At 44.6% G+C, this 262,763-nt stretch overlaps 2 protein-coding genes across 7 annotated transcripts; one reads left to right on the top strand and one right to left on the bottom strand.

Moving 5' to 3' along the window:
• Positions 1-40,317: 40,317 nt before the first annotated feature.
• Positions 40,318-247,985, bottom strand: LOC139275109 (LIM and senescent cell antigen-like-containing domain protein 1). Of its 6 annotated transcripts, none has more exons than XM_070892125.1 (11): positions 101,831-102,204; positions 99,579-99,738; positions 84,632-84,698; positions 79,215-79,335; positions 62,532-62,681; positions 59,148-59,298; positions 46,190-46,282; positions 45,295-45,343; positions 44,791-44,866; positions 44,425-44,568; positions 40,318-42,585 (listed from the first exon to the last, which is right to left on the bottom strand). In XM_070892125.1, exons 1-11 carry the CDS (start codon positions 102,013-102,015, stop codon positions 42,471-42,473), a joined length of 1,311 nt encoding a protein of 436 aa, XP_070748226.1. In that variant the 5' UTR covers positions 102,016-102,204; the 3' UTR covers positions 40,318-42,470. The 6 variants fall into 6 exon arrangements, with proteins under 6 accessions (XP_070748226.1, XP_070748224.1, XP_070748222.1 ...); XM_070892124.1 differs by lacking the exon at positions 101,831-102,204 and adding an exon at positions 247,694-247,985 and having other exon boundaries at positions 42,500-42,585; positions 44,391-44,568; XM_070892122.1 differs by lacking the exon at positions 101,831-102,204 and adding an exon at positions 130,409-130,823 and having other exon boundaries at positions 42,500-42,585; positions 44,391-44,568.
• Positions 63,263-65,882, top strand: LOC139275334 (uracil nucleotide/cysteinyl leukotriene receptor-like). The gene is made up of 3 exons (XM_070892645.1): positions 63,263-63,280; positions 64,053-64,129; positions 64,784-65,882. Exons 1-3 carry the CDS (start codon positions 63,263-63,265, stop codon positions 65,880-65,882), a joined length of 1,194 nt encoding a protein of 397 aa, XP_070748746.1.
• Positions 247,986-262,763: the final 14,778 nt, after the last annotated feature.

The raw sequence follows: 262,763 nt of genomic DNA, 5'->3' as shown, positions 1-262,763 counted from the left end.
AGACCCATTCTTGGGAAAAATGTTCTTAGTGGTTGTAGATGCGTACTCCAAATGGACTGAATGTGTGATAATATCGGCAAGCACGTTCGCTGCCACCATTGAAAACCTACGGGCCATGTTTGCCACGCACGGCCTGCCTGATATCCTTGTAAGTGACAATGGGCCGTGCTTTACCAGTGCCGAGTTCAAGGAGTTCATGACCGCAATGGGATCAAACATGTCACATCTGCTCCATTTAAACCAGCGTCCAATGGTCAGGCAGAACAAACAGTACAAACAATCAAGCAGAGTTTGAAAAGGGTAACTGAAGGCTCACTGCAGACTCGCTTATCCCGAGTCCTGCTCAGTTACCGCACAAGACCTTACTCGCTCACTGGGGTCCCTCCCGCTGAACTGCTCATGAAAAGGGCACTTAAGACAAGGCTCTCATTAGTCCACCCTGATCTACACGAACAGGTAAAGAGCAGGCAGCTTTAACAGAATGCATATCATGATCGTGCAAATGTGTCACGCGAAATTGAGATAAATGATCCTGTATTTGTGTTGAACTATGGACAAGGTCCCAAATGGCTTCCTGGCACTGTTTTGGCCAAAGAGGGGAGTAGGGTGTTTGTGGTCAAACTCTCAAATGGACTCACCTGCAGGAAACACTTGGACCAAACCAAACTCAGATTTACGGTCTATCCAAAACAACCCACAAAAGACTCCACTTTTTTTGAATCTCCAACACACACACACAAGCGGCAACCGACCCAGCGGTTGACCACGAAGCAGAACCCATCACCTGTAACAGCCCAGCAAGACTCACCAGCCCCAGCAGCCCAGCAAGGCCAGCTGTGTAGCAGCCCAGCAAGGGCCCAACAAACAACTCACCAAAACCAGCATTTTCACAGAGGCGATCAACCAAGGAAAGGAAGGCCCCAGATCGACTCACATTGTAAATAGTTACACTATTGACTTTGGGGGGGGGCGGGGAGTGTTGTTTTGCATGTAAATCTGTAAATACGATGTCTAACCACCAGAGGGCTTATCCCCTGGAGTCCCAATGAATCCCACAATCCCTTGGGAGCACCTGTATATAAGGAGGCCTCACAGGCTGGAGAGGCACGCTGAGATCTGTAATAAGGTCACATCTTACTTTGAGCTTGCAGTGTTTGGTCTGCCACGTGAGTAAAGTATACATCATTGTGTGATGTAAAGTCAATAAATGCCACACCCACTCATATCCGAACAATAATATATAATAGATGATTTCTAAAATTGTCCTATAAATAATGCTGGTCTCATGAGAATCATTGCAATGCAGAATGTGTTGATGGTCATAAAATGTGATGTCTGTAATGATTTTGATAGCGGTGGTGCTTTTGTTGTGCCAATGCTGTGTGTAGTGCTGGACTCACCTTGTGACCCTAGCACTCCCTTCTCCTCTAATAACCTCATTTGTATTTTGCAGCGCATCCCAAGGCAAGACCACAGAGGCCAGAAGGTGGGGGCGCAGGGCCGGACTCGCCAGACGATCCTACATCTGGTGCTGAGGAGGTTCAATTCTCGCCCATCAATCGGCTGGGTCTGTTCTTCACGGATGAGAGCGTGGACTTTGAGGAGTCTGCATCGTCCGGCTCCAGAAGGCATTCCACCCCAGGGTCATCTTATGCTCTTCCGGCCATTCCCACCTCCACTCTGGAGGTACCAGCCCAAGCACCTCGCCACAGGGCACCCCAGGTGTCCCCAGGATGGCGCCGACCCCGCGGAGGTTTTGTGGACGTGGCAGGTCTGGTCCACGAGCGCCAGATGAGAGCGGAAAGATGGTACAGTTGTCCAGGAGGATTCTGGACATAGGTGACCAGATCCTAAATGCATTGGGGGGCATATCCCGACAGCTGGCCAGCATCTCCGGCACCATGACGGAGTATGTTCCACGGATGGCGGTGGCCCTGGAGGCAATAGCCAGGAACACTCATGGCACAGGCCTCCCAGTGGTCCCGGAGCGCGGCACTCCACCCCTTGGTTCTGCACCCCCAGTGCCAACAACACATGAGAGGCAGGAGCAAGAGCCTACTTCTGGATCCGAGAATGTTCCCACCTCGGTACCCCCAGCTCCCGTATCTGTGTAAGCACCTTCATCCCCCCCAATGAGGCACCACCTGAGGAGTTCCTTGGCCAGGCATGGAGCGAGGAGGGAAAGGGGTAGAGGTGGGGAGAAGGGGAGGGGGGAAGGAAAGTGAGGTGCATGTCCGCAGGTGATGGCTTTGTTATATCTCCATCTCGGTGTATACAATTTGTTGTAATGTATGGTCGCAGGGGGCCATCCTGTTGGTTTGCATTTGTGTTCTGTGTTGCTGGACATGTTGACCATTTGATTGATGTCAATGTTTGAAAATGTGGGGTGGGGGTGGGGTGTTTTTGCCCGTGATACTTATGATTTCAGACCAATGGTCGTATTAAGTATTTTTTATTCAACATAACCTTGTTGCACATTGTCTCAGATAGCTGGACTGTTACACACTGGTGATTCCTTAACATGAAAGGATATCATTATACTTAACTTTGAATCAACTTAAACTTTAACTGGCACCAAGGTGATGCCCACCATTGATGTCTGAGCTGCACACAGCAGTGTGTCAGCTTTGTCAATAACAGCAACATTCTTTCGGCAAATCGCTCATTTATGAGCTCCTGACGTAAGAGTTTTGCAGCTATGTAGCCGCCACGGGCCCTTTCCTGCAGTCTGGAGGGGGGAGTGAGCATGGTTGCATAGTCAGCCCGAGATTAGCATCCAGCCCCTCGTCCTCCTCTTCCCCTCTCTTCTGAGGTGGACCATCAGTCCCTTCTGGCAATTCTTGTCCCCTCCTGATAGCCAGGTTATGCAGCATGGAGCACACGACCATGAATTGAGCTACCTGATCAGGGTTGTATTGTAGCTCCCTTCCTGAGTGCTCCACGCATCTAAAGCGCTGCTTAAGCACACTAATTGTTTTATGGACCACATTGCGTGTGTCTCTGTGGCTCTCGTGTATCGCTTCTTGGCCTCTGTGTGGGTGTCACGCAGGGGGGGTCATCAGCCAGGTGGCTCGACCATATCGTTTGTCACCAAGCATCCAGCATTGTCCTTGTGGCTGACTGGGTAAACATGTCAGAGACAGCGCTCTCACGCAGGCTGTGAGCCTCATCGAAGCTGCCTGGATATTTGGCATCCACTGCCATAATTATCTGGTTGTGGTCGACAACTAGTTGGACCTTCAGGGAGTGAAATCCTTTTCTGTTGTGAAAAACCTCTGGGTCCTGAGAAGGTGCCCACCTGGCGATGTGAGTACATTGTATTGCTCCCTGCACCTTGGGGAACTTAGGGCTGGAGCATTCTACCGCATTGCTGTCAGTCTGAGCCTCCGTGGTCATGGGGAAGCTGATAAAGTCCATCCTACGCGCATACAGGGCCCCCGTGACCTGTCTAATGCAGCAATGTGTGACATGCTGAGACAGAAGGGAAACGTCGACCGCAGAGGCCTGAAAGGAACCGGGCACATAGAACGACAGTGCCGCGTTGACCTTGACCTCGATGGACAGTGATGTCCTGAAGGTGCTGGCAGGCTGCAGATCTGCCCTGATGAGCTGGCATATTTCACTGGTAACCACTTTGTGGAAGCGCAGTCTCTGAAGGCATGTGTTCTCGGATAAGTCAAGGTAAGACCGCTTCTCCCTCTAAGTGCGGGGTGTGTCTGCTCCTCCTCAGTCTGGCATGTCTTAGATTGGGCACATAATGCTGTGGATTAGACGTTGTGCCATTTGTACTCCTGCAGCATCTGTGTAGTAATCGATGCAGGCTGAGAAATGGCTGGACCCATTCCAATAAAAGTATAATGCCGATTATTCACAAGCAATAAATTTCCGCACTAAAAGACACCTACAGTAAAACCCAATCGTCCACAGTATGAAAAAATGTCTGTTCAGATGGTCACTTCACCTGAGAAGAACTCCAGAGTCAATCCAAACTCCCCAGAAGTTGAAGCAGCCTTTTCAATGAAGTAACCTGCGATTTGAAAAATGGCGTCCACACCGCTGTGATTAGTTCAGAGCAATTCAACTTTTTCAGGGTGGTGTTTTCGGCGAGCGATATTGTGGGCGAGATGTGTGCGAGGTGCTGAAAGTGATGCTGGGTGATATACTGGGCGCTAGTTTTGGCAAATGTGATCTTTACGACAAAAAAAGTGGGCGGTCGGTATTATTGAATCTCGGCATTAATTTTGTGCCGAAAGTAACGCTGGGCAATATTATGTGCGATGGTTTCAACCATTCTGATGATTCTGCCCAAAAAAAGTGGCGGGCGGTATTATTTTTTCCCGGCGTTACGTACATGGTGAAAGTAACGCTTGCCGATAAATATCTGAAAAATGGGCGTCAGTTTCCATTTTGTGGCTAAATAGGCAATATCTGGGCGTTACACCTCATTTCAGCATTAAAATGGACGTTAAGTGGGTGTTATGCATGAAAAAATAATGGAAAATCTAGCCCCTAATGTTTTACTTGTTATTTTCCGCATTGGAGACACCTCTTACCCACTTCGAATGACTATCAATCACAATTAACAATTGCTGTCCTCCTAGCTCAGCAAAAACTATATGCAACCTTTGCCACACCCTGGGAGGCCCTTTCCATGTCTGTAATAGTACAGATGGTGATTTCTTGCTGACATGTTGTACACTGACTGACGATGTACTCTCTATCTTTATCTAGACCTGGCCACCATAAGTAATTGCATGCAAACCTTTGGTCAAGCACATTCCCAGGTGCTGATCATGAAGATCTCCTAACAATTTGGATCTGAATTTATTTGGTATAACCACTCTTGCACTCCACATGATACAATCTTTATCGACTGATAATTCATTCCTACAAATGAAGAATAGATGAATATCTATCTCTGATACCTGGTTTGGCCAGCCATTTGCAATGTAATCATACACCTTTGACATAACAGGGTCACGTTGGATTGCTCTACCAATCTCTTTGGTTGTTACTGGCAGTTCATCAATGAATGAAAAATAGAACACTTCTTCCCTATTGGGTATAACTTGGGGAAGGCAATCTAGACATAGCATCAGCATTGCTGTGTTCAATATCATATGTATATGCTGACAAAATCAAAGGCCATCTCTGCATTCGGGCTGCAGCTAATGTTGGAACTGGGTACTTTGAATGGAGGATTACTGTCAGGGGCTTATGGTCCATAACGATGGTAAACTTACGACCAAACAAGTATTTGTAGAACTTCTTGACCCCAAAAATTAATGCCAAAGCTTACCTTTCAATTTTTGCATAATTATGCTCACTGGCACTGAGTGCATGAAGCAAAAGCAATTGGTCTCTCCTCCCTACTATGTAGTACATGAAAGATCACTGCCCCAACTCCATAGAGAGGCGTCACATGCTGACTTGATCTCCTTAGACATGTCATAGTGAACTAACATGGTGCTCTCTACCAATTGGCTTTTACATTCCTTGAATGCTGCATCACATTCTTCTGACCACTTCCAATGGACCTGTTTTTTCAACAGTTCATTCAGTGGATGTAACACTGTAGCCAAATTTGGTAGGAACTTCCCATAATAGTTCAAAAGACCCAAAAATGATCGAAGTTCAGTGACATTATTGGGAGTGGGTGCATTTCTGATTGCATCCAGCTTTCCCTTGGTTGGATGTTATGTATGCAACACCTTGTAACCAGCATTCTACCACCACCAGAGGGCACAACTGTTGGCGTCCCAAGGGATCCCAGCATCCCTTGGGAACACTGCATGTAAGCAGGCCTCCCATGCTGTGCGAGCACTCTGGAGTCAGAATAAAGAGACTACGGTCACACTTACTCAAGTCTACAGTACTCAGTCACATTGCTTTATTTGAGACATAACAACTGGTGATAGGTAACGAACGATCACGCGAAAATGCAGAGAACTGTTGGTATCCTGGAGAAATTCTCAGAAGGTGACAATTGGGAAGCCTTCGTGGAGCGACTCGACCAATACTTCGTGGCCAACGAGCTGGAAGGGAATGAGAACGCTGCCAAACGAAGGCCGATCCTCCTCACTGTCTGCAGGACAACAATCTATGGCCTCATGAAGAATCTTCTTGCTCCGGTGAAACCAACAACCAAATCGTATGAAGAACTGTGTACGCTGGTCCGGAAGCACCTAAATCCGAAGGAGAGCGTTCCGATGGCAGGGTATCGATTTTATACATGTCAACAGTCTGAAGGCCAGGGAGTGGCGAGCTATGTCGCCGAACTAAGGCACCTTGCAGGACATTGCGAATTCCTGGAGCAAATGCTAAGAGACTTTTTTGTGCTTGGCATTGGCCATGAGGTTATCTTTTGCAAACCATTGACTGTTGAAACACCGAACCTGAGCAAAGCCATAACTATAACCCAGACATTTATGTCCACCATAACACCAAACAAATTTTGCAGCATAAAGATGCATCGGCAAGTACTGTACACAAAGTAATGTCGTTTTCAGGCAGGAATGCATATGGCAGAACGTACACGCCTGCCGCTGCATGACCTCAGATGACTCAGAGTCCGCCATCAAGTGTGAATGTGAGGCAATAACACCTTGTTGGCGCTGTGGAGGTGATCATCGAGCCCATCAATGCCGCTTCAAACACTATGCGTGCAAAGGCTGTGGAACAATGGGACACCTCCAGCGAATGTGCAGACGAGCTGCAAACCATCACGTTGCAGAGGAAGACCGATCCATGGCGGATCAAATCGAACTAGAGACTCGAACTGAGGAGGCAGAAGTGTATGGGGTACACATCTTCACCACGAAATGTTCACCGATCATGTTAAAAGTTGAACTGAACATAATTCCAGTATCCATGGAATTGGACACAGGTGCGAGTCAATCTATCATGAGCAAAAAGGCCTTCGAGATGCTGTGGTGCAACAAGGCACAAAGGCCCAAGCTGGGCTCTATTCATACCAAGCTGAGAACTTACACTAAAGAACTGATCCCTGTAATTGGCAGTGCAGCAGTAAAAGTCTCCTATGATGGAGCGGTGCATAAACTACCATTTTGGATTGTACCAGGAGATGGCCCCACACTGTTCAGCAGAAACTGGCTGGGCAAAATCCACTGGAACTGGGACGACATCCGAGTGCTTTCGTCCGTCGACGACGCCTCATGTGCCCAGGTTTTGAGCAATTTCCCGTCGTTGTTTGAGCCAGGCATCGGAAACTTCTCTGGGGCAAAGGTGCAGATCTACTTGGTTCATGGTACACGACCCATCCACCACAAGGCACGTGCGGTGCCATACATGATGTGAGAGAAAGTGGAGATCGAGCTGGACAGGCTGCAACGAGAGGGCATCATCGCACCGGTTGAGTTCAACGAGTGGGCCAATCCGATTGTTTCGGTTCTTAAGGGTGATGGCATGGTCAGAATTTGTGGGGACTATAAAGTAACGATTAACCATTTTTCGCTGCATGACCAGTACCCGCTACCCAAGGCAGACAACCTATTTGCGACGCTGGCAGGAGGGAAGATGCTCACCAAGTTGGACACGACCTCGGCCTACATGACGCAGGAGCTGGCGGAATCTTCGAAAGGCCTCACCTGAACCAACACGCACAAAGGTCTGTTCATCTACAACAGATGCCTGTTTAGGATTCGATCAGCCGTGGCTATTTTTCAAAGGAACATGGAGAATCTGCTAAAGACGGTTCCGCGCACTGTGGTTTTTCAGGACGACATATTGATCATAGGTCGGGACACCTTCGAACACTTGCAGAACCTGGAAGAGGTTCTAAGTCAGCTAGATCGTGTGGGACTCAGGTTGAAATGCTCAAAGTGTGTTTTCCTGGCTCAAGAGGTCGAGTTCTTAGGGAGAAGAATTGCGGAAAATGGCATCAGACCCACCGACGCCAAGACAGAGGCCATCAAGAACGTGCCGAGACCACAGAACATGACGGAGCTGCGGTCGTTCCTGGGACGACTATTATTTCGGTAATTTTCTACCCGGGTTAAGCACCTTGCGTGAACCTCTACATGTGTTCCTACACAAGGGAGATGACTGGGTATGGGGGAAATCACAAGAGACTGCTTTTGAGAAAGCCAGAAATCTGCTATGTTCCAACAAACTGCTTGTTATGTATGACCCATGTAAACATTTAGTGCTAGCTTGCGATGCGTCTTCGTACAGGGTCGGTGTGTGTTACAACAACCAAACAAATCGGGAACATTGCAACCGGTCGCTTATGCGTCCAGGAGTTTGTCCAAGGCCGAAAGGGCCTACGTCATGATTGACAAAGAAGCTCTGGTATGCGTTTACGGGGTGAAAAAATTGCACCAGTATCTGTGCTTAAGTTTGAGTTAGAAACTGACCATAAGCCGGTGTCGCTATTCTCAGAGAGCAAAGGTATTAATATCAATGCCTCTGCTCGCATCCAAAGATGGGCGCACATGCTGTCTGCATATAACTATGTAATTCGCCACAGGCCAGGCACAGAGAACTGCACTGATGCTCTCAGTCGGCTACCATTGCCCACCACCGGGGTAGAAATAGCGCAATCTGCAGACTTGCTCTTGGTGATGGATGCATTTGAAAAAGAAAAGTCACCTGTTACGGCCCGCTCGATCAGGACCTGGACAAGCCAGGATCCTTTACTGTCCCTTGTAAAAAAACTGTCCTCCATGGGAGTTGGTCCACGTTCATACGCGACCCACCCAGGCATAGTAATGATGAAAGCTATAGCCAGATCCCATGTGTGGTGGCCCGGCATCGACTCAGAGTTGGAGTCTTGCATGCGCCAATGCAACACTTTCTCTCAACTGAGCAATGCACCCAGGGAGGCACCGCTAGGTTTGTGGGCATGGCCCTCCAAACCGTGGTCTAGGATCCACGTTGACTTCGCTGGCCCGTTTCTAGGCAAAATGTTTTTGGTTGTTGTGGATGCTTATTCAAAATGGATTGAGTGTGTAATAATGTCTGTAAGCACATCCACTGCCACCATCGAAAGCCTACGAGCCATGTTTGCCACGCACGGCCTGCCTGATGTCCTTGTCAACGACAAGGGGCTGTGCTTCACCAGCGCTGAATTCAAGAAATTCATGACCCTCAATGGGATCAAGCACGTCACATCTGCCCCGTTCAAGCCTTCATCTAACGGCCAGGCAGAACTGGCAGTTGAAACCATCAAGCAAAGCTTGAAACGTGTGTTGGAAGGTTCCCTGCAGACCCGCCTATCCCGAGTCCTGCTCAGCTACCACACGAGACCCCATTCGCTCACCGGGGTTCCCCCTACCGAACTGCTCACTCAAAACAAGGCTCTCTCTAGTCCACCCTGATATCCATGATCATGTCGAGGGCAGGCAGCATCAACAAAGCATATACCATGATCGCGCAAATTTGTCCCGCGATATTGAAGTCAATGACCCTGTATTTGTACTCAACTATGGACATGGTCCCAAATGGCTTGCTGGCACTGTCATAGCCAAAGAAGGGAGTAGGGTGTTTGAGATCAAACTTGCAAATGGACTAACTTGCAGAAAGCATTTGGACCAAACCAAACTGCGATTCACAGACAGCCACAAGCAACCTGAAGAGGACACCACCAACTTCGACCCTCTGATACACACACAAGTGGCAACCGACATCACGGTTGACCACGAAGCTGAACTCATCATCCCCAGCAGCCCAGCAAGGCCAGCTGCGCAGCAGCCCAGCGAAGGTCCAAACAACTCACCTGCACCTGTGCTTGTACCGAGACAATCGATAAGGAGCGGAAAGCCCCAGACCGTCTCACCCTGTAAATAAGTGTACTATTGACTTTGGGGGGGGGAGTGATGTTATGTATGCAACACCTTGCAACCAGCATTCTACTGCCACCAGAGGGCGCATCTGTTGGAGTCCCAAGGGATCCCAGCGTCCCTTGGGAGCACTGCATATAATCAGGCCTCCCATGCAGTGCGAGCACTCTGGAGTCAGAATAAAGAGACTAAGGTCACACTCGAGTCTATAGTACTCAGCTCAGTCACATTGCTTTATTTGAGACATAACAGATGTAAACCATCTTTGTCTACTCTGTGCCCTAAGTACTCCACTAAGTTTTGAAATAACTCACACTTGTGAGCAGTCACGTACTCTGTGCTTCTCTAGCCAGTTGAGGACTTCATTCAATATGTTATTATGGATTTGCCTGAAATTAGTATGTCATCTAAAAAGCATACTACCCCTTCAATACCTTGCAAAATCTGGTTCATCACCCCTTGGAATATGGCAGGGGCGGAAGACACTCCAAATGGTAGCCTATTAAATTGATATTGACCTAGATGAGTATTTAGAGTCAAGCATGACTTGGACTCCTCATCTAGTTCAAGTTGTAAGTAGGCATTTGTGAGATCTAACTTTGAAAAGATCTGACCACCTGTCAGTTTTGTGAACAAATCTTCTACATTTGACAATGTATTGGGGAAATTACTCTCTCGAACCTGGTTTACGGTTATTTTATAATCACCACAGAACGTTGCCTTACCATCGGACTTGGGTACAACTGCCATTCACGGTTATCAATGGCCAATTTTAACTTTCATATTGATTGGACAAAGCAAATTGGCCAGGATAGCCTTGAGGAAGAGTTCATAGAGTGTAGCCAGTTTATAGATAGTTTCCTTGAACAGTATGTTGCAGAACCAACCAGGGAGCAGGCTATCTTAGATCTGGTACTGTGTAATGAGACAGAATTAATAAATGATCTCCTAGTAAAGGATCCTCTAGGAATGATGGACAGTAACATTGTTGAATTTCAAATTCAGTTGAAGGGTAAGAAAGTTGGATCTCAAACCAGTGTCCTAAGCTTAAATAAAGGAGACTACAAAGGTATGAGGGCAGAGTTGGCTAAAGTGAACTGGGAAAATAGATTAAAGCGCCGGACGGTTGATGAGCAGTGGTAGACATTTAACTCTCAACAAAAATATATCCCAATGCGAAGGAGAGAAGTGATAACCATCCATGGCTAACTAAGGAAATAATGGATGGTATCAAATTAAAAACAAGGACACACAATGTGGCCAAGACTAGTGGGAGGCCAGAGGATTGGGAAACTTTTAAAAGTTAGCAAAGAACGACGAAAAAAATAATAGAGGGAAGATAGATTATGAAAACAAACTAGCACAAAATATGAAAACATAGTAAGAGTTTCTACAAGTACATAAAAAGGAAAAGAGTGGCTAAAGTAAATGTTGGTCTCCTAGAGGATGAGACACAGGAATTAATAATGGAGAATAGCGAAATGGCAGAGGCATTGAACAAATATTTTGTATCGGTCTTCACAGTAGAAGACACTAAAAACATCCTAACAGTGGATAATCAAATGGCTATGGGGTGACAGCTGCGGAAAAAATGCAGGGAACAGTGCCAGCCCTTATATGTGGCCTTCTTCGACCTTACAAAGGCCTTTGACACTGTCAACCGCGAGGGTCTATGGAGCGTTCTCCATTTCGGATGCCCCCAAAAGTTCATCAACATCCTCTGCCTGCTCCACGATGACATGCAGGCTGCGATCCTTACCAACGGATCCATTACAGACCCAATCCCCGTCCGGACCGGAGTCAAACAGGGCTGCTTAATCGACCCAACCCAATTCTCAATCTTCTTCGCTGCAATGCTCCACCTCACAGTCAACAAGCTCCCCGCTGGAGTGGAACTAAACTACAGAACCAGTGGGAACCTGTTCAACCTTCGCCGTCTCCAGGCCAGGTCCAAGACAACCCAACCTCTGTCATCGAGCTTCAGTACGCGGACGACGCCTGCGTCTGCGCACATACAGAGGCTGAACTCCAGGACATAGTATTTACTGAGGCGTATGAAAGCATAGGCCTTACGCTAAACATCCGTAAGACAAAGGTCCTCCACCAGCCTGTGGTGGTTAGTGGTGTGCCACAGGGATCGGTGCTGGGACCACAACTGTTTATAATATACATAGATGACCTGGAAGAGGAGACAGAGTGTAGTGTAACAAAATTTGCAGATGACACAAAGATTAGTAGGAAAGCGGGTTGTGTAGAGGACACAGAGAGGCTGCAAAGAGATTTAGATAGGTTAAGCGAATGGGCTAAGGTTTGGCAGATGGAATACAATGTCGGAAAATGTGAGGTCATCCACCTTGGAAAAAAAAACAATAAAAGGGAATATTATTTGAATGGGGAGAAATTACAACATGCTGCGGTGCAGAGGGACCTGGGGGTCCTTGTGCTTGAATCCCAAAAAGTTAGTTTGCAGGTGCAGCAGGTAATCAGGAAGGCGAATGGAATGTTGACCTTCATTGCGAGAGGGATGGAGTACAAAAGCAGGGAGGTCCTGTTGCAACTGTACAGGGTATTGGTGAGGCCGCACCTGGAGTACTGCGTGTAGTTTTGGTCACCTTATTTAAGGAAGGATATACTAGCTTTGGAGGGGGTACAGAGACGATTCACTAGGCTGATTCCGGAGATGAGGGGGTTATCTTATGATGATAGATTGAGGAGACTGGGTCTTTACTCGTTGGAGTTCAGAAAGATGAGGGGTGATCTTATAGAAACATTTGAAATAATGAAAGGGGTAGACAAGATAGAGGCAGAGAGGTTGTTTCCACTGGTTGGGGAGACTAGAACTAGGGGGCACAGCCTCAAAATATGGGGGAGCCAATTTAAAACCGAGTTGAGAAGGAATTTCTTCTCCCAGAGGGTTGTGAATCTGTGGAATTCTCTGCCCAAGGAAGCAGTTGAGGCTAGCTCATTGAATATATTCAAATCACAGATAGATAGATTTTTAACCAATAAGGGAATTAAGGGTTATGGGGAGCGGGCGGGTAAGTGGAGCTGAGTCCACGGCCAGATCAGCCATGATCTTGTTGAATGGCGGAGCAGGCTCGAGGGGCTAGATGGCCTACTCCTGTTCCTAATTCTTATGTTCTTATGTTCTGACCTCGCCACACAGCACTGCCCCCAATCATCAAGATCCACGGCGCGGCCCTGGACAAAGTGAACCATTTTCCACACCTAGGGAACCTCTTATCAACAAGAGCAGACGAGATTCAACACCGCCTCCAGTGCGCCAGTGCAGCCTTCGGCCGCCTGAGGAAAAAAGTGTTCGAAGACCAGGCCCTCAAATCTACCACCAAGCTCATGGTCTACAGGGCTGTAGTAATACCCACCCTCCTGTATGGCTCAGAGACATGGACCATGCACAGTGGACACCTCAAGTCGCTGGAGAAATACCACCAACGATGTCTCCGCAAGATCCTACAAATCCCCGGGGACAACAGACGCATCAACATTAGCGTCCCTGACCAGGCCAACATCCCCAGCATTGAAGCACTGACCACGCTGGAACAGCTCCGCTGGGCAAGCCACATTGTCCACATGCCAGACATGAGACTCCCAAAGCAAGCGCTCTACTCGGAACTCCTTCACGGCAAACGAGCCAAAGGTGGGCAGAGGAAACATTACAAGGACACCCTGATAAAGTGCAACATCCTCATCAACACCTGGGAATCCCTGGCCAAAGATCGCCCTAAGTGGAGGAAGTGCACCTGGGAGGGCGTTGAGCACCTTGAGTCTCATCGCCGAGAGCATGCAGAATTCAAGCGCAGGCAGCGGAAAGAGTGTGCGGCATATCTGTCCAACCCTCCCTTACCCTCAATGACTATCTGTCCCACCTGTGACAGGGACTGTGGCTCTCGTAGTGGACTGTTCAGCCACCTAAGGACTCATTTTAAGAGTGGAAGCAAGTCTTCCTCGATTCCAAGGGACTGCCTATGATGATGATGATGATGGGGAGGGAGGAACTTAGTATAATCACAATCACTAATGAAGTAGTACTCGATAAAATAATGGGGCTAAAGGCGGACAAGTCCCCTGGACTTGATGGCTTACATCCTCGCGCCTTAAAGAAAGTGGCTGCAGAGATAGTGGATGCATTCGTTGTAATCTACCAACATTTCCTGGATTCTGGAGTAGTCGCAGCAGATTGGAAAACCGCAAATGTAAAGCCCCCATTTAAAAAAGGAAGCAGTCAAAAAGCAGGAAACTATAGACCAGTTAGCCTAACATCTGTCATTGGGAAAATACTGGTGTCCATTATCAAGGAATCAGTAGCGGGACATTTGGAAAAGCATAATTCAATCAAGCAGAGTCAGCGTGGTTTTATGAAAGGGAAATAATGTTTGACAAATTTATTGGAGTTCTTTGAGGATGTAACGAGCTGGGTGGATAAGGGGGAACCAGTGGATGTGGTGTATTTGGATTTTCAGAAAGCATTCGATAAGGTGCCACATAAAAGGTTACTGCACAAGATAAGAGCTCATAGAGTTAGAGGTAATATATTAGCATGGATAGAGGATTGGCTCACTAACAGAAAACAGAAAGTCGAGATAAATGGGTCATTTTCCAGTTGGCAAACGGTAACTAGTAGAGTGCCGCAGGGCTCGTGCTGGGTCCTTAACTATTTACAATCTATATTAATGACTTGGATGAAGGGACCAAGTTTGTTGACGATACAAAGATGGATGGGAAAGCAAATTGTGAGGAGGACACAAAAAATCAGCAAAGGGATATAAACAGGTTAAGTGAGTGGACAAAAATTTGGTGGATGGAGTATAATGTGGGAAAATGTGAGGTTATCCACATTGGCAGAAAAAAAAAGTAAATTATAATTTAAGTGGAGAAATATTGCAAAGTGCTGCAGTACAGAGGGACCTGGGCATCCCTGTGCATGAAACACAAAACGTTAGCAAGTAATCAGGAAGGCAAATGGAATGTTGGCTTTATTGCAAGGGGGATAGAGTATAAAAGCAGAGAAGTCCTGCTACAACAGTACAGGGTATTGGTGAGGCCACACCTAGAGCACTGCATTCAGTTTTGGTCTCCGTATTTAAGGAAGGATATACTTGCATTGGAGGCTGTTCAGAGAAGGTTCACTAGATTGATTCCGGAGATGAGGGGGTTGACAAATGAAGATAGGTTGAGCAGGTTGGGCCAATACTCATTGGAGTTCAGAAGAATGAGAGTTGATCTTATCAAAACATATAATATAATGAGGGGGCTCAACAAGGTGGATGCAAGGAGGATATTTCCACTCATTGAGGAAACTTGACGGTTGTAAATCTGTGGAATTCTCTGCCCGAGCTGTGGAGGCTGGGTCATTGAATATATTTAAGGCGGAGATAGACAGATTTTTTGAGCAATAAGGGAATAAAGGGTTATGGGGAGCAGGCAGGGAAGTGGAGCTGAGTCCATGATCAGATCAGCCATGTTCTTATTTAATTGGCGGAGCAGGCTCGAGGTGCCAGGTCGCCTATTCCTGCTCCTATTTCTTATGTTCTTATGAGCCAGCAGTACCAGCTGAGGAGGAGGACCAGGAGGAGAAGGCGCAGAACCACGATGCGCTGGAGGAGGAGGAGGCGGCACCGGAGGTGGACCAGGATGCGGGTCACTGACCAGGCAGGAGGCGGCGGCACCATCCAAACCCTGCCAGAGAAATGCAGAACCGTCTCATTGCTGCTCGTTTCTGATGAGCTCATGCCCACATCTTTGCATCTTCATGGCCAACCCAATGAGTTCATGCCCACTTTACCCTTCAGCTTTGCATCTCCATGGCCAACCCAATGAGGACTTTCACACACCATTGGCCACAGTGAAATGAGACACCTACACAGATATTGGAACACAAAATAAAGATTTATTACAGAAGAAAAAAAGATGCAAAAAACAGACAAATAATCATTTATCACCCTTGTGCATCTCCTTTTAATCCCTCTTATGCAAGCCTATTCTCGAACTACACTGCAGTGACTCCCCTGTGGCTGCATCATGGGTCTGGGAAGGCTGCTGTGTTTCAGATGTCAAAATAATAGATGTCTTTCTAGGACGCCCTCAACCAGCTCTGGCCCTGGAAGGGCCGGCTGCACACTGGCCTGCACACTCCTCGGTAAGTTCAGTTGACCTTGTCTGGGACGATTCCTTGCTTGTCGGCAATGGCGGACTGACAGGTCTGGGTTCAGGACTGCTGTGATCCTGAGAGAGCACTTCATCATCCTGGTCTGAGGAACCTGCGCCACTCACCAGGGGCAAGCACCTCACCATACCCATCAATCTGCTGGAGTGCAGGTCATTGGTGTGGCGCGACACCACAAGGTACCCCGTGGACCGTGGTGGACCCAGCCGGGATTGCAACAGTCAGATCTCACATGGCATCCGGCTGAGATTGCATGAGAGCAGACACCGTCTCAATGCCACCAGAGCCGACAGCAATAAGACGTTCTGTGGCCTGTTGCCCAGAGTGCATAAGAGCATTCTGAGCTTCCAGGGCAGCGGCCATCCTCTCCAAAGCAGCACTCATGCTCGTTCACTTGCGCCTGTGCTGTAATGGCAGCTGCCACATCACCAACGAGACATGGCATCACAGCTGGATCCGCACGGTCACTCTGGGAGTCCCCCATCATCTGCACACTGGCAATGATGGGCTCCATGCTGTGCGCAGAGCTGTCCACAATGCAGGAGGCAAACTCTTCCATGCTCCAGATCGCTTGTGACAGGCTCTTGGGCACCCTTACCATTGTCCCAATATCTGGGAACACATGGCCTTCACCCTTCATTCATAAGCCCCAACATCGATGGGCTCTTCAGCAGAACTCATGTGTGAACTCACTTCCTGGAGAGATGGCACCCGAGGTTGCCTTTTCCCTTCACCATGCTGCAGTCCGTTAGGTCCTGGTGCATCACCCAGTACAGACCCCTGTGCTAAATCTAATTTTCCCAATGGCATAGGTAACATATATAGCTCCACCCAGTGGTCTACTGTGGTAATGCAGCCATTGCTGTTTACGACAATAATGAGGGAACAGGTTACCTGACCGGTTCCAGAAGTTATTAGCCATCTTAGAGCCTGTGTGTTTGTGAGGTCGTACAGAAGATATCACATTGGCGATGAAGGATAGGATTTCTGGATAACCTAGCTGAAATTTTTGTTGGTGAATGATTCAGCCAACCGACAGAGAGACTTTGAGAGCTTCTTTGTTTTGATTAACAGCTAAAAATACAAGGTAAATTACAAGCACACTTGACTGAACTGCCAGAGTCCAGATAGCCGCGCTTATGAGAATAACAAGGCGCTTGGGTGAGTTTTAATGCGACCGTGAGACTTTCAGAGCGTATGTGGAGCGGCTAGAAATGTTTTTCACTGCGAATAGTATAATCAAAGTCCCTGATGCTGATAACCGTAACCGGGTGGTGTTGTAAAGAAAATGGGCTTTTTCTTAACTGAAGCAGGACCTGAGGTGTATGAAACCCTCAAAAATGTGCTTGTGCCTGTCAAGCCAAAGGACACATCACTTAAGCAGATTCTTACTAAGTTAGAACAGCACTACAGTCCTGAGCCCCTGGAAATTGCTTAAAGTTATCATTTCAGAATATAAGATTAATGTATTGACGAAAGTATCAGTGAGTACATTGTAGCATTAAAGAAGCTATCCAATGTCATTTCGTAAAATTTCAGGACCGAGCATTGTGTGACCACTTTTTTTGTGGAATGGAAAATGAAGCGATCAGAAGAAAGTTGTTGACAACTCCTAACTTGACTTTTGAGTTAGCTTGTCAGACAGCTATGTCAATGGATATCGCTGACCAATAAGCCCGAGGTTTCGTATAGACAACCGAGCTGAATTGCCTGCAGGTTAAAAGTAAAAGGCAATTGGGCCCCAAGGCCTCAGCAACCAGCCAAGATAACAATATATGAAGTCATGTTATCGGTGCCTGGGACAATACATTGATCAAAGTAGTCCATATATGAAGGCAGAGTGTTTATTCTGCATGAAAACTAGGCATCTTGTGAAGGCATGCCGACTTGAACAGAAACCAACTTTCAAGCCTATAAATAGAAATTCCCAGAGACTACATAGCGTGGAAGAAAAGCAACAAGATGAAGAGATACACATCATCAGGAGCACGAGGGTATCTAACAGCGATTCGAAAAGTATCATAATTCACGTAGATGTTGCAGGAGCCAAGATACCCATGGAAATCGACACTGGTGCATCCGTGATCAGTTATTGCCGTTCCTTTGTTACAAGCCTCCCTTATTTCTTGATTTATACTCCGTCCAACTGTGTAGCTACTGTTAGGGGGCCAATAGACTATGCCCACCAGTGACTTTTTCCCCTTATTATTCATTATCTCCATCCAAACTGATTCAACATCTTGATCTTCTGAGCCAATATCATTTCTCACTAACGCACTGATCTCATCCTTTATTAACAGTGCTACCCCACCTCCTTTTCCTTTCTATCTGTCATTCTGAATTATCAAATACCCCTGAATATTTACTTCCCAGTCCTGGTCACCTTGCAACCACATCTCTGTAATGCCTTTCAGATTATACCCATTTGTATCTATTTGTGCCATCAACTCATCTATTTTGTTATGAATACTACATGCATTCAGATAAAGAGCTTTTAAATTTGTTTCTTTACCATTTTTTTCCTGCTTTGACCCCACTTTCTGATTCACCTTTGTTTATAGATTCTGTCCCTTCCTGGCACGCTCTGGTTTTCATTTCCCTCAGTGCTACCCTGCTCTATTGTCTTCTCCTTATTTGACTTTTTGCACTTTTGCTCACCTGAATCCTCCCCCCCACTAATTCATTTAAAGCCCTCTCTACAGCCCTAGTTATTTGATTCGCCAGGACCCTAGTACCAGCACGGTCTAAATGGAGCCCGTCCCAACAGAACAGCTCCTTCTTACCCCAGTACCGGTGCCAGTGTCGCACAAACCAAGACCCATTTCTCACACACCAGTCTTTGAGCCACATGTTTACCCTATACAAATTTGCTCGTGGCTCAGGTAGTAATCCAGAGATTATTACCTTTGTGGTTTTGCTTTTTAATTTGACCCCTAGCTGCTTATACTCGCTCAGCAGAACCTCTTTCTTTGTCCTATCTTTGTCGTTGGTACCCATGTGGACCACGGCAACTGGATCTTTCCCCTCTCTCACTCCAAGTTCCACTTCAGCCCAGAGGAGGTATCCTTAACCCTGGCACCGGGCAGGAAATACAGCCTTCAGGACTTACTCTCTTGGCTGTAGAGAACGTTATCTATCCCCCTAATGATACTGTCCCCTACCACTACAACATTTCTTTTTACTCCCCCACTTGAATGGCCCCCTGTACCACAGTGCTGTTGTCAGTTTGCTCATCCTCCCTGCAGTCCCTACTCACGTCCATGGTACACTCATAATAAAGGATGAAACTGAGTACTGTGTATAATGAGCAAGTGTGACCTTAGCTCCTTTAATAAGACAAAAGAGTGCAGGTACCTCGTGGGTGGCCTGCTTGTATACCATGCTCCCAAGGAATGCTGGGATCCCATGGGACTCCAACAGGTAGGCCCTCTGGTGGTAGTATAATACAGGTTACAAGGGGTTAACTACATAACATCACTCCCCCATCAGTACACTTATTTACAAGGTGAGACGATCTGTGGCTTTTCGCTCCCTTGTCGATTGTCTCGGTACAAATGCGGGTGTGGGTGAGTTGGTTAGTTCTTCACTGGGCTGTTGGGCAGCCAGCCTTGCTAGGCTGCTGGGGATGGTGAGTTCGGTTTCGTGGTCAACCAGGATGTTAGTTGCCGCTTGTGTGTGTGTTGGAGGGTCAAAGTTGGTGATGTCTCCTTCAGGTTGTTCGTAGCTGTTGGTGAACCGCAATTTGATTTGGCCCAAATGTTTTCTGTATTGGCCATTTTGACCTGAAACACCTTACTCCCCTCTTTGGCTGTGACCGTGCCAGCGAGACATTTGGGACCAGGTCCATAATTGAGTACAAACACAGGATCATTGATCTCAATATTGCGTGACAAATTTGCGCGGTCATGGTACACACTTTGTTGATGGGGCTTGCCCTCCATGTGATCATAGAGATCAGAGTGGTCAAGAGAGAGCCTTGTTTTTAGTGCCCGTTTCATGAGCAGCTCGGCTGGGGGAACTCCGGTGAGTGAATGGGGTCTGGTGCGGTAGCTGAGCAGCACTTGGGACAGCCGGGTCTGCAGGGAGCCTTCCGACACACGTTTCAAGCTTTGCTTGATGGTCTGAACTGCCTGTTCTGCCTGGCCATTGGATGCGGGCTTGAACGGGGCAGATGTGACGTGTTTGATCCCATTGCGGGTCATGAATTCCTTGAATTCAGCACTGGTGAAGCACGGCCCATTGTCGCTGACTATCACATCAGGCAAGCCATGCGTGGCAAACATGGCTCGTAAGCTTTCAATAGTGACCGTGGACATGCTGAGAGACATTATCTCACATTCAATCCATTTTGAGTAAGCGTCCACGACAACCAAAAACATTTTGCCTAGAAATGGGCCCGCATCGTTCATGTGGATCCTCGACCACGGTTTGGAGGGCCATGACCACAAACTTAGCGGTGCCCCTCTGGGTGCATTGCTCAGTTGAGAACAAGTGTTGCACTGGCGCACACATGACTCTGAATCTGAGTTGATGGCCGGGCCACCACACATGGCATCTGGCTATGGCTTTCATCATTACAATGCCTGGATGGGTGCTGAGCAGTTCACATATGAATATATCTCCGCCTTTCTTGGGCAAGACCACACGATTGTCCCACAACAGACAGTCCACCTGCAGGGACATTTCGTCTTTGCGTCTGTGAAATGGTTTAATCGCCTCCTGCATCTCCGCTGGGACACTGGACCAGCTCCCATGGAGGACACAGTTTTTTACCAAGGACAGTAAAGGATCCTGGCTGGTCCAGGTCCTGATCTGGCGGGCCGTAACAGGGGACTTTTCGTTCTCGAATGCCTCCATGACCATGAGCAATTCCGCTGGCTGTGCTATTTCCACCCCAGTGATGGGCAATGGCAGCCGACTGAGAGCACCTGCGCAGTTCTCTGTGCCTCGTCTGTGGCGGATTACATAGTTGTATGCCGACAGCATGAGCGCCCATCTTTGGATGCAGGCAGAGGCATTGGTGTTAATCCCTTTGCTCTCAGAGAACAGCGATATGAGCAGCTTGTGGTCAGTTTCAAGCTCAAACTTGAGGCCAAATAAGTACTGGTGCATTATTTTTACCCCGTAAACGCACGCCAGAGCCTCTTTTTCCATCATGCTGTAGGCCCTTTCGGCCTTGGACAAACTCCTGGATGCATAAGCGATTGGTTGCAAGATCCTCGATTTGTTAGCCTGTTGTAACACACACCCGACCCCATATGACGACGCATCGCAAGCAAGCACTAATCTTTTACAAGATTATACAGGAAAAGCAGTTTGTTTGAACACAACAGATTTCTGGCTTTCTTAAAGGCAACCTCTTGTGAATTCCCCCATACCCAGTTGTCTCCCTTGCGCAGTAGCGTATGTAGGGGTTCTAACAGGGTGCTTAACCCAGGTAGGAAATTACCGAAACAGTTAAGGAGTCCCAGGAACAACTGCAGTTCCGTCACGTTCTGTGGTCTCGGCGCATTCTTGATGGCCTCCGTCTTGGCGTCGGTGAGTCTGATGCCATCTGCCGTGATTCTTCTTCCCAAGAACTCGACCTCCTGCGCCAGGAAAACACACTTTGAGCGTTTCAACCTGAGCCCCACGCAATCCAACCGACTAAGAACCTCTTCCAGATTCTTCAAGTGCTCAATGGTGTCCCGACCTGTAACCAGTATGTCGTCCTGGAAAACCACGGTGCGAGGAACCGACTTTAGCAGGCTCTCCATGTTCCATTGAAAGATTGCCGTGGCCGACCAAATCCTGAATGGGCACCGGTTATAGATGAACAGACCTTTGTGCGTGTTGATGCAGGTGAGACCTTTCGAAGACTCCTCCAGCTCCTGCGTCATATAGGCCGAGGTCAGGTCCAGCTTGGTGAACATCTTCCCTCCAGCCAGGGTCGCAAATAGGTCGCCTGCCTTGGGTAATTTACTGGTCCTGTAGCGAAAAGCAATTAATCGTTACTTTATAGTCCCCACAAATTCTAACTGTTCCGTCCTCTTTAAGTACCGGCTCAATCGGACTAGCCCACTCGTTGAATTCCACCGGTGCGATGATGCCTTCTCGCTGCAGCCTGTCCAGCTCGATTTCCACTTTCTCACGCATCATGTATGGTACTGCCCGTGCCTTGTGATGGATGGGTCGCGTACCGGGAACCAAATGAATCTGCACTTTCGCCCCCGAAAAGCTTCCAATGCCTGGCTCGAACAACGATGGGAACTTGTTCAGAACTTGGGCACATGAAGCGTCGTCGATGGATGAAAGTGCTCAGACGTCGTCCCAGTTCCAACGGATTTTTCCCAGCCAGCTTCTGCCAAACTATGTGGGGCCATCCCCTGGCACAATCCACAGCGGGAGTTCGTGTACTGCTCCGTCATAGGAGACTTTGACTTCTGCACTGCCAATTACAGGGATTAGTTCCTTGGTGCAAGTCCTTAGTTTGGTGTGAATGGGGCTGAGCTTGGGTCTGTGTGCCTTTTTGCCCCACAGCCTGTCGATGGCCTTTTTACTCATTATGGACTGACTTGCACCCGTGTCCAGTTCCATAGATACTGGAATTCCGTTCAATTCAACTTTCAACATTATTGGTGGACATTGCGTAGTGAATGTGTGTACCCCGTACACTTCTGCCTCCTCGGTACGAGTCTCCAATTCAGCCTGATCCACAGTGGATCGATATTCCTCTGCAACGTGGTGGTTTGCAGGGTTTGCAGCTCGCCTGCATATTCGCTGGAGGTGTCCCATTGCTCTGCAACTGTTTCATGCATAGTGCTTGAAGCGGCATTGATGGGGCCGATGATCACCTCCACAGCGCCAACAAGGTGTTAACTGCCTCGCATTAACGATTAATGGCAGACTCTGGGTCATCTGAGGTCAGGCAGCAGCAGCCGGCGTGTACGTTCTGCCATGTATATTTCTGCTCAAAACTGATGTTACTTTATGCACAGTGCTAGCCGAAACTTCTTTACTCTGCAAAATCTGTTTGGTGTTGTCGCTGGTGGACATAAATGTCTGGGCTTTCGTTATGGCTTTACTTAGATTCGGAGTTTCTACAGTCAACAGTTTGTGAAGGATTTTCTCACGGCCAATGCCCAGCACAAAAAAGTCTCTGAGCATTTGTTCTAGGAATCCCTCAAACTCACAATGTCCTGCAAGGTGCCTTAGTTCGGCGACATAGCTCGCCACTTCCTGGCCCTCCGATCGTTGACAAATGTAGAACCGATATCGTGCCATCAAAATGCTTTCCTTAGGATTTAGGTGCACCTGGACCAGCATACACAATTCTTCATAGGATTTCTCTGTTGGTTTTGCGGGAGCTAGGAGATTCTTCATGAGGCCATAGGTTGTTGTCCCACAGACAGTTAGGAGGATCTCCCTTCGTTTGGCAGCGTTCTTGTCCCCTTCTAACTCGTTGGCCATAAAGTATTGGTCGAGCCTCTCCACGAAGGCCTCCCAATCATCCCCTTCTGAGAACTTCTCCAGGATACCAACTGTTCTTTTCATTTTCGCGCGGTTGTTCGTTACCTCGTCGCTAATTGGTACACTCATAATACAGGATGAAACTGAGTACTGTGTACAATGAGCAAGTGTGACCTTAGCTCCTTTAATAAGACTCTAGAGTGCAGGTACCTCGTGGGTGGCCTGCTTATATACCGTGCTCCCAAGGGATGCTGGGATCCTTTGGGACTCTAACAGGTAGGCCCTCTGGTAATAGTGTAATACAGGCTACAAGGGGTTAAATACCTAACAGTCCACACAGGGAGTAAGAGCCTCGAACCTGTTGGACAAGAGCAAGGGCTGAGGCTCCTCCATCACTCTATCCTGAATCCCCATACCTTCCTCGCTTGTAGTCACACCCTCCTGTCCATGACCTCAGATTGAATTTGAATTAATTACTCTAATTGATGTGACTAGCTCCTGGATCGCGGCAACCAGGTAACCCTCCCCCTCCCTGGTGTGTCGTAGTGTCCACAGCTCGAATTCCAACTCATCAACACAGCGCCGAAGTTCCTCGAACTGCAGACACGCTGCAGATGTGGTCGCCGTGGACCTCAATGGTGTCCACCAGCTTCCACATGTTGCAGCAATGATACATCGTCTGCCCTGCTTTCTCTAATGTATTTAATTAATTAGATTTTGTTTTTAGTTATTAATCCCATCCCCTAATTTAAGGCCCTTAATTTAAAGCAAGAAAAGAGAAAGAAAAACTCACCAACCAATCACTTCCCTGCCTTCTTGTGACGACGAATGTAATTGCCCTGTTCTCCTTTGTCGCCCTCCCTTACCTGCTTACGCTGCTCCCTGTGGTGGCTGGCTGCTCACTGCTCCTTTTATCCCCGCTGCTGCCAGTGTGGTGTTCCCTGACAGGTTGGGTCGGCTTGTCCTTCAATGGTTGTGCACTCATGGTTGCCAGGTTGTGAAGCATGCAGCAGACGACTACGAATAGGGAGACCTGCTCAGATGAGTAGTGCAACATTCCACCAAAGCGATCCAGGCAACAGAACCTCTGCTTATGGATCCTGATGCATTGCTGAATTAAACACCTGACGGCTGAATGAGAGTCATTGTAGGCTTGCTGTGCAGCAGCCCTGGGGTTGTGAAGGGGAGTCAGCAGCCAAGTGCACAGTGGGTAGCCTTTGTCTCCAAGGAGCCAGCCACAATCTTGCTTTGGGTCAGCAAATACGCCGGGCACACCGGTCTGGTGCAGAATGAATGCATCGTGGCTGCTGCCATGAATTTGTGGTGGTAGTCACACACCAGCTGGACGTCGAGGGAGTTGAATCTCTTGCGGTTTCTGAACATCTCGGGATTGTTCTATGCGGCGTGGGTGCAGTCTATGGCACCCTAAACCCTGGGGAAGCCCGCAATTCACCCAAAACTGGTCTGCCGCTCCAACAGCTTCTCCCTATTCATCGGGAAGGATATGTAGTCCCTCCTTCTCTTATAGTGAGCATCTGTCACTTGATGGATGGAGCTATGTGCGGCGAACTGTGAAATGTTCAATATGTCTGCTTTGGCAGCTTGGAAAGATCCAGTGGCATAGAAATTGAGTGCTATGGTCACTTTGGTTGTGACGGTCAGAGCTGTCCTTGTTTGAAGCTGGAGGTCTGGCTGCAGGAGATTGCACAGCTCCCTCACGATGTCCTTCCAGAATCGAAGTCTATGGAGACACTGGTCATCCGTCAAGTCCATATACGAAAACTGCTTTCTGTAGACCCTTGCACGATAGAGCCTTCTCCCCTCACGTCTATGCTCGCGTCATCCTATTATGATATCTTCTTTACGACATCATAAGCACACAGATTACAAGATGGCGCTACAGAAAACTTGTCAGATGACCTGGTCACATGACCCCTTTATTATTATACATCAGCAGTTGCATTACCACAGTAGTACACTGGATGGAGTAGTAGTCCACTAGGGGAGCTCTATATTACACTTCCTCCTTAATGAAGAAGTAATCAAAATAAAATAATCATCATACATAACCTGCATGGTTATGCACAACAAAAGATATGGACTTATTTTGCCATATTTACAAATCAAAGTTAACTGCTGGTTTTCTGTTTTGAAGAGGATAGCTTTGCTCTCAAACAGAACTTTCCAAATGTGGTGTCGAAATTAGACTCATTCTAGGCTGAACCTGAGGGGAGTTTTCCTCCAAGGATAACCCTTGATCTACATTTGAACTCTCTAGAACTTCAGACTGTTTGTCTGCCTGACTCAGACTTAAATTCTGACATTCTCTTGGACTTGTTTCTAGTACATCTGATATAGGATTTGTTACTGGTACTCTACTTGTAACAAGATTATCTGACTTATCAGAAATAATCGAAACTTTAGAACTTCCATATCGGTCGGTAAACTATGATCAATATGAACAAACCTAACCTTTCCATGATCAAACATCTTGACCAAATAAGTGCACGGACCACATATCTTCACTATTCTTCCCGGTAACCACTTTAATCATTTATGGTGCTAATTCTTCACTCTCACCTTCTGATTTAATTTCACACTTTTCTTTCTTACTCTATCTCTATCATGATTCTCTTTCTGTCTTAATTGTTTCTCTTCTACTGACTGTGCCAAGTTTTGCTTTAACAACGAGAACCTAGTTCATGGCTGTCGTTTGAGAAACAACATTGCTGGTGTTCTACCAGTAGTTGAATGAGGAGTATTACGATATGTTATTAGAAAATTTGCTAGTTTCTGGTCCAACGACAACTGCCGTTTCTTTGGATTTGGATCCAACATTTGTTTGATGAGAGCATGTTTTACTAGTTGTATAGTGCGCTCTGCTGCACCATTTGAAGCAGGTTGGTACGGTGGAACTTTGGTATGGTGGAACTTTAGTATGTTTCACACCATTTCTGCTTATGAGCTATGCAAATTCTTCTGAACAAAATTGCGGCCCATTATCAGACACAATTTCTTCTGGGAGGCCACATGAAGAAAACAATCTTCTCAAAATGTCTAGTGTTTTACTTGTTGTTATTTTGCGCATCGGAAATACCTCTACCAACTTTGAATGGCGATCAATCACAATGAACAATTCTCCTTCTAGCTCAGCAAAATCTATATGCAACCTTTGCCATATCCTGGGAAGCCATTTCCATGTCTGTAATGGTACTGATGGTGATTTCTTGCTTACCAATTGACATGTTGTACACTGACTAACAATGTACTCTATATATTTATCTAAACCTGGCTACCATAAGTAACTGCATGCAAAATTCTTGGTCAAGCACAATCCCAGGTGCTGGTCATGAAGATCTCCTAACAATTTGGACCTGAACTTATTTGGAAAAACTACTCTTGCACATCACATGATACAATCTTTATCCACTGATAATTAATTCCTACAAACGAAGTATGGATGAATATCTTTCTTTGATACCTGGTTTTGCCAGCCATTTGCGATGTAATCATACACCTTTGACATAACTGGGTCACGTTTGGCTGCTCTACCAATCTCTTCAGCTGTGACTGGTAGTTCATCAATGTATGAAAAATAGAACACTTTTCCTTATTGGGTGTAACTTGGAATGGGGCTGGCAACCTGGACATAGCATCAGCATTACTGTGATCAGCTGATCATCTGTACTCAATGTTAAATGTATATGCTGACAAAATCAAAGCCCATCTCTGCATTCGGGCTGCAGCTAAGATTGGAACTGGGGACTTTGGATGGAGGATTGCTGTCAGGGGCTTATGGTCAGTAACAATGGTAAACTTATGACCATACAAGTATTTTTGAAACTTCTTGACCCCAAAAATGAATGCCAAAGCTTTCCTTTCGATTTGTGCATAATTACGTTCACTGGCACTGAAAGTGCATGAAGCAAAAGCAATTGTTCTCTCCTCCCCACTATGTCGTACATGAAAGATCACTGCCCCAACACCATTTGGGGAGGCGTCACATGCTAGCTTGATCTCCTTAGATACATCATTATGAACTAACATGTTACTCTCTACCAACTGGCTCTTACACTCCTTGAATGCTGTGTCGCATTCTTCTGACCACTTCCAATGGACCTGTTTTTTCAACAGCTCATTCAATGGATGTAACACTGTAGCCAAATTTGGTAGGAACTTCCCATAATAATTCAAAAGACCCAAAATGATCAAAGTTCAGTGACACTGTTGGGAATGGGTGCATTTCTGATTGCATCCAGCTTTCCCTTGGTTGGATATCATCCATCATCATAGGCAGTCCCTCGGGGTCGAGGATGACTTGCTTCCTCACTAAAAATGAGTACTCAGGTGACTGATGAACTCATTTTAAACAGTGGAAGATGCCTGAGCATGAATTCTTTTAACGTGGGGTGGCCGTTGCACACCAGCCACCACACGGGCTTGACGGAGCAAGGTCTTAGTCCAGTGGCAAGGGGATCCGAGACATCTTGAATCTAGGCTCCGTGGCATGTGCCAATACACACACACAAACTCAAACATACTCCTACTTTCCCCCTTCCTTCCTCCTTCCCACAAGACCTCGACATGGAATTCATAGTACAAGAATGTGAGCCTCACGATCTCACAGTCTTGCTATTAGCCCATTCTGCGCCTTCTCTTGGTCTTGTCCATGCTGCTCCATCTCTGGGATCCGACCTCTCTGCTCCTCTATGCCTCATCCATCCTCTCCTCTTCGCTTCTGATCTCTGGACCTTGTTCGTCCTGACCTCCAGACCTCACCGGTTCCAACCTCTGCTCCTCGTCGGTACCTCCCTCCACTCCTCCCCGATTCCGACCTCCGCTCCACGTTGCTTCCGAACTCCGCTCCTCGCCGCTTCCAACCTCCGCTCCTCCACCATTCCGACCTCCACTCCTCATCACTTCTAACCTTGCACTCCAAACTGCTCCTCTGACTGTCCCACGAAGTTGGGCTTTTTTTTTGATTTGCCCACAGTTTGAGCCTCACGCTCCAAACTGCTCCTCTTGGTTTAATGTAAACCATCTTTTTCTACTCTGTGCCCGAAGAACTCCACTGAGATTTGAAATAACTCGCACTTGCGAGCAGTCACTCATGCTCTGTGCTTCTCTAGCTGTTTGAGTACTTTATTCAATATGTTATTATGGATTTGCTGAAATGATTATGTCATCTAAATAACATACTATCCCTTCAATGCCTTGCAAAATCTGGTTCATCACCCCTTGGAATATGGCGGGGTCGGAAGACACTCCAATTGGTAACCTATTAAACTGATAGGCCAAGATGAGTATTTCTAGTCAAGCATGACTTGGACTCCTCAGCTAGCTCAAGTTACAGGTAGGCATTTGTTAGATCTAACTTTGAGAAGATCTGGCCACCTGTCTGTTGTGAACAAATCTTCTACATTTGGCAATGTATTGGGTAGATTACCCTCTAAAACTTGGTTTACGGTTAATTTATAATCACCACAGAACCTTACCTTACCATCTGACTTAGGTACAACAACAATGGGTGTAGTCCAATTACTTAGATCTACCTTAGAGATAATGTTCTCAGTTTCTAGTCTTTTAAGTTCTTGCTCAACTTTCTCCTTGAGTGCGTATGGTACGGGACGTGGTTTGCAGTAAACGGGTCTAGCGTCCTATACCATGACACTCGCCTTGAAAGCTTGGATCAGACTGCCTGTTTCACGGAACACCTTTGGATACTGCTTGATGACATAATCCTTCAATGCAAATCTTGTTTCAACACGAAAAATCTCATTCCAATCCAGCTTCAGTGATCCCAACCAATTTCTACCTATTAAGGCAGGCTTGTCTCCTGACACTACTAAGACAGGCAAGCTCTGAAACTGATCCTTGTACTTCACTGGTACGGTGATATGTCCTACAACAGGAATTTGCTCTTCGGAGTTACCTCGCAGCACTATCTTCGACTTCTCCAGTGGAAAATCACTCAACTTGTCAAGATATAGCAATTCTGGCACTACGCTAATGGATGCACCAGTGTCGATTTCCAAGTGTAATCTGCTTCCTGCAATGTCTACTTGGATGACGATACTTTGCGAATTGTTGTTAGATACTCCCATGCTCCTGATGACATGCATCTCCAAAACCTCTTTGTCCTGTTGCTTCTCTTCAATGCTATGAAGTGTCTAGCGATTGCTACTTCCAGAATTGAACATCGGTTTACTCTTCAGTCGGATTGCCTTTGCAAGATGCCCAGTTGTCTTACAGAAGAAACACACTGCCTTCATATATGGACAGCTTTGAGCAATGTGTTGTTCCAGGCACTGATAGCATGACTTCAATGTGCTGTTACCGTGGCCAGTTGCTGAGGCCTTGGGCCCAACTGCGTTTTACTTCTAATCTGCAGGCGATTCATGTCGATTGTCTGACGACTGGAAATGGCATGAAATTCTTGGGAGTATGGGTTGGCCATATCCATCGACATAGCAGTCTGACAAGCTAAATCAAAAGTCAAGTTAGGAGTTGTCAACAACTTCCTTCGGATTACTTCATTTTTCATCCCACAAACAAAGCGGTCACACAATGCTCGGTCCTGAAAGTTTCCGAAATGACAGTGAATGAATAGCTGTTTTAAAGCTGCAATGTACTCACTGATACTCTTGTCAGTTAATTGATTTTGTTTTCCAAAACAATAACTTGCAGCAATTTCCAGCGGCTCAGGACTGTAGTGCTGTTCTAACTTGGTTAGAATCTCCATCAGTCTTGTGTCCTTTGGCTTGCAGGAACAAGAACATTTGTCAGGGTTTCATACACTTCGAGGCCTGCTTCAGTTAAGAAAATAGCCCGTTTTCTTTCTAAAACCACCCAGTTACGGTTTTCCTCATCGAGGACTTTGACGATACTATTCACGGTGAAACACATTTCTAGCCGCTCCACATACGCTTGCAAAGTCTCGCGGTCATGATGGAACTTACCCAACTGCCCTATTCTTCCCATAAGCATGGCCATCTGGACTCTGACAATGTCAACATTTCAGCCAAGTGTGCTTGAAATTTAGCTTGGATTTTTAGCTGTTCTGCAAAACAAAGAAGCTCTCAAAGTCTCTCTGTCAGTTGGCTGGATGATACACCAACAAAAATTTCAGCTAGGGTATCTAGAAATCGTATCCTCATTACTAATGTGATATATTCTCACGATATCACTAACAAATACACTCTAAGATGGCTCCAAATACAAAAATTGTCATCATGTGTCCTTGTCACATGACCCTTTATTAGCAGTAGTTGCAGTACATCAGTAGTCCACTAGGTTGTGTTCTCTATTACTGGGCACAGTATAAATCAGGAAATTAGAGGTGCATGTAACAAAGGTAATACAATAATCATGGGGACCTTTCATCTCCATATAGACTGGGCAAACCAAATTTACAGTAATAGTGTGGAGGACGAATTCATGGAATGTATACAAGATGGTTTTCTAGGTCAGTATGTTGAGGAACCAACTAGAGAGCAGACTATTTTAGATCTATATCGTGCAATGAGAAAGGTTTAATTAATAACCTTGTCGTAAAGGGGCACTTAGGGAAGAGTGACCATAATATGATAAAACTTTACATTAAGTTTGAAAGTGATTTTGTTAAATCCAAAACTAGGGTCTTAAATCTAAACAAAGGAAACAACATAGGTATCAGAGGAGATTTGCCTAAGGTAGATTGGGAAACTACATTAAAAGGTATGACGGAGGACAAGCAATGGCTAGCATTTAAAGAATTAATACATAATTTACAACAAACATACATTCCTTTAAGGCATAAAAATCCCACAGGAAAAGTGGTCCAACTGTGACTAACAAGAGAAGTTAAAGATAGTATTAGATCAAAGGAAGAGGCTTATAATGTTGCCAAAAAAAGCAGTAAGCCTCAGGATTGGGAGCATTTTAGAATTCAGCAAAGAAGGACCAACAAATTGATGAAGAAAGGGGAAGTAGAATATGAGAGTAAACTAGCGAGAGACATAAAAACAGACTGTAAAAGCTTCTATAGATATGTAAAAAGGAAAAGATTAGCAAAAGTAAATGTGGGTCCCCTACAGGCTAAGACAGGATAAATTATAATGGGGAATAAGGAAATGGCAGAGAAATTAAACATAAAAACATAGAAACATAGAAAATAGGTGCAGGAGTAGGCCATTCGGCCCTTCGAGCCTGCACCACCATTCAATAAGATCATGGCTGATCATTCACCTCAGTACCCTTTTCCCGCTTTCTCTCCGTACCCCTTGATCCGTTTAGCCGTAAGGGCCATATCTAACTCCCTCTTGAATATATCCAATGAACTGGCATCAACAACTCTCTGCGGTAGGGAATTCTAGAGGTCAACAACTCTCTGAATGAAGAAGTTTCTCCTCATCTCAGTCCTAAATGGCTTACTCCTTATCCTTAGACTATGTCCCCTAGTTCTGGACTTCCCCAACATCGGGAACACTCTTCCTGCATCTAACCTGTCCAGTCCGGTCAGAATTTTATATGTTTCTATGAGATCCCCTCTCATCCTTCTAAACTCCAGTGAATACAGGCCCAGTCGATTCAGTCTCTCCTCATATGTCAGTCCTGCCATTCCGGAAATCAGTCTGGTGAACCTTCGCTGCACTCCCTTAATAGCAAGAACCTCCTTCCTCAGATTAGGAGACCAAAACTGAACACAATATTCCAGGTGAGGCCTCACTAAGGCCCTGTACAACTGCAGTAAGACCTCCCTGCTCCTATACTCAAATCCCCTAGCTATGAAGGCCAACATACCATTTGCCTTCTTCACCACCTGCTGTACCTGCATGCCAACTTTCAATGACTGATGTACCATGACACCCGGGTCTCGTTGCACCTCCCCTTTTCCTAATCTGCCACCATTCAGATAATATTCTGCCTTTATGTTTTTGCCACCAAAGTGGATAACCTCACATTTATCCACATTATACTGCATCTGCCATGTGTTTGCCCACTCACCTAACCTGTCCAAGTCACCCTGCAGCCTTTTAGCGCCCTCCTCACAGCTCACACAGCCTCCCAGCTTAGTGTCATCTACAAACTTGGAGATATTACACTCAATTCCCTCATCCAAATCATTAATGTATATTGTAAATAGCTGGGGTCCCAGCACTGAGCCCTGCGGCACCCCACTAGTCACTGCCTGCCATTCTGAAAAGGACCCATTTATCCCGACTCTCTGCCAACCAGTTCTCTATCCACGTCAGTACATTACTCCCAATACCACGTGCTTTAATTTTGCACACCAATGTCTTGTGTGGGACCTTGTCAAAAACCTTTTGAAAGTCCAAATACACCACATCCACTGGTTCTCCCTTGCCCACTCTACCAGTTACATTCTCAAAAAGTTCTAGAAGATTTGTCAAGCAGGATTTCCCTTTCATAAATCCATGCTGACTTGGACCGATCCCATCACTGCTTTCCAAATGCGCTGCTATTTCATCCTTAATAATTGATTGCAACATTTTCCCCACTACTGATGTCAGGCTAACCTGTCTATAATTACCCGCTTTCTCTCTCCCTCCTTTCTTAAAAAGTGGTGTTACATTAGCTACCCTCCAATTCATAGGAACCGATCCAGAGGCGATAGACTGTTGGTAAATGATCACCAATGCATTCACTATTTCTAGGGCTACTTCCTTAAGTACTCTGGGATGCAGACTATCAGGCCTTGGGGATTTATTGGCCTTCAATCCCATCAATGTCCCTAACATAATTTCCCGCCTAATAAGGATTTCCTTCAGTTCCTCCTTCTCACTAGACCCTCGGACCCCGAGTATTTCTGGAAGGTTATTCGGGTCTTCCTTCGTGAAGACAGAAGGAAGACAAATACTTTGTGTCTGTCTTTATGGAGGAAGACATGAAAAAGCTCCCGGAAATAGTGGAGTACCAAGGGTCTAGCGAGAATGAGGAACTGAAAGAAATTAGCATTAGTAAAAAAATAGTATTGGAAAAATGAATGGGATTGAAAGCCGATAAATTTCCTGGATGTCATGGTCTACATCCTCAGGTTTTGAAAGAGGTGGATATAGAGATAATAGATGCATTGGTTGTCATCTTCCAAAATTCCATAGATTCATGAATGGTTCCCACAGATTGGAAGATAGCTAATGTAACCCTGCTATTAAAGAAAGGAGCGAGAGAATAAACGGAACTACAGACCAGTTAGCCTGACATCAGTAGCAGGGAAAACACTAGAATGTATTATTAAGGACGTGGTAACAGGGCACTCAGAAAATAATAATAGGATTGGGCAGAGTCAACATGGATTTATGAAAGGGAAATCATGTTTGACAAATCTGTTCGAGTTTTTTGAGGTTGTAACTAGCAGAATAGATAAGGGGGAACCAGTAGATGTGGTGTATTTGGACTTTCAGAAAGCATTCAATAACACGAGGTTAATGAACAAAATTAGGGTTCATAGGATTGGGGGTAATATATTAGTATGGATTGAGGTTTGGTTAACGGTCAGAAAACAGAGAGTAGGAATAAACGGGTCATTTTTGGGTTGGCAGGCTATAATTAGTGCCGCAAGGATCGGTGCTTGGGTCCCGGCTATTCACAATCTATATCAATGATTTGAATGAGGCGATCAAATGTAATATATCCATGTATGCTGATGACGCAAAACTAAATAGGAATGTAAGTTGTGAGGAGGATGCAAAGAGAGTTCAAGGAGATACAGACAGGCTAAGTGAGTGGGCAAGAACATGGCAAATGGAATATAATGTGGAGAAATGTGAGGTTATCCACTTTGGTAGGAAAAATAGAAAAGCAGAATATTTTTTAAATGGTAAAAGATTGGGAAATGTTGGTGTTCAGAGGGACCTGGATGTCCTTGTACACGAATCACTGAAAGTTAACATGCAGGTACAGCAAGCAAATGGTATGTTGGTCTTCATTACAAGAGGAATTGAATATAAGAGTAAAGGCGTCTTACTGCAATTATTTAGGGCCCTGGTGAGACCGAACTGGAGTATTATCTACAGTTTTGGTCTCCTTACCTAAGGAAGGATATACTTGCTATGGCGGGAATGCAATGAAGGTTCACTAGACTTATTCCTGGGATTGGGGGTGGGAGGTGGGTGGGGGATTGTCCTGAGGAGAGATTAAGTAGACTAGGCCTATATTCTCTAGAGTTTAGAAGAATGAGAGATGATCTCATTGAAACATACAAAATTCTGACAGGGTAGATGCAGGGAGGATGTTTCCTCTGGCTGAGGAGTCCAGAACCAGGGGTCACAGTCTAAGAATAAGGGATCGGCCATTTAGGACTGAGATGAGGTGAAAGTTCTTCACTCAGATGGTGGTGAATCTTTGGAATTCTCTAACCCAGAGGGCTGTGGAGGCTGTCTTTGAGTATATTTAAGACAGAGATTAATAGATTTTTGGATAGTAAGGGAATCAAGAGATATGGGGATAGTGCAGTTGAGGTAGAAGATCGGCCATGATCTCATTGAATGGTGGAGCAGGCTCGAGGGGCCGAATGGCCGAATTCTGCTCCTAATTCTTATGTTCTTATGCTGCTTATGTTCTAAGTGCCTTCACGGCACCACTTGTGGGCCAAGAGAAGCAGAAGTGCTTCCTCCATATCCTCCAAGCTCCCCTCCATCAGATGCCCCCTACCCCCATACAAACCACACGCCCCAGGATCAGAATCTCCCCCAAGGTTGGCGATCAGACCCCTTCCCCACCCCTGGAGTTGGGATTCGGAACAATGCCAAATTACCTGATCTTCGTTGTATTGATGTTGGTGTAACACTGCAGAAATAGTTGCATAAGTATCTATGTCTAGTGACATGAATGTCAGTAACCAGAGGACACAGATTAAGGTGCAAAGCATGTTCTGTACACAGTGGATGATGGGGAATGATTCACTCTGGTCTAGTATCATACAGCCTGTTTGTGACAGGAGTGTTATAAGACAAAAAAAAAACATTGACACCGAGCCAGACAAGAAGAATTTCGGCATCAATGGGCCTAAAAGCTAGTGGTATACAATTCTGAACAGTCGGCAACATTTGCTGTATCAGTCTATTAGTATGGAGAATGAATTCCGTTTTGTGCATTTTGTGACCCAATTTGACAGTCAATCTATCGGTTCACCAGTAATATGCATTTTTTCCACAAAGTATTGGATGCTGTGTTGGGATTACAACAGTGACTACATTTGAAAAGAACTTAATTTGCTGTGAAGTACTTTGAATGTTGTTAGGATTTGAAAAGTGCTATAGAATAATTTTTTTATTTCTCAGTTATCTTTTTTGAATGATTATGCATTTTTAACCCATTATATCTTTGTATTTTTGTAATAATCCTGGTTGTTTTATGTTTTAATAGCCCAGTTCCATTATCTATTATTTTTAAATCGCTCCATGCTGCAGAGGGTTTTTTTCTCCTCACTTTTTCAATAGCCATATTATGCAGCTTTATGTTTTAAATAGCTTTGTTTATACTATTTTATTTTCATTTCCTGTGTTTTTTTTTTATAGATCACTTCACTTCACTTATACATTTCACTTTTTTTCCCTTCCTCAATAATGAGCACAATGGTGATTCCTGGCTCTGTTTGCACACACAAAAAAATGGTTCTAGTTGGACAAAACATGGTATGATTTGATTCTAACCAGTTTTCATCAGTTCCAGAAGGTACCTGATTTTCTGGCGTGTTGGTTGGGGGGGGGGGGGGGGGGCGGTGGCGGTGTGGGGGAAGAGGAGAGAGATTTCCTCAAGACCTGGGTTCCTATTTGAAACAGTTGGGAGTTTCTTTTGCATTTTGAAAGGGGATTGGGAAAGGGCACAACATTGTTTTTATGGTCATGGGGCATACTGAACACCAAGTCCGCAGCATGTCCAAGGTATGTTTTTAAGCCTTTTAAAGCCCCTTGTTTTTTTTTTGGTGCTGGCATTTCACCTTTCATGAGCCTTTGTATCCGTTATTCTTTTTGACCTAGCTTTCTTTATTGGCACCAGAGGATTAGCCAATAGGGCTTCGCTGATCTGAAGGAAGAGCAGGATATGCGAGATGCCTGGCAGGTCAGGCTGCCCAAGAGGAGTTCCATACCCACGTATCTGGAGGAAAGCAATAACATGTCTAATTTCAGAAAATGTTGTGCTGGTCGAGGCTGGTCCCAAAGGAGATTGCACCAGCAGATCCCTGGTGGGATCACAATAAAATGTGAATGCCTGACTAATTATTATACTGGAAGCTGCTTCAGAAGCACCCGATTACAGTATGTCATACAATTTTTGCATGGTGCTGCATGGAAGAAGGCACACCAAAGTAATCAGGAGCCAGTGTTATCTGTTTGCCACATCTGCCAAGATGCCACCAATTATAGGAACAGTAGGCCATTCAGCCCAATGAGCCTGTGCTGCCATTCAATTATATCATTTCTATGGGCCCTGGCAAACCTACCTGGGAATAACGATGCAAACTTCTCAGGGTCTGGGTCAGCAGAGGAGGGGCCTATGCCAAACTCTGCCATTTGCTCAAAGGACACCTGCAGCTGCTATGCAATATGGAGTGTCCCACATGCACAAGGACAGTAAATAAGCAGCTGAGGCCTGAAACATAGCTGCTCCTTATTCCAGGCAGACCACAGTACTGACCCAAGAGATAGTGCTGTGAAGTGACACCGAGGACAACCCCCTTCGCAAACATCTCATGTCACATCACTTTGACTTCAGCAGTCAAAGATGGTGGCTCTGCTATCTCTTGTTTGTGGACAAATGCCTGCATCTTCATTAAGGCCTGGTATTTATTAATCCCCGTCACCAGCTTTGGCAAAGGCTGCTAAAATACTTTTTAACTCTCTCCGGAAGCTTCCTGAATTTTACTTTTTCCTTGTGGCACTCGTCTTTAATTGTTCCAATCCCTTTAAATTTGACTTCCACACAATATTCTTCTTCTGCCAGTGGCACCATCCCTAGACACTTCTGAGTTTGCATCTGGAATTGTAAATTATTATGGAAATAAGCTTCAACTGGAAAATTAGAAGAGTTTTTACACCTACATTTTTTTTGTCTCCGATGCTTTAGGTTCTGAAATCTGTTCTGATTTGTTACAAACTGAAGTTGGTAATAAACCCTATCGGCTGAATTTTGCTGTAGAAATAACAGCAAGGCGAACAGCGCTTCCCATTATTAAAGTGTAAATCAGACAGCAACTTCCGGCAACCGCATATGCGCAGTTGAACACGGGAATCAGGAGGTGCTGTCCGAGTTGCCCTCCAGAAGCTGGGCTACACCGTTATCTTGCTGAGAGATTCGGCATTGAATTAGATGGAACAGCATGAAGTTACTTTACTCACTAAACTCGCCAGAAACATTTAGGGCTTGTGCATTCCATTTTAAGTACATTTTTAAATGGTGTGATATGTCTTAATTACTGCTAAACAACCTTTCTGGCACTGTAAATTTATTTTTACAAGTGTTAAATCTCATTCCTTCAGATTTTAATTATTGTTGGAGATTTAAAAAAAAATAAAGAATTTATTTCTACTTTTACTTTCGGTCTCTTATCTCTCTCTTTCTTTCCCTCTCTTTATTTTGTTTTCTTTACCTGATTTGACATTGAATTAAATATTCAAACTGACACTTCCTGGTTCAGTCTCTGCGTTGCTCATTAATTATTCTTCAATCTGATTGGTTAAGGGGATGCGCAGTTGCTTGCCCTGTTCACAGAGGTCCCAGAAATTCTGGAGAGGACACCACACCATTTTGGCTCTCTAAATCATAGTAAGTTCCAGTACAAAATTCCATAGAAAGTCTGTGGGCAAATGCAAGTGTAATGAACGGCTTGCACCGTTCGTTTGCCACTAAGAGAAAAATCTAGTCCATTAAGTCTAGGCTTTGGCTATTAAAAGGCCAATGTGTTACTGCTGCTGTTGTGCAAAGCAATATTGTCATACATAGATCAATGGCTGATTAATGTCGAGCAAGGGATTCCCTACCCATCTAGAATTTCTTAGTTAGCTCTATAGTAGAGTTTAATAATGAGTTTAATGATGAAAACTTGAAAATAAAGTCCCTATTACTCCATTAAGTTCTCAGATCACATGGTGAAGCAATTCTCTAATTTCTACCTCTTGTGCAATATTTGAATGATTATTCCTGGATGCAAGGACATATTTTTTTAGTTTTTTCCAGCCAGCTGCCTGTTTGAGTGTGGTGGGGGAGGTGGGGAGGAAGCTGGAGGCGGTTTGATGGAAGGTCACAATCTAATTTTCAATTAACTTTTATGAATAAAAAAGGAACACAAATCTGCAATTCCATGGACCTGCTCTTTCACTTACCAAACTCCTAGTGTATAAATGCATTACAAGTATTAATGCAAAATGTGCATGGGCAGAGGGCCGGGGTGGGGTGGGAGGAGGAAAGAGGGAACGAGGATGTGGATGCAAGGAACATAGACATTTTACCTGGTAATAAACATTACTACCAGGTAAGAATACCTCAATTACTTTAACATGATTTGTGAAAAATAAAAACTATTTGGTCCTTGACCCTTTGACTTTTGGAATATATTTTCACTCGAGTTTTGAATAACATAAAATGTTTGGTATAAATGCATTTCTCTATTCTCTTTATCTTGTTGGTAGGTTTGAGTTTGATCATTTCTTTCTGGAATGTATTTGAATTTCTATTAAATTTGTTCAAAACATATTTTACACCTCCAAATAGGAATCAAGGAAATCATTTTAAGACAATATATGACATTTGGTTTACTAAGAAAATGTCCTATTTCATGAATATTTTTGTTTCATTCTTCTAGTTTGATAAAACTCAATGAAATTACTTCACTGGTAAATAAAAGTTATTTGGAATCAATGATTCCTATGTCTAATTAGGTGGGGTGGAGAGCGAGAGGGGTGTGTAGAGAGAGATTGGAGGAATTCTAGATGTGGCCATACAGGTTAAGTATGACACTTTTAGTTTTGTATTTAACACTCTTAGTTATACATCCAATTTTATTTCTCCAACAGCCTCACAGCACTGTCCATGAATCAACAGTATTTTATGTCTTATGAGGTTAACTCTGCATGCTGTATATATGCCTGGAATTAGCATAACTAAACAGCACTACGCTATATTTATCAATATTGAAATACATGTACCACACCTGTGCTGTTCCCCCAATGTATCTTGGCTGAAAAAATGGGTTACAAGAAGGTTTTGGAGGAGAGAGATGAGAAGGGTTTAGACAGTGAGTTCCTGAGGATAGGGCCCTTTGTATGTCAGCTTGCAGTTTATTTTGTCCAAACTCCTAACTCTCACTCATCTTAATGTCATCAGCAAATCCAGATACTGCACCCCTGATACCTTCATCTAAATCACTGATAAATTAGTACAGAGCAACAGTGATCCCTACAAGACTCTACAGGACATTCAACATAGCTGCCGGCAAGGGAGCAACAACTCAAACACAAACGGTTTCATCCATTTATAACTTCTTGCAAAGCTGCTACCATTAATAGCTACCCTCTGCAACCCAGCTTAAATTTTGACCAAACAGCTAGGATGCAGCCTCACTCAACAGATTCACACACACAAGGGGGCAGCAGCAGCAAATAGAGGGCAGGATGGGGCAGTATAGAGATTCCTGAAATACATCCATTACAACCTGCCAGATTTATATTGGAAAGTTGAAGTGCACAATTCTTCCTGTGATAGAAACACACATTCAGTATGGCAAAGGATAGACATAACACACACATGTAAGAGAGTACATGAAGCAGGCATGATTACTATTACATAACCACTGAAAATTAAAGTATTGACTTCACTATGCTGATTTTGAAAAATCAGTTCCATAAGAAGAAAATACAAAGCAGTAAGTATGACCAAGTGAGATAATTCAGAATATGTATATTTTATTACATAATACTGGAGTACTGTATAGGTGTGGTATACAGGAAAAAAAAATACATTCTTTAATGATAAAGTAACACAAATTCAGTATGTGCTTCCCATTACACCGTGCTGGATAATCATTAGTTTTCAAGAAATTAATATATTGATGCAGCTATCACTTTACCATATAACTACTTCACGAGAATGCACCAGTGGGTAATTACAGAACTGACATTTGAGATGAACTTGTTTTCAAATTTTATTGCATCTCATTATGTAGCACCAGCAATTATTACAAGAATAATGAACAAATATGCTCAACTGCAACAAAACTGATAGAAAAGAAAGTTACTGGATATTATTTGCATCTATTAACATGTCCAGCAATTTTGGTACTTATATTAAATTAAAGTTTATAAAACACTACAAGATTTGGCATCTGTTATCATGGTTTGTAAAGTACCATTTATGCTGATCTGTAAGGTGCAAGAACACCATCATCTGGTCACGTTAATATTCTTCAGACATGTCAGTCCATGTTTCTTTAGAAATTAACAAGTTTCTCCAGTTTGTTATATTTTCCACAGAACATTAAAAATATAAATGTAGCAGTTGACCAATTTTGCTTTCAAGTACGTGTATGGAAACCATAGCATATATTCCTTAAGTGTTGTATTACAGTATCTACCATGCTAAATATATTAGGAAAAGAAATACATACTTAAATTGATGTACAAGATTTTTTTTTAAAAAAGAGGTCATGCAAACAAAGCTAATTCTGTCAAAATGGAGTACTGCAGCTGTTACAGCATCTTCCTTCTTGAAACATGAATAAAGGTGAGAATTCAATGAGAAATACATAAGTAAACCACTATATGGCAGTTGGTGTAACCTTCTCCTGTTTTTCTTCCGTTATTTTACTTTATCATAGTACTTTTCAAAATTAAATCCTCCACGTCTATAATCCACGCTTTTTTTAAATATTTGGAAGCTGATCATTTATCTTAACTATAAGCAATTTTCCTACATAAAGTATACCAATAATATACTTTATTTCTTAATTATGCAGCGTTTTACAATCAACTTATAGCGGTTACAAACTGTACAAAAATAGTAAAAGTTTATGCATATACATCATTAGAATATATATTGAAATATATTGATCAATAGAACTCCCACATGTTAGAGTACACTGTGAAGGAATGTGGAACTGTGACTTTTGGTTTAATTTGTACCTCTTGTGTCTAAAACTCCATACAATCATTTACAATGGAAAAAAGAAAGAAGCATTGATTTGAATATTTTATGTAGTGTAAGCTTGGAGTGAAGCACATTAAGTAAAAAGATTGCAACATAAAGCGTTCAGTGATGCTTCTAACCAGAGCATTTTTGATAGTATTAGGCTGCTATAGATTATGATTCAGCAAACTCTTAGTTATTACACGAGTGAGCAGATTCGATACTAATTCCCTCTGTTGTAATAGATTTGAACAAAATCAGCATCACTTCATATTTTCAATTGTTAGCTGTGCACATGGAGACCTACCAGCATGTACCAAAACGTTTCTGAAAATAAAGTACAGTAGTACCATTTTGGAGAAAAATAAATCCAATTCGTCATTTTTGATGGCACTGTGGTGCAGCTTCTTAACTTACTGATATGATGTCAGAGTAGTGTGATCTAGGTTCTTCCAGTGAATTCACAAACTCATTCAGGCCATTGATAAGGCACTTCCCCCATCGGAAGAGGAGGGTACAATGTACAAATGAATAGTTGGAGGCCGAATCATGTCAGCCCACAATATTGCTCTCGCGTTATTTCTAGGGAGCTGTTGAGAGCAGCAAAAAGGACAATAAGGGAATAGGTCATCTCTGCACTTAGCCAGCCAGGCTATATTTATGTGGCATCACAAGGTGGTGGGCGGGGAAACAACTTTCAAATAGGGGTTACTTTTTTTATATAAAGTTGAACAAGTGAAGGTTAACTTCAAATCTAAACTTTTAAAAACAGATCCATAGTGGTAACTTTTGGATTTAAATCACTTGCATTTAGAATATTGCTCCAAATGTACTCAGTAGACCTTTTGTTCTTAGAAAATATGTTTGAATTTAGAAGAGCTACTTTTCAAATTGATTGTAAAGCACAAGTAGTTTCCTTATTTCCGTCCAGCACTTTCAGCCAGTTTCTTCAGTCTCTTCTTCAGCTCCAGAGGGAATTTCTCATAACATTTCTTACAAACTGGCTTCATATCAAACTCCACAAACTTGTTTCTATGGAACAAAAAAAAACATTTCTTACTTTAGCTAAACAAAAAAAGGTCAGTGGACATGCTCTCCGTCATGTAGACCTTTCTATCCAGTCTTAGTTTTCAAATATAACCATAATAGATGGAATGGAACACCATGCAATTTTGGACAGTGTAGTCTTAAACATCATCTATAAAACCCATCAAAAAGGGTTTAAACTGCAGTAATAATAAAAAAATTCAAAAGGTCCCACTACAAAAATGTAATCATTAAATGTAGTTATATGAGATGTCAGTCAACATGCTAAAAGGAAACCCTTTTATACTACTGAGATGAGCATGGCAAGGAAAAATCTGGAGTATTTCAATGGATTAATTTTCATTATTTCGACACCTGATTTAGGTTTTACTAGGAGTACGTGAAATGTCTTGTAATTACTACTGTTTATTGCAATGAAGACAAATGATTATCTTAGATGCTGACATTTCTATTTGATGATAACTTACATTTATGTAGCACCTTTAAAGTAGTAAAAAATGTCCCAAGGTGCTTCGCAGGATCGTTATTAGACAGTATTTGACACTGACCTACATAAGAGACTTTAGGACAGGTGACCAAAAGCTTAGTCAAAGAGGTAGATTTTAAAGTACACCTTAAAGGAGGAAAGGTAGAGAGATTTAGGGAGGGAATTCCAGAGCTTAGGGCCTCGGCAGCTGAAGACACGGCCACCAAAGGTGGAATGATGAAAATCGGGGATGCGTGAGGCCAGAATTGGTGGAGCGAGAGATCTTGGTGAGTTGTAGGGCTGGGGGAGGGCTTTGAAAACAAGGATGAGCATTTTAAATTTTTGGCATTGGCAGAACAGTGCCAATGTAGGTCAGTGAGCACAGGGGTGATGGGTGAATGGGACCTTGTGCGAGTTAAGGTATGGGGCAGCAAAGTTTTGGATGATCTCAAGTTTATGGAGGGTGGAAGATGGATGGCCGGCCAGGAGAGTATTTACATAAGATTACACAGGATATACGGCACAGAAACAGGCCATTCGGCCCAACCAGTCCATGCCAGCGTTTATGCTCTACTTAAGCCTCCACCCATCTTTCCTCATCTAAATCTACCAGCGTAACCCTCTATTCCTTTCTGCCTCATATGCTTGTCCAGCCTCCCCTTAAATGCATCTTTACTATTCACTTCAACCACTCCCTGTGATAGCAAGTTCCACAATCTCATCACTCTTTGGGTAAAGAAGTTTCTTCTGAATTCCCTATTGGATTTCTTGGTGACTATCTTATATTGATGGCCTCTAGTTATGCTCTTCCCCATAAGTGGAAACATTCTCTCTGTATCCACTCTATCAAAATCTTTCACAATTTTAAAGACCTCTATTAGGTCACCTCTCAGCCGCCTTTTTTTCCCCCAAGAGAAAAGAGACCCTTTCCTGATATGTATACCCTCACATTTCTGCTATCATCCTTGGAACAGTCATGTCTGCAGGTTTCAAAAGCATTCAGTAGCATGTCAAAAACAATCCTTTTTACTTGACAGGCACCTTGATGTTGATGCTTTATCATGCGCAACTTAAAAAAGTCGCTCAGAAAGCAAAACATGATTAAAAAATAAATAAAGTGCAGGATTAAGATCATCAAATTTTAAGTTACAGCTCAAAACATACACGAGGAGAGAAGCAGGCAGATGGGTTGAGGCAAAGGTGGGGACGGGCGATGTTGCAGAGGTGGAAGTAGGCCATAGAATATAGAAAGAATGTCAAGAATGCATCAGTACAGAATGAGTTGATTAAAACATAAATACGCATGGAAATCAGAAATACTAACCAAGGACAGAAGAGGAGAGATAGACATTGATTACAGGCAGATATCCATCAATTTTTTCTTTTTCTGTTTTTCTTTTGCATCTCTTTCCCGTTTAGCAAGTCGCCGTTTTAACTCTTCAGGCAATCGCTCGTAACAGTGTTTACAGACTGGTTTCAGATCAATTTCAACAAATTTGTCTCTTCACAGAATGGATAGTGGATAGAAAGAATAGAACACAGACAGAGTAATGTATGAAACAAGGGAAGTATAGAACCACACAGAAAAAATGGGAGTTGCATTTCGGAAAGTTTTTTTTTGGAGATGAAGATAACCAGAGCTTGGCCACAGAAAGAGACCAAATACATTAAAAGTTAATGATTTAAAAAACACACTATAGAGTGACAGGACTTAAACTACTTACTTGAGTGTCAGCTTGGTGTTGCAAGTAGAACAGGCAAAGCAGTTAACACACCAAGCCTTGTTCAAAGCAGATACAACTGTACAGGAAAAGAAGTTGAAATATACAGTTAACCACAGCACTAATATCTTCCTTACTCGTATTTATCCACTTGGTTCATGACTTTATACTCAGGTTTAAAGTAAACATTTCAATATTTAACAGTGGACTGAGGAATTCAAAGGCATTGTACAAATTCTCATTCTTGGGATTGTCAAATTTTAAAGAAGGATAATTGGTTTGTGAGAAAAAGGAAGGAGTAGAAAGAATTAATACTATGCAGAAAATGTTTGAAGCTATTTTATTTGCTACATTTAAAATCAGAAAACGATTGTTTCTGGATGGTATGGTTTCACTGAAACTGCATCAGGATTGAAAATAGAAGAACAATTCCTGGAACTTCTTTAGATATAAATGTTACATACATTGTCACAAATACTTCAACCACACAAGTACTTTAAAACTTACCATCTCCTTCAATCACACGATTACAGTGGTAGCAAACATCACCAAACAGCTGAAAAAGTAGATAATTGCAAGATTATGGTCAAAGTATATAACCTATATCAAAAGATATAAAAAAATTTAAATCCTTCAGAAATATTTTCAACTGAGTTATTTCTTATTTACATCAGGGATCAAAACTATTCTCAATGAGTCAACTTGGCTCAACTGGGAACATTCTCGCCTCCAAGTCATTCACTGTCATTCAGGAATGTTATAAACTGAGGCCAGTTTTACTGGTTCAGATGGGCAAAAAAGATCCCATGGTATTATTTGAGGAGCTCTCCCAGTACCCTGGCCAATATTCATCCCCCAAGCAACACCACCAAAAACAGATCAACGAGCCAATCATCTCATTGCTGTTTGTGGGACCTTGCTATCTGCAAATTTCCTGCTAAGCTTACTTACAAAACACCAGTGACACCACTTCAAAAATAATCCTGATCCATGAAAGGCTTTATAAATGCAAGTTCTTTCTTTCTTACAAATCTATTCAAAATAAATGCTGGATGGTACAAAATATTCAAAACTAGCTGCTCCTGTATAATTATTTTAAAATATGTACTAGCATAAAACAAATTTTCTGACTCAAGACAAAAGACAAAAAACAAGGATGAACATCACACAAAAAGCTGGCCATTTCAAAGTTATTAGCCTACTTATTGTAGAAAGGTTGGACTCAACATTATGAACATATTCACAAAAAGCAGTCAGGTTGCAAAAATTAAGATATTCTCACCACTGGAATTAAAAATTCTAGCTTATTATTTACAGGTAAAATCATACTAAAGTTGCTACACTTGGGTAAAACCAAAAATAAATTGTTATTAAATTAAATGTCAGAGTATGGCAGCATTACCTGATTATAGTGAGTTTCACAGTAAGCCAATCCCTTCCTCTCGTAGTGACGATGACCCAGAAAAGGTTTCTCACACTTGGCGCACACAAAATGCTGCAAATGGAATTGTAACAGAGCTTCAGCTTGATAATTGATCCTTCCACAAATAAGTCACCAGAGGCAACTGCTGCGGCTGTCAAGTCAGAGCAAGTTCAAATGACCAAGAAAAGGAACTAAATTAATTTGTTCGGAGCAAAGCATAATCAAAGCTACAAGTTGTACTTTCTTTACCCTGTATCTAATAATTGTCATTTTTATAATGTAACAAATCATAAAACAGTTTTACCAGCCTACATAAAAACTGTTGGCCTGGGTCAAATAAACTTAAAAGAAAAACAAAGGGCAAAAAAATCTCTTCATTGATTTTTGAGTTGGGAGAACAGATTGAGAAGAGGATAGGATGCTCGAGTTGCAGTACCTTTTCAGATTCCAATCTTCAGTTCATTTCCTGAGTAACACAAACAAACACTAAAATACAAATCTTCTCTCAAAACTCTCACTACTATTTTTTCCATTTTATTTTGTTCCATAGGACAATATGCAGGCAAACTGCTCTCCAATCTCTGCAAACATCTGCTCGTGAAGAGTTTGCGGGGGTGGGGGGGGGAAGAAGAGAGAGTAAGACATCGGGGCAATTCTGCAATTTTTGGGGGGAGTGGGGAAGGAAGGGAAAAGATTCCCTCCCACCCCCTCACCCCATCACGCACCTAATTGCTGGTTTGTCCATTTTGAAATTTATGGGCCAGAGTGTTTAGATAAGGGTCTGTTTTTAGCAGTTGCCCAAGTTGTGGGTAAAACCTAAATCAGAACTAAGAGCTCAGTTTGTGTCAGCAACTTGATAAATGTGCAGCTATGTAAACAAAAGCTTGGGCACTACTGCTGGAGCATATTTCTTAAAAAGTCAATTTAATGTTTAGTCTGGTGACAGCCAACCTCACAATCTGAGTCACCTTTTTGAAGGCGAAGCCAAAGGATGCTCAAGGACACACAGTTTTGAAAGCCATTTTAATGCATCTGAAAATATATTTCATGCAGCTGTTAGACCTGTAATAAGATTCCTTCTATAACTCGCAATATTTGTAAAATTTACATACTCTATATTCTACCATTCAACAATGGAGTACAATAGGATTATCACAGTCTAGTAATGCAACAGGCTAGAACATCAACATGGGTGCTATGGAGATGTAAGGCACATCAATCCTCCACAGTCTAAGCCACATTATCATGAGAAAGTACATAATGGAAGCCAGGCATTTCTCACAGGAAGAGGAAAAAAAAGCTTTAGTAGGTCATCACCAAACTGCTTTTGCACTCCTCCTAATGGCTGGTTCAGAGATCAGGGTGGAGATATAACAGCAGATCATCTGCTCAGCCTGACATAGTCATACTCACAGAATCAGACCATTCAGCCAACATCCTAGAATTCTCCATCACCATCCCCGGGTGTGTCCTGTCCCACCGGCAGAATAGACCCATCAGACGTGGCGGCACAGTGGTATGCAGTCGGGAGGGAGTAGTCCTGGGAGTCCGCAACATTGACTCCGGACCCCGTAAAGTCTCATGGCATCAGGTTAAACATGGGCAAGGAAACCTCCTGCTGATTACCACCTACTGCCCTCCCTCCCTCAGCTGATGAATCAATACTCCTCCATGTTGAACACCACTTGGAAGAAGCACTGAGGGTTGCAAAGGAACAGAATGTTCTCTGGGTGGGGGACTTCAACGTCCATCACCAAGAGTGGCTCGGTAGCACCAAAACTGACCAAGGTGGCCGAGTCCTAAAGAACATAGCTGCCAGACTGGGCTTGCAGCAGATGGTGAGAGAACTAACACGAGGGGAAAAACCTACTTGACCTCATTCTCACCAAACTACCTGTTGCAGATGCATCTGTCCACAACAGTATTGGTAGGAGTAACCACCACAGTCCTTGTAGAGACGAAGTCCCATCTTCACACTGAGGACACTCTCCATCGTGTTGTGTGGCACTACCACCATGCTAAATAGGATAGATTCAGAACAGAGCTAGCAGCTCAAAACTGGTCATCCATGAGGTGCTGTGGGCCATCAGTAACATAGAAACATAGAAAATAGTTGCAGGAGTAGGCCATTTGGCCCTTCGTGCCTGCACCGCCATTCAGTAGCAGCAGATTTGTATTCCACCATAATCTATAACCTCATGCCCTGGTATATCCCTCATTCTACCATTCCATCAAGCAAGGAGGCCAACCCTGGTTCAATGAGGAGTGCAGAACGGCATGTCGGGAGCAGCACCAGGAATACCTAAAAATGAGGTGCCAACCTGGTAAAGCTACAACACAGGACTACATACATGCCAAATAGTGGAACAGCATGCTACAGACAGAGCTAAGCGATCCCATAACAAATGGATCAGATCAAAGCTCTGCAGTCCTGCCACATCCAGTCGTGAATGGAGTTGGACAATTAAAAGATTAATGATAGGAGGAGACTCCATGAACATCCCCATCTGCAATGATGTCGAAGCCCAGCACAGGTGCAAAAGACAAGATTGAAGCATTTGCAACCATATTCAGCCAGAAGTGCTAAATGGATGATCTATCTTGGCCTTCTCCTGAGGTCCCCACCATCACAGAAGCCAGTCTTCAGTAAATGTTTTTACTCCACATGATATCAAGAAATGGTTTAACGCAATGGATACTGCAAAGGCTATGGGCCCCAAAATCATCCTGGCTGTCGCCGCTGAAGACTTGTGCTCCAAAACTAGACATGCCTCTAGCCAAGCTGTTCCAATACAGCTACAACACTGGCATCTACGCAACAATGCAGAAAATTGCTGAGTTATGTCCTGTCCACAAAAAGCTGGACAAATCCAATCTGGCCAATTACCACACCATTAATCTACTTTAATTCATTCATTCATAGGCAGCCCCTCGGAGTCAGTACTCTATCATCAGTAAAGTACTGGAAGGTGTCGTTGACAGTTCTATCAAGTGGCACTTACTCGCCAATGCTCAGTTTGGGTTTCACCAGGACCACTCGGCTCACCTCACTACAGCCATGGTCCAAACATGGACTAAAGAACTGAATTCCAGAGGCGAGCGACTACCCTTGACATCAAGGCAGTATCTGATTGAGTGTGGCATCAAGGAACCCTCGTAAAACTGAAGTCAATGGGAATCAGGGGACAAACTCTCCACTGGCTGGAGTCATACCTAGCACAAAGGAAGATGATTGTGGTTATTGAAGACTAAAATTCTGGAAATCCCTCTCTAACAGCACTGTGGGAGTACCTTCACCACAAGGACTGCAGCGGTTCAAGAAGGCGGCTCACCACCTTCTTAAGGCCAATTAGGGATGGGCAATAAATGCCCGTCTTGCCAATGATGTCCACATCCCGTGATCGAATAAAACAAAGTCGTGCTTTGGCCCAACAGAGAAAAACAAGAACAAAAATACAAGCAGCACAAGAACATAAGAATAAGGAACCATTCGGCCCCTCGAGCCTGCTCCGCCATTCAATAAGATCATGGCTGATCTTCGACCCCATCGCCACTTTCCTGCACTAACCCCATATCCCTCGTTTCCCCAAATATGCAAAAATCTAGCGATCTCTTTCTTGAATATACTCAACGTGTCCACATCCCTCTGGGGTAGCGAATTGTGAAGATTCACCACCCTCTGAGTGAAGAAGTTTCTCCTCATCTCAGTCCGAAATGGCCCACCCCTTATTCTGAGATTGTGACCCTTGGTTCTAACCTCCCCAGCCAGAGGAAACAAGGGCATACAAAGTGGCCAAGACTGGTGGGAGGCCAGAGAATTGGGATACTTTTAAAAGCCAGCAAAAAACGACTAAAAAAATAATAATGAGGGAAGATAGATTAGGAAAACAAACTAGCACAAAATATAAAAACAGTAAGAGTTTCTACAGGTACATAAAAAGGAAAACATTGGCTAAAGTAAATGTTGGTCCCTTAGAGGATGAGACACGGGAATTAATAATGGGGAACAGGGAAATAGCAGAGACTTTTTGAACAAATATTTTGTATTGGTCTTCACAATAGAAGACACTAAAAACATCACAATGGTGGATAATCAAGGGGCTATAGGGAGGGAGGAACTTAATACAATCACTATCACTAATGAAGTAGTACTCGGTAAAATAACGGGACTAAAGGCGGACAAGTCCCCTGGACCTGATGGCCTGCAATCTAGGGTCTTAAAAGAAGTGGCTGCAAAGATAGTGGATTCATTGGTTGTAATCTACCAAAATTCCCTGGATTCAGGGGAGGTCCCAGCAGATCGGAAAACCACAAATGTAACACCTCTATTTAAAAAAGAAGGCAAAGAGAAAGCAGGAAACTATAGACCAGTTAGTCTAACATCTGTCGTTGGGAAAATGCTAGAGTCCATTATTAAGGAAACAGTAGCAGGACATTTGGAAAAGCATAATTCAATCAAGCAGAGTCAACATGGTTTTATGAAAAGGAAATCATATTTGACAAATTTGCTGGAGTTCTTTGAGGATGTAGCAAGCAGGGTGGTTATGGGGCGACCAGTTGATGTGGTGTATTTGGATTGCCAGAAGGCATTCGATAAGGTGCCACATAAAAGGTTACTGCACAAGATAAAAGCTCACGGGGTTGGTGGTAATATATTAGCATGGATAGAGGATTGGCTAACTAACAGAAAACAGAGAATCGGGATAAATGAGTAATTTTCCAGTTGGCAAACAGTAACTAGTGGGATGCCGCAGGGATTGGTGCTGGGGCCCCAACTATTTACAATCTATATTAAATGACTTGGATGAAGGGACCGAGTGTAATGTAGCCAAATTTGCTGACGATACAAAGATGGGTGGGAAAGCAAATCGTGAGGAGGACACAAGAAATCTGCAAAGGGATATAGACAGGCTAAATGAGTGTGCAAAAATTTGGCAGATGGAGTATAATGTGGGAAAATGTGAGATTATCCACTTTAGCAGAAAAAATAGAAAAGCAAATTATAATTTAAATGGAGAAAAATTGCAAAGTGTTGCAGTACAGAGGGACCTGGGTTCCTTGTGCATGAAACACAAAGTTAGTATGCAGATACAGCAAGTAATCAGGAAGGCAAATGGAATGTTGGCCTTTATTGCAAGGGGGATAGAGTATAAAAGCAGGAAAGTCCTGCTACAACTGTACAGGGTATTGGTGAGGCCACACCTAGAGTACTGCGTACAGTTTTGGTCTCCGTATTTAAGAAAGGATATACTTGCATTGGAAGCTGTTCAGAGAAGGTTCACTAGGTTGATTCCAGAGATGAGAGGGTTGACTTCTGAAGATAGATTGAGCCTATACTCATTGGAGTTCAGAAGAATGAGAGATGATCTTATCGAAGTACATAAGATAATGAGGGGGCTCGACAAGATGGATGCAGAGAGGATATTTCCACTCATAGGGGGAACTAAAACTAAGGGGCATAGTCTCAGAATAAGGGGCTGCCCATTTAAAACTGGGATGAGGAGGAATTTCTTCTCTCAGAGGGTTATAAATCTGTGGAATTCTCTGCCCCAGAGAGCTGTGGAGGCTGGGTCATTGAATATATTTAAGGCGGAGATAGACAGATTTTTGAGCGATAAGGGAATAAAGGGTTATTGCGAGGATGCAGGGAAGTGGAGCTGAGTCCATGATCAGATCAGCCATGATCTTATTAAATGGCGGAGCAGGCTCGAGGGGCCAAATGACCTACTTCTGCTCCTATTTCTTATGAGCCTGTTCTGCCATTCAATGAGATCATGGCTGATCAGTAACCCAACTCTGCCTTTGCCCCATATCCCTCAATACCTTTGGTTAACAAAAATACATCAATCTCAGATGTAAAATTAACAATTGATCTAACATAATTGTCGTTTGCGGAAGAGGGTTCCAAATTTCTACCACCCTTTGCGTGTAGACGTGTTTCCCAACTTCACTCCTCAAAGGCCTGGCTCTAATTTCTAGACTATGCCCCCGAGTCCTGAACTCCCCAACCAGCGGAAATAATTTCTCTCTATCTAGCCTAACAGTTCCCCTTAATATCTTGAAAATCACCCCTTAACCTTCTAAATTCCAGGGAATACAACCCTAGTTTGTGTAATCTCTCCTCATCATTTAACCCTTAGAGTCTAGGTATCAGTCTGGTAAATCTACACTGCACTGGCACTCCCTCCAAAGCCAATATATCCTTGCTAAGATGTGATGCCCAGACTGATCACAGTACATGGGTGTGGTCTAACCAGGGCTTTGGATAGCTGAAACATGACCTTGACCCACTTGTATTCTAGTCCTCTAGATATAAAGGCCAACATTCGATCATCTTTTTGATTATTTTCTGTACCTGTCTGAAATTTTAATGATCTATGTACATGGACCCCCCCCAAGTCCCTTTGGACCTCGACTGTTTCTAGCTTGCATCAACTACATTATCTCCATATGCCAAGTGTTTTAATTTAAAGCAGCATGAGAAGATTTAAACATATTTTGGGAGGAAAGGTATAATCAAATACATTCATTTCACAAGAATTAGCCCGTCAGGCACTGCATTTTTTTTGTTATAAATAAAGACTATATTAATCAACCAATCACTGGCAATAAAATATTGTGAAACAGAAAGAGATAATCAAAATTTTGTAAAAATTGAACTATCCCCAAAATAGCTTACTACCCAGGAATAAGAGCAGTGACTTAAAATAGATTTATAACCAGGCTACTCATTGACTTGCAATTATGACCACACTTCAAAGTACTTTTCAAATCAGGCTAATTGTTTGTTATGACTTCAGCTGCAGGGGTAAGGAAATCACTGGCCATGTCAACTCCTGTCTAAGCACTACTACCCTATTCATCATCATCATCATCATCATTAAGGCAACTGAAAAAGGAAGGAGAACTGTTCTGTGAAAACAAAGGGCCTGTAAAGAGGTATTTTAAGCCTTTTTGGAGCAATCAACAACCGCTGCAAAGCTAGATTATGATGCAGTACATTTTGAGGCCAGGAGGGCCACGAGAAATAAAATGGGAACAATGGATTGTGTTCAACCACAAGAGAGTGCAATTACAGAAAAATGATCTGAAATAGCTTTACTATTGGCTAAAGTGTGTCATCAATCATAGTTAAAAGGATTCCACTGGGGCAGTGCTAATGACGGACATGTCTTGTGCTACCACATAAACCTCAATGGTTTGAGAGAGCATTATACTGAACTGGTATCTGATAAAACAAGTATAATGTATTAAGGTCCATGTGCAAAATCCAGGACCAAGCTGTGAGGTAAATTTGTGACAAAAGGTGGTGGGAAAATGGTTGCAGCAAAGGGGTGGGGGACTCCTGGCCTACACTGACCTTTTACTGGTTACCTAGTCAGCATCACAGGGTGCACATCTTTTAACTAAAGCCCCCCATATGGCCTTGCTGCCCGCCCCCCCAACCATAACCATCACCAATAAGGCAATTTCCATCCATTTATTTTTATCACTTTCTGCCCATATTCCCCAACCCCTCCTAAACCCACTTCTTTTTGTATTCACCCCTGGAAAAAAACTCACTCTCAAATCCCTTACCACTCACTGCACTTTCTAATTCCTAACTCATCATCATCATAGGCAGTCCCTCGAAATCGAGCAAGACTTGCTTCCACTCTAAAAGTGAGTTCTTAGGTGACTGAATAGTCCAATACAGGAAATTACAGTCTCTGTCACAGGTGGGACAGACAGTCATTGAAAGAAAGGGTGGGTGGGACTGGTTTGCCACACGCTCATACCGCTGCCTGCGCTTGGTTTCTGCATGTTCTCGGCAACGAGACTCGAGGTGCTCAGCGCCCTCCTGGCTGCACTTCCTCCACTTAGGGCGGTCTTTGGCCAGGGACTCCCAGGTGTCGGTGGGGATGTTGCATTTTATCAAGGAGGCTTTGAGGGTGTCCTTGAAATGTTTCCTCTGCCCACCTTGGGCTCTCATGCCGTGCAGGAGTTCCGAGTAGAGCGCTTGCTTTAGGAGTCTTGTGTCAGGCATGCGAAAAATGTGGCCCACCCAATGGAGCTGGTCGAGTGTGGTCAGTGCTTCAAGGCTGGGGATGTTGGCCTGATCGAGGACACCAACGTTGGTGCATCTGTCCTCCTAGGGGATTTGCAGGATCTTGCGGGGACATTGTTGGTGGTATTTCTCCAGCAATTTGAGGTGTCTACTGTATATAGTCCACGTATCTGAGCCATACAGGAGCATGGGCAACTACCTAGCCTTTGGCCTGCAATTCATCATGACATTTCTGCAGCTAATGTCTTACTAAATCACACCCTTTCCACCACCTTTGATGCCTTCGTCTCCATTAAAATCATTACACTCTCTCAAACTAGTTGTTCTCCCTGGTAAGCCCCTTATTTCCGCTATCTTAAGTCCAAGGGACGCAGACTTGAACGTCTTTGGCTGACAATTGGTCGAATCATCCATCACCAGATTTGGTTAAATCCTATAAAGCACTACCGGAGTCCTGCTGTCCATCACTAAAACCGCACACTATTCTACTATCATCCAACATCAGGTTTCTGTTTTCTGCCACTAATTGTCTTTTCAAACCACCCTCCCCTGCTTCCTCCTCCCTCACCTCCAACAATAAATATGAGGAGCTCATGGACTTCTTGGTTAAAAAGATTAGTAGCCATTCAACTGCTTCTGCTTTCAATTTCCTCCCTTCTCCTAGCCCACCAGACCTTAGTTCCTGTCCCTTTTTCCCCAGCACTAATCCTAAATTTGCTTATTTCTCTCCTATCTCCCCTCTGGCCCTTTCAAAGCTCACCTTGTCAATGAGACCGACCTCCTGCTCTCTCGACCCTATTCTTGCAAACTATCGCACTATTTCCAACCTCCCTTTCTTCTCCAAAGCTCTTGAACATGTTGTCACCTCCCAAATCCATGCCTATCTTTCCCAGGACTCCTTGTTTGAATCCCTCCATCAGGCTTCTGCCCCTGCCACAGTACTGAAACTGCTCTTACCAAGGTCACAAATGACATCCTAATTGACTGCGACAAAGGCAATCTATCGCTTCTCGCTCTGTAGGCTTTGATACGGCTGACCACGAAATTCTGCTCCAACGCCTCTCCACCATTGTCCAGCTGGGTGGGACTGCACTCACCTGGTTTCTTTCCTATCTATCCAGAAGTAACCATGGAATCGTCTGCAATGGCTTCGCTTTCCAATCCCGCACTGACACCTCTGGTGTCCCCCAAGGATCTACCCTTGGTCCGCTTCTATTTCTCATCTATATGATGCTCCTTGGTGACATCATCCGGCAACAGGATGAGAGTTTTCACATATACGCTGATGATAGTCAGCTTTACCTCTCCTCCACCTCTCTCAAACCCGCCACCACCTCTATACCATCAGACTGCTTGTTCGACATCCAGCAGTGGCTGAGTAGAAATTTCTTGCAATTAAATATCGGGAAGACCAAAGCCATTGTCTTTGGTTCACACCACAAACTCCGTTCCCTTTCCAGTGCTTTGATCTCTCTCCCTGGCAACTCTCTAAGGATGACCAAGTCTATTTGCAATCTTGGTGTCGTACTTGATCACAAATTGAGTTTACTACCTCCTACTAAGACCGCTGATTTCCACCTTCATAATATCGCCCATCTCTGCTATAGCACCAGAAAAATGACCAGGAAAGTTGTCAGGTTGTAAAAGCCTAACTGGGAAGGGAACACACCATTGCTACCTGGTCTGGCTTACTTCAGACTCTGAATGCGCTCAGGGAAACTAGGGAGACAATTAATGCAGTCTTGCTCATATCGCCCACAACCCAAGAACAAATAAAACAATGTCTAGTACACCAAGGTGGCTGGCCACAAATGCAAGCTGCCCTATATAGGAGAGATGTCAAGTGTACAGTTGATGAGGAAAGTCAGACTTGGAATGAAAGCTCCTGGAAGGTCTCACCTAGAGGCCAGGTACGGGAACACAAGCCACACACTCATATATCCAGTGTTTGGCACCTACCATGACTGGACTGTAGAGAGACCAACCAGTGGATGGGTTATTTTCTGTCCATTCTGTTGTCAGGAAGATGGTGACAACAACACTTGCACATTTTATAATTCGTTGTGCTGCTAACCATGCTACTTGTGAGGAGGGTCTAGTACCCTGCTGTGCTCAAACCCATACGAACAATGACGGACAGGTAAAGACTAACTGGTCCATCGAGCCTGTTGCATACAATTACGATACCTTGTGTATCACAATATATACACTCCACCTGAAATCTTGTCATCTCCTGGGAGAGGCAAACAAAATATAAAAACCCAGGCTAATTTGGGGAAGAAAAATCTGGGAAATTCCTCTCCGACCCATCCAGGTGATTGAAACTAGTCCAGATCACCACTCTGGCCCTGAATTCCCTGCAGTACCTACCTTCTGTAAGAGGTGATCTCCGCCCCAGCCAGAAACAAATCTAGCTCTCGTTTGAAGGAATTCAGCAAGTCTGCGTCCACCACACGAGATCGCAGCTTGTTCCAGAGATCCACTATTCTCTGGGAAATGAACCACCTCCGAACATCTAACCTAGATCCAGCCTTATACAACTTAAATTTGTGATCCCTGGTCCTGCTTAACCTATTTAATTATTAATAAAAATAGTAAATATAGCAAGGGTCCGAACACTAATCCCTGCGGTACACCACTGCTGACTGGTCTGCCAAACAGATCCAAATCCATTTATAACTACTTTTTGCCTACGTCCTCTCAGCCAGTTTTGAATCCAGCTCAATATATTATCACTAATACCAGAACTTCGATCTTAACGAGAAGCCTATTGTGCGGTACTTTATCAAAAGCTTTTTGGAAATCTAAGTAGACAATGTCTACTGGACTTCTCTCATCCACCAACTTTGTAACTTTTTCATAAAATACAATTAGATTTGTAAAACATGACCTTTTTATGAAGCCATTTTGGGTGTCCCTAATATGTCCCTCTCTATCCAAGTATTCATATATTGCATTCCTAATGATTCCTTCAAGCACCTTCCCTATTACCGATGTTAAACTATCGTCCCGTAGTTACCCAGGTCTGTCTTGTTACCTTTTGTAAAGATTGGGACTCCATTAGCCTCCTTCCAGTCTATGGAGCCAGAGTGCAGTGAGCTATTACAAATACAGGCTGGGGACTAGAACAGCACATGACCCATCTCCCTGAGGACTCTCAGGTGGGTATCATCTGGCCTGGTTGCTCTATTTTCAAGTTGTTAATTATTTCTAAAACAATATGTTCATCTCTGCTAATATTACTAGTTGTGTTAGTAACATTATTAAATTCTAATAGTTGAGCATCATCTTCAAGGGCGAAGACTGATGCAAAATACTCATTTAATATTTCTGCCAATATTCCATCAGTTGTCAAACAGCCAATTAGTCACTTTCCTCCTCTGGTGGTGGGGTAGGAAAATACACAGCTAGGCAGAGTCTCTTTGGGCTTAAGAGGGCATGCCTGGGAGTAGAGTTTGGAACCAAATCCAGACTGTGTGGCAGACACCAGAACCAGGGCTAGCCAGCTTGCCTCATGACTGATTCCCGGGATGGCGGGACTGACCTATCAAGAAAGACTGGATCAACTGGGCTTGTATTCACTGGAGTTGAGAAGAATGAGAGGGGACCTCATAGAAACGTTTAAAATTCTGATGGGTTTAGACAGGTTAGATGCAGGAAGAATGTTCCCAATGTTGGGGAAGTCCAGAACCAGGGGTCACAGTCTGAGGATAAGGGGTAAGCCATTTAGGACCGAGATGAGGAGAAACTTCTTCACCCAGAGAGTGGTGAACCTGTGGAATTCTCTACCACAGAAAGTTGTTGAGGCCAATTCACTAAATATATTCAAAAGGGAGTTAGATGAAGTCCTTACTACTAGGGGGATCAAGGGGTATGGCGAGAAAGCAGGAAGGGGATACTGAAGTTTCATGTTCAGCCATGAACTCATTGAATGGCGGTGCAGGCTAGAAGGGCTGAATGGCCTGCTCCTGCACCTGTTTTCTATGTTTCTATGAATGGAACTTGGCATGGTATACTTGTTGCTGGAGTTAGATTCTTCCCACTTGACTTCAGATGACCCTTCCGGCAAAAACCCAATGGATGCAGTGGTCCGTAATGGACAGCACACTGGAAAGCTCAACAGTTTTCTGCTCTGGTAGGCTTTGATGATGTGACTGGTCAAATTCCATCACTATTCACACAAACACTTAGGGTCACAAAGCCTAGACTGGACTTATGTAAGCGGATGTGTCCCAACAATGAAATTATGTGCACATTGAGTGATCCAAAACCCTACTGATGATTGCACATTTTTCAGTAACTTGGGAGACAGGTTTCCACATTTGTTGGACACCCAGCAGTCGAACATAAAAATTTGGAAGTGTTGGTTAAGTAGTCACAGTTTGGGTTCTCCTTGTGCTCAAAGGGTATTTCCCACCACTTTGTATTTAGTTTCAGAATCAATCCAGGTGTGGCATTTATGTTGGAAAAATACTACTGAAATTGACTATTCAATTTCTCACATAATCATATTGTCTCTGCCCAACTATTGCTAAGGGCATGTTTGTGTTATGAATTCCGATTTATTGGTAATGGAGAGATGCAGGCCAAAGTCAGCTCATTCAACAGCTGCAGAGATTGACCTTAACCCCCTCCCCTCTGGGTTGGATTCAAATCCAGCTGTCAGCTGAAAATTATTTTTTTTGGTTTTCATACAATGCAGAAAATACAAAGGCTTTCTGCAATTTAACTACTCAGATAAAGTGACAAGCTAGAATACTGGGAAAGAAGTGCTACAAATGTTTAGTAGCAAATTTATTTTAAAAACACACATATAATCCTTACATTTACATTCACTATTGTACTTTGAGGAACAATAAAATATATAGTTAACAAAGTATATTAGTTTACCTCCACGTGCCACTGCTTGCCCATTGCATTAACTACACGTCCTTCGATTGGTCGTCGGCAAGCACCACAAATAGGAACACCCATTTTATCATGGCAAGGCAAGCAATATAATTCTCCTTTCAGCTCACGTGCTTCAGCAGTCAACTCTTTCCTGGTTAGAATTAAATATCAGAAAACATACAAAATGACTATCTGTGCGTATATCCTCCAACATAACTAATGAGAAGAAAATTTGTTTCACTTCTCCCCATATTTCAAGTTTCTACATTAAATTTCACAGCAAGAAAGTGCTCAATGTTTTTGCTCAGCATATCAGTGGGTGAAATGTAAAATACAAATAAAGATTTCAGGACTTTGAGATATAAGTCCATTTTTGTGCATTTTTAAAAAACACAATTGGTGATGTGGAGAAGGGGGTGAGGGTCTTTTTTTTAAGCCAGTGACATATAGCCACTATATCTGCAATTTAAAAGAAAACTGGAGCTGCTCTTTTGTTAGAAGATAATCTGCATTCATAATTATTACTTTAAAATGGACCATTAGTTATTTGTTGTCTGCATGCAGAAGCTTAAAACTATCAAGTGTTTTTTTTTACATTATATAATTTATTAACTTACAAGTATACAAAGTATTTTTTAGTAAGTGTGACAATTGTTAAACTTTTCCAGGTAACTTCTCAATTTTTTTCTGTATTGAACTTTGCTACAAATTGGACAATTGTGTTACTAACTAACCAGATAGAATTTGCTGCTTCTTCCCAACCACCTTCCTGACATTTGGAACATATCCAGAGTAGCCACTAAATCTCAGGATGTCCATGTACCACACAATGCACAGAATGAAAGAAAACAAGGAGAGAGCATGACAGAATCTTGGCGTGCTTGTAGAAATTAACCCTTCAGGAGCACACTAACATTTTGGAAAATGACGAGAGTACAATACGTGTAGAAAACATTCCTGGATCCCTATATTTAACGTACTATATAGCCTAATCTCTAAACTTTTGGAAAATTTAAAGAAACGACATTGGGCCTGAAATTCAAATATTTTGGGGTGCAAAAGCAATATAGTTATGGCACAGGGAACAGGGATTTGGGGCATAAACCCAATGCGCCAGGATTATAGCCATTCTAAAATACATGCTAAATTCCAGTGGAAGTGGGTGCTGGCAGAAGATTTGCACACTCTCTCCACACACCGCCCCCCCTCCCCCACCCCCACCCCATCCTCCACAAAGCCCTGCGTGAATGCAAACAAGATAATGAGGGCAAATGCTGCTGTCTCAGAAATGCTGCCATTTACATAGGAGTTGTGCTCAATTGAAGTTAAGTCTGTATGATGTAAGTTACATGTATGACTTGTCAAACCATCAAATGGCTGAGTTCACAGGCTTTGAATGTCTACAAACCTTATCTGAAACATCAAGTTTAACTGAAGCGATTATTAAAATCCTTTTCTTAGCTGTGCTCCTAAGAAAGTATTCTGCAAACTTGCCATTCAGCAGTTTCAGGCAGGGAAAATGTTTGCTTTCCACCCTTCTATCACGGATCCCTTAACCATGAGATTGGCTGTGGTCAGTCCCATAATTTTGCTTACGATGGAAGTAGTACAGGTTCAGGAGGAAGAGGAAATAACAGAGGTACACAGGATAAAGCTACGCCAAAGGAGATGACGACCAACTAGGAGGTAACCTTTCACCAGAGTATACAAACCATGCTGTTCCCTTGATGTTTCAGACGATGTCTGTTTGAGGACACAGCAGTTCACTAAGAAGGAATAGAATGAACTCTGTGTCCTGTTGCAAACTGACCTCCAAACATCCTCTCAAACACAAAGAACAGATTTCTATGTTTGAAAATGCACATTTTGAAACAAGACTGGGTCTTTCAGTATTCAGATTTGAGCTTTGCTCGATCTTGTTAGAACAACTGTATTTCAGCACTCATATTACACCATATTTAACTAGAAGCAGTTGTTGCTAGTCCAGTGGATTATAATGATGCTTCTGGTTTCCAAATACAAATTTTTCCTTTTAATTAAGTTATACAGTATTTTTAGGATAAGCTTTGTTTTTTGTTAAAAAATTACTTCTGGACAGAAAACAAATGCACATTGATTGCAGATCTTTCATTTGTTTTTTTTAAAAATGAAAGTTGTGTTGAAACGCAAGCAGTACCGAGATGTGTAAAATAGCAATTATTGTAATTTTAGTGCAAGTACACATCAGTAAATTTAGTTGTCAGTAAAGAAAGAGCAAGCAGGGAAATACTGGGTCAATTTTCCTTCTTTTGGCCTCCCCTAAACTATGTCAAAACATTTTGTAACCACAGATCTGGTAATTGGGTCCTGAAATTGAAAGCTATCTGATCACCGCACAAAAAATGTCATCTTTACAAGATAAAACATTGTGTAATATAGGTTTCGAATTTTGGATTAGAAGAAAAACATTATAATTGCATTGAAGAAATCATAGGGATTTTAAGTAATTCAGTCTTCACACATCCCTCTCTTCCTCTCTCCTCGCCCCATGCTAGTGTACAGTTCTGAGGGCACTAAATTCTCCTGGTATATCATACAAGTGCCATTATGTTTAAGTGAACATTGAATATTGGCAAGCAGATTTATGCTTCCGACAAGTACAAAATTGATTCTCATGTAGCTTTTAACGAAAATCATAAATAATGCAGTAATTCAGTAATCATGTTTTGTCTTCCCATCATTGACCCCTGCTGTACCAATACAGTATATGCAATGCATTCAGATAATGATATCAGCTAAATTTGATGAACTCACAGTTTTCAAAAGTTTCTGAGATATATGAATAACTACACAGAATCAGCTGGGTTAGCAGCAAGAGTGCCACAATTAGCCCCAGGACCTCAGGCAAGGTAGGAGTATATTAGTCTCAATTTCGTGATAGGGATACCTGTAGGCAACAAATGGGCAAAGATCACCAGCAGTGATGCTCACTCCATGGTCAAATAGCCTGGTTAGGCTAACACAAGAATGGCTATTTAGAGAAGATATCAGAACTGTTTTGCATTAATGGGGGGGGGGGGGGGGGAAAACAGAGAAAGGGGAAAAAGGAGTGAATCGGGAGAGAAAAAGGAGAGAAAAAAATTGAGGGAAAAAGAAAAGCAGTGAGAAAGGTGAAGAGGAAGAAAGAGAAAAATTGAGAGAGACATGGACCAAGATGGATGGAGAGGAAGACAAATATTTATTGCTGGATTAGTAAATATAAACATTATATTTAATTTTTTTAAATTCCAAATCCTACCGGTTAGCACTTACACTTAAGACAAGTACCTGTGATTTGGAACTCCTCTACTCATATTCAGCACATGTCCTAAATGAATGTAAATTAGTAACTAGAATATTCCTTACCCACAGTTTGCACAGTTGAAATGATCAGGATGGTAGGGGTCATTCTTGAATATAAGAGGTTGTTCATCAATGATGGCATGACATTTCTGACAGATATATTTTCCCAGACCCCTGGCCTTTTCACGGTTATGGCAAGGACGGCAGAGATGCCTTGAAGTAGAAAGTTAAAAGGAATTATTTATGCAACAAAACATTTTTTCTTCAATCTTGATGCACAACTTTTAAAATAGAATAAAATTGTGAGGCTGTCTTAAAAATGCGCATACTATGAACCCCTAAAGTCTCCATGATTTAATGAGGGGCAGAAGCATACAGATCACTAAGAACCCAATTCAATATCCAGCCTGTGCTGGGTTAGTTAATCACCACCAAGGCTGCAGTTAAAGCATTACACTTGGCCTGGATTATGGAGGGGAAAATTGGCCACTGTTCTTTCTCCTGACTGTTATCCAGTGTCCAAGAGACTTCCATCACAATTGAATAGCTTGTTTGATATTTACTGCAGCATGGAGTCCACAGGGAAGAGGAAATAATTTGTAAGCAAAAAATAACTTACGATTTGAATGCATTCATCATAAACATGAATCAAACTCAGTTAAATGAACAATACGAAATCAGAAAAATCAGAGGGTGGTTTCAACTGAACAGAGAAGAACGAGTAACTACTGGAATTTGAACTTGTACATTACACAATTTTTAAAGAGTGTGAGCAACTACCCTGTACACACAAGATGCAACAAGAAGCACAGGTAAGATCAAGTTCCATGTTTGTCCCAAGATCAAGTCAGATGATGATAACATGCAATGAACATCAGATATATGAAAAGTGATATCAAACATATAACTAGCTTTATAGAAACTGATCATTTTAATTAAAAATTCCAACAAAAAAAACCTCAAAACTTTGCTAGTTCATAGGAAAATTAAAAGATAAATTGTGTGAGGCTTTCCTGATGCAGAATCTTACTGATGGAAAACCATGCAAATAAAGCAGAGATCAGTGAGCCCAACTTGTGGTACTCAGATTTTATGGAGACATGAATCAGGTGTGCTGACTTCCATGTCCAATTCTCTGATCTATGCACCTGTTGAAAGAGGACCCAGGCCTGGAGCAGAGTCTCACAAAATTAACCCCGTACTTTAACACTTCAGTCATGCCTGATAGTCTAAGATACAGGTTAGGGCATAAATCTTAATGAACTCAGAATAGTTTACTCAAGTTACACCTACCACATACACGTGTTTATTCCAGGATTTTTTTTTCAAGAAAAACTTAGTTTTTAGTCTTTTTGCTCTCAAATTTTAGTTTTGGGAAACATTTTAGTTAATGTTTAGTTTTTGCTTTCTGTACTTCATTTTAATATTTTCAGGAATTTTTCCCTGTAATAACTGTTGTTTCACTTCTCACAATTCACAAAACCAGAAGAAATGTTGAGAAATAACAATCAGGATTTGATTTGTCAGGAATTTTAAATGTTAATCTTGATAAATGTATAGTATTTTTATTAATATCTATTTTAGTCTACAGAAATACTAGTTTATTCCAAAGTTTTGTTTGGTAGTGTGGAAAAAAGAAAAGAAAGGAAATATATTGTAAAGTATAGGCTCTCAAGTTGCTAAATGCTCTAAAGGATATAGTCTACAGTTAGGAAAAGGAAGTTTCTATTTGTGACTTGTGACGGAGATGCTATTTTCTAACGGGAAGACACTACATGGAATGGTGTTTCCAGAGGAAGTGCTTCCTGCATAATCAACTCTGTTGTTGTAAAGCAGCTTTTAAAAGGTTGTATTGGAGCTCCTTATTAATATAGACAGAATACATTGTTAGTACAACAACTCACAGCTGCTGCACAAAGGAACAGAGTTACTTTCACAAAAAAGGACAGGAATTGTGCACTACTGGAATGATCGCTTTTCATAAAGCTGCAGACTGCACCGCAGCACGCTATACCCCAGCACACTGTAAGTACTATATGCTGCGGACATCCTTTAGGTCTAAGTTTGCCTGTTGTCAATTATGTAAAAAGTAAACTTTGTTCTTCAGTGATCAATAATTATTTTATGTAATGTAATTACAGATTTTCAACAGCTCCTCATAAAAATGTGTGAATCTATAATTGTTTAATCTGTATTTGGTTCTTTTGATTTCTTCTCCCATGTCTTGCAGCATTTGATAATTAGGTGTAAAGAATTATAGGAAAAGTTATTTTTCAGTATTAAAAATGAAAATGCACAAGTTTTACAATTTGCAGGTGTAAGAATAACCTTGTTATTAATTGCAGTCTAAAACAATTAGAAAAAATCATGGCACACGATTCTCTGCACTGGAAGAACACAACTACAGCAACCACAAAGTTACAGCTGGTAATGGAACCCAATTTCAACCTGACTGCTGCATCAGTAGAACGACTGATTTATGTTGTTATCTACAGCACCGTGTTTACAGCTGGGCTAATTGAGAATAGTATCTCTGTGTGGGTCTTCTGCAGTCGCATGAAAACCAAGACTATAGCCAGCATCTATATGTTAAATCTTGCAGTTGCTGATCTCTGCCTCATTCTGACTTTGCCGTTACGTATTACCTACCATATACTTCAAAGCCACTGGCCATTTGGGGAGATAGCCTGCCGAATCACTGGCTTTCTCTTTCACCTCGACTTGTACAGCAGTGTCTACTTTCTTACCTGCATCAGTATTGATCGTTACCTGGCAATAGTGCATCCAGTTAGATCTCTCAACTTCCGAAAAGTTCGCTATGCTAAAATAATCAGTGCAACTGTGTGGGTAACTGCTATACTAGGAACCTTTCAGCTTGCTGTGACCACTCAGACTGTACAGGCACGAGAGAACACTACCGTGTGCCTGCAATTGTACAGGGAGAAGCCATCACTTTATGCTTCAGGTGCTCTGGTAGTTGGATTTCTTTTTCCATTTCTAGTCATTATCTGTTGTTACCTATGCATAATCAGACACCTTCAGTCATACAGGCGACTTGACCACAAGCACAAAGCTTCCAGGATGATTTTCACAGTATTAACTGTCTTTCTGATTTGCTTCTTACCATATCATGTTGCCCGTTTACTGTACATTATTATGGCGAATCAGCAATTGGAGTCTACACCCACAATTCAGAGCCTTGCCATCATCAACCGTGCATTCTTTTGTCTGGCTAGCATTAACTGCTGCTTAGATCCAGTGGTTTACTTCTTTGTAGGGGAGAATTTTAAGGAGTGTCTTTGCAGACAGAAAGTGTGGAAGACTACAACTGAACATAATGGCCAAAAAACTCACCCCAGTGTTATAACTACTAGAATAGATGGTGTAGAAGGTATGGTATTTGAGCAAGAATGAAGAAACCAAAGTTAGCTTTATAAATATGAAGGTGTTTTTAGGAATTGCTTCTCTTTTGTGGTCCCACCTAAAAACATATTGATCTGTATTAAAGCAGATTATTGTTTAAAAAAAACTACAAAAAAACAAAATTGCTTAACAGAGTATCTATGTGATCATTTAAAATTGCTGTAAGCCACTAGTAATCTTTCTTTAGACCCCTCCCTGTCCTATTTCCCAACCAAAAGGTCAGACAAATAAACTTGCTCCTCAACCTTGCTCACTGTGGAGACAATACTTAATATCTTTGTGGCTTTCAGTGATGTCGTGGTCAACATTCTGAACCTGCATCCTACATTTAGTACCTGTAGCACAGTAAATATGAGCCAACTCACAAAATGTCTTTTAAAAAGTGATTAGAAAATTTGGTTCCTAATGAATCTTAGGATAATACCAAGAGACAACTTTGGTCTCGTTTATATCCTTATTTATTTTCACTGAATTATGAAGAATGCTCTTGTACTGCTAAAATTAAAACAAAGTTTTCTGAAATTCACATTTTGTTCTCTTACATTTGGTGATCAACTTGGTGATAATTTGTTCGTACATTACATATTTTTTATGGAGTTTTGAGATTTTGAGTTGAATAATGGAATGAGCCGGAGTTAACAACAGAATAGAACCATAAATGGCTTGACAAAAAGAGCTAGACTACTGACAAAAAGCAAATGGAAAAAGAACTTTAGGTCATAGAAACCGAAATGTAAACTGAAGACATATGACATGGATAATCTGGTATTATACCAAGTCAATCTTGAACTCGCAAACAAATCTGAAAAATATAAAAAATTGTATTGCTCCAAATTTCTTGGTGCACTGCCTATTGTGATACTGAACAGACCGTCCCAGATTCATTTTGCATTCTGTAGCATTGGGTATATAAATTGGGGTGCTACAATTCGCCTCGGTGTAGAAGAATTGACATTCATTGTTCCTGCTCCTGATCACTATCCAGTAACTCCTTGTGGACATATAAATGTTGGACACCAAACAAGTACAGGACTGGGTTCAGCTACACTGTCAAACAGCCTGCCAACACTCATCAAATAGGCTCACTCACAAATATTGCCATCTGGGTGAGGAACTGGAGGGCTGCCAGCGCTAACCAGCAGAAGTGAATGTCTTCACGAAAATTGGGGAAGAGAAGAAAGCAAAATGCATTTGATTGTCCTTTAAAAAAATGTTACTGGTTACTTTGATGGAAGGTTTTGGGATACATTTAATATACTCTTATAATCAGACATATAATAATTAATATTTGAACAAAAAAATTAATTTATAAAGGAAATATTCTTGGTAAACAGAATGTGGATAATGCTCATTTCAGAGATAAGAATGAGAACACAGAATGTTGTGGCACAAATTAAAATGTGATGACTTAAAAAATCATGGACACAAAAATGAAATAATGTAGGTTCTACATAGAAAATGGTAACACTTTTAAACTACTAAACATCCCTCTCACCCCCTACCAATATTATTCTCCTCACTTCAACTGGATCAGTCATTCCTCTGTTGCTGATGACAAGGCAATGCAGGAGGTAGTGCAGGACTAAATCTGATAACCCTCATCCCCAGAGTGATCGATTAATCTGAACTAAAATTATTTTAGAACTCAAAATATCATTTAAAATCTGTGTTTTCTCAGTCACATGTACTAGTTCGTGCAGACAAACTCTTAGAATCCGAAAGCATTTAGAAATGCATGGGTTAAATCAAGCACAGATTTTTTTTTAAAGGCAAGTCATCTTTGACAAATGCAAGTCTTTCCTCTCACAAAAATATCAACTGGACATATAAAGGGAATGCAGTAGATATAGTGTATATGGATTTTTCAGAAGGCATTCAATATGGTGTCTCACAAAAAGGTGGTTAAAAAAAATTCATCCCTATGGTAGAAGAGGAAATATAGCAGCAGGGATAGAAAGATGATTGGCAAACAATAAACAAAAAATTAGGGTATATGGGTCTTGTTTGGACTGGAACTGGTGTACCCCAGGGTACAGGGCTGGGTCGACTTTTATTCTCAAAGATGAACAGGACTTTGGTATAGAAAACACCATTTAAAAAATATTTATTCCTGGGATGTGGGCACTGCATTTATTGCCTACGCCTAGTTGGTGGCGGGCCTCCTTGAACAGCTGCAGTACTTGCAATGATGATGCTACCACAGTATTAGGTAAGGGATTCCAGGATTTTGTCCCGACATAATGAATGAACAATAATATTTGTCCAAGTCATAGATGGTGTGTGACTTGAAGGGCAACTTGGGAGGTGCTGGTGTTCCCACAAAATTGCTGCTTTAGGCTTTCTTGCTGGTACAGGTCTCACATAGAAACATAGAACATAGAAAATAGGTGCAGGAGTAGGCCATTCGGCCCTTCTAGCCTGCACCGCCATTCAATGAGTTCATGGCTAAACATGCAACTTCAGTACCCCATTCCTGCTTTCTCACCATACCCCTTGATTCCCCTAGTAGTAAGGACTTCATCCAACTCCTTTTTGAATATATTTAGTGAATTGGCCTCAACAACTTTCTGTGGTAGAGAATTCCACAGGTTCACCACTCTCTGGGTGAAGAAATTCCTCCTCATCTCGGTCCTAAATGGCTTCCCCCTTATCCTTAGACTGTGTCCCCTGGTTCTGGACTTCCCCAACATTGGGAACATTCTTCCTGCATCTAACCTGTCTAACCCCGTCAGAATTTTAAACGTTTCTATGAGGTCCCATCTCATTCTTCTGAACTCCAGTGAATACAAGCCCAGTTGATCCAGTCTTTCTCGATAGGTCAGTCCCGCCATCCCGGGAATCAGTCTGGTGAACCTTCGCTCCACTCCCTCAATAGCAAGAATGTCCTTCCTCAGGTTAGGAGACCAAAACTGTACACAATACTCCAGGTGTGGCCTCACCAAGGCCCTGTACAATTGTAGCAACACCTCCCTGCCCCTGTACTCAAATCCCCTCGCTATGAAGGCCAACATGCCATTTGCTTTCCTAACCGCCTGCTGTACCTGCATGCCAACCTTCAATGACTGATGTACCATGACACTCAGGTCTCTTTGCACCTCCCCTTTTCCTAATCTGTCACCATTCAGATAATAGTCTGTCTCTCTGTTTTTACCACCAAAGTGGATAACCTCACATTTATCCACATTATACTTCATCTGCCATGCATTTGCCCACTCACCTAACCTATCCAAGTCGCTCTGCAGCCTCATAGCATCCTCCTCGCAGCTCACACTGCCACCCAACTTAGTGTCATCCGCAAATTTGGAGATACTACATTTAATCCCCTCGTCTAAATCATTAATGTACAGTGTAAACAGCTGGGGCCCCAGCACAGAACCTTGCGGTACCCCACTAGTCACTGCCTGCCATTCTGAAAAGTCCCCATTTACTCCTACTCTTTGCTTCCTGTCTGACAACCAGTTCTCAATCCATGTCAGCACACTACCCCCAATCCCATGTGCTTTAACTTTGCACATTAATCTCTTGTGTGGGACCTTGTCGAAAGCCTTCTGAAAGTCCAAATATACCACATCAACTGGTTCTCCCTTGTCCACTCTACTGGAAACATCCTCAAAAAATTCCAGAAGATTTGTCAAGCATGATTTCCCTTTCACAAATCCATGCTGACTTGGACCTATCATATTACCTCTTTCCAAATGCACTGCTATGACATCCTTAATAATTGATTCCATCATTTTACCCACTACCGATGTCAGGCTGACCGGTCTATAATTCCCTGTTTTCTCTCTCCCTCCTTTTTTAAAAAGTGGGGTTACATTGGCTACCCTCCACTCCATAGGAACTGATCCAGAGTCAATGGAATGTTGGAAAATGACTGTCAATGCATCCGCTATTTCCAAGGCCACCTCCTTAAGTACTCTGGGATGCAGTCCATCAGGCCCTGGGGATTTATCGGCCTTCAATCCCATCAATTTCCCCAACACAATTTCCCGACTAATAAGGATTTCCCTCAGTTCCTCCTCCTTACTAGACCCTCCGACCCCTTTTATATCCGGAAGGTTGTTTGTGTCCTCCTCAGTGAATACCGAACCAAAGTACTTGTTCAATTGATCCGCCATTTCTTTGTTCCCCGTTATGACTTCCCCTGATTCTGACTGCAGGGGACCTACGTTTGTCTTTACTAACCTTTTTCTCTTTACATATCTATAGAAATTTTTGCAATCCGTCTTAGTGTTCCCTGCAAGCTTCTTCTCGTACTCCATTTTCCCTGCCCTAATCAAACCCTTTGTTCTCCTCTGCTGAGTTCTAAATTTCTCCCAGTCCCCGGGTTCGCTGCTATTTCTGGCCAATTTGTATGCCACTTCCTTGGCTTTAATGCTATCCCTGATTTCCCTTGATAGCCACGGTTGAGCCACCTTCCCTTTTTTATTTTTACGCCAGACAGGAATGTACAATTGTTGTAGTTCATCCATGCGGTCTCTAAATGTCTGCCATTGCCCATCCACAGTCAACCCCTTAAGTATCATTCGCCAATCTATCCTAGCTAATTCACGCCTCATACCTTCAAAGTTACCCTTCTTTAAGTTCTGGACCATGGTCTCTGAATTAACTGTTTCATTCTCCATCCTAATGCAGAATTCCACCATATTATGGTCACTCTTCCCCAAGGGGCCTCGCACAACAAGATTGCTAATTAATCCTCTCTCATTACACAACACCCAGTCTAAGATGGCCTCCCCCCTAGTTGGTTCCTCGACATATTGGTCTAAAAAACCATCCCTTATGCACTCCAGGAAATCCTCCTCCACCGTATTGCTTCCAGTTTGGCTAGCCCAATCTATGTGCATATTAAAGTCACCCATTATAACTGCTGCACCTTTATTGCACGCACTCCTAATTTCATGTTTGATGCCCTCCCCAACATCACTACTACTGTTTGGAGGTCTGTACACAACTCCCACTAACGTTTTTTGCCCTTTGGTATTCTGCAGCTCTACCCATATAGATTCCACATCATCCAAGCTAATGTCCTTCTGAACTATTGCCTTAATTTGCTCCTTAACCAGCAATGCTACCCCACCTCCTTTTCCTTTTATTCTATCTTTCCTGAATGTTGAATACCCCTGGATGTTGAGTTCCCAGCCCTGATCATCCTGGAGCCACGTCTCCGTAATCCCAATCACATCATATTTGTTAACATCTATTTGCACAGTTAATTCATCCACCTTATTGCGGATACTCCTTGCATTAAGACACAAAGCCTTCAGGCTTGTTTTTTTAACACCCTTTGTCCTTTTAGAATTTTGCTGTAGTGGCCCTTTTTGTTCTTTGCCTTGGGTTTCTCTGCCCTCCACTTTTCCTCATCTCCTTTCTGTCTTTTGCTTTTGCCTCCTTTTTGTTTCCCTCTGTCTCCCTGCATTGGTTCCCATCCCCCTGCCATATTAGTTTAAATCCTCCCCAACAGCACTAGCAAACACTCCCTCACGGAGGGGGATGCAGTCAAAGTAACCTTGGTGAGTTGCTGCAGTCATCCAGCCACATTATGGATATGGAGTCCAGTGGCAGGGGCATGGATCAAACAAAATATCCTGTAGGCTGTCAAGCTTCTTGAGTTTTATTGTGGCTGCATCCATCCAGGGGAGTATTACATCACATTCCTGCCAACTGCCTAATAGACGGTGGAGTGGCTTTGAACGGTCAGGAGGAGAGCAACTCATTGCAGAGAAACAAGTAGCTGCCTGCTCTTGTAGCAAAGGAGTAGATATGGCTGATCCAGTTCAGTTTCTGGTCAAGTGATCCCCAAGATGTTGATGGTGGGAGCATCAGCAATAGAGGTACAGTTGAAGGTCAAGGGAAGATGGTGTGTTTTTTTTTCCAAGAATGCTTTATGATTCATGTATCAAACTATTGAAGCACCCTTTTGCTTAGGTTTGCATTACAACAACAACTTGCATTTATATAGTGCCTTTAACGTAGTAAAACATCCCAAGGTGCTTCACAGGACTGTTACAAGATTAAAAAATTGACACCAAGCCACATAAGAAATTAAGGCAGACGACCAAAAGCTTGGTCAAAGAGGAAGGTTTTAAGAAGCATCTTAAAAGAGGAAAGAGAGGTAGAGGCACGGAGAGGTTTAGAGAGGGAGTTCCAGAGCTTAGGGCCTAGGCAACAGAAGGCACAGTCACCAATGGTTGAGCGATTTAAACGAGGGCAGAATTTGAGAAGTGCGGATATCTTGGGGAGAGGGGGTTATGGGACTGAAGGAGATTACAGAGATTTTGGAGAGGCAAGGCCATGGAGGGATTTGAAAACAAGGATAAGAATTGTGAAATCGAGGCGTTGCTTAACCGGGTGCCAATGTCGGTCATCGAGTAAGGGGTGATGAGTGAACGGAACTTGGTGAGAGTTAGGACACGGGCTGCCATATTATATCAATATTGGAGAAAGAGCCTAAGAATCTTGTCTCTATTCTGAAATAGCACATGCCGCAGTAAGAGGCAAGTTACACAGTTACTGTACTATAAACAAAGCTTGTAGCACAGAACAAAAAGCTGAATAGATTATAAGTTGGGTAAACACCTAAAAATGCAAGATCTGCACTTTTCTATGTTATGGGCAGATGTAGCTCAAGGTAGCAGAATAGAAGAAGAATGGGACATATTTCTTCTATTGGTCAGATTAACATCTTATGGGCAGACGGATACCTACAGCCAAGCAGGCAGTCTAGGGAGGAAGAACTTCAGGTCTGGAAAACTAGGTTGTATTATACCAGGTTGTATTATTTGCATGTCATTTTGTGAGTTAATATAACACTGAAAAACAGTTATATAAAATCTAATACTATTATCGGTCAATGTAATAAAGCTTGTTATTAGAAAAAACACTCGTGCATAGAATCATAAGTGGAGTTATTGTCGTCGGACTAACAACCCTTTGTTGTGACGGTAACCATCAGATATCGGCTAACAGATTTCATTTGTTTGAGCACTCATACAAAAGCAAAATACTGCGGATGCTGGAAACTGAAATAAAAACAGAAAATGCTGGAAATCTCAGGCAGCATCTGTGGAGAGAAAACAAAGTTAGCGTTTCAGGTTGATGAGCCTTTGTCAGAACTGGTGAATGTTCAAAAAGAACAGATTCTTAAGGAGCACTGAAAGGGGGAGCGGAGGAAAGAACAAAAGGGAAGGTCTGTGATAGGGTGGAAGACAGGAGAGAGTAGAGACAAAGGGGATGATGGGTCGACTTGAGATGGCAATGATCGAGGTTAGAAAAAGGTTTGTCTCGATAGGGTGTGAATGGCGGTATAATTACCAGCTGCCATGGGAGACAGAGAGAAAAAAATTACATAAGATCGGGGGAGTGGGGGGAGGTTTTAAAAAAAAAAGAGGAAAGTGAGCCAAATATGGGCAGAGATTATGGTCTGAAATTTTTGAACTCGATGTCGAGTCCAGAAGGCTGTAAAGTGCCTAAACGAAAGATGAGGTGCTATTCCTCGAGCTTCATTGGAACAGTGTAGGAGGCCGAGGACGGAGATGTCGGAGTGGAGTGGGAAATTAAAGTGACAGGCACACTTGTCAGAACACCTTCGTTCAGTTCGTATGCGTGACCCCAAGCTTTCGGTCGCCTGTCACTTTAATTCCCCACTGAGGAACAGCACCTCATCTTTCATTTAGGCACTTTACAGCCTTCTGGATTCGACATCGATTTCAACAATTTCAGACCATAACCTCTGCCTTTGGCTCCCTTTCTTCCTTTTTTTTGAAACCCCCCCCCCCCACCCGATCTTATGTAATTTTTTTCTCTGTCTCCCATGGTAGCTGGTCATTATTCTGCCATTCACACCCTATCTCGACTAACCTTTTTCTAACTTCTATCATTACCATCTCAAGTCGGCCCATCATCCCTTTTGTCTCTCTACTCTCTCCTGTCTTCCATCCTATCACAGACCTTCCCTTTTTTTCTTTCCTCCCCTCCCCCTTTCAGTGCTCCTTAAGAATCTGCTCTTTTCAAATGTTCGCCAGTTCTGACGAAGGGTCATCGACCTGAAACGTCAACTCTTTTTCTCTCCACAGATGCTGTCTGACCCGCTGAGATTTCCAGCATTTTCTGATTTTATTTCATTTGTTTGAGGTAGTCATTGCCCAGAACTTATGTGGTGCAAATGTTACCTGTCACTTGACAGTCCATGCCTGGATTTGTACAGATCCTTGCTGGAGGCTGAGATGAAGGACTTGTTGCAGCTGCAGCCATCCAGGCGAGTTTTCGGAGGAATTAATGGAATCCATCATTGTGGAATCATCAGCGAACACCCCCACCCCCGACCTTACAAGGAAGGGAAGGTCATTTATGAAGCAGCAGAATATGTTTGGGTCGAGGATGCTTCCGAGGAACTCCTGTAGTAATGTCCTGGGGCTGTGATAATTGGTCTCTGACAACCACAACCATCTTCCTTTGTGTCATGTATGACTCCAGTGACTGGATGGTATTCCCATTTATCTCAGTTTTGCTAGGACTTCTTGGTGCCATACTCTGTTTCATTCATGCCATACAAGTGCCAGGCAATGACCATCTCCAACACGCAAGAGTCTAACTACCTCCCCACTCAACGGCATTACCATTGCCGAATCCCCCACCAACATCCTAGGGGTCACTATTGACCAGAAACTTAACTGGACCAGCCACAATAATATTGTGGCAACAAAAGCAGGTCAGAGGCTGGGTATTCTGCGGCAAGGGTCTCACCTCCCGACTCCCCAAAGCCTTTCCACCATCTACAAGGCACAAGTCGGGGGTGTGATGGAATATTCTCCACTTGCCTGGATGAGTGCAGCTGCAACAACAATCAAGAAGTTTGACACCATCCAGGACAAAGCAGCCCGCTTGATTTGCACCCCATCCACCACCTTCACTCCCTCCACCACCAGCATACCATGACTGCAGTGTGTACCATCTAGAAAATGCACTGCAGCAATTCGTAATGACTTCTTCGGCAGCACCTCCCAAACCCCACCCTCTACTGAGAAGGACAAGGGCAGCAGGCGCAAGGGAGCACCATCATCTGCAAGATCCCCTCCAAGTTACACATTATCCTGACTTGGAAGTATATTGCCATTCCTTCATCGTCGCAGGTCTGGAACTCCCTCCCGAACAGCACTGTGGGCATACTTTCACCACAAGGACTGCAGCGGTTCAAGAAGGCAGCTCATCGCCACCTTCTCAAGGGCAATCAAGGATGGGCAATAAATGCTGGCCTTGCCAGCAACGCCCATGTCCTGGAACGAATAAAATAAATTGCTGCCTTGCTGTGGGGGCAGCTTCCCTCACCATTCCTCTACCATTCAGCTCTTGCATCCAAGTCTGGATCAAGACTGTAACGGTGTCTAGATCAGAGTGGTTCTAGCAGAATCTGAACTGAGCGGGTTAAAGAAAGACTTGGATTTATATAGCACCTTTCACAACCTCAGGACGACACAAGGCGCTTTACAGCCAATGAAATATGTTTTGAAGTTTAGTCACTGTTATCATCATCATAGGCAGTCCCTCAGAATCAAGGAAGACTTGCTTCCACTCTTAACATGAGTTCTTAGGTGGCTGTAAGTCCAATACGAGAGCCACAGTCTCTGTCACAGGTGGGACAGATAGTCGTTGAGGGAAGGGGTGGGTGGGACTGGTTTGCCACATGCTCTTTCCGCTGCCTGCGCTTGATTTCTGCACGCTCTCGGCGACGAGACTCGAGGAGCTCAGCGCCCTCCCTGATGCACTTCCTCCACTTAGGGCGGTATTTGGCCAAGGACTCTCAGGTGTCAGTGGGGATGTTGCACTTTAACAGGGAGGCTTTGAGGGTGTCCTTGTAATGATTCCGCTGCCCACCTTTGCCTCGTTTGCCGTGAAGGCGTTCCGAATAGAGCGCTTGCTTTGGGAGTCACTGTTAGAAGGTGGGAAACACGGCAGCCACTATGTACACAGCATGGCTCCACAACCAGCAATACGATAATGACCAGATAATCTATTTTAATGATGTTGGTTGAGGGATAAATATTGGCAGGATACAAGGGAGAACACCCCTGCTTTTCTTTGCATAGTTTCATGGGATCTTTTGCATCCACCCGAGAAGGCAGATGGGCCCTCGATTTAAAATCTCATCCGAAGGATGGCACCTCCGACAGTGCAGCACTGGAGTGTCAGCCCAGATTTTGTGTTCAATTCTCTGGAGTGGGACTTGTAGATAAGGGAGTGACTACGGATGTTATTTATGTGTACCTCCAGAAGACATTTGACAAGATTCTACATAAGAGACTTAACAAAAATTAGAATGCATAGAATTTGAGGCAACCTGTTGGCTTGGATAGGGAATTGGTTAGAGATAAGAGACAGAGAGTAGGGACAATGGGTATGTACTCAAGTGTGACTAGTGGTGTCCCCCAAGGAATTGTACTGGGCCACAGCTTTTCACTATATTCATAAATGACTTGGATGAAGGAATAGAGAGCTGTATATCTAAGTTTGCTGACAACACTAAGTTAGGTGGCACAGTAAACAGCGTAGATGGGAGCAGAAAGTTGCAAAGGGACATTGATAGATTGTGTGAGTGGGCAAATATGTGGCAGATGGAGTTCAATGTGGGAAAGTGTGAGATCAATAACTTTGGACCCAAGAAAGATAGATCAGAGTGCTTTCTAAATGGCATGAATCTGGAAACTGTGGATGAGCAGAGAGATACAAGAACAGAAATGACAGAAAGCTAGTGTATAGGTACAAATAATAATTAAAAAGGCAAATACAATGTTGGCCTTTATCTCAGGAGGACTGAAATACAAAGGGGTAGAAGTTATGTTACAGCTGTATAAATACCACTTGACGGGCTAAATACTGCAGAATCTCTGGAGGAGTATAGAAAGTCCAAATTAAAAAGGATATTAGGACAGCAAACAGCATGAAAAACTCTTGGCAAGTAAAATCAAGGAAAACCTAAAGGTGTTTTATAAATATATTAAGAGCAAAAGGATAACTAAAGAAAGGGTAGGGCCTATTAGAGACCATGAGGGTAATCTGTGTGTGGAGGTGGAAGATGTGGGTATGGTTCTTAATGAATACTTTGCGTCCGTTTTTACAAAAGAAAGGGGCGATGCAGACACTACTATCGAGGAGGAGAAGTATGAAATATTAGATGAAATTAAACAGTGAGAGAGGTGGTATTAAGGGGTTTAGCAGCTTTGAAAATGGGTAAGTCCCCAGGCCCGGATGAAATGTATCCCAGGCTGTTAAGCAAAGCAAAAGAGGAAACAGCAGAGGCTTTGACCATCATTTTTTAATCCTCTCTGGCTTCAGGACTGGAGGACTGCTAATGTGGTACCTTTGTTTAAGAAGGGAGAAAGGGATAGACCGAGTAATTACAGGCCAGTCAGCTTAACCTCAGTGGTGGGAAAATTATTGGAAAAAATCCTGAAGGAAAGGATAAATCTTCACTTAGAAAGACACAGATTAATCAAGGACAGTCAGCACGGATTTGTTAAGGGAAGGGCGTGTCTGATTAACTTGATTGAATTTTTCAAGGAGGTAACCAGGAGGGTTGATGAAGGCAAAGCGTATGATGTAGTGTATATGGATTTTAGCAAAGCTTTTGATAAGGTCCCACATAAGAACATAAGAAATAGGAGCAGGAGCAGGCCATAAGGCCCCTCGAGCCTGCTCCGCCATTCAATAAGATCATGGCTGATCTGATCATGGCAGACCGGTCACAAAAGTAAAAGCCCATGGGATCCAGGGCAAAGTGGCAAGTTGAATCTAAAATTGGCTCAGAGGCAGAAAGCAAAGGGTAATGGTTGATGGGTGTTTTTGAGACTTGTCGAATGGTCTAGACTTGAATATAGGGGGGTATGATTAAGAAGTTTGCAGATGATACTAAAATCGGCTGTGTGGTTGATAATGAAGAAGAAAGCTACGGACTGCAGAAAGATATCAATGAACTGGTCAGATGGGCAGAACAGTGGCAAATGGAATTTAATCCAGAGAAGTGTGAGATAATGCATTTGGGGAGGGATAACAAGGAAAGGGAATACACATTTAAAGGTAGGATACTGGGAAGTGTAGAGGAACAAAGGGACCTTTGAATGCATGTCCACAGATCCCTGAAAGTAGCAGGCCAGGTAGATAAGATGGTTAAAAAGCCATACGGAATGCTTGCCTTTATTAGCCGAGGCATAGAATACAAGAGCAGGGGGGTTGTTTGAACTGTATAAAACACTGGTTAGGCCACAGCTGGAGTACTGCGTGCAGTTCTGGCCACCGCATTACAGGAAGGACGTGATTACACTGGAGAAGGTACAGAGGAGATTTACGAGGATGTTGCCAGGAGTGGAGAATCTAAGCTATGAGGACAGATTAGATAGGCTGGATTTATTTTCATTGGAACAAAGGAGGCTGAGAGGAGAACTCAATGAGGTGTATAAAATTATGAGGGGCCTAGATATAGTGGATAGAAAGGGCCTATTTCCCTTAGCAGCGAGGTCAACAACCAGGGGGCATAAATTTAAAGTAATTGGTAGAAGGTTTAGAGGGGATTTGAGGGGAAATTTCTTCACGCAGAGGATTGTGGGGGGTCTGGAACTCACTGCCTGAAAGGGTGGTAGAGGCAGAAACACTCACCACATTCAAAAAGTATTTGGATGTGCACCTGAAGTATTGTAACCTGCAGGGTTACAGACCTAGAGCTGGAAAGTGGGATTAGGCTGTAAACTTCTATGACACTATGAGCTGCACAGAGCTCTGGTTAGAATACTCTGACAATGAAGTACTCCCTCAGCACTATACTGAAGTGTCAGCCTAGATTATGTGTTCCAACTCTCTGGTGTGGGATATGAACCTATAACTCAGAGGTGAGTGTGCTACCACTGAGCTAAGGCAGATAACTTTAAACCAGGGAAAAATACAGATCAGGTGGTAAGCATGAAACAATAAGATTCATTTTAGATTGTTCCAGCGAAGGGCAGACACAGATGGGAGAAATGACCTTATTGTGTGTTGTAAAATTCTATAGTGCTATCACAACTGTCATATATGTGTACTCTGTGCTGGTACCACTAGAGGGTGCAACTGTGGGAGACCCAGGCAGGAGCTGTATAAAAGGTTGGTCACCACGCGGTGAAGTACTCTGCAGACAATAAAGAGACTAAGGTCACAGCAGTTCAAGCACAGCACTAGGCCTCGTGGAGTTATTCTACAGATAAGTAGAGAAAGATTAACAACCAGATGCAAGTCAAAGTTATACACAGCAGAGACTCTAAGTAAACATACATTTCTGTATTCATAAAAGGTACCAACCTGCCAGCATTCTTCACAAATCCAATATCTGCAAGAATCTGTTGGCAGAGGTCACAGCGGAAACATTCTGGGTGCCAGCTATTGTTCATAGCTTTAATCACTCGGCCAATGATGAACTCACCTGCAACGAAAGACAAAACTATTTTCTTAGAAATGTACTCTGACAACATGCTCCCTCCCTCTAACCTTAATTGTTGGTTGTAACTTCATAGACTATATTAAGGTGTTGGTGACTGAACTGGCTGAATCTTGAAGGACATAAAAATCAATCAGGTTCTGGAAATCTAGGACATTAGTACGATCCGATTTGCTGGATAGCCAATATTGTAAAAGGAGGGCTCGAAATTTCCCGTGGCAACCACTTTCTGTGGTACTGCAAACTTTATTACAGTTCTGATGAAAGATCATCAACCTGAAAGGCTAACGGTTTCTCTCCCCACAGGTGCTGCCTGATCTGAGTATTTCCAGCATTTTCTGTTTTTATTGCAGATTTCCGCAGCATTTTGCTTTTGTGTCAAACTTTATTACAATCATTGAATAGTTTCAAAGGGTTAGAAGATTCCAGGTGTAGTTGCCCATTTCCAACACAAGTGCTTCCTGCCCTTTGTAAATCACCACCTCGAGAAAGTAGAGCAATGAAGAAGAAAAATGCATCATAAAATTGACAGGACACAAAGCAATGGTGCCAGGAATTCCAATTATTCCACTTATGATTCTATGCACGAGTGGTTTTTCTAATAGCAAGCTGAACATGAGAAAGAACAGATTAAAATTGACTGTGTGCAATTTTTGAGAATGCACAAGAACAGCTGGTGTGGTAACTGGGCAAGTTAACATCAGCACATCAAGGTTATGGCTGAGACAAAATTCTAGGGCTCGGGAGGGCGTTGTAGAAGCAAATGGACGGCTGGGGGCCTGAATACGAGGCAGAACTAGGATCATTTTTGGCGATCAGAAATTCTCTTACTTTAGTGGTTCACAAATGGGTATATTATAATGTATTGTAAATTAAGCAAAAATCATATTGGGGGGGGGGGAAGAGGAGGGGGTTGGGGAGTTGGGAGGAGGAAGGATGAGGGGGGGGGTGCGGATAAGAGGGGAAAGAGGAGAATGAGGAAGGGTGAGGTGTCCAAGAGGGTCATTTTGATATTAATCATAGTTGAACAACCGTGGCGCTGCACATGGGGGAGTCCAGACCAAATGCAGTATTCATGTCAAACAAGGTTAGTGGGCAAGAGATAATTGGACTCAGATGGGGAAGGGAGAAAATTTAAAAAGGGGAAGATAAGAATAAGACAACGGCGGAGTGACAGAGAAAATGTGCGAGCGAAAGCCAAAGAGAGCGAGGGGGGGAGGGGGAGGGGGAGCAGGAGAGGAAGAGCGAGGAGCAGGGGGGGGACGCGAGGGGGGAGCGGGAGGGGCAGGGATGCGAGAAGGGGAGCGGGAAGGGACGCGAGAGGGGGAGCAGGAGGAGACGCAAGAGGGGGAGCGAGCGGGAGGGGGCGAGAGGGGGAGCGAGCGGGAGGGGGCGAGAGGGGGAGCGGGAGCAGGAGGGGGCGAGAGGGGGAGCGGGAGGGGGCAAGAGGGGGAGCGGGAGCGGGAGGGGGCGAGCGAGCGAGAGGGGGCGAGAGGGAGCAGGAGGGGGCGAGAGGGGGAGCGGGAGCAGGAGGGGGCGAGAGGGGGAGGGGGCGAGAGGGGGAGGGGGCGAGAGGGGGAGCGGGAGGGGGCGAGAGGGGGAGCGGGAGCGGGAGGGGGCGAGGGGGGAGCGGAAGGGGGCGAGGGGGGAGCGGGAGGGGGTGAGAGGGGGAGCGGGAGCGGAAGGGGGCGCGGGAGCGGGAGGGGGGCGAGAGGGGGAGCAGGAGGACGAGCGGGGGCGAGAGAGGGAAGAGAGGGAGCGGGGGCGAGAGAGGGAACGGGGGCGAGAGAGGGAGCCGGGACGAGAGAGGGAGCCGGTGGGAGAGAGGGAGCCGGTGGGAGAGAGGGAGCCGGGGCGAGGGGCGAGAGAGGGAGCCGGGACGAGAGAGGGAGGGACCAAAGAGTCAAAGAACAAACAAGAAATGGAGTGGCAAGAAAGAGGGAAGGAGGGAGGACAATGGCAGGGAGGGAGGACAATGGCAGGGCAGGAGGAATGGAGGATGTTTGGTTGATTAATATGGGTGGGGGGCTGGAGATTGGTTTTCCAGGGCCTATTATGATGCTTTGTGCTGGGTGGGTAAGGGATAATTTCGCTGCTCAGCTGTGGGAGTGGCAGAGAGGGAGGGGGACTAAGTTGGAGCAATGTTTATGAGCAGAGGTTGCAAAACTGCTAGTCAGACAGGGAAAGATGAAGACCAGAAGGCTACTCAGCAGTGGGAGTCCATCAGATGCTATGGACCAGGCGGTTGCGTTATCGGGCAGGTATGCAAACAAGCTCATCCTAGTGAGCAAGCAAACATGCAAACCAGCCAGCAGGCGGGGTAGATTAGGTTTTTTGTGGGTGTTTGCTGGAATGCAGAAATATCAGTCACAGGGATGGAGTGGTGGAAAGTATAGGACAGCTTTAAGGATGCAATATATTTCTTCTAAATAAAACATTTACTTTTAAAACTATAGCCTGACTTGTACCAAGTCCCGCTCAACCATCTCCCGTGCTTGTTGACCTACACTGGCTCCCAGTTAAGAAATGCCTCGATTTAAAAATTTTCACCCTTGTTTTCAAATCCCTCCATGACCATGCCCCACCCTATCTCTGTAACCTCCTCCAGCTCTATAATCTCATGGAATCTCTGTGCTCCACCAATTCTGGCCTCTTGAGGATCCCCAATTTTAAGTGCTCCACTATTGGTTGCCGTGCCTTCAGCTGTCTAGGCCCTAAATTTTGGAATTCCCTCTCTAAACCCCTCCGCCTCTCTATACTCCTTTAAGACTGCTTACAACCTACCTCTTTGACCAAGTTTGTGGTCATCTGCCTTAACATCTCCTTGTATGGCTCGGTGTCTTTTTATGTTTTGATAACGCTCCTGTGAAGCCCTTGGAATGTTTTATTATATTAAGGGCGCTATTATAAATGGAAGTTGCTGCTGTTTAATGACTTATACCAATGTGGCTGCTGGTTAACAGTGGTTTAGAAACATAGAAAATAGGTGCAGGAGTAGGCCCATTTGGCCCTTCGAGCCTGCACCGCCATTCAATGAGTTCATGGCTGAACATGCAACTTCAGTACCCCATTCCTGCTTTCTCGCCATACCCCTTGATTCCCCCTAGTAGTAAGGACTACATCTAACTCCTTTTTGAATATATTTAGTGAATTGGCCTCAACAACTTTCTGTGGGAGAGAATTCCACAGGTTCACCACTCTCTGGGTGAAGAAGTTTCTCCTCATCTCGGTCCTAAATGGCTTACCCCTTATCCTTAGACTGTGTCCCCTGGTTCTGGACGTCCCCAACATTGGGAACATTCTTCCTGCATCTAACCTGTCTAAACCCGTCAGAATTTTAAACGTTTCTATGAGGTCCCCTCTCATTCTTCTGAACTCCAGTGAATACAAGCCCAGTCGATCCAGTCTTTCTTGATATGTCAGTCCCGTCATCCCGGGAATCAGTCCGGTGAACCTTCGCTGCACTCGCTCAATAGCAAGAGTGTCCTTCCTCAAGTTAGGAGACCAAAACTGTACACAATACTCCAGGTGTGGCCTCACCAAGGCCCTGTACAACTGTAGTAACACCTCTCTGCCCCTGTACTCAAATCCCCTTGCTATGAAGGCCAACATGCCATTTGCTTTCTTAACATAGACTGCCCCACAGTGACACTTGGTGGCCAGAGCAGAATCCATTTACATTCGGGTGCATTTTATATTAAGCTCTATCATTAAAAACATAAAACTAAAAAGCTGCAAATATAGCCGACAGGCAATATCTGTAGAATATTAACAAATCTATAAGGCTATAACTGTTGTCATATAAAATAGTCTTGGATAGATCTAATCTTCTGATGGATACATTTATGTTTATTCTTCTCTGTAAAATTCTCATCCTCATTTTCAAATCCCTCACCCCTCCCTATTACTGTAACCTCCTCCAGCCCTCTAAGCTCCTCCAAGCTGGCTGCGAATATATATGTAACATTTAGCCCTTAATAAACTGCAAGTGTTTTGACTCCTGCATCTCAGACCCTTATCTCTGGTACACGGACTACAAGCTTCTGTCTATATTATTACAAAATTAAATTTTTAATACTATTGAAATATTACAGGCGTCACAGGCAAAAATGCGTACATAACTGGCAGGTGTACACATTTAAAGTGGGATATTCCATATGGAGTTGGTATTTACTTTTCAATGGAAGATGTGACAGAGGTACCATTTTTAATATATAGATGGCACAAGCACATGAACAGTATTCAGTACTGAATAGTAAGTATTCACAGAAATTAGAAACTTGACTATTCTCTTCAATATTCATCAAAACCAGATACGTCTTCCAGAACTCAAACAATGAAAATAGATGTACGCTTACGTGGTGGAACGCTGCCAAGAAGTTAATCCCGGTGCAAAATTTCTCGCCACAGTGCTATCAATCAAAAGGACTAGAGCCAAATTGCCTCTGCCCCTTCTCATAGATCTCAGGCACAACTGTCCAATTAAATCTGCCACTCCAGGATGTTTATTGAAATCGTTGGACACAGATCAAAGGAATGACATGTTTCAAGGTCCTATGAAGACATGTCAGAACAGAAGACACCAACAAACTAACTTATTGGATTGCTTAGCTTTTGGCTACCATTTCATTGTAAACAGACAATGTTTGAGGAACAAACATCAAATATCCTGCCGTTCCGAAGCTTTGAAATGAAAAACCTGGCTACTTGAACAATTAATATATTAAAATCCAGTATTCAGCAGTGACCACCTATAGATGTGCTAATTTACATCTATATCCACTTCCATACAGATAACTTATTAGCTGCTGTATGTCAAAAATAACTGGCTGTGTGAACCTACATGTTTAACCCCTCATGTACTGTGACTGGTAGTAAAAGGAATTCAAAATCAGTAAATCTAATATAAGCAAAATATTTTCATTTTTGTCATACCAGGTTTAAAAAAGTACTCAAGCAGTCAGTCAGATCTTTTGGGCATATTTAAATAGAGAAAATGGAAGCTCTTTCAAAATGTTAAAAATCTACAAGCCGATGTGGAGTTCCACATGCATGGGGGGAGGGTGCGATTCACAGCCCATAGCTTAGCTCAGTGTTGCTGATTGATAACTGAGACCATTATAACTGAAAGGGCCATAAATAATATAACAAGGATTAAAGCGAGAGAGAGAGTATGTGAGTGGCAACAGAGTTAGAACTACAGCAAAAGTGAATCAGAAAAAAGAGGGAGTTTATTCTTGCACAAAAATATAACATTTGCTAATTAATGTTGAACACTCACCGCACTGATGACAACAGGGGGCGAAAAGCATCTGAAAATCATGTTCACAGTATTTTCGCCCTTCAAACTGCAAGAAAGAAAATGTAATGACTATTCTGAAATACAGTGTTGTGTCCATTTACTAATTTTAAAAGCACATTTTATAATAAATTTAAAAAATGAAACCTCAGACCTACTGTTTTAGTGTAACAGCTGGCAAGTCTATACGAGAAAGCATTGGAAGTAATATGGATTCTAATCACCACAACCTTTTCAGTACTATTAGATACTCATGTACTTTGTATATACAGTTCATACTCCAGTCTGGTGGTGAAAAATATTCTGAAGGATTTTAGGCTGTGGATGTATAATGGTCGGTAAATACGATACTGCCTGTTTTACATATCAATCCATGTCCAATTTCATTCACCCCCTTCATTTTCACATTGGTAGAATCAAGCACATGTCAAGCTTTCAATCAGTGACCCTTTGCCAAAATCTGCATGTCTACAATACAACTCAAAATTAATCAATTATGGTACTATCATTCAATAAATATCCAGTTTTGGCTCACTATATTGGCAATGGTGGTACTGGAAGCAACAAAGCCATGGCTGAATCCAAGTTACATTTCAATAATGAAACAGATATTGCAAGTTAACATTTGACCCAAATATACTCCGTTAAAACACAGCACATAATTCTTTAAGTACCAATTCATCCAAATTACAAAGTGACATCAAAATAAAACAAAACCAGAAATGTTCTTTTACCATACATTTTCACTTAGATGTGCCAATTTGCTTTCAATTATGGCACACAAGATAAACCATTAACTATTCTTGAAGATACTGTTTTCATGAAAAATGTTTCTTTGCTTAGGAAAAAAATAAGAGCAGCTATGCACCACACTGACATCAGATGAGAATGGTGTGATGATTTAGCTCACTACTGAATTTATAAATTACATTTTTCATGAAGATTGAAGAAAAAAAATTCAAAATCACTTCTTTCTTACACAGAGTAGCCATGTTTGAAACCATTTAATACTACAGGCGTAGGCTCCAAAAGCATTTTTTGTTATGTTTAAATTGGCTGCCATCTCATTATTTGAAAGCCCAGCCCTGCATGACTCAGGATTCCTCACACACATGTTGGGCACAGTCACCTGAAGAAGCAGAGTTATTTCAACAGCTCTCCAAAATAAACATTTATAATCCAAAGAGACAGTTAATAGAAAAAAAAAGAGTAACCTTCTATTTGCAGAGATAATCATTTTGCATTCATAAAGTAAAGCTCTGCACTTGGATATGTTACTACCTCTTGTTACTTAAACTTTTCAATACCAATATTGAGAACTTGGGATGCGGTAAAACTTGAGAAGCATGTATTCGACGGTATGTGCCACAATCGCAGAATAAAGTGATTCAATTGAAAGTATGTTACGCTTTTTCCACTCAAGCCACAGACAGCTTGGAAGTGACCTGCTTTTGATCAGATAGCAGGAAATGTGCCATGGAGGGCTTATGATCTTCCCTCCCCTGTGAGGAAATGCTTGTTCTCTGCTCACTAACGTGGACTTGAGATTGGGAACTCAGAATGCATATTTGATTCAAGTGTTAAGTTCACACTTGAACTTTGCCTTTACGCAGTTCCATTTTGTCCGGCAGGACTCATAACAAAAGAAAGGCTATTTTATTTATCTATTTTAAATACTTTTCCACCACCTGATGGGTTATAGGTTGACTCCCCAAAGCCTTTCCCACCATCTACAAGGCACAAGTCAGGAGCGTGATGGAATACTCTCTACTTGTCTGGATGAGTGCCACTCCAACAGCACTGAAGAAGCTAGACACTTCCAGGACAAAGTAGCCTGCTTGATTGGCTCCCCATTCACCACCTTCAACACTCACTCCCTCCACCATCAGCGCTCCATATCTGCAGTGTGTACCATCTACAAGATTCATTGCAGCAACTCACGAAGGCTTCTTCGACAACACCTCCCAAACCCACGACCTCTACCACCTAGAAGGACAAGGGCAACAGACACATCACCTGCAAGTTCCCCTCCAAGTCACACATCAGCCTGACTTGGAAATAGATCGTTTTTCCTTCATCGTTGCTGGGTCAAAATCCTGGAACTCCCTCCCTAACAGCACTGTGAGAGTACCTTCACCACAAGGACTGCACCGGTTCAAGAAACCGGCTCACCACCACCTCCTCAAGGGCAATTAGAGATGGGCAATAAATGCTGGCCTCGCCAGCGACACCCACATCCCAGGAATGAATAAAAAATAGGTTCTCAGAATAGTAGTAGTGCCAACAACCCTATGAAAATTAATCAGATCTGCCTCTTACAACTGCATTTTCAGTACTCAATATGTAAAACTGTCAGTTTTTTTAATGCAGATGTATCATTTTGAAGTGCATGCACAGCGGGTCTCATTAACACCTTTTCCAATCTGACAACAAGAACATCAACTTGTAATTATGTAGCACCTTTAACATAGTAAAATGTTTCAAGGCATTTCAAAGGAGTGGTATCAAGCATAAGTAGAAATTAGAGCAGATGACCAAAAGCTTGGCTAAAGAGATAGGTTTTAAGGAGCATCTTAAAGAAGGAAGAAAAGGTAGAGAAGCAGAGGGGTTTAGGGAGAGAGTACCAGAGCATAGGGCCTAGGCATCAATGGTGGAGCAATTACAATCTAGGATGCTCAAAAGCCAGAACTAGAGGAGCACAGATATCTTAGGGGATTGTGGGACTGGAGGAGATTGCAGAATTAAGGAAGGGCGAAGCCATGGAGGGATTTGTAAACAAGGATAAGAATTTTAAAATCAAGGCATTGTTTAACCGGGAGCCAATCTAGGTCAGCAAGCACAGGGGTGATGCAAGCTGGTGCGGGTTAGGACACGAGCAGCAGAGTTTTGGATGAGCCCAAGTTTACGGAGGGTAGAACGTGGGAAACCAGCCAGGGGAGCGTTGGAATAGTCTAAAAGTAACAAAGGCAATGTTCCAGAGATGGAAATCGGCGAACTTAGTGATGGCACAGAAATGTGGTTGGAAGCTCATCTTGGGGTCAAATATGACACCAAGGTTGCAAATAGTCTGGTTCAGCTTCAGACAGTTGCCAGGAAGAAGGTTGGAGATGTCGGTGAGGGAACAGAGTTTGTGGTGGGGACTGAAGACAATGGCTTTGGTCTTCTCAATATTTAGTTGGAGAAAATTTCTGCTCATCCAGAACTGGATGATGGACAAGCAGTCTGACAATTTAGAGACAGTGGAGGGGTCAAGAGAGGTGGTAGTGAGGTAGAGCTGGGTGTCATCAGTGTATATGTGGAAACTGACGTTGTGTTTTTGGATGATGTCGCCAAGGGGCAGCATGTAGATGACAAATAGAAGGGGGCCAAGGGGGACACCAGAGGCAACGGTGCAGGAGCGGCAAGAGAAGCTATTGTAGGTGATTCTCTGGCCAAGATTAGATAGATAAGAATGGAATCAGGCGAGTCCAGTCCCACCCAGATGGATGATGGTGGAGAGGAGGATGGTGTGGTCAACTGTGTCAAAGACAGGTCAAAAAAGACGAGGAGAGATAGTTTACTTTTGTTACAGTCACATAGAATGTCATTTGTAACTTTGACAAGAGCCATTTCAGTACTGTGGCAGGGGCGGAAACCTGATTGAAGGGATTCAAACATGGAGTTCCAGGAAAGATGGGCATGGATTTGGGAGGCGACAACACATTCAAAGGACTATGGAGCAGAAAGGGAGGTTGGTGAAGGGGCAGTAGTTTGCAAGGACGGAGTGGCCAATGGTTGTTTTTTGTTGAGAGGGATAATGATGGCAGATTTGAAGGAGTGAGGGACTGTACCTGAATCTATTACCTAGTTCAGATCGTTCTTCCATGCCTTTTTACTTCATTTTTATTTAGTGAATGTCAATAGAAAATAAGTTGACAGTATTGGCCACATACAAATAGGAAGATGGCTTTCATTTCTAAATTTTATCCCAAAAGACTTCAAAATTTGTAAACTTAAATTATTGACACTTCTCTTTACCATACTTAGGTCTTCAGCAACTAGGTTTAATTTATTTAAATCTTCACTATGAACAGCTATCCACCGCTGGGCAGGCCACATTGTGCGCATGCCAGACACGAGACTCCCAAACCAAACGCTCTACTCGGAACTCCTTCACGGCAAACGAGCCAAAGGTGAGCAGCGGAAACGTTACAAGGACACCCTCAAAGCCTCCCTGATAAAGTGCAACATCCCCACTGACACCTAAGAGACCCTGGCCAAAGACCGCTCCATGAGGAGGAAGCGCATACTGGAGGGTGCTGAGTGCCTCGAGTCTCGTCGCCGAGAGCGTGCAGAAATCAAGCGCAGGCAGCGGAAAGAGCGTGCGGCAAACCAGTCCCACCCATCCCTTCCCTCAACGACCAACTGCCCCACATGTGACAGAGACTCTGGTTCTCATATTGGACTGTACAGCCACCTAAGGGCTCATGCTAAGAGTGGAAGCAAGTCTTCCTCGATTTCGAGGGACTGCCTATGATGATTACGACATATTAAATTCCATATGCAAGGCTCAGGTTTCATCAAAAACTGTGAACCTTGAACTTATGGAAGAATCCATTACAGATCTTGCAATATTTGATATGCACAGTAGGTGGTGATGTGGCAAGTTGTCAGTGTTGAGAGTGCCACACTTTGCCAGTTACAGATTCACCCACTGGTTGTGTCATACAAAGTCGGTGCTATTGTACAGGAGTACGACCTTTTTGTTCCTCTTATTATTTGTTTAAAATGTTTAATGACTTTTAATCTTCATTTTTTTGAAAATGTATATTTACTAAATTGAAATTTGTCCCGCTAATTCTTTTCCTCGTTATGGAATAGCTTTTTTGGCCTGTTGGACCCACTCTAACCCCTCGCTAAGTTGGATCAGCCCGATGCGCACACGCACTCGCTCTGCTGAGTCTTTGGCTCTACTGGTGTCTAGAGTGCTGTAGTTGGCTGCTGGATGGTTCTTTCCATCTTTTATTTTCAAACCCACATCCAATTTCTCAGCAGCAAAATTATTTTTTGTGGCTTTTCAGCCTGCTTTTCCACCGCTTTCTGTTTCTATTGAATCACTTCAACCGCCCTTGGTCCCAGTCTGACATTGTATATAAATATTTAAAAAGGGCCCTTCCGGACTCTGCCTCCTTCTGCTGCACACAACTGATTTCCCCCTAAAATTGGAGAGGGTTTTCTGTAACTTTAATCATAATTTATTCATTTAATAAATTCAAATATACAATTACATTTTCCATTCATATACATTGTAATTAATTTTTAGTTATTTTTACAGTCATTGAAAGTTGGCATGCAGGTACAGCAGGCGGTGATGAAGGCAAATGGCATGTTGGCCTTCATAGCTAAGGGATTTGGGTATACGAGCAGGGAGGTCTTAATGCAGTTGTACAGGGGCTTGGTGAGGCCTCACCTGGAATAGTGTGTTCAGTTTTGGTCTCCTAATCCGAGGAAGGACGTTCTTGCTATTGAGGGAGTGCAGCAAAGGTTCACCAGACTGATTCCTGGGATGGCGGGACTGACATATGGAGGAGAGACTGGATCGACTGGGCCTATATTCACTGGAGTTTAGAAGAATGAGGGGGGATCTCGTAGAAACATATAAAATTCTGACAGGACTGGACAGGTTAGATGCAGGAAGAATGTTCCCGATGTTGGGTAAGTCCAGAACCAGGGGTCACAGTCCAAGGATAAGGGGTAAGCCATTTAGGACCAAAATGAGGAGAAACTTCTTCACTCAGAATTTTTAACCTGTGGAACTCTCTACTGCAGAGTTGTTGATGCCAGTTCGTTAGATATATTCAAGAGGGAGTTAGATATGGCCCTTACGGCTAAAAGGATCAAGCAGTATGGAGAGAAAGCAGGAAAGGGGTACTGAGGTGAATGATCAGCCATGATCTTATTGAATGGTGGTGCAGGCTCGAAGGGCTGAATGGCCTACTCCTGCACCTATTTTCTGTTTCTATGCTTCTAATAGATAAGTTACATTAAATGAGCTCAATTTTATATTTTCTTCACATTTTGTAAATGATATCCATATTTTATTCAATACCAGTAATTTATTTTAATATTTTACTGAATCAGACATGGCAAATCATTTATTCTAGATCCAATCTTAATTAAATGTAGGTCAGCATTTATGATTGTGAGAAACATGGGAGTGTGGCAGGCGAATAGCCCCATGTTAGCTCAGATGGAACACAATGCGGTGGATGTCGACAGTGCAATAGGACATCAGCTACATCATAGAGGGTACAGAAAATTTTGAGGGGGAAGGGGAACAGCCAGAAGACATAATGCACATGGGAACCAATGACATAGAAAGGAAAAGGATCGAGTTCGACTTTTAGGAGCTAGGGAGGAAGTTAAAAAGCAGGACCTCAAAAGGTAGTAATCACCTGATTACTCCCAGTGCCATGTGCTAGTGAGTATAGGAATAGTAGGATAATAATAGTCGTGGCCCCACCCGACCTGCGAGAAAACAGCTCCGCACGTCAGCAAGTAAAAGAGCTGGAATGGCATACCACTTCAACCTCCAGCGCGAGCTGCTCCAAGGATTTTGAGATGGGCGACGTCATCAGAACCCTGGTCGTTGTTTTGGAGCATGGGCAGGAACATCGGCAGAGCCCAGATAGAGGAGTGGGAAGGTCAGGGCAGAGGAGCGGTGAGAGATCGTGGCGGAGGTGCGACAGATGAGGGTATGGGGCCCAGAAGAGCCAAGGGCCCACGGACAGCCCGGGTCAGTCCAAACTGTGATATGCGCGCACGCTAGGTCTGTGCAGCAGAGCAGGTCTCCAGTCGTCTTGCCACTGGACCAAGACCTAGCTCTGTCAAGCCCGTGTGGTGGCTGGTGTGCAACGGTCACCACACGTTAAAAAAATTCGCGCATCGGCATCTTCCACCCTTCAATTGGAGTTCAGGACTGGAACATCGGGTCCTTCATCGAAACACCTGTGAACTCGTGGAAGCCAGTCATCCTCATTCGAGGGGCGGCCTATGATGATGATGATGATGAGTAGGCTAAGACAGGTTAGCACGTGGCTGGGAGAAATGGTGCAGGAGGGAAGGCTTCATATTCCTGGGGCATTGGGGTCAGTGCTGGGCAGGAGGGATCTGTTGACAGTGGATGGTTTGCACCTCAACAGAGCTGGGACCAACAACCTCGTGGGCAGGTTAACTAGTACTGTGGGGGAGAGTTTAAACTAATTTGGCAGGGGGATGGGCACGAGGATGAAACATGAGAGAGGAGAAACAAGGTGCAGAGAGGACTAGAGTAAAGAATAGTTCAAAAATAGGAAAGAATCAGTCACGGGCTAAATGCAAGGCAGTCTCAGATAGAATAAATGCACGTAGCGTGGTAAATAACGCTGGTGAACTGCAGGCACAAGTTGCCAAATGGGACTATGATACAGTGGCAATAACATTAGTAGCAAAGAAGGGGAGGATTGGGAACTTATTAATATTTATGGTTACAAGGTATTCAGGAAAGAGGGATGGGAAAAAAGGGCGGGGGGTGGCAGTATTGATCAAATAACTTATCATGGCAGTGGAGAGGGTTGGTGGCTGATGTAGTTGAGGGGTCAAAAACAGAATCCGTTTGGTTAAAATTAATAGATAAGCTATTACTCAACTGGGTGTATACTATAGCCATCAAATAGTAGGAAGGAGATAGATGAGCAAATTTGCAAGCAAATTACAGAACGATGCGAGACCTATAGAGTCTTGAGGGACTTCAATTATCCTAATATCGACTGGGGTAGTAACAGTGCAAAGGGCAAAGAGGGGGAGGAATTCCTGAAATGTATACAGGAGAATCTTTTTGATCAGGTGTGTTGCCAGTCCAATGAGGAAGGAAGCAGTGCTGGATCTAGTTCGGTGTATGAATTGGGGAAAATGGAGCATGCATCAGTGGGGGAGCATTTGGGGAACAGTGATCATAATATCATCAGGTTTAGAATAGTTATGGAAAAGGACAAGAAACAATCTGGAGGAGGGCTAATTTCAGTGAGTTGAAAAAAAATATGGCCCAGGTGAAGCAAAACAGTAATTGAACAACAGTCTTTAAAGAGGAGACGGTTTGGGTACAGAGTAGACACATTCCCATGAAGGGGAAATGGAAGACATCCAAAGCTGGAGCTCTCTGGATGACTAAGGATATAGAGATTAAAATGAAACAGAAAAAGGAGACCTATGACAAAATGCAAGATTTATAATACGGTAGAGAAACATAGAAAGTACAGAGGAGATCTAAAAAATGGAATAAAGGGGACAAAGAGAATACAATAGATTAGCAGCTAAGATAAAAGGGAACCCATAAGTCTTTGCTAAACATATAAATCGTAAAAGGGTCATCAGAGGAAGGGTGGGGCCAATCAGGGGCTTAAAAAGGAGATCATCTTGTGAAGGCAGAAGTCATGGCTAAGGACTTCACTAAAGAAGATGCTGCCAATATTGCAGTAAAGGAGGAGGTAGTAACAATATTGGATAGGATAAAAATAGATAGAGGAGGTACTTAAAAGGTTGGCAGTCCTCAGTGTAGAAATGTCACCCGGTCCGATGGGATGCATCCTAGTTGGGTGGAAATTGCAAAGGCTCTGGCCACAATCTTCCAATCCTCCTTAGATATGGGAGAGGTGTGAGAGGACTGGAGGATTGAAAATGCTACACCCCAGTTAAAAAAACATTGGTGGTGGGAAACACATAGCAGATTAAATTTAATGCAGTGAAGTGTGAAGTGATACATTTTGGTAGGAAGAATGAGGGGCAATATAAAATAAATGGTACAATTTTAAAGAGAGTGCAGGAACAGAGGTGTACGGACACAAATCTTTGAAAGTGGCAGGACAAGTTGAGAAATCTGTTGCAAAAGCATTGGGATCCTTAGCTTTATTAGGAGAACAGCAAGGAAGTTATAGTAAACCTTTATAAAACACTGGTTAGGCTTCAGCTGGAGAAGTGTGTCCAATTCCAGGCACCACAATTTAGGAAGGGTGTCAAGGCCTTAGGTGAGGGTACAGAAGAGATTTACTAGACGGATACCAGGGATGAGGGACTTCACAATTATGTGGAGAGATTGGAGAAGCTCGGGTTGTTCTCCTTAGAGCAGAGAAGGTCAAGAGGAGATTTAATAAGAGGTGTTCAAAATCATGAAGGGTTTTGATAGAGTAAATGAATAGTAGAGTGGCAGAAGGGTCAGTAAGCAGAGGACACAGATTTAAGGTAATTGGTAAAAGAACCAGACGCGACTTGAGGAAAAAGGATTTACGTAGCGAGTTGTGATTTGGAATACACTGCTTACAAAGGTGGTGGAAGCAGATTCCGTAACAACTTTCGAAAGGGAATTGGATAAATATTTGAAGGGAAAAAATTACAAGGCTATGGGGAAAGAGTAGGGGAGTGGAACTAATTGGATAGTTCTACCAAAAAGCTGGCACAGGCATGATAAGCTAAATGACCGCCTTCTGTGTTGTATCGTTCTATGATTTGGGAGCGAAAGATTGCAGCTAGAGACACATGTGGGAAACACCACAGCAGAAGCACGAGTAAATAAAATCAAATGTACCGTTGTCATGGATCATGTGATTTTAACATAGAAGTCACGGAAGTTGGTAGTGCTGCTGCAGCTCGTCCTGATGGTTAACAAGCTCCTCCCCTCAGTGGAACCATGCATGTGAGTTTTGTCCCCCCCCCCCTTAAGATGCACATGTGACACAGTTAGAGGCTACGGCAGACAGGAGTACTTATATAATTTTCACTGTGTTCATTCACTGCCAGATCTGGCTTGACCACATAAAACTCGCGTCTGCCAAAACTGCCCACTATTCCAAGTTCACAAAAAATACAAAGATAAACCCCAGCCTCTTTTCTCTACTGCAAACCATCTTCTTAAACCCATCTCCGCTGTCTCCTCCACCTTCACTTCCAACAAGTGTGAGGAGCACATGGACTTCTTGGTCACGAAGACTGAAATCATCCGTTCAGCTGCTTCAGCCGCTTCCCTCCCTTCCTCTAGCCCACTGGGCCAAAATTCCTCTATGGTTCCCCCCTGCCCTAACCCTGAACTCGCATCTTTCTCTAGTTTGTCTCCTCTCCCTTCATGCCCTCTCTGAGCTCATCTCCTCCACGAGACCACCTCCTGCTCCCTCAGCCTCATTCCCACTGAACTGCTGACCACCCAAATTCCCTTCCTGGCTCCCACATTAGCGGATATTGTTCATTATTCTCTCTCCTCAGGTAATGTCTTCTTTCCTTCAAATCTGCTGTCATCACACCTCTCCTAAAGAAAAACAACCCTTGACCCTTGTAAACTATCGCCCCATCTGCAAACTCAGTTTCCTCTCCAAAGTCCTTGAACATGCCATCACCTCCAAAATCCATGCCCATCCTTCCCGGAAGACCCAGGTTTGAATCTCTTCAATCAGGATCCGTCACTGCCACAGCACCGAAACGGTTCTAGTCAAAGTCACAAATTACATTCTATGTGACTGTGACAATAGTGAACCGTACAGACCACCAAACAGTAGTAGTGAGGTTGGGGATGGCATCAAACAAGAAATTAGGGATGCGTGCAATAAAGGTATAGCAGTTATCATGGGTGACTTTAATCTATATATAGATTCGGTTAACCAAGTTGGTAGCAATGCGGTGGAGGAGGATTTCCTGGAGTGTATTAGGGATGGCTTTCTGGACCAATATTTCGAGGAACCAACTAGAGAGCTGGCCATCCTAGACTGGGTGTTGTATAATGAGAGAGGACTAATTAGCAATTTTGTTGTGCAAGGCCCCCTGGGGAAGAGTGACCATAATATGGTAGAATTCTTTATTAAGATGGAGAATGACAGTGCTAATTCAGAGACTCGGGTCCTGAACTTAAGGAAAGGTAACTTCGATGGTATGAGATGTGAATTGGCTAGGATAGACTGGCAAATTATATTTAAAGGGTTGACAGTGGATAGGCAATGGCAGACAGTTAAAGATCACATGGATGAACTTCAACAATTGTACATCCCTGTCTGGAGTAAAAATAAAATGGGGAAGGTGGCTCAACCGTGTCTAACAAGGGAAATTAGGGATAGTGTTAAATCCAAGGAAGAGGCATATGAATTGGCGAGAAAAAGCAACAAACCTGAGGACAGGGAGAAATTTAGAATTCAGCAGAGGACAAAGGGTCTAATTAGGAGGGGGAAAATAAAGTATGAGAGGAAGCTTGCAGGGAACATAAAAACTGACTGCAAAAGCTTCTATAGATATGTGAAGAGAAAAAGATTAGTGAAGACAAACGTAGGTCCTTTGCAGACAGAATCAGGTGAATTTATAATGGGAACAAAGAAATGGCAGACCAATTGAACAAATACTTTGGATCTGTCTTCACTAAGACACAAATAACCTTCCGGAAATACTAAGGGTTCGAGGGTCTAGTGAAAAGAAGGAACTGAAGGAAATCCTTATTAGTCAGAGAATTGTATTAGGGAAATTGATGGGATTGAAGGCCAATAAATCCTCAGGGCCTGATAGGCTGCATCCCAGAGTACTTAAGGAAGTGGCCCTAGAAATAGTGGATGAATTGGTGATCATTTTCCAACATTCTATTGACTCTGGATCAGTTCCTATGGACTAGCGGGTAGCTAACGTAACACCACTTTTTTTAAAAAGGAGGGAGAGAGAAAATGGGGAATTATAGACCGGTTAGCCTGACATCGGTGGTGGGGAAAATGTTGGAATCAATTATTAAAGATGAAATAGCAGCGCATTTGGAAAGCAGTGACAGGATTGGTCCGAGTCAGCATGGATTTATGAAAGGGAAATCATGCTTAACAAATCTTCCAGAATTTTTTGAGGATGTAACTAGTAGAGTGGACAAGGAAGAACCAGTGGATGTGGTGTATTTGGACTTTCAAAAGGCTTTTGACGAGGTCCCACACAAGAGATTGGTGTGCAAAATTAAAGCACATGCTATTGGGGGTATTGCATTGACGTGGATAGAGAACTGGTTGGCAGACAGGAAGCAAAGAGTGGGAATAAACGGGTCCTTTTCAGAATGGCAGGCAGTGACTAGTGGGGTGCCGCAGGGTTCAGTGCTGGGACCCCAGCTATTTACAATATACATCAATGATTTAGATGAAGGAATTGAATGTAATATCTCCAAGTTTGCAGATGACACTGGGTGGCGGTGTGAGCTGTGAGGGGGATGCTAAGAGACTGCATGGTGACTTGGACAGGTTAGGTAAGTGGACAAATGCATGGCAGATGCAGTATAATGTGGATAAATGTGAGGTTATCCACTTTGGTGGCAAAAACTGGAAGACAGAATATTATCTGTATGGTGGCAGATGAGGAAAAGGGGAGGTGTAACGAGACCTGGGTGTCATGGTACATCAGTCATTGAAGTTTGGCATGCAGGTACAGCAGACGGTGAAGAAGGCAAATGGCATATTGGCCTTCATAACTAGAGAATTTGAGTATAGGAGCAGGGAGGTCTTACTGCAGTTGTACAGAGCATTGGTGAGGCCACACCTGGAATATTGTGTTCAGTTTTGGTCTCCTAATCTGAAGAAGGACGTTCTTGCTATTGAGGGAGTACAGTGAAGGTTCACCAGATTGATTCCTGGGATGGCAGGACTGACATATGAGGAGAGACTGGATCGACTGGGCTTGTATCCACTGGAGTTTAGAAGAATGAGAGGGGATCTCATAGAAACATATAAAATTCTGACAGGATTGGACAGGTTAGATGCAGGAAGAATGTTCCCAATGCTGGGGAGTTCCAGAACCAGGGCTCACAGTCTAAGAATAAGGTGTAAGCCATTTAGGACCGAGATGAGGAGAAACTTCTTCACTCAGAGTTGTTAACCTGTGGAATTCTCTACCGCAGAAAGTTCGTTAGATATATTCAAAAGGGAGTTAGATATGGACCTTATGGCCAAAGGGATCAAGGGGTATGGAGAAAAAGCAGGAAAGGGGTACTGAGGTTGAATAAGATCATGGCTGATCATTGAATGGCGGTGCAGGCTCGAACGGCCTGCTCCTGCACCTAATTTGTATGTCTCTATGTTTCGCCTCATCCTTTTCGACCAGTCTGCAGCCTTTGACAAGGTTAACCACACCATCTTCCTCCAATGCCTCTCCACTGTCGTCCAGTTGAGTGGGACTGCACTCGCATGGTTCCATTCTTATCTATCCAGTCATAGCCAGAGAATCACCTGCAATGGCTTCTCTTCCCCATTACCTGCACCATTACCTCTGGTGTCCTCCAAGGACCTATCCTTGGCCCCCTCCTATTTCTCATCTGCATGCTGCCCCTCAGCGACATCATCCAAAAACATAGTGCCAGTTTCCACATGTATGCTAACGACATCCAGCTCATCCTCCCCATCATCTCTCTCGACCTCTTCACTGTTTCTAAATTGTCAGACTACTTGTCAGACATCCAGTACCGGATGAGACGAAATTTCTTCCAACTTAATATTGGGAAGACCGAAGCCATTGTCCTCGGTCTCCACCACAAATTCCATTGCCTAGCCTCCTACTCCAACCCTCTCCCTTGCAAATCTCAGGCCGAATCAGACTGTTCACAACCTTGGTGTCATATTTGATCCAGATATGAACTTCCGACCACAAATCTGCACATTGACCAAGACCACCTACTTCTAACTACCTGACTCTGTCCCTGCTGCGGCTCATCTGCTGCTGAAACCTTCAAGCATGCCTTGGTTACCTCTAGACTTGACTATTCCACTTCTGGCTGGCCTCCCATTTTCTACCCTCCATAAACATGGTCATCCAAAACTCTGCTACTCATGTCCTATCTTGCATCAAGTCCCATTCACCCATCACTCCGGTGCTTGCTGACTACACTGGCTCCTTGTTAAGCAACACCTCGAATTTAAATGTTCTTCCTCGTTTTCAAATCCCTCTATGGCTCCGCCCCTCCCAATATCTGTAATCCCCTCCAGCCGTACAACCTTCCGAGATATGTGCACTCCTCCAATTCTGGCCTCTTGAGCATCTCCGATTTTAACCGCTCCGCCTTCAGCTCAAGAATTCCCTCCCTACATCTCTCTTTTCTCCATTAAGCTGCTAGTTAAAACCTACCTCTTTGACAAAGATTTTGGTCACCTGCCCTAATGTCTCCTTATGTGGCTTGGTGTCAAATTGTGTTTGTTAATGCTCCTGTAAAGTGCCTTAGGATGTTTTACTATGTTAAAGGCGCTATATAAATACAATTTGTTCTTGTGTTTGAAGAAATAATAAGGTGTCTTTCTTCCCCTGCCTCCTGCACCAATTTCCACTTCTTCTGACCGCTGACTCTGGATAGCTTCAGCAGCAGCCTGTACCCTCCCCACCTAGTGAGAATGGTGGTAATAGGGGTGGGCCGCAGGAGAGACAAAAGAAAGAGAAAGAAGGAAAGACAGAGAAAGAGAGGCGAGGGAGAGAAGAAAAATATAGCAAATATAAGGTAGCATGGATACCATAACGCATTCCCTTTATGAGGATGCTTTTACCATTATTAATCCAGGATTTTCCCCAAATATTTACTGTGAAAAAAAATCAGAGCACTTGCCATATCCATATACTTGGTCTGATATCAACCATACAATTTATTTCCTCCTAATAGTTTTGTCCCACCTGCTTAGGCTTTACCCCTCCACAACTACTGGAACAGTGCCAGCTTTGAAAGGATGCAAACAGATGCAGGTTTTCTGAGCTTCTTTCCCCCTCAAGCTGCCCAGATAGCTTGGCAAAGGTTAGGGCTCACCAACTGGAGAAATCACGAGAGACAAGTCGTCATCTGCTAAGATAGTTACGAAACAGGAAATAACCTACGGGCATTCTGAGAAATTCATTCATCAAAGATTTAATGGACTATGCAGCTGTCCCACAAGTGTCTACTCACCTCATAGAAGAGCCCTTCTGGGAATTGCTGGAAGCACTGAGCGCATACAAAACACTGCTCATGATACAGCTCTCCGTTACTGTTCACAATTCTCTCAGCAGGTGCAAAGCCACTTTTGCATCGCTCGCACATGGCATTAGCCAGAGCATTTGCCATGTTGCTGCAATAAAAGAAAAACATAATACGCAAGAGTCAGACTGGCATAGTACACCACTACACAGACATGAATTAACTTGTCAACCATGTGACTTTAAATGGAACCTGAATGACCTATATTCTTATCTATATTGTTCCGGTCATTCTTTTTTTCTCCCCCAAGAAAAATGTAACAAGAGTCCAGGAATCTGTACATTTTTAAAGGAATTACCATTAATGTTATAGTATCATAGTGCATTGGTAGTTTAACGCAACTGTGTCCGGAATTGGTAAGCAGGCACCAATTCCGGACACAGCCCTGCATCCAAAGAATATAATTCAATTTCTAATCAAAATCTAATATACACAATGCACAAAACAAATAAAAACAAAATAGAACAGTTGATCTCCTGTAGCATCGCTTAATGTGGTTGGGGTCTTGAGTATAGTTCTAATATTTAGCTACTAACATGGCTTATGCCACCACCCAGACACTCCCTATGGGGAACAAGTCTAAATATGTCCTGAGGTTAATTAGAAGCTAATTATTGTCGCTGGAGATTTCTCTAAATTAGAAGCTGCTTGGCTTCTCTCTTTTGAGAGAGGACATCCTATACATCACTTAAAGGTTAGAAAAAAACAAAATAACTAGGATTATTTCTCTTTTTGTACATTTTGGTTTAAGATAATATAAAGCAACCAACAAATCACAACTGAATTAAGTGTGATGTCTGGAGTGTGATGGATATTCTCTTTTTTAATACAGCAATAGAAGATATAAATGACAGTAGTAGTAACAATATGAAGGAAGAAGTTAAGACATCGTACAGATTCTGCCATAGAAGCACAGGCAGATTACTTTGTCCAAAAGACACTGAGGTAGATTTTGGTCTTCACCATTTGGGCATTAAGCAATACTTGAGCCGAGCACAGGAAGGAAAATCCAGCAGGGACGATTGCAAAGCCCTTATAGAACCCATCCGATTTTCTTTCCATTTATTTCAATGCGAAGGAAAGCAGATGGGTTCTGTTTCCCATGTGCGATCCTCCCTGCCAAAATTTCCTTTCTGCAGTCTGCCCAGGCAATGCTCAACACCCAGGCAATAAAAATAAAATTCTGCCCAGTGGCTAGTTTAAGGGGGAAAACACCCATCAAAGTTGGTGAAAATCTGATTGAGCTGACAAGGTAAAGGGATGAAGTGAAAAGGTATGTCAACTTTTATTGTTTAGGATGAAGGAAATCTGTTAAAGCTGTGCATGAATTTCATCATTTGTGCTATGAAGATTCCAAGCTTAAAACTATTCCTTATTTGTTCAAAATTGTGGGCTTCCAACATCAGATTACTAATGTAATTGCTAACCTAAGCAAAATATCTAAAAAAATCTCATTGTTGCTCTTTGTGCCACTACTGGCAACAAAGCCTCCAGCTGCCCGAGTCCTACTCGCAGGAATTCCCGCCCCCCCCACCCGACCTCTCCCATCCTCCTTCAAAAATGTTCTCAAAACACATCTCTTCGACCAAACCTTCAGACACCTTTTCCTTACTTCTCCCTTTCTGATCGGTAGCCATTTTCACCTTTATGGCTATCTGTGAAGCGGAGTTGTTCTTTTTACATTGAAGGTGCCATATAAATAAGTTGCTGTTGCTCTCAACACAACAAAGACAAAATCCCATATCTATTTAAGAGAAGTACTGAAAATACTTAGAAACTCAAGAATCACACTGACAGTGAACTTTGGTTTTGCATTAATCAGATATCAGCATAACAACTATATTAGAGTGTTTTCAGATGTTTCTAGTCACTTGGCAACCGATGGTAGTATTCATTTCAAGACAATTTGAACAGCCATGTAATGTTTATAGCAAATACAACATGTTTATACAGAACAATTGATAGCATGCTCCAGTACAGGATCTTATGTTACACTGCTAAAGTATCAAGTTTGTTGTAGAAGTGTTACATGAATTTGCAGGGTGTATAAAAATCACAACACAATGCCGCATGAATTAGTAATTTCTAGTGTCATAAGCCAGTAAAAACATTTTTTAGTACAGCAAAAACACAGCACAAGACATCGGGACACCAGAAACCACAACATGAGGAAAACAACTTACAATCTAGCGTAGAAATCACAGAACTCCTTATATATTTTTATATCACTACGTCTTCTCTGTGACTTGGACACAGCTTTCTGGCCTTCATTGCTTTCAACAGTTTCTGGGCCACCATTGATCGTGGTGTGGAGGACTTCGTCTGTCTCTGGAATTATGTAGGCCATTGCTTTTTCTCGGGGATCCATAGTTTATTGTTAAAATGGTCCAAAAGACTGATGCTCGCTGATGTTGAAGACAATCTGAGCAGGCACAATGTACTGCGTGATTTACAAAAGGCTGTCTGATGATTACTGTAACACGTTCTTTCAAAGCTGTGTAACTTTTCCAGCCCTCAGAGAGAGGAGTCAGCATAACCTTCTGGGGATATGTTACAGCTTCAAATTAAGAGTTCAGCCAAGAGAAAGGTCAGAATGCCATTGATGTGATGGTGGGATCTCATTGCAAAGACGTGAAGTAGCACTGCTAGGTTTGGTACAGCTGTTTTAACACCTTTATGAGAAAATATCTGTTACATCCATTCACTATTCATTCAGAAGACATTACGGATGATTTATCAATCAATAAAAAAGTAGAAAAGTTATGGTTTCTGTCACAATACTCATCATTCCTTTGAGGACTATGGTAACGTTTCTGTACAAATTCTAATTTTAATTTACCTTAAAAGTACAAGTGAATTTAAGAAATGGCCTATGACTGCATTTATTTCTTTAATTGTACACAACATACAGGAAATATTTTCTGAAGACATTTTCTGTACACAAAGAAATAATGCATCTTTAAAGTCGCAGTGTATTTATTCAGTTATCTAAAGCTTAGAAATTTTGCTTCATCTTCTTTGAAACGTTCAACAAGGTTGAAATATTAATTTGGGATTGAGACAAAATAATTCAGAAATCTGTACAAAATTAAGGGTCCAAATAAAATTGATTATGGGCATAATATTTGCACAGGAAACTTAGTGATTTAACAGATACTGTATACCACTTTATGAATGTTATCAAATAATAAAAAGTGTAACTGAAATTATAAAAAAAGCCATATTTGCAATACAGATCAGATGTAATCTCTCTTCAGTGATGTGTATTTTGATTCAAAGAAATGTTTCACACATAATTAAAAGGAGCAGTGTTTACGAGTTAAAAAGGCATTGCATTTACACAGAGGAGGACTTTTACACAGTAAACTACATTAGCAGTGGTGTCTTCTGAATTATTTTCTCTAATTCCACAAATAGGCACACATCGTAGTCACATTTCCAAACTAGGTGCTGATGGCAACAGCTGCTCGAAACAGTTTAATTTGGAATTACTCTGCCGACTGGTCTGATTTAAAGAGGATATTTTCAGATATGGTGTCATTATTGCCGTAACCAGAATAGAATTACCGTACAATACTAATTCAAAGATTGGTTACTGTGAAGTTGTCTTTATCAATGCTTACTCTTTGCAATAGCTATGGGCATACAATAGACAACATAGTCACCTTTCTGCAATGAAGCAATTATAGTTAAATATATATCAAGAACTAGTAGCTTCTCTCCTCCCTAATATTATTAGATTCATTGCACAACAGACCATCAAGTAACACTTTTCAGTGCAGTACGGAGGCAGTGCTGTAATGTCTTTCGAATGAGACTTTATACTGAAGCCCCATCTGCCCTCTAAGGTGTAAGTAAAAGATCCATGGCACTATTCAAAGAAGAGCAGGGAAATTATCCTGGCGTCTTGATTGATAATTATCCCTCAACGAACATCACTAAAACAGATTATTTGGTCATTTGTTTCATTGCTATTTGTAGGACCTTGCTGTGTGCAAATGGGCTGCTGTGTATCCCTATCCCTATATTACAACAGTGACTACACTTGAAGTACTTCATTGGCTTTAAAGAGCTTTGGGATATCCCGTGGTTGTGAAAGACACTATATAAATGCAAGTTCTTTCATTCTTGAGGGCTGTAAATGGTATTGTAACATTTTCTATAAAGGTATTAATTTTTCAACTAATTCAATGGTGTGCCATAAATGTTATAGCTAATTATGTCTTGCAAAGATATTATGCACATACATATGCAGAGATGGAGAACACAGATCCACACACACACACACACAAACATAGGCACCTTTATGCAATAAATAAATATATAAATTAGTAACACTTGATTCAGCCAGCTTAGGACATGGGTAGTGACTTGACGGCACATGCTAATCACAGCAGGACATTTATCACCTTTCAGTCTGAACTGCTGACTTCATTAGCAGAGGGAGTGTCGTGTGGAGGTCAACTATTTATTTATGTTCTCTACTTACATAATGCCAATCCCACATTCAGCCGTACTGTACTGAGGGATTTCAGTTTGTTTCTTATCGTTTGAGAATCGCAAATTAAGAAACTCTGATCAATGTAATATATAGCGTAGCAGCAAATCGGATTATTTTGCACTGATGTGCTGTCATTATCACTGCCTGGCTGGTTGACAGAATACAGCGGTATGCAAATTGAAGTTTGAGGATCAAGTCACTGTTTCTCGATCAAAAACAGGCAGCAGGTTATGACTTTCTGCTTGTGGTGGAAAGCTTTCCATAAGTAAGCACTCAACCAGTCCTCTATTGATTTAAATCACTTAATCCCATTGTCAAAGTAACATGCTAGGACCAACCATTTTATTTTTGTCCTGATCATAGGGTTGCCAACCCCTCCTGCTTTGCTCGGGAGTCTCTCGGAATCAACTCGTTTCCTGGGAACTGCTGGTGGCAACCCGGGAGAAGGTTTGTCGTGTGGGCAGCTCGCGCACGTGCGCAATCCAGCGTGCTGCCGCTTACAGCCAATCAGCTGCTCGCCCTCCCGCTACTTGCCGCACTTTGGTATTGGAGGGAGCTGCTGGGTGTGCGCCTGGAGAAGTTATGGCATGTGGACAGGTGGGGAGAGCTGCTGTGGGACGAAGAATAGGAGGACGGACTGGAGTGGTGGCAGAAGGATTGCAAGCACCTGCGCTGGGGTGTCTGCAACTTCTAGAAAGCAGAGAAAAACATCTCAGGCAGTGCCTGTATGATAGAGCCAGTCCAGAGATGACCTGTCCCCCTCTGCCTTTTACAGTCTCACTCGGATTATCTGTAACTTGTGGAGGAATACAATGTTTTTTTAAAAAACGTGTTAAAGAATTTATGGTGACCCAGAAGAAAGTTGCTTTTTGTATGCACGCTTCGCGTTTTCGTGGCCCAGGCTTTTCTTCCCACCCCACACGATCCTAGGGTCCCCCAGGCGCTCGAGGCGAAGTTACAGTGACAGGGAGCACCTGCAGAATGCTGGTGTGGAAGGAAAGACTGGTTAAAGAGACATTGCAGATAGAATCGGAATTTTAAAGAAACCAAGCCAGAGAAATAATTACAAATCCAGGCCCATCTACAAATATACAAGACCGACTGCAGAAAATGCTAAAAATGCTCAGCAAGCCAGGTAAGAAGAAACTGCAGCAGCAACAATATGTATATAGCACCTTTAACGTAGTAAAACATCCCAAGGTGCTTCACAGGAGTATTATAAAACAAATAATTTGATACCAAGCCACACAAGAAGAAATCAGGGCGGATGGCCAAAAGCTTGGTCAAAGAGGTAGGTTTTAAGGAGCGTCTTAAAGGAGGAAAGAGAGGTAGAATGTCGAAGAGGTTTAGGAATGGAATTCCAGAGCTTAGGGCCTAGGCAACAGGAGGCATGGCTACCAATGGTTCAAGGATTATAATCAGGGATGCTCAAGAGCGCAGAATTAGAGGGGTGCAAATATCTCTGGATGGTTGTGGGGCTGGAGGAGATTATAGAGATAAGAAGGGGCGAGGCCGTGGAGGGATTTGAAAACACGGATGAAAATTTTGAAAGTGAGGTGTTGCTTAACCAGAAGCCAATGTAGGTCAGTGAGCACAGGGGTGATGGGTGAATGGGACTCGGTGCAAGTTAGAACACGGGCAGCCTCATTTTGGATGACCAAGTTTACGTAGGGTAGAATATGTGAGGCCAGCCAGGAGTGCGTTGGAATAGTCAAGTCTAGAGGTAACAAAGGCACGGATGAGGGTTTCAGCAGCGGATGAGCTGAGGCAAGCGATGTTATAGACATGGAAATAGGCAGTCTTAGTTATGCCACGGATCTGTGGTCAAAAGTTCATTTCAGGGTCAAATATGACACCAAGCTTGCGAACAGTCTGGTTGAGCCTCAGACAGATGTTAGGGAGGGAGAGGGATGGAGTCAGTGGCGAGGGAACGGAGTTTGTGGCAGGAGCCGAAAACAATGTCTCTGGTCTTCCCAATATTTAATTGGAGAACATTTCTGCTCATCTGGAACTGGATGTCGGATAAGCAGTCTGACAATCTAGAGACCGTGGCGGGCTGGAGAGAAGTGGTGGTGAGCTACAGTTGTACAGCATCTGTAAAGAATGGAAAATATCAATGTTTCAGGCTTAGCCCTTCATGCAGGTACTGTATTACAGATAAACAGCTTATAAGGAACATAGCAAGGGCCAAGGGATAGGCAATGGGGAAAAGGGGATCAAACACACAAGAAAACAAATTAAATTGGGTGGCGAAGTGGTTGTCTGTCAGAACTGATAATGGCGTAAGAGAGATTAGGGAGATAAAAGGCATATACGAGATGCAGAGAATGCATCAATTGTTAAAGCATGTTAGCTAAACTAGAAGGGGGAAGCATGGAAACCTGGCAATCATCTCCTGTTATGTGCCCAATCAATTTAACAGCACATTCTTTGTCCTTTTCGTGTGCATCTGCAGCAATTGGGTGTCACGTGATCAACCCAACAGGAATACCTTCAACCAGAGTTGGCAAACCTACCTTATCAAGCACTGGTTTGATTTCCAATGATAGAAATTCTAAGGGGTCAGTTTGGGAAAGCTTCTCAGTTTAGGGGTTTGCTGTGACCTCAGATTGTTTAAAATACCTATCTTGTAGCATGTTTACATGAATTCTCCAAGGGGGTGGGGGAGCAGTGGCCTTTTGACTTGCTTCTGAAATGCACACAATTCAAGGGAGGTGGTCCCATTATGTTAGTCCAAGCAATTCTGAGGTTTCCTTATAAATTCCCTTTTTATAAATTAGTGGATCGCTGTAGGTTAACAACAATAGATTTACGTTAGCAGTGTAAATTGAGTGCAAAATGTAGTATGTTTTCTACAGTATAGTAAATTTGAATAACCAATGTAACCATCATCATAGGCAGTCCCTCGAAGCGAGGATGACTTGCTTCCACGCCAAAAATGGATGAGTTCACAGTGTTTCAATGAAGGACCTAATATTCTAGGTTCTGAACTACATCTTGAAGGGTGGAAGATGCTTGTGTGTGGATTTTTTTAACGCGGGGTGGCCGTTGCACACCAGCCACCACACGGACTTGACAGAACTAGGTCTTGGTCCAGTGGCAAAGGTTATCCAAGACGACTGGAGACCTGCTCTGCTGCACGGACCCAGAGCGCACACATATCGCAGTGTGGGCTGGCCCGTGCTGCCCCTGGCCCCGAACCCACGCCTCTCCTGGGCCCCGATCACGTCCCTCTACAGTGTCTCGCCGCTTCTTCGCCCCGATCTTGCCGCTCCTGCTTATCTGCCCACGCTCCAATCACCGACCTGGACCTTGATGATGTCAGTCTTGGCTGCCGTTGCCCTCCTCCACCAGCTCGCGCTGCTCCCCGAAGTAGTATGCCTCCACACTGCTCCCAAGGCTGCTCACGCTCCTTTTATGGCCCCGACCTGCCGCTGGTGTTCTCACTTTTTGACATGAATGAGTAAGCAAGATTTTGCCCACAGGCATAGTTAACATTGGAAATAGCAACCTGGCAAACGTAGTACCCTGTACTATAAACAGAATAGTTGATGTTTCCGATATTCTGCCAACTGCGTATAAAGCTTAAACTAAACTGTAATTGGGTTGACTTAGTTATCAGTGAAACATAATGACACGCAAGAACGGAGATAATATAGGCTCCACAGTCTTTACTGGACTATGATGTTTCAGTACTGCAGCCAAAACATTTTTACAATGTCCCACTTTTAGTCAAATCTTGATCATAACTAGAGAAGCTCAAACCTCAATGAATACAATATGGTCTCTGCAAGTCTGGAATTACAAAACCGGACTTGGTAGAACTTCATAGGAGTGCCTGACTAATACAATGAGCAGCCTTTATTGCCTTTTGGAATTACACAACACAAATCATAAACTGGCTGAATGATACTGGGTCATAAAAAGGGAGTGCAGCCAAAGGCGCGATTAAATTGGAATTTTTTTTTCCAAAGCATATATATGATAAACTGGATAAAAACAATTATAGTGGTGTTCAAAATATTTCTTATAATTCAAGGTTTAGTACAATATTTGTGCAAATGCAAAATCAAAACACTTTTACATTCCTGAAGTACAATACGGTTTATTTGAACTTCCAGCTAGTCTTTAATAATTTCTACATGAAAGATTACCATTAAAACAAAAATATCTGGGATATAATGTGAGACTGGTTAAGAAATTTGATAAAAAGTATTAAATCAAGAATACTCGCAAGAGATGCAGAGTCAAATTGGAGAAGAGTATCTCAACAATCAGTGCTTGAAATTCAAACAAATGGGGTACACAAAGATCGCTAATTTTACAGACAATGCTAAAAGAGGGGTTTGAGGATGCAGTTAGAAAATTGCAGAAGGATTTGGATTTGTTGTGCAACTGGGTAGAAAATGGCAAGTTAATTTAATACTGACAAATGCAAAGTATTGCACATTGAAAGAAAGAATAGCAAGTATACAATGAAGGGAGCAGAATTAACAGAGGGAGACTTTAAAAGGAGCCCTAGAGTGACATTAGTTTAATTACTTTCATGGTTAACACAATATGGAGAATTAAAGAAGCAAATAGAATGCTATGATACATGTTATGTATGTAATAACTCGATAGACTGAATACTGTAAACGAACACAGGTACAAACCTGGCTCTGCTTTATTAGGGCCCAAAGTGGTTACATTACATGAAGGCTTGCCTTTTATACCTGGGCCGCACATGTGTGTATAGCCCAATGATTTCTGACAGTGGCGCCACCTGGTGGCTAGTAACCCCAAGCATACATACATGACAATATCCCCCTTTAAGATATTAATAAGTCTTTTTACAAATTGAGATGGTCCGGGGCTTTCCGCTCCAGAGTTGATCGTCTCAGTTCAACTCCAGATTCATCGATGACAGCGGAGTCCTCTGATGGCTGAGGGTAGGTTGGTTGGTCACTGATTGTGTCTTCCTCAGACTGTTCCGGTTCATCCGTGTGCCGCAGTTTATCTGATCGACATGTTTCCTGCATGTTTGCCCATTCTTGAGCTTGACGATAAACATTCTGATATCCTACTGGCCGTAACAGTACCGGCGATCCACTTGGGACCTTGACCATAATTTAGTACATACACAGGATCGTTAACAGAAATGTCACGTGACACAGCAGCACGATCATGATACCACTGCTGCCTTTGGCGTCTGTATTCAACATGATCGTTTAAGACAGGGTGGACAAGAGAGAGCTTGGTCTGGAGACCTCTCTTCATCAATAGTTCAGCAGGGGGGACCCTGGTAAGCGTGTGGGGTCTTGTCCTGTAACTAAGCAATATGCATGACAAGCGATTCTGCAGTGAACCTTGAGTTACACGTTTCATACTCTACTTGATGGTTTGGACAGCACGCTCTGCTTGACCATTAGATGTGGGTTTGAATGGTGCTGACCTCATGTTTGATACCATTGAGTTTCATGAGCTCTTGAAACTCCAGACGAGTGAAGCAAGGTCCGTTGTCGCTTACAACGCTGTCAGACAGACCATGAGTGGCAAACATGACACAAAGGCTCTCAATGATAGGTGTGGATGTACTGGATGACATGATTATACACTCTATCCACTTGGAATATGCATCCACCACAACTAAAAACATCTTTCCCAGGAAGGGACCTGCAAAGATGATGTGGATCCTGGACCATGGTTTAGATGGCCACGACCACAGACTCAGCGGCGATTCCGCTGGTGCTTTACTTAGCTGCATGCAAGTGTTGCACTGATGCACACATGATTCCAAATCAGAGTCAATTCCAGGCCACCATACATGAGGCCTGGCAATGGCTTTCATACCGGGATGAGTGCTATGTAGATCATGTACAAATTTCTTTCTGCGTTTCTCAGGCATAACAACACGATTACCCCACAGTAAACAATCTGACTGAATAAATCATTTGTCTTTGCGACAGTTGTAAGGTTTGGTCTCATCACCCATTTGTTTGGGTATGGCAGACCAATCACCACGAAGGACACAACGTTTCACAACCGATAATATCGGGTCCTGGCTGGTCCAGGTCTTAACTTGTTGAGCCGTGACAGGGGTTCTTTCACTTTCAAAAACTTCTATAACTAACAGTAGGTCTGCAGGTTGTGGCGTCTCCACCTCCGGTGTGGGCAACGGCAGATGGCTCAATGCATCGGCACAATTTTCGGTGCCAGGTCTATGGCGAATGACAATCATAGGCAGTTAATGTCAGCGGCCACCTCTGGATGCGGGACGATGCATTGGTATTTATATCTTTGTTTTCCGAAAACAATGAAATGAGCGGCTTGTGATCCGTTTCCAGTTCAAACCAAAGACCAAACAGGTACTGATGCATCTTTTTAACCCATTACACACAGGCTAGTGCTTCTTTTTCTACCATGCTGTAGGATTTTTCTGCCTTTGACAAACTTTTAGAAGCATATGCAACAGGTTGTAGTTTACCCGACTCATTAGCTTGTTGGAGCACGCCACCAACTCCATATGACGAAGCATCACAGGCCAATACTAGATGCTTACATGGATCATAATATACCAGCAGCTTGTTAGAGCAAAGAAGATTAGTAGCTTTCTCAAAAGCTCTATCTTGAGACGCACCCCAAACCCAGTTGTCGCCTTTTCTTAGCAGCATGTGCAGTGGCTCTAACGAAGTCCTCAATCTAGGTTGGAAATTACCAAGATAGTTGAGCAGACCAAGGAACGAACGCAGCTCCATCACATTCTGAGGCTTGGGTGCATTTTTGATGGCCTTGGTTTTCGAATCCGTAGGCCTGATGCCGTCAGCAGCAATTTTCCTCCCCAGGAATTCGACTTCCGGTGCCATGAAGACGCACTTCGAACGTTTCAGTCTGAGTCCCACTTTGTCCAGACGATGCAGAATCTCTTCCAGGTTGTTCAGATGTTTGGCGGTGTTACGACCTGTGACCAGGATGTCATCTTGGAACACGACGTTCTGGGGACGGGCTTCAGTAGACTCTCCATGTTCCTCTAAAATATGGCTGCAGCCGAGCGAATTCCGAAAGGACACCTGTTGTAGATAAACAGTCCTTCATGAGTGTTGATGCATGTAATTTTCTTCGACATCTCGACCAGCTCGTGTGTCATGTTGACCGACGTCAGATCCAGTTCAGTGAACGACTTCCCCCCGGCTAGCATTGCAAACAGATCATCAGCCTTCAGCAATGTGTATTGATCCTGTTTCGAAACTCGGTTGATCGTAACCTTGTAGTCTCCACAAATCCTGACAGTGCCATCATTCTTCAACACAGGAACAATAGGGCTGGCCCTTTCATTAAATTCGACCGGAGATATGACCCTTTCACGCTGGAGTCTGTCTAGTTCGATTTCGACCTTCTCTCATCATGTATGGAACTGCCCGAGCTTTATGACGGACGGGTCTTGCATCCGAGTCCACGTGAATCTGCACCTTGGCTCCCGTGAAATAGCCGATGCCTGGTTCGAACAGCGAGGGGAACGTGCTCAGCACTTGAGCACATGGAGTATCGTCCTCTGACGACAACGCTTTGATATCGTTCCAATTCCATTTGATTTTTTCTAGCCAATTCCTGCCGAACAGCATTGGACCATTGCCTGGAACAATCCATAATGGTAAATCATTAACGGCACCATCATACGACACCTTGATTACTGCACTGCCAATCACCGTTGAGTTCTTTAGTGTACATACGCAACTTGACATTGACTGGACTCAGCTTAGGCCTCACAGCCTTAGTATCCCACAGCTTGTCGAACATCCTCTGACTCATTATTGATTAGAATTGGACACGGGTCCAATTCTATCTGTACTGGCACACCGTTAAGTTTCACATTAATCATTATCGGTTGCCACTTTGTTAGGAACAAATACAGTCCATACACTTCCTCCTCTCGTATCTTGGATTGCATATCCGGATCCGCGCTATACTGGTTTGAGATGGTCACGTACCAGAGCGCACAATTCCTCATAGTCCTTGTCCGTTGGACATGCAGGCGAGAGAAGATTCTTTGAGTCCATAGATTTTCAGACCGCAAACTGTGAGGAAGACTGCCCTGCTCCTAACTGTGTCAGTGGGTTCCTCCATTTTGTTGGCCACGAAGTACTGGTCCAGACGAACTACAAAATCTGCCCAGTCCGCTCCCTCCGTGAATCTCTCCAGAATTCCAATTGTGCTCATTTTTGCATGCGAAGGTTCTTGTTACCTTGTTACCAAATGTTATGTATGTAATAACTCGATAGACTGAATACTGTAAACTAACAGGTACAAACCTGGCTCTGCTTTATTAGGGCCCAAAGTGTTTACATTACATGATGGCTTGACTTTTATATGGGCCGCACACACATGCATACAGCCCAATGACCTCTGACAGTGGCGGCACCTGGTGGCTAATAACCCCAAGCATACATACATGACAATACATAACCAGAACAATGCAGTGTAAAGTCTTTACACTGGCCAGACCACATCTGGGAGCACGGGGTGCAATTCTGGTTGTCACACTTCAAAAAGAGACATACAAATATTGGACAAAGTGCATAGAAAAGTAATATGCATCCCATGTATAAAGGGAATAAGCTTTGAGGAAAGGGAAGCTTAAGTTCTATAGTCACAGATGAAGGACATTCAGCCCATCTTTGTTCATCTATCCAGAAAAACCTTACTTTCCCTCCCTTACAATATCCAACTGTTTCTCAAATGATTCCAGTGTTTTCAGCTCCACTGTTCTATCTGGAAGTCTATTCCATGTATCGATCACTCGGTGTGAAGAACTCTCTGATACTTGCTCAAAGCTTGCATTTTACTAGCTTCAACCTTATTCCTTGTTCTACTCTCGCCATTTAATTTAAAGTAGTTTTTCAGATTTACTTTTCCAAATAGTCTTACGATCACCACTCAGATGCGTCCTTTCAAACGGTGGACTCCAAGTCTTTCCTCACAGTTTTGACAGTAGAAGCCAGTCTCATGGTACTTCTGTGCACTGCCTCCAGTGCCTGAACATATTCCATTTGTCTCGGTGATCAAAACTGGGTACAGTATTCAAAGTGTGGCCTGGCTACAGTACTAATAAGTTTGGCAATGACATCAGCCCAGTAAGAAGATTAAGGATAAACCTCATTGAGGTATATGAAGTAATAAATGCCATGGATAAAGTGAACCCAGAATATTATTTTATCAGTGCGATAGAACAAGACGACATAAAATTATGGAAAAATAAATTTAAACTAGATATTAGAAAAAAAATTACTTGACATTTGAACTGGATATTGAGTGCTCAGACCTATGCTTTTTGAATCTTTTTGAAGCTGGAGAAAATGTGGCAGGGCTATGGGGAAAGAGCAGGAGAGTGGGACTAATTGGAAAACTCTTCAAAGAGTCGGCACAGGCCGGAGTCCAAATGGCCTCCTTCTGTGCTGTATCATTCTATGACTCTATGGAATCATAAAACATTTGGCAAGATCAGGCTAAATACAAATTGTTAACTGATTTGCATCACAGCAAGTGAAAATACTGAGCAACAGTTAAGATCAAACTCTGTTCAATCATTACAACTTGTCTTTGTAAAATAATGAACATGCTACCTTCCCCATATCAACCTTGCTTGACTTATGCATAATAACTTCTAACTACTCTCCTGCATTCTAATATTCTCACAGCCTTTGCTGATCCTGCTGCAATTACAGCTTTTTGTTTTTAAAAAAACCTGATCTGACTGTGTGGCTCTATTTTTTATCTCCATAGTCACTACCCAAGGGGAGGACCCATGCCAGACAACCCCTGCTGAGCGTCTGGGACAATGTTGGCTGAATTCAATAAATACCTGCAGACAGGTAACAGATTATAACCGCGCCCCTAAATAAAATTAAGTTGTCAGCAAAATTATAACCACAATTACTATCAATAGAAATACTATCTGTTGTGTCCTTAGATGCTCTAGTAATGACTCCAAGAGGCAATGTGTTGTACTTGAACTGTAGTGACCGTAGTCCTTTATTTGTTAACTCCAGAGTGAGGATCACACCTGGTGGCCTGCCTTTTATACTAGGCACACCTGTACAGGTAACCTACGAGTCTCCCACTGCTGTGCCCTCTGGTGGCACACCAACAGTAGCCATGTAGGATACACGACACTATCACTTCCCAAATCAGTGCACATCTTTCCTGGAACTCCATGTTTGAATCCCTCCAAACAAGTTTCCGCCCCTGCTATGGTACCGAAACAGCTCTCATCAAAGTCACAAATTACATCCTTTGTGATAGTGACAAAGGTAAAGTATCCCCCCTCGTCCTTCTCAACCTGCCTGCAGCCTTTGAGACGGATGACTACTCCATCCTTTTCCAACGCCTCTCCACAGTCATCCAGTAAGGTGGGACTGCATTCAGCTGGTTCTGTTCTTACCTATCTAATCGTAGCCAGAAAATCACTTGCAATGACTTCTTATCCCACTCCTGCATTTTTACCTCTGTGGTCTCCCAAGGATCCATCCTTAGCTCCCTTGTATTTCTCATCTATACGCGGCCAGCCTGTCCTCACTGCACAGCACTGCCCCCCAGTCATCAAGATCCATGACGCGGCCCTTGGATAACGTGGAGCACTTCCCTTATCTGCAGCCTCCTATCAACAAGAGCAGGCATTGACGACGAGATCCAACACTACCTCCAGTGCGCCAGTGCAGCCTTCGGCCACCTGAGGAAAAGAGTGTTAAGACCAGGCCCTCAAAACTGTCACCAAGCTCATGGTCTATAGGGCTGTAGTAATATCCGCCCTCCTGTATGGCTCAGAAACATGGACCATGTACAGTAGACACCTCAAGTCGCTGGAGAAATACCACCAACGATGTCTCCGCAAGATCCTACAAATCCCCTGGGAGGACAGACGCACCAACGTTAGCGTCCTCGACCAGGCCAACATCCCCAGCATTGAAGCACTGACCACACTTGATCATCTCCGCTGGGCAAGCCACATAATCCGCATGCCAGATATGAGACTCCCAAAGCAAGCGCTCTACTCGGAACTCCTTCACGGTAAACGAGCCAAAAGGTGGGCAGCGGAAACATTACAACACCCTCAAAGCCTCCCTGATAAAGTGCAACATCCCACTGACACCTGGGAGTCCTGCAGAAATCAAGCACAGGCAGCGGAAAGACCGTGCGGCAAACCAGTCCCACTCACCCCTTCCCTCAACGACTATTTGTCCCACCTGTGATAGAGACTGTGGTTCTCATATTGGATTGTTCAGCCACCTAAGAACTCATGTTAAAAGTGGAAGCAAGTCTTCCTCGATTCCGAGGGAGTGCCTATGATGATGATGATGATGCTGCCCTTTGGTGATATCATCCGAAACCATGGCGGCAGTTTCCACATGTACCCTGATGACACCCAGCTCCAACGCACTACCACTTTTCTCGGCCTCTCCACGGTCTCTAAATTGACACACTGCTTGTCTGACATCCAGTACTGGACGAGCAAAAATGTTATCCAATTAAATATTGGGAAGACCGAAGCCAGTCTTTGGTCCCTGCCACAAACTCCATTCCCTAGTCACCGACTCCATCCCTCTCGCTAGCATCTGTCTGAGGCTGAACGAGACTGTTCTCAACCTTGGCCCTGAAATGAGCTTCCGGCCACATATCGGTGGCATAACTAAGACTGCCTATTTCCACTTCCGTAATATTGCCTGTCTCTGCCCCTCACTCAGCTCATCTGCTGCTGAAACCCTCATCCATGCCTTTGTTACCTCTAGACTTGCCTATTCCAACTCACTCCTGGCTGGCCTCCCACATTCTACTCTACGTAAACTTGAGGTCATCCAAATCTCGGCTTACCGTGTCCTAACTTGCACCAAGTTCCATTCACCCATCAGCCCTGTGCTCGCTGACCTACATTGGCTCCCGGTTAAGCAACGCCTCGATTTCAAAATTCTCATCCTTGTTTTCAAATCCCTGCATGGCCTCGCCCCTCCCTATCTCTGTAATCTCCTTCAGCCCCACAACCCCAACCCCGAGATATCTGCGCTCCTCAAATTCTGCCCTCTTGAGCATCCCTGATTATAACCACTCAACCATCGGTGGCTGTGCCCTATGCTCTGGAGTTCCCTCCCTAAACCTCTGCACCTTTCTACCTCTCTTTCCTCCTTTAAGACGCTCCTTAAAACCTACCTCTCATTTGCTCTAATTTCTTATGTGGCTCGGTATCAATGTCTTGCTTTATAACAGTCCCGTGAAGCGCCTTGGGACGTTTTACTATGTTAAAGGCACTATATAAATACAAGTTGTTGCTGTTATTGTTGTAAATATGAAACGTCTCAAATTACAGAGTGATCCAATTAGAATATATTGCTGTCCATTTTATCAACTCCCATTTGCAGCTATGAGGGGCTGAACAGGTATTGTGCTTTACAGTCATCACCACCCTTCAGTGTGTTCACTCAACAAGTCAGCTCCTTTTCCTATATCATTCACTGAGTTTGTTTTGCTGGAGGCTTAGCACATTTCACATTCAGGTCCTCTGTGTCTTCAATTCCAAATTTAATGTAAATGGAAAATGTGAACATAAACAAGTTGTTTCAGGATTGCATCACAACCACTCAACCTTCATTTCAATGAGAATAAGTTCAATTTTAATCAGGCTATGCTCATAACTTCTTCCTCACTCTTATCCGAATCCTCCTCAATGTATTGATGTCCTTTCAAAGCTTATAGCATCTGAAATTGTACAATGTATTTCAAATGAGGTCTCAAATGAGTTACAAAAAGTTAAAATAGCCTCCAACTTGTAATTGAATACCAAGTATCTCAGTACTTGATTAGTCTTGCTCTTCACAGTTGAAAATTACACTCAAATCTTAGTTTTTCCACTTTTGTCACTGTAACATAGAAACAGAAATTTACATTGCAGAAGGAGGCCATTTCGGCCCATTTGGCACCGGCTAACAATGGCATTCGGTTTGAATACTGAAGATCTTAAAAGCAATTTTGCAAGATGGACTTGCATTGTGCCCCATTAAGTTCTATCTGCCTAATTTACCCAGTTCTCTTTCAATTTGCCTCTCTACAGTGGTCATGCGGCTTATTACTACATTTTTCAGTTGTAAACATGCACAAATGTAGATAGTGGCATGCCAAATATCAAACCTCGAGAGGTTAAGAATCATTGTCCAGTTTGTGATAAAGAACAAGAATTTATATCCGCGGTGGATATTGGTTTCTTTCTTGCTGATCACAGTACACACAAGGTTAAAATTTAAGGTTCACTGAAAACAAATAGCTTTTTCATATGCACCAGACTCAAAAGTTAAGCTACTGTCTGATATAGATATTAAGGACACATACATTTGTAAATTGGAGCTCTGTACCTGCATACCTGGTGTATTTTGTTCAAAATATGATCACTAGTAAGAGTCAATTACATTATTCCGGCAATGATCAGGTAGGATAGGATCATTTGTTTCTAGATAGGTAGTCAAGCCATTCAGTTCAAACACAACAGGAGATATTTATGAATCCTATATAGATGACAGTTGTATTTGTATGGGCAAACATTGTTTTGAATTCCTTAAGTTCCTGCAAATCAAGGGAAGACTTGAATCATATTAGGGAGGAGGTGTATGTATGTGTGTGTGTGTGTGTGTGTGTGTGTGTGTGTGTGTGTGTGTGTATGGGGGGGGCAGTGGTTAGAAAGAATGTGGGGTGATTCTTTGTAATCCATTTAACAGACAGTTCTGTAGCTAGATGTATATTTATATTTATAAAAAAATAGGCTGCTAATATTTATCTAGATTTTGGGCAGGTAGAGGTACACTCGAGATCATAGGGAGCAAGGTTTCAATGTGTATGGTCTATGATACTGAATCTGAGAAAAATATTCAGTGTAAAAAACATAACAGACTAGAGAGGTCAAGAGTCAGTGAGCATATAATTGTAAAATAATGGGGGGAAATAAGACTTGAAATACATAAAATTGTTGGCTAAACAGGCAACATAATTGGAGGTCCATGTAAAGCTTAGAGGTTAGAACTTATTTTTTTTATATTCATTCACAGGATGTGGGTGTCACCAGCATTTACTGCCCATTTCTAATTACCCTCGAGAAGGTGGTGGTGAGCTGCCTTCTTGAATACAACCGAGTGGCTTGCTAGGCCATTGCTGTGGGATTGGAGTCACATACAGGCCAGACCAACTAATGACGGCAGATTTCCTTCCCTAAAGAACATTAGTGAACCAGATGGGTTTTTAATGACAATCCGGTAGTTTCATGGTCACCATTATGGATACTATCTTTTTAAAATTCCAGATTTATTTAATTATTTTGAATTTAAATTCCCCAGCTGCCGAGGTGGGATTTGAACTCCCTGGATTAGGCCAGGCCTCTGCATTACTAGTCCAGTAACATAACCACTATGCTACCATACCCCCTACTGTTGCATTAAAAATGACTCAAAAAACATTCTAAAAGTAATAAACACCCTTGGTCTGTGGTAAATGCTTTGAGCAATTTAGATTTAACAGGGTGTTATAATCTACAGGTGTTATAGCATGTGCTATTCTAGCATCTATTCTGGCAAGCTTTCACTCCACGCCAGCATCATTAAATAAAGTGAAATTTATAGCCTGCAGCCGTCACAAACAGCAAATAATTATAACCTCAGATCCTCTCTCCTCAAAAAAGATGAGAGCCCCAAAAAAATTACTTCTCCCTGACCATTCATTCTTCCCAGCAGCACCCCAAGGCACTTTCCTGGTATGAAAGAGTCAGTTTAACATAAGCTGTGTGTGATCTGGTGGGGCAATTACCCAGCAAAACCCCCAACATGATTTTAGCCTCATCAAGAATGCTCTAGAAATCATCCAGAAGTATTTGCTTTCTGAACAGCAGTCTTTCCATCTCAGATTGATAAATTGGGAGTTCAGAAAAAAGAAATTGCCCCAGCATGCACAAGAGGATGGATAGCAGCTGAGATCTAAGAGTCAGACACAATCCAAAGAGATTCTTATAATAATTCCATCTCTTGCAGGTTTTAGTCATTGTTCTTGATTTAGATGAGGGGATTAAATGTAGTATCTCCAAATTTGCGGAGGACACTAAGTTGTATGGCAGTGTGAGCTGCGATAAGAATGCTATGAGGCTGCAGAGTGACTTGGATATGTTAGTGAGTGGGCAAATGCATGGCAGATGAAGTATAATGTGGATAAATGTGAGGTTATCCACTTTGGTGGTAAAAACAGAGAGACAGACTATTATCTGAATGGTGACAGATTAGGAAAAGGGGAGGTGCAACGAGACCTGGGTGTCATGGTACATCAGTCATTAAAGGTTGGCAGGCAGGTACAGCAGGCGGTTAAGAAAGCAAATGGCATGTTGGCCTTCATAGCGAGGGGATTTGAGTACAGGGGCAGGGAGGTGTTACTACAGTTGTACAGGGCCTTGGTGAGGCCACACCTGGAGTATTGTGTACAGTTTTGGTCTCCTAACTTGAGGAAGGACATTCTTGTTATTGAGGGAGTGCCGTGAAGTGGGATTGACATATCAAGAAAGACTGGATCGATTGGGCTTGTATTCACTGGAGTTCAGAAGAATGAAAGGGGACCTCATAGAAACGTTTAAAATTCTGATGGGTTTAGACAGGTTAGATGCAGGAAGAATTTTTTCCAATGTTGGGGAAGTCCAGAACCAGGGGTCACAGTCTAAGGAAAAGGGGTAAGCCATTTAGGACCGAGATGAGGAGAAACTTCTTCACCCAGAGAGTGGTGAACCTGTGGAATTCTCTCCCACAGAAAGTTGTTGAGGCCAATTCACTAAATATATTCAAAAAGGAGTTAGATGTAGTCTTTACTACAAGGAGGATCAAGGGGTATGGCGAGAAAGCAGGAATGGGGTACTGTAGTTGCATGTTCAGCCATGAACTCATTGAATGGCAGTGCAGGTTCGAAGGGCCAAATGGCCTACTCCTGCACCTATTTTCAATGTAAGTTACAGTTTTTATGCTAAAAGCCCAGTTCTAAAATGGGCAGGGCCTACTAGAAGCAATGACCTGGAAATCAGAACTGGGCCCCAAGTTTCCAACCTCCAGGCAAATGCTGATCGACCTTCAGTTGGGCCACCAAAACAAAGCTTTGGAAGTGTGCTGATATTCTCAATTTGACATCAATTGCAATACTAATTACTGGTTAATTCTTTGTCCATTTGTGTGCATATTGTCTGTTCCTCTGCTCTCCTGCTACATTTTGTTTCCCTATCACATCTCCTGCCTCCCCTTTGATCTCTGCCATTAATATTCTCGGTCCTCAATTCACTGCCCATGCCCTTATCTATCTCATATGCAAACCAGTATTTCTATCCTACTGAACTCTTGGGTCTGCCACCACCAGAGGCTCCTGTTTCTTAGGGACATGCTCACAGCCTTCATCTGTTCCAATGAGGGTGTTCTCATTCGCATCCATTGTGGGACATATTGCTGACTCTCTCCAATCAGCCATTATAGTTACTTCAAGCCCCTCTCCTGGCAATTAACCCGTCTGTTCAGGAATCAACTTCTCCAATCTCATCTTCATCTTTCTCTCCACCCTCACGTTCCCTCCAACCATTTTGTCCCAGCAAGTCTGGCTACCATCCTCTCCCTTATTACTCTGCAAAATGCTCTATTATTATGGATAACAGCACAAATGTTGAGTCTAACCAACATCTAGTTCTACACCAATTAATAGTCTAAAAGGATCTTAGGAAACTAAAACCATGTGTTACTAACAAATATGTAATCCAATTGCTGGCTTTAACACTTTATACAAAAACTCAACACAATTTTATTTTACAAATTATATTAGGAGTAATGTTGCCCCTTGAAACCTGATAATGGTGATATTGTAAATGAAAATAAGGAAATGGCAGATAATAATTACTTTGTCAGTATTTACAGTAGATGAGGATAGTATATAAGATATCCTAAGGAAACGAGTATTGAATCAAGAATGGGGACTCACCAGTTAACGTAGGCAAAATAACAGTAATGAAGAAAATAATGGCACGAAAGAGTGAAAAATCCCCAGGACCAGATGGTTTTCATCCCAGGGTTTTAAAGTAAGTAGGAGAGAACATTGTCGGTGTCCTAACTATAATCTGCCAAAGTTTTCACGAATCAGGAACTGTTCCTTGGATTGGAAAATTGTGCTCATCACTTCGCTATTTAAGAATGATGAGTGAGGGAAACCTGGGAATTAGACCAGTGAGCCCAACATCTGTGGTTGGGAAATTACTACAGCCTATAATTAATGACAGAGTGACTGAACACCGTGAAAATGTTCAACTGATCAGAGAGCCAGTAAGGATTTGCAAAGCATAGGTCATGCCTGACGAACCTGATTGAATTGACTAAAGTAGTGGACAGTGGAATATCTATGGATGTTATGTATATGGACTTCCAGAAGGCATTGTTATTTATATGGACTTCCAGAAGGCAATTGATAATGTCCCTCATAAAAGACTGTTATCTAAAGTTGAAGCTCATGGGTTGGACAGCAAATTATTGACCTGGTTAGAAAATTGGCTGAGCGGCAGGAGAGAGAGAGAGAGAGAGTAGAGATGATGCACAGGTACTCTACTTGGCAGGGTGTGACTAGTAGTGCCCCATCTTTTTTGGGGTCTCAACTATTCAATGCATTTATTAATGACTTCGATGATGGGATAGAAAACCACATATCTCAGTTTGTCGATGATACAAAGATAGGCAGTATTGTAAGCAGTGTAGATGGAAGCATAAAATTACAAAGCGAACTGATGGGGTAGAGAGAGAGAGAGAAACTATTTCTGCTGGTTGGGGAGTCTAGAACTTGTCTAAAATTACTAGATTAAGTAAATGGGCAAAACTGACAAATGGATTTCAATGTAAGTAAAATGTGAGGTCATCCACTTTGAACCTAAAAAGGATAGAACAGAATACTTTCTAAATAGTGAAAAGCTAGAAACAGTGGAGGTCCACAAGGACTTGGGAGAGTCCATGTACATAGATCATTAAAATGTCATGGACAGATACAGAAAATAATTTAAAAAGCTAATGGATGCTGACCCTTATATCTGGAGGGCTAGAATACAAGGGGGTAGAAGTTAAGTTACAGCTGTACAAATTCCTGATTAATGTGAGACACCTGGAGTTCTGTGAGCAGTTCTGTTCTACCACACAATGGGCCCAAGTTTCCACATGCACCTAGAACGGCGCAGTCCTGACCTGGACGCCTGTTTTTCGCGCCACAAAGTGCGCTTAAAAAAATCCTCGGTATTCTCCACCTACTTGCAGGTCCTCTGGCCTTCGGCGCAGCCAGCACGAGCTGTGGGGGGGCGGAGCCAGGTCCCTGCGCTGAAAACAGTGCCGGGACCTCTGCACATGCGCGCTACAGTGAGCACGCAAGTGCAGTAGCTCCAGGCGCCGAACTGTGTGGGAGGGGCCCGAAGCACGCAGCCCCTAGCCCTGGCTGAATGGCCTCACTGGGGCTGCGTGAATAAGGCTCCTCCCATGGCCAGTTCCTGCTCCCCCCCCCCCCGACCAGACCCGACACACGCTCCCCGCCCCTCCCCCCCCTGCCTCCGGACCAGACCCGACACCCGCTCCCTCCCCCTCCCTGCCTCCGGACCAGACCAGACCCGACACCCGCTCCGCTCCCCGCCTCCCCCCCGCCTCCGGACCAGACCCGACACACGCTCCCCGCCCCTCCCCCCCCCCCCGACCAGACCCGACACCCGCTCCCCCCCCCTCCCTGCCTCCGGACCAGACCAGACCCGACACCCGCTCCGCTCCCCGCCCCCCCCCCCCGCCTCCGGACCAGACCCGACACCCGCGCCCCCCCACCCCCGACCCGACCCGCGCTCCTGTTCCCGCTCGACTCGACCCGCGCTCCTGTTCCCGCTCCCCGCCCGGACCCAACCCGGCCTGCACTCCCGCCCCCCGACCCGACCCCCCCCCACTGGACCCGACCCGACTCCCGCTCCCGGACTGGATCCGACCTGACCTCTCCCCCCCTCTCTCTCTTACCCCCCCCGACCCGAACCGACCCGACCCGACCCAACGCCACCTACCTGTAAATCTGGTGCTGGGGACGGGCCGTTCAGCCTTCGGTCCCGAAAGGCCTGCCTGAAGCACTTTCACACAGGTAGGAAGATGGTTTATTTAATCTTTTCTTTGCTTATAAATGTTTATTCAGGTTGGATTTATTTGTATAATATTTGTAGAAGTATAAATAAGGATTTATTATAGAATTTAATGACTTCCCTCCCCCCCCACCTCGTTCTGGACGCCTAATTTGTAACCTGCGCCTGATTTTTTAATGTGTAGAACAGGTTTTTTCAGTTCTACAAAAATCTTCACTTGCTCCATTCTACTTTAGTTTGGAGTACGTTTTCACTGTGGAAACTTTCAAATCAGGCGTCAGTGGCAGGACACGCCCCCTTTTGAAGAAAAAATTCTGTTCCAAAGTAGAACTATTCTACCTGACTAGAACTACAGAAAAAAAAAAGTGAAGAATTGCAATTTCTAAGATAGTCCGTTCTCCACCAGTTGCTCCTAAAAATCAGGCGCAAATCATGTGGAAACTTGGGCCCTTTGAAGGGAGTGCAGCATAGATTTACCAGAATGATACCTGAACTCCAAGGGTTAAATTATGAGGAGAAATTACACAAGCTAGGGTTGTATTCCCTGGAATTTAAAAGATTATGTGTTGATATGATCGAAGTTTTCACGATATTAAGGGAATTGATGGGCTAGGTAGAGAGAAACTATTTCTGCTGGTTGGGGAGTCTAGGACTAGTTGGCACAGTCTAAATATTAGGAGCCAGACCTTTCAGGAGTGAAGTTTGGAAACGCTTCTACATGAAAAGGTAGAAGTTTGGAACTCTTTCGCAAACGGCAATTAATGCGAGGTCAATTGTTCATTTTAAATCTTAGATAGATACATTTTTGTTAATCAAACATATTAAGTGATATAGGGAAAAGGTGACTATATGGAGTTAGATCACAGATCAGCCACGATCTCATTGAATAGCGGAATAGGCTCAAGTGTTCCTATAATTATTTATCTTCAGGGAAAAACCTGTCACATTAGTGCTCAGTTAAAAAATGTTTTTGCTGTGAACTACAGGCAATATATCCAGTTATTTTGAAATCTCATTTCATTGTATAGAATCATAGAATAGTACAGCAAGGTGGCTAATCGGGTCAGCACTGGCTCTCTGAGAGTAAACTAGTTAGTCCCACTCCCCTGCTCTCTCCACATATCCCTGCAATTTTTTTCCTTCAAGTATTTATCCAAATCCCTTTTGAAGGCTACTGTTGAATCTGTATCCACCACCCTATCAGGCAGTGAATTCCAAATTCCAACCACTCATTACGTAAAAATGTTTTTCACATGTCCCCTCTGGTTCATTTGCCAATCACCTTAAATCTCTGCACTCTTGTTATCGAGCCTTCAGCTATTGGAAACAGTTTCTCTTTATTTACTCTATCTAAACCCTTCATGATTTTAAACACCTCTATCAAATCTCCTCTTCGCCTTCTCTGCTCCAAGGAGAACAACACCAGCTTCTCTGGTCTGTCCATTTGACTGTAATCCCTCACCCCTGGAACCATTCTAGTAAAGCTCTTCTGTACCCTCTCCAAAGCCTTCACATCCTTCCTAAAGTGTGCTGCCCAGAATTGGACACAGTAATCCAGCTGGGGCCAAACTAGTGTTTTATATAATGTATACTAATTGAATGATCAGTCACGTACACATTCAAGTCACTTTCAGCTTTATCTTGGGCCAAAATAGATTATAGTACACGATGACCTGTTGACTATCCCTTACACAATAAGAACATGGCTCTGTATTATAGTACATTCTGCAGCCACATAACTTTAGCAAAGTCATCAGCGAAAGTTTCAATCAATCCTGGTGGCATCACATGCAGCTTGGATATCTGCATAAACTGAACATCGTTAATCTTTCATTGCTGAAAATAGTTCCAGGCAAGGGCAGTAAAGTTCTGAAATGTACACCGATAAGAAATTGCATATTGAAGTGTGTAAATGTTTATTTTGAATATCTGTACCTGTCGTACATTTTCTATTCAAAGTCAATGCTATCTTGAAAAGATGACAGATTTTCCATATTCAGCAAGAATATGAAATATGATGATATTCTGTACCAATTCATTACAATCACATTTACTAATTTCAAAAGTATCACTTAGAGAATAGCCTCATGCTCGGTTAAAAACTAGCTGGATGCTTTAAGTAACTAGGTTAAGCACAGCACTGACATAGGTCTGAAAACATGCTGCCCACCCACCCAGTCTTTTTTGCATGTACCCGATGAAAACTATAAAAAGAAAATATTTGTACTCTGTAATGTATGTAATAACTCGATAGACTGAATACTGCAAACTAACACAGGTACAAACTTGGCTCTGCTTTATTAGGGCCCAAAGTGATTACATTACAAGATGGCTTGCCTTTTATACCTGGGCTGCACACATGTGCGTATAGCCCAATGATCGACAGTCACGCCACCTAGTGGCTAGTAACCCGAAGCATACATATATGACATACTCCAACTGGATTAGAAATTTATTGTAGATGAACATTAAACTCTAAGCAAGTTCTTGTCCTCTTCCCACAAGCCACTTGCCACCTTTTAAGGCGAGGGGATTGAATCATTGTCCCAATTCACAGCTGATAATACCAATCTGTGCTCAACCTACAAATTTAGGGTGCGACTGATGACGTCAGCTTCTTCCTCTATGTCACTGTAAAGACGTGCAATAACGTCACCAGGAACAGACAAAACTCTTACCTAACTAAAACAGCAATGAATGTCAAAGAATCTGGATTACAGTCAAATGCTAAAGTTGTTTGAGCTACCAGGTGAGAGAATGGTCTTTACAATGCTCATCTTTACAGTAATCAAAATCCAAACTAGGTAAAAAAAAATCAAGATACAAATAGATACCAGCAGCATTACTCAGAAAATAGAACAATTTTCCCTTCAGGGCACACCCAGTATACATTTCCTAATAACTCATTCCAAACCAGTCATTACAGTGAAAAGCTAACAAAACTTAGTGACGAGAACCGTTCAGTTCTTCTAGCCCTAACGATAACCATCAGACTCCTGCTAAAACAACAGCTACCTTTAAAAATGACAACAATTCATGTTGGAAAATTCCACAGATCGGTGCCCCATCCCAACTACATTCCTATGGCAGAATTTAAATCAGTAACCACAGCCTAAGGAGCTTGCTTGGTAAAGATGATATACAACTTATTCATACAATTGCAAAGGTACTCAAGGTACAAGACACTACATGTTTTAATTCAAAATTGCATTTTTTTTCAGTTAACGTCTTGAACTGTAAATTAGGTTTTCTAATAATCTAGGGGATCCTGCATGGTTATGCTCATCAGCATTTTCCAACCACTTGCACACGTGCAGTTAATATACAGTCCTTTCAAAGTGGTTGCATTACATTCCTCATTCTGCATTCAAAAATAATTGCAAAAACTGTTAAAGGGAACTATGAATAACATGAACTGACAAGCTCAATACTGAAAATATGGGCATGGGACACCAGCAGACAACAGAAAAAACACACCTTTAGTCATTAAAATTATAGATACCTGTTTTTAAGGGCTAGACTTGCTCTGGTGTGCACTAGAACTGCATTTCTAATACTTTAAAAGGTTCCGATAAGCTCTCAACATACGTCAAATCCTATTAAAGATATAGGTCCACAGAACAAAGTGGGTTCTGATTATTTTTATGTAATATTTTCAAAATGTTGCAACTGTTTGCATCCCTTGCTGGTGTGTAAACTCACCCTCACCCCAGGAGGATTGTGTACTCTTGCAGTGGCTCTAAATTCACCACAAACATTCCAATACAATGAACCAATTCCAAATGGTTCAACAGTTACATAACTATCGTGAATGGTAACCACATCATTCCAGAAAATCACATGTTGAAAGAGGAAGGGGAGGAGGAGAGGGTGGATACATTTTTTTTTACAAGATTCGACAAATTACAACATCTAAAATTTGCTAACAAGTAAAATGAAAATTCGAGGCAGACAGGAATTCCATTGTCTCCCTTGCAAGTAATCCTTACAAACCCGTAGCAAAATGTTGCCTGAAAAGAATCTTCTTACAAGTCGATTAAAAATTGAAGTTTTTCAACGTGTTGGACCGATTACTATATCTGAAAGATGCAAGGCACATGCCCTCAGATCTTTATTCACTATAAAACTTCTTCCTGATCTTAACCATACTATTTGAGGGAAGTCGTTGTTTGTTCTACGATATCGGAGAGCGCCCCAAGTTCCATGATGAATAATGAGGTCCGTTTTTGCTCGGAATGAGCATCTGCAGATTGCACAGTGGATCCCAGATACATCAGGTTGGGAATCTTGATTTTTCAAATGAAACTTACTCAGCTGGTGTTTGCATTCAGCATCAGCAATGTGACGGGCCTCATAGTCCGAGGTGTCTTCATGAATGGTTTTCCCCTTGCATGGCAAAAAACCAAAGCAGAAGTACGGAGTGAGAGGGGGAAAAAAGCATCTCTCACTCCACTTCAAAATATTATTTCATGTCCTTCCCCCTCAGATAAAAAAAATGTTGCAAGAATAAGTTCAGTACCTCCTATTCTCAATGAAAACTAACCATTTTAAGCTTTTTGCAGTAATTTTTGAGGCAATTAAAAGTGTAATTCTATTATGTGCAACCTTGTATGGACATCTTTTCCAAAGCAAAAGCACCAGAACAATCTATAGGAATCTACAAGGGGAATTAGTGAGTATGGGGGCACAGATTTTGCATTAAATTTATTTTTATACTGGCTAATGAAGGAACAAACATTCAAGTGGCTTCATATTTCTCATATTACTAACTCAAAGGACTGCGGGTCATGAAATATTCACCAGCATAACTCTTAGGGTACTGTATTCTGGCAGTTATAAATTTGTTTTAATTGAAACAGATTAAGTTGAATGTTCAGAACGACCACAGCATTACCCCTCCTAATAAAAAGGTACATATTTATAAAATCAAATCCAACTTTAAAATTAGAGAGGATTGTACTCTCAGGAACCTATTCATAAAATTGGGTGAGCATCTGTGAAAGCACTCTTGAATCATTTCACTTCAATAATGTTTTGGATGAAATTGAAGATCGATTTGACCATCCCCTTTATGAACCTACAAGTACAGGAACAGATCTTCCAAACTGCTTACCTGTAAAAATCCACTAAAGATTATTAAAATCATCTATGACCAACTTTTCTTCCATTATGTTGGCACACAAAAAAAGGACAACCACAATTATAAAATTCCTATTTGTATGGTTGAGGGTACAAAGGAATACAAATAAAACGAGGGATACATGAATGCTGGGTGTTGTGAACGCAGCATTCTAAGACACTCAAATAAATGTATCATATTCATACAGATAAAATAATTAAACTTAAACATGTGGAATGTGTTTTACAGTCTCAGCAATGTTTCATTTTTGTTTATTCATTCGCACAAGCATTAAGCAAATTCTTTATATTATAAATATCCCCATGTAACCTCCACTTCTTGGTCAGAAGAAATCTTCTAATTTATTTAAAATATAATACAATGATCAGCTAGTTACAATTGATTCCAAAAAACCTTCAGTTTGTAAGGGCAAATTATTCCAAGGGAGATACCTTAAAGCAGAATATTACCATCTTGAGGAAGGAAGGGGAAAAATAGCAATACTTTCAATACTAAGTACTCTTTGTTAGAATCCTATAACTTTTCATAAACTTACATCTGGTCATAAAAAAATAACCTTGCACTAATGGTCAGTTCTACTCTGATGTAATGAAAAACTCTGTACTTCCCTAATGGCCACTGAGTCTCACCAGGGAGAAGTCTATTCAGTGCTATTAGGTATTGTATTGGCTATGAAACAAATGGTGACCCCTAACCTATGTATAGAAATGAAAACTATACTCAACTCCACTGTCCCCTGCAGGCACATTCCACGCTAAGACTCAAATGGTGACATCTGCAGAATGCATCACTTTCAGTAAATGTCTACAGGTAGCCATGGAGTAGCCATTTATAAATAAGAACTAAATAACAAAGGCTAAGAAACTGAAAGAAGTTCTCGCATTACACTGAAAGCACCCCTGCCATCACATAGATATTTATCTCTCTCAATGCAGTGCACCTTTAAAAGTCATGAGGTCTTCATTCTGTGTGCGTGTTTAGGGGGTGCGCGCGTGTCGAGGGGTGCGGGTGTGTGCGTGTCGAGATATGCGTGCGTGTGTGGTGAGGTGTGGGTGTGTGTGTGTTTGTGTGTCAGCGAATGTTTGTGGTAGAGGAGTGGCGAGAGATGTGGCAGAGTTGCGGTAAATGGGGTTATGGGGCCCAAAAGAATCGAGGGCCCTGGGCAGCATGGGCCAGCCCACACTGCAATCTGTGTGCGCACTAGGTCCCCATGCAGCAGAGCAGGTCTCCACTCATCCTGGTTAACCCTTGCAACTGGATAAAGGCCTAGCTCCGTCAAGCCCATGTGGTGGCTGATGTGCATTGTTAAAAAAATCTTCCATCCCTGGAGTTCAGGAGTGAATATTAGGTCCTTCATTGAAACATCTGCGAACTCATCCCTTTTGGTGTGGAAGCAAATCATCCTTGTTCGAGGGACTGCCTATGATGATGATGATGATGATGATGATGATGATGATGAAGAATGTCCTCAAAATAATTTTCAGCTCAAGAAGCCCCATCACTCAATGACAAAATAAATGAAAACTAATGGAAAATCTAAATTCATACCATTCACTTTATATTTCATTTTATACAAGATTTTAAGAATTGAAGTTAATGTAAAAATGAAGTATTTTAACAACATCTACAAGAGACACCGCTGCTTGAAATACTCAACTCAGAATAATTTCTGTCAGTCTAATATCAAGCTTAATCAGATACCATTGTTAGTCCTTGGTGACTGACAGCATACCGATGAAAAGAATCAACTTGTATTTCAAAATCCAAAAGTTTTTCAAAACATACACAATATACATATGCTTTACAAGTTAAGTGCCTTTTATACATTTTATAATTCCACCCCTTCAAGGCAAGAATTTTACCAATTCCAGATTAGCTGCATTAATGCAAGTAGGAATAGTTTGAAGAATTCCTCCATGTAGTTTATACACGCCAGGTGCAGTTAATAATCAACACAATCTACATACCTTAACCTCTTCTTCTCTAAACCAGCAGTTCCAAAGCTGTCATGTCGTTCTTGGCGCCGTCGATATAGATCAGACTGAGAAAGTTCTTTCAACTGTAGCAAATTCATAGTCAGGTCTGCAGTTTGTGGGATGTAGGGGAGTTATGGCAGTTTTCAGGAAGTTTAAAAACACCTGATTTGGTAGCCCAGCCCAACAATTGAGGAGTTGTTAGTTATTACAAAAGCAACTCAGTCAATGTCTACACCTGCAGTACTGTTGGCAGACTTTACAACACAAACTGCTGCGTTGCTTCCTGATTTTCATATGAACACACCCTTCTAAAAGGCACAGCGAGATTTTTCTTCAAACTGCATGGTCTTAGTATCAATCTAACCAATTAATGCACGGGTGGGCAATCCGTCATCTGTGCACAGAATTGGTAACTCAACTGAATTACAAATTATGGTGTAATCCGAGGCAGTGACTTTTTTTTCTCTCCCTTTTTCTTTCCCCCCCCACCTCAACAGTTACAAAGAACATAAGTCTCCACCCTCACTACAAGGTACCAATCAGTACATGGTTCTCTTCCCCCTCCCCTCCTGAATGGAGTACAAGATTGAATGCGTCACAATTAGCAGGCATTTGATCTGTAAACAGCCTCAGAAGAAAGAATACCTTTGCACAGACTATTGCATAATTATAACTTCTTCCGAGTCCTGTTTACAGCTCTTACATCTGTGTCCTAGCAAGGCCAAATAAACCTATTGAATTAAGAGGAGCTTGACCACACAAGATTGAACAGGTTAATCCTCAGTCTTGCATAACAACACTTCTCCAAGGCATGCCGTACACGTTGTTTAACTATTTGCTCACCGAGAGGAATTTTCAGCATTTAGCAAAATTCACTTTGGTTCTGATATATTAAAATTTCCTATAAGATGCTTAAAGCCGAACCCAACGCTAGAAAATTTATAGAATTAACATGAATGTCATTAGAAAGAAGTTAAAACGCTAGTTTATATTAATTGTAGCACAGAAATGCTATTGAAGTACTCAGAAAAGAAACATCAGAACTGGCAGTCAAGTAAATTCAAGCAGTATATACTGCAATTGAGCATGTACATTTTTAAAAAAAATAAGGAATGATGAGTGCAAAAATTTCTTAGGTAGCTTCAAAGATAATGACCTAGAAATTGGACCACTTACTGCCATGATCCAGTTGAAAAATGGTAGCCACCACTCTAGCACACTTCTCTGGTGCGGGACTTGGCAGACACCATTTTGGTGAGGGCCTTAGTGCTGCCACTAGAATCATTGGCCCTGGAAATGTAAATGAAACATGGGTGACATAATTCGGTGTGCAAAGCTAACTTAATGTCACCTCAGCAAACTTCGACTGTAGCACTGAGTTCTGCCTGGTTCCTAAGCTCGCTATGAAAACCCAGTATTCAGCAGGACAGAGATGCTGTCAGCACCTCTTAAAGAGACACACACATCTTTCAGATAAGTTTGCATTTATGCTTTTGGACTAGATTTTTAAATTTTATTTAAGTAATCACTTGGTGCAATTCATGTTAAAAGTTTATTTTAAAGTGTACATGGAGTGCTACTGGACACTTGCAAGGCCTCAGATGGTAAAGGAAGGCCTCTGAGCAGACAGAAAATGCTGGAAATACTCAGATCAAGCAGCATCTGTGGAGGTACAGAGTTCACGTCTCAGGTCAAGATGCTACCTGACCTGCTGGGTGTTTCTAGCATTTTATGCTGTCATTTTAGATTTACAGCATCCACTCACAGAGGGAAGAGGAGGACAAGAGGAGAACCCACAAGAGAAGAGGAGGAAGCAGACAGAAGGATGCAACCCAGACAGCCGCCTTCTGGCCAAGATAGAATAAGGGGCCACCCATCTAAAACTGAGATGAGGAAAAATTTCTTCTCTCAGAGGGTTGTAAATCTATGGAATTCTCTGCCCCAGAGAGCTGTGGAGGCTGGGTCATTGAATACATTTAAGGCGGAGATGCACAGATTTTTGAGCGATAAGTGAGTTATGGTGAGCAGGCAGGCAAGTGGAGCTGAGTCCATGACCAGATCAGGCATGATCTTATTGAATGGCAGAGCAGGCTCGAGGAGCCAAATGGCCTACTGCTGCTCATTATTCTTATGTTTTATGTAAAATTTGTCCTACACCTTCCTTCCCCTCTGTTACTGACCATCAACAGAGTCTCTTGGCCACAGTGCTGAAATAAAAGCAACCACAAAGCAAACTTTCCAATCCACCTATATAAGTCTATCCATCCAATGTGACATCAAGAAATCAACTCATCATCTTTATGCATTCGCTTAGTGACTGTCTTGTGTGTACCTTTGCCTATCCAATTGATGTCAAGCGGTGCTATCCCAGTGGTTGCAGGAAGGCTGGTGGAAGGCTACTGACTTTCAGTGGGGGACACTGAAAATGGCCTTGCTTGTCGACCTTGAGGAGCTGGGAGTGTGAAATCAAGTGACTGTGTTTCTTCTTCTTCACTCTCCTCTCCCTCTTCCTGGTCAACCACTGGCTGGATAGACTGCATTTCTTGGGTGTATGAAATGAAGAAGGCACAACAACAACAACTTGTATTTATATAGTGCCTTTAATGTAGTGAAACGTCCCAAGGCGCTTCACAGTAATTAGATCAAATAACTTGACTCCGAGCTGCATAAGTAGAAATCAGGGCAGGTGACCAAAAACTTGGTCAAAGAGGTAGGTTTTAAGGAGTGTCTTGAAGGAGGAAACAGAGGTAGAGAGGCTGAGGGGTTTAGGCAGGGAGTTCCAGAGCTTGGGGCCGAGGCAACAGAAGACACGGCCACCAATGGTTGAGCAATTATAATCAGGGATGCTCAAGAAGGTAGAATTAGAGGAACGCAGACATCTCAGGGGGTTGTGGGACTGGAGGAGATTGGAGAGATAGGGAGGGGTGAGGCCATGGAGGGATTTAAAAATAAGGATGAGAATTTTGAAATCGAGGCGTTGTTTAACCAGAAACCACTGTAGGTCAGCAAGCACAGGAGTGATGGTGAGCAGGACTTGGTGCGAGTTAGGATATGGGCAGCCAAGTTTTGGATCACCTCTAATTTACGTAGGGTAGAATGTGGGAGGCCAGCCAGGAGTGGGTTGGAATAGGCAGGTCTAGAGGTAACAAATGCATGGATGAGGGCTTCAGCAGAGGATGAGCTGAGGCAAGAGCGGAGACAGGCGATGTTACGGAGGTGGAAATAGGCGGTCTTAGTTATGCTGCGGATATGTGGCCGAAAGCTCATTTTGGGATGAAATATGACACTAAGGTTGCAAACAGTCTAGTTCGGTCTCAGACAGAAGTTGGGGAGAGGGATGGAGTCAATGGCTAGGGAACAGAGTTTGTAGCGGGGACCAAAAACAATGGCTTCGGTCTTCCCAATATTCAATTGGAGAAAATTTCTGCTCATGTCGGACAAGCAGTCTGACAATTTAGAGACCGTGGAGAGTTCGAGAGAAGTGATAGTGAGGTAGAGCTGGGTGTCATCAGCGTGCACAAGGAAACTGATGTTATGTTTTCGGACGATGCAGTCAAGGGGCAACATATAGAGGAGAAATAGAAGGGGACCAAAAATAGATCCTTGGGGGACACCAGAGGAAACGATGCAGGGTGGAGTTGTGAGGGAAGATCTGGAAAGTAAAAGGTGCATGCCAGAAGGAGGATAATGTATGAGGATATCAGCATCTTGTATCCTTTCAGCCTGCCATTGGCCAAGGGCTCAGACATGCCCCTGCCAAGAATGGCCAGCACCGTCTCTTTCAAGGGGATGAGGTGAAGCTAGGAATGGGAGGTGTGCCTCGTGTTTGGTACAGATTGCTGGTAGGCGAGTGATTTGGCGGGGGGGGGGTTCGTGTATTCAGGAGTGTACGAGGCTAGTGGTGCAGTTGGTAGGAGACGGCTTTTGAAGATGCATTCACTGACCTTGACCACTGGTCTGAGGTCATGAAGCTTCTTTGGGCACTGAAGCTAGGTCGATGGTCCCACATCGTTCTTTCTGGAGGGCCTCCTGGCCCCAGTGGCGGGAGGACCTCTCTTGCAGTGTTGACCCCCTGCACAAGGCTGGAGTGCTGTGTGCGAGACTCTGAGTGCCCCTTTCCTGGCTTGCTGAGCAATTTGTGTTAGTGCTGAAGCACTTCCCCCCCCTTTTTTTTTTTAAGTGCGGAAGGGAATTCAGCTTTAAGAGCTGAAGACCCCTTCCTATATGAGAATTCTTTTTAATATAAATTTTTTTTTGTTGCAGAAGGTAGTTGAGCTGTAAGCACTAAAAACTTTTTTTTTTTACAAAATTTTTATTTTGGAAGGCATCGCCCCTTTTAAGAATCCACAATGCTTTCTGAAATCACAGCCTCGCTTTCAGTGCAGGCTGTTGCCACGCTACTTTGGAGCCTCCTGCCAGGACCAACACCACCAGGATGGCGTTGCATGGGTGAGTTAAGTGCTGGGCTAATGTTAATTAGTCCCCAGCGCCAATTTTTCAGTCCTGCCAGCGTCACCATTTTCAGCGGCCGTCAACACCCAGCCGCAGTGGCACCAGCAGCATTTATTGCGGTCACGAATTTCTAGGCCAATGCTTCCAACCATCAGAATATAATCCTTTTATACAAGTAGACTGGTGCTACAATTTGGAAAGCGGTCCCACAGTTCAGCAACAGTCCAACATAGTCATACTCCCGGAATCATACCAAACATCCAATGCCCTAGAATCCTCCATCACCATCCCTGGGTATGCTCTGTCCCAGAGATGAGGCATAGTGGTATACAGTTGGGTGGGAGTGACCCTGGGAGTCCTCAACATTGACACATAACATCAAACATGGGAATGTACCGATAATCACTCTCCCTCAACTGATGAATCAGTACTCCAGATTGAACACCACTTGACGGAAGCACTGAGGTTTGCAAGGGCACAGAACGTTCTCTGGATGAGGGACTATAATGCTCTTCATCAAGAGCGACTCAATAATACCACCACTGACTGCCCTGGCTGAGTCATGAAGGACATAGTTGCCAGATTAGGCTTGCAGCAGGTGAAAGAACCAACATGAGGAAACATGAGTTGCCTTTATCCTCACCAGGCTTCCAGTCACAAATGTGTATGTCCACGACGGTATTGGTAGGAGTGACCACCACATAGTCCTTGTGGAGACAAAATCCTATCCTCGCATTGAAGACACTCCATTGTGTCTTGTGGTACTACCACCGTACTAAGTGAGACAAATTAAGAGCAGATCTAGCAATTAAAAACTCGGCATTCATGAGGTGCTGTGGGCCATTAGCTACAGCAATAGAATTGTATTCCATCAAAATCTGTAACCGCATGGCCCGGCATATCCCTCACTGCTCCATCACCATCAAAACAGATGATCAACCTTGGTTCAATGAAGAGTGTAGAAGAGCATGCTGGGAGCAGCATCAGGCATACCTGAAAATGAGAGCTAACCTGATGAAGCTGCAACACGAGATTACATGCATGCTAAACAGCTGAAGTAGCTTGCTATAGACAGAGCTAAGTGATCCCACAACCAGGGATCAGGGATACAGTCATCGCATCCTGTTGTGAATGGTGGTGGACAATTAAGCAACTAATTGGAGGAGTTTGCTCCATGACCATCCCCATCCTCAATGATGTCACAGCCTGCATGTAAAAGACAAGGCTGAAACGTTTGTAGAACTTCATTCGACTGGATGATCCTCCTCAGCCGCCTCCCGAGGTCCCCATCATCACAGATGCCCATCGTTAGCCAATTCGATTCACTCTACATAATATCAAGAAATGGCTGTGTGCATTAGACACAGCAAAGACTACGGGCCCCTGGCTGTAATGCTGAAGACCTGTGCTCCACAACTAGCCTGAATATTGTACAGTGTTCAGCTCCATTCGCAATTCTTCAGGTAATGCCCACATGCAGCGAGACCGGGGCAACATCCAGGCATGGGCGGATAAGTGCCAAGTAGCATTCATGCCACACAAGTGCCAGCCATGACCATCTCCAAAGCCTCTCCGCCACCTACAAGGCACAAGGCAGGAGTGTGATGGAATAATCTCCACCTGCTTGGATGTATACAGCTGCAACAAGAAGCTTGACACAATCCAGGACACAGCCGTCTGCTTGATCGACACCCATGATCAACACCCCATGCACCGGCAAAAACATCCATTCCCTCCACCATCAGCGTACCATGGCTGTAGTGTGTTGCCGCAGGATGCACTGCAGCAACTCGCCAATGTTTCTTCAGCAGTTTTTCCCAAACTCGGGACTTCCACCACCTAGAAGGACAGCAGTTGCACGAGATCACAACCACTTCCAAGTTCTCCTCCAAGTTACACACTATCCTGACTTGGATATATTGTTGCTTGGTCACAATTCTGGAACTCTCTACCTAACATCATTGTAGTAGCAACTTCACCACATGGTCTGAAGCGGTGTAAGAAGTTTACCACCATCTTCTTAAGGGTATCTAGGAAGGGCAATAAATGTTGGACTTGCCATTGATGCCCATATTCCAAAAATGAATATTTAAAAAATAGTTCATGAGGCATATTTTGAAGGAACCACTGCATTCCATATTCCAGAAAGACTTCTAGACATATATTAACAAAAACACAGGGCCTGAAATTCAAGGATCGTATTCTGCCGATGGAAGTGTCGCAGGTTGGAACCAGTGTCTGCTCAGGTACAAAGCCACAACTCTGTGGATTTATTGAATGGTCTAGGTAGGTATCCGTGAGTGCACTTCAGCAGAGCTTGCCAAAATATGCCCTTGAAAGGCGGAGCGGCCCAGAGCCACTCCACCTTAGGTGCCTCCAAGGCCCTTCCTGGGCCAAAGAAGCTGCATCTGGGGAAAAAAATCTTTTTCTCTGAAGGGAGCCATTTGTAGGCACAGAAAAAGTACATACATCACCTCTAGAATCAATTATCCCCGTCTATGGAACATCTGCGGCTTTTCCAAAGGCCCCACCAAACCACTCACTAGCTCACAGCTGGCAAGAATTCCACTGAAAACTCAAGAATAGCCCTTTAAGGGGATGAGAGGTTGGTGGAAAATCCTCCCATCACCCTATTGAAAAATGGGATGTCCTAAAAAATGAGGTGGAATCCAGCTGCAATTGGGTTCCATCGCACTTTACATCGTCCAATCCGCAGAACCACCGGGTTACCACCTTGGGCTGGATTAGAACTTTGGTCTCACTCTCCCTCCCCCAACAACCCCCCATTCCTGGCTTTGATCAACTGGGTGCCCCAAATGCAGAATCCCATCACAATACTGGGGACTCCAAATCAAACCACTAAGAAATTCACAGAAATAGTGCTTTCTTTTGCCCAATATTGATTGTAACATTGTTTTTGATGAATTTGTTTCAATAAAAACAAGGAATAAAGTCATTGACTAAAATTAGAACTTTATATATGTAAAGACTAAAGATAAATTTAAATTGAAGAAAATGAAAACTGAAGTAATTTCTAGGACAATCCATTGTTTAAAAAAGGAGAAAGGGATAGACTGAGTAACTACAGGCCAGTCAGCCTGACCTTAGTGGTAGGCAAAATATTTGAAAAAAATCTAAGGGTCATTTAGAGAGGCATGGATTAATCAAGGATAATCAGCATGAATTTGTTAAGGAAAGGTCAAATCTGACTAACTTGATTGAATTTTGTGAGGAGGTAACAAAGAGGGTTGATGAGGGTAGCACATTTGATGTAGTCTACATGGATTTTAGCAAGGCTTTTGACAAGGTCCCACATGGCAGACAGGTCAGATAAGTAAAGCCCATGGGATCCAAGGGAACGTGACAAGTTGGATCCAAAATTGCTCAGTGGCAGGAAGCAAAGGGTAATGGTCAACAAGTGTTTGTGTGACTGGAAGGCTGCTTTTACTGGGGTTCTGCAGGGCTCAGTACTAGGTTCCTTGCTTTGTGTGGTATATCTCAATAAATTAGACTTCAATAATCGGGGGGCCTTGGACAACATGGACCATTTTCCATACCTCAGGAACCTACTGTCAGCAACAGCATACATTGACGACAAGGTCAAACACCGCCTTCAGTGTGCCAGCGCAGCCTTTGGTCACCTGAGGAAGAGAGTGTTTGAAGACCAGGGCCTCAAATCTGGCACCAAGCTCATGGTCTACAGAGCAGTAGTGATACCTGCCCTCCTATATGGCTCAGGGACGTGGACCATAGAGTAGGCACCTCAAAACACAGGAGAAGTACCACCAGCGCTGCCTCCACAAGATCCTACAAATCCATTGGCAGGACAGACGCACCAATGTCAGTGTTCACACTCAGGCAAACATCCCCAGCATCGAAGCATTGATCACATTCTATCAGCTCCGTTGGACAGGCGACACGAGACTCCCAAAGCAAGCGCTCTATGCGGAGCTTCGACACGGCAAGCGAGCCCCAGGTAGGCAGAGGAAACGCTTCAAAAATACCCTCAAAGCCTCCTCGACAAAGTACAACAACTCCTGAGAATCCCTGGCCCACGACCGCCCAAAATGGAGGAAGAGCATCCAGGAGGGCGCTGAGCACCTTGAGTCCCATCGGCGAGAACAAGCAGAAACAAGAGTAGACAATGGAAGGAGCGTGCATCAACCCGAGCATCATCATCATCACCATCATCATCTCATAGGCAGTCCCTCGGACTTGCTTCCACTCTTAAAATGAGTTCTTAGGTGCCTGAACAGTCCAATACGAGAGCCACAGTTCCTGTCACAGGTGGGACAGATAGTCGTTGAGGGTAAGGAAGGGTGGGACAGGTTTGCCGCACCATCTTTCCGCTGCCTGCGCTTGATTTCTGCATGCATGATCTCGGCGATGAGACTCGAGGTGCTAAGCGCACTCCCACACTCCTCCACTTAGGAAGATCTTTGGTCGTGGAGGAGTTCCGAGTAGAGCGTTTGCTTTGGGAGTCTCGTGTCTGGCATGCGGACAATGTGGCCTGTCCAGCAGAACTGATCAAGTGTGGTCAGTGCTTCAATGCTGGGGATGTTGGACTGGTCGAGGACGCTAATGTTGGTGCGTCTGTCCTCCTAGGGGATTTGCAGGATCTTGCGGAGACATCGTTGGTGGTATTTCTCCAGCGACCTAAGGTGTCCACTGTACATGGTCCATGTCTCTGAGCCATACAGGAGGGCGGGTATTACTACAGCCCTGTAGACCACCCTTTTCTTCAATCACTGTCTGCCTCATCTGCAGCAGAGACTGTAAGTCCCGCATTGGACTCCTCAGTCACCTGAGAACTCACTTTTACAGTGGAAGCTAGTCATCCTCGACTCCGAGGGACTGCCTATGATGATGAGACTTCAATGTAAGGGGCATGATTATGAAGTTTTCAGATGGTACAAAAATTAGCCGTGTGGTTGAGAGAGAGGAAGAAAGCTGTAGACTACAGGAAGATATTAATGGGCTGGTCAAGTGGGCTGAAAAATGGTGAATGCTATCCAGAGAAGTGTGAGGTAATGCATTTGGGGAGGGCACAAGGCAAGAGAATACACAATAAATGGTAGGATCTGGAGAAGTGTAGAGAAACAGAGGGATCCTGGAGAGCATGTCCACAGATCCCTGAAGGTAGCAGGACAGGTAGATAAGGTGGTTGCTTTATTTTATTAGCCGAGGCATAGAATACTAGAGCAGGGAGGTTATGCTTGAACTGTATAAAACAGAGTTAGGCCACAGCTAGAGTACTGCGTGCAGTTCTGGTCACCACATTACAGGAAAGATGTGATTGCATTAGAGAGGATACAGATTTACGAGGATGTTGCCAGGACTGGAGAATTTTAGTTATGAGAAAAGATTGAATAGGCTGGATTTGTTTTCTTTGGAACAGAGGAGGCTGAGAGGAGATGTCATTGAGGTGTATAAAATTATGAGGGGCCCAAGTAGAAGGACCTATTTCCCTTAACAGAGAGGTCAATAACTCAAGGGCATAGATTTAGCGTAATTTGTAGGATTAGAGGGGAGTTGAGGAGAATTTATTTCACCCAGAGGGTGATGGGGGTCTGGAACTCACTGCCTGAAAGGATGGTAGAGGCAGAAACCCTCATCACATTTTAAAAGTACTTGGAAATACACTTGAAGTGCTGTAACCTACAAGGCTAGGGACCAAGAGATGGAAAGTGGGATTGGGCTGGATAGCTTGTTTTCAGCTGCCACAGATACAATGGGTCAAATGGCCTCCTACTGTGCTGTAAATTTCTATGATTAATCCACAAATTTTGGAATTGGAGTTGGAAATTTAAACAAACAAATAAATGTCATTGAAGTAGCAGTTTACTACTTTTCAGCAATGCTGGTAGTTTTGTTATTTGTGCAAGAAATGAAATTATAATACTCAAGAATTTTTTTCAATATTTATTTCTAAGACTAGAACAGAAATATAGAAATATATTTTTGACTATATATTTTTCTTAGAGTAAATAAAAATGCGATTAAACTTTGGGATCAAATGACTAGACTAATGCTAGTACTAAATTTTGTCGAAAAACAATACAAGATTAAAAATCAAGGTCCAGAGACAAGACTAAAACTAAACATCAAATTATTTCTAGGACAAAAACAATGCTAAAGAGGAGGACCTAGATACAGGTTGTCAAGTGACAAGGACGTGTCCTCCCTGCGAAGTATGAATAGGGGCACTGCTGGAGTTTAACCAGCTACCATTTCACTGCTTAACAGCACAGGAGTCTGCTAAGCTTTCTGCTGCTTTTCTACAATGCCACTCTATGAAGTAGGTTATTTGCTTGCAGTTATCTGAGTGCAGAGAATCATTACCTCCAGTCACAGGCTTACCCCTCCAGGTCACATCAATGGACCAGGATGACTGTTCAATTAATTGTACCTGAACCTGATTAAACTACTGAATAAGAGGATTGCTCATTTCTAATTTCACATTGCAAAAACTGACTCTGAAGAAAGCCTAGACATCTCTTGATTCTTCCTCTTGCCTCTTCAAAAGGAAATACTGGGATCTCTTCCTGAGCAGTAATATGCAATTGCAGTGCTATTGTCTTGCTGATTACAGCAAGACATACCATACTTTTCACTTTGGAACCCAATTAACTGTAGGCACTTAATCTTGGATATATTCCTGGCATTCAGGTAATATATACCAGTGCCTGCTATCGCAAGCCACGATTTCCTTCCTTAGCAAGTTCTTCAATATGGTGGAAAAACCTGTGCAGGACAGCTTGTAACACACCAATCACCTTGATGTTCTAGCTAGCCAAGTCCAGTATGCTGTAACTTTAAACAGGTCCTCACGCAAGGGGCTTTGTCAAAAAGAATGCTGTGACGCCGATTTCTCCCAGGTATGTTACAGGATGGCATAGACCACTAGAGGTACTTCATCTTTTTGCCACAAAGCCACCTCTTGATTTGGTCCTGAATTTTGCATATGGGCCAAAGGAAGCTCTTCTGATGCATTCATAGGTGCTCCAAACCATGAAGAAGAACGGTTTGGATACATGTGTTATATTCTGTACTTACTTTCAATTGGAACTGGGATTGTACCGTCATTGAAGAGATGAGGAGGACTAAACTGCCCTGCAGCCTTTCTCAATATGACCCCGAAACAATGCATCCAAATTGAAATTGGTATACATCAGAACCTCACGTACTGATATGAATCAACAAGACAGAGGCACCCACATATATTCTGAGCAACCCATTCAAGGTGCACTCGAGCTGTGTACAGCTGCAATACTGGACTTGGGGACACCCACTAACGTATCCACATTCAACATCTCAAGTGGAGCACACCAGAGGGTAAACTGATTGACCCGGCGCTCCCATCTGGTTGCTGTGCTCAAAAGGAACGCAGGTTAAGAGAATTGGTACTACAATATTGTAGCCCCATCTCTGACTAGAACTTCCTCCATGTGCAGCTCTCTGCTGGGAGCCATGAATTTGCTTTACTGCATAAAGATGCACCCTAACTCTCAAATTCCAGGAACAGACATTGAGATCATCTCTTACAATGGCTGGAGTAGGATGGGCGACAGAGGTTTACTTCACTTGAAAGAGATAGACACAGTGCATCTCAATCGCCAAGTACACAACATAAATAAAAAACAAAGCGAAAAAACCTGCTTGGATGACAGTTATGGAGGGTTCAGGTCACTGTTCACTACTCATTATGTTGACCTTTTCTGTCTAGGATACTGATCGTAGCAAGAACAAAAAACAGCAATAGTTAGGACATTTTTCCCAAAACTATGTTTAGGTTTACCCGTGTTCAAACTGGAAGCTTGATATTTTTCTACATGAGTGTGGCAGATTAACAGCAGCACAAGAGGTATTTATGCTTTAACACAAGCAGTACCATCCATTTTTCTATCACGTAGTACGTATGCACATTTGTCCCGCAAGGATTCGTGGGTGGCCGTTTGGGACAAGGAGGATTTAAAAAAAAAAAATCTTCTCAGTCTGATTAAGGGAAATAAAGTCTAGTGGCACAGTGATCTCCAGAAGGGCGGGGTGGGGGGGGGGGGGGCCTTAAAAAAAAAGTACCCCCAAAAAAGCATGTTCCAGTGAGCGACATATTTATTTTCGATGTGAAATTCCTCTTGTTTCATTATGCCCATCCAATCCTGATACAATATTGTTGAATATAAATGGAAAGTTTTTAAGAACAAGAATTAAAAATGTGGAAAACAAACATGTATCCAAAATCAAAAGAAGGAAATGTTGTAAGAAAAAGCCACAGTGGTTAACAAATAAGATGTAAACAGAAATGTTTAATACTCAAATAAACAGGGTTGAATACAAGGAACTAAAGAAAATGAAGGCTGCTATTAGATCAGCAAAAAGACTAATGGAAAAAGGGTTGTAGACAACTGTGGCAATAATGGAAAGAGATTTTTTTTAGTTACGTAAAGAGTCAGAGAACTATCAAAGACTGTATTGGGCTACTGAAGGGCATTCAAGGACAGGTTACAAAGGACTCACTAAGTATGGTGGAAATATTAAATGAGTACTTTACATCAGTCTTCAACTTTGAAGATTATGCTCGGATATTAGAATTTAATATTAGTTTTGTGAGTAACATTAACATAGATAAACATATTGTTTTACAAAGAATTAAGAACTTGAAAATAGAGCAGTCAGGCCGGAAGATGTCCACCCGTGGGTTTTCCGGGAGATGGGACATGTGCTGTGCGAGCCTCTGGCCTGTATGTTTAATAGCTCACTGCACTCTGGAATGGTTCCTACAGATTGGACGGAGGCTAATGTAGTCCCCATTTAAAAAAAAGTGACAAGACAGACTCGGGTAACTATAGGTCCATCAGTTTATATAGACAAAGTGCTTGAAGTAATCATAAAGAATGCAATATATAAATACTTGGATAGGGAGGGACACCCACCATGTCTCAGAAATCTAATTGTATTTTTTGAAAAAGTTACAAAGTTGGTGGATGAGGGAAGCCCAGTCGACATTGTCTACTTTGATTTCCAAAAAGCTTTTGACAAGGTACCGCACAAGAGGCTTCTCTATAAGATCGGAGCCTCTGGAATTAGTGAAAATATATTGAGTTGGATTCAGAACTGGCTGGCAGGACGCAGTCAAAGAGTAGTTATAGATGGATTTGGAGACCAATTACCAGTGGTGTCCTGCAGGATCAGTGTTGGGACCGTTGCTTTTTACTATTTTTATTAATGATCTGGATTTTTAGGTTGGGGGCACAATTTGCAAATGATACCAAGATCTGTGCAAGTGTTAGAACTGTAAAAGATGCTTGTCTGCTTCAAGCAGATCTTAATGTGTTTGGAGATTGGGCTCAAGACTGAAAAATGATGTAGAACTTAAGATAACTTGCAGTGTTATGCAAGTGGGCAAGGCAAATGCTCAACATTCATACACCCTCCAGGGAAAGGCACTAAAGATGGTGGAGATAGAAAGAGATTTGGGCATTCTAGTGCATACATCCTTAAAGGTATATTAGCAATGCCATGCAGCAATAGATCATAACATAACATAAATAATAGGAACAGGAGTAGGCCATTTGGCCCTTTGAGCCTGCTCTGCCTTTCAATAAGATCATGGCTGATCTGATCATGGACCCTGACCACTTCCCTGACCACTCCCTATAACCCGTTACTCCCTTATCACTCAAAAATCTCTCTATCTCCACCTTAAATATATTTATAAATATATAATGACGGATGAAGGGGCCGAGTGTAATGCAGCCAAGTTTGCTGATGATACAAATATTTGCTGAATATAAATATATTCAATGACCCAGCCTCCACAGCTCTCTGGGGCAGAGAATTCCATACATTTACAATCCTGAGAATAAATTTCTCCTCATCTCAGTTTTAAATGGACGGCCCCTTACTCTAAGACTATGTCCCCTAGTTATAGTTTCCCCATGAGTGGCAATATCCTCTCTGCATCCACCTTGCTGCGCCCCCTCATTATCTTATGTTTCGATAAGATCACCTCTCATTCTTTTGCACTCCAATGTGTATAGGCCCAACCTACTCAACCTATCTTCATAAGTCAACCCCCTCATCTCCGGAATCAACCAAGTGAACCTTCTCTGAATAGCCTCCAATGTAAGTATATCATTCTTCAAATACAGAGACCAAAACTGTATGCAGTACTCTAGGTGAGGCCTTACCAATACCCTGTAAAATTGTAGCAGGACGTCTCTGCTTTTATACTCTATCCCCCTTGCCATAAAGGCCAACATTCCATTTGCCTTTCTGATTACTTGCTGTACCTGCATACTAACTTTTTGTGTTTCATGCACAAGAACCCCCAGGTCTCTCTGTACTGCAGCACTTTGCAATTTTTCTCCATTTAAATTATAATTTGCTTTTCTACTATTTCTGCCAAAGTGGATAACCTCACATTTTCCCACATTATACTCCATGTGCCAAATTTTTGCCCACTCACTTAGCCTGTCTATATCCCTTTGCAGATTTTGTGTGTCCTCCTCACAATTTGCTTTCCCATCCATCTTTGTATCATCAGCAAACTTGGCGACATTACACTCGGTCCCTTCATCCAAGTCATTAATATAGATCGCAAATAGTTGAGGACTCAGCACCAATCCCTGCGGCACCCCACTAGTCACCGTTTGCCAACAGGAAAATGATCCATTTATCCCGATTCTCTGTTTTCTGTTAGTTAGCCAATCCTCTGTCCATGCTAATATATTACCCCCAACCCCGTGAGCTTTTATCTTGTGCAGTAACCTCTTAGTTGGCACCTTATCGAATGTCTTCTGGAAAACCAAATACACCACATCCACTGATTCCCGCTTATCCACTCTGATCGGTACATCCTCAAAGAACTCCAGCAAATTTGTCAAACATGATTTCCCTTTCATAAAACCATGCTGACTCTGCTTGATTGAATTATGCTTTTCCAAATGTCCAGCTACTGCTTCCTTAATAATGAACTCCAGCATTTTCCCAACGACAGATGTTAGGCTAACTGGTCTATAGTTTTCTGCTTTTTGCAGTTTTCCATTCTGCTGGGACCGACCCAGAATCCAGGGAATTTGGTAGTTAACAACCAATGCATCCACTATCTCTGCAGCCACTTCTCTTAAGACGCTAGGATGTAAGGCATCAGGTCCAGGGGTCTTGTCCGCCTTTACTCCCATTATTTTACCGAGTACTACTTCATTAGTGATAATGATTATATTAAGTTCCTCCCTGCCTAGAGGAAATAGGGTGTTGGGGTGTATACATAGGACAATTGAGTATAAGACGAGGCATACTGTTTTGTCCGTGTACAAGACCTTAGTCAGGACGCACTTGGAATACTGTGTCTAGTTTTGGTCCCCTCACATGGTGGGTGATAGCAAGGCTCTGGAAAGGGTGCAGAAGAGGGCCACTAGACTAATTGAAGTTTAAAACATCTTAGTTATCAAGATAGGCCAAAAGAGTTTGGACTCTATACAGAGCAGTGTAGACTATGGGGTGAGGGGGCAGGGGGATCTGATTGAGGTGTTTCAGATAATGAAGGGAATAGACCGTGTTCCAGCTGACCCCGTTTATTCAAATTAAATAGGTTAGGCAGGGTCAGGGGTCACAAATTTCATCATCATAGGCGGTCCCTCGAAACGAGGATAACTTGCTTCCACGCCAAAAAAAAGGATGAGTTCACAGATGTTTTGAAATAAGAACCCGGACTACATCCTCAAGGGTGGAAGATGCCTGTGCATGGATTTTTTTAACGTGTGGTGGCCGTTGCACACCAGCCACCACACGGGCTTGACAGAGCTAGGTCTTGGTCCAGTGGCAAGGATTACTCAAGACAACTGGAGACCTGCTCTGCTGCACGGCCCCCAGTGCATACATATATTACGGTGTGGGCTGGCCCGTGCTGCTCCTGGGCCCCTGGCCCTGAACTCACGCCTCCCCGGGCCCCAATCATATCCCTCCACAGTCTCTCACAGCTCCTTGGCCCCGATCTCGTCGCTCCTGCTGCATCTGTCCACGCGCCAATCACCGACCTGGACTTGGCTGAGGTCACTCTTCGTTGCCGTTGCCCTCCTGCACCAGCTCGCTGTACCTTGTAGAGGCATGCCTCCACGCTGCTCCCATGCCGCCGCTCCTTTTCTGGCTCCAACCTGAGAGACCATCAGCGGCAGGTCAGGGCCATAAAAGGAGCGGCGAGCGGTAGCCTGGAAGCATCGTGGAGGCCCCGACCTGCGAGAGACAATCAGCGGCAGGTCACAAATTTAAGTTGTATAGGGCTAGATGATCTAGATTAGACATCAGGAGGTGGTTCTTTTCCCAGAGAATAGTAGACCTCTGGAACAAGCTGCTCATGTGGTGGATGTAGACTTGCTGAATTCCTTCAAACAAAATCAGGACTTGTTTCTGGCTGTGGCGAAGATCACCTCTTACAGAAGGTAGGTACTGCAGGGAATTCAAGGCCAGAGTGATCTCCTGGACTAGTTTAGATTGCCTAGATGGGTCGGAAAGGAATTTCCCAGATCTTTTCTCTCCTAAATTGGCCTGGGTTTTTTTTGCTCTTCCCCAGGAAATGACATGGTTTGAGGTGGGGTGGGGTGGAGTGTATATGTTGTGACCCACAAGATATCGTAATTGTGTGTGACAGGCTTGATGGACCAAATGGTCTTTACCTGTCCATCATTGTTCGTAATAGTTACCCTCTTTTTTTGACTCTTTGAACATGACAAGTATAGAGTTTTGTGTTTCCGTTTTTTTTTAAAAAAAGGAGTTATTCACAAAGGTGCTGGTGTACTGGCTTCCGAAAAAATGTGCACCTAACAAAACTGGAAATTAAGATTGCCTAAACTCATTTCACACAACACGCTACAAATGAGCAGATCAAATTTAATTCCATCAGTCAGTGCTGATTTCATCAATGTAGGCAAATTCACTGCAACACTCAGTCATCTAGACTATCTTCTGGGATGCTTGATAAAGAGAAAGCAATTATCCAATTGTTTTCCATCTCTTTTTTTTGTTCTCTTTTACATGGGTGAGAAAATTGCCTGGTCCCAAACTTCTGTCAATGCCATTCGGGAGCATGTTGTTTGGAAGTAACCAAAATATTTGCCAACTCTTCTTACAACTCTGCTCAACGCCTCTCCCAAAACAGTTTAGTTAAGACCGTAAACTATGGGCTCAATTTTCCCCGGTCGTTTGCGCCGTTTTTTTGGCACGCGTTGTTTTTTCTGACGCATTTATTTTTTTCAAACTTTCCCCCTGCGATCTGCGCCGGCGTAACTGACTTAGTTACGATTTTCCTAGGCCATTTTTTTTTTTACTTCATAGGGACGGGGCGTTCCCTCCCCTCATGTCTGCGCCGGTTTTTCCAAGTGTTCGCAGTTTGGCCAACATTTTTTTCCTCTTATGTTGGCGTAGCTGGCCACTCCCAAAAAACCTTCTGGTGAGTTAAGAAAACCAGTGCACATTCACAAATCTGCGCTGAAAAACACCATTATTTTTAAATCGAAAATTTTGGAGGAGTCAAGAACAGTCAAAATCAATAATAAAGTTCAACTTATTTTTAAATCTGTTCACGTAGATGTGTAAATTTGTTGCATTTCACAAGTTTTCTCATTTTTTAATTCACTCACACGCCACCAGCGAACGTCTTGAAGGCGGCCTGGAGGGTTGTAGGTTTGGCCGGCAGTATCAGCCTCATGCCCAGACACAGCGGCTCGAGGTTCGGCTACAAAACAAGCCGTGGGGAGGGGGAGGAGGAGAGAGCAAGGTGCCGATCGGAAGGCTTAGAGTCCAGGGAGGGGGGAGAAAGATAAGTCACAAACAATTAGTAAAGGCTAGGGGACGGGGAGAGAAGAGGAGAGAGAGAGAGGTGCCGATTGCAAGGCTTGGAGCCCGGGGAGGGAGAGAGAGAGAAGTCACAAGACTCAAGTTGGGGGGTGAGTGGGGGCGTGGGAGAGAGAGAGAGAGAGAGAGAGGAGACCCTGAGGGCACAGTGACAACTATTCCACATGGACATGTTTACTGTTTGGAGCTGTTCCGTGATGTTGTGTTGTGTTAATGGAACATGATTCAGTTTTAATGTAAAATATATTTTAGTCAAAAGTTTACAATAACTTGACTTTAATAAAATTATTCTTGTATCAAACTTCACTTTAAGATCACTCTTTAAGATCAATTATAAACTTGTAAATTTACATAACTTACAAAAAACTTTTAATTTGAGAACAGTTAAAACAGTAACAATAACAACAGCAACAGCAAAGAAAGGCTGTACCACCCATCTCTCCTCTCCCTTATTCTAAGACCACCCGCTGCGCTTGGTCCTGGACAGTCCACCATCCCTGCCCGCAGGTGGCGGCGGCGCAGTGTTTCTGGGCTTGATACCAAGCTTATTCTTTCTAACATCTCGGGTACTGTGCACCTCAAGGGTCGGGGGGCGACTGCGCCAGGCAGCAAGTTGGAGGGCCTGGCTTTGGGCTCTTCAGAGACGGATTTGGGGATTGGAGTGGGAGTGGCAGTTGATTCTGTCAATGGGCACGGGGTCTGGGTGTGTTCCCTTATTGCAGCAGCTAACTCAGACATACTGTCCCTCATGCACCCTGATAGTGTCTCAACGACCTGCAACATTCCCTCCCTCATGGCCAGTGACATGGTTTGCACTACCTCTGACATTCCCTCATTGATGGTCCCAGATATCGTTCCCATTTCGAGAGAGAGAGAGAGAGAGAGAGAGAGAGAGAGAGAGAGAGAGAGAGAGAGAGAGTGAGTGTTGTTACTTCTCCCGACAGTCCTGCTACCTCATCACTCATCCCACTGATGATGTCAAGGAGTGATAGCGTAAGGTCAATGCTCTCCGCCCTCAATGACATCATCTGAACCACATCTGTTACATCCTGCACCTCAGGGGAGCGCTGTCGAGCTCCTTCCCCTCCTCCCCATGGGTGTGGCTCGCATCACACCACTGAACCCGCAACTTCGGAAGGTGTGAAACCATGAAGCGTCCTACCAAGTGTCCACTAGTCACGGAAGGGGCTGTCACCTCCACGAGCGGCACCTCCTCCAAAGTCAGTACAATAGTGGAAGCTTCATCCAGTTGCATCCCCTCCCCCTCACCCCCATAGATGGATTGGAAGATGTTCTCCTCTTCTGGCTCGTCCGCGTCTGAACCTTCTTCTGCATCGTCAGGGTTGGCCTCAAGTTCTGCAAAATATAACAGAACAGTCAAATGGTTAGCAGCAGAGGATGGGGCAGGATGGGTGGCATGAGTAGGCTCACACATCGCAGGCCAGGTAGCAGGGTGATTTGAAGGGCCACGATGAATTTGCAGGACTTACCCTCTCCCTCAAGTGTGAGCCCAGCTTGTGCAGTACTGATTGCTTTTTTCCAGGCAGGACCCATCAAAGCAGCGACACTCTCTTCCAAGGGTGTCAGTGGGTGCAGATTTGCTGGGCCTCCTCCTGTTCAAGTTCTTTCCCTTTTGTTGTGAGCCACTTTCCTCTGCAAAGATGAAAATGCAGCTTTTTAAGAGGGGGTATCTTTCTGCTGGGTGGGACATATACAGCTGGTTACATTTACAATTGCATTAAATAAAGGAAAATATTACTTACACTAACTACTTGACCAAGGTCCTGCCATTTCTTTTTACACTGGCTTCCAGATCTCGTGGTGTTCACTGCTGCACAGTAATCTTCTGCAACTTGGTTCCAGTGTTTCTTCATTTCTTTTGGTGTAACTTTTATGTGACATCTGCTGGAGTCCAGCTCCTGCCATCTGTTCTCAATCACAGTAACTAGTGCCTCCACTTCTTCCTGTAGGAAATTTTTGGTCCTTGCAGTGCATTGCATCTTGTACTGCTGCAGCTGCGATTTTTCCAATGCTCTCACGCAGCACTTGTAACACACACAATTGGCTCTTTAAATAAAAATGGCTGAATGCCAAATCCGAGCTGTACTCAGCATGCGCGTCCATTGAAACGACGTCAAAAATGTAACTTTTTTCCCCACTCATGCGCAGAAGGTGCGGCATTGTTTTTTGGTGCAGACAGCAGGCTCCACCCCCCGAGGCGACTGGACATGCTGCGCGGCGCCAAATTCAAATTATATATCGGGGTAACTTTGGCAAAATATTTCTGCCGCATTTCTGGCCTAGGAAAACTGGCGTAATCTGGCAATACGCCTGAAAACGGGCTTTGGAAAAATTGAGTCCTATAAGTGATGAATCAAGGCTCGTGTGTCTTACCACTTCATGGTTAGTGCTGCACAGAATACATTTGCAATAATTGAAATGGATGCTCTATACAGTTTAAGATGGATCAACACACAGATTACTTCTTACTTGGGCTGCTACTCAATTACATAACCCCTACTCATGCAAAGTATTTAAGCAGGAGTCCAGTGGGTTATATTTGAGGTTAACCTCTTCAAATGGACAACAAATCTTCACTTCGAGTCACTCAGTCAAGCTGTCTGTACTGTAATAAAATGTGCTGTATGATCCCATGCTTATTACTGCTATTCAATTAAACTATTACTAGAGATGTGTTCCTGTTTCAGCTTTATATTTAACTTAAAAAAACACTGCAATGTTTATATAACCTTCCCCCACACTGCCGGTGGTTAAATTCAATAGAACATCAGCTGCCTCAAATTAAGTGTAACCATACTTCAATCAGATTTCAATAATACCTAGCAACCTACATTTAACGATAAGATTGCAACCATGATTCCCGACTGACATGCTGCATGCTGAAAAGGTTAGGAGAAAATTGTACTTATTGTCTAGCAACAATTCTAATTAAAAAAAAGTCAAGCAATTAATAGGAGACTGTCGGCACCATATCAACAGCCATCAGTCCCACAGCAGTAAAGAGGGGAAATTAGTAGGAAGGGGATGTGACTGAATTCAAAAGTGGTTTACGTTGTGTATGGAGAAAGAGTCAGACTGAACACTGTGAACTCAAAGTAAAGTGTGACCGTAGTCTTTTATTGCAGGTCTCCAGCGTGCCTCTCCAACCTGTGAAGCCTCCTTAAATATCTGTGCTCCCAAGGAATTATGGGATCCCTTGGGACTTCAGGGGATGAGCCCTCTGGTGGCTGTACAGAGTAAATACAAGTATACATATATAACAACACTCCCCCACCAAAGTAAATAGTGTAACGATTTACAATGTGAGTCGATCTGAGGCTCTTCTTGCCCTGGTTGATTGTCTCAGTGTGAAAGATGGTGTTGTTGAATCATTTGTTGGGCCCTCGCTGGGCTGCTGTGCAGTTGGCCTTGCTGGGCTGCCTGGTGTGTTGGGCCCTGCAGGGCTGCTGTGGATGATGGGTTCTGCTTCGTGGTCAACCGTGGTGCCGGTTGCCATGGAGTGTGTGTTGGGGGATCAAAAAAGGTAGGGTCCAAATATATAAAATCATTGACACTGAGCCAGGAATAAATCATAAATTGAACAGAAAAATACTTTGTAATGTTTTACTGGGGTAGATACGGGGCACGGTCGAAATGTCCATCGTGATGCTCAGGATAGTCCGTGAATCTGAGTTTGATTTGGTCCAAGTGTTTCCAGTGAATGAGTACATTTGAAAGTTTGACCCGAAACACCCAGCTCCCCTCTTTGGCCACAACAGTGCCGGGAAACCGCTTGGGACCTTGTCCATAATTTAATACAAATACAGGATTATTGATTTCAGTCTCGCGTGACACATTTGCGCTATCATGGTATGCACTTTATTGAAGCTGCCTGCTCTCTACCTGTTCATGTAGATCAGGGTGAACTAACGAGAACCTTGTCTTAAATGATCTTTTCATAAGCAGTTCAGTAGGTGGGATCACAGTGAGTGAGTGGGGTCTCGTGCGGTAGCTAAGCAGGACTCGGGATAGGCGAGTCTGCAGTGAGCCTTCAGTTACCCTCTTCAAGCCCTGCTTGATGGTTTGCACTGCTCTCTCTGCCTGACCATTGGACGCTGGTTTAAACAGGGCAGATGTGACATGTTTGATCCCGTTACGGGTCATGAATTCTTTGAACTCAGCACTGGTAAAACATGGCCCGTTGTCACTCACCAGGACATTGGGTAAGCCGTATGTGGCAAACATGGCCCGCAGGCTTTCAGTAGTGGCAGCGGACGTGCTAGCCAATATTCTCTCACATTCAATCCACTTGGAGTACGCATCTACAACCACAAGGAACATTTTACCCAAGAACGGACCTGCATAGTCGACGTGTACCCTAGACCACGGTTTGGAGGGCCACGACCATAAACTTAGCGGCGCCTCCCCCTGGGTACATTGCTTAACTGCGAGCATGTATTACATCTGTGAACGCAGAACTCTAAGTCCTCATCGATACCGCATGTGGGATCTGGCTATCGCTTTCATCATTATGATGCCTGGGTGGGTTGTGTGGAGGTCATTGATGAAGGTGTCTCTGCCCTTCTTGGGGACCACTATTCGACTGCCCCACAGAAGGTAGTCTGCCTGTATAGACATTTCATCTTTGCACCGTTGGAATGGCTTTATCTCTTCCTGCATTTTCACTGGGACACTGGACCAGCTCCCATGAAGCACACAGCTTTTGACTAGAGATAATAAGGGGTCCTAGCTTGTCAAGGCTTTGATCTGCCGGGCAGTAACGGGTGATTGCGCACTCTCAAATGCTTCCATAACCATGGCTAGATCTGCGGGCTGCGCCATTTCCACCCCTGTGGTGGGCAATGGCAGCCTACTGAGAGCATCGGCGCAGTTTTCTGTGCCTGGCCTGTGGCGGATGGCATAGTTGTATACGGATAACATGAGCGCCCATCTCTGGATGCGGGCCGTTGCGTTGGTATTTATCCCTTTACTCTTGGAAAACAGGGATGCAAGTGGCTTATGGTCAGTTTCCAATTCGAATTTTAGCCCAAACAGGTATTGATGCATTTTCTTTACCCCATAGACACACTAGACACACGCTAATGCTTTTTTCTCAATCATGCTGTAGGCTCTCTCAGCCTTAGACAGACTCCTGGATGCATAAGCAACTGGTTGCAGTTTCCCAAAATCATTAGCTTGTTGCAATACACACTCGATGCCATATGATGACGTATCACACGCTAGTACCAAACGGTTACATGGATCATACAACACAAGCAATTTGTTTGAGCATAACAATTTTCTCGCTTTTACAAAGGCATTTTCTTGGCTTTTGCCTCCAAACCCATTCGCCCCCTTTCGTAGTAAGACATGCGGTGGTTCGAACAGTGTGCTGAGACCCGGTAAGAAGTTACCAAAGTAGTTCAAGAGTCCCAGAAACGACCGCAGCTCCGTCATGTTCTGTGACCTCGGTGCGTTCTCGATTGCCTCCATCTTCGCGTTGGTGGGCCTGATGCCGTCCGCCGCAATGCTCCTTCCCAAGAACTCCACTTCAGGCGCCAGGAAAACGCACTTCGAGCGTATTAACCTGAGCCCCACGCGGTTGAGTCGACTAAGAACCTCCTCCATGTTCTGCAGGTGCTCGACTGTGTTCGGACCTGTGACCAAGATATCGTCCTGGAAGACCACGGTGTGCGGGACCGACTTCAGGAAACTTTCCATGTTTCTCTGGAATATCGCCGCCGCTGATTGGATTCCAAATGGGCATCTGTTATAAACAAAAAGATCTTTGTGCTTGTTGATGCAGGTGAGGGCCTTCGATGATTCCTCCAGTTCCTGCGTCATGTAGGCTGAAGTCAGATCCAGCTTCATGAACGTCTTTCCTCCCGCCAGTGTTGCAAAGAGGTCGTTGGCCTTTGGTAGTGGGTATCGTTCCTGCAGAGAGAAACGATTGATAATTACTTTGTAATCGTCACAGATTCTGACGGTGCCGTCTCCCTTGAGAACTGGGACAATAGGACTGGCCCACTCGCTGAACTCGATCGATGAAATGATGCCCTCTCGTTGCAGCCGGTCTAGCTCGATCTCTCATTGTGTTCGTTACTGCTCTCGCCTTGTGATGGATGGGTCGCTCCCCCGGAATTAGGTGGATCTGCACTTTTGCTCCATGGAATTTCCCGATGCCTGGTTCGAACAGCGAAGGAAATTTGTTTAAGACTTGGGCACACGAAGTTTCGTCAGCGGGCAATAGCGCTCGGACGTCGTCCCAGTTCCAGCGTATCTTTCCCAGCCAGCTCCTGCCGAGCAGCGTGGGACCATCGCCCAGTACCACCCAGAGTGGCAGCTTGTGAACCGCTCAATCGTAGGAGACCTTTACGGTAGCAATGCCGATTACAGGAATCAGTTCGTTAGTGTAAGTTCTTAGTTTCGTGCAAAATGGAGTTAAGACTGGTCTTGAGTCCTTGTTGTACCACAACCTTTCGAAAGTCTTTTTGCCCATGATGGACTGGCTCGCGCCCGTGTCCAGCGCCATTGACACCGGGAGTCCATTTAGTTCAACATTCAGCATTATCGGGGGATAATTCGTGGTGAATGTGTGCACCCCATGTACCTCTGCCTCTTCTATCTGAGGCTCTGGTTCATCGTGATCCTCCTCTGCAACCTGGTGGTTTGCAGGTTTAACAGGCTTTGCAGCTCGCTTGCACACACATTGGAGGTGTCCCATTGTTCCACAGCCCTTGCAAACGTACTCTTTGATTCGGCATGAATGGAAACGATGATCACCCCCGCAGCGCCAACAAGGTGTTAATGGCCTTGCATTCATCACCCTTGATGGTGGACTCTGAGACATCTGCGGATGTGTAGCTGCAGGTATGTGTGACCTGCCCTGTACATTACGATTCAAAAACAACATCACTTTGTTCACAGTACTTGTAGCAGCACTTGTGTGCTGAGAAATTTGCTTCGTATTGTCACTGGTGGCAATGAACGCCTGGGCTATCGCTATGGCCTTACTCAAGGTTGGTGTCTCTACAGTCAAAAGTTTGCGAAGTATGGTTTCGTGGCCAATGTCAAGGATGAAAAAGTCTTTGAGCACGTGCTCCAAATGTCCTTCAAATTCGCAATGTCCTGCAAGGCGTCTTAGCTCGGCGACATAACTCAACACTTCCTGGCCTTCAGACCTTTTGTAGGTGTAGAACCGGTACCTCACCATCAGAGTGCTTTCCTTCGGGTTCAAATGTTCTCGGACCAGTGTGCACAAATCGTACGATTTCTCCGTGGGTTTCGCTGGAGTGAGCAGATTCTTCACGAGGCCATACATTGGTGCCCCACAGACGGTGAGGAGGATCGCCTTTCGTTTGGCAGCGCTCTCTTCCCCATTTAGCTCGTTGGCCATGAAGTATTGCTCGAGTCGCTCCACAAAAGTTTCCCAATCATCTCCCTCCGAGAATTTCCCCAGGATGCCCACTGTTGTCTGCATCTTTGGGTTCGCTATCTGTATCTCATCGCCAGTTGTTGTGTACGGAGAAAGAGTCAGACTGAACACTGTGAGCTCAAAGTAAAGTGTGACCGTAATCTTTTATTGCAGGTCTCCAGAGTGCCTCTCCAACCTGTGAAGCCTCCTTAAATACCTGTGCTCCCAAATGATTATAGGATCCCTTGGGACTTCAGGGGATGAGCCGTCTGATGGCTGTACAGTGTAAATACAAGGAGACATTTCTCCTCCTCATTTGAGGTTTGCATTTATTTGCATAGTCACCTCACTGGTAATAGGGCACTTTTAACATAGAAAATGTCCCATGGCTCTTCACGGAAGTGTAATCAGATAAAAATCGGCACCGAGTCAATAAAGGCAACATCAGGAGGGGTGACCAATTGCTTGGTTAAAGAGGTGGGGTTTTAAGGAGGGTGGAGGGACGAAGGGAAGGAGGGGGGGAATTCCAGAGCATAGGGCCTGGACGGTTGAAGCTATGGTTGCCAGCATTGTAATTAGGTGATTAAAAGATTAAACTTCATAAAATACTTCTCCAAAACTGCACAACCTCATTTAAGATACTAAAGAGACATAAAACAACCTAAATTCAACAAGCACATGGTCCGTGTCCAAACTTGTCAGCTTCATTCCAAAGCAAGTGAATGTATAACTGATAAGAAATATATCAGTTCATAAACCCAACGTGTTCAACATACTTACAGCAAAAGTTAGTATAATTAAATTTAGAATATACCAGGACAAGGTTAAAAAAAAAACTTTTTTTTTTAAACAAGAGAAACAATGTAGAGATGTGCAAGATGCAATTCATTGCCACTTCCACTCACATATTATGATGCACTTCAATCTGTTAAAACTTGCCCATCACTAAACATCACCTTTACACCACACCCTTTTGAAGATTGCAATATTAAAAAGCTCAGTAGAGAGCAAATACATTTTGTTAGAAAACATAGTTGCTGTACCAATAGGACATGAAGTTATCTTGAAATAAATGTTGGGCTTTACAAGACAATACCATGAACTTAAAAAAAAAATCATTACATCATCATCCATCATCATCATGGGCAGTCCTTCGAAATCAAGGAAGACTTGCTTCTACTCCTGAAGTGAGTTCTCAGGTAACTGTACAGTCCAATACGGGAATTACAGTCTTTGTCACAGGTGGGACAGACAGTGGTTGAAGGAAAGAGTGGGTGGGGAGCCTGGTTTGCCGCACGCTCCTTCCGCTGTCTGCGCTTGAATTCTGCATACTCTCGGCGACGAGACTCGAGGTGCTCAGCGCCCTCCCGGATGCTCTTCCTCCTCTTTGGGCGGCCTTGGGCCAGGGATTCCCAGGTGCTGGTGGGGATGTTGCACTTTATCAAGGAGGCTTTGAGTGTGTCCTTGAAATGTTTCCTCTGCCCACCTGGCCCTGTCGGAGTTCCGAGTAGACTGCTTGCTTAGGAAGTCTTGTACGGACAATGTGGCCCGCCCAACGGAGCTGGTTGAGCGTGGTCAGTGCTTCGATGCTGGCCTGAGCGAGACATTGATGTTGGTGCGTCTATCCTCCGAGTGGATTTGCAGGATCTTGTGAAGGCAGCACTGGTGGTACTTCTCCAGCGCTTTGAGATGTCTGCTGTATATGGTCCACGTCTCTGAACCATATAGGAGGGCGGGTATCACTACCGCCCTGTAGACCATAAGCTTGGTGCCAGATTTGAGGTCCTGGTCTTCAAACACTCTCTTCCTCAGGTGACCGAAGGCTGCGCTGGCACACTGGAGGTGGCGTTGGACTCGTCATCGATGTCTGCCTTTGCTGATAGTAGGCTCCCCGAGGTATGAAAAATGGTCCACATTGACCAAGGCCGCGCCATGGATTTTGATGACAGGGGTCAGTGCTGTGTGGTGGGGTCAGGTTGGTGGAGGACCTTTGTCTTACGGATGTTTAGCGTAAGGCCCATGCTTTCATACACCTCGGTGAAGGTGTTGACGATGGCTAGGAGTTCGGTCTCCGAGTGAGCGCAGACGCAAGCATCATTCGCGTACTGTAGTTCGATGACAGAGGATGGATGACCTTGGATCTAGCTTGGAGGTGGCGTAGGTTGAACAGGTTCCCATGGGAATGTGTTCAACCTTCATTACATCATCTCACCAATGATTAACTATTTCCTTCCTTCATGTCCAGAAGACAGTGACTCAGTGATGTTTAATAGTTCCACAGGAACTAGTTACCTTCTGGTACCACATGCAAATACCCACTATTCCTGTGTAAGCCTCAACAATGAGTGCTATTCAAATCACAGGGGCATCACAGCCAAGCTTGACTCAGTCATCATCGGACTTTTGGCAAGTGTCACTGAGTAGCATTCAGGAGCAGGAATTCTGGCCGATTATCCCTTAACACAAGGGTTGTAAAGTCAATGGTTGCTGTGGGCAAGATCAGCACAGACCAGAGATCAAATATGGGACCTCACTGGTCAGTAAAGCTAAGCTACTCAGTGGATACATTTGCTGAGTCATTAGGAGATCATTTAATCTTTTCATTTTTTCAAAAATTCTGCAGTTTTTTTTCAACTGAATCAGGCTTTCACTAACAGCATTAAAATCCTAACCTTCTGACCTCAGCTCCTGCTGGACAAATATCACACAACATCCTTAGATTTACAGATAGTTTCACTTTAAATTGCCGAGTATCATCTGTAACTTAATTCAATATGCTTATTTGGGACAAAGCCAAGTATGGTCAAGAATTTGAATATTTCCACCTCATCCCATCAAAGAATCAAGATGTCTCTCCCACAGCCGCAGCATCAACTCCCCCACCCCCACTCACCGTCGGCATGAAGATCTGAGGAACTTATTTTCAACATAAATTAATGCTGTATCTTTCAATTTAACTATTACTGAATAATAATTTTAGCACAGCCACCTTAGCTAAAGTTACATAGAAACTACAACATGGAAACAGACCATTCAGTCCAAACAGTCTGTTTTGGTGCTTATCTTCCACATCAGCAGCAATCATATTCCCTGTGCCAACGCAGTTCCTATATCCATTTTCCTCTTTCTTTTGGCTACCTATATAATTTATTAAATCTTGATATGGTCTCTGCTTCAATCAATCACTAATGAAGTGCATTGCACAGCTTCACAACTTTGTGTTTAAAAAAAAAAGTATCTCTTGCTCTCTGTCCTGAAGCTCTTGTATTTAATGATATCTATGCCCCATCATTCTAAATCGCTCAATTACTGGAAACAGTCCGTTTCTACCAACTGTCGCATTCCTTCATAACTTTAAACAACTCTATCAAATCACAGCCGTATCAACTTAAGATGCGGCTTTTATGGTTGTGGACGAACCTGAACCACAAAATTCCTCAGCTCTTCCACATCACCCAGCTTTCTGCCATTCAAAACATAACTACTAATGTACCATACTATATACTACAGCCATAGCACAAGAGGCAGCTATTTGGCTCATCTTATAGGCACTAGTTCTTAACTGGAGCAATCCAAAACTAATCCCACTGCCCTGTTCTCTCTACATCTTCCTCGGCTTCAAATCTTTATTCAATTTTCCCTTAAAAGACACAATAAACACTCCCTGTGGCAACGCATTTGAGACTCCAACAACCCTCTTGTGTAAAGTAAGAAATCCTTATCTCTCTGCAATCTATAGTTACCCGGTTTATCCTTTTTTTTGAAAAAGGCAGCTATAATGGCTACTCTCCAGTAGCACAAAAGAATATGCATATTTAAGGAGGATTGAAAAATTGCAGCCAAGGACTCGGTTATCTCAACTCTGACTTTTTTCAATAGCCTAGGGTGCATTCCATCAGGGTTCAGTGACATTAATTTTGAATTCTACTTTTTTTCAGATTCAATTTCTTTTCTACCAATATCTCGGATAATATCCTCCTGTCGTACACTCATTCTCAATTTCAGCATAATTTGGAAAATATTGCATATCTGTCATACCTTTATCTCCGCGATATCTTCATCCTTCACAATTAGACTCCTGTCTACATCCCTGAGTAGTCCTACGATCTCTATTTTAATATGCTTATAAAGGCCCTTACTATTTACTTTTATATTATCTGGTCTTTTTTTCATATTCCCTTTATCCCTTGTAACCTCCTTTTTCACCTCACTGACACTTTCTATATTTATCATCACTAAATATATTCAAAAAGGAGTTAGATGAGGTCCTTACTACTAGGGGGATCAAAGGGTATGGCGAGAAAGCAGGAATGGGGTACTGAAGTTGAATGTTCAGCCATGAACTCATTGAATGGCGGTGCAGGCTAGAAGGGCCGAATGGCCTATTCCTGCACCTATTTTCTATGTTTCTATTACTATGGTTAGACTCAAATTTATTATATGCCTCCCTTTTAAGTTTCAATTACATTTAATCACATTATTCCAGAACCCTATCCATTTCAGCCTTGTATGTATATGTTTTTTGTACCCCATGGATCTCATTTGAAGAATTCCCATTGCTGATTAGCAATCATCATCATTATCGGCAGTCTCTTGGAATCGAGGAAGACTTGCTTCCACTCTTAGAATGAGTCCTTGGGCCCAAGTTTCCACATGATTTGTGCCTGATTTTTAGGAGCAATTGGTGGAGAACGGACTATCTTAGAAATCGCAATTCTCCACATTTTTTTTTCTGCAGTTCTAGTCAGGTAGAACAGTTCTACTTTGGAACAGAATTTTTTCTTCAAAAGGGGGCGTGTCCTGCCACTGACGCCTGATTTGAAAGTTTCCACAGTGAAAACGTACTCCAAACTAAAGTAGAATGGAGCCAGTGAAGATTTTTGTAGAACTGAAAAAACCTGTTCTACACATTAGAAAATCAGGCGCAGGTTACAAATTAGGCGTCCAGAACGAGGTGGGGGGGGAGGGGAGGTGGGGGGGGAAAGGAACTCATTAAATTCTACAATAAATCCTTATTTATACTTCTACAAATAAATCCAACCTGAATAAACATTTATAAGCCAAGAAAAGATTAAATAAATCATCTTTCTACCTGTGTGAAAGTGCTTCAGCCAGGGAGAATTCTGCAGCCGTTCGTGCCGCTGAGGGGGGGGGGGGGGGGGGGGGGGGAGGAGGAGAAAGCGGTTTGTTGTTGTGGAGGGGAGGGAGGGGAAGGAGACAGCCGTTTGTTGCCGCGGAGGGGAGGGAGGGGAAGGAGACAGTGAGAAGGGAAGCCTCAGTGCTGATGTGCTGATGGCAATGTGATTTTATTAAAAAATGTTCAAAAATTAAACAGCTACAAAGAACTACAAAAATGGCCATTGCCAATGTTTTTTTTCACACTGAACATGTGCGAACGCTCCAATGTGCACGCGCAGCGTTGCCGGCAGGAAAAAAACTAATTTAAATAGTACCCGCCCCCTCCCACTTACAAAATCGGCGCGAGTGTAGGCTCCGCCCCCCTGGGTGCCGCGCCAAACAGACAAGGAGCTGCAAAGCGCTCGAGAATAGCGTGTTTTTTTTCTGGCGCCGTTTTAGGCGCGAAAAATGGGCGCCCAGCTCGGAGGGGCGCCCGTTTTTTATCCTGTGGAAACTTGGGCCCCTTAGGTGGCTGATCAGTCCAATACGAGAGCCACAGTCTCTGCAACAGGTGTGACAGACAGTCGTTGAGGGTAAAGAAGGGTGGGACAGGTTTGCCGCACGTTCCTTCCGCTGCCTGCACTTGTTTTCTGCATGCATTCGGCGATGAAACTCGAGGCGCTCAGCACCCTCCCGATGCACCTCCTCCACTTAGGGCGGTCTTTGGCCAGGGACTCCCAGGTGTCAGTGTGGATGCCGCACTTTATCAGGGAGGCTTTGAGGGTGTCCTTGTAACGTTTCCTCTGTCCACCTTTGGCTCGTTTCCCATGAAGGAGTTCCGAGTAGAGCGCTTTCTTTGGGAGTCTCGTGTCTGGCATGCGGACAATGTGGCCTGCCCAGCGGAGCTGATCAAGTGTGGTCAGTGCTTCAATGCTGGGGATGTTGGCCTGGTCGAGGACACTAATGTTGGTGCGTCTGGATATTTCTCCAGCGACTTGAGGTGTGTACTGTACATGCTGCACTGCCCCCCAGTCATCAAGATCCACGGTGCGTCCCTGGACACAGTGGACTACTTCCCATATTTCGGGAGCCTCCTATCAACAAGAGCAAGCATCGATGACGAGATCCAGCACCGCCTCCAATGCGCCAGTGCAGCCTTCGGTCGCCTGAGGAAGAGTGTTTGAAGACCAGGCCCTCAAAACTGCCACCAAGCTCATGGTCTACAGGGCTGTAGTAATACCTGCCCCCCTGTATGGCTCAGAGACATGGACCATGAACAGTAGACATTTCAGGTAGCTGGAGAAATATCACCAATGATGTCTCCGCAAGATCCTACAAATCCGCTGGGAGGACAGACACACCAACATCAGCGTCCTCATTCAGGCTAACATCCCCAGCATTGAAGCACTGACCACACTCGATCGGCTCCGCTGGGCAGGCCACGTAGTCCGCATGCCAGACACGAGACTCCCAAAGCAAGTGCTCTACTCGGAGCTCCTTCATGGCAAACGAGCCAAAGGTGGGCAGCAGAAACGCTACAAGGACACCCTCAAAGCCTCCCTGATAAAGTGCAACATCCCCACTGACACCTGGGAGTCCTAGGCCCAAGACCGCCCGAAGTGGAGGAAGTGCATCAGAGAGGGCGCTGAGCACCTTGAGTCTCAATGCCGAGAGCATGCAGAAATCAAGCGCAGACAGCGGAAAGAGCGTGCGGCAAACCAGTCCCATTGACCCCTTCCCTCAACGACTATCTGTCCCACCTGTGACAGAGTCTGTGGCTCTCGTATTGGACTGTTCAGCCACCTAAGAACTCATGTTAAGAGTGGAAGCAAGTCTTCCTTGATTCCGAGGGACTGCCTATGATAATGACATGGTCCATGTCTCTGAGCCATACAGGAGAGCGGGTATTACTACAGCCCTGTAGACCATGAGCATGGTGGTAAATTTGAGGGCCTGGTCTTCAAAAACTCCTTTCCTCAGGCGGCTGAAGGCTGCACTGGCGCACTGGAGGCGGTGTTGAATCTCCTCATCAATGTCTGCTTTTGTTGATAAGAGGCTCCCAAGGGCTGTGCCGTGGATCTTGATGACTGGGGGGCCAGTGCTGTGCGGCGAGGACAGGCTGGCGGAGGACCTTTCTCTTATGGATGTTTAGCGTAAGGCCCATGCTTTAGTACGCCTCAGTAAATATGTTGACTATATCCTGGAGTTCAGCCTCTTAATGTGCACAGATCGTCCACGTACTGTAGCTCGCCAACAGAGGTTGGGGTGGTCTTGGACCTGGCCTGGAGGCTGAGAAGGCTGAACAGCTTCCCACTGGTTCTGTAGTTCAATTCCACGCCAGTGGGGAGCTTGTTGACTGTGAGGTGGAGTATGGCAAACAGGCTGCTTAGCTAACATTTCTGCCCAGTTCATTTGGGCGAGACAATTTCCGATTCCACTGACTATTACTATTCCCAGTCCAGCATGCTTAGCTTTTGACTTTTCATTATCCCCAGGGCCTGATAGTCTGCATCCCAGAGTAATTAAGGAAGTGGCCCTAGAGATAGTGGATGCATTGGTGATCATTTTCCAACAGTCTATCGACTCTGGATCAGTTCCTATGGACTGGAGGGTAGCTAATGTTACACCACTTTTTTAAAAAGGAGGGAAAGAGAAAATGGTAATTATAGACAGGTTAGCCTAACATCAGTAGTGGGGAAAATGTTGGAATCAATTATTAAAGATGAAATAGCAGCGCATTTGGAAAGCAGTGACAGGATAGGTCCAAGTCAGCATGGATTTATGAAAGGGAAATCATGCTGGACAAATCTAGAATTTTTTGAGGATGTAACTAGTAGAGTGGACAAGGGAGAACCAGTGGATGTGGTGTATTTGGACTTTCAAAAGGCTTTTGACAAGGTCCCGCACAAGAGATTGGTGTGCAAAATTAAAGCACATGGTATTGGGGGTAATGTACTGACGTGGATAGAGAACTGGTTGGCAGACAGGAAGCAGAGAGTCAGGATAAACGGGTCCTTTTCAGAATGGCAGGCAGTGACTAATGGGGTGCCGCAGGGCTCCGTGCTGGGACCCCAGCTATTTACAATATACATTAATGATTTAGATGAAAGAATTGAGTGTAATATCTCCAAGTTTGCAGATGACACTAAGCTGGGTGGCGGTGTAAGCTCTGAGGAGGACGCTAAGAGGCTGCAGGGTGACTTGGACAGGTTAGGTGAGTGGGCAAATGCATGGCAGATGCAGTATAATGTGGATAAATGTGAGGTTACCCACTTTGGTGGCAAAAACACAAAGGCAGATTATTATCTGAATGGCAGATTAGGAAAAGAGGGGGGGGGGGGGGCTGCAACGAGACCCGAGTGTCATGGTACATCAGTCATTGAAAGTTAGCATGCAGGTGCAGCAGACGGTGAAGAAGGCAAATGGTATGTTGGCCTTCAAAGCTAGGGGATTTGAGTATAGGAGCAGGGAGGTCTTACTGCAGTTGTACAGGGCCTTGGTGAGGCCTCACCTGGAATATTGTGTTCAGTTTTGGTCTGCTAATCTGAGGAAGGACATTCTTGCTATTGAGGGAGTGCAGCGAAGGTTCACCAAACTGATTCCTGGGCTGGCAGGTCGGACATATGTGGAGAGACTGGATCGACTGGGCCTGTATTCACTGGAGTTTAGAAGGATGAGAGGGGATCTTATAGAAACTTAAGTTCGATTTCTACTGGTCCCACCTCCCCCATAACCGGTTCCAATGTCCCAGGAATTTGAATCCCTCCCTCCTGCACCACTCCTCCAGCCACGCATTCATCTTAGCTATCCTGCAATTCCTACTCTGACTAGCACGTGGCACTGGTAGCAATCCTGAGATTACTACCTTTTTGAGGTCCTGCTTTTTAATTTAACTCCTAGCTCCCGAAATTCAGCTTGTAGGACCTCATCCCGCATTTTACCTATATCGTTGGTACCTATATGCACCACGACAACTGGCTGCTTCACCCTCCCCCTCCAAAATGTCCTGCAGCCGCTCAGAGACATCCTTGACTCTTGCACCAGGGAGGCAACACACCAACCTGGAGTCTCAATTGCGGCCACAGAAAAGCCTATCTATTCCTCTTACAATAGAATTCCCTACCACTTTAGCTCTTCCACTCTCCTTCCTGCCCTCCTGTGCAGCAGAGCCACCCATGGTGCCATGAACTTGGCTGCTGCTGCTCTTCCCTGATGAGTCATTCCCCCCAACAGCACCTAAGGCGGTGTATCTGTTTTGGAGGGGTTGATCGCAGAGGACCCCTGCACTATCTTCGTTCCACTGCTCTGCCTGATGGTCACCCATTCCCTATCTGCCGGAGTAACCTTTACCTGCAGTGTGACCAACTCACTAGGACCTTCCTAGTATGAGAGATTCAGTGAAACAGATTGTGTATTTACCCAATCAGGAAGTGTTAAATAAATGTTACGTATTAGAGCAATATTAATACATATTGTAACCATTAAATAATTTTAAAATAAACCTATTTTCAATGTGTAAATGTAGATTTTGTGACAGCCCTTACTTTAGATTTAAAAAACAAGCACAAAATGAAGATATGCTCAACTTGATTGGGATCTAGGCCTTTTTAACAATTCCAAAACATTGGGATTTGCAACCCAATAATCTCCCAGGAATTCGGAAATAACAACAGTAAGGGCGACGTTCACCCATGTCCTGAAGATACATTCTAAAAGGATGGAGCGAGCAAGGGACAGAGAGGGGGGTGGCTCTTGGAGCATGGGAGAGGAACGGAGCGAAGGAGAGGAGGGACGGAGCCAGGGGTGGAGGGACGGAGTGCCAAAGCCGGGGAGGGGGGGGGGGGGGAAGGGAGGGAGCACCGGAGCAAGGTGGAGGGAGGGAGGGAGGGAGGAGGGGAGGGAGTGAGCGCGGGGGTAGGGGAAACAGAGCGAGATGGGGAGGGGGAGGGCCGGAGCGAGGGGGGGAATGGAGTGTGATTCCATTGGCCTTCCTGATCACTTGCTGTACCTGCATACTATCCTTTTGTGTTTGATGCACTAGTACCACCAGGTCCCGCTGTACTGCAGCACTTTGCAATCTCTCTCCATTTAAATAATAACTTGCTCTTTGATTTTTTTCTGCCAAAGTGCATGACCTCACACTTTCCAACATTATACTCCATCTGACAAATTTTTGCCCACTCACTTAGTCTGTCTATGTCCTTTTGCAGATTTTTTGTGGCCCTTGTCAGTGAAGTAGAACGAAGATGGGCAGAACTGAACAGGAGGGGTGCAAGTAGACCCCTCCCAGCGGTTTCTAGAAAAATTTGGAGCTGAATAGCTGAGGAGGTCTCCTCTGTTGACACTGTCCGAAGGACCTCCATACAGTGCCCGAAGAGGTTTAATGATCATTGCAGGGTCATTAGAGCAAGTACAATTTATATTGATGCATGCCTTCATTACTTAAATTATAAATCTGATGCTATTTGTTCTCATGATCTTAGTATAGGTAGGCTTAGTGTTGCACCCTATTTGCCATGAATGATCTTCACACATTATTAAGATTGCTTTCCGAGATCATAAAAGATGTTTCTGCCTTTGATGTCTTCATCAACCATGAAACTTCCAGGGCCATTAAACAGAGGACTGTATTACATGCACACAGTATGGTATAATTGCTTTGGTGGCTATTTGTGTGTGCCACAAGAGCAGATGGACCCTCTGGTAACCATTCCCATTGTCATCTTTGCAGGCAAAGTAGTCCCACAACCGCCGGGAGAAGTGGCAGACAGTCGGCAGTCCGCACCGAACCATGCCATTAACAGACCTCAAGGAGCGTGCGGCTTGACTGATCGATGCCTCAGGGATAGTGAAGGTAACTCCTGCACACTCCCTGGGCTGGGTTTGGGCAACGTAATGTAGTGTCTGTGGAGTCAGGTTGAGGCAATGTCATGCAGTGTCTGTGACTAAATCTACTGGAGTAGCGGCGGTCCTTTAAATTAGCCTGTGCTATGTGACTGTACTCATGTCACCCTGCCCCTTCCCCAGTTGCTAACCACTCGTCTGTTGTTTTCCACTTCCAGATGAGGAATCGCAGGTGCAAAATCCTTCACTAGAAACCTCCAGCTCAGGCTGTCATGTCATCTGTGGGGGGGGTGGGGGAGGGGATCAGGGGTCCGATGCACTAGACACATTTTTTTTCCACCGGTCAACACTTCATCCAAGGATGTAATATTCCCGGGCTTAGAGCCATCCGAGGCCCCAAATACTTGTGGCGTGCAGCAACGTATTTCCGGGGTTGAATACCGTATGCCGTCTCTCCTGAGGGGGAGTCGGCAAAGCCTGTTTGCTAACAGACAAGCGGACGCACAACTGGACATGGTGGGACTGTCCATGGAGAGCGTCCAGCTCACCTGACAGCTCCTCGAGGTATTCGGTAGGATTGCCGCAAGCCTCGCGACACTCACTGTGACCGTCACGGAGGTCAGGTCGCAGACTGTCCGTGCGAGCCGCAAAACCTGCGAGGCCGTCAATGCCCACGCACTACTGATGGCCTCCATCAGTGACACTGCTGTCCCCAGTGTCACACCCAGACTCTCATCACCTGTGAGTGGCAACGCAGAGCAAGAGGCTTGCCAGTTAGAAGCTGAGCCTTCCATACCAAGAGCTTCTCCAGTGGACCCACACGAGGCGTCTCCATTGTCTCTTCCCCCAAATACAGCAGGACTCTGGCCGCCTTGCTGCACCAACTTTCGGTACAACCTTGGGTAGGGTCATGACGTGAGGGAGGAGGATTAAGGTGAGGGGAAGAGCCGGTGGTAAAAGACGTGTGGTGCAGGGGTTGTTGTTTTATGAAAGTTTTTAAAGTTTGCAAATTGTGTTCAAGTTTAATGTTTTATAAATTTTATTTAAGTTTCAAAATTATGTTTAAGAAGTTTGTTTAGTAAATTCTTTTGTTCACCGTAACCATTCCTGTGTAGTGTCTCATTTACAGAATAAGAGGAATAGTCAACATGGTGGGATAAAGTGGCCAGGCAAAGGTCAAGCAAAGCATTGAATTATGAGCTGCTGATGCAAAGCTTTTGCAATGGCGAAAGCTCCACGAGGCCTCCCCTGTGATGGTGGTGGTGGACTGGGTTCCTCGCCAGGTTTGTCTTCTTCGTCCCCTCCTGAGGTGGTCCTCCAATCCCCATTGGCAATTCCTGTCCTCTCATGATGGCTAAGTTGTGTAGCCTGCAACATACCACAATGAACTGGGACCCCTGCTGAGGGGAGTATTTCAGGCAGCCTGAGTGGTCCAGGTATCGGAAGCGCTGCTTGAGCACTCCAATTGTCTTTTCAACAACGTTGCGTGTGGCTGCATGGCTCTCATTATAGCGATGCTTGGCTTGTCTGAGGGTTCTGGGGGCGGGGAGGCAGAGGTCATGAGCCAGGTGGCGAGGCTGTAACCTTTGTCCCCCAGCATTCAACTCTGGCCTTGTGGTTCATGCTCAAACAAGGCTGAGACACTGCTTTCACGCAAGAAAGCATCATGTATGCTCCATGGATATTGGGCATTGACTGCCATGATGAGCTGAGTATGGTCGCAGACGATCTGTACTTTCAGGGAGTGGAATCCCTTTCAGTTTCGGTAAACCTCTGGATTGAGTAAAGGTGCTCGCAGGGCGATGTGCGTACAATCAATGGCAGCCTGAAACTTGGGGAAGCCAGCAAATCGTCCAAAGTCTACAGCCCTCATATTCTGTGCCTCCTTGGTCATTGGCAAGTTTATGAAGTCCATCCTGCATGCATACAGTGTGGATGCAGCTATCTGTAACGTGCTGCGAGATGGAACATATGTCCCCTGCTGATGCCTGAAAGGAGCTGGAGGCATAGAAGGCAAGTGCCACAGTCACCTTCACCTTGATGGGCAGTGCAGTTCTGCTGCCGCTGGTAGGCTGTAGGTCTGCCTTTATGAGCTGGCATTTCTCTGTGACTACCTCTTTTCGGAAGCACAGCCTTCTAACGCACTGTGCCTCAGAGAACTGCAGGTATGAGCGCTATTCCCTCTAAACTCGTGGGGGGTAAGGCCTCCTCCCCATATGTCTGCGACCTCTTTGATTACGTTCAAAATACTCATCAATTAGCCTTCTTGCAGCTTGATGCCGTATAGATATAGCAACTAGGAATAATGGCTGACATAGTATAGCCCCCATTTTTTTTTTTAAATGTCCTTAAATATCCTTTAAAACTAACTATAAACTCACATTAAACTTCACTGTGTAAAACAGCCTTCTTCTCCCAATCCATTTATGGACTGAACTTTTGCTCAGTTTTTAAAGTGGCGCCGTTAGCGCTGGGTGCACACTGGATCTGACTGTTTTTTGCTGGCGGGTTCCCGGGTGGACGGTAAATCGGGCGATATTGCCTCAAGTTTTGCCCGGGGCGCTAGCGCAGCATTGCACACCGATTGACATCGTCCAAACGGTGAAAACATCGGGTAGACACTAAGTTTTAGTGCTGCCGCAAAACCACTGCCGAAAGTTCCACCCGGGCGCAAAATGTTGAGAGACTCGTTTAGCCCAGGCACTAAACTGGTAACAAATCCCCTGAAAATACAGCCCAATAAGTTCTATTTTGACCTTAGACAGCCTCACAAATGTAATTCCTCCCCGATAAACCTCAAGGTAGAAGCCACACATTTCTGGGAAGAAATAACAGGTGTGTGTATCCAATGACAGCTATTATTTACACTCTGCTTAATCAACAGCAAACTTTTCAGAAAGCCATTACATGATTACAAACTGTGACATAGTGCCCTCTGCTGTACAATACACAGTATTTCTGTACCCAGAAGCATTACAATGAGTAAAAATTATTTTTAAAATTCTGGATTTACATCCACATTAGGTTACAGGTTCAAAGAAACTGTTCAGTAGTTTATGGGTGCTTATAGCAAGTTGGAAAAACTTTCAACCAGGGATCCTGATCTAATCCAAACAGGCTAGTTTAAAAAGGTTAAAGGGCTGGATTTTGCAAGAAAGATAACGAAGTGTTAACAACATACGCCGTTACCAACACACAAATTGACCAGCAAGTTAAGCAATACTTAGTGAGTTACGAATCTTCAGAAATTGCTGGTCGATTTACGCCGGGCCACCATTTGCTTTGCACAAACGGCATCTCACCCTTAACCCTCCCGATATTTTTAAAAACTTGGTGGATTTGCACAGTAATTGCGCATTAAACCCACCGCAGCAAGTTAAGTCTTGTAATTAAGAGCGCAAGTACCCTATTAATAACGTTTTAATTGTTAATATAATGCCAAGCTTCTCCAGCCCAGAATGCGAATAATTTAAATTGTACAATCTCATTTCCCATGTAGTCTTAAATCTCATTGGCTAAAGAAATAAACTGATGGTCCCATCAGTCAATAAGGCCCCAGATGCCTGTTGACCTCACCACGCCATTACTAGCTCACATTTCCAGCAAGTTATGGCACAGAGAATTTGAGCTGAAGGTTGCAGAAAAACGCTCAACAGCAGGCGGTGCGAGATGCCTCACTCCAGCAAGATTCGGCCCAATATGAATACAGACCAAAAACCTACGATGGATCACTGCCGAGAAAACAGTGACTAAGTAACCCATTTGACATGCCGAGGATCTGATAAGGCACTATTTTTAAAAACAAGGCAACCAATACAAATTAATATTTCTGTCTTTGCATTTTGTAATTAAAAACAATGGTTTGCCAAACAATTATGAAAATGGTATTTTATTTGGTGGATAATAGGGACTGATGACCTACCTATTGGTCATGGAGAAGGGAAATCAGAACTAAAATTTGAAAGGAAGTTGGAATGTACAGGAGTAGAAAGGTTTAATAAGTTGAAATATTAATAGTCTGTGCCATGGTTTCCCATTCTCACCGCCAGGTCGTCAGTGAGAAGGATTATCTTCAGAGTGAAAGACAATGTGAAACCATATTGCTCTTGTATATCTTATGGGGCTTGGGAATGACGAATGTACCTGCCTTTTGTTAAGGGTCTTTATAGCTTTTTAATTAAAAGCTTTATCTCTATAGCTTTTAATTACAAAGTTATAGAGATAAAGAGAGAAACATTTCTTTAAAAGACCAGTGATCTGTCAGGAATTACACACAACACAATTTCAATATTTTTTTTTAAAACTGGTTTTGTTTTTTCTCCACTTTTAATTTCCTCTAAACTTAATAAAGTCTAAGGCCCCGAACATGGTGGACTCACCGCCCGCTACCGTTGTGTTTCCTGGGCGGTCTCCCCTTGGTGCCAGTTTCGTGGCGGCCTCCCGCCGGCGGGGAGGGAAGACCGCTGGGAACCGCCCACTGAAGTCGGCTGGCGCGCAACTGACATAAAAAGCCTCCACCAAGTTCGGGCCCTAAAAATTAGGCTTAATTGTGAAAGGATGTCAAAGCATAAGGAAGCTTGTACAAGTACTTATAACATAATGCCAAAACCATTAAATACTCCATGATTATACCACAGGCATCTTATAGGAATTGGTTTACATTATCCAGTTTTATATTTTCTACCTTTTTATAGTCACTTTTTTCCTCCATACTTTTCTGGAACCGAGTCATTTTTCTCAGCTGAACAATGGACTTGTAACTAATGCACTGAGAGGAAACACTTCAGAAAAAAGTATTTGCTTTGGATTGTTCTAATATTTACACAGTCCAGAATACTTCAGAACAAATCCTCTGCTTGTGTATTCAGTCAAGTTGTTTAATTATAGTAGACAAAGCTTTTATTGTGCTTCACTGAGCAAAGACTAAACTCAATTAAAAAGTTACTAACCAGAACTAGTGACAGATATTTTGTTCAACTTTTCAATACTTCCCCAACTCTATTTTGCTCATTCTCCCCTTATGACCAACCTTTACTTCCTTCCCCTGAGCCAGTTACTAATCAACATCCATGCTTTGCTCTGCATAACTTTAGTTTGTAAATGAGTTTCTCATGTGGTCTCATTTATCAAAGTCCTTTTGGAATTCTAAATACACATTATATAGCTTTCCTCCTCCCCCAAATCAATTTGGGATTGCACTTCCTCAACAATATCTATAAGATTAATCAGACAAGATCTACACTTTCTGAAGCCCCTGTAACCATACACGTTTTTTTTAAGTGATGAATTGGGTATTTAGAGCAGGGTGTTCAAATATTACATATTTCGTTCTTGTGCATCATATTAATATTTGTTTCAGGTAGGACTCTCTGCAAGATGTCATGAATTCCAATGCTTTACTGGGACAGTCCACTTTTGACTGAGGTGCTAAAAATCAGCATGGGATTTAAAATTTCCTTACTGTGCTGGGCTGCCCCATAAAAATAACCTGCCAAACTGTTCTGCACAATTGCTGCTTTTCTGGTTCCTGCATCAGCAATAAAATTGAAACAGTCTGACAGCAAGTAGAGACGCAATGATGATCTGTGGCTCTCTGTAGTGGCGTGGGGCATCCAGAGACCTAGAGCAATACCCAGAAATAAAAGGCAAGGGCTTTTTAAAATGAATTCCTGGGATGTGGGCGTCGCTGCCAAGACCAGAATTTATTGCCCATCTCCAATTGCCCTCGAGAAGGTGTTGGTGAACTGCCTTCTTGGACCGCTGCAGTCACTCCCACAGTGCTGTTAGGGAGGGAGTTCCAGGATTTTGACCCAGCGACGACGAAGGAACGGCGATATACTTCCAAGTCAGGATGGTGTGTGACTTGGAGGTGGTGGTTTTCTCATGCGCCTGCTAGGTGGTGGAGGTCGTGAGCTTGGGAGGTGCTGTCAAAGAAGCCTTGGCGAATTGCTGCAGTACATCTTGTAGAGGGTATACACTGTAGCCACCGTGCACCGGTGGTGGAGGGAGTGAATGTTTAAGAATGGAAGGGGTGCCAATCAAGGCTGCATTGTCCTGAATGGTGTCGACCTTCTTGAGTTTTTGGAGCTGTACTTATCCAGGCAAGTGGAAAGTATTCCATCACACTCCTGACTTGTGCCTTGTAGATGGTGGAAAGGTTTTGGGGAGTCAGGAAGTGAGATATTCGCCGCAGAATGCCCAGCCTCTGACCTGCTCTTGTAGCCACAGTATTTATACGGCTGGTCCAGTTAAGTTTCTGGTCAATGGTAACCCCAAGGATATCAATGGTGGGGGATTCAGCGATGGTAATACTGCTTTGTGAAACAATAATCAGGGAAAAAATTGTCACTTGGACAAGCGTGGATTAATTAAGGAAAGCCAGCACGGATTTGTTAAAGGCAAATCATGTTTAACTAACTTGATCGAGTTTTTTTGATGAGTTAACAGAGAGAGTTGATGAGGACAATACATTTGACGTGGTGTACATGGATTTCCAAAAGGCGTTTCATAAAGTATCACATAATAGGCTTGTCAACAAGGTTGAAGCCCATGGAATAAAAGGGACAGTGGCAGCATGGATATGAAATTGGATCAGTGACAGGAAACAGAGCATAGTGGTGAACGGTTGTTTTTTGAACTGGAGGAAGGTATACAAGGGTCAGTTTAGGACCACTGCTTTTCTTGATATATATTAATGACTTGGATGTGGGTGCACAGGGCACAATTGCAAAAATTGCAGATGACACAAAACATGGAAGTACAGTGAACAGCGAGGAAGTTAGTGATAGACTTCAAGAACATAGACAGACTGGTGGAATGGGTGGATACGTGGCAGATGAAATTTAACATTGAAAAGTGCGAAGTGATACATTTTGGTAGAATGAGGAAAGGAAATATAAACTAAAGGGTACAATCCTAAAGTGGGTGCATGAACAGAGAGACCTAGGGGTGTATGTGCACAAATCGTTGAAGGTGGCAGGGCAGGTTGAGAAAGCAGCTAAAAAAGCTTATGGGATCCTGAGCTTCATGAATAAAGGTTTAGAGTACAAAAGCGTGGATATTATGATGAGCCTGTAAAAAAACACTAATTCAGCCTCAACTGGAGTATTGTGTCCAATTCTGGGCACCGCACTTTAGGAAGGATGTTAAGCCTTAGAGAGAGTGCAGAAAAGATTTATGAGAATGATTCCAGGAATGAGGGGACTTCAGTTATGTGGGTAGACTGGAGATGCTGGGGTTGTTCTCCTTAGAGCAGAGAAGATTGAGAGGAGATTTGATAGAGGTGTTCAAAATCATGAGGGTTCTGGACAGAGTAGATCGAGCAAAACTGTTCCCAGTGGCAGAAGGGTCAAGAACCAGAGGACACAGATTTAAGGTGATTGACAAAAGAACCAAAGGCGACATAAGAAAAATCTTTTTAATGCTGCGAGTGGTTAGGATCTGGAATGCACTGCCTGAAAGGGTGGTGGAGCAGACTTAATCACTTTCAAAAGGGAGTTGGATAAGTACCTGAAAGAAAAGATTTGCACAGCTATGGGGAAGTGAGTTAGTGAGAAACGATATTGGCTCAGAAGATCAAGATGTTGAATCCGTTTGGTGGAGATAAGGAATAATAAGGTGAAAAAGTCGCTGGTATCCTTAGTCAATAAGCCCCCTAACAGTAGCTACATTGTTGGACGGAGTATAAATCAGGAAATAATGGAGGCTTGTAATAAATGAACGGCAATAATCATAGGTGATTTTAACCTTCATATGGATTGGACAAAGCAAATTGGCCAAGGTAGCCTTGAGGTAGAGTTCAAAGAGTGTATCTAGAATAGTTTCCTTGAACAGTACATTGCAAAACCAACCACGGAGCAGGCTATCTTAGACCTGGTACTGTGTAATGAGACAGGATTAATAAATGATCTTGCAGTAAAGGATCCTCTAGGAATAAGTGACCCTAACATGGTTGAATTTCAAATTCAGTTGGAGGGTGAGAAAGTTGGTTCTCAAACCAGTGTCCTAAGCTTAAATAAAGGAGATGACAAAGGTATGAGGGCAGAGTTGACTAAAGTGGAGTGGGAAAATAGATTAAAGTATGGGACGGTTGATGAGCAGTGGCAGACATTTAAGGAGTTATTTCATAACTTTCAAGAAAAATATATCCCAATGAGAAGGAAAGACTGTAAGAGCAGGGATAACCATCCGTGGCTAACTAAGGAAATAAGGGATGGTGTCAAATTCAAAATAAGGCCATACAATGTGGTCAAGACTAGTGGGAGACCAGAGCATTGGTAAACTTTTAAAAGCCAGCAAAGAACGACTAAAAAAATGAGAGGGGGAAGATAGATTATGAACGTAAACTAGCACGAAATATAAAAACAGACAGTAAGAGTTTCTACAGATACATAAAAAGGAAAAGAGTGGCTAAAGTAAATGTTGGTCCCCTAGAGGATGAGACTGGGGAATTAATAATAGGGAACAGGGAAATGGCAGAGGCTTTGAACAAATATTTTGTATTGGTCTTCACGGTAGATGACACTAAAAACATCCCAATAGCGGATAATCAAGAGGCTATAGGGAGGGAGAAACTTAATACAATCACTAATGAAGTAGTACTCGGTAAAATAATGGAACTAAAGGCGGACAAGTCCCCTGAACCTGATGGCTTACATCCTAGGGTCTTAAGAGAAGTGGCTCATCATCATCACAGGCAGTCCCTTGGAATCGAGGAAGACTTGCTTCCACTCTTAACATGAGTTCTTAGGTGCCTGTACAGTCCAATTCGAGAACCACTGTCTCCGTCACAGGTGGGACAGATAGTCGTTGAGGGAAAGGGTGGGTGGGATTGATTTGCCACATTCTCTTTCCGCTGCCTGCACTTGTTTTCTGCATGCTCTCAGCGTGATAGAGAAGTGGCTACAGAGATAGTGGATGCATTGGTTGTAATCTACCAAAATTCCCTAGATTCCGGGGCAGTCCCAGCGGATTGGAAAACCGCAAATGTAATGCCCCTATTTAAAAAAGGAGGCAGATAAAAAGCAGGAAACGATAGACCAGTTAGCCTAACATCCGTCGTTGGGAAAATGCTGGAGTCCATTATTAAGGAAGCAGTACCAGAACATTTGGAAAAACATAATTCAAATCAAGCAGACTCAGCATGGTTTTATGAAAGGGAAATCAAGTTTGACAAATTTACTGGTGTTCTTTGAGGATGTAACGAGTAGGGTGGATAAGGGGGAACCAGTGGATGTGGTGTATTTGGATTTCCAGAAGGCACTCCATTAGGTGCCACATAAGAGGTTACTGCACAAGATAAAAGTTCACGGGGTTGGGGGTAATATATTAGCATGGATAGAGGATTGGCTAACTAACAGAAAGTCGGGATAAATGGGTCATTTTCCGGTTGGCAAACAGTAACTAGTGGGGTGCCACAGGGATCAATGCTGGGACCCCAACTATTTACAATCTATATTAATGACTTGGATGAAGGAACCGAGTGTAATGTAGCCAAGTTTGCTGATGATACAAAGATGGGTGAGAACGCAAATTGTGAGGATAACACAAAAAATCTGCAAAGGGATATAGACAGGCTAAGTGAGTGGGCAAAAAATTGGCAGATGGAGTATAATGTGGGAAAATGTGAGGTTATCCACTTTGGCAGGAAAAAATAGAAAAGCAAATTATAATTTAAATGGAGAAAAATTGCAAAGTGCTGCAGTAGAGAGGGACCCGGGGGTCCTTGTGCATGAAACACAAAAAGTACAGCAAGTAATCAGGAAGGCAAATGGAATGTTGGTCTTTATTGAAAGGGGGATGGAATATAAAAGCAGCAAAGTCCTGCTACAACTGTACAGGTATTGGTGAGGCCACACCTAGAGTACTGTGTGCAGTTTTGGTCTCCATATTTAAGGAATGATGTACTTGCATTGGAGGCTGTTCAGAGAAGGTTAATTCCGGAGATGAGGGGTTGACTTATGAAGATAGGTTGAGTAGGTTGGGCATATACACATTGGAGTTCAGAAGAATGAGAGGTGACCTTATCGAAACATATAAGATAATAAGGGGGCTCGACAAGGTGGATGCAGAGAGGATATTTCCACTCATAGGGGAAATTAAAACCAGGAGACATTGCACTCAAGTTTCGGCCTGAGTTGCTCCTATTTTTTTGGAGCAACTAGTTTAGAATGGAGCATCTTAGAAATTGCAAATCTTGGCATTTAGTTTGCTCCAGTTCTAGTCAGTTAGAATAGTTTCATTTTAGAACAGATTTTTTTCCAAAAGGGGGCGTGTCCAGCCACTTACACCTGTTTTGCAAGTTTAGGCAGCGAAAACTTATGGAGCAAGTGTAGATTTTTGTATGCTCAGAAAAACCTTGCCTACACTTATAAATCAGGTATAGGGAACGAAAGATAGAGGGGGGAGGGAAGTTTACAAACATTAAACACTTCACTTTTACAAATAAAGAGCCATCATCAATAATAAATGATCAATAAATCAATCAAAAAAAATTAATAAAATATAAAAAAAGATTTAAAAAATCAATCAATAAATTAAAATGTATTTCTACTCACCTACTGCAGCACCTGGAGTCCTCCAACAGCATGCTGGGATGCCCCCTCCCTCCCCCCTCAGTGTGTGTCTCTCTCTCTGTGTTTCGGGGAGAGGGGGGAGGGGAGTGGTGAGGGGGGGAGGGGAGGAGAGGGAGAGGAAGGGAGAGAGAGGAGGGAGAGGGAGAAAGAGGGAGGGAGGGAGGGAGGGAGGGAGGGAGGGAGGGAGGGAGGGAGAGAGAGAGAGAGAGAGAGAGAGAGAGAGAGAGAGAGAGAGAGAGAGAGAGAGAGGGAGGAAGAGGAGGGAGGGAGAGAGGAAGAGGAGGGAGGGAGAGGGGAAGAGGAGGGAGGGAGAGGAGGGAGGGAGGGAGGGAGGGAGGGAGGGAGGGAGGGAGAGGAGGGAGGGAGAGGGAGAGAGGTGGGAAGGGGGATAGGCTGAAGGCTGAACGGGCCGGGCCGGGCTGGCCGCCGCCAATGAAACTTTGGGCGGGGCCCGCCCCCAGCGAGATGCCGGGCGGGCCCTGCCAACGACGGGGGGCGGGGGAAGAGAGAGGGAAGAGAGAAGGGGGGGCGGGGGGGGGGAAAGAGAGCAGGCTGAATGGGAGGGAGGTCAGAGTCCTGATCTTCGCCTGGGGAGCCCATTCAGCCAGAGCTAGGGTCGGGCCCCTCCTACGCAGCCTCAGGGGCTTGGAGTTACTACACATGTGCGCACACTCCAGCGCGCATGTGCAGAGGTCCCGTCGCTGATGGCTCTGCCCCCGATCCCTTGTACTGTGCCACGCCGAGCACGAAGACATCCTGAGGAGACTGGAGAATCACAAGCTAAGTGTTCAGCGCCCTTTTGCTTCCAGAAAGTCGGTGCACCTTATCGAGATGCGCCATTTTTCCAGAGGGCGGAAACTTGGGCCCATAGTCTCAGAATAAGGGGTTGACCATTTAAAACTGAGATGAGGAGGAATTTCTTGTCTGAGAGGGTTGTAAATCTATGGAATTCTCTTCCCAAAGAGCTGTGGAGGCTGGGTCATTGAACATATTTAAGGCGTAGACAGATTTGAGTGATAAGGGAATAAAGGGTTATGGGGAGCAGGCAGGAAAGTGTAGTTGAGTCCATGATCAGATGAGCCACGATCTTATTAAATGGCGGAGCAGGCTCAAGGGGCCAGGTGGCCTACTCCTGCTCCGATTTCTTATTATGAAAGGGGAGTGGGACTAGCTGAGGTGCTTTTGCAGAGAGACGGCACAGGCTCAATGGGCCGAATGGCCGTCTTCCGTGCTGTAACTTTTCTATGATTCAATGATGTCAAAGTGCGGTGGATGGACTCTCGCTTGTTGGAGATAGTCATTATCTGGCACTTTTGTGGTGCAAATGTTACTTGCCACTTAGCAGCACAAGCCTGATCGTCGTCCAGGTCTGGATGCATACGGGAATGGACTGCTTCATTATCTGAGGAGTTGCGAATGGAACTGAGCACTGTGCAATCATTAGCGAACATCCCCACTTCTGGCCTTATGATGAATGGTCGGTCAGTGATGAAGCAGTTAAAGATGGTTGGGTCTGAGGTGAGTGGTGTCCTAGGGCTGAGATGAGTGTTTAAAAATAAAGAGATGGCATAATAACAAAGTATGGCTGAGAAACATGCATTGGCATTTGGAAGGATGATGAGGAACATGTGTTGGTATTTGGGATGCTGGGGAGGGTCTGTCTGAGGGTCATGTGTTTTGATGGTGTAAAGATTCTTTATCATATTTAGGGAAGCCAAGAAAAACATTTAGGCAAATACATTAATTTGTATTTCAGTATTTTCACTACATGGCATATGGTAGAAATAACTGATGGAACATACACTGTGAAATGCACAAGACAGAGAGAAAAAAAGTGCAAATTCTAGAATTGTAAGATACAGAAAATGGTGGCAGTGCACATTAAACCAGACCATACCTGGTCTGATAAAAGCATACGGGGGCAGTTATTTTTCAGATGCTGAGCATTTGCAACCAGAAAACCCAACAATTGTGCAGAGCAGCTTTACAAAGTATTTAATGGGGCAGTACCAGCACAAGGGAATTTTAAATCCCATGCTGATTATTAAAAAAATACATGTTACATCGAAGAAAATAATTAAAATCCTATCAAAAATAATGTTTTCAAATAAGAGGATTTCCTCTCAAGGACATAGCACTCTTCCAATTAGAAACAAAATGAACTTAACTTCCTGTTCTAAATAATTAAGTAGAAATGGAAACAGTGCAATGGACTGACTAAGGAAGATATTTTAAATATTCAAATACTGTACACATTTCTTCTTGTTGAAGGGTTATCCCAGGACTCACTACATGCATCACACACACCTCACACTGGACAATATGGTAAACGGTGCTCGACCTCATCCTTTCTATGATCAAAAGAAACAAGGGAGTGGTCCAGGGTGACTCGCTCTTAAATTTTCCTTCAACCCCGCAGGAAAGGACTAAGCCTTGGCCCTAGTTCCTTTTGCTGACTAAAATTGGAAATGGGACTGGAATTTTCATCTCACAGGAATGTTATATTATTCCTAAAAACTTCTAACAATTGAAGGTACCGGTTGAACCTCCCTTATCCAGAACCACCCCTCATCCAGAACCATTCCCGGCCACCAGGTGGCGCATGCGCGGAACTCCAACATGAACAAATTGAAGTCCTTCCTCGCTGCCGACTCCTGCAATCGCTGGCCTGACCCCGCGATCCACCACCCCCACCCCCCATTATCTCTCTGCTGCACTCCCAGCTCCAAGCCAGCCAGCCCAGATATCCTCTTGCTCAGTACCTGTACCATCCAATTTAACATGACCACCCCTCGTCCGGAAAAATCCCTTATCCAGAACAGGCCAGGTCCCGAGGGTTCCGGTTAAGAGAGGTTCAACCTGTAATAGTTGAGGAGCCACAACTGATACACTCATACTTCCCAAATGCATTAAGATTGGATCTAGACATATAGACTAAAAACACTCATTTTTGCTGCACATTTAATAAGATTACTGTACTAATTGGACAAAAAAGTCAGAGTAAAATCTAAACATTACTTACTCACCCAAAGAGCAGCTGCAAGTTTCATCAGAATAATTCTTCACAGGATGATGATTGCACCAATACTGACAACAGCAAAACTACTTGCATGTTGTATCTTGAGACTTAAAGCTTATTATGAAATAACTATATTACCAACTGACACAGCAAACCACTTCCTACTTTATCGAGCACGGCATCCTGTGACATTGCCACCTAACTGTTATCTGCTTCTGAAAATTGTTTTCCCCCATCCCCCCTAGTCCAAATTTATTTAAAAAGTGACACTGCAGCTGCCAAAGAACACACACGAATCTAATAATGTTTTACCTTCCGGCCATGAATCATCATCTAACCATAAATACACTTATCCACAGCAACATCTTCTTCCTGTTCTGCATTTGCCCCAATCTGAATGTTGGACATTAACACATCCAACATTTTGCAGGAATGATCACACAAGCTTTCTTTAATTTAAAACTTAAAATTTAAAAATATTTTATTTAATAATTCTGATTTACTAGGTTCTGTAGAATTACATCTTGGTTCACATTCGCTAACTTTGACATAATTTAAACAAATGTATGAAGAAACTTCTCCATTTCTCTTTATGATGGTAACATACTTCATGGAGAACTGCTCCACCATCATCACCATGTTTGGTTTTGTTGCAGGGACTTGTGCAGACCAGATTTCCCCAAACACACAGCGCAGCACAGGTACTTACAAGCTGGCAATTACTAACAGGTCAACTGGACCCATTTAATTTATGGATGAACAACAGTCTGCATATAAATAATTACTTAAATTCAAACACTTACTGCAATTTACTGCAAGTGATGATCAGCAAAATGTTGAATAAAAAATTACCCCTTGGTTCAATTCTTTCGAAAGCAGCTCTCTAAATACTGGGGGGGAAAAAACTATTTGCAATTTATTCTTGTGTAGTAGCTCTGTTGCAAATGGACTAAAAGAAATTCTCTACTTCAAGTGTAAAAATGTTCCTGTGTATGCACAAGTGTGTATTTATTAAAGTTAAACATGTAATAAAGCATACACTACAAAAAAAAACTGTGACCATACTGTAGCGGCAGGCAGCGGTATTCTATTTCTGCCGCAATAATGACGCACCAAGGCTTCCAGTCTCGGTGTCACAGTTTCAAAGCCACTGTACACAGTGGGTTTGTAATCGCAGTGTTAATCTGCACACAAATAATGTTTGCGCAGCACACAGATATAACACACTTCATCCCACAAAAAATGAGTTACTCCATGGTGCTTTCATTTACTTCCCAGTATGCTAATCAGCATCTGCACTGGGAGGACAGCTGTTTATCATCTTGACTGAAGAATAATGTGTGAAGATCCAAGGATAATCAGAAAAAAAGTTTTGGGGAAAAAAACTGGCAGGTTGGAGCTCCAATTCACTGTAAAAGTGAAGGTTTGAGGTTACATCCACCCACATAGCAAATAACAGATATCAACCAAGTGTTGTGGGGTAGAGCGTGGTAGCAAAACCTTTACTGCCTGCTTTCATGTAGCTCCAAGTTTCTGGTCAAGCAACAACAGCTTGCATTTATATAGCGCCTTTAATGTCGTAAAACATCCGAAGGTGTTTTACAGAAGCTCAGAACAAAATCCGTCCCAATATGTCCAAGTCAGGATGATGTACGACTTGGAGGTGATGGTATTCCCACAATATTGCCGCTTTTGTCTTTCTCTGTGGTAGCGGTCACAAAGAGAGAGAGGTAAGATGCCATCGAAGCAACCTTGGTGAGCTGTGTGTTATGTCTTGAATAAAGAATCTGACCAGATACTGTAAGCTTAAAGTAATGTGTGACCGTAGTCCTTTATTGCAGGTCTCCAGAGTGCCTCTCCAGCCTGTGAGGACTCCTTATGTACCAGGTGCTCCCAAGGGATTGTGGGATCCCTTGGGACTCCAGGGGATGAGCCCTCTGGTGGTTAAACAAGGTATTTACAGGTTTTACATATATAACAACGTGGATACTGTACACTGCAGCAAGTGAGCACTGGTGATGGAGGTGAGGCCCCTGTTGCAGAGTACCAGGCCTCTGCCTTGCTCTTGTAGCCAGTGTCAATATATCTGGTCTATTTAAGCCTATGAAGCCCAAAGTGCCGATGGTGAGAAATTTGGTAATGATGGAGCAGTTAAAGGTCAGGAGAAGATAGTTGGGCCTTTTCTTGTTGAAGATAGTCAAGACTTGGCACGTGATACAAATGTTACTTACTACTTGTCAGTCCAAGTCTGAATGTAGTTCAAGGCCTGCAAAAGGCTGGCATGGGCTATTTCATCAGCAGAGAAGCAGAGACCTATTTTTGCGGTTATTAATAAAGCTGAAGATAGCTGTGCTGAAGATGTATTTCTGAGTAACTCCTATAGCTAGCCTGAGGCTGCGATGACTGGTCTCCGACAACCATGATCACCTTCCCTTGTGTCAAGCATGATTTCAGCCACTGGAGAGTTTGCGTTTTGACCTCAGTCGCACTAGAATGCCTTGGTGCCATATTCTTGTCAAATATTGATTTGATGTTGAGGGCGGCAATTGACACCACTCCCCTGGCATTCTGCTCATGTGTCCATATCTGGTTTAAGGGTGTGATGAGCTCTCGAACCAAGAGGTTTGGTGAGACCTGAACTGAGCAGTGAGCAGGTGAATAGAGGGGACCACTGACCTCCCTCAGCAATATATAAAAGAACTTCCCATCCCAATAGGCTTAGCTCAGAATCTTTATTTACAATACAAATCACATAACAAAAATGATTTATAACAGAAAATACTTTCCAGCAAAGTTATTGTTGTAAATTACTAGTGCACACCTAAAGGCTGCATGGTCTGCTTCAGAACAATTATTCTATGATCCGAGGAGCAGGATGAAAACTACACCTCCCATAATGCATTTCCTACCTACAAAATGCAGCCACAGGAGCTGGAAATCTCCAGCACCCAAATCCAATGTTGAGACCGAAGGAGAACCCAAGCCGCCGGTGGCATTCCCTCCCTAAACCGCTACGCCTCTCTACCTCACTTTCCTCCTTTAAGACACTCATTAAGACCTACCTTTTTGATCAACTGTCCTAATATCTCCTTATGTAGGCAATGGGGGGGGGGAAAGAGACGAGGGGGGGGGGGGAAGAGAAAGAGACGGGGGAGTGAGAAAGACAGGGGAGGGGGAGAGAGAAAGAGACGACGGGGGGCGGGGGAGAGAAAGAGACGGGGGGGGGGGGGGGAGAGAAAGAGACGGGGGGGGGGGGAGAGAAAGAGACAGGGGGGGGGGGGAGAAAGAGACGGGGGAGTGAGAAAGACAGGGGAGGGGGAGAGAGAAAGAGACGACGGGGGGAGGGGAGAGAAAGAGACGGGGGGGGGGGAGAGAGAAAGAGACGGGGGGGGGAGGGGGGGGGAGAGAAAGAGACGGGGAGGCGGGGGGAGAAAGAGACGGGGGGGGGAGAAAGAGACGAGGGGATCCAAGGTCATCCCATTCTTGTCAGTGAACGACAGTACACAGACGACGCTTGTGTCTGCGCACACTCAGAGGCCGAATAAGCCATCATCAACACCTTCACCGAGGCGTACGAAAGCATGGGCCTTACACTAAACATCCGTAAAACAAACATCCTCCACCAACCTGACCCCACCACACAGCACTGCCCCTCGGTTATCAAAATCCACGGTGAGGCTTTGGACAACGTGGATCATTTTCCATACCTCGGGAGCCTACGGTCAAGCAAGGGCAGACATCAATGACGAGATACAACATCGCCTCCAGTATGCCAGCGCAGCCTTCAGTCACCTGAGGAAGAGAATTTTTGAAGACCAGGACCTCAAATCTGGCACCAAGCTCGTGGTCTACAGGGCAGTAGTGATACCCACCCTCCTATATGGCTCAGTGACATGGACTATTTCTAGCAGACACCTCAAAGCACTGGAGAAGTACCAACAATGCTGCCTCCGCAAGATCCTGCAAATTCATTGGGAGGACAGACACACCAACATCAGTGTTCTCGCTCAGGCTAACATCCCCAGCATCGAAGCACTGACCACACTCGATCAGCTCCGCTGGGCAGGCCACATCGTCTGCATGCCTGATATGAGACTCCCAAAGCAAGCACTCTTCTTGGCACCTCGACACAGCAAGCAAGCCCCAGGTGGGCAGGGGACACCCTCAAAACCTCCTAGATAAAGTGCAACATCCCTACCAGCACCTGGGAATCTCTGGCCCAAGACCGCCCAAAGTGGAGGAAGAGCATCCGAGAGGGCGCTGAGCACCTCGAGTCTCGTCGCCGAGAGCCTGTAGAAACCAAGCGGAAGGAGCGTGCAGCAACCCAGGCTCCCCACCCACTCCTTCAACCACTGTCTGCCCCACCTGTGACAGAGACCTGTAGGTCCCGCATTGGACTGTTCAGCCACCTGAGAACTCATTTTGAGAGTGGAAGCAAGTCATCTTCGAGGCACTGCCTATGATGATCTTACGTGTGCCTAACCTGTAACTTTGCCTCAGTGTCTCCCTTGTGGCTGCCTCATGTGTCTGCTGTGTTCCCTGTGTGGAAGCTGCAGATGTCCTTCTAGAACGCCCTCGAGCAGCTTTGGGCCCGGAAGGGCCGGCTGCAGACTGGTCAACACCCTCCTGGGAGGGTTCAGTCTGCCTTGGCTCAGGCGAGGCCATGTGTGGAGGCACTGGCGGAGTGACAGGTCTGGGGCCAGGAATGCTGTGAGCCGGAGGGAGCGCATCATCCGTATCCTGGCGCGAGGAGCCTGAATAACTCACCAGGGGCGGCACAATACCACCACCACCAATCTGAGGGAGCTCAGGTCGGTGCTGTGGCACCACACCGGAATTTCCCGTGGCATGTGGTGGACCCAGCCGCGAAAGTAACTGAGGTCTTGGGGAGGGGGGGGGCATCCAGCGGAGACTGCATGCGAGCAGCCACAGTCTGAAAGCCACTAGATATAACAGCACTTGGACGCTCCGTCGACTCTTGCAGAGCTGCGGCCATCCTCTCCAAAGCAGCACCGATACGCTCGTTCCCTCGTGCCTGTGCTGCAATGGCAGCTGCCACATCACTCCAAGGGTGAATTTCTCGTGGGAATAATGCCCTAATTAAGACTGCAAACTTTCAGCTTTGTAGGGCTAATAAGATTGGAACATTTTTTTTGTGGTCAAAAAGCTGAATTTGGATCTAATGGCCGCCGCATGCGGCGCGAATCGGGGGAAAAAGGCCTCAACACCACCAGCTTTCTGACGGCACTGAAGTTCGGCCCCTTGTTCTTTCCTCCCTGCCCCCTCTCCTCTTTCCCTGCCTCTATACTTGCTTAAAACCCATTACATCTCTTACGTTTTTCAGTTGAGATGCAAGGTCACCAACCTGAAGCATTAACTCCACAGATGCTGCCTGACCTGGGTATTTCCAGCATTTTCTGTTCTTCTTTCAGATTTACAACATTCACACTATTTTGCTTTTAGAAACATAGAGACACCGAAAATAGGTGCAGGAGTAGGCCATTCGGCCCTTCGAGCTTGTACCACCATTCAATGAGTTCACGGCTGAACATGCAACTTCAGTACCCCATTCCTGCTTTCTCGCCATACCCCTCGATTCCCCCTAGTAGTAAGGACTACATCGAACTCCTTTTTGAATATATTTAGTGAATTGGCCTCAACAACTTTCTGTGGTAGAGAATTCCACAGGTTCACCACTCTCTGGGTGAAGAAGTTTCTCCTCATCTTGGTCCTAAATGGCTTACCCCTTTTCCTTAGACTGTGACCCCTGGTTCTGGACTTCCCCAACATTAATAAGAACATAAGAACATAAGAATTAGGAACAGGAGTAGGCAAGCTATCTTAGATCTGGTCCTGTGTAATGAGACAGGAATCATAAACGATCTCCAAGTAAAAGATCCTCTTGGAATGAGTGATCACAGTATGGTTGAATTTGTAATACAGATTGAGGGTGAGGAAGTAGTGTCTCAAACGAGCGTACTATGCTTAAACAAAGGGGACTACAGTGGGATGAGGGCAGAGTTGGCTAAAGTAGACTGGAAACACAGACTAAACGGTGGCACAATTGAGGAACAGTGGAGGACTTTTAAGGAGCACTTTCATAATGCGCAACAAAAATATATTCCAGTGAAAAAGAAGGGCGGTAAGAGAAGGGATAACCAGCCGTGGATAACCAAGGAAATAAAGGAGAGTATCAAATTAAAAACCAATGTATATAAGGTGGCCAAGGTGAGTGGGAAACAAGAAGATTGGGAAAATTTTAAACAACAGCAAAGAATGACTAAGACAGCAATAAAGAAAGGAAAGATCGATTACGAAGGTAAACTTGCACAAAACATAAAAACAGATAGTAAAAGCTTTTACAGATATATAAAACGGAAAAGAGTGACTAAAGTAAATGTTGGTCCCTTAGAAGATGAGAAGGGGGATTTAATAATGGGAAATGTGGAAATGGCTGAGACCTTAAACAATTATTTTGCTTCGGTCTTCACAGTGGAAGACACAAAAACCATGCCAAAAATTGCTGGTCACAGGAATGTGGGAAGGGAGGACTTTGAGACAATCACTATCACTAGGGGGGTAGTGCTGGACAGGCTAATGGGACTCAAGGTAGACATGTCCCCTGGTCCTGATGAAATGCATCCCAGGGTATTAAAAGAGATGGCGGAAGTTATAGCAGATGCATTCGTTATAATCTACCAAAATTCTCTGAACTCTGGGGAGGTACCAGCGGATTGGAAAGCAGCTAATGTAACGCCTCTGTTTAAAAAAGAGGGTAGGCAAAAGGCAGGTAACTATAGGCCGGTTAGTTTAACATCTGTAGTGGGGAAAATGCTTGAAGCTATCATTAAGGAAGAAATAGCGGGACATCTAGATAGGAATAGAGCAATCAAGCAGACGCAGCATGGATTCATGAAGGGGAAATCATCTTTAACTAATTTACTGGAATTCTTTGAGGATATAACGAGCATGGTGGATAGAGGTGTACCGATGGATGTGGTGTATTTAGATTTCCAAAAGGTATTTGATAAGGTGCCACAAAAAAGGTTACTGCAGAAGATAAAGGTACGCGGAGTCAGAGGAAATGTATTAGCATGGATAGAGAACTGGTTGGCTAGCAGAAAGCAGAGAGTTGGGATAAATGGGTCCTTTTCGGGTTGGAAATCGGTAGTTAGTGGTGTGCCACAGGGATCGGTGCTGGGACCACAACTGTTTACAATATACAAAGATGACCTGGAAGAGGGGACAGAGTGTAGTGTAACAAAATTTGCAGATGACACGAAGATTAGTGGGAAAGCGGGTTGTGTAGAGGACAGAGAGGCTGCAAAGAGATTTAGATAGGTTAAGCGAATGGGATAAGGTTTGGCAGATGGAATACAATGTCGGAAAGTGTGAGGTCATCCACCTTGGGGGGAAAAAAAAAAAAACAGTAAAAGGGAATATTATTTGAATGGGGAGAAATTACAACCTGCTGCGGTGCAGAGGGACCTGGGGGTACTTGTACATGAATCCCAAAAAGTTAGTTTGCAGGCGCAGCAGGTAATCAGGAAGGCGAATGGAATGTTGGCCTTCATTGTGAGAGGGATGGAGTACAAAAGCAGGGAGGTCCTGCTGCAACTGTATGGGGTATTGGTGAGGCTGCACCTGGAGCACTGCGTGCAGTTTTGGTCACCTTACTTAAGGAAGGATATAGTAGCTTTGGAGGGGGTACAGAGACGATTCACTAGGCTGATTCCGGAGATGAGGGGGTTACCTTATGATAGATTGAGTAGACTGGGTCTTTACTCGTTGGAGTTCAGAAGGATGAGGGGTGATCTTATAGAAACATTTAAAATAATGAAAGAGATCGACAAGATAGAGGCAGAGAGATTGTTTCCACTGGTAGGGGAGACTAGAACTAGGGGGCACAGCCTCAAAATACGGGGGAGCCAATTTAAAACCGAGTCGAGAAAGAATTTCTTCTCTCAGAGGATTGTGAATCTGTGGAATTCTCTGCCCAAGGAAGCAGTTGAGGCAAGCTCACTGAATGTATTCAAGTCACAGATAGATAGATTTTTAACCAATAAAGGAATTAAGGGTTACGGGGAGCGGGCGGGTAATTGGAGCTGAGTCCACGGCCAGATCAGCCATGATCTTGTTGAATGGCGGAGCAGGCTCGAGGGGCTAGATGGCCTACTCCTGTTCCTAATTCTTATATTCTTATGTTCTAAGCCCCTCGAGCCTGCTTCGCCATTCAATAAGATCATGGCTGATCTGGCCGTGGACTCAATTCCACTTACCCGCCCTCTCCCCATAACCCTTAATTCCCTTATTGCTTAAAAATCTATCTATCTTTGACTTGAAAACATTCAATGAGCCAACCTCAACTGCTTCCTTGGGCAGAGAATTCCACAGATTCACAACCCTCTGGGAGAAGAAATTTTTTCTCAACTCGGTTTTAAATTGGCTCCTCCGTATTTTGAGGCTGTGCCCCCTAGTTCTAGTCTCCCCCACAAATGGAAACAACCTCTCTGCCTCTATCTTGTCTATCCCGTTCATGATTTTAAATGTTTCTATAAGATCACCCCTCATCCTTCTGAACTCCAAGGAGTAAAGACCCAGTCTACTCAATCTATCATCATAAGGTAACCCCCTCATTTCTCGAATCAGCCTAGTGAATCGTCTCTGTACCCCTTCCAAAGCCAGTATATCCTTCCTTAAGTAAGGTGACCAAACTGCACGCAGTACTCCAGGTGCGGCCTTACCAATACCTTATACAGTTGCAGCAACACCTCCCTGCTTTTGTATTCCATCCCTTTCGCAATGAAGGCCAACATTCCATTTGCCTTCCTGATTACCTGCTGCACCTGCAAACTAACTTTTTGGGAAGGACCAATGGTGGAGCAGTGGAGGCGTGGCCTATTCAGTTGGAGCTGAGCTGCAGAGAGAGAAGGAACTCCCTGCTTTAGCTCCTGTATCGAAAGCCTGGAGTGAGCCCTGAGAACAGCCCAGGAATAGGAGGAAAAGGGCTGGCTTGCTACCCAATCAACATCCGGAGGGAGAGGTGGAGCGCAGAAAAATTACCAACTTTATTACTGCTACAAGAGTTGGGGAGAGTGGAAAGAACAACAACCTGTGTGGAAGGAGGGAGATTCTGCAATATTCTACAGGTGGGTGTTGGTGCATTCCCCGAAAGACATTGTTTTATTGGTGGGGGGAGAAAGGAAGACCTTTCGAGGGCCGGAACATGTGTGTGTGGAAGTGTGTGTGGGGGTCTTGCTTCCAACTAGGCCCCACACACCACTGAAGCACCCCTCCCCCATTGCCTAGCCTGGGATAGCTGGAGCTACCAGGCTGATAACTATTGATTACCCTGGTTAACATCGTTGGGAGTGTGTGCCTGTGTGGCTCCAGCTGCCCCAGGTGAAGACATCTTCGCCCCCCCCACCCGAAGACCACCCCAAAGACTGTGTTTTGTTTGCCATCTGGGGAGTGCACCCACCCATTGCTGTGAGGGGAGACCTGCCCTCGCAGCCTCCTTCTTTCCCACACCCCCTCCCTCTATCTCTCTCTCTCTGTCTCTCCCCTCTCTCTCTCTCTGACAGCCCTTCCTCCTAATTTTTTAATAAAAAACAATTAAAACAACTGAGCAGAGGAAGCAAGGCCCCTCCCCAATTGCCAACTAGGGGAGAGGTGTGCCTCTTTCAGAGCTCCCTCTGTTCATACATTCAAACGAGGCCACTTAAGACCATTAAGGCCTGTGACTTTGGGGTGGGTGTGGCCCTTAAAGGGACCCCGTGATGGCGACCCCATCTACGCCGGTGGCAGGGCCAGCTAGGACATATGCGCAGGCAGCGTCCACATCCACGGCACCTCCTGCGCCACCTGCTGCCCTGCCACCTTTCAGACTCGTTGCAAAGAAAAACGGGGTCAAGAGCTACACTCACCCCACAATGAGCATTGAGGAGTGCGTGCGGGCGATGGCTGGGGTAGTCGGCCCCTCGGCCATTGTCGCAGCCTCCAAGATGTCTGGGAAGGCCGTCTTCTTCCTGGGGTCGGAGCGAGCGGTGTCCCTGGCCATTGAAAAGGGGCTCACGGTGGGCGGGACGTTCCTGCCGGTGGACCCTCTCGAGGCCACCGCGCAGAGGGTCATTCTATCAAACGTCCCGCCCTTTGTTCCCGCTGAGCTCCTCCTCCCTCACCTACACCACATGGAGGAGGTAAGGTTGGGGATCAACCCCATACCGCTCGGCCTCAGGGAGAACAGCCTGCGCCACGTGTTCTCCTTCCGCCGCCAGCTCTTTGTCCGGCTGGCGCGGGAGGAGACGACGGAGGGCTATTTTAATGTGGTGCACGAGGGGACTGCCTACCGCGTCTTCTGGACGTCGGACGGCGTGCGGTGCCATGCCTGTAGGGAGGTGGGGCACGTTCGTAAGAACTGACCCGCCTCCAAGGCCGCCAAACCACCGAAGGCGGCCAAGGCTGGCGCCGCCGCCACCCATCCCCCTAGTTGCGTCCGCGTGCCGGGAGCCATAGGTGCGCGGGCATCGTCGGAGGCCTTTGTTTTCATGGCCTCCGGCGGGGGGAAGGGAGAGCGTCCGGCCGGAAAGAAGGCGCGGAAGAAGGCGAAACATCTCGAGGCGGGTCCCCTCGGTGCGCCAAACAACTTGTTTACCGCGCTCGGCCCAACCCCGTCACCGGCGAGCACGGGGTGCCCTGAGCCCGTGCCCGAGCCCTTGACTAGTATCACAGGGGGGCTCGGGCGCGGGCAAGATAAGAAAAAGGGAGGGGCGGAGCAGGAGGCCTCGGCAGACATGGAGGTCTCCCTGCCTCCGTGCACCCCCAGGAACAAAAGGAGGCGCCGCTCCAATGAGGCGGAAGGGGAACAACATCCCTCCGTGGAGGAGTCGGTGCCCGCCGCGTGTCCCACGTCCCCCACCGGCGCCCCCAAACTGCGCCGTAGGCACGAGGAATCTGTCCCCGGGGAGGGTGAGGCAGTCGAGGCTGCCCAGCCGCTGCCTCCCGGGGATGGCGTGAAAGATCTGCCTGTCGTGGGGGGCGTGGGGCCAGCGGAGGAATGCGTTGCCGCCGGGTCGAGCATCCCGGGGACTGAGGCGGGCGGGGCCGAAAAGGCCGAACCCGAGCCCGCCCAGCCAATATCCAACTTCCAACTTCCCCCGGGACTTGCTCGACCCGGCAGAAATACAAAGTATTAGCAATTTTAATGAATCTGTACACGCTGGGCCGGGTGGTGGCAGCGGGGAAGGGGAAGAACAACAACCCTCGCCCCCTACTTTGGGGCTGGGGGACTTGGAGGACCTGGTACATTTCTTTGACCAGGTCTCTCCGTGTTCCCCGGTTCCTGGGGCGGAGGAGGAACCCCTTCCGCTTTCGCTTCCCGACCCAGCACCAATTCTAAAAGAGCCCAGTTGGGACTCCTCTGCCGACGATCCCGGGGGTGGGATCGGGGCAGAGCCAGGGCCGGATGGAGCGGCCGGGCCGTTTGCCGTACCTCGTGCGGTAGACAGGCCGGCTGCTAGCGGCGACCTCCCGGAGGAGGACGGGAACTCGGTGGAGGACGCGGGTGAAGATCTCGAGTCCATCGCCAGTGAGGCGGTGGATCTCCTCGTGCCCGCCGCTGAGTCCCCCCTCATTCCCGTAGAGGATCTCCGGGACTTTTTGGTCCAGAGCCAGGGTCGCCGCAACCGGGGCTGCTCATCGCTTCCGTCCGCGCCGCCGCTAAAACCATGGCCGCGGGCAGGCCCTTATCAAAGGCGCAAGGCCTTGAGCTGCGCCGGCTCAAAAAGTTCCTCGCTGGGCTGCTGAAGGAGTGGAGGTCAACAAACGACTCCACTTCCCCCCCCCACAATAGGTTAGGTAGAGGTTGCACTATGCTCTTGTCATGAAGATAACCATAGCCAGCCTCAACATCAACGGCGGCAGAGAGGCACGCCGTAGATTTAACAATTTTTCGCTCCTGCGGGAGGGGAAATATGCGGCATGCTTCCTGCAAGAAACCCACACCGTTCCGGGAGACGAAGCCACGTGGCTCCTGGAATGGCAAGGAGAGGTCCACATGAGCCACCTCACCGCCACTTCTAGTGGGGTGGCCATCTTGCTGGCCCCGCATTTTCAGCCGGAGATCTTGGGGGTCGAGGAGCCCGTGCCAGGCCGCTTGCTGCACGCAACGGTTCGCCTGGGGGACGTGCCGCTCCATCTCGTGAACGTGTACGCCCCTCAGCCCGGCCCGCAGCAAACGCGCTTCTTCGAAGAGGTGTCCGCTCTTCTTGGCTCCGTCGACGTCGGCGACTGCATTGTCCTCGGGGGGATTTTAACTGCACCCTCGAGGCGAGGGACCACTCCGGTGCCCCGCAGAGCATGACGGCGATGGGGAAGTTGAGGGACCTGGTCGGGTCCTTCGACTTGGTGGACGTCTGGCGAAATCTCCATCCCGACTCCAGCGCCTTTACTTGGGTGAGGCCTGGAGTAGGATGGTCCAGAGTCGACCGCCTTTACGTGTCTCGGGCGTACGTTTCCTGCGTCCCGGCGGCCTCCTTGTGGCCGGTGCCGTGTTCGGACCACCACCTGGTGTGGGCGGAGCTCGCTTCGCTCCGCGCAAGGATGGGGTCCGCGTACTGGCATTTTAACAACCTGCTGCTGGAGGACGTGCGGTTCCAGGACTCGTTCTGTCGTTTCTGGGCCGACTGGAGAAGGAAGCAGGGGGGCTTCCCCTCCTTGAGGCTATGGTGGGACGTGGGCAAGGCTCACGTCCGCATCTTCTGTCAAGAGTACGCGAGGGGGTCGACCAAGAGGCGGGCGGCCAGGGTCGGGCGCCTAGAAAAAGAGATGCTCGACCTGGAGTCCCGTCTCGGTCAAGTCGTCGGGGACCCGGCTCTGCGGACGGTGTACGAAGCAAAGAAGGTTGCGCTGAAGGACCTGCAGCTCGTCGGGTCCCGAGGCGCGTTCATGAGGTCGCGGATCCGGTTCCTGCGGGATCTGGACCGCGGCTCCCCCTTCTTCTACTCGCTGGAAAAAAGACAGAGTGTCCGTAAGCAGCTCTTGACGCTGCTGGCCGACGACGGCTCTCTCGTCTCGGATCCGGAAGGCGTCAACAACAGGGCCCGTGAATATTACAGGGCCCTGTTCTCTCCGGAGCCGTCCAGCGAGGAAGCGCGTAGAGTTTTGTGGGAGGACCTGCCGAAGGTCAGCCCGGAGGGCGCCGAAAATCTGGAAGCTCCGCTAAGCCTGGCGGAGCTGACTGGTGCCCTCGACCGGCTCTCGAGGGGAAAATCCCCGGGGCTGGACAGGCTGACCGTGGAGTTCCACAGGGCGTTCTGGGACGTCCTGGGGAGCGACTACGCGCGGGTCCTGGGGGAAAGTCTGGCGACCGGGGAGATGCCCCTCTCTTGGCGCAGGGCAGTCATCGTCCTGCTGCCTAAGAAGGGCGATCTCCGCCTCCTTAAGAACTGGCGCCCGGTCTCCCTCCTCAGCACGGACTACAAAATCTTCGCCAGGGCGATGTCTGCTCGCCTTGGTGCCGTGCTGGACCACATGATCCACCCCGACCAGTCCTACACGGTCCCGGGCCGGACAATCCACGATAACATCCATCTGGTCCGGGACCTCATCCATTGTTCCCAGGAGGCTGGTCTGTCGGTCGCCTTCCTATCCCTCGACCAAGAGAAGGCGTTCGACAGGGTGGATCACGACTATCTGCTCGGAACTCTGCGCGCTTTCGGGTTCGGGACGCATTTCGTCGCCCGGATCCGACTTTTGTACGCCGCCGCGGAGTGTCTGATTAAGGTTAACGGGTCCTTGACGGCGCCCCTTCGCTTTAGGAGAGGGGTGCGCCAGGGATGCCCCATGTCCGGCCAGTTATATGCTGTTTGCGTGGAGCCTTTCCTGCGCCTCTTGCGGACGAGGTTGACGGGACTGGCTCTGCAAGGGCCGGGCGTGGAGGTCGTCCTCTCGGCTTACGCCAATGACGTACTCCTCGCGGTAGAGGATCCCGCTGACCTGCGGAGGATGCGTGAGTGCCAGGAGATTTACTCGGCCACATCCTCCGCCAGAATCAACTGGGAAAAATGTTCCGGACTCCTGGTGGATCAGTGGCGGGTGGACTCCCTGCCGGAGGAGCTCAGGCCTTTTGCCTGGAGCACGACCCATCTCCTCTATCTGGGAGTCTACCTTAGCCCCGACGAGCAAGCCTGGCCGGCGAACTGGCAGGAGATGGAGGCCAAGGTCGCCGCTCGCCTAGGGCGCTGGACAGGACTGCTCCGAGTGCTGTCCTACAGGGGTCGAGCGCTAGTCATAAACCAGCTGGTGGCCGCCATGTTGTGGTACCGGCTGGTCACTTAGACCCCTCCCCCTGCGTTTGTCGCCAAGATACAGAAGAAGCTGGTGGACTTCTTCTGGAACAACAGGAAGCACTGGGTCTCTGCGGCAGTCTTGAGGCTCCCGCTTGGGGAGGGCGGTCAGTCGTTGGTGTGCGTCAGCGCCCAGCTCGCGACTTTCCGTCTTCAGACACTGCAGAGATACCTTTACGTTGAGCCCCCTCCTAGGTGGCGTGCTCTGGCGATGTATTTTTTCCGCCAACAGCACGGCCTCAACTACGACACGCAGCTCCTGTTTGTGAGTGTGGGGGGCATCAGGACCGCCCTCCGGGAGCTGCCTGTCTTTTACAAGGAACTCATCAGGGTCTGGAACAAAGTCTCCACCAAGCGCAGCTCTCCACCAGCTGGAGTGGCGGCTGTCCTGCAGGAGCCGCTGCTCGGGAATCCGTACCTCCACGACCGAGGTTTCAGGTGGCGGTCGGACGAGAGGGCTGTGGCTGGTGAGGTGACCAGGGTCAGGGACCTGCTCGATGGCGGAGGAGCGGGCTGGATGGCGCCAGACACGCTGGCGCGGCGCCTAAATTCTGCCGACGTCCGCCGCGCGGCCGATGCCATCGAGTTGCTAAAAACAGCTTTGGGCCCCGACTCTGTTAGGTGCATCGAGGAGGCTCAAGCACGTGGGGAGATCCCGTCCGAACTGACCCCCGTCTGGACGGAATTCCTCATCGGCGCCAAACCCCGGAACCTCCCTCGGGAGCCGGCGCCTCACAACTTGAGCCGCCTCGGGGAAATCCCCTCCGTGCCTTTCAGTTCTGCGCGGAGGGGTTTCCTGTACGGGCTGCTCCTGCACACTCTCAACTTTGCCATCCTCGCCTACCGTCCGGACACGCCATTGCGTACCATCTTGCCGTCCGGAGGAGGCGAGGGTCCCCGATGGAGGGCACTCTACGCGGGAGAACTCCCAGTATTTATCGGGGACTTGGCCTGGAGGGTGGAGCACGGAGCAGTCCCGTGCAATAAATTTTTAAGCCGGTTCACGGGCTCCCAGGCCGCCTGCAATTTCTGCGCTCTGGAAGAGTCCGTGTTCCATGTTTTTATTGAGTGCACGAGGTTGCAGCCCCTGTTTTGCTATTTAAAGGGGCTGCTCCTGAAATTCTGGCTGCACTTCAGTCCCACACTCCTGATCTTCGGGCACCCTGTGCGGAGGGGAGCGGGTAGGTCCGAGGGCCTCCTCGTGGGACTGCTCCTGGGCACGGCCAATGGTGCCATCAGCCGGTCCAGGCAGCGGGCGGTCGAGGGGGTCGTTCAGCCAGACTGCCTGCCTCTCTTCCGCGCGTACATCTGGTCCAGGGTGTCCTTGGAGATGGAGCACGCGGTGTCCACCGGTACGCTCGCGGCCTTCCACGAGAGGTGGGCACCGGAGGGACTGGAGTGCATCATCACGCCCGGCAACCAAATTTTAATTTGATTTTATGTTTTTAAGTTAATTTGTTTTAATTGCCGGTGCTTTTAGTGTCCCCCTCCCCTTTTATAGGGGACACTTAGGAAAAATAATATTATTTTAGTGCCCAAAAAAGCTCAAAAAATATATTTAAAAAAAAAGGGCTTTGTAAATGTTGGTGTTCCCACAGATCGGGGGGCACGGTTTAATGTTTTTGTTGTTTACTCCAAAAGAGTTTCATGCACAAGGACCCCCAGGTCCCTCTGCACCACAGCATGTTGTAATTTCTCCCCATTCAAATAATATTCCCTTTTACTGTTTTTTTTCCCCAAGGTGGATGACCTCACACTTTCTGGCATTGTATTCCATCTGCCAAACCTTAGCCCATTCGCTTAACCTATCTAAATCTCCTTGTAGCCTCTCTGAGTCCTCTACACAACCCGCTTTCCCACTAATCTTAGTGTCATCTGCAAATTTTGTTGCACTACACTCTGTCCCCTCCTCGAGGTCATCTATGTATATTGTAAACAGTTGTGGTCCCAGCACTGATCCCTGTGGCACACCACTAACCACTGATTTCCAACCGGAAAAGGACCCATTTATCCCAACTCTCTGCTTTCTGTTCGCCAGCCAATTCTCTATCCATGCTAATACATTTCCTCTGACTCCGCGTAACTTTATCTTCTGCAGTAACCTTTTGTGTGGCACCTTATCGAATGCCTTTTGGAAATCTAAATACACCACATCCATCGGTACACCTCTATCCACCATGCCCGTTATATCCTCAAAGAATTCCAGTAAGTTAGTTAAACATGATTTCCCTTTCATGAATCCATGCTGCATCTGCTTGATTGCACTATTCCTATCCAGATGTCCTGCTATTTCTTCCTTAATGATAGTTTCAAGCATTTTCCCCACTACAGATGTTAAACTAACCGGCCTATAGTTACCCGCCTTTTGTCTGCCCCCTTTTTTAAACAGAGGCGTTACATTAGCTGCTCTCCAATCCGCTGGTACCTCCCCAGAGTCCAGAGAATTTTGGTAGATTATAACGAATGCATCTGCTATAACTTCCGCCATCTCTTTTAATACCCTGGGATGCATTTCATCAGGACCAGGGGACTTGTCTACCTTCAATCCCATTAGTCTGTCCAGCGCTACCTCCCTAGTGATAGTGATCATTTCAAGGTCCTCCCTTCCCACATTCCTATGACCAGCAATTTTTGGCATGGTTTTTGAGTCTTCCACTATGAAGACGGAAGCAAAATAATTGTTTAAGGTCTCAGCCATTTCCACATTTCCCATTATTAAACCCCCCTTTCATCTTCTAAGGGACCAACATTTACTTTAGTCACTCTTTTCCGTTTTATATATCTGTAAAAGCTTTTACTATCTGTTTTTATGTTTTGCGCAAGTTTACCTTTGTAATCCATCTTCCCTTTCTTTATTGCTTTTTTAGTCATTCTTTGCTGTTGCTTAAAATCTTCCCAATCCTCTAGTTTCCCACTAACCTTGGCCACCTTATACGCATTGGTCTTTGATTTGATACTTTCCTTTATTTCCTTGGTTATCCACGGCTGGTTATCTCTTCTCTTGCCGCCCTTCTTTTTCACTGGAATATATTTTGGTTGCGCATTATGAAAGAACTCCTTAAAAGTCCTCCACTGTTCCTCAATTGTGCCACCGTTTACCTTGTTTCCAGTCTACTTTAGCCAACTCTGCCCTCATCCCACTGTAGTCCCCTTTGTTTAAGCATAGTACGCTCGTTTCTGACACAACTTCCTCATCCTCAATCTGTATTACAAATTCAACCATATTGTGATCACTCATTCCGAGAGGATCTTTTGCAAGGAGATCGTTTATTTTTCCTGTCTCGTTACACAGGACCAGATCCAAAATGGTTTGCTCCCTTGTAGGTTCTGTTACATACTGTTCTAAGAAACAATCCCGTATGCATTCTATGAATTCCTCCTCCAGGCTACCCCCTGCGATTTGATTTGACCAATCGATATGTAGGTTAAAATCCCCCATAACTACTGCCGTTCTTTTTTCACATGCCTCCATTATTCCCTTGATTATTGCCCGCCCCACCATGAAGTTATTATTTGGGGGCCTATAAACTACACCGACCAGTGACTTTTTCCCCTTACTATCTCTAATCTCCACCCACAATGATTCAACATTTTTTTCGTTGGAGCCAATATCATCCCTCACAACTGCCCTGATATCATCCCTTATTAACAGAGCTACCCCACCTCCCTTCCCTTCCTGCCTATCTTTCCGAATCGTCAGATACCCCTGTACGTTTAATTCCCAGTCCTGGCCACCTTGCAACCATGTCTCTGTAATGGCCACCAAATCATACCCATTTGTAATGATTTGTGCCGTCAACTCATTTACTTTATTTCTAATGCTGCGTGCATTTAGGTAGAGTGTTTTCATCCTAGTTTTTAAACCATGATTTTTAGTTTTTACCCCTCCTGCAGCCCTTTTATATTCAGTGGCCCTTTTTGATTCTTGCCTTTGGTTTCTTTGCCCTCCACTTTTACTCAACTCTTTTCTGTCTTTTGTTTCCCTCTGTCTCCCTGTATTGGTTCCCATCCCCCTGCCATATTAGTTTAACTCCTCACCAACAGCACTAGCAAACACTCCCCCTAGGACATTGGTTCCGTTCCTGCCCAAGTACAGACCATCCGGTTTGTACTGGTCCCACCTCCCCCAGAACCGGTTCCAATGCCCCACGAATTTGAATCCCTCCCTGCTGCACCACTGCTCAAGCCACGTATTCATCTGTGCTATCCTGCAATTCCTACTCTGACTAGCACGTGGCACTGGTAGCAATCCCGAGATTACTACTTTTGAGGTCCTACTTTTTAATTTAACTCCTAGCTCCTTAAATTCGTCTCGTAGGACCTTATCCCTTTTTTTACCTATGTCGTTGGTACCAATGTGCACCACGACAACTGGCTGTTCTCCCTCCCTTTTCAGAATGTCCTGCACTCGCTCGGAGACATCCTTGACCCTTGCACCAGGGAGGCAACATACCATCCTGGAGTCTCGATTGCGGCCGCAGAAACGCCTATCTATTCCCCTTATGATTGAATCCCCTATCACTATCGCTCTCCCACTCTTTTTTATGCCCTCCTGTACAACAGAGCCAGCCACGGTGCCATGAACTTGGCTGCTGTTGCTCTCCCCTAATGAGTCATCACCCTCAACAGCACTCAAAACAGTGTATCTGTTTTGCAGGGGGATGACCAGATGGGACCCCTGCACTACCTTCTTTGTACTACTCTTCCTGCTGATCTTCCATTCCCTAGCTGGCTGTGGATCCTTCTCATGCGGCAAGACCAACTCACTACACGTGCCACATATGTCATTCTCAGCATCGTGGATGCTCCAGAGTGAATCCACCCTCAGCTCCAATTCCGCAACGCGGTCCATCAGGAAATGGAGGCGGATACACTTCTTACACACGTAGTCGTCAGGGACACCGGAAGCATCCCCGAGTTCCCACATGGCACAGGAGGAGCATATCACGTGACCGATCTCTCCTGCCATGCCTTAACCCTTAGATACCCTTAAATTGGTAATAACAATGTAACAGTTTACTTACTGATATAAAAATAAAAGTTACTCACCAATCACCAGCCAATCACTTACCCCATTGGCTGTGACGTCACCTTTTGATTCCTTTCTACTTCTTTTTTGCTTTCTCTCCCGCTGTAGCTGCACAAGTACGCCTTTATAGCCGCTCCAACACTGCTCCCACCTCTCGCCAACTGCCACTGACTCTCGAGCTCCCACTGGGCCTTTTATAGGCCGCTCCGACGCTGCTCCCACCTCTCGCCAACTGCCGCTGACTCTCGAGCTCCCGCTGGGCCTTTTATAGGCTGCTCCGACACTGCTCCCGCCTCTTGCCAACTGCCGCTGACTCTCGAGCTCCCACTGGGCCTTTTATAGGCCGCTCCGACACTGCTCCCACCTCTCGCCAACTGCCGCTGTCTCTCGAGCTCCCGCTGGGCCTTTTATAGGCCGCTCCAACACTGCTCCCGCCTCTCGCCAACTGCCGCTGACTCTCGAGCTCCCGCTGGGCCTTTTATAGGCCGCTCCGATGCTGCTCCCACCTCTCGCCATTACAATTCTTGTAGTGCCCAATTTTGATGCTTCATTATATTCTTTAATTAGTAAATAAATGTTATTTTAGCCAGTAAAACCTCTTTCCTTCTGTATTTTGATTATCTACCATCAAGATGCATCAATTCCCATTTAGATTCCAGTATGTACGTTATTGCAATTGGAGTAATTGTTATCCCACATTTTGAAACCTCTGCAATGACAGATCACATCAGCCCATCTTAATTCATCCATCTAGAAAGGGAGTATAGTCTGCCTAATGCTGGATCTAATTATTTCCTAAATGTTTTCAGGGTTTTTGCCTCCACTACTATATTAAAAATATTGATCACTGTCTGTATGAAAAGAAACTCTCACATCCGTCCTAAATTTACCTTTCACTAGTTTGAACCTTTGTCTCCCTGACCCACTCTCAATTTAATTTCAACTTGCATTTTAGATTTATCATTTCCTTTCCCTTAACTATCGTGATGCTCTTATAAGATCACCCTTCAGCTACCACCTTTCGAGGCTAAAAAGCTCAAATTTCTCCAGTATTTCCTCAAAACTCAAAGCTTCGAGACTCGGGATCAGCTTGCGGTTCTTCTTTGTATCACCTCCCGTGTTTAAATGTCTCCCTTGTTTCTAGGCTCCTGAAAAGGTACAGTTTCTGAATCATACAAGCTTATGGGTGCTGCTGTGAAAAAATATATTAAAAATATAGTACTTAAGATTTTTATAGCCAAAACCCACATTTTAGACAGGGCGGGCAGTATGGAGTAACATTCAGAAGTGTCCATTGTTGCTAAGAAACCCACCTGGAGACATTCTTGACCAGCCCCCAATTCTCCTCTTCCCTCCATCTCCAAGGGAAGGCAAAATAAATAGCAGCCAAAACCAAAACTCAATCCAGGTCCTTTGTATAGAAAGGTAGCCCTCTTATGGGAGCTTGCTGTGGACCACAATCTCTTCAAAGATATAATCAATAAGAACATGAATTTAGAAGGCACCTGCCAAATGGATTTAATTTATACACCTCTGTGCTACTTCAACAAATATTGCAACAAGAATTTTCTGTTCATTTGCTTCTCTTGGGGCTTCTCCATACACATGGTTTAAAACTTTCACAATTTCAATATACAACTAGGATAAAAACCAGAGATTTTGAAGATCCTGTATGAGTTTAAACTCAGTTTACTCAGTTATTGGGAATTATGAGCATATTGCCCCACACTGAGCAAACATATCCATTCCCTTCCCTCGCTAATGAGGTAAAAGGTGGTAATGTCGGCAGTAAAACATCTAACTGTCCGTGCATGTGTGCCCAAAACAAAACATTAAACTATCCAATATAGGACTTGTAAAAACACAACTATCTAATTCCATGAATGGATGCAGTATTCAGATAACTAAAGGTTAACCTTGTAAATAAATCGTCTAAGTGCTGTAATACCGATTCCCACCAATACAGAGTTTCCATTATAATAGAGAGGCAACAAGTTCAAACACAGGACAGGATGGGAAAACATTGCCTGATTATTGAAGCTCTGGGGAGGTATCGTCAGTTTAAGTCACATACAAAGAGACCCATTGTTTCTAAAAACATGAATGGTTACGTCTTACTCAACACAAAGTTGAAAAAGGCTCAACAGGATAAGCATTCTAGTGCAGCTAATAGAAGACACAATGGCCCATAATTTATCAAAATAATTACGAAGCTAACAGCACAAATGCTATGGCTACTGCGAAGATAGATGCACAATTAAAGACAGAAATCCAAAAGTTGCTCTCCGAGATGCACGAAAACAGCATCTTGTTGTCTGGCTCACCTTTGAAATGCAATGAGCGGGTGAAGTTGCTGCACTTGCATGGGTAGATACGAGCTAAACTTGCCACAGAAAGTTAGAGCTGGTTGAGCTGGTCTGCAGTGACAAAAGGAGCCTGATTTGGAGCCATTTAACGTCCCTGCATGATTAAGTAAGGCTGGATTATTTTCCTGCATCCGCAGTATTTTGCTTTTGGATTATTTTAATGATGTGCTAATTGTTAATTACTGCCAAGAAACTCCGGCACCAAAAATTAACTATTGTAAGTGTGGCGTCTCATTCCTTCAGGTTTTAATGGTTGGTGGTGAATTCCCCCACTCTAATTTATACTTCCTTCTCAGTCCTTGCACTGTTTATTTCACAATCCTTCGACCTAATTGGGTATGGAGATACAGTTCACTCAGATCCTAAATACCCGGTTTCCATCACTGCGCCATCAAAAGAGCAGAGGGCCCAGGGGCAGCACGGGCAGCCCACACTTCGATTTGTGTGCTCACTAGGTCCGTGCAGCAGAGCAGGTCTCCAGTCATCCTGGTTATCCCTTGCCACTGGATAAAGACCGAGCTCTGTCAAGCCCGTGTGGTGGCTGATGTGCAACGGTAACCACACGTTAAAAAAATCCATGCACAGGCATCTTCCACCCCTGGAGTTCAGGACTGGAATATCGGTTCCTTCATTGAAACATCTATGAACTCATCCCTTTTGGCGTGGAAGCAAGTCATCCTTGTTCGAGGGACCACCTATGATGATGGTGATTCTCAGCCCGCACAACCAGCAACTTGCGGCGCAAAATATCGGCGAGATTAAACAGGCAAGGGCACGTCACTCCTACAACAAATTATGACCCATGAGAATGTAGTCTGTAACAAAATCTCACATTTTATAATATTCTACAAAAAGCAATCCCCCCCCCCCAAAAATAGCACAAAGTTATTTTTCAAAGACTGGCTTTTGTCAATTGCACGCCTGAAGGCATTGGCACAGGAAAATAGTGACAAATGTCAGGGTTAATGCCCAGAATTCATAGTTATGAAGCAAGTCATACAGGATATGAAGTAGCCGGTCAAAATCATTAATGTATATTTACAGGTTGGTAACCACAAGATTGATATCAATAAATTAATTTCTCCCTTGGATAACAAAGTAAAAATCACTGATGACTGTCACTGTCAGACATCAACATTAGTTTCCTCTTTTACAACCAAAAATATCACTATCACACTTTACGCTCAACCTTCTCCTCTCAATAAACACAATTATTATGCATATCCACATCAGGATCCTCAAAACAATCCTTTAGCTTTATGTAGATGGTTATAATTGGCAATTGTCCTTGGAAACAAGGAATAGTTTTTACAAATATCAAGGCCTGAATCGCTGCCCCTACGGGCGTGTGTGAAGTGCGCATGCACCCACAGGGCCATGCAAGTTCTGGGTTTAGGTCTGCGAAGCGCATGTGCCTAAACCCAGAACTTGCGATCTGTCACGAATCCTCCTGACAGATCGCATGTATCCGGAGGAAAAGGGCCTCCGCAGGCGGAGAGTTGGACTATTTGCCCAACTTCTGCCCAGGGGATGCCCTTGAAATTCTTACCCCTGGTAAAAGCCAGCGCAAGGCTCTTTTACCAGCCTAAGAGTTTAAAGGAAAAGAAAAATAAAATGTTTTCACTCATTTACATTAAAAACCCAGTCCATAAAGGTAAGTTTATTTTTAGCACTGTTAAAACATATATAAAAAAAATTCCAAAATAAATTTGTATAAAATATTTAATTACATTACATATTTAAAATTAATTAAAATGCAGTGTGTTTTAAAAAATATATTTCATGCGTTTGTGTGTTTTAGGGGGTGTTCCCATTCATACTTTGGGAGCTCCATAGAAACGGAACTCACCATCAGTATGAATGGGAATGCCCCCATTTTGATTGGTTGGACCGGCCCACGTGATCCCATGGACGTGTACAAAGCACATACGCTCCTGGGATACATGGGCCTTTTACGCAAGCTTTCATCTAGGAGCCCAGGACCACAGGTACTTTCGTAGAAATGTTTGCGGTTGGAGGCATCCACCCGTGGGAATCCTCTGACCGAAAATTCTGGGCCTAAATAGCTATATACAGTAATGTAACAAATGCTTGTGGTCATTCCTTGTCACCCTGAAGGCCCTAATCTCTAAAGCTACACTCTCCCCATTATACAGTCTCTAAAGAATAATTTCTACCATATTGTAATCTCACCAATACTACTGCTTCTTCCCCACACCAACATACCCATAAATGTAATAATTCTAATTGATTGATGACAAGGTGCCCTCTGGAATTCAGATTTTAACTGGCAGTTAAAAAAATAGCAAATGCTTTTTCTTAAATACCATGTGGACAGCATCACAAATCCCGGTGTACAAGTTGCACCTGGTCTATAGTAATACAGGGTACAGTATTTGCAAGTAAAAGGGACACATGTAACACAATGGTCTGCCTGAAAACAGCTGCAGATTTCCCTTAAGTTTAAACCACAATTGAAACATGTTAATAACTTTATCAGTCCATTAGCAGCAAACCACAATGAATTTCAAAAGTATGGACCAAATGGAAACAAAAATCAAATAATATGAACACTAGATTCACTAAATTCATCAGCAGCTTGCAAGATAACGAATTATTGTCAGGCAACTATGTAAAACAATCTCCAACTTAGTGCAAGAACAAAAACACTGAAGCAGAACAAGTGCAAAATTCAGTCTGACTTTTTAACAATTATTAGAATGGGTAGTCTCAACTCGGTTTCCAGGGGAGAAGTGCACAACACAAAACTGGAATTCAGCATTGATGAGCAGAAGGCCAATTGAGGCTAGAAGGCCAGCATGTGCAATTGTAGACAAATTGCGAAGTAGTGACATGTTGGTGCAGTAGAATGTGCTTTACGCATCAGCATTTAATCTATGTATCAAGCACTGCCAATTAGACACCACGCACGTTACATTCAGGACAAACATCCTTCACTGATGGATGATTCATTATATTGAAAAATATATTTCTACCCATCTTGTTTATGCCTCTACCAGTGGCATTCTTTCTTCATACCATTGGGGTAACAGAGTAATGTGTTCACGTTGATACATTATTGAAGTAGCCTAATAAGCCCTTCAATTGTATCAAACTATTCAGCAACCAGGGATGTGCAATGATTGGCAACCTTGCCAGTGACGCCCAGATGCTGAGAATGAATTTTTTTTAAAATGTTCTCCTTTCGCCACTTCATGGTATTTCCATGTGCATCATTCAAAAGCCACATCGGTAAAATTAAAATGTTAATAAAGTGAAATTAATTTATACTAAGTTTAAACAAAAAAGGCACTAGTCAGTCAATCACCCATGGACTCAAGACCAAAAGGTAGTCTTCAGGTGCAGTTGAGGGGTGGGGGGGGCAGTTGGATCAGGGTGAACGGACACAATTCAACAAGTTGCATTAAATATTGCGCCTATAACGTAGTATATTGCGCCTATAATGGGACCGAGGCCGAGCCGGTTTTTGTATTTTTCCAGAATTCGGAACGTCTTTCTGACATCACAAATCCGGAAACACCCAAGCCCAGGTCCGGATATTTCCGGATTTTAGAACGTCAGAAAGGGGAGGGGGGGCGTGCTTGCCGAGGAGCTGTTCGGGTCACCAGCCCCGTCGACGAGATCGTCAGGCAGGGCCAAGCCACCAAGCAAGTGTTCAGGTGGGCCCCGCCACAGAGGACCTGATCGGGTGGGCCCCGCCACAGAGGATCTGATCAGGTGGGCCCCGCCACAGAGGACCTGATCGGGTGGGCCCCGCCACAGAGGATCTGATCGGGTGGGCCCCGCCACAGAGGATCTGATCGGGTGGGCCCCGCCACAGAGGATCTGATCGGGTGGGCCCCGCCACAGAGGATCTGATCGGGTGGGCCCCGCCACAGAGGATCTGATCGGGTGGGCCCCGCCACAGAGGATCTGATCGGGTGGGCCCCGCCACAGAGGATCTGATCGGGTGGGCCCCGCCACAGAGGATCTGATCGGGTGGGCCCCGCCACAGAGGATCTGATCGGGTGGGCCCCGCCACAGAGGACCTGATCAGGTGGGCCCCGCCACAGAGGATCTGATCGGGTGGGCCCCGCCACAGAGAATCTGACCGGGTGGGCCCCGCCACAGAGGACCTGATCGGGTGGGCCCCGCCACAGAGGATCTGATCGGGTGGGTCTCGCCACAGAGAATCTGATCGGGTGGGTCTCGCCACAGAGGACCTGATCGGGTGGGCCCCGCCACAGAGAATCTGACCGGGTGGGCCCCGCCACAGAGAATCTGACCGGGTGGGCCCCGCCACAGAGAATCTGACCGGGTGGGCCCTGCCACAGAGAATCTGATCGGGTGGGTCCCGCCACAGAGGACCTGATCGGGTGGGCCCCGCCACAGAGAATCTGACTGGGTGGGCCCCGCCACAGAGAATCTGACCGGGTGGGCCCTGCCACAGAGGACCTGATCGGGTGGGCCCCGCCACAGAGAATCTGACCGGGTGGGCCCTGCCACAGAGGACCTGATCGGGTGGGCCCCGCCACAGAGAATCTGATCGGGTGGGCCCTGCCACAGAGGACCTGATCGGGTGGGCCCTGCCACAGATGACCTGACCGGGTGGGCCCCGCCACAGAGAATCTGATCGGGTGGGTCCCGCCACAGAGGACCTGACCGGGTGGGCCCCGCCACAGAGAATCTGATCGGGTGGGCCCCGCCACAGAGAACCTGACCGGGTGGGCCCTGCCACAGAGGACCTGATCGGGTGGGCCCCGCCACAGAGGATCTGATCGGGTGGGCCCCGCCACAGAGGACCTGATCGGGTGGGCCCCGCCACAGAGGATCTGATCGGGTGGGCCCCGCCACAGAGAATCTGATCGGGTGGGTCCCGCCACAGAGGACCTGACCGGGTGGGCCCCGCCACAGAGAATCTGATCGGGTGGGTCCCGCCACAGAGGACCTGACCGGGTGGGCCCCGCCACAGAGAATCTGATCGGGTGGGTCCCGCCACAGAGGACCTGACCGGGTGGGCCCCGCCACAGAGGATCTGACCGGGTGGGCCTCCAGTACATACCAGAGCAAGTGTCCCATTTTGTGGTGGTCTGCTGTATGCTCCACAACTTGGCCATCATGAAGGTGCAGCCCTTGACACCAGGGATTGCAGGACTGATGAGTCGTCGTCATCTAGAGACATCTTCATAGCTTGTGCCAATGTCACTACTTGACCAGCTGAAGGTGATGGAGGTGCCCGTGCGAATGGGGAGGGTTACTTTTCTCTTCCTCCCAATGGTTTAGAATCTCACTTCAATTCGACACGCTGATTGCTGACCTAGTAAATATCAGCAGCAACTAGTCATCCAATAAAGCAAGGGTAAATATGTGAGTTGAACTGTATTAATCTGTGCGCATCACCAAGTTACACTAATAAAAACAGATTTTCATAGAATCATAGAAATTTATGGCACAGAAAGAGGTCATCGGGTCTGCGCCGGCCGAAAAAGAGCTATCCAGCCTAATTTCCAGCACTTGGTCCGTAGCCCTGAAATACTTTTTAAATGCGATGAGGATTATAATTTATTAGTAGCATACCCTTCATCATTATAATTTACACTAAATTAAAATGCTTTATGTCAAATCTAGAAAATAGAAGATTGCCTTGATTCAACAGAGGACAGAAATTGCTCAATTACGGACATCAAGAATCATGCTTCCCATTTAACTATGGACAAGTATGTACTAAGATATAGCAGATACTGTATTTCATTATTCAAATTTAGAAAAAATCAAACTCACTCCAATTTGTGGCTATAGGAATTATTCAAAATGATGGATGCTCAAATAGGGTGAAAGCAGCAGACCTGAAAAGGGTTCAGTCTAAATAGTCCTTTTAGTAATTTGACTTTATAAATGACAGTTTTGCAAAAATTCTGTCGAAATGTTAACACTTATATATGGTACAGTACTATCTATTATTTAATTGAAATAGTCATCTTTAAACAGCCGTGTTTTCATTACCTACTTCTGGCAGTAATGTCATCTCCATATTTTATTTACCTGTGGCTACGTTCTGTGTAGTTGTGACTACAGAAGCACTAAGCACAATGATTGTAAACACAGGTTTTGTTTCCCCATGAAAGGACACTGGGCTAGACTTTCCACTTCATATCGCCCATATAATCGCCAAAAACGGACCTCTATTGCCCATTTTCACCAAAAAGTGGAAACTAGGCCAGAAACATAGCCGGAAAATTAAGACCCAAGTTTCGTCTCACTTCGCCGAACTGATCGCTGAGGTGATCGCCCGCACATCGCCCATCCCGACTTTCGGCACATCGCCGGCACTTCGCCGGGCTGATCGCTCGCCGAGAACATCTCTGGATAATTGTTGCTTTTCCCAGGCCTTCCTCATCGAAATGGGCACTACCGACGCCATTTTGAATTGAAGCTGAGATATGTGTTCGTTATTTAAGGCTATTTTACGATAGATAAGATAGATCGACTCAGATTTATACTTATATTTCATTGTACAATTGTAGCTTAGTACATTAGGCATTTTTTTAAAACTGAAAAGTGCATTTACAACAAGTGAAAAAAATTATTTCCAGTGACGGGGCCGATGCTTTCTGTGCCATTATTCGTAACTGCTCACACGCTGTTTTCTGAAAGGATCAATCGAAGAGGTGGCAGAGTAATGCGTAGACAGAGATGGCGAGCATACAGCCAACAAAGATACTTGGAAAAGCAATCTTACCTCAACTTGTCTGAAAACACGTGAAAAGGAGGCTGCACTTCCTGAAGGAGGTCATCGATGAGATTTGCGAGCTCGTCAAGGGGGATTTGCAGCCTTCCAACACCATCAGAACTGCACTGTTCGTTGAGGTAAAGGTTACTGCAGCCCTAGCCTTCTACACATCGGGATCCTTTCAGGCTTCAGCTGGCGACATCTGTCGAATCTCTCAGCACGCCACACACTGCTGCATTCGGCAGGTGACTGAAGCCCTTTACGTTCACAGAATGAACTTTATAAGCTTCCCTATGACCAGGGAGGCACAGACCAGGAGCTCTTTGGGTGTCTCAGAATAGCAAACTTCCCCAAAGTGCGGAGAGCAATAGACGGCACGCACATCGCCTTGAAAGCACCTTCACAGAATGCGGAGGTGTTTCATAACAGAAAGGGATTCCACTCCCTAAATGTGCAGCTTGTTGTTGATCACAGCCAACTCATTCTGACAGTAAATGCTACATTTCCTGGCAGCATCCATGATGCGCACATCCTACGTGAGAGTGCTATCCCTGATCTGTTTGTCAATCAGCCAGAAGGTCACGGTGGATGCTGGGGGATAAAGGATATGGCCTTGCCAGCTGGCTAGCGACCTCACTGCGTAATCCCGTCACTGAAGCAGAGAAACGTTACAACGAAAGCGACAATGCGACACGGAACATAAAAACATAGAAAATAGGTGCAGGAGTAGGCCATTTGGCCCTTCGAGCCTGCACCACCATTCAATAAGACCATGGCTGATCATTCACCTCAGTACCCCTTTCCTGCTTTCTCTCCATACCCCTTGATCCCTTTAGCATAAAGGCCATATCTACCTCCCCCTTAAATATATCCAATGAACTGGCATCAACAACTCTCTGCGGTAGGGAATTCCACAGGTTAACAACTCTGAGTGAAGAGGTTTCTCCTCATCTCAGTCCAAAATGGCTTACCCCTTATCCTTAGAATGTGTCCCCTGGTTTTGGACTTCCCCAACATAGGGAATATTCTTCCTGCATCTAACCTGTCCAGTCCCGTCAGAATTTTATATGTTTCTATGAGATCCCCCCTCATTCTTCTAAACTCCAGTGAACACAGGCCCAGTCGATCCAGTCTCTCCTCATATGTCAGTCCTGCCATCCCGGGAGTCAGTCTGGTGAACCTTCGCTGCACTCCCTCAATAGCAAGAATGTCCTTCCTCAGATTAGGAGACCAAAACGGAACACAATATTCCAGGTGAGGCCTCACTAAGGCCCTGTACAACTGCAGTAAGACCTCACTGCTTCGATACTCAAATCCCCTAGCTATGAAGGCCAACATACCATTTGCCTTCTTCACCGCTTGCTGAACCTGCATGCCAACTTTCAATGACTGATGTACCATGATACCCAGGTCTTGCTACACCTCCCCTTTTCCTAATCTGCCACCATTCAGATAATAATCTGCCTTCGTGTTTTTGCTACCAAAGTGAATAATCTCACATTTATCCACATTATACTGCATCTGCCACGCGTTTGCCCACTCACCTAACCTGCCCAAGTCACCCTGCAGCCTTTTAGCGTCCTCCTCACAGCTCACACTGCCACCCAGCTTAGTGTCATCTGCAAACTTGGAGATATCAAACTCAATTCCCTCAACCAAATCATTAATGTATATTGTAAATAGCTGGGGACCCAGCACTGAGCCCTGCGGTACCCCACTAGTCACTGCCTGCCATTCTGAAAAGGACCCGTTTATCCTGACTCTCTGCTTCCTATCTGCCATCCAGTTCTCTATCCACGTCAATACATTACCCCCAATACCATGTGCTTTAATTTTGCACACCAATCTCTTGTGTGGGACCTTGTCAAAAGCCTTTTGAAAGTCCAAATACACCACATCCACTGGTTCTCCATTGTCCGCTCTACCAGTTACATCCTCAAAAAATTCTAGAAAATTTGTCAAGCAGGATTTCCCTTTCATAAATCCATGCTGACTTGGGCCGATCCAGTCACTGCTTTCCAAATGTCCTGCTATTTCATCTTTAATAATTGATTCCAACATTTTCTCCACTACTGATGTCAGGCTAACCAGTCTATAATTACACATTTTCTCGCTCCCTCCTTTCTTAAAAAGTGGTGTTACATTAGCTACCCTCCAGTCCTTAGGAACTGACCCAGAGTCGATAGACTGTTGGAAAATAATCACCAATGCATCCACTATTTCTAGGGCTACTTCCTTAAGTTCTCTGGGATGCAGACTATCAGGCCCCGGGGATTTATTGGCCTTCAATCCCATCAATTTCTCCAACACCATTTCCCGTCTAATAAGGATTTCCTTCAGTTCCTCCTTCTCACTAGACCATCGGTCCTCTAGTATTTCCGGAAGGTTATTTGTGTCTTCCTTCACGAAGACAGAACCAAAGTACTTGTTTAACTGGTCCGCCATTTCTTTGTTCCCCATTATAAATTCACCTGAATCTGACTGCAAGGGACCTACATTTGTTTTCACTAATCTTTTTCTTTTCACATATCTATAGAAGCTTTTACAGTCAGTTTTTATGTTCCCAGCAAGCTTCCTCTCATACTCTATTTCCCCCCTCCTAATTAAACCCTTTATCCTCCTCTGCTGTATAACAAAATTCTCCCAGTCCTCAGGTTTGCTGCTTTTTCTGGCCAATTTACATGCCTCTTCCTTGGATTTAACACGATCCTTAATTTCCCTTGTTAGCCACGGTTGAGCCACCTTCCCCATTTTATTTTTACTCCAGACAGGGATGTGCAATTGTTGAGGTTCATCCATGTGATCTTTAAATGTTTGCCATTGCCTATCCACCGTCAACCCTTTAAGTATCACTCGCCAGTCTATTCTAGCCAATTCACGTCTCGTACTATCGAAGTTACCTTTCCTTAAGTTCAGGACCCTAGTCTCTGAATTAACTGTGTCACTCTCCATCTTAATAAAGAATTCTACCATTTTATGATCAATCTTCCCCAAGGGGCCTCGCACAACAAGATTGCTAATTATCCTTTCTCATTACACATCACCCAGTCTAGGATGGCCAGCCCTCTAGTTGGTTCCTCGACATATTGATCGAGAAAACCATCCCTAATACATTCCAGGAAATCCTCCTCCACCGCAATGCTACCAGATTGGTTAGCCCAATCAATATGTAGATTAAAGTCACCCATGATAACTGCTGTACCTTAATTGCACGCATCCCTAATTTCTTATTTGATGCTGTCCCCAACCTTACTACTACTGTTTGATGGTCTGTACACAACTTCCATTAACGTTTTCTGCCCTTTGGTATTCCGTAGCTCCACCCATACCGATTCCACATCATCCAACCTAATGTCCTTTCTTATTATTGCATTAATTTCCTCTTTAACTAGCAACTCCACCCCACTTCCTTTTCCTTTCTGTCTATCCTTCCTAATTGTTGACTACCCCTGGATGTTGAGTTCCCAGCCTTGATCACCCTGGAGCCATGTCTCCATGATGCCAATTACATCGTATCCATTAACTGCTATCTGCGCAGTTAATTCGTCCACCTTATTCCGAATACTCCTCGCATTGAGGCATGGAGCCTTCAGGCTTATCTTTTTAACACACTTTGCCCCTTTTGAATTTTGCTGTAATTTGGCCCTTTTTGCTTTTTGCCTTGGGTTTTCTCTGCCCTCCACTTTTACTTTTCTTCTTTCTCTCTTTTGCTTCTATCCCCATTCTACTTCCCTCTGTCTCCCTGCATAGGTTCCCATCCCCCTGCCATATTAGTTTAACTCTTCCCAACAGCATTAGCAAACACTCCCCTAGGACATTGGTTCCGGTCCTGCCCAGGTGTAGACCGTCCGGTTTGTACTGGTCCCACCTCCCCCAGAACCGGTTCCAATGTCCCAGGAATTTGAATCCCTCCCATCTGCACCACTCCTCCAGCCACATATTCATCTGAGCTATCCTACAATTCCTACTCTGACTAGCACATGCCACTGGTACCAATCCTGAGATTACTACTTTTGAGGTCCTACTTTTTAAATTTAGTTCCTAGCTCCCTAAATTCGTCTTGTAGGACCTCATCCTGTTTTTTACCTATATTGTTGGTACCTATATGCACCACGACAACTGGCTGTTCACGCTCCCTCTTCAAAGTGTCCTGTATCCACTCCGAGACATCCTTGACCCTTGCACCAGGGAGGCAACATACCATCCGCAGAAACGTCTTTCTATTCCCCTTACAATAGAATCCCCTACCACTATAGCTCTCCCACTCTTTTCCCTGCCCTCCTGTGCAGAAGAGCCACCCACGGTGCCATGAATTTGGCTGCTGCTGCTCTCCCCTGATGAGTCATCGCCCTCAACAGTACCCAAAGCGGTGTATCTGTTTTGCAGGGGGATGACCGCAGGGGACCGCTGCACTACCTTCCTTCCACTGCTCTTCCTGTTGGTCACCCATCCCCTATCTGGCTGTGTACCCTTTACCTGCGGGTAAGACCAACTCACTAAACATGCTATTCACATCATTCTCAGCATTATGGTTGCTCGAGAGTAAATTCAGCTCCAATGCCGCAACGCGGTCTGTCAGGTGCTGCAGGTGGACGCACTTCCCACACATGTAGTCGGCAGGGACACTGGGAGTGTCCCTGACTTCCCACATAGCACAGGAGGAGCATAACACGTGTCTGAGCTCTCCTGCCATGACTTAACCCTTAGATTAATTTAATTTGGCAACAATAGTGCTAAAGGTTACTTACTGATAAAGGAAGAAAAAGAAAAACTACTCACCAATCACCAGCCAATCACTTACCCCCTGGGCTGTGACGTCACCTTTCGATTTCTTTCTACTTCTTTTTGCCTTCTCTCCCTGTTGCAGCTGCACCGGCTCGCCTCTCCGACGTCTATTCGGCCTCACCACGCTGCCGCTCCGCCTCCCAACTCCCCGCATGCCTCTCCGACGTCTGTTCGGCCTCTTGTAGGCCTCACCACACTGCCGCTCCGCCTCCCGACTCCCCGAACATCGTCAAGAAGACAACTGGAGTCCTAACGCAGCGCTTTAGATGCCTGGACCACTCTGGTGGCAGCCTACAGTAACACCCTGGCCAGGTCGCTGAGTTTACTGTGGTGTGTTGCATGCTACATGACCTAGCAATAAGGAGGACAGCAAATGACTGTTGGGACTGCAGGTCCACCTCCAGAAGGAAGGGAGACGGAAGAGCCAGCCGGCGAGGAGGAGGAGGAGGCTGGTGAGAACCTCGGGGAGGACCAGCCTGGCGATGTAGCTATGGTACTACCACTCCCCCCACCCCTCCCCCAGAAGAACAGTACACCATGGGAGTTATGCGGCTGCAAAGCTGTTGCATCAGCAGCTGATAAAGGAACGCTTTGCATGAACTTACATTGGGGATTGTCACATTTACATTTAGATTACCAATTACGTTTATACAAAAGTTGCATTTGCGTTGAGTTACGCTGAGGTACATTTTAGCCTTGCCTGCACTGGCCTCGCCTTTGTAGTGCAGCATTTGCATTAATGCTTAACTTAAGTAATGTTATTATAAAAGAGAATAAAGATGTTAAATTATTCAAAATACCTAAGTTAACTAACCTTATTAGAGAATGCACAACAATTGTTAAAATCATTAACAAAATTTATTGCAAACAGAATTCTTTTCAAAACACCCTCTTCCCACCCAGCTATGAACAAACATTTTAAACAATTTAACATACAATGAACAATGATCTCTCCTCTCTGTCTCTGTCTCTACCTTCTACCTTCCTCCTCTCTCTCTCTCTCTCTGCCCCTCCCTTTGCCTTCTGCGCATGTGTGGATGACCCCGGACCTCCCACACATGCGCAGAAGCCCGTTGCTAGGGAAGCTTCTGCCTTCTATATCGCTGGCCGTTCGGTGGGCGAACGTCACATTGCCGAAATTTCGGATTGCCCATTTCACATCGCTGGCCTATCACCGAGTGGAAAATCGCTCAAAAAAAATGGGCAATGTTCCAGCGATAAGTAAGGCTGAGACGTTGTGCATCGCTGGTCCATCGCCCATTTTTGGGGGGGGATGGTCAGCAAAGTGGAAAGTTTAGCCCCTTATTTTTACTCTGGCATAAGATATCTTTACAAAATGACCTTTACTAAACAATTTAGAAATTAGTCAATCTAAATTTGTAATAGGTAAATTTACTTAAATGAATACCTTTATAATTACAGTAAGGTCTGGTATATGTCAATTACTACTTACTTTTCAGATTATTTCACATTTATTTTCACAACTTTAACTTTTGTTTTAAATCTATTTTGGCTTTTCTCCCATCTCTTCTTAACCTCTCCAATAATTAATCTGCATGCCATGGTTTGGGGGGTATATTCTTTGTTGTGGATATTTCAATTTCCCTACTTCTCAATAATCGTCCTTGCTGCATAAATTAGACATTAAAACATTTCCTCATTATCATTACTCATGTTTCAAATTAACTCATGGCTATATATCAATTTCTCATTCTCAATACTAGTCTATTGGTAATGTACCCATGCTTTTGAAATGTTGCACTTTGAAAGCTACATTCAAGATTTGGGACCTGGAATTTTAGGTCCTTCATTGAAACACCTGTGAACTTTTTAACGTGGAAGCAAGTCATCCTCGATTCGAGGGACTGCCTATGATGATGATAATTTTCTACAGCAAATTTGAGGATTTAATACAATATTTAAAATTACTCTACTGATAGAAATTTTGTTTAAAAATGTATTTAGTGCTAATCTCCCTTTCAGTTAAATCACAATTTAGTGGCACAGTGAATTAGAAAATAACCCTTTCACCAATGGGAGTTGGACTTAAATGTAGCCCCAAATGGTATGAAATATGTTCCTATGATTTGGCACAGGTTGATAATCCCCAGTACGGAGTTCGGCTTCAAATTGAAGGATTGGAGAGTGGTCAAGGTCATATTCATTTTTTTTTAAATGCAGACAGAGCTAATCCTGATAATTACTGGCTAATTAGCTTAACATCTGCGGTAGAGTCATTTTAGGGTCTCTAATTAAGAATGAAATTACCACGTATCTAGACACAGAGAAACTAGTTAGAAGTTGCCAGCACGGATTTCAAAAAGGGACAATTGTGCTTGACAAAGCTCTCGAAATTGAGAGCAGGAAACAGACATGGTAGATGGGGGAAAAATATAAATGGGCCGAAATTTGCGGTGGGTAATAACAGCAAACCAACAGCTTTCACCGTTACTACCCCATTGAAACTGACTACTACTTCAGGATGAAGCGCATATGCATCTAAACACGGAAATCCTTTTCTTGCAGTCAGTTATTCATTGCTTTGACACTGGCTGCGCTGTGGATCCCCTCCCCATAGCTGACAATCAGTGAAACTGATGAAAACTTGGACTTTTCCCGCGGCAATACCGCAGTTAAATACCCTGTTAAATATTAAGCCTTGTTGGATTAGGTATGACTGAGATTTTAACACTGTAGTGACTGCTAAACAATGTTATGACCCTGAAAAACTAATTTTAATTTTATGGAGTGTCAAATTTCTCATGATAAAAATTACAATAGGAAACGTTTAATTTTTTTTATTGTTCATATTTATTTTAGATTCTACCTTATCCCCATGTGAGGGCCCCAATCTTTGTTTTGCTCTCTAACATTTTTTTTAAAGTCAGGATACAAGCAGGTTCTCATTTCCTGCTTCCCCACCTCAGTGAGAACTCTGGATTGTGATTGGCTGCTTTGATAGCTTCCTGGCATCACAGCAGATCACAATTGGGATTCCCCATTATACTGCACCGAAATCACTTGCGTCTTGAAAAAGGAAAACTTCTCGCCTCTGTGGACAGCTTTCTTCGGGGCCAGCGGCAAACGCCTTTACTTCGCCACTGACCATAAATTCAGGGCCAATGTATGTAGTGTGTATGGACATTAGGAAAGCCTTTGACAAGGTAGCATATATTATCAGGAAAGATTAAGGAGTATGGAATTAGGTAGAGGATGGCAAACAGGACTAAAGATTGGTTATAAGGGAGAAAGCAAGCAATTTTTCAGTGGTTGGATGTTTGTAGTGGTGTCCCACAGGATTCAGTCCTGGAGCCACTTTTGTTCACTGTTCAATGATTTGGATACAGGCCGAGGGAAATTTGCAGACAATGCCAAAATAGGAGGTATAGCTAATGCTTTAGAAGACCAAAGGAAGCTGCAACGGTTAACTTATAAGATAGGGAATGGGCTGTAAAGTATCAGATGGTCAGTAAGCATGAGGTGTTAGATTTTAACAACAGCAGTAATTATACGCTGATGGTTCAGTAGGCTCAGTGCTTTTGGGAGGTCAGGTTCACAGGATATTAAAGGCAGCACCTAATTGATAAGAAAGAAAGACTTGGATTTATATAGCGCTTTTCATGACCACCGGACGTCTCAAAGTGCTTTACAGCAGATGAAGGTGGTTTGGAATGTAGTCATTGTTGTAATGTGGGAAACGTGGCAGCCAATATGCGCACAAGCAAGCTTCCACAAACAACAATGTGATAATGACCAGATATTCTGTTTTTTTATGATGTTGATTGAGGGATAAATATCGGCCAGGACACCAGGGATAACTCCCCTGCTCTTCTTCGAAATAGTGCCATGCGATATTTTACGTCCACTTGAGAGAGCAGACGGGACCTTGGTTTAACGTTTCATTCGAAAGATGGCACCACTGACAATGCAGCGCTCCACTGGAGTGTCAGCCTAGATTTTTTGTGCTCAAGTCCCTGGAATGGGACTTGAATCTATAACCTTCTGACAAAGAGGCAAAAGTGCTAGCCACTGATCCACAGCTGACACTGTGGATAAGGTGGGAAGAAAAGAGCTGACGAAATTCTAGGATTTATCATAAGATATATAGAATATTAAAGCCAAGAGATAATGACGAGTCTATATAAAACTGTAGTATAACCTCAGTTAGAGCACTCTGTGCAGTATTGGGCTCCACACACTAGGGAGGATATTAAAGCTTTAGAGAGCGTATAGCAAAGATTTATTAGGATGCTGCCTTTAAATATAAATACAGGTACAAATACATGCTTGAAAGATTGTGCCATTTTTCATTCAAATGACGCAGATTACAGGGCGATATGACAGCAGTGTATAAAATTATGAAAGGATGGGACAGGCTAGATAGAACCACACTGTTTCCAGTAGTTGGGTCTAGAACAAGGGGGTCAAAGTTACAAGATTACATACAAGAGATTTATAATGGACAGAAGAGAAACTTCTTTGCATGGAGAGTTGCAAGGCTGTGCAATTAATTTCCAGGGTTAATGGTTGAGGCAAAAAACATCAACATTCAAGATTAGATTGGAGTGATGGATGAAGAAAATGTAATTGAAGGGATATGGGAACAGGGTGGGTAAATGTGATTCGGATTATTTGGGCCAAATGGCCATTTTCCATTTTGTGTCCTCTATGTAGACTTGCCCTTTTCTCATGCAGGACAGATTCGGAAAGATTCGGAGACTAGAGGCAACATGGAAACAACACACACTCAGAAGCTGTGCATGAAAGTTGCTTAAAAAATGATATTCACAACTTGTGCTTCTGGCCACAGATCCCTTGCAGTGTTTTGGGAAAAGAAAAGAGGTAAATATCGTTGGATCTTAACTAATAGGCTGAATTCGACAGCAGGCCCTGGGAGTAGGAGTCATGTTTGCTGCTGCCAGCAATTTGCCTCCAGTGATGGGGAGTAAAATCACCTCAAGAGCACTTGCAACTAACAGTTATCACTTTGTAAGCTTGATAACACCACCCCAGTCTTTCTTGATCAATATTCTTGACCATCTTCTCTGACCCCAAAAAGGGGTTCCTGCATCTCATCCAAGTTCCCTCCCTTCTTGCCAAAAATATTTTCCCTTTAACAATCCAACTCTCTATAATGCCCCAAGTAGAATATTTCTCCCTCGCATTCCTGGAAAGGATACAAAGACCATTATGTGATTGGAAACCCCTCTTTTACTGTCAGTTTTTAACCTCCCTGCCCTCTCTCTCTCTCTCACAAACCTTCTTGCTCCCCTCTATTTTATGGTGAATGCTGATCTAGGCCATCTCTTGTTCCTCCCAAGTACCAAATACGTACCGTTTTTTGCTTTGTTGAAATCCAGATTTGTCACACAATTTTCCTCAAAACTGTGAAACTCCTTACCTACTTCAGGTTTTTCTTCTCTTCTACAAACTTCAGACTTTTAAAACCCAAGTTTGGTCTCTTATTATCACTGCTTTCTGATTAATTATTTTTACGGCACTGAATACGGGATGGGATCTTACTGTATACTTCACTTGAACTGACAAACACTCTGACAAACCTTTCAGGCTGAAAGCTATGAATTATTAAGAAGATTAACAGAAGCAATTACAAAGAAAATGGCAGATTACATGTAGTGTTGTACACCATTCAAAGTGCAATTTCTCTTTCAAAACAATAAACACCTAGAATCTCTGGTAGCTCTCAGTAGTAACACTTGTAGTTTGGACCAGGAATCACAATGAGAGGTTTTACATTCAGACTGAACTCCCATGAAGTCTTTCATTGACCTCTGCCTATACAACAGTACAGCAAGAAGTAGACTGGCAAACGAGCAGAACAGTGCACAGCAGTATTCAATTTTAGGCAGCTTTTGGATATAGAGCAGTCAATCAAAAATGAATTTTTAAATATACCTGGGCACCCAGCCGCCAGATGTATGTCTCCAGTCTTAATTAAGCAAAGCTACGAAATTGGTAAACAAAACTCACTGTTGAGACTGACATTACAGCTCCAGTTTCTTTGACGTCCTGGTCTAACAAATCAAATGACAGCAAGATTGCAGTTCAGTTATCAGTATTAGTTGTCCCTATAACTTGGAAGGAATGTGACCCTTTCACTTGTTGAACAATGTGCAAGAGAACTTGGGTTTGTATAGCTTGGTCTTAATCTTGCATCTTTCCTCAAATCTAATTAATGGCATCAGAGAAGAAAATGATTCCAAAGATATGCTACTTATAGAAATGAGGCACTGATGGTGGAGTCCTGGTCCAAATAATGTACATTCCATTTAGACATGGAATGCCCAGCCATACAGTAACTAATATAAATCAGTACAATATTAGCAGTGCTACAGCAGTTTCTCCACCAACACCCCCTCCAAAAAAAAACTGGATGATATTAAAAAGGAAAGAACCAACATGTCACAGGGCTACCTTTCAGGGAAGAATTTAAATCAGGTCCCACCTATCTTGGTAAAATATCCCCCAACCAATATGACCAAAAACAGATTAACAAGTCATTCATCATGCAAAATGGCTGCCATATATGCCGACACGATATCCATTGAAATTCCAAGTAACACATTGCATATGAAGCACTGAGTTACGAGAGATTTGATATGATATTCAAATACTGGGCTTTCCTTCCATTAACTCCTAAAGAAATCTTTAAAGCCTCTTCCACGCACTAGAATTGTAGGACGCAAAGGGGTCAAGTTTCGGGCCGCGCCTAGAATGGCACAGCCCCAACATCGACGCCCCTTTTTCGCGCCCAAAAGCGCGTCAAAAACTTAAGAGGAATTCTCGGCCTCCCATCAGGTTCCTCGGGGCTCGGCGCGGTGCGCAGAGATCAGCAGGGGACAGAGCCACAGTGTCACACTGATTTTGAAAGTGCAGGGGGGGGCGGGGCTAACTCTGATTCGAGGACGTCGTGCCGGCAGCCCTGCGCATGCGCGTTGGAGCGCGCGCACGCGCAGTAGGTTACAAACATTGGCACTCGCCCATTTTTAAAAGGAACGTGAAAAAAAGTGCTGATTTGTTTCGTGGTGCTGTGGAAAGGCTTGGGATTGAATGTTGGTGATTTTTTGTGCCTGAAGGAGTTCTTTTAGCAGCACTGCTGAAGAAATCACCTGCTGAAATCAGTGAGTGCTGCTTTTTGCTGCTAAACTTCCAGAACAGGTGCTACATAGGTACATGCAAAATAAGGACTGTGTGTTTTGAAAAATAAGAGTGTCAATTCAATACAGCAATGGAACAACGTCCACCAAGAACAAAGAATTTCTTGCATGAGGAAGTGGAGATATTAGTCAACGTCATTGAGCAGAGATGGCAGGAGCTGGATACCAGCAACAGAGGTCGCATAAAAGTGCCACCTAAAGAAATGAAGAAATGCTGGAACCAAGTTGCAAAATCTTACACTCGATCACTTAAACTTCAAGATCACTTTTTAGGTGCAAAATTAAATAAAAGATACAAAATGTGAGAGAATTTACACTATAAGATCACTTCAAAACCCTAAGATCACTTAGAAGTTGTAAAGTTACAAAACAATTTCAGTTTGAAAAACGTTACTACAGCTACATCAAGAACAAGAACAAAAACAGCAAAGAAAGGCTGCAACCATCTCCCATCCACATCTCAGTGAATGTTCACTTCTTCATGGGGGTGTCATTTGATTGGCGGGACTGTGTGCCCTTATTGCAGCAGCTATCCGTCACTTGCATGCCATCCCTGTCGGCCTATGCCGTCACTTGCATGTCCTCCCTGGGTCATCGATTGCACTCCCTCGGACATTCCCTCCCTAATTTCCCGTGTCATTACTGCGCAGTGGTGCATACCAGGAGATCTGGAAACCAGTGTAAAAAGAAATGGCACGACCTTGGTCAAGTAGTTAGTGTAAGTAATATTTTCATTTTTTAACGTAATCATAATTGTAATGTGTCTATCTGTATGTCCCACCCTGAAGAAAGACGCACTCTATAAAAAGTTATATTTTACTCTTTGCAGAAGAAATTGGCCCACAACAAAAGGGAAGCAACTCGAACAGGACGAGGCACGCCCAATCTGCATCCACTGACACCCTTGGAACAGAGGGTAGCTGCTATCATGAGTCGTACATGGAGAAAAGCAATCAGTACAGCACAAGCTGGGCCCGCACGCAAGGAAGAGGGTAAGTCCTGAAAATGCATCGTGGCCCTTTAAATCAACCTGCTGCCTGGCCTGCTATGTGTGAGAGTACTCATGCTCCCCCATCCTGCCCCCCCCCTTGCTGTTAAACATTTGACTGTTCTGATATATTTTGCAGAAGATAATGATGATGATGTCAACCCTGAAGATCCAGAACAAGAACCAGTAGAACCAGATGCGGACGATCCAGACTGGCTGTAGGCGGCGATGACTGAAATGTCTACAGGGGAGACCTTCCAAATTAATGTTTATGAGCCCACATTAGCAGGCATTGGAGTTTCAACCCCTTGCATAGGTTCTGGTTCCACCTTCCATGGTTTTGATTCCGACGTTGTGGGTCCCAATGGTGCTAGTGATATAATGGAGCAGTTTACACCCACTGACCCACCATCCCAGCCCACGGCTCCCAGTGTAGTGGTGCCGCGAGGCAGACCCAGGAAGAGGAGGAGATTGGAGACACGCTCTCCTGAGATGCAGCGTGCAACAGATGCGGCTCAGGTTGTGGCATCGGGTATGGAGACCAATGAGCTTACCCGATCACTCATCGGTAGCGTCAGTGCAGTGGGTGAAGAGGTGACGGCCCTGATGGGAGAATTAGCAGTAATGACGCGGGAAATTAGGGAGGGAATGTCCGAGGGAGTGCAATCGATGACCCAGGGAGGACATGCAAGTGACGGCATAGGCCGACAGGGATGGCATGCAAGTGACGGATAGCTGCTGCAATAAGGGCACACAGTCCCGCCAATCAAATGACACCCCCATGAAGAAGTGAACATTCACTGAGATGTGGATGGGAGATGGTTGCAGCCTTTCTTTGCTGTTTTTGTTCTTGTTCTTGATGTAGCTGTAGTAACGTTTTTCAAACTGAAATTGTTTTGTAACTTTACAACTTCTAAGTGATCTTAGGGTTTTGAAGTGATCTTATAGTGTAAATTCTCTCACATTTTGTATCTTTTATTTAATTTTGCACCTAAAAAGTGATCTTGAAGTTTAAGTGATCGAGTGTAAGATTTTTCACATTGAAATTGTTTTGTAACTTTACAAGTTTTTAAGTGATCTTCAAGTCATATTAAAAAGTAAAGTTTGATACAACAAATATTTTATTATAGTGACGTTAACTTTTCAATAAAATATTTTTTCATTAAAACTGAATCATGTTCCAGTAACACAACACAACGCAGGAACAACTGCAAAGAATAAACATGTCCATGCGTAACAGTGGTCGCAGAGCCCTCAGGCATCAGTAATTGAAGCGTTCACGGGTGAGATGCTGGCGCAGGGCTCGAGCAATCATTAAAGGAGCACGATGGACGGCCCTCCTCCAACCTCGTGCTCCGGCATCAGGCACTTGCATGCTTTCCTGATCGTCGTCATCACCCTTATCCTGCTCTTCCAAATTACTATCATCATGCACTGGTCCCTCATGTGGGTCTTTTGGTTCCACTACCAGCTCCTGCTGCCTCATGATGGCTAAGTTATGGAGCATGCAGCACACAACAGTGAAGTGACCGACAATATTGCAAGTGGCCTCCGGAATGGTCCAGGCATCGGAAACGCTGTTTCAAGATGCCAATGGTCCTCTCAATGATGCTGCGTGTCGCAATGTGCGCCTTATTCTATTGACAGTCAGCTTCCGTCCGTGTCACGTGTAGGGGCGTCATGAGCCAGATGGTCAGGCCGTACCCTTTGTCTCCCAGTAGCCAGCTCTGCCCTTCTGGCTGCTGTTCAAACATGATAGATATAACGCTGTCGCGTAGGATGAATGCATCATGAGTGCTGCCAGGGTATCTCGCATCGACTAATATGATGCGATGCTTGTCGACACACACGAGCTGCACATTAATGGAGTGGAAACCTTTTCTATTCTTGTACTGCTCGGAATCCTCCACAGGTGCTCGCAAGGCTATGTGGGTACAATCAATGCAGCCCTGTACCTTTGGGAAGCCAGCAATCCTGAAGAAGCCCACAGTCCTGTCATGGATCGCTTGTGCGGTCATTGGGGACTTGAAGTCGTCATTCTTCCGCGCATACAGTGCAGCCGTGACCTGGTAAATGCAGGCATGTATTGCACGTTGAGAGATGGCGCACGCATCTCCAGTTGTAGCCTGAAAGAATCCCGAGGCATAGAAGGCAAGTGCAGCTGTTACCTTCACTTTGGCGTTCTGCTTCTGTGCTGCAAATCTGCTCTCAGCATATCACAGATCTCAGCGACAACTTCTCTGTGGAAACGCAGCCTTTTGACACAATCAGCCTCGCTCATGTCCAGGTACGAGCGCCTGGCTCGATATTGCCGAGGTCTCCTGCCCATCAGCCTACGGGCTATGACGTTCCTAGTGCTGTGAGCTCTAACCAATTCTCTCCTATGCAGTGAATTGCTGGCAAACCATTGCATAATCCGTGGTGTTGATAATGCAGCACCCATACTTGAATTACAAATGTAACTTTTAAACTGGCTGATTGTCTGGCTCTCCCTGGCTCTCCCTCCCGGTGCTTTGCACGCCTACCCTGTCTCCTGGTCGAACGGCCTGCAGCCTATAAAAATAAATTCACAGTTGTGGAGGCTGCTGCGTTGCCTGTGTGTGTGGCCCCAACCGTGTCCCTCTCCTGTCCACTGGCCGAATGGCCTCAGGCTCCTCCACAGCTCGAAGGCTGCTTGCTGCCTCATCGCCTGCCGTCGTGCCACTGACGCTGCCCCTGTCTCCTACATGACAGGCCTGAAGTCCACAGCTCGAAGGCTGCTGCTGCTTCACACAGGTAGGAATATTCAATATTTTTTATTTGCTTTATTTATAATTTTTTATTCAGGATGGCTCTTTATTTGTGTAAGTGAACGTGTAGAATGCTTGTAGAATGTAATTACTTCCCTTCCCCCCCCTCCCCCATCCCCCCCTGGTTCCCTACGCCTGATTTGTAACCCACGCCTTATTTCTAAAGTGTAGGCAAGGTTTTTCTTAGCTTACAAAAATCTACGCTTACTCCATTCTAAGTTAGTTTGGAGTAAGTTTTCACTGCCTAAACTTGCAAAACAGGTGTAAGTGGCCGGACACACCCCCTTTTGAAAAAAAAAATCTGTTCTAAAGTGAAACTGTTCTAACTGACTAGAATTGGAGCAAACTAATAGGAGCAACTCAGGCCAAAACTTGACCCCAATGTATCTAACAATACTTCATAACAGATTTTTTTTTGTCTAACAGATTTAGAAAAAACTCCTCACACTGCCATCAAATATATTCTTTCACTAAAATGAACAGCCACTAGACGTAGCAAGGATTTAATATTTTTCAGCCCTATTTAATTTTAAATTAAATATCAGTACAGATTGAATCTCCCTTATCCGGCACCCTCAGGACCTGGCCTGTTCCGAATGAGGGATTTTGCCGGATGAGGAGAGGTCACGTGTTTGCAACGCTATACAAACCCACTTCCAGCCTCAAGCCACTTTGGGGCCTGCCGACACCTTCGTCAGTCAGTCAGGGGCCTGAGGGAGCCCCACCCAACCGTCCACAGGCTTCCAGCACAGAGACACAGAGAGAGAGCGGGAATGCAGCGAAATGGCGCGCTGGGGAGCTCGATGGTTGCAGCTCGCTATGTGAGCGTCGGGCTGTCTCTCTCTTGGGATGTGTATCTCTGCATTGGGCATTTTGCAATGTGGGTTGCCGTGCCCGTGGGCGTGAGTGAGGATGTGTGTGGGGGGCAGGGGTAGGTGGGTAGGTGAGTGAGGCAGACCAGCACTGATTTTCCGGATCACCGGCCATCCCACATTCAACACTGCAGCAGCTCCCGTCGCTTTCACACACAGCCAGACATCAGGGCAGGGGGTGGGGGGGGGGGGGGGGGGGAGGAGCAGCCAGAAGTCGGGTGGGGGAGGGGGCCCAGCGGGTCCAAAGTGTCGGCAGACCCCAAGGTGCTGGCTCCGAAGTTGGATAAATTTATTGTGGGTCTGTTGAGATTGAAATGTGCCATGCAAGTGTAAATGGCCAAGTATTTTTTTGACATTGATATTTCGAGGATTTTGACCGGCCGCGTTCTGTGCATGCACCACCTGGTGGCCGGGAATGGTCCCGGACGAGGGGTGGTGCCGGATAAGGGAGTCCCGGATAAGAGGGGTTCAACCTCTATAACATTGGACAATTAGACAATTACATGAGCTGCAATCTGTTTAAATAATTTTACAATTTCACAAAGATACTTCTTTAAGATTACATTATTGAATTCAGTTATTGAAAACTGAAGATTAACCTACAGTCCATCACCTCAATGGAACATGGAAACTTGCCAGCTTTATTTAGTCAAGATTTTTGTTGTTCTGCTCAATGGAAACAGGCAGGAAAACAAACCTACTGAGCAATTTCAGCATTTATTTTATGTGCACTGAACACTTTTTTTAACTAAGTCTAATTATTATAGTACATGCAATGATTCCCTTGCTGTCATGAAGACACAGTAAAACAGCATCTGCAATCCCACTGTCAATTTTACTGTACATTTAGACCCATCAAACTGTGTCCATCTGCCAGGACAACAAGAACATTTTAAAATTCACCACTACAATATTTAAATGCAGAGAACCACAATCAAAATTTGCCAATTATGGTATATTTTTGTACATTAAGATACAAGTTTTTTTTTTAAAAACCCAAACTATACATTGCTTTGTGGTTTATTTCTTCTCTCCTATATTTTTTCCAGTTTTGTAGTATGACCGTAGCCCTTCACTTAGATTTCTCAAAATCACCAGATACATACAGATGAGGAAGGGCATTTTGCCCAGCTTAGCTCTTCCTTCCAGAGACCCTACAATCCCGCACCAGTCCTCCTCCCAATCATGGCCTCCAATTGTTTAAAATGATTCCAGGGCTTCTGTCTTCACCATTTTACCTGGACATTAATTCCATGGGTTGTGTGTGAAGAATTTTCCAACCTCAGTCTAAATTTGTTTGAAGTAATTTGTCATATCTACCTTTTCTACACCATTTACTATTTTATATACCTCTTTAAGGTTGCCTCCTTTCGATTCTGTAAAGCCCATGTTTCTCCAGTCTTTGCTTATAACTCAGTCCTCTGATAGGAATGTCTTCTAGGGATCAATCTTCACTGAACCAGCTCCACAGCTTGAAGGTCTCTTATTTGAGGTGCGATCTGAGCGAAGCACTATGTAGTTTGAGCACAATATCTGAGTTGTATTCCAATTATTTGTCTTTATGGGCTCAAGTTTTGGCCTGAGTTGCTCCTATTTTTTTGGAGCAACTGGTTTAGAACGGAGCATCTTAGAAATTGCAATTCTCAGCATTTAGTTTGCTCTAGTTCTAGTGAGTTAGAACAGTTTCATTGTCGAACAGATTTTTTTTCCAAAAGGGGGCGTGTCCAGCCACTTGCACCTGTTTTGCAAGTTTAGGCAGTAAAAACTTACTCCAAACTAATTTAGAATTGAGTAAGTGTAGATTTTTGTATGCTCAGAAAAACCTTGCCTACACTTACAAATCAGGCATAGGTTACAAATCAGGCATAGGGAGGGGTGGGGTGGGGGAGGGAGGAAGTCAGGGGGGGGCAAGGGAAGTAATAAAATTTTACAAACATTCAACAGTCTCACAAATAAAGAGACTGAATAATAAATGATAAATAAAGCAAATGATAAATAAAGCAAATAATAAAAAAAATCAATTTTCCTGAAGCAGCAGCAGCAGCAGCACAGCAACCTCCGAGCTGAGAAGTTATTTTTATAGGGCCGTTCGGCCAGGAGACAGGGGCGGGACACGGTCGTCAGGCGGGCTATACCGGCAGCACAGCAACCTCCGGAGCTCATTTACCTTTAAAAATGGCCGAGTGCCAATGTTTGTCTCACACTGCGCATGCGTGCACGCTCCTGCGCACATGCGCAGGGCTGCCGGCACGACGACTTCTTCTCCGACCTAGCCTCGCCCCCCTGCAGTCTCAGAATCGCCGGCATGCTTTGGCCCCGCCCCCCCGCAGATCTCTACACGCTGCGCTGAGCTGGAAGGAAGCTGCTGCGAATCGGAGAATTGCTCCGTAAGTTTTGACATGCTTTTGAGCGGGAAAATAGGCGTGGCTTTCAGGGCTGCGCCGTTCTAGGCGCGGCCCGAAACTTGAGCTCAATATTTCAGCATTCTATGTGTTTTGATTGCTGCTTTGCACCGGTTAGATTCATTTAGCATAGACTCTAATAAAACCCTTAGGCCTCCCTCAACTTCACCCGTGGCTATTTCAACACCATCATCCTGTCATACACCATCCTGACGTGGAAGAAAAATCGCCGTTCCTTCATCATCGCTGGGTTCAAATCCTGGAGCTCCTTACCTAACAGCACTGTGGGAGTACCTGCACTACATGGACTGAGCGGTTCAAGGTGGTGGTTCACCACCACTTTCTTGAGGGTAATTAGGGATGGCCAATAAATGCTGGCCTTACCTGCGACGCCCACATCCCATGAATTAATTTTTTTTAAATGGAGTACTTATTTCTCCCATTTTTCCTTCCCATGTACAATATTTCACACTTGTTTATAATTAATTTCACCTGTAGTTATATATTTTACCCAGTTCATTTTGTCATTCTCAATTTGCCTCAAATCAACGGTCCCTTCTAGCTGGGTATCATCTGCAAATTTTACTAATTTGCATTCAGTTTTTAAATTCAAGATATTAGTGCAAGTTTGAAACAGTAAAGGACCCAATACTGATTCCTGGAACATCCTACGTATTCTCCCTGACATAATTCCTCCAATGAATATTCGAGCCAATTTCTTACCCATTCCCAAATTTTACCCTGAATCTCTATTCCTTTGAGCTCATCTATAGCTTATTCTGCAAAAATTTGTCAGATGATTCTTAAAATCTAGATGCACCATGTCATAGGGATTTGCAAAGTACGCTCCGCCTCCTCCTCAAACAGAATCAAGGAGGTTGGTCGGGTAGGCTCTCCCCCCTTCTGCTTTATATTTTCTCATTATTGTACACATAACTCTCAAGTTTACTCCTGATAATCAACCACATTATTTTAACCTGATATTTAAGTAAGACTAATCAGTCTGTAGTTGTTTGGATCTGCATTATTGCTGTATTGGATCCCCTCCAATGTCCAGTGACTCACTCAACATAGCTGTCAATGCTTCTAAAATCTCAGGCCCGAAATTCAGTACCGCTGGAAAGCTGGTGCTCCCCTCACCTTTCTGTGTCCATTAGCGGCAACATTACTTCATGACTGGGCCACCCCATATTCAATTCCAAAAGTGAACAAATGGGTTCCAGCGCTAATGAACCGATCCAAAGTGGATTTTTCAGTGGTGTGGCTGTCTTAATTTGAGCGTTATCACCATTGAGAAATTCAGCATGCAGGTAAGTATTCAGGGTTTGCAGCAAGGCCCTGAGGGGGAGGGGGGAAGGAGTTTGGAAGGATGGCTGGAGTAAGAGGTGCAGGGAGAGCCAACAGGTTCACCGATATAGAGCTGGAGACAGAAGAAGAATACTGTTTCCTGACGTGGGGAGACCTGGCAGACCGCCAGTACATAATGCATGGAGGGAGATTGCAGGGGAGGTGTCAGGCAGCTCCATATATGTGAGGACGTACCCTCCCAGGAGGGTGCTGGCCAGTCTGCACCCAGCCCTTCCAGGGTGGCAATGGGCCGACGCCTCCTTGCTCTGGGGCGACGGGGATCCTCCTCCTCCGGTGGTACTGCTGGCTTGACCTCCAGCGGCTGTTCCCTCATGATGGCCAGGTTGTGCAGCATGCAGCAGATCACGACGATTATGGAGACCTTTTGAGTAGAGTACTGCAAGGTGCCACCAGAGCGGTCCAGGCACCAGAACCTCTGCTTAAGGATGCCTATGCACTGCTCGATGATGCACCTGGTGGCACAATGAGCGTCATTGTAAGCATGCTCTGGCACTGTCCTGGGGTTCCACAGTAGAGTGAGCAGCCAAGTATGCAGGGAATAATTAATTAAACTATTAAAAGATAAATACAGTGGATGTTAAATAAAAATACTAAAATTAATAAAACTCTTTCCCTACCAAAGGACCCCGATCGCGGCAACACTCCAGCGGTGTCCCGTTCGAGCACTGACTCGAATACCTCGCCAGGGCACTGCTGGGAAAAGGCTTACCTTATTGCAGTTGAAAATCCCGGTCCCTGGTGGCTTTCCAGCGGCCCGCACGCTGCAGAGCTCTCCGCTGGAATGTCTCCTTTACAGCGGCTTCACCGCGCCGTTTCTGGGGGAAGTGCACACCGCTCAAATCCCACCCACCCCCCACCCCCCACCCCCCACCCCGCCCAAGCTGAATATGGCTCGGGGAGGGATAATCATCCAATCGCGGCAGCCGATCGATTTTATCAATCGCCCGCCCAAACTCCATGGTAACCATCCCTTTGAGGACGGTGAATTTCGGCCCCCTCATCTCATCTCTCAGTTCTGAGATAAATTACATCTATTCCTGGAGATTTTATTGTTTCTATTTTTAACTTTTCTAAGACTTAGACATTCTTTGTACTTATTCAAAAAGGGCATGTTTGTAATGCCTTTACTAGAGAACAGTGAAGGAATAAATAATTTGGTATATTAACAATCTTTTGCTCATCTTCGGTTTCAGCTCAATAGCATTTTTAAGATTCTCTCCTCCTATCTAACTGCCCTCTTACTGTTACAATACTGATTTACTGCAGCAATGGTTTTTCCAAGTCTTTCGTTACTCCTCTAACCACCCTCTAACAAGGAAAACATAGTTACCACCATCACAGTTTATATTTCTGTTTTATGGATCTTTTGTGTACATTCATAAATGCAATTCCAAAAACAGGTTTCCACAAATAAGTTATACAGATAAATAAAACAATGAAGAACAAGTTAACTTATTTTACATTGAAACATCCAGGATACATATGAATGTGTCACAAGACATGAATACAATGTATGTTCCTGCAGATGTGAACTACATAAACACAAACAATACACAGCACAAAGGCAATCCCATGTTCAACATTTCCAACTTGCGGCAATGCTGAGCACACAATTTCCACTGCAACTTTTTAACGAGTGTAATGGACTTCAGCGAGATCATGATTGCTACATTTTGCAACAAACTAATACCACAATGTTTTACTCCTCAAAGTTTACAAAGGATTACAATGGCAGGACCAAACACTGACCTTATGACAGTAATGGCCATTATTCAGTCACCAACATGGAATGCTGAAAATTTCTTATTTATTGCCTTGCTGACAAATAGTTTATTGTTCACTTAAAATTCTGAAAAACTTAATAAAAAGGCTCAAAGTGCTGCTCAAATTCTTTTTAGAATGAACGACTATGCAAGTTATGTCTTCAATAAAGCAAGATATTAGTTATCCATTTTTAAATACTTAAGAGATCAGTTTTTTTTAAAGTTTTTTTCAGAAACTAATTTCAACGTTTTTAGCGAGTGGCCAAGCCATGATGATCAGTAGGATCCCAGTTTTAATCCCCAGTTGGTGCTGAATTGGAAGATCATAGCTGGAATGCCAACAGGAGTGTTGGCCTCCCATTCCCGATTGCTACCCAATTACCCCTGCTAGAAGTGCACATGTTGGATACGCACAGGATTGAGCTTGGCAATAATGTCTCTCCACTGCAAGGTTCGCACTTGAATAATGACCATTTGATGAGGTGCCAGAGGGATCCTGACTCCTGTATCCCAGAAAGGAATCGATGGCTTTAGGAGGGGAGGAAAGAAAATTGGCAACAAAAAGACAAAAAAAAACTTAATTACAGAAAACTTAATGTCTAGGCCTATATTCTCTATAGAGTTTAGAAGAGAGGTGATTTCATTGAAACATACAACATTCTTACAGGGCTTGACATGGTAGATGCAAGGAGAATGTTTCCTCTGGCTGGGAAGTCTAGAACCAGGGGTAACGGTCTCAGAATAAGGGGTTGGCCATTTAGGACTGAGATAAGGAGAAACTTCTTTACTCAGAGGGTGGTGAATTTTTGGAATTCTCTACCCCAGAGGGCTGTGGAGGCTCAGTCTATGAGTATATTCAAGACAGAGATTGATAAATTTTTGAATATTAAGGGAACCAAGGGATATGGGGATAGTGCAGGAAAGAGGAGTTGAGATAAGATTAGCCATGATCTTATGGAATGGCGGATTAGGCTTGAGGGCCGAATGACGTACTCCTGCTCCTAATTCTGATGTTCTTAAAAATCAGCAGTATCCTGTGCAGAACAACTCTCCAAGTAGCAGAGCATCATGTTTTATCCCCCATGGGAAATAAAGCATCTTTTGGTCTCTTAGGTGGAAAACAAGGTGCAATCGACAACAGTAACAATTACTTTTGTCTTAAAGTTCATGCCAGTGGTTACCCAGTGTACTAAAACAATTAAAAAAAAAATTCTGCTGGCAAGTCTCCACAACTTACCATACACACCAAAATCCCATGTCTGTAAGTGATGCTTATCTCTACATTTAAACCTGTGCACACAAGGGTTAGAATTCTTGGGATGACAGCCTTGGGAGCGGGGGAATGTATTCTTCGAGAGGACTTATATTTCAGAATCGTTTCTACTGAAATAGTCTTGGCAATGCGCTGAAGTTGTAGGTGCTCAGGAATTAACCCTATTTACATTGGGGCATGGATTTGATAGCACATGTTGCCACATTTGCAGTAGCCTGGACTTCTGCCACAGGAGATTGGTCTAAATTTAGCACAAGTAACAAGGGCCAAATGACCTCCCCTTGTGGTAAAAGTTCGATGTCCCCATATGTTTCTATGTATGAACTAGCAATGTAAGGATGTTGAAGCAATAGAGAGGGTACATCACAAATTCACTAGACGTTGCCTGGTATTAGGATTTTGAAAGGAATTGATAAAGATAGAGAAACTTTTTCCAGTGGTGGGGGAGTTTAGGACAAGGGGACATAATCTTAAAATCAGAGCCAGGCATTCAGAAGAGAAGTTAGGAAACACTTAATGAAAAAGGTGGTAGAAGTGTGGAACTCTCTCCCACATAAAGCACTAAATGCTAGCTCAGTTAATAATTTTAAATCTGAGATCGATACATTTTTGATAGCCAAGGATATTAAAGGTTATGGAGCCAAAGCGAGTGGATGGAGTTAAGATACAGATCAACTATGATCTAATTGAATGGTGGAACAGGCTTGAGGGGCTAAATGGCCTATTGCTGTGCCTATGGTATACTATGTTGTATCCCTTTTCTTGTATTTACTAAGTTGTGGTTTTCAAAGATTATCATTTGGAACTTGGGGAGAGGAAGAGGTGCTGATGCACTTTAAGTAGGAATTTTTCAGTTGTTTACGGCATTAAAAAACTCAAGCAAAATGATAAAGTATTAAATATCTAATTAAATTCATTGTAACTGTTTTAAGATAATGTATATTTTAATATCTTTTAAAATGACTACTTAATGAATTCCCTCTTCTAGTGCCATTTATATCTAGTTTTCTAAACTATAATTTCAATTGCACCACCTAAATCCTGATTAAAGTTAATAGCAGATGAAGGTAGTGGATAGCTTGCCACTATTGTAATCCACCTGTATTGTGTAAGTGAGGGGCACTGAATAATATCACCATGGCTGGTTTCTCATGCTGACTTCCTGGTTTTCATTGAAACATATGTGGAGGTAAATACATGAAGTGTTGTGGGACATGTATGTGCTTGTGCAGTTAATTGGTCATAGACATTACAACACAGAACCACGCCATTCAGCCCAACAATCTGTATTGGTGTTTATCCTCTACTGGAGCAGGAGCCCTAATCCTTTTTGACCACGTTGTTCCCATAACCCTTTGTTTCCCCATTTTCCTCCAACCACCTATCTAACCTATTCTTAAATATTGGCTTGGTCTATGCTTCAATCACAAACTCCAGTAATGCTTTCCACAGCCTCACAAACCTCTGTATGTGTGTGTATGTATGTGTATGTGTATATATATTATGTGTATGTGTGTATATATAATATATATAATATGTCTGGTATGAGGAAATACAAATATGAAGACATATGAAAAATTGGGGCTGTTTTTGTTGGTACGGGTGATTTGATGGAGGTATTTAAAATTTATGAAGTTATGGGTAAGGGCTGATAGAAACAGACCGTTTCCAGTGGTTCTGGGGTCTCTAATGAGAGGATATAAAACTCAAGCAAAATGATAAAGTATTAAATATCTAATTAAATTCATTGTAACTGTTTTAAGATAATGTATATTTTAATTATCTTTTAAAATGACTACTTAATGAATTCCCTCTTCTGGTGCCATTTATATCTAGTTTTCTAAACTATAATTTCAATTGCACCACCTAAATCCTGATTAAATAGCAGATGAAGGTAGGGGGTAGCTTGCCACTAAAATCCTAAAAATCTCAAATTGCCTCATAACCTACTATATTCCAAACAACACAAGCTTAGTTTAAGTAATCTCTCCTCATAATTTAATTCTTGGAACCCTGGTAACATTCTGGTGAATCTGCGCGACACTCCTTCCAATGCCAATATATCCTTTCTAAAGTGCAGTGCCCAGACCTGTACACAGTACTCCAGATGTGGTCTAAACAGTGCTTTGTTTGGCGGTAGCAAAATTTCCTCCCCTTTATATTCTATCCCTCTAGTTATGAAGGCTAATAATCCATTAGCCTTTGTGATTATATTTTACACCTGACTACCACATTTTAGTAATCTGTGTACATGGACACCTAAATCTCTTTGGACCTCCACTGTTCCTAGCTTTTCACCATTTAAATAATCCTCCGATCTATCCTTTTTTGGTCCAAAATGGATGACCTCACTTACTTATGTTGAAATCCATCTGCCACAATTTCGGCCATTCACTTAATCTATCAATGTCTCTTTGTAATGTTATGCTCACGTCTACACTATTTACTATACCACCAATCTTTATGTTATTGATAGCATGGCTGACCAAAAGGAAACACAATAAATTGGAGTTCCTCCTTTGTATGCAGACTCTTTAACCAGTCCAGCCATTAAGCCAATAATTTATATTGAATGGTTTATATCTTCAATCACCAATTTTTTTGTTGACACAGAAGCTTTGCTCAATGATGTATGTGACTATCCATAAACCAAAAACATATTAAGAGGTAACATATAATGCCACAACTCCTGGTGGTAAAAAGCATGAGCATCTCAATTACACTGAAAAATTTACATTCATGTTGCATTAAAAACAAATTCCTACATTTTTAGAAGTACGAAATGGAACGTTAATCAAGATTATCCCCCACACACAAAAGGAAAAGGTTGTCTTTTCATTCATCTACTGAGACACAAGTCCTTTGAAACACACAGCCTCCCCTCCAAACTGCTGAAAAAATTGCAAGCACTCAGCATATAAATCACTCCACACCAAAATGTTACGTATACGTGAAAACAGCAATAAACTAAAATTAAATTCTTCATATGTACATAACAATTGCTAATATAGAATACATATTGAGGGGTGGCAATTTACAAAAATAAATCACTTGTGCCATCTGATATTGGGCATTCAAGAGTTATGCAACTAGTGCCACTGAGCAGCTTATTTTTCTTAACTATCTTCTATATATTGTGGGCTAGACTTTCCACTAGGTAGCCATGCCCCCCCCCCCCCCCCCAAATGGGCCTTGTTCCAGCGATGTAGGACGTCTCAGCCTTACCGATCGCTGGTACATGGCCCATTTCTTTTTTGCAATTTTCCACTCAGCCTTAGGCCGGCAATGTGGAATGGGCGATCTGATTTTTCGGCGATGTCACGTTCGCCCACCGAACGAGGAAGTCAAAAGCTTCCCTAGCAACGGCCTTCTGTGCATATCAGAGATTTTTTTTTCCGGCCAACTGGTTTTACCGCGTTTTGGGAGGTCAGGGGTCATCACACATGCTCAGAAGGCAGAAGGAGGGGTAAAGAGAGAGAGAGAGAGAGAGGATTGAGAGGAGAAAGCAAGTGAGTTACAGTCGAATTATTTGTAGCGTTTCCAATTTTATATTTATATTTAAATCTAAATAATTATATAACCAATCTGAAAATGACCTCAGAGTCTGATTGAGAGAGGAAAAGGGCTAAACTTTTTAGCAATGAAGCAAACGAGGCCCTGGTCAACGAGGTGCATGCCAGGTGGGCCGATTTGACACGGGGTGTGCATGGGAAACCTCCTACCCATGTCTACCGAAAAATTTGGGTGGAGATTGCAGACGTGATTTTGTCTGCATCCCATGAGGCGAGGGGGGCTGACCAGTGCAGAAAACGCTGGAATAGCTTGGTGGCTGCAGCAAGAGTAAGTTGCATTTTATATTTTATTGACGCATGCAAATTTTTATTAGAATGAATCTCCTGCATTGAATCTAATTCTTGAATGTATTAATTAAACCATGTTAACAGTAATTTGCACTTAATATTTTATAATTTATATTAAATGTTTTACTTTTGCATGGAAATTTTTATTAGAGCAATGAATGTTCTGCATTTAATTCAAGTTTGACATTCTTTATTGTATTAATTAAACCATGTTAACAGTAAGTTGTATTTCCTATTTCAAATTTTATATTTAATATTTTACTGATGTATGCATGCAAATTTTTATTTTAAACATTTTAAACTGTTGTGACCTCAAGATACTACCTAGTCCATTAGCTTATGCCGTGCCATGCTCTTTTCTCATTTGCAGAAGGTATCTATCAACCATGCCGAGCAACGGCGGACGGGGACGGCACTACTCAGCTGCAGCCATTATCTGAAATTGAAGAGCATGTGGCCGCGTTGGTTGGCCGTGATAGCTGTGTGGCCACCACCCGTGTTCTGGCTGAACCCAGCCATGCGTCTCGTGAGTAATTTGTAATTTGTTGAACTGTATTGAGTATTAAAAACTTAAGTATGTAACTGATCTAATGTCCTGTAATTATAATGCAAAATGCAATATACTTGTAATGTATTTATGATGTACTAACAAGGCATTTCATGCATGCATAAGAAGCAGGGATTGCAGCAGCTACAGCTTTCTGGGGTAGTGAAAAGTATTGATATGTAACGTCTCTTGGTAATGTTCACCGTTATGATATTTTTACAGAGCTTATTAAAATGTGTGTTTTTAAGGTAAACCTGATACACTGGTACATGTGCAGTCGGCACCAGCACCATCGGTGGAGCAGGAGGAACAAGAGGAGATAGAGGAACATGAACACTTTCCTCGCCTAGAGGAGGAGGAAGAGGAGGAGGAGGACGAAGATGAAGAAGAGCTGGAGCTCCTGCACGAGGCGTCTATTGATGTGAGTGGGGATGGAACCTGCGGTCATCTCCATTGAGAGCGGATGAGGCACCGGGACCAAGCGGTGTGCAGCTGGCGACGCCAAGGCACGACATATTGCACACGCCGACCCCACGGAGGTCGGGTCAGTGAGGTGAGCAATCGCCTACCTCTGAAGGGCAGTTGGAGTGCTTGATCTCCATGTGCAGGGAGACGGTCGCGATAGGTCGCGAGCTTATCCAGGGGTTCCATCGGTTCTCCACAAACTTCTCCAACAGGTCTGTCATGCTAGAGACCTTGGAAGAGATCAGAGAGCAGACCGCCACAACCAATGCCCTTCGGCATGCATTGCTGGCTGGACACAGCGCTGCACTCAAAGGTGTCGTTTTGACTCAAAGTGCAACCCCTAGCACTCAAGCGAGTACGGAGGATACAGTTCCTCCTGACTCGGGAGACCAACATTGTCATGTTTCGTCTTCCACTCCCACACCACCACCACCACGGCGGGAAGTCTTGTCGTTGCCCGCTGCACGCCACACTCGTCTCGGTCTGCGGGGACCAAAACGGGCGGGTGGTGTTAAAACACAGGGTGGGAAAGGACCTGGAGGGAAACGTGGCCGCAGGTAGGGAGGGGGGTTGTTTTTTTCACAATAATCGTTAAATTTTTTTAAGTTTGCTCGTTCATTGTTGTTTGGGGTGGGGGGGAAAAGAGAGGGTGTTGATAAAATATTTGTAATAATTTGTTCTGTTAAATAAAATGTTTTATTGAGTTTAACAATTGTTGTGCATTCTCTCATAGCTACGTTAAGCATAACATTTTAACAATTGTTCTGCATTTGTTGTGCATTCTATTATTATAACAAAAGTTTACTTAAGTTAAGCATTAATGCAAATGCCAGGCCTGTGCAGGCATGACAAAAATGTAACTCAACGCAAATGCAACTTTTGCTTAACCTTAACTGTAAATGTAAATGTGACTATCCACAATGTAAGTTCAGGAAAAGCGTTCATAAATGAGCTGCTGACGCAACAGCTTAGCAGCCGCGTAACTGTCACTGGATACATTGTGGATAGTCACATTTTCGGCGGGGATGGGGGGGGGGGGGGGGGGGAGGGGAACCATGGCTAGATCGCCAGGCTGATTGGCCTCCCCAGGTCCTCACCAGCCTCCTCTTCCTCGCCCTGCTGTCTCTTCTGTCTCCCCTCCTTCTGGAGGAGGACCTGCAGCCCCATCTGGCATTAGTTGTCCTCTCCTTATAGCTACATTATGCAGCATGCAGCACACCACAATAAACTCAGCGACCTGGTCAGGGTGGTACTGTAGGCTGCCACCAGAGTAGTCCAAGCATTTGAAGCGCTGCTTTAGGACTCCAATTGTCTTTTTGACGATGTTGCGTGTCGCTACGTGGCTTTCATTGTAACGTTTCTTTGCTTCAGTGACGGGATTACGCAGTGAAGTCATCAGCCAACTGGCAAGGCCATATCCCTCATCCCCCAGCATCCAACCGTGACCTTCTGGCTGATTGACAAACAGGTCAGGGATAGCACTCCCATGTATGATGTAGCATTTACTGTCATGATTATTTGCTTGTGGTCGACAACAAGCTGCACATTCAGGGAGTGGAATCCCTTTCTGTTACGAAACACTTCCGCGTTCTTTAAAGGGGCTTTCAGGGCAATGTGCGTGCAGTCTATTGCTCTCTGCACCTTGAGGAAGTCTGCTATTCTTGAGAAACCCAAAGCCCTCCCGGTCTATGCCTCCCTGGTCATCGGGAAGCTTATAAAGTCCATCCTGCGAGCGTAAAGGGCTTCAGTTACCTGCCGAATGCAGCCATGTGTGGCGTGCTGAGAGATGTGACAGATGTCACCAGCTGAAGCCTGAAAAGATGCCAATGTGTAGAAGGCTAGGGCTGCAGTAACCTTCACCTCAACGGACAGTGCGGTTCTGATGGTGCTGGAAGGCTGCAGATCCCCCTTGATGAGCTGGCAAATCTCATCGATGACCTCCTTCCGGAAGCGCAGCCTCCTAGACAAGCGTTTTCAGACAGGTTGAGGTAAGATTGCTTTTCCAAGTACCTTCGTTGGCTGTACGCTCGCCTCCTCTGTCTCCGTCTATGCATTACTCTGCCACCTCTTCGATTGATCCTTTCAGAAACCAGCTAGTGAACAGTTACGAGTAATGGCGCAGAAAGCATAGGCCCCATCACTATCAATAATTATTTTCACTTGCTATAAATGCACTTTTCACTAAAGAATGTCATCCTATTAAACTATTCTCTCTGTACAAGCCCCAATCTAACACTGTATACCAATCTCAGTCTAATACTCTCTCTATTCCAGCCCCAGTCTAACACTAGGCCCCATCACTTTCAATAATTATTTTCACTTGATATAAATGCATTTTTCACGAAAAAATGCCTAATCCACTAGGCTACTATTAGTTAAATTAAATATAATTAATAATCGGAGTAGGTCTATCTATACGGGACCCTTAAATAACTCTCAACCATCTAAGCACGATTTGTTAGCTGCCTCCACCCTTCCTCCGATCTTCAAAATGGCATCCGTAGTGCTCATTTCCTTCAGTAAAGCCCGGAAAAAACAACTATTACCCAGCCATGTTCTCGGCGAGCGATCAGCCCGGCGATGTACCGAAAGTTGAGATGGGCCTTGTGTGGGCGATCAGTTCGGCGAAGTGAACTGAAACTTGGGGGCTTATTTTTCCGGCGATCTTTCTGGCCTAGTTTTCACTTTTTCCTCAAAATGAGCGATGGAGGTCCGTTTTGGGCCATAGATGGGCAATGTGAAGTGTAAAGTCTAGCCCTATAATTTCATCAACAACTTACTGAATACGAATGTAAAACATCGCAAATCGCTAACCCACTGAGGCAAGCACTTTACAAGTGGGCTGGCTGAGTACACTGCGATTGTATGTTGCCCCACCCTTAAACACAGCCTGACCCCATTTTCCAGCAAACAGGCACAGTGATGGACACAATAGGGTCATCATATAGATCACTCACACGGAACTGGAGACAGGGTGGAGGGAAACTGAATTAGTGGAACAATTCTGTAATTGTTTAAAAGTCTTAGGAAAATGCTCCTGAAAGGAATAAGGGCACAGAAAAATTATATAAAAAAGTGAAGACAAATAAGGCACAAGGCATAACTTCTTTCAATTAATGGAGAGCAGCTCAGACTGTTGCAATCTGGTCATGTTTAGCTCCAGAAGGGGAGCTTCAAAAATAGCCAATCTTCCATTGTGCCTAATACCTTTGATCCTACAGCTCTCAGTCATCATCATCATCATAGGCAGTCCCTCAAAATCAAGGAAGACTTGCTTCCACTCAAAGTGAATTCTCAGTTGACTGTACCATCCAATATGGGAATTACAGTCTCTGTCACAGGTGGGACAGACAGTGGTTGAAAGAAAGGGTGGGTGGGGAGTCTGGTTTGCCGCACGCTCCTTCCGCTGTCTGCACTTGTTTTCTGCATGCTCTCGGCAACAAAACTCGAGGTGCGCAACGCCCTCCCGGATGCTCTTCCTCCACTTAGGGCAGTCTTGGGCCAGGGATTCCCAGGTGCCGGTGGGGATGTTGCACTTTATCAAGGAGGCTTTGAGGGTGTCCTTGAAACATTTACTTTGCCCTCCTGGGGCTCGCTTGCCATGTAAGAGTTCCGAGTAGAGCGCTTGCTTTGCTGCAATGCTCTCTCTCACTCTCAACAAGCTCCACGCTGGAGTGGAACTAAACTTTTTCTTCTTCCCTCGAATCGAGGTTGACTTGCTTCCATGCCAAAAAGGGACGAGTTTGATGCATTCACATGTGTTTCAATGAAGGAACTAATGTTCCAGGTCCCGAACTGCATATTGAAGGGTGGAAGATGCCTGTGCGTGGAGTTTTTTTATAAAACGTGTGGTGGCCGTTGCACACTAGCCACCACACAGGCTTGACAGAGCTAGGTCTTGATCCAGTGACAAGGCGACTGGAGACCAGCTCTGTTGCACAGACTTAGCGCGCACACATATCGCAGTGTGGGCTGGCCCGTGCTGCCCCTGAGCCCATTCCTCTTCTGGGCCCCGAACTCACGCCACGAACTAAACTATAGAACCAATGGGAACCTGTTCAACCTTTGTCGCCTCCAGGCTAGATCCAAGGATGTCCAATCCTCTGTCATCGAACTACAGTACACGGACAACGCTTGTGCCTGCGCACAGAGGTGGCACTCCAAGCCATCGTCAACATCTTCACTGAGTTGTATGAAAGCATGAGCCTTACACTAAACATCCATTAGACAAAGGTCCTCCACCAACCTGACCCCGCCACACAGCATCCCCCTCACCCCGGTCATCAAAATCCACGGCGGGGCCTTGGACAACGTGGACCATTTTCCATACTTCGGGATCCTACTATCAGCAAAGGCAGACATCGGCAACGAGCTCTCAGTAGGAGAGCATCCAAACACATAGATGTTAATGGCGAAAAATGTTATCCAGTGCATCAGAATGCTTACAAATATAAATGGATTGAAAGACATTTATCCCAGATGATGCAACATCTATTTTATAAACGGATCTTCCTGGCAGCCTGTTAGTGAGTCCAGCAAATTTACCCCGTGGTTCTCACTGGCTGCCCAGTGTCAGCAGCTAGTGGCCCGAGCACCCTACTTAGTGAGATATAAATAAAGCTTCGCTGTTTTAAAATTTTAATTTCTACAGATTATTGAAACTCAGCATCCTATTTAACCAGAGCTGATCTTCCAACCCCATAGCCTCTCCATCACAAAGACTGCCTACTTCCACCTCTGCAATATCACCCATCTCTGCCTCAGCCCATCTGCTGCAAAAACCCTCATTCATGCTATTGTTACCTCCAGACTCGAATATGCTCTCCTGGCTGGCCTCCCATCTTCCACCCTCCATAAACATGAGCTCATTCAAAACTCTGCTACCTAAATCGTAACTCACTTAGTGAGGTATAAATGAAGCAAGTCCCATTGACACATCAACGATGTGCTTGTCAATGTCCCTGTGAACTTCACTCCCTGCCTCCCCCAATGTGCAGCCTATTCAAATTTTTGTGCGCGCGCGGTATTGACACAAAAGCCGGTGAGCAGCCTGCACGGGACCTCTCAGACCACAGCGCCGCAGCACACGTACCTAAGCGGGAACTCTGGTGCTCGCTGACTTACATTGTCATCCGGTCTACCAACGCCTTGATTTTTAAATTCTCATCCTCATGTTCAAATTCCTCCATGGCCTCGTTCCTCCCAACTCTGACTGTAGAGACACCGACCCTCAGTAAGGCCATTGCGATAGGACAGGCATTTATGTCCACCAGTGATAACACCAAACAAATCTCTCAGCACACAAGTGCTAGCAATTTTCACAAATTAACTGGAACTGTGTTTGCAAGCAGGAGTGTACAGGGCAGAACCCACGAGTCTGCAACTGCCAGCAGGCCTCAGGTGACCCAGATGACTCATAATTCCCAACAAAAGATGAATGCAAGGCAATTCACACCTTGTTGGCGGTGTGGAGGCTTCCATTCAGCCTATTCATGCTGCTTCAAAGGGTATGTTTGCAAGAGCTGTGGAACAATGGGGCACCTCCAACGAGCTGCATACTCTACAAAACCTGCTAACCACCACGTGACAGAGGAAGATCGGTCCATGGTGGATCAAAGCAATTTCGAGCCACAGAGAGAGGAGGCAGATGCTGACGTACACGGGGTGTGCACATTTGAGACGAAATGTCCTCCTATAATGCTAAATGTAAAATTGAATGGCTTACCCGTAGCCATGGAACTGGACACTGGCGCTAGCCAATCCATCATGAGTAAAAAGATGTTTGAGAGATGTGGTGCAACAAGGCACTCAGACCAGCCCTGAGCCCCATCCACACGAAACTGAGAACGTACACCAAAGAGCTTATCACTGTCCTGGGCAGCGCCATGGTCAAGGTCACCTACGAGGGCACGGTGCACGAACTGCCACTCTGGATTGTCCCGGGCGATGGCCCCACACTGCTTGGAAGGAGCTGCCTGGGCAAAATCCGCTGGAACTGGGATGACATCCGAGCGCTATCACATGTTGATGAGGCCTCATGTACCTAGGTTCTTAACAAATTTCCTTCCCTTTTTGAGCCAGGCATTAGAAACTTTTCCGGGGCGAAGGTGCGGATCTACTTGGTCCCAGAGGAACAACCCATTCACCACAAGGCACGAGCGGTACCTCACATGATGAGGGAGAGAGTGGAAATCGAGCTGGACAGGCTGCAATGCGAGGGCATCATCTCCCCAGTGGAATTTAGCGAGTGGGCCAGCCCGATTGTTCTCGTACTCAAAAGGGATGGCACGGTCAGGATTTGCGGCGATTATAAAGTAACTATTAATTGTTTCTCGCTACAGGACCAATACCCGCTACCTAAGGCAGACAACCTATTTGCGATGCTGGCAATAGGCAAGACGTTTATCAAGCTCGACCTGACTTCGGCCTACATGACGCAGGAGCTGGAGGAGTCTTCGAAGGGCCTCGCCTGCATCAACACACACAAGGGACTGTTCATCTACAACAGATGCCCGTTTGGAATTCGGTCGGCTGCAGCGATCTTCCAGAGAAACATGGAGAGCCAACTCAAGTCGGTACCACGCACGGTGGTCTTTCAGGACGACATAGTGGTCATGGGTCGGGACACCGCCGAGCACCTACAAAACCTGGAGGAGGTCCTCCAACGACTGGATCGCGTGGGGCTGCGGCTGAAGAGGTCGAAATGCATCTTCATGGCAACAGAAGTGGAGTTTTTGGGGAGAAAGATCGCGGCGGTCGGCATTCGGCCCACAGAAGCCAAGACAGAGGCTATCAGGAATGCGCCCAGGCCACAGAACGTCACGGAACTGCGATCGTTCCTGGGACTCCTCAAGTATTTTGGTAACTTCCTACCAGGGTTAAGCACCCTTTTATAGAGCCCCTACATGTGTTATTGCGCAAAGGTGAGAACTGGGTATGGGGAAAAAAACAAGTAATTGCTTTTGAGAAAGCCAGAAACATTTTATGCTCCAACAAGCTGCTTGTATTGTGTAACCCGTGTAAAAGACTTGTGCTAGCATGTGATGCATTGTCGTACGGAGTCAGGTGTGTATTACAACAAGCTAACGTTGCGGGGAAGTTGCAACCAGTCGCCTATGTTTCCAGGAGCTTGTCTAAGGCCGAAACGGCCTACAGCATGATTGAGAAAGAAGCATTAGCATGTGTGTTCGGGGTAAAGAAAATGCATCAGTACCTGTTTGGCCTCAAATTTGAGCTGGAAACCGATACAAGCCCCTCACATCCCTGTTCGCTGAAAACAAGGGGATAAATACTAATGCCTCAGCCCGCATACAAAGGTGGGCACTCGCGTTATCAGCGTATAACTATACCATCCGCCACAGGCCAGGCACCGAGAACTGTGCGGATGCTCTCAGTCGGCTACCGCTGCCCACCACGGGGGTGGAAATGGCGCAGCCTGCAAACTTGTTGATGGTGGCGCAGCCTGCAGACTTGTTGATGGTCGTGGACGCGTTTGAAAATGATAAATCACCTGTCACGGCCCGCCAGATTAGGATTTGGACCAGCCAAGAACCTCTGCTGTCCCTAGTAAAAAACTGTGTACTGCATGGGAGCTGGGCCAGCATCCCCGTTGAAATGCAAGAATCAATCAAGCCGTTCCAGCGGCGAAAGGACGAGCTGTCCATTCAGGCAGACTGCCTGTTGTGGGGTAACCGCGTAGTGCTACCAAAAAAGGGCAGAGAGACGTTCATCTCGGATCTCCACAGCACACACCCGGGTATAGTAATGATGAAAACGATAGCCAGATCCCACGTGTGGTGGCCCGGTATCGACTCTGACTTAAGAGTCCTGTGTACGGCAATGCAGCATATGTGCTCAGTTGAGCAACGCGCCCAGAGAGGCACCACTAAGTTTGTGGTTCTGGCCCTCCAGACCATGGTCGAGGATCCATGTCGACTATGCGGACTCGTTTCTTGGTAAAATGTTCCTGGTGGTGGTGGATGCTTTTTCAAAATGGATTGAATGTGAAATAATGTCGGGAAGCACCGCCACCGCCACCATTGAAAGCCTGAGGACCATGTTTGCCACCTACGGCCTGCCTGACATACTGGTCAGTGACAACGGGCCATGTTTCACCAGTACCAATTTAAAGAATTCATGACCCGCAATGGGATCAAACATGTCACCTCGGCCCCGTTTAAACCAGCCTCCAATGGGCAGGCAGAACGGGCAGTACAAACCATCAAACAGAACCTTAAGCGAGTCACAGAAGGCTCACTCCAAACCCGCCTGTCCAGAGTACTGCTCAGCTATCGCACGAGACCCCACTCACTCACAGGGGTGCCCCCGGCTGAGCTACTCATGAAAAGGACACTTAAAACCAGACTCTCGCTGGTTCACCCCAACTTGCATGATCAGGTAGAGAGCAGGCGGCAGCAACAAAATGTAAACAATGGTCGCGCCACTGTGTCACGGGAAATTGATCTGAATCACCCTGTGTATGTGCTAAACTATGGACATGGTCCCAAGTGGATCGCGGGCACGGTGATAGCTAAAGACGGGAATAGGGTGTTTGTAGTCAAACTAGACAATGGACAAATTTGCAGACAGCACCTGGACCAAATGAGGCTGCGGTTCACAGACTGCCCTGAATGACTCACAGCAGACACCACCTTTTTCGAACCCACAACACACACCCAAAGGATCAACGACACCACGTCAGACCAGGAAATCGAACCCATCACGCCCAACAGCCCAGCAAGGCCAGGCTCACCTAGCAGCCCTGCAGGGCCAACAACATTCCAGCCCAGCGAGGGCACAGCCAACACACCAGAACAGACATTTGTACCGAGGTGGTCCACCAGGGAAAGAAAGGCTCCTGACCGCCTCACCTTGTAAATAGTTTTCACTTTGACTTTGGGGGTGGGGGGAGTGATGTGGTGTATCTGTAAAGCATGCACTCCCATGTTCCGCCACGAGGGAGCTAATCCCTCAAAGTCCCAAGGGATCCCAGCATCCCTTGGGAGCACTGTACATAAGCCCTGTTCCTCACTCTGGAGTGTCTTATTAAAGACTGAGGTCACTGTTACTTTAACCTCCCTGTGTGCAGTCTCATCTGTGTTAGGAACACAACAGTTTGATTACATTCCTGTGAAGCACTTTTGAGATGTTTTACTTTGTTAAAAGCACTCTATAAATGCAAGTTGTTGTTGAAACTGAATTCAAAATAAATTTTTTTAGCAATTTAATTGTTTTACTTTAATTTGGTTTAAATTTTGTTGTTGCAGTTGGAAACCATCCTGTGCAAATCATACACGACAATCGTATGACATTTTTGAAAGTTTTTAAAAAATTAAAAATGAATTAGAAATCTTCCTTCACACGGTCACTTACAGAATAGGATAACTTTAAAAAATAAATGTTGCATTATAAAAAAAAACCATGCCCCAAAACGTCTACTTATAGTTAAACTATTGCAGAAATGGGAGAAGGAGTACTTCAAGAAGCAACAATTCAAAACGGGGCATATCACAAAGTTTAGCCGGAAATGAAAACGACAATACTTATATAGTCATGAATTTTTAATTCGAGTCTTCATTGTGACTTAACGGCTAGTAACTCGATGAGTAACTTTTTGGCTCCATCGTGTAATTTTTTCCCCCTTGTGCTGACATTTCCACACTGCTTCCCCCCCCCCCCCCCACCCCACCCAATCCCGTTACTGAATTTACTTCCTCCTTTACATTTGCACTTTGGTATATAGCTTTCTGCAGAAAACAATCCTCAATCCTTCGCCAATCTTCACTGCACTCGAGGGCAGCAGCAGATTAAGCCTCAAGTTACAGAATTTCATACATTGTAGCTTTTAGTTGACATGATCAATCTGGTATTTTAGGGTGGGGTGACCCTAAATTCAGCAGCTCGAGCCAACTTTTAGCAACCCGGAGACTGCAGAATTGACACATTTACTGACATTAACTTCAATTTTCCACTAGGATCTACTGGGAATAGAACTTGTAGTTTTAATACCAAAAAAGAGTTTTCATTTTTTCCGCCTTTAAAAAAAATGAATTAAGAGAACTAAAGTACAGAAGGAACCGAACAAAAAGCAGTGAAATGGAGTCGCGCGCAGCACTCAGCTTCCCGGCTCGGATGCAGTCTGTGGATGAGCTCAGACAGTTTTTAAAAAAAGACAACCTCGAGGCAATGTGAAAATACATCGAGACAGAATGAAAGGTGTTTTTTTTACAATTGTTTTTTTTTACCTTCCGGTCATTCCAGCGACGGCGAACATTCCCGGCGTAAGCGCCACAATATTTCAGCGTTAGGTGCCCCCAGCTGTTGTTGCAGTGAGTGGGCGGGCGAGGGGCCGGAGCAATGGCGATGCTGCAGGCTGGAGCTCGGACCGGGACTCTTGTTTGTTTGTCTGTCTGTCAATCAATCACTCACTCACTCAGTTGTTCTCAGGCTGGCTCACTTGCATCGCTCAGCGAGTGTGCCTGTGAATGCGGGAGAAGCAGAGACACTGCGATTGGTAAATTCAGTAGAATATGCGCACCAACACACACTGGAGGCGGGGTAGTACTGAGCGAAATCACTCATACGTGCCTAAAGGGGGCTATATCTGTGAACACTTGTACAGAGAGGAGACTGCAAGGAACATGTACCGCGTGTGGCGGATACATAGTGGGAAAAGTTGCAGTTTAAAAATATATATATAGGTTAAGCTGACTGGACGATGAATGTTTAACGGAATAGTATTTGCGAATGCTTTAATGGATGGTATACGAATCATGTTTATCAAAATATTAAATGATATATCTGAACACACGAACTGGAACATTTTGGATGTTAACTGCATAGAAAATGGCAGTCTAAGCAATGAATAATCATTGTAGAGTAAATTGGTGGTTTGCAGTTTATGCTTCCACGCATAAAGTATATACCAACCTTGAATTTTTTAGTGTTGTTGGAAAAGACAAATTAAAAGGCTGCCTTAAATGTAGTCATATGGCATGAAAAAATACATTTCCAATTTACGTTAATGTTGATCCCAAATATTAGATAGTAATCTACAGTTAAATCATAGAAATTTACAGCACAGAAGAAGGCCATTCAGCCCATCATATCTGTGCCGGCCGACAAAGAGCTATCCAGCCTAATCCCACTTTTCAGCTCTTGGTCCGTAGCCTTATAGGTTATGGCACTTCAAGTGCATATCCAAGTCCTGTTAAAATGTAGCAAGTTTTCTGCCTCTAGCATCCTTTCAGGCAGTAGGTTCCAGACCCCCACCAACTTCTGGGTGAAAAAAGTTCCCCTCAAATCCCCTCTAAACCTCCTACCAATTACTTTAAATCTATGCCCCCTGGTTGTTGACCTCCCTGCTAAAGGAAATAGTCCTTCCTATTCACTCTATCTAGGCCCCTTATAATTTTATACCAAGCTCGTGGTCTACAGAGCAATAGTGATACCCGCCCTCTATATGCTTCAGAAACATGGACTATGTACTGCAGGCACCTCAAAGCACTGAAGTAGTACCACCAATGCTGCCTCCGCAAAATCCTGCAAATTCATTGGCAGGATAGGCGCATCAATGTCAATGTTCTCTCTCAGGCCAAGATCCCCAGCATCGAGGTATTGACCACGATCGACCAGCGGGCCACATTGTCCGCATGCCCAATGCTAGACTCCCGAAACAAGCACTCTACTCCGAGCTACGTCACAGCAGGTGAGCCCCAGGAGGGCAGAGAAAACGCTTCAAGGATACCCTCCAAGCTTCCTTGAAAAAATGCAACATCTCCACCGACTCTTGGGAATCCTCGGCCCAAGACCACTCAAAGTGGAGGAGGAGTATCCGAGAAGGCACCGAACACTTCGAGTCGCTTCGTCAGGAGCACGCGGAAACCAAGTTCAAACAGCGGAAGGAGGGTACAACAAATCAAGCACCCCATCCACCCGTCCCTCCAACCACTGTCTGCCCCACCTGTGACAGAGACTGTAGATCCCGCATTGGTTTCATCAGTCACCTTACAACTCATTTTAGTGTGGAAGCAAGTCATCCACGACTCCAGGGGACTACCCAAGAAGAAGTTCCAGTGGGCTACCCAATGCTGTAGCTGCGTCCCCGGGACCAGAACGATGTATCATAAAGTGTCCCCACAGCTGACAGAAGTAGACAAGCCGCAGAATAAACGATCCCTGGAGAGCAGAGGCACCGGTAGCGATACCCTGCTTCAGATCGGTTTAACATTGCAGGCATCCGATAGTATGAACCATCACAGGCCAGAAACAGTAAATTGCGCCCATGCTCGCAGTCGGCTACCGGGTGGAAAAGGCGCAGCCCACAAACCCACTCGCCACCACGGCAATGCCCAAGAGCGAAGGGTCACTTGCAACGGCTCCTCTGAACCGGACCTGGACCAGCCAGGATCCCAAACTAGAGAGTGCTCACAACGGTACCCTCAAGGAAAGTGAGTCAGCAGTCCCCTGCGAACTGCTCGACAAGACGAGGCAGCCCCACCATCGCTTAGACAAAATGCTCACTCACTCAGACCGCTTCCCAGGGAGCAGCAGTGACACTGTGCAAACGAAAAGGACAGGGAGGTGACAGACACATCAGCTGTCTTTGGGCCTGCCCGACACTAGGAGTAACGGCAAGAGCCCTGAGTTTTCGGCAACTCGAGCAAAATGAGCTCACCTCGCCCACAGACCCACTAGCATGGGGTGCTGCGCCACCACCAGACGACCCAGATCTCAGCCGGTCGTGCTGGAACTAGACTGTCCTTGTGTACCTGTACTGATAGATCTGTACTGATCATGTAAATGCACCTCACAAAAAGAAATGCAACTGTAATCCACCCAACAAATGTACCAAGATGTAAATGTAAAACCCATGTGATGAACTTGAATGTAACTTGCATGTAACGGGCCATTAGCATGATCTCTGTGTGGGGGGGGAGAATGGAGTAGTCATGGACTCACAACCAGAAACCACTGGGACCTCTACTGGCAACAAATCTCACTACCAACCCACCCAAAGCTAGAAGCGACCCTCCAATTGTCAACCAGGAAGAGCGAAGCCCAGGTCACCGTCAATGTACGAGTCAATTTGCATTAAAGACTTGGGGGGAAGTGATGTCATGTATGTAGACCATGTATACTAACTGTATAGTCACATAAGGTGTGCCACCAGTAGGCACTGCGGTGGGAGACCTGCGTAGGTGTGCAGGGCTCAGTATAAAAGGCTGCCCACCATGCTTGTGCCTCACTCTGGAGTTACAATAAATGGGACTAAGGTCACAACAGCTCAAGTACAATACTAAACCTCATGGAGTCATTCATAAGAGTATTAAAGACATAACAGTCTTTATTAGGCCCTATTCTTTATTTAGTTATCCTTTTGCTCTTAATATAGTTATAAAACATCTTTGGGTTTTCCTTGATTTTACTTACCAAAATTATCCTCGCTTTGCTTTCCTAATTTCCTTTTTAATTTCACCCTGCACTTTCTATACTCCTCTAGGCTTTCTGCTGTATTGAGCCCGCAGTATCTGTCCTAAGCCTCCCTTTTTTTCTTTATCCAATCCTATATGCCCCTTGACATCCAGGGGGCTCTAGATTTGTTCGTCCCACTCTTTTTCTTTAAGGGAACATACGATCTCCTTGAAAGCCTCCCACTGCTCTGACTGATTTAGCTTCAAGTAACTGTTTCAGTCCACTTTGGCTAAATCACATCTCAGCTTAGTAAAATTGGCTTTTCTGCAGTTGAGTACTTTTATTCCTGGTCTATCTTTGTTCTTTTCCATAACTACCCTAAATCTAACTGAATTATGATCACTAGCACCAAAATGCTCTCCCACTGATACCCCTTCCACGTGCCCAGCTTCATTCCCTAAAACTAAGTTCAGAATCACCCCCTCCCTTGTTGAGCTTGCTACGTACTGGCTAAAAAAGTTCTCCTGAATGCATTTTTAGGAATTCTGCACTCTCTTTACCTTTCACACTAATTTTATCCCAGTTAAAATTAGGGTAGTTGAAATCCCCTACTATTATTGCCCTATAGTTTTTGCACTTCTCAGAAATGTGCCCATTTATTTGCTCTTCTATCTCCCTCTGACTGTTTGGGGGGTCTATAGTACACTCCCAGCAATGTGATTGCCCCTTTTTTGTTCTTCAGTTCAACCCATATAGCATCATTTGATAATCCTTCTAACATATCAACCCTCCTCACAGCTGTAATTGTTTCTTTAATCAATACTGTGACCCCTCTTCTTTTATCCTCCTCTCTATCCCGTCTGAAAACCCTGTAACCAGGAACGTTGAGCTACCATTTCTGCCCTTCTTTCATCATTATTAAATAATGTAATAATGTAAATAAGAATGAGTTTATATTTATATTGTCAAATAAATAGAAATAAAAATAAGATTAACCCAAATTTCATATTCAAGTACAAATTTCCTACATTACAACAGTGAATAAACTTCAAAATACTTCATTGGCTGTAAAGCGTTTTGGGACGTTCTGTGGTCGTCAAATACACTATATAAATGCAAGTCCTTTTTCTTTTAAGTGAAGAAAATAATTAGTCAACAGATTACAACTAAGGCAATTTTTTTTATTATGCTTGTTCCATCCTTAATACCAAAACAGATAAACAAGTTTATTAAACATTTTTACAGATTATTCCTAACTCCAGCTCACCCTGTTCCATCCCTCTTGCCTGTTACTCAAATTTGATTTATATCTCACCCTCACAAGCCATATGCTAACATTCTCATAAAGATGTCCTTCCTTTTCTCATTCCTTAGTCTCTACGCTGAGAGTCTCCTCTACCTTATACCTAAACATCCCAGTGCCCACCCTCCTTTCCTCTGATTTTTCTGCCCTCCTATTCTAATTTAATCTTACCCTTCACATAAACTCCACAACCGCTACTAACAGCCACAATCTCAACCTCACCATCTCTGCCCCAAGGTCTCGATTACCAATCAGGTGTTGCAGACCAGTTTCACGTCTCCTTTGCCAAGCAGCTCTCTTTCCCTGCCCTAGTCCCACTACCCTTACCATCGAACCAAAAACATTCTGCTGCGGTGGATTTACTTAAATGTTACCTCTCTGCTTTTGATGTCCAAATTCATTCCAGATCACTCACCATCTCTGACTCCTGCCATTCCCTCTGGTATAGTCTCCATCTTTGATCCTTCAGATCAGTGGGCTGTAAACTTGAGTGCACCTGGTACACATCTGGTCTAGTCAGTCATCATAAGGTTTGGCTAGATGACATTAAGTATTATTATGCCCCTCTCTTCATTCAAAACCAGCCACTACTCTTGGATCATCATTGAGGGCAAGGACAACTCCATGCCCCTTTTCACAATGCAGAATTCATATATTTCTTCATTTCTAAGATTGAGACCACCTGTGCATATATTTCTGCCAATCACAATCTCCTCTTTCCTCCTGCTCCTGACCTCCTGCAGACTCCCACCCACTCTAGCCTTGATCACTGCAATTTCACCATCTTCTCTATTTGCTCCTCTCTTCTACGAGACCAACTTCTTGCACCCTTGATTCCCTTCCCATTCAACTCCTAACCACTAAACGTTCCTTCCTTGCTCCCATCCTACCTGACATTGTTAATCGTTCCCTTTCCTCACACTTCATCTATCTCCATTTTAACACTAGTGCCATCAATCCTCTCCTCAAACAATCCACTCTTGATTCATCTGTCGACTTTAAATATTGCCCCCCCTCACTAAAGTTTTCAAATGCTTTAACACCTCTTAGCTCTCTGGCCATCTGTCTCAAATACCCCTGTTTGAATCCCATCAGTCTGGTTTCTGTCCTGCTTACAGCACCAAGGCCACCCTGGCCAAATTCACAAATTACATCTTCTGTGATTGTCCCTATAGTCTGTTCCTCCTTGCTCTCGCGACAACATTTGATATGGTGATTTATGGCATCCTCCTCCATCACCACTTCTCTGTTGTTGAACTCCAAGGGACTGCCCTTGCTTGGTTCTACTCTTATCTATCTAAACGCAGTCAACACATCTGCAGCAATGGCTACTCTTCCTACTCCTGCATTGAAACCTCCAGAACCCTCCAAGGCTACCAGCAAACATGTCAGCTTCATATGTATACTGGACACCCAGCTGTGCCTCTTCATTACCTCTTTCAACCCCATGACCACCTCTCTGTTGTCAGACTATGGCCTAACATCAAGTTATATATGAGCCTCAACTTCCTCCGATTTAACATAAGGAAGACCAAAGCCATAATTTTGGCCCCCACCATGAACTTTGATCCCATACTCCTAATTTCACCACCTTCCTCAGCCACTTGCTTAGCAGAACCAGACTATGTAAACTTGCTATCCTGTCCAATCCTGAGCTTATCTTCGAAACCCCATATCTGATCCATCATCAAAATTGCCTATTTTCACCTACGCAACATTTTCCACCTCCGCCCTCACCTTAGCATTTCTGTTACTGAACCCTTACTCATACTTTTGTCACCTCTAGACTAAATTATTCCAATTCACCTGTACTCTTCTTTCTGGCCTCATCAGCCATGCTCCAATTTGTACAAAATGCACGCACTCTTATCCAGTCGTACACTAAGTCCTGCCGACTCATTACCTCAGTCTTCACTGACCTACAATGGCTCCCCGGCCCCCAATATTATATTTAAGTTAAACGCAAAATAATGCAAATGCTTGAAATCTGAAATAAAACAGAAAATTCTGGAAATACTCAGCAGGTCAGGCAGCATCTGTGAAGAGAGAAACAGAGTTAGTGGCTGGAATTCTCTGTACCTGGGCAGGTTGGGTGTGGGAGGTCGGCGCGGCAGGAGACGACCCTGTTGCTGCTTCCATCCCACTGCAGAAAATTACTTTGTGATAATGGGGCCTATTAAGCCCGCCCTGCACATTACCTGGCCCAGTTAAATGGTGCGGGTCTGATGATGTCATCCACGATGCGTTTTCAGACAGTATATTTAAAGGAGCCATGGCCACATTGCATTTGAAAGTTCATCGAGGAGTGTGCAGGCAGCATACTGGAGGTTGGAGCGAGGGCTGCACCCAGGTTCTCCGATGACTCCCTCCATATCCTTGTGGAGGGTCAGAGTAAGTAGGGAGCTCCTCTTCCCTTCCCATTGGTGTAAGAGACCTTCCCAGGAATCAAAAAAAGCCTAGCTCCAAATTGCAGAGGTGAACAACAGGAGGACCTGGATGCTGTGCTGCAAACGTTTCAGTGATCTCATTAGATCTGGAAAGGTGAGTACAAAGCCACACTCAACTTCATCCTGTTGCACCTCTCATCACATCCCCATTACTCTGCCTTCCCAACCCTGCTCCTGAACATCCTTAGTGACACCAACGTACATTGCATGTCCACCCATCCTTCTCTACCTGTATTATCACATCCCCATCTTACTAGCCACCCCTCAAACTCAGCCTTATCCTAATGCAATCATGCCAACTAACAACATGCAAGGAGCCCACTTGGCATTGGCACCCCAAACATAGAAACATAGAAAATAGGTGCAGGAGTAGGCCATTCGGCCCTTCGAGCCTGTACCGCCATTCAATGAGTTCATGACTGAACATGCAACTTCAGTACCCCATTCCTGCTTTCTCACCATACCCCTTGATCCCCCTATTATAAGGATTACATCTAACTCCTTTTTGAATATATTTAGTGAATTGGCCTCAACAACTTCCTGTGGCAGAGAATTCCACAGGTTCACCACTCTCGAGGTGAAGAAGTTTCTCCTCATCTCAGTCCTAAATAGCTTACCCCTTATCCTTAGACTGTGACCCCTGGTTCTGGACTTCCCCAACATTGGGAACATTCTTCCCGCATCTAACCTGTCTAAACCCGTCAGAATTTTAAACATTTCTATGAGGTCCCCTCTCATTCTTCTGAACTCCAGCGAATACAAGCCCAGTTGATCCAGTCTTTTTTGATATGTCAGTCCCGCCATCCCGGGAATCAGTCTGGTGAACCTTCGCTGCACTCCCTCAATAGCAAGAATGTCCTTCCTCAAGTTAGGAGACCAAAACTGTACACAATACTCCAGGTGTGGCCTCATCAAGGCCCTGTACAACTGTAGTAACACCTCCCTGCCCCTGTACTCAAATCCCCTCGCTATGAAGGCCAACATGCCATTTGCTTTCTTAACCACCTACTGTACCTGCCTGCCAACCTTCAATGACTGATGTACCATGACACCCAGGTCTCGTTGCACCTCCCCGTTTCCTAATCTGTCACCATTCAGATAATAGTCTGTCTCTCTGTTTTTACCACCAAAGTGGATAACCTCACATTTATCCACATTATACTTCATCTGCCATGCATTTGCCCACTCACCTAACCTATCCAAGTCACTCTGCAGCCTCATAGCATCCTCCTCGCAGCTCACACTGCCACCCAACTTAGTGTCATCCGCAAATTTGGAGATACTATATTTAATCCCTTCGTCTAAATCATTAATGGACAATGTAAACAGCTGGGGCCCCAGCACAGAACTTTGCGGTACCCCACTAGTCACTGCCTGCCATTCTGAAAAGTACCCAATTACTCCTACTCTTTGCTTCCTGTCTGCCAACCAGTTCTCAATCCACGTCAGCACACTACCCCCAATCCCATGTGCTTTAACTTTGTATATTAATCTCTTGTGTGGGACCTTGTCGAAGGCCTTCTGAAAGTCCAAATACACCACATCAATTGGTTCTCCCTTGTCCACTCTACTGGAAACATCCTCAAAAAATTCCAGAAGATTTGTCAAGCATGATTTCCCTTTCACAAATCCATGCTGACTTGGACCTATCATATCACCTCTTTCCAAATCCGCTGCTATGACATCCTTAATAATTGATTCCATCATTTTACCCACTACCGATGTCAGGCTGACCGGTCTATAATTCCCTGTTTTCTCTCTCCCTCCTTTTTTAAAAAGTGGGGTTACATTGGCTCCCCTCCACTCCATAGGAACTGATCCAGAGTCTATGGAATGTTGGAAAATGACTGTCAATGCATCCGCTATTTCCAAGGCCACCTCCTAAAGTACTCTGGGATGCAGTCCATCAGGCCCTGGGGATTTATCGGCCTTCAATCCCATCAATTTCCCCAACACAATTTCCCGATTAATAAGGATTTCCCTCAGTTCTTCCTTCTTACTCGATCCTCTGACCCCTTTTATATCCGGAAGGTTGTTGTGTCCTCCTTAGTGAATACCGAACCAAAGTACTTGTTCAATTGGTCTGCCATTCCTTTGTTCCCCGTTATGACTTCCCCTGATTCTGACTGCAGGGGACCTACGTTTGTCTTTACTAACCTTTTTCTCTTTACATATCTATAGAAACTTTTGCAATCCGTCTTAATGTTGCCTGCAAGCTTCCTCTCGTACGCTATTTTCCCTGCCCTAATCAAAGCCTTTGTCCTCCTCTGCTGAGTTCTAAATTTCTCCCAGTCCCCGGGTTCGCTGCTATTTCTGGCCAATTTGTATGCCACTTACCTTGGCTTTAATACTATCCTTGATTTCCCTTGATAGCCACGGTTGAGCCACCTTCCCTTTTTTATTTTTACGCCAGACAGGGATGTACAATTGTTGTAGTTCATCCATGCGGTCTCTAAATGTCTGCCATTGCCCATCCACTGTCCACCCCTTAAGTATCATTCGCCAATCTATCCTAGCAAATTCACACCTCATACCTTCAAAGTTACCCTTCTTTAAGTTCTGGACCATGGTCTCTGAATTAATTGTTTCATTCTCCATCCTAATGCAGAATTCCACCATATTATGGTCACTCTTCCCCAAGGGGCCTTGCACAACGAGATTGCTAATTAATCCTCTCTCATTACACAACACCCAGTCTAAGATGGCCTCCCCCCTAGTTGGTTCCTCGACATATTGGTCCAGAAAACCATCCCTTATGCACTCCAGGAAATCCTCCTCCATCGTATTGCTTCCAGTGACTGATGTATGCCATGTAGCTGTCACCGGGTAGCTGAGATGTCCCCCTCTCTGTCTCCCACCTCCAGCTGCTCGGCCACTTCTAAGACTTCCAACACAGCCTCCTCTGCTGTTGTGAGGGTGGCAAATGATGGATCATAGTTTCCTTCGAAAGATGTAACCCATCCATTCCTTACACTCATTCCATCATTCTCACTCAACCTTCTCCTCTTTCTTTCCTTGCAAGAGAAGAGAGTGCACAATAAGAGAGAGAAGGAAGGAACTGGAGGACGGCCTCCATCATTTGCTACCCTCACAACAGCAGAGGAGGCTGCATTGGAAGTCTTAGAAGTGGCCGAGCAGCTGGAGGTGGGAGACAGAGAGAGGGGGACATCTCAGCTACCCGGTGACAGCGACATGGCATAAATCAGTCACTCGTATGGGAACTGATGTCATCAGCCACTGAATGGTCACCATGTGCATGATGGTATGTGCACCCATTCTTCATGTGGCATATCTAACTCATCTCTTTACTCTCCCACAGGTCCATCAAGAGCCGCCCCTCCCCCCCTGCTGTCCAGGAGGTAGAGCAAGATCATCATCATCATCATGGGCAGTCCCAAGAAATAGAGGAAGACTTGCTTCCACTCTAAAAGTGAGTTCTCAGGTGACTGTACAGTCCAATACGGGGATTACAGTCTCTGTCACAGGTGGGGCAGACAGTGGTGAAGGAAAGGGTGGGTGGGGAGTCTGGTTTGCCGCACGCTCCTTCCGCTCTCTGCGTTTGGTTTCTGCATGCTCTCTGAGACAAGACTCGAGGTGCTCAATGCCCTTCCGGATGCTCTCGGATACTTTGGGCAGTCTTGAGCCAGGGATTCCTAGGTGCCGGTGGGGATGTTGCACTTTATCCAGGAGGCTTTGAGGGTGTCCTTGAAATGTTTCCTTTGCCCACCTGGGGCTTAGAGAGTCTCATGTCAGGCATGCGGATGATCTGGCCCACCGAACAGAACTGGTCGAGTGTGCAGTAGTGATACCCACCCTCCTATATGGTTCAGAGATGTGGACTATATACAGTAGACACCTCAGAGCAAGATGACTCCTCAGAGGAGCGTGCAGCCTCTGAGGGTGCGGTGTCACTAACCATGAGCGCACCCAACTCCAGCCAGCACAGAGACACACACCTCAGTGGGTCCCAGACGAAGTAGAGTAGTGTTGTCACCAGGTCCATCGCAAGTGAGCAAGAGCAGATGGTGGAAACAGGGACATCAGTAGAGACTCCTTGCCAGAGGCCGCAGGACGCTCCCAGCTCTGCTCAGCTGCATGCAGATGCTGAGCTTTGGGGGCCATCCAGAAAGAGGGTGATCCTGGTGGTGCAGCAAGAATTGCAGGAGGCTCTGACAGGTTTTGAGAATGCAATGTCTGCAAATGTTCACAGAATGGAGGGGTCTATCTCCAACATGAGCACCACTGTGTCATAGGCGATGGTGACTGTAGGCTCTTTCATGGATAGGATGACCACTTGCATGGATCAGCTAATGCGCCACTCAGTAGCATATGGTCTCTATGGAGAATAGATGGGGCATAGATGGCAGAGGATCATAGAGCTCCTGTCTAGGAGGGACGTCAATGTGGAAGTGGGTCCTCATGGCTCCACTGATGTGCAGCAAGGTACACTCACTCCTTGCTAGCAGGAAAGTGCGGGTAGCCCATGAGAAGGATGATGGGGAGAGGGAAATGTGGGTTCCTCTCAAAGTGCTTACACTTCTCCCCCATTGCTATCCCCTCAATCAGAGTCCCAGATGGCTCCTTGGACAGTGATAGCCGAGTCTGGAGCAGGAGGAGCAGACTTTGGCGGGGCCATCACAGGCTCCAAAACCCAGAAGACGTCGGCCAAGAGTGTCTAAACAGTCACAGCAGGGAAGTGAGCAGGCTGCCTCTACCTCTGTGAAGCCACAGGGGTCTCACCTCATAGAAGCACACGGAAGAGAAAGTTGAAACACAAGTAGATTCGCAAGGGAAGCCACCTGGGTATTTTAGTCAATGTTAATGGCTAGTTTACGTTAATGTATCATCAACAATTACAATCTTTATTTTCACCACTTTCCCGTCTTGGACACATTTGTGTGCACCTTTGGAAGTGGCTCAGTGAGTTGCAGTGAATGGTGAGATATAACAGTACCTCCATCAATGGTGAATGCATTGGTCATTGTGGAGATGGTTTATGGTGTTGCTGTGGGGTGATGCCAATGTGGTACAGCATATGGCAGCCATATGGGTATGCAGTGTAAAGTTAAGTATATCTGGCCATGATGAGGCCATCCCTGGCCTCCTAGGCAGCAGCATGCTCGGGTGCTGATGCCCTCTGTCCTGCTCGGCATCAGGTGGTTGCGGAGAAGGTTGGTGGTGTTGTTGTTGGTGCTGCTGATGTGCCTGGTGCTGTTGGTGTTGAAGCTCATCGTGTTCAGATTCTGAGGACCAAGGTGAGACAGTATAAACGGAACCCATGCTGATGGAAGTAGAGTTTGATAGAAACAATCTGTCAATAGTGAGGGAGGTTCTTCCAATGAGGTGACACTGGATGGTGACTTTGCTCTTTGCTGGAAACACTTGCAGCCTGCAGAAAGTTAAATCTGTGCTAGCAATGTAGCTGCAACAGTTTCTGCCTAAGGATAGTGATCAGCTGTGAGGTTGGAGCTTTTATAGTAAATTTGATGCAGTCAAGTAATCAGTTGGAGCAATTGCCACTCAACTCCCACCTCAGGTTGACAGGTGTGGCTCCCGAGCTGCGTGCATCCCATGGCCATGCAGGAAAGTTTGAAATGTAGAAGGAAAAAGGCTCTTGAGTGTCTGACAACAAGCTGATAATGATTTGAATTAGGTCACCCGTCTCTGCCAGTCGGATCGCTGCCGCACCGGCAAAAGCGCCCAAGGGAAAGGCGCATGGGAGCAGGAGAAGGCGGGTTCCTGACCCACTTCGACTTTTTTCAAATTTCCCATCTGACCCACCTCCGATCACGCCCGCACAGACCCCAGAATATTCTGGCCAATGTTCTGGATCGATGACTTTTCGTAAGAATTTAAGTTTTTGTCCTCGAGTTCAACAATGCTGAAAACTATCAGTATCACTGTGTGGAGCGTTTTGCAAACTAGACATTTTAACTCATTTGTGAACTTCAGGCACCATTCCTCTCCTGCCTTGATTCCAGTCCTGTCTTGCTGATTTCGAATACATGCACATTGAAATGGAGTGGCAGTGACTGCACCAATGATGGAGCCCAGAAGTTTAGATGAGGTTGGCTCCATGCGAATTTAGAAGCACTAATGTAAATAATGGGTCCAAAAATTTTTGTCTGCATAAAACCTAGATGTTTGCCATATTTTTTTCCGTGTGTTCAGCATCCATGTAACTTAAGCACTGCAATCCACAAGAGCTACACTTTATTGACTGCATTTCACAAAGATAAATACAGATGGAGGAGACCATTTAATTCATCTAAGATCTTTCCATTAGAAATCTATGAACCCTCATCATAGTGTCGAACTGCTTATTCAATGGTTCCAGAGTTTTCGCATCCATTATCCTAATTAGAAAACCATTCCACTATTAATCTCTCTTTGTGTAAAGAAGCATTCCCTGACACCAGTCCTGAACTTGCATTTTATCAGTTTCCTCCTTCTCCTGCAGTCATGGTGTCATATATGTACATGCTGTCATTGTTGTAGGCCACTGAGCAGCACACACACGGTGTTGCTCTGGTATAAAAGGCCAGCCATTTTGTGAGTTAGGCACATTGGGCAGTAATAAAGCAGAGCCAAGGGTATACCTTGTTCAGTTAAACAGCACTCAGTTTGTAACTTTATTACATACATAACACTTGACGACGAGAATACAAGAACCTTTGTCTGCAAATTGAGCACGATTGGAATTTTCGAGCGATTCGTGGAGGGAGAAGATTGGGCAGACTTTGTGAACCATTTGAACCAGTACTTCGTGGCCAACAAACTGAAGGAGGTCGACAATGTAGATCGGCGCCGGGCCGTGTTCCTCACTGTGTGCGGTTCAAAGATCTACGGTCTGATAAAGAATCTACTCATGCCGAGTGATCCAACAGAGAAAACATACAAGGAGTTGTGTACATTGGTACGGGAGCACCTCAAGCCAGACGATGACATCATCATCTCGAGATACAGGTTTTATGAACATGTTCGATCGGAGGGCCAGAGCGCGGTGGAATTTGTTGCCGACCTGAGACATCTAGCGGGACCGTGCAAGTTCGGGACGGTGTTGGCAGACATGCTGCGGGACTTCTTCGTTATCGGTATCAACCACGTGATGATCCTGCGCAAACTTCTGGCGGTGGAGGAGTTGGATTTAAAAAGGGACATCCAGATTGCTCAATCATGTATGACGAAGGACAGGAATTTAAAGTAAATAGCGGTGAAGAACTGAACCTTGGCAAGTACTGTAAATGCGATTGAATTGCCGTTCGGCAGAGTGGCACATAGCAGGGCCTATCCGGCTGCGTTCGCGAAACCTGTGGCTGCCCAGACCGCTAACGGGAATGTATCCGATTTCTCCGTGTTGGCATTATGGGAGAAATCATCGGCACCTGCAGTGCCGTTTTAAGCAATATAGTTGCAAAGGCTGGCTGAGAGTGGGGCATCTCCAGCGCAAGTGTCCGCAGATGAGCAAGCAAGCTGCGACACACCACGTGGAGGATGAGAGTCAGACTAGCGCGGATCCGGATACGCAATCCGAGATGCCAGAGGAGGAAGTGTATGGACTGTACTCTTTCATAATCAAAAATAAACCAATTTTGATTAATGTGAAGTTTAATGGGATACTGGTATCGATGGAACTGGACACAGGGGCGAGTCAATCGATCATGAACGAGAGGGCATTTAATAAGCTGTGGATACTAAGACTGTGAGGCCCAGGTTGAACCCTGTTAACGGCAAGTTGCGCACATACACCAAAGAACTGATAAAGGTGTTTGGCAGTGCACAAATTAATGTGTCGCATAACGGTGCGGTTCATGAGTTACTGCTGTGGATTGTTCCAGGCAATGGCCCAACGTTGCTCGGTAGGAGCTGGTTGGAGAAAATCAGATGCGACTGGAATGACATAAAGGCGTTGTTGTCGGAGGAAGATACATGTGCCCAAGTATTGAGCAAATTCTCCTCGCTGTTTGAACCGAGTATCGGCAACTTCACGGGAACCAAGGTGCAAATCCACGTGGACTCAGATGCAAGACCCGTCCATCATAAAGCACGGGCAGTGCCGTATATGATGAGGGAGAAGGTTGAAATTGAACTGGACAGACTCCAGCGTGAATTTAATGAATGGGCCAGCCCCATTATTCCTGTGCTGAAAAG

The sequence above is a fragment of the Pristiophorus japonicus genome, chromosome 10 (assembly GCF_044704955.1).
Source record: "Pristiophorus japonicus isolate sPriJap1 chromosome 10, sPriJap1.hap1, whole genome shotgun sequence".
In the NCBI taxonomy this organism is placed as follows: Eukaryota; Metazoa; Chordata; class Chondrichthyes; family Pristiophoridae; genus Pristiophorus; species Pristiophorus japonicus.
The sequence above is the reverse complement of the archived record's forward strand: the minus strand, read 5'-3'. Positions and strand labels throughout refer to the sequence as shown.

Excerpts from the sequence above, each read along its gene's own strand:
- LOC139275334 (XM_070892645.1), top strand. Across the intron at positions 64,130-64,783 it reads GAAAGGAAATATATTGTAAA|GTGTAAGAATAACCTTGTTA; the intron begins GTATAGGCTCTC and ends TACAATTTGCAG.
- LOC139275109 (XM_070892125.1), bottom strand. The coding sequence starts at position 102,015 with ATGGATCCCCGAGAAAAAGCAATGGCCTACATAATTCCAGAGACAGAC. Across the intron at positions 79,336-84,631 it reads CCCCTGTTGTCATCAGTGCG|GTGAGTTCATCATTGGCCGA; the intron begins GTGAGTGTTCAA and ends CTTTCGTTGCAG. Across the intron at positions 42,586-44,424 it reads AAATTGATGGATATCTGCCT|AAACAAGTTTGTGGAGTTTG; the intron begins GTAATCAATGTC and ends TTTGTTCCATAG.